The 288358-nt window shown below is 38.2% G+C and overlaps 7 protein-coding genes and 2 long non-coding RNA genes across 17 annotated transcripts; 5 read left to right on the forward strand and 4 right to left on the reverse strand.

Moving 5' to 3' along the window:
* Nucleotides 1–247: 247 nt before the first annotated feature.
* LOC306998944 (uncharacterized protein) lies at nt 248–2323 on the reverse strand. Of its 2 annotated transcripts, none has more exons than XM_079613342.1 (4): nt 2227–2323; nt 1708–1813; nt 1391–1520; nt 248–1072 (listed from the first exon to the last, which is right to left on the reverse strand). In XM_079613342.1, exons 2-4 carry the CDS (start codon nt 1802–1804, stop codon nt 871–873), a joined length of 429 nt encoding a protein of 142 aa, XP_079469468.1. In that variant the 5' UTR covers nt 1805–1813; nt 2227–2323; the 3' UTR covers nt 248–870. The 2 variants fall into 2 exon arrangements, with proteins under 2 accessions (XP_079469468.1, XP_079469469.1); XM_079613343.1 differs by having other exon boundaries at nt 1708–1826; nt 2227–2321.
* A 636-nt stretch (nt 2324–2959) lies between these two features.
* Nucleotides 2960–11426, forward strand: ift70 (intraflagellar transport 70; the record flags this gene model as incomplete). Of its 2 annotated transcripts, none has more annotated exons than XM_079613313.1 (19): nt 2960–3150; nt 3309–3374; nt 3561–3770; nt 4319–4375; nt 4517–4652; nt 4938–5042; nt 5119–5247; nt 5535–5584; nt 7421–7573; nt 7709–7774; nt 8063–8116; nt 8205–8270; nt 8403–8479; nt 8662–8872; nt 9580–9651; nt 9792–9895; nt 10309–10387; nt 10882–11011; nt 11290–11426. In XM_079613313.1, exons 1-19 carry the CDS (start codon nt 3076–3078, stop codon nt 11424–11426), a joined length of 1977 nt encoding a protein of 658 aa, XP_079469439.1. In that variant the 5' UTR covers nt 2960–3075. The 2 variants fall into 2 exon arrangements, with proteins under 2 accessions (XP_079469439.1, XP_079469440.1); XM_079613314.1 differs by having other exon boundaries at nt 8409–8479.
* Nucleotides 11427–11881: 455 nt separating this feature from the next.
* Nucleotides 11882–14733, reverse strand: cUnh16orf89 (chromosome Un C16orf89 homolog). 2 transcript variants are annotated; one of them, XM_079613327.1, is made up of 8 exons: nt 14437–14733; nt 13664–13816; nt 13432–13582; nt 13230–13347; nt 12646–12808; nt 12455–12559; nt 12269–12346; nt 11882–12183 (listed from the first exon to the last, which is right to left on the reverse strand). In XM_079613327.1, exons 1-8 carry the CDS (start codon nt 14603–14605, stop codon nt 12080–12082), a joined length of 1041 nt encoding a protein of 346 aa, XP_079469453.1. In that variant the 5' UTR covers nt 14606–14733; the 3' UTR covers nt 11882–12079. The 2 variants fall into 2 exon arrangements, with proteins under 2 accessions (XP_079469453.1, XP_079469452.1); XM_079613326.1 differs by having other exon boundaries at nt 11936–12183; nt 12269–12559; nt 14437–14708.
* Nucleotides 14734–15373: 640 nt separating this feature from the next.
* alg1 (ALG1 chitobiosyldiphosphodolichol beta-mannosyltransferase) lies at nt 15374–18480 on the forward strand. The gene is made up of 13 exons (XM_079635968.1): nt 15374–15676; nt 15858–15935; nt 16026–16129; nt 16213–16361; nt 16450–16539; nt 16654–16764; nt 16903–17024; nt 17117–17155; nt 17585–17644; nt 17724–17834; nt 17967–18081; nt 18168–18243; nt 18331–18480. Exons 1-13 carry the CDS (start codon nt 15403–15405, stop codon nt 18466–18468), a joined length of 1467 nt encoding a protein of 488 aa, XP_079492094.1. The 5' UTR covers nt 15374–15402; the 3' UTR covers nt 18469–18480.
* Nucleotides 18481–18675: 195 nt separating this feature from the next.
* Nucleotides 18676–23884, reverse strand: eef2kmt (eukaryotic elongation factor 2 lysine methyltransferase). The gene is made up of 8 exons (XM_079635981.1): nt 22655–23884; nt 22516–22569; nt 22361–22441; nt 22161–22262; nt 21950–22083; nt 21031–21278; nt 18910–19059; nt 18676–18801 (listed from the first exon to the last, which is right to left on the reverse strand). The coding sequence occupies exons 1-8, from the start codon at nt 22739–22741 to the stop codon at nt 18701–18703; spliced, it is 957 nt and encodes a 318-aa protein (XP_079492107.1). The 5' UTR covers nt 22742–23884; the 3' UTR covers nt 18676–18700.
* Nucleotides 23885–24359: 475 nt separating this feature from the next.
* Nucleotides 24360–28482, reverse strand: LOC307010905. Of its 2 annotated transcripts, none has more exons than XR_013800307.1 (8): nt 27343–28482; nt 26508–26581; nt 26286–26363; nt 26136–26209; nt 25966–26049; nt 25597–25815; nt 25271–25430; nt 24360–25182 (listed from the first exon to the last, which is right to left on the reverse strand). It is a non-coding gene; the product is annotated as an uncharacterized lncRNA (long non-coding RNA). The 2 variants fall into 2 exon arrangements; XR_013800308.1 differs by having other exon boundaries at nt 26132–26209.
* An 11-nt stretch (nt 28483–28493) lies between these two features.
* On the forward strand, nt 28494–32360 carry lgals2a (lectin, galactoside-binding, soluble, 2a). Of its 2 annotated transcripts, XM_079635995.1 has the most exons (5): nt 28499–28613; nt 30479–30608; nt 30836–30915; nt 30996–31167; nt 31809–32360. In XM_079635995.1, exons 3-5 carry the CDS (start codon nt 30854–30856, stop codon nt 31953–31955), a joined length of 381 nt encoding a protein of 126 aa, XP_079492121.1. In that variant the 5' UTR covers nt 28499–28613; nt 30479–30608; nt 30836–30853; the 3' UTR covers nt 31956–32360. The 2 variants fall into 2 exon arrangements, with proteins under 2 accessions (XP_079492120.1, XP_079492121.1); XM_079635994.1 differs by lacking the exon at nt 30479–30608 and having other exon boundaries at nt 28494–28613.
* A 1799-nt stretch (nt 32361–34159) lies between these two features.
* On the forward strand, nt 34160–114006 carry LOC307007534. The gene is made up of 3 exons (XR_013799635.1): nt 34160–34355; nt 37598–37670; nt 112594–114006. It is a non-coding gene; the product is annotated as an uncharacterized lncRNA (long non-coding RNA).
* Nucleotides 114007–165119: 51113 nt separating this feature from the next.
* On the forward strand, nt 165120–272147 carry cacna1ia (calcium voltage-gated channel subunit alpha1 Ia). 4 transcript variants are annotated; one of them, XM_079629342.1, is made up of 35 exons: nt 165120–165226; nt 177275–177408; nt 187408–187505; nt 190837–190996; nt 197137–197479; nt 198050–198142; nt 204191–204539; nt 205881–206284; nt 210322–210473; nt 211397–211582; nt 214303–214420; nt 214926–215081; nt 215856–215943; nt 219116–219276; nt 222771–223247; nt 225524–225624; nt 229633–229756; nt 229949–230017; nt 232882–233060; nt 233171–233297; nt 235227–235352; nt 235664–235753; nt 238682–238874; nt 239632–239783; nt 240207–240316; nt 241301–241434; nt 243221–243291; nt 246115–246193; nt 246382–246503; nt 249697–250050; nt 262110–262256; nt 264371–264508; nt 268243–268411; nt 269364–269599; nt 270526–272147. In XM_079629342.1, the coding sequence occupies exons 1-35, from the start codon at nt 165137–165139 to the stop codon at nt 271123–271125; spliced, it is 6330 nt and encodes a 2109-aa protein (XP_079485468.1). In that variant the 5' UTR covers nt 165120–165136; the 3' UTR covers nt 271126–272147. The 4 variants fall into 4 exon arrangements, with proteins under 4 accessions (XP_079485468.1, XP_079485470.1, XP_079485469.1 ...); XM_079629344.1 differs by having other exon boundaries at nt 269451–269599; XM_079629343.1 differs by having other exon boundaries at nt 264374–264508.
* Nucleotides 272148–288358: the final 16211 nt, after the last annotated feature.

Raw genomic sequence — 288358 nt, forward strand, 5'->3', positions numbered from 1 at the left:
TTTTCAATTATAGTAATTAAGTCAAAAAGGAAAATTTACCTTTTGTCTAATGCTGCCATGGTCTTCTTAATTCATGCATAGATAGATAGATAGATAGATAGATAGATAGATAGATAGATAGATAGATAGATAGATAGATAGATAGATAGATAGATAGATAGATAGATAGATAGATAGATAGATAGATAGATAGATAGATAGATAGATAGATAATGTCAAAAGTTAGCTAACACACTGAAACTTAGGAGTGAATGCAACTGAATTTATTATAGCTTACATGAGATGGCAAATATGAGCCAAGAGATATTAAGCATCTAATTACCATGCTCATCAGATTATAAGCATAAATACACAATGGGAAAAACACAATTTATTTTGTTCCTGAAATGTTCTTAGCTTGTACATAATCAGTTTATACCTGCATGAGTCATTGATCATTTTGAGAGCTGCAAATGCACATATCACTTCACTGACAGTCATGCATATTTGAATATACTCATAGACTAATTCCAACTACAGATTCAAGTCAGTGAAATTTAATACTCTTGTGCTAAATAACAAATGCATATGTTTGTTTCTTTTTGATTAGGAGTAATAGAAGTATTCTAAAAATAAGTCCCGTGGTAACAGCTATGTCCTTTATTTTTTGCAACCTTAATTATGTGCTGGCTGTCACATTTTAAATTGCTGCTTTCAGATAAACCACATAGAGGGACATTCAGTTCAGCATAGTGTTTATTATCTGTTTCCCAGCAACATACAGCAACAGGACACCAAAAGAGAGAGAAGCTCAAAGAAAGACTGCCAAACGAATCTATGATAGTCGTTTGCTGTTAAGAGAGATCCAACTCTACTCAAGCGCAGAGCTTTCTAGGAGACAACAGGCATCTTCTTAGTGACCCGTCTGCGCACCGGGTTAGCAGGTGCTGCGCTCGCGCTGGCCCTCTCTGTCTTCAGTTCATCGATAAAGGTTTCCAATGGACCAAACTTATCGGTCAGCTCACCAAGATGAGTTTTCAGGGCATTGAACTCCTTGTACAAGTCATCTAGTGCCTCAGAGAGAGGTTGGATCCTGGGTAGAGTTAAAGAGAGAAAGAAATATGAGAATCAATAACACAATAGCACAGTCGCTGGTACTTTGAGGAATATGAAGCTGACTAGTTTCCAAACCATAAGGAGCCAGGAAGTTCCCCATTAAGCACATAAAATATTTTGCTAGTTTTCAGTATAATGAAAAGTTCAGCTCTAAAAAAGAACACAGTCGACATTTTAACATAACTGCAGATACCAAAATAACAATGTTGTGTTCCTGCTGTTTTCTGGCTGTGGAAAGAAAGAATGCCTGAATCTGAGAGTTTGATGTAACACATTGAACCTCATGAAAGTCTACCTGGAGTAGTCAGGCAGCAATGACTGATGGTCGTTCTGCAGGAGTCCTTTAACTTGGTTCAGGATGTCAAACCTCCAGTCATCAAGCACTTGAGTCAGATTTGCTACTCCTCGCATGCTTACTTTCTCAGCTGAGGAACCGCAATATAGTTTACATGTTTATCAGACGAAAAAGCAGTAATATTACCTAGCGGTATTTTTTAGGTTCATATGAATAAAAAAATTGTGAAACCATACTTCATAGCATATAGCAGTAAAACATATAAATGCATAAATGAACCAGTGTGTCTTTTATTAAACAAAAAGAAATCCGCTCACAGCCATCACGGTAGTTCCACTCCTCTTTTGCAATGCGTCTCCTCTGACCACAGACTACGACCACGGTCAGGAACAACAGGCTCACTTTGAAACTCATCCTAGTTTCCTGCACAAGTAGTCGACAACCAAAAAAAGATTATGTGAAAGCAAATTTCTTCCCCAAGAAAATTTTGAAATGACTGCCCAGGTCTTTTCCTCTACTCTAAGCAGATGATGTGTTTACTGAGAGATAAATCAAGCCCTGTGCTAAACTCACTATTGATCACTACTAAACTACTAAAAATAATATTGGTGCATAAACACTGTATTTGGTTTCAGGGCACAATTTGTGCCGACTTGCTTGGTAGCTGTGCATGAAATTTTCTTTGTCTGTAAGAAAGCTACATTTTATAAAACATGTTATATAATATGCATTTAAAAAGTTTTATGAAATTTTAAACTGATACGAAGAGCCAAAACAGTCTAGATTCTTGGAATTATAGAACTGTGCATGTCTATAATATACACATGTTTACTTACCAGTCAGAGAGTTTGGGAAGATGTGCTCTTTTCAAGTGCCCCTGCAGTTCTGTGACTGGGTAGCTGCACCAGTCTGTCCCAAGACTGAAAAACACTCCCTCCTGTTTTAAAACATTCCCTCACCACACACATCTTTTCCAAACACTTGGCTTGTATGAGCAAGCCACTATGGTTTGAATGTCAAAACTCTCCCTTGAGGTTCAAATAGTTCTGTAAGGATTTGATTGCTTATTTGTGACTTCTGTGCTTAACCAATAAAGTTAGCATGCACTTTTAGAGTGTGTTCTGTCATTGCCATATGTCAAATGATACAAAAAGAAAAATTGTATTGCACATTCTTTGCTCTCGTTTTTGTTTGTTTGCTGCTGTTTTGTAGCCTGACTCATTATTATATATATTTTTTAGTAGAGATTTATAAAGAGAGCCTCTCATTTCAAAGGTCTGTATGGAAATATGGTTTGACAGTTTTTAGCAAAAATAAATTGTCAACACCTGATATAGTCTCCATGTAAAATGCCACAGAATCTGGCCATGTCGTTAAAAACAAACACACAAACAACAAATAAAAGTATGTCTGGAATTTGAGTTTTGTTTGTGTATAATTGTTTATAGCCTATATGAAATAAAGACATTTACAGCATATTACAATGCTGTGTCTTATGACAAAAAGATTGAAGCATAAATAAGATGTCTTTCAGCCTCTGCAGAATAATAAATGATGTATATGTCACATCCGGTTTTGAAACGGTTGCTAAGCGACAGGACGGTTGCGTCGTGTCTCTGAAAACACAGAAGGTTGCATCTTTAACTTTATTAATCTTGACGTTTTTGTTTATGGGATAACGCTATATGTATCGATTGTGTTCGATAATGCCGCTAACAACGATTAAAGACGGCGAATACACGGCCACCGTGTACAAAATGGTCAGTGATTAGCTGCACAAGCTAACAGGCTAGCTTAGTTACCACTGTTCTCTTTAGCTGTTTGCTTGCTTATTATCGAATATTATTATGATTATTTGCATGTCGTTTTATCGAAATTATTGGATTTTTTTACTAATCCTTATTTCTTTCTTTATAAGATCAAAGAAGGGCGATATGGAGACGCAATTCATATTCTGAGCAAAGAACATCAGAAACACACTAAAGTAAGTTACAGGAGTCAAACTGGACTCATTCTTTACATTGAATCAAACGTCCTTTGCGCTATATATATATATATATATATATATATATATATATATATATATATATATATATATATATATATATATTCCTTTATCAATATTCCAAATTGATATTTGATTTGACAACCTCTCTCTGTTTATGTCCAGTCCAGGGCTGCTCTGTCTCTCCTAGGCTACTGCTACTATCACATGCAGGACTTTACTAATGCAGCAGAGTGTTATGAACAGCTGACACAGCTTCACCCAGAGGTGGAAGACTACAAACTTTACTACGCCCAGTCTCTATATGGAGCGTGTGCATTCCCAGAGGCTATGAAGGCTACTTTTCTCTTAGACAGCACAGCTAGTCATACTAAGGTAACACAAAGTTTTGTCCCATCTGCAAAGAACCTTAACACTTTTTTGCAGTTTTGCAGCACAGGTTATTGAGATGCTTGTTGCATTCAATTTGTAGATGTGACCATCTATCTCGAAACTGCAGTTGTCACAAAAAGAGGTTTTTGTTAATTTTTTAATTGCATATTTTTGTTTATTTTGAGGAGTATTCCACATGTGTCTCCACAGTTCTGGGATTCCTACAAGGTGTCCTAGATTTTTAAATTTAGCTTTTAATGAAAAATGTTAGAAGATTCATCATGAGTGACTAAAGTCACAAAGAAGCTCAGCATCTGTAAAGATCAGAGGAGAAACCCCACATTTTTTTAAATAAATGCAGCCTTGGTGAGCATAAGGGTCTTATTTTTTAAAAACATTTAAAAAATCTTACCAACCCCACATTTTAAAACAGTAGTGTCAGTTAAAATAACAGTTCTTTTTTTGTTTACTGTGAAGATCATAACATGTCACATTGTATCCCCTTTAAAAAATAATAATATTTAAAAAAATAATGAAACATTTCTAAACAGATGATCAAACTGCAAGCTGCCATTAAATATGGAGAGGAAGATTTTTCGGGAGCAAAGGTAACATCTTTCTTTCTTCCATCATTTTTGAACCCTAATTCCATTCCAAACCCTCTCCTTCTTCCATGTGGAAAATGAATCACCATCTGACCACATGAACGACTGTTTATTTGGTTGGAATATTTGGTGTTGCTTCTCCAGACTCTGGTTGAGCAGTTGCCTCAGGATGATCCAGACTACGATGTGGATCTCGGGTGTTTGCTTTATAAGGAGGGCGAGTATGAAGAGGCTTGCAAAAAGTTTATGTCTTCCATGAACGTACTGGGCTACCAGCCAGGTGAGCATGAGCTTCTTTAGCACTGGTTCCGTTGAATTATAACTGTGTGTGTTTGTGGTGTCTACATGCAGGAGCGTAATAGACAAAACAGACAAACTAGTCTCTCCCAGTCATTTTTTTGCCAAGAGTAACAAAACATAACATTGACTGGTTGACCACACTGCGTAAAGGTAGTAATTTAGATTTTTATGGAAATGAATGCGGTATGGAGAGATTCTGACACACTGTGATGTTTTCTAAAACTAGCTGTCCTGGACTATGTCTGATTGTTTTTTTCTTTTACAGATCTGACATACAATATAGCACTCTGTTACTACAGTTTAAAGCAGTACGCTTCAGCACTCAAATATATTGCGGAAATTATTGAGCGTGGAATCAGAGAGCATCCAGGTATGTGTGACAGAAAATATTTTAAGATGTGCAATGTAATACAGTTAATTTTAGTGAATGATTCTTATGTCTATAGAACTCAGTATTGGAATGACAACAGAAGGCATTGATGTAAGAAGTGTCGGCAACACCCTTGTCCTGCATGAAACCGCTTTGATTGAAGCCTTTAATCTGAAAGCAGCTATTGAATACCAGCTGAAGAACTGTAAGTATAGATAAACCATCCGACATGATGTTTCACTTTGGCGCCTTCCTATCATATACTTTTTGATGTGCACTCTATTTATTCATAGCGTATAATAAACTGCAAATCCATTAGAAGGATCTATGGCCTCCCAGGATGCAGTGTTTTGCCAAGTGCCTTTGTGCAAGATTTTGCATGGGGTGATACAATGCTCTGTTTTGACTGCTTACTCTAGCACTTACTACTATTGAACTTCAGTGAATGTAATTCAGTGATACTGGCCTCTTATCTCTAAATCTGTTTTGCAGATGCTGCAGCACAAGAAGCACTGACTGACATGCCCCCCAGATCAGAAGAGGTACTAAAAATATCACCTCTGTGGTAACACTTTGCCACCTTGACACTTGGCATTCGCATGCATTTCCTATCCGGATAGTTTCTGAATATTGTTTAGCAGAATTGCATTCAAATGTGTCTGTTCGCACGTATCCATTATTTAGGAAAACAGCACTTACATATTGAATCAGAGGTTGCATTTACCATGTGTTTTCTGCCATTTACAGAATTTTTAAAACAGAAATGCATTACAGTAATTTTTTCCATAAAGCATCTGGTCTATTGTGCTGTCCCGCTAAAAAGTAAAGGATGCTTATAGGGATTAGATCAGAAGAAAAAGGTACATTTAAAGTGCTCCTGCAAAAAAAAAAACAGATCATGAGGGAAACATGAGCAAGTATTTGGGGAGAGAAATTAGAGATTTTAAGTGTAGTCCAGTGAAATAATTTATGGGATATTGTTCATTAAATTGGGCGAGCAGATTGCAAGACCTCAGTGTCTGTTGACTTATTCATATTTTGAAAGCAGAATAAAAAGAGAAGACGCTGCAAAAGCTCTTTAAAGACTGATAAAAATAGAGCATGATGAAAAGATTTACAACCTAGTCCATCAAAGTGATGGATCATTATTATTTGTAGCACCACCTCATCATATGTTATTTAATCAACGTGATCATTAGATATTGCTTTAATCAAAATGCATTTGCATTTATACCTTGTGGCATTTATACTTCGTCAATTGAAATCAGAAACCATCTCTCCGAAGGTGGTTTCAGAGATCCACGCACAATCTGATTTACACTTGACTTTAAATGTATTCAAGTGCTGTCCGATTGTAATCTGACCACCAAAAGCACCTGTCAATGTATTCATAGCACATTACTATTTTATTACAGTATATTTCCAGGTGATTTAGTTCTTCTCATTTCTGTAGCAATGCCGAAAACAAAGGCTGCCGGATAAGATGAGATGCCTGTCAAGAGAATATTTTCTTCATTAGTTATGCTGTTTGATCTGAGCGTGCTCACTCTTGCAGGATAGCTTTTTGTGAATCAATGTCATAGGCATGTCAGTTCACATGCACACATGCATAACTTTTATCCTATATTGACAGACCATGTGTCGCCCATTTCAGAAGAAAGAAAACGACCAAGTCAGTTTTACTTGAATAGCACAAATATAAGTTTAGTTTTCCCAAATACTTTGTAGATTGTCTGTAGTTATGCACTGGGAATTTGCTGTTATTGTGATTCCGGTGCAGGTTTAATCCTTTTCTGCAGGGGTTTGTATTGTGAGAGCTGGTAAGCCCACACCTGCTGGCTGGAATGATGGTGGGCTGCAGGGACATGTTTTTGTGCTAGTTTGTGCTGGCACCTAAAAGTTAATGAGTCCAAACAGTGATCCATCTTACATAAGCACTCATTAAATACACTCTTTCTTCCCGCAGGACAGTTATTTTTAAACACTGCATCTGTAGCTAGGACTAGCGCAAGGAATGCACCAGCGCAAATGCTATACAATATTCACATGGTTATGCTATTTCATTCTTATTTAACTGATTTTGGATTGAACTAACTATAATACAGTGCAATTTCACTGTTAGTTTATTGATAAATAACTCTCCATGCATATCTCTTTTGAGAAATGCACAAGCGAACATATACTGCCCTCTAGTGTACCAAAATGTCACTGTGATGGTTTACCATTAGTACATACAGCAGCATGACAATTTAAAGCTAATTTATGTCAATAGCAGTTATCCTTATTTTGCTCTTTTTGTCTCTTTCTATGTGTAAGAAATGCTTTTATTTTTGAAGTCTATCAACCATAGTAATGATGATTATGTTTTTTACATTTAGGAGCTGGATCCAGTCACTCTTCACAACCAGGCCCTAATGAACATTGACGCCAAGCCCACAGAGGGTTTTGAGAAACTTGCTTTTCTCCTTCAGCAAAACCCCTTCCCTCCTATAACTTTTGGCAACTTATTACTGCTTTACTGTAAATATGAGGTGAGCGTACTCCATTGATGAGTGTTTAGGAAACCGATTGGTTAGTGGCATAGAAATTATGCAACTCAGCTTTAAAGAAACTGTATTGTATTTTTCTTTCAAGAAGTGAGATTTATTTGCTTTTTCCGTCTATAGTACTTTGACCTGGCCGCAGATGTCTTGGCTGAAAATGCTCATCTCACTTACACGTTTCTCACACCGGTAAAGCAGAAATGATTTCATAGCAATTCTATTTCCCATCAGCTCTGTTGTATGTGCACAGTTAGCAATTTTAGAATTAGAAAATGCAATCATGTAGAAACAAGTCTCTACTTTCTATTAGCCCAGATAGTCATTCCAGTAATATCTACATTGATTCCTGTGGCCATAAGGCATTTGCAAGTAATAACACACCAGGTCATAATTACAGAGCTTCCTCATTCATATTGACATATCGGTCCGAACTCGCATCAAGACTATTGGGCTCATTTTTTGTATTCTCCTTTATAGTACCTCTATGAGTTCTTGGATGCCATGATCACATGCCAGACAGCACCTGAGGAAGTAAGTGATCTTTTGCAGAGTTTTCTGAGTTGGCAAGTACCTAGTGAGTATTTGTTTTTTAATGAATTTAACTTTGTATGTGATGTAGGCTTTCCGAAAATTTGATGAAATTGCTGGGAAATTGACTGAGCAACTACGCAAGGTTACAAAACAGGTTACAGCTTAGCATTTTCCCTTATAAGAATTCACTGTATTTATGTCTGCTTGTGTCAAATATGACTCCCTGAATACACCATTAAATCAAAGCTAATTAGAATTTAGAAACTAAAATCTCTTTCCTTTTAAGGTGCAGGAAGCAAGGCATAATCGGGATGACGAATCCTTAAAAAAACATGTCCAAGACTATGACGAGGTTCTTGAGAGGTATCATTTACATTATTACATCTATGCGTTTAGCAGAGGCTTTTATCCAAAGCAACTTTCATAAGAAGAGATTACTAAAGCTTCATAGATTTCTGTTCCTTACTTCATTTATGTAAATGAATGTAAAATGGTCACTGTACGTTTTAAATACGTTTCAGTGTTTTTCTTTACTTTTTTTTAAGGTACATACCTGTGCTAATGGCACAGGCCAAAATCTACTGGAACCGTGATAACTACAGCATGGTGGAAAAGATCTTCCACAAGTCACTGGAGTTCTGCAATGAGCATGATACTTGGAAACTTAATGTTGCTCATGTGCTCTTCATGCAAGATAACAAATATAAAGAAGCCATTGGTTTCTATGAGCCCATCGTTAAGAAGCATTATGATAATGTAAGTATGATATTGCTGAATGCGCTTTTCTTTTAGATGAAAATAAGTATGGTAACTTACGAAAATAAAGTCAGTCCTCAGAAAGTCTGCACTCTGTAGTATCATAGTAATTTAGAAAATCAGAAGTATAGTTTAGTAAGAATCTAGTTTGAAAATAGATTTTGTTCCTTTTTTTTATATAAATATTGTTTAAAATTTGTGACATTTCATAATTTCTATGTATATCTGCAGATATTTGTATTTGGATTGGTCATTAAAAAACAACCAGTAGTATTTAGCATAAACAGTAGGATCCAGATGTGTTTTTAAACCAATTAGAATAACACTGATAACACTGAACTCAAGAGGGAATCTGAAGACATGTAGTTCATTCTTTGATGACTCATGGATTTATTGTGTATAAGATTTCCTGTGACGGTGGGTCACATTTCCATGTTGAAGTACTTGGCACAGCAGACAATTATATAACAAATCTTAACATTTCAAATGAAAACATGTTCTTTGCTCCTCTGCTTGCTAGCTGGAACTGTGTAACATTCAAGAGTGTCCCTGCAAAACAAAACCCTCGGTAAAACGATCTGTGACTCTTGGAGTCTTGCTGTGTGACTGCATGGAGTTTGCAGCATGATGCTTCCTCTTCTTTTTCTTTGGAAGAGAGTGTATGTTATTAGAATCCTTGAAATTGATTGTCACATTTTGTCCCGTAGATCCTTAACGTTAGTGCGATTGTTCTTGCTAACCTGTGCGTGTCATACATCATGACCAGCCAAAATGAAGAGGTAAAAATTTCAATCTGATTTCAATATAAATATTGATACTAATTGGAGCAGCCTTGTTTGATCAGATTTTTCTCTTTCTGTGTTTTTTTATTTATTTCATTTTATTTTAACCTTCTGGTCCACCTTCTGTGTGTGTACAGGCAGAGGAACTGATGAGGAAGATCGAGAAAGAAGAGGAGCAGATCTCTTATGAAGAGCCAGACAAAAAAGTCTTTCATCTGTGTATTGTAAACCTTGTAATCGGGTACGTACAATATTTTTACATACTTGTGTTAAATCAACCCATAATAACACAATGTATCTAATCCAGTATGTACAGGTACTATTTTTCACTTTACATTTACTTTCTGAAATTTAAAATCGTTTCCGTTTAAAAGTTTGTGGTCTGTATCTTTTTTTTTTCTACTAAAAATAAATACTTAAGACAGAAAGGTGCATTTAATTGACCAAAGGAGACGGTTTAAAAAGATAGGATTTCTAATTCAAATTGAACTTTTTTTTTTCCTTTTCCTAATCCTGAAAACAAATATCATGGTTTCCACAAAAACATTAAGCAGCTGTTATCAACATTTATAAAAAGAAAAGAAAAGAAATTAGCAGCAAATCAGCATATTAGAATGATTATCTGTAATACTTATAATACCTTATTTCTTACAGGACTTTGTACTGTGCTAAGGGGAACTATGACTTTGGTATTTCTCGTGTCATAAAGAGTCTTGAGCCATACAACAAAAAGGTAATCAATATTGAATTTAATGTTTTTAATAAAAGCCATTTTTAGTGTGTTCAGACAGCACATAAACTTTCATATTCCTTACTTGCTGTATTTCTCTTAGTCTAGCTCAGTTAGCATCCTCAACATGTTATTTTTGTGTATTCACAAATATCTATTGAAGAGGTCTTGACTGTATCCAGCTGCATAAACAGTGTTACTCAAAGACATCAGCATTCTCGCTCTCATGACACTGTAGCAGATGTACAACACTGGAGTGCTACTGCACTTCCTTTTGCACCCTATCACTGCCTTTGGTCTCCTGTCACCCAGGAGTCTGTACTGAATATGTACATTTAAATCCCACCCCAAAAATCATGTTTGGTTAGATGCTTTCTAAACATGTTAAATTTCCTAGGATGGCAAGGTCTTTAGCCTCAAGTTCAACCGATGTTTTCTGGTTTTACTGATGTGATTGCCATGTGATATTATATGACAATGACGTCCTGTGTTTTTAGCTTGGAACAGACACGTGGTTCTATGCTAAGAGATGTTTTCTCTCACTACTGGAAAACATCGCCAAACACATGATCATGCTCAGGGATCCAGTGGTGCAAGAGTGCATTCAGTTCCTTGAGCACTGTGAATGTAAGTATTTCCTCTAAAGAAGTGGTCTGATCCCACAGATAGTCCCTCTAAAACAGGTTCTGTATTCAAATGTAGCAGGACTGTGCCAGTGCAAATCTATAATCCTCCTGTAATACGGAAAGCATCAACATCTAATCCAGTGATTATGAGTTCACTGTTGTTTTGATTGTTTAAATCAGTGGGGATGAAATGCTGTTTTTTGAAAGCTGAGACGCTAATTCATTTTCAATCCTGAGATTCTCCACGGGACTAATTACTTTTTCAACCCTCCCCTCTAGTGTACGGTAAAGATGTGCCTGCCATCATAGAGCAGCCTCTGGAGGAGGACCGCATGCACATTGGCAAAAACACCGTCACATATGAATCTCGCCTGATAAAAGCTCTCTTCTATGAAGTCACAGGATGGAATGAGTAATCCTCACACATCAAATATCTATATTAGAACAAGATATTGGAAAATATTCGTCACAGACCACAGTTTTCTCACTGGCATAGATGGTGGTTTGACTAATAAGACATTTCAACATGGCTACTTTCTAAGCAGCTTTTGAGAGATCATGCTGTGTCTGGACTAAAGTCAAACATGCATTTTTAAGCATGCATTCTCTGTAATAATGAGCCCACAGGGGTTCACTCCCTCCAAACATGAAAGAGAAAATATTAACTAAAGAAAGGCATTTTTGTTTTCATTTAAACTAAGCTATGTTCATGTTAAAATGATGCCTCTTTTTAACCTTTTATGCTCAACGCATTAACATGGGAGGCATTGCAATTGTACAGTTTGGTTATTTTTCCTCAGAATAAATACTGCATCATAGTAGATTTTCTTTATTTATTATAAAGTATACATTTTGTTAATTTGATTTTATTAAAAGGTATTTTCCTGTAAATGTTTTCCTGGCTATTTTGCCCTTCTTTGCAGCATGTTGTTTTCACCTAGACAGCATTAAATCTACCACACATTCACAGAGAAGTGATCATAGAGGGAAGAATAAATACCAAATACATCTAAAGCCTGATAAAGAAGCAAATCGGGTTCTGGGACCATTATCTCGTTAAGCATGGCCCTTAAATTAAGGGTCTCTTCGTTATGTCCTGCTCTGAAAGGTAATAGTTGAGAAAACCTCCTAATGTGCTCACTGCAACTCCTGTCATATGACTTGAGCAGCCATCTATGAAAAGAAACGTATACGAGTTAGTTTCAGACAGTATAACTGTGTCATGTTAACAGTTAACATGTTAAGAGCAAACTAACACCTGTCAGCGTTTTTTCCCTTCTTTTCACCCGTTTGTGGGGTGCATCCAAAAATTCCTCAAAGATCTGGGAGATGTCCTCTGAAGGGAGGGGGAAACAATATCGCAATTGACCGTTTAAAAGGTAATTTAAACCATTCATTAGGATTAGGATATTTTTAAGTGTATATTTAACATGATTTAACTCACCCTCTTTGCCAAAGCAACCCACTTCTTGGTCTTGCCATGTTAAAATAGACTGTAACCAGTCCAGTTTATAGAAGTCTGAAAATCCCACTAAACCACATAAAAGAACTGTAAAAAATAATAATAAAATGCATTAAGTGGATGTTATAAGTATTTTTCTCCATTAATTTATTCACTCTATAGCATATACTAACTGTTTTCTATGAAGATGTCCTGCATTTGGCCAGTAAGACCATTCTTGAAAATGTCCTGGTTGCTTTTTATCATGTTGGTGCAGAAGATTCTCTTATAATGTTCCACAGTTATGTTGACTCGAGACAATCTCAGGTCCCCCTTAAGCATTCTGGAGCACCCTTTCTGAGGACACAAGTGTCAGACTGAAGGTACACAGATTTACTTCAGAGTACACCAGAAATGTGTTATACTTTCTCTGTTATTAAAGGGATCATTCACCCAAAAATGAAAATTTTGTCATCACTTAATCACCCTACACAAAAGAAGATATTTTAAACAATGTTGGTAATCAAACATTTGATGGTCCCTATTGACTTCCATAGCATTTTTTCCCAATATGCAAGTCAATTTGGGACCATCAAATGTTTGCTTACCAACATTCTTCAAAATATCTTCTTTTGTGATCAACAGAAGAAAGAAACTCATACAGGTTTGGAACAACTTGAGGGTGAGAGTAAATATTTATTTTTGGGTGAACTATTCCTTTAACAAAAGGTAAACAATCATTTGCTTATACAATAGTAAAGGTTAATAGAGTGGTTACCATTGTTCCTATCATGAAGTACAGTAGCTGGTGGGACAGGGAATAGTGTGGACATCCAAACTGTGTCATTGTGTCTCTACAGGACTTAGTCACAATACATGGGGTTCCATTGTCTTTCCTTTCAATAAAATAACAGTTACCTTATTGACTGATATTTATACCTTTTTAGTTATAGTTTTATTCTATTCTACAATTGTCTTACCATGTTCCTAGAAGGAGAGTCATGCACTTGTCACTCAGGTGCTCATCATAGCACTCCATAGACCTCACAGAGGTATAAACCAGCGAGGGGTCTGTGGAGCCCCATTCTGCAGGCAGGGACCAAAAGGAGCTGTGCAAAATAGGCTCAAACTCTGCTCAGGAGAAACAGTTCAGGTTTTTTATGTCCTTATTAGACTGGATGTTGAATAGGGTTTATTTTCAAAGAGTATTACCTTTGAAGTAATTGGGGTCTGTCTCCTGAAGAGCGTTGACGGCAGTAGAAAGGCTCTTGTTCAGTCTCTTCAGCATAGAAACGGCAGCTGCGCGCTGAGAGAGACTCAGAAAATCCGAATGCGGCCAAGTTCGTGTTGCCTCCCGCAGCTGCGCTGAATTATATAAGCAGACATACGCCTAATGGTGAACCAACCAATGATGGATTATTTACTTCACGAAACCATCAGATTATGGGGGGTTTTGAGCCCTCTAATAAAGCACCGAACCCTCCAGAAGGAGGTCAACATAAAACGTTGAGGTTCTAAAAATGTGGGATTTTTTATTTACTTTAAATCAACAAATATTCAGACAACGTGTGTCAGTAACCATATCAGAAACCGGAATAGATTTTACATATCACAAATATAATCATACAATTTTTTTAGTGTTCGTTTAAAAAGTAATTCAGATGGTTATAGCTTAAAAGAAGACAATTTTGATTGCGCGAGGAGAACCTCGAATTACTGATAGACATTCTATTAAACATCATCGACAATCCTGAAACGAGCTGGGCTCAGTTAATTTTACAACCGAGTCCAGTGTCAAGTACATCTGTCAATTGAAATAAGACTCTTGAAAAGCTACATGAAAGATAAATGTTTTTGTTCTCCACATTGCAAACTTATAATAGGCTAATCAATAAAAAAGTTGAATTATTATGGCACTCAAACAAACGTGCTTTAAAGCACCTTAGGCTGTTTGAATTGATTCAAACTGTAACATAATGGTTTACCTTGAAGTATTATGTATCCAACAACACCGTCCAGGTTGATGTTTCTGCCCTGCATTTCAAAGTATGTGATTCCCTTGGATAAACTCATAAGTATGTTATCAATCACATCCTGGTTTGATAAATCAATTGTAGACGAGAGAAAGATAAGTACAAGGAAAGGAAACCACATTTTAAGAGCTTTAAGAATGGAAAAAAAACGGGGCAAATCGTTAATGGTCTATCCAGTAGCTTTTCAAAGGCGAAGCTGTTTGACAAAGCAAATACATCACGTGACTCAGTCAGGTCCCCTTAAACCGTGGGGTGCCACAGCTTGAATTATTGCTTTTGCTTAAAAATACCTTTCTTTCTTTCTTTCTTTCTTTCTTTCTTTCTTTCTTTCTTTCTTTCTTTCTTTCTTTCTTTCTTTCTTTCTTTCTTTCTTTCTTTCTTTCTTTCTTTCTTTCTTTCTTTCTTTCTTTCTTTCTTTAAGGTTCTCTGTTTGTACATCCTCTGCGAAAAGCATCTTTCTACATTGACAAAAACATCTGGAATAATAATTGGCTAATAATACTAATTTCAAGCCGCAAATATAATATTTTAGTAGTTTATTATATTTTTGTTTTACCTGTTTTTTATATTATTGGATTATGGAATTTAACAGCCTACTAATTTTTTTGTTTCTAATATTTTTTTTTCACATATGTAAATAATTGTCGAATTAATGCATGTAAAGCACCTAAAGGTTTGCACTAGTTTCGTTATACAATGTGTGCAATGATAATAAAAACATCTATAGAGTGAATTATGACATTCAAAATTATTACAATTAAATGTTTGTTTAATTCACTTGTTGTTAAGAACTGTATACTTTTAGCGATAGACAAATCCCTTCAAAATGTACGAACGATATGACTGTATTCGCTATGGTTCGTGTCTCTTTAAATTTTTATGTCCTACTTTAAGCCACGTCATAATCAGGAAAACACAATGGCGGATGCCAATGCGGCAGTAGCTGTGGTGACAGTTTCATTGGTTATTTTAGGACTTTTATCGGGGCTAAGCTTATCGTGGGCTCTTCTACCGGTCGCTGTAGTGGTGCTTATTTTTGTACTAGCCAGTGGATTAAGGGGACGAGATGAACTTGCACATTTGAACGTTTGCGTGTTGGTGCTGGGAGATATAGGGCGCAGTCCTCGCATGCAGTATCATGCGCTCTCTCTCAGCAGACATGGATACAGTGTCACCTTAATTGGCTTTCTTGGTATATACATTTTAACGCATGCATTGCATCATTTTTTGCTTTTATGCATGATTCCTAATGCCCATAAATTTAGCCCCCATGTCTGTAAGGCATGCTAATAAACGACAAATCACGTAGATGCATTATAAAGGTCACAGTGCTAGTTCTTAGCACCTCTAACACTGACATTTTGCTCACATAGGTACTAAACCTCATCAAGACATTCTTGAGGATGACAGGATAGACATACTTCCTATTTCAGAACTAATGGGGCTTAGAGGTAATACAAACATATAAGAATACTCGCAAGCACAACAGACAATGGACAGTCGTTCTGATATAAAGAATGTAATCTTTCTTTTCTTTTCAGTTGGCCCCAAAATTTTCAGGTATGTTTCAAAGGTGATACTCCAGTCTTTCCAGCTGTTCTATGTGTTGATGAAGATTGAAGACCAAGGCTATATCCTTATGCAGGTGTCTGTCTATTTTATCAAGTAATTTCGATATCTGATGATGTCTTAAAGTACAATTTTAAGTCGCATCTGTGCATTCCATAGAACCCCCCAGGACTGCCAGCTATAGCAGTGGCATGGGTGGCCAGTTGTTTCAGGGGAAACCAGTTCATCATAGACTGGCACAACTATGGATACACCATAATGGCGCTTACTCATGGGGAGAATCATCTAATTGTTAAGGTAGCAAAATGGTAAGTACCACATGAAAAATATCTCTTAAAGACGCTATTTGAAGTGGTATTTGGAAAATGTCTGAACTGTGCTTTGTGTTGTTGGCAGGTATGAGAAACTCTTTGGATGTTTCTCGGATTATAATTTATGCGTCACTAACGCAATGAGGGAAGATCTTCGGAAGAACTGGAATATTGAGTATGTTTAATGTATATTTTTATTCATTATTATATCAAATAATATTAATAGTAATAATAATCAAACTTTCATTTCTTTACAAGACAAGCCAGTTTATTAATCTTGCAATTGTAGGGCAACCACATTATATGACAAGCCACCATCGATATTCAGAGAAACGCCTCTGAAACTTCAACATGAGCTCTTTGTCAGAATGAGCAGTGTTTATCCACCATTTAGGCCTTGGTAAGTATTTTCATGTTGAGCCATTTGCTCTTATTCCATGAAGTCGCACAAATAGTAGTTTATACCAGTCAGCTTGGTTCCCATTTAGGTTTTGTCATTTTATTAGTGCTTTACATGTTCCTCTTTATAACTTCTTAGTTCTGATGTCACTAAGGAGCACATGGAACTGACAGCCTTCACAGAGCGAGAAACTCAAACAGGTGCTGTGACGCGCTCTGCTGGACGACCTGCTCTGCTTATCAGCAGCACCAGCTGGACGGGTCAGTGCCGTCTACACTCAGCTATAGGGATGTTGTCCCTTGTTCGCTTAATTGACATGTCCTAACTCTTCATTATTTATGTTCTCTAACAGAGGATGAAGACTTCTCAATTCTTTTACAAGCCCTTCAAGGTCATTATTATTTTTATCTCTCCATATACACTACTGTTCAAAAGTTTGAAGTTAGTACATTTTTTAAAACAAATAATGTTTATTCAGCAAGGATGCATTGAAATAAAATAAAATCCAGATAAAATGTGTTCTTTTGAACTTTCTATTAATCAAAGAACCTAAAAAAAGTTTATTATAGTTTCCACACACAAAAAGAAGCAGCAGTTTTCAACATTGATAAGAAAAAGCAAATCAGGATCATGTGACACTGAAAGATTCAGCTTTGCCATCACAATTACATGTTAAAAATAGATTAAATGGGAAAACAGCTATTTTAAATTCTAATATAAATAATATTTTACAACATTAATGTCTTTACTATATTTTAATATTTGAAAACCTATTAGACTGTTATCTCAAACATCTGATTTTTTTATCCATCTCCAATAGAGTATGAGAAGTTTGTTGAGGAAGAGGACAAACTTCCATCACTGGTCTGCGTGATTACAGGTACACAACACTGAGTCTAATATGTATAAATGTTCAGCCTGTGTTTGTATGTTTCAAACACTTTGATTTGTCAATACAGGTAAAGGTCCTCAGAAGGAGTATTACAAGAAGCTGATTGACTCTAAAGAATTTCAACATGTCAAGATTTGCACTCCATGGCTGGAAGCGGAGGATTATCCAGTTTTACTTGGTACGAGGAACTCATTAACAACCATTTAAACTTGATAGGGTCAGGTTTTCACATTTTGTTAGTCCTGGTTGTTTTGGCTTAAAATACATGCATTTACATGAGCGTGCTGTTCTCTGATGTTTTTCGGCACAGGCTCTGCTGATCTTGGGGTCTGCTTGCACAAATCCTCCAGTGGCCTTGACCTTCCGATGAAAGTGGTTGACATGTTTGGATGTTGTCTACCAGTCTGTGCTATACACTTTCAGTGGTAAGATTGTGAGATCTGTTATGCTAACAAATGTCAGGTGTCATGCAGGGAACAATTACATCTGCTCATTATCTGTATCTTGTTAGCTTGCATGAGTTGGTGAAACACGAGGAGAATGGGCTCATTTTCAAAGACTCCAATGAGCTGTCTCAACAGTTAAAGGCAAGACATTCGAGATCAAGACTTTTCTCTTCAATATCTTGAATCCCTTGTGATAAATGCTCATGGCTAATTCTGGTATCTATGTAGCTTCTGTTTTCAGACTTCCCTGGTGATCATGGGAAACTGGGCACCTTCAGGAAGAATCTAAGGGAAAGTGGGCAGCAGCGCTGGAATGAGAATTGGGACAAAAACGTCCTTCCGCTTATCAAAGAGCACTGCGACTGACCATCTAGGTGATGGGCTCATGTAGCATCCTCTCAAATCCTTTGACTCCCATTCTATGGAAAGTTACTGTCAGGTATTTGCACAGGGTACATATTTTTAAGATAACTATCCCCACAATGGGACAATCAGGATTGCAGCAATGTTACTGGGAAAGACTTGAATATGAGATTAAAAAGCACACTTTCCTTGTAAATATGTAAATAAACACTTTATTACAAATAGATCGTTTTTGTCATACATGTATTTTGATCATTTCTATAGTGGAGGCTCGGTTGTATGGAAATACTTGAGCAACAGAATCCTTCATGATGACATGCCTCAGTCCAGCCCTTTCTGTAAATAAAATAAATGTTTAATTTATTATGAAGAATCAGGAATAATGAAAATGTTTTAAACCAATAGTGTAATGGAATAGAAACGTATTAATAGTATGAAACCTACCCAATTCTTCCTTGAAACAGTCATACGTCTGTGGGTTACGTACAGTAGATGCAATGTAAACGTCAGGATGGTTTTCTTGAACTTTGCAGTTTAGAAGCCTGCTCAGCAGCTTCACCAAACAAGCAATTATGTCAGGATCGTACACCACATCTGGTTCAAACAAATAGAGCAATGTTACTGAAGACTTCTCAGACATTATATGTTATTCAGAGACCTTCTAATCATTAAATGAGAATAAATCACACTTGAAACTATAAAGCTGCGTTCACACTACAAGCGACACGTTACCATTCATTTCAATGGGGAGCGGGCGTTTTCCGGTGACGTGTCTTGCGACGTGACAAAGTTGAGATCTGTTTAACTTTATGCAAATGAAGAGCGACTTTAGGGAGCGACAACCAATAGGAGTGAAGTCAGTGGAGCGCGCGTGATTATCCGTCACTCTCTGATAAAGTCAAGTTGAACGAGAAGCTAATTTTAGCAGTCATAAACTGTTCTATAAGTTGAACAGTGGTATTCACAGTACTGACTCAGAGCTTGATTAATTTCGTGAACCCATATAGACCGGTATTTGCCCGTTTGTTGCAATTGAATAGCCGCGATGGCAAAAAGCACTCACAGTTTCTCGTTCATCATTAAAGGGCACCTATTATGGAATTTTGAAATTTACCTTTCATGTAGTGTGTAACATAGATCTAAGTGAACAAAAACATCCTGCAAAGTTTGAAATATGAAAGTGCACCGTATATAAAGTTATTGTCTTTCAAAAGTAAGAGTCGACTCTGAGTCATTTTTATGAATCGTTAGAAGACCGAAGCTTTTTCTCTGACTAGATGACGTCAACTTGTCAAGTTATTTGAATACGATACGCCCACTTATTGCGCTCCAAGGCCAGCAGGGAAAATATCATGGCGACGAGACGCTGTGTTCTGAAGTGGGACTCAAAAGCAAAAAATTTTCATCTGCCCAAGGAGGAGCATTTGAAGGCTAAGTGGCTACAATTCATATATACAACTATACCACAGAAGTATAGTCTGAGCCTTGTGCTTTGCTCGCGCCATTTTCAAGACGATTGCTTTACCAACTTAAATGCAATCAAACTTGGATTCGCGAGTCGGCTGATATTGAAGGAAGGTTCAGTTCCAAGTGTATTTGCATCAGCTTCCTCCTCCGTATCACAACCTGTAAGTGTTATTAATAATTGTTGCTTTTATATTTTATGTAGCATGCTTAATAATTATTTTGTTTGTTGTGTAAGCACCGTTTAGCTTCTAGGTCTTCAATGGCAAGTGTATTGAGATATGTGAAGTGTTTGTCGTTGTTTTCGGAGTTGTCTTAAAGAATAGAGTAATACCTCGTAGTAACGTAACTGCATTTTATTTTTTTTATTTTTGTAAAAACGTTATGTTTATGCATCGGGCTAATGCAAACAAAGACTGATTGTGCTTTTACAATATGAACTCTGGGCTATATGCTCGCTAACATAACATTACATTCTTTATCTTATTTTTAGTTTTTTACTACAAACTACAAAGCAGTGGACTATAATAATTATTATAACACAATTTAATTGATACAAGCATCATTGTACTCCGTGTTAAACAATAAGTATTATCTATGTAAACACTGCTGGGTCATCTGACCAATCGCAGATTAGCGTCGCGCAAAGGAGGGGTTTGAAAAACGAGTCGTTGAACGATTCATTTGGGAGTCGGTGAGCAAATCAGGTAAAAATAAATGCATATTATACGACAACAAAAGTGTTTTTTGTCATTGCATGCACGTAAAACTGTTGTTGGGGACTCCCTAAACAACATTAGGAACATTTTAAATGTCATAATAGGTGCCCTTTAATATTATGCATGTTATACTGATTCCATTTATATTTAGAATTTTCCTTCCAAAATGTTTGTTTGTAGTGGCAAGAAAACGGATTTGTTGTCTACAACATGGAGAAACATCCGTGAATGTCACTCACAAACATTACTTGGCAACCAGTAGCGGGAACGCCCACTAGCGACCTAACTGCCAGCCACTGGCGACCTGCAGCGACAAAGTCGCTTGTAGTTTGAACGTAGCTTAATGCGTGTAATCTTGAAAATATCCTCTGGGTTTTGTCACCTGCAGCAATGATGGTGTTGGCCTGTATTCTTTGCAGCTGTTCCTCAGACACATTTTCCCAGTGCAGTTCCTCCACGTTCACTGATGCACTGTTGCTGTCAGAGTTAGTTAAGGAGTTTGTGATATTGTCCTTCAGCCTCTGAAGCACAGTTTGATGGCAGTCGCTGAAGATATATTTGGTTAGGCTGGATGACCGACATACTACAATGCCTGTAAGTCCAATTCCACTGCCCAGCTCTAGCACTGTCCTGCAATACAACCCAAATGTAAATGTATGGCAGCATAAATGTAATAATTTAAACAATTAACTTTATGCAGACCTTCATAAATAGCTTGTCATTGTTCTTGTTTCTCATACGCTACTGTTCAAAAGTTTGGGGTCGGTAATATTTTTTTAAATATGTTTTTGAAAGAAATCTTATGCTCGCCAAGGATGTGCTTTATTGTGAAATCTTATTACAAATTAAAATAGCAGTTTTCTATTTTAAAATAGTTTATTTTATTCCTGTGACGCCAAAGAAAATCATTCTAATATGCTGATTTCAGAAATCATTCTAATATGCTGATTTGATTTCTTACTGTCAATGTTGAACACAGTTGCGCTGAACCCATGATACATTTTTTTTAAGTTTATTTGAATATAATAACTAATTTTATTATCAATTTACGTGACTTAAGATTATTAGTATTTTTGTACTTGATTAATGACAGAGCAATAGTATTTCTAATTCATTTTGACACATTTCTTTTCCCCCCTCAAAACTAAAATATTACACTCACAAACATTAAATGGCGGTAATCCCAGATTTTCAGTGTTGTCTCAGATTTTTGGATATATATTCACGTATAACATAAAATTATATAATATAAAGAAACAACAAATGTAATCAACCAGAGAGTTGTGAAGTGTCAGACTTGCTTGCTTTTGAAGATGTGTGTATTTCCCAGAGCCCATTCAGCCAGGTACAGGGCAGCCTCCCAGGTAACCAGACCTGTGGTGCCCTGAGCGATGAGGGCCACGTTCTCTGCTAGACTAACCGCATCTCCTGTTGGCTTTTGAGATCAAACACTTTCTGATATTGTATTCTTTTATAAGGAATAAGGTCCAGTTCTAATATGATCTAACTTACCAGAAAGTAGGATTTGTAGCATACGTCCTCCTCCTGAGCACACATGAGCTCTCCTAGCGCGTCATACAGTTCATCCAGAGGTTCAGCAGCTATCATCTCATGCTACAAAAATAATTATTCATGAAAACAAGCAGTATCTCAAAATCAGTAGAAAAAGTGTAAAACATGTTTTATAAGTTTTGTAAAGAAACAAAGCCAACCCTTTTTATCAATTCTGTTAGGAAGCGTCTTCTGTATTTTAAAGAGGGGGGATTCTTGAGACAAATGGGATGCAAACATGTCTGTAAAAAAAAGTTACTTTAATTGTATTAATTGACTCATTCGTTCACTTTCACAGTAACGTTAGCTTCTTTACCTTCTGAAGAATGTCCATTATGATGTCTGAAGTTGTAAGTTCTTCGTCTAAAGACTACAAAAACATTTGTGTTATTCATGGAACAAAAAAATACCTAAAAATGATCGTAAGTAATGTTGCAAGTCAATGTGCTACTTACATCCCATGGAAATTTATTTAAAAGACCCATAGCGAAGAAGTTAACTTGAAAGGAATGTATGACGTCCTTTTTAGTTTTGTGGCCCATTCCTTCCTCTTATGTAGCTAATCTCTTTAAAACACCCAAATATGCTTGCTTGCTACTGATATTACTAGAGAATACGGAAGATGTATTTGCGAATTCCATGGTGAATTCCTTCGTGTGTGTCGGTCCAGATATTTAGTGGTTCGAGCGCCACCTGCTGGGTTGGTTGTGCAGCAGAATCATATTACCACAAAGCCTCGCCCACGTGAATCTCAGCAAGTAGAGTTTTCTGTTATTTTCTAAGTGTTTTATAAATGTAAGCCTATTAATTTTGAACCATATATTAGAAAGTGTCCATGGCATGATAATGATTATGACTTTTTTTTTTACCATAGTTAATCGTTTTTTTTCGATTGGAAAAAAGGGCATAAGCCTGTTTAAAACGGCAATATTTTCGGTGTGAGCAGAGTGACATTGTTTCTTTCACTTCTCCAATGCATTTCCTCATTTTGCGGTCAGCCTATCTTGTGACTCTTAAGACACTGGAGCCTTAATCTTTGTTTTTGTTGTTAGACTAATAGGCTTACTTACTTTCGAAACAAACACAAACAAACAAACAAACAGGTCTTGGTTGTAGCCTACAGTTTAGAGCAAACGACACAATCATGTTAAAATGCTTGTCAGTTTCGCAAAGCAGCGCAAATGGTCAGTGCCACACCCTATGTCATCATTAGTTTCAAAATACTGAATATTCTAGCACTCACGCCACAAATACGTCACCTATGATATCTCATAATTACTAATTGTCTTATATGATCGATATATCGTATCGACAACGTGTGACATTTTATCGATAATTACTAATTGTCTTATATGATCGATATATATCGTATGATCGACAACGTGAGACATTTTTCAATCTCTTCATAAGTCTGGCAATTCTAATAGGCTACGTTTTATCATTTTGGAAACTGAAGCCAATTATTTTAATTAAGCTTTAATAAGTAAGGCTAGATATATTATGATCCGCTCGCAACGTACACCAGCATTCATTGTTGTTAAAGTCGCTTGTTTTAATTACTTGTATTTATAGCGTATTACCAGGGTATGCCTACAAATCAGCTAGAAATAGACTCAATACAGTAACTCCACATGCCTCTTTTGCGATTGGTCGAGGTGGAGCAGGCAAAGAAATGCAATTGGGCGGAATAACCCAGATAGCAATGAGTCGGCGGACCACCGGCGGTGCTCCGGAGGCAGTAGAAGCGTCAGAATGGCGTAATCGCAAACACGTTTGCGGGCGCACCGCTGGCGGCAGCCGCTTTTTAAAAGCGGCAGCCGCCTTCCTACCGCCTTCGTTCCGCGGCCGGCCCGCAGGCCAACCGCCGTTCCGCCACCGTTATACCGAAGGCGGCCCTTCCGCGGCCCGTCGGAGGCAAGCGCTGTTTGAGCGATCTGCCGCCGCTTATTGAATATATATTTTTTATATTTATAGCATGCAGTTTTAACAAGGATAATGATTGATCAAACCAGACAAATTTACATTTGACGTTTTATTTCCACATTTCAAAGTACAGTAACTGTCATTGAAACAAAATTTGTAAGATCACTTAAATATAAATAATAAAATTATATATATATATATATATATATATATAGACACGATAAAAAACATGCAGGTTTCCAAATAAATGTTGGTAAAAAAAAAAACAGCCTTGCCAGTAAATTATAGCACTTGCAATAATTGTTAATAATATAAAGAGGTCAGCTCTAAGATGAAAAGAATTACAGTAAACATTACAAGTAATGAGGATATTTGGTACCAAAGAAAGTGCAGGATAGCAAATAAATCAAGATATAACATCACATTTTCAAGCCATTTCTAACAATAGGATAAGTGGTAGCCTAATAATTTAGAGTAAAGCTCTGGACTAGAATATACCATTATAATGGCATTGCTGACCTGGGTCTCTAGTATCTGTGATAAACAAAACTTGACGTGTATATATACATGTATAAAATGTATATATAAAAATACTAAGGTAAAAACAGTAGTAGAAAAGACCATTATAACTACAATGCTGACCTGAGGCACAAGCATTTGCAAGCTATATTTAACAATAGAATAGTTAAGCATGGTAACAAATGAAATAAGCAGCAAATAGTATTTAAAGTAATTGAGATCCTTGGTAATGCAGGGTCAGGGGGAGAATAAAAAAAATAAAAAAATAAAGTTAGTTCCACAGTGAACAGTGTGGATTGGGTGAGTAGTCTGGCGCTTCTTGATGTTACTGACTGCAGGATAACGAAAGAGTTACAGTTGTCAGTGATGCTGGGGTGTCAGTAGTCAGCCTAGGTTTAAGGGGTTGGCTGTGGGTCCCTCTCAGCTGTGCGGCGCCTTTTTCCGCCTTCACGGTCAGATGCTCCTTTCAGGTAACGCGTAACATTAACCTGGACCGCCTCATCAGTGGCATCCTGGGTTGCCGGGTTCTTCCGGATGGCCCCTGTAGAAAATACAGATGTGTCATTCCATTTGAATGGCATAAGGCCATACACATCTACTTAAATATAAAAAAAAAATATTCAACTTACTTTGAACAATGGTCTTCAGGAACAGGTCTCTAAAACATGCTTTATCCCCTACACCAGTCCAGGTTGTATTAATGGAAAGCGGATTAGAGAATATACTCTGAAGCATTCGCCACACTGTTGTCTTTAGGTCCCTCCCACATTAGATAGCCAAAAACCGAAGCTGAAAATCCAAAAAAGTGTTACAAATTACATTTTTCTGAAGCTTCTCATAATTAAATATAAAATGTGACAGGCTGTGGATTCAGACTGTAGAATATGCAGGGTACAATCTTAATTTGAATTTTTAGATTACCCTACGGCGTTATAAACGAAAGCAGCACACTTACAAATCGTTCCTGGAGCTCTTTATCCTGCCTCAAACTATCGTCAAGCAACGCCAAATTTTCCTGGGTGTCTAGGGGGAGTAACAGATCCCCTGGCAGAGATAACTCTCCAACAGACACATTGGCACTGAAATGTTGCAGCATAGTGTCCATTTTGTGGTCCATGTGGCACAACATCGCCAAACTCTCCAAGACGTCGCAGCATTAGGGTCTGATCTGCACCTACAGGGGTTCCCGGAATAATAGAATAAAATAGTTAGTCCTGGTCCCTCAACTACTAAACTATGACATTACTATCTAGGTCTACTACATGTACAGGTGGCCCCAGTGGGAATTAAACCAACAACTACAGGTGTTGTTTGCAAGTTGTACCTGATTGCCCAGTGCGAGCAAACGTCTTCAACATTGTCCCAACTTGCTTCACCTGCTCTTGAAGTGAGCCACTGTCATCCGAAGCTACAAATTTAAAGGCATATGATAGTTTTGAACCTACATCACACACAAAAAAGTAAAATTTAAGAAGAGTGGATGTTCTCACCTACTCGTGCATTGCTTTCCCTTAGAGCTTGGTTCTCCTCCCTCAGGGCTCGGTTTTCATTCCGGAGTCTCTGGAAATCTACATAAAAAAATAAAAGGCACTATTTTCAATACTGTTAAAACACTGGCCATTAAGACATAGGCCTAGAATATACCTTCATAGCTGAAAACTTCATGGTGAACACAAGATGCCAGGGGAGTCCAAGGACCAATAACGGAGTGATTACTTTCCCCTATTGATAATCATTGACGTAAAAATATGTTCGAAGTTATTGCATACATTTAATGAATTGGACTTAAATGTAACACTTAGTTTAGCGCAAAATCCTTCTCCTTTTGGCCCAGTAACTAGACATTGTGACTAACGAAGCATTTACCTTTAAAGCCAAAACGATTGTCCAACAGTAGGTCTCATGGGTGAAGATAACCAGTTATGCTCTGGTCAAGGTATCTGCAAGAAAATGTGAACAAAGCCGCATTGTTAACGTTAGGAATATACAGTAGCTATGCTGTGGGAGACAAAACTGATCAGCCAAACGTGGAACAGTGAAATTGTTAAAAAATAAAATGTATTCATTGAGTGTACGTTAGTGATTAAAGTGAAAACAGAATTGTCCTCAAACATAAAAAGTACAGAATTAGAAATCACAATAGCCTTAAATCCAGTACAGTAACACACAGCACAACACTTGCTAGCCACTGTAGCTACACGGTGAACTGAACTAGCCGCATATTTGTTCGGACAAAAAAATAAATTAAAAACACCTATATACATCATTCTGTTTTGTTAGAAAACACCAGAAGTTAAACTTAGTCTTTCTATATGTAAAATAGTAAAATTTCTACGTGTACTAGGCTAGCAACATTGCTTAACCTCAACAAAAGTTAAAAAACAGCATGTGCTAGCTAACACTTGCTAGCACCTCTAGCTAACGTTACTGGACTAGTAGCATTGTTCAGGCAAACAAAATAATTTAAATTACCTATACATCGTTATTTTTTATAAGAAAACACCAAAAGTTAAACTTAGATGCAACTTTAAAGCTTTGGCCACCTAACGTTACTGTAGCTAGTTATATTTCTACATGTAACGTTACTAGCAACATTGCGTAAACAAGGCTGAACAAAGATGACGTTACAGATTTTAAATATATAAACTAAAAACAATGTAAACATGCTATTGCGTTACACAAAAAGGAAACATGTACTTACTTAAACGATGGTAGTCGATGACTTTGCTAGTTAGCAAACTGCAGGCTGTAACGTAGTAAATACTGACAGTAACTCGCGATTGAGCGGCGACCTTCTTCTTCTTCTTCTTCTTCTTCTTCTTCTTCTTCTTTCCAATTTTACGGCGGTTGGCATCCAGCTTTTTGGTGCGAGCGGCGACCTGCTGCGAATGTGCTCGGGAGGGGCTAGCCTCAGTGGCTCCAGTGCGTCATCGACAGTAGGGGCGGGGCGGGGCCAGGAGCTATTTCACAAAACTATCAGCGCAGCTCTGAAGCCAGAGGAGAATTTAGAGTTTTTCCTTCCTTCAGGTCAAAACAGGGTTTTGATATTACCATGGTTGCACTTGCAAATGAATACAAATATATCAAGTAGGCCATACCTTTGGCCATGTTGCAGATGTATTTCACTGTTCACTGATTAGTCAGGCATTGGTAAAAAGTCTAACTTCATCAATTTATTCTGCTAAATTGTTCATACCATGAATGAAATATCTATTTTAAACCTAATCAGAATCAGAAAGTTATTTATTGCAAGTAAGTAAGTAACTTAAGTTTTACAAAATGAATTATTTTTGGTTTATTGGTGCATGTCTCAATTGTGCATAAATCAAAGAAATGTAAACAATTTTCACCTAAGTGCATAAAATAATTTGATATATTTTACATATAATCACTTCAGAGTTTCAACGTCATTTAAATGTAATTTCCTAAACCTTACCTTATGGAATCAAGAGTCAGGATTTAAACCCTAATGGCTTTGGAGCAAAAAAAAAAAAAAGCTATAATTTAGGCTATTATGATTTTATAATCGCTTCAAATGTGAAAAGTAGTTAAAATGCTGTCAGTTCCACTAACTCCCAACATGCGTTTGCAACATGGCTGGTCGATTTGAGAGTAGAAATCTGTATTTCAAAGCGGCTTGCCGCCAGCTGGCCGCGGTCCATTAGACGGAGGCAACCGCCAGAGAAAATGAAGCAGTCGGCCCGCCGGCTATTCGGCGGCGGCATCTCGCATAAAATGGGAGTGACGTATTCGGCGGCAAACGTTGTATCCCCGCCAGCGGGACGCACCTATAGCCGACAGCTTAGGGCCGGCGGCAAAAAGAAGCCGTGTGGATATTTTTTGCTATCTGGGAAAGATCGGTCATCTGAACACTCCTAGTTCGCGGTGGTCATAAGCCCTCCACACAGCGAAACTTTCTCCCAGACGCTTCATTTCACTTCATTGTGGGTCTCAAAGGAAGTCAAAATGGACGTGAGTAATCTTAGAACGCATCGTCGCTTCATGTCACTATTTATTCATATTGGCCTATATTTTGTCAAATTGTCTGTATTTGTTTAGGCTCTAGAGCATATGTCAGAATGCATTCTCCATATTATAAGTTACATAAAATAATACAGTACGCATGTAAACTACTTGTAGCAGCCGAAGTCAGGTGTTTATGTATTGGTGTTTGTTTTCTGCATGATGCATAGTGTGTGAAGCGCCCTCACGTGCATTGTTAACGGGTGTGAGCTAGCCTACTCACATCTCAAATGCGCATTTATTGTTAGTTCCAACATCAGATCCATTTCCATCATAATGTTGTACTGGTCAGTGATATTAAGTTTTTCTCCCATAAATAATAGGAAATGCAATTCATAAAAGCTGACTTTTCCCTCAGTTAAATGAACAGTTCAAAATTCTGTCATTTTCTCACCACCCTCAAGTTTTTTTCAAACATGAGTTTTTTTCTTCTGCTGAACACAAAGGAAGATATTTTGAAGAATGTCGGTAACCATACAGTAATGTACAACATTGACTTCCATAGTTGGGAAAAAATACTTTGGAAGTTAATGGGGTACATCAACTGTTTGGATGGTAGAAAAAAGAAAGAAATTCATACTGATTTTTTAATTTTATTTAGTCATTGAATTTAGTTTTATATGTGAGCCTTTTCATTGAGCAATGCAGCCATAATCAAATAACAGAAAGAGAATTATGCTAAGTTTAGGACAGAGGTTAGCTTCATAGCCTTATTGGGTTTGCAATGTAGTAACCCTTTGGCATTTTAGGGTAATTCATCATACCTTAACATGTTCAATCCTCTGGCATTTCTACAGATGAAGCAAGACTGGCCAATTCAAGCCCAACTATGGTCTGAAACCATACAGAGCCAAGGATATTAAAAAGGAGACCCTTTAGCTCACTTTCTCTCTTAGCTCAGAGAAAGTAGTGTGACTCAGCCATTCTTTGCAATGCTAAGACTGGCCAGCTTCCCCTTTGCAGTTAAAGTAAGCAGTTTAGAAATTTGAGAAAGAAAGAGTGAGGCATATCACACTGCTCTGAGAGTGTCATTCTGCAGTATAGCTTCTGTCTGAGAGCTGGTTTACAGTTACTCACACCGACTAATGTGGAAAGAATTCACCTCTGTTACACATCTGTCCTTTCACATTCTCAGTCTAAGTGGCTTTTTCCCTTCTTTTCCTCCTCCTATCTCTCTTTTGACCATCTTTCCTCTCCACTATTCAGCCAGCAACAGCTTTAAAAATCTACTTTCCTTGGCAGCTGTTAATCACAATAGAGCCCTTGTATAATTCAGCTTGTGATTTTGCAGCTGCTGACCCAACATGGCTTCTCAACTTACACCAGATCTGCACAGAGATGGCATGACCACTAGTTTTTTTCTTTAGTTTTAAAGATGAAATGATTAAAGTCGTCATGAAATGGAAGGTGCAATAGTCTTTTCTTCCCTATTGTGACATATATCCAAGTGAAACGGCTTCTTGAACAAGAGCAAATGTAGGGACTTGTTTTTGTCCATCGGAAATTGATTGAAAAGTTGGATCATTGTGGTTTGCTATTGCTGTGATGTCATGTGAGTGACAGGTTGATCCCGCCTTCACGGCAGTAAACACGTCTTCAGAAAAGAGATGTCACCGCATGAGGGAGGGGAAGTTATTTTGATTAAAGATTACGAAGGCACATGAATTTTATAGAAATGTTGTGCACAGATAAATCATTCATATTGAATACTGCAATATTAAATTTTCAATACTCAATAAAAGAAAAAACTAGAATTTACCATTTTAATTTCAGGGTGACTTTAAGATATACCTCTTCTTGTATCCATCTTGTAGGACAGAGGGTTTCCAGAGTAACCATGCCACATCTGCAGTTTTTTGAAAGTTCAAGTTTGGCTCTTTGCCTTTTACCATTGGATCAGGATTTTCCTTTCAACGCATTGGAAAATTTGACAGCATTGCTTTTGTGAGGCTGATTCTGTGCACTCCATCATTACAGCTGCAGTCTCTCTTTGGTCTCTAGGGAAAACCAGGCACAGTGCCCAGCTGTACAAGTCAAATTTAAGTGGATACACATGTTCTGCTATTTATACTAATAGTGTATATCCCAAATAAAACAGTCGGTGAGATATACAAAAATCAAATTACTCTTAGAATAAAAGGTAACATGAGCTCTCTCTCTCTGTCTAACAGGGTGTGCTTGTGAAGAATATGTCCTTCAAGGTGGGACAGACTTTGACAATTACAGGAGTCCCCAAGGCCGATTCTACAAAGTAAGCCTCCGCAAAGTAACTTTTCAAATTTAGGATGTTAACAGCAGCAGGAGTTATGTCTCTCATTTGCTCTATTGCAGTTTTGCCATTAACATTGGTCACAGCGCCGAGGACATCGCTTTACACATGAACCCTCGTTTTGATGCCCATGGTGACCAGCGCACTATAGTGTGCAATTCATTCCAGGGCGGCAGCTGGTGCGAGGAGCTAAGAGAGAGCATCTTTCCATTTAATCAGAATGAGGATTTCCAGGCAAGACACAAGACTTTCATATATATCTTAATGAAACTGCTGTTTGAGTATATACAGATAATGATAATACATGAGCTGTGGATGTAATGTAATGGCCCCTTATATTGTTCAATTTTAAAGAGGACCTGTGCTTTGTTATATTTTCAACTTTCTTTAGTAGTGTGTTCCTGTTTGTAGTAGTTTAGTAGTTTCTGTTTGAGCATGGAAAAGGTGTGCAAAGTTGCAAAGCTCAAATTGACTCCCTGAAACGGCTCAATAATGTAGTCTTGAGCTTTCTTCTCATTTAAATAATTCCTGATTGAAGGCTGTCTTGGTTGAATTGCGTTAGTAGTGTGTTCAAATTCGCCATTATGGTAAGGATTGTGACATTTCCATAACACACTTGGAGCGGTTGACCAATCAGAGCACATTGTGCTTTCAGAGAAAGGGCACTTCATAGAGACAGTAACTAAACAGAACATTACTGACAGACTGGGAAGAGAGATGCTGCAACAATGTCAACATGATTTTGTTTTTGGGCTCTACTAGAATAGGTTTTCATGCTTAAATGTTAAAAAAAAAACATGAACAAGGGCATTTGTAAAAGGGCATTATAGGTCCTCTTTAACAATCATACTCTCTTGTTTCTTTTCTTCCTTTAGATAAAAATCACATTCACCAATGAGGATTTCCTGGTGTCTTTTCCTGATGGTTCTCAAATGCACTTCCCTAACCGTCATGGTGCTGAGAAGTACAAGTACATTCACTTTGAAGGCGAGGCCAGGATCCATGGGGTTGAAATTAAGTAATCAAAATAAAAAGAAGGCTCATTTTTGTATCCTGAATGCTTAACGAATCCGATTCTTTGCCTTATTTTGTCACTTATCCAGCTCTGTTATTCCACAGTTTTTACTTACTCAATATGGAGTCTCTAAATCACAATCGTATTATTTCTGACAAATCAGCATTCTAATTTTGCTGTGGCACTGTCTATCTTAACCACTAGAGGTAGCGCAACTACAGTAAATTGCCATGAGCTTTAGAGGAAGGCCTACTTGTAAACCATTATCAGAGATTATCAACTGCTTTTCTATTATACAATATCATGTTCTTAAATCTGGTTTGTAACTAAAACAAATTCACAATCTATAGCTGTTGGGAGATATAAATAAAAATAATATCCTGTTTTCACCAATAAACTACGCCTCTTAGTCTTTTTGTCTGTTTAATGTGTTCAGGCAGAAATGCCTTTTCTTCATGTTGTTGTGTTTAAGTTCAGTTATGCTAAACAAACAGATGGAGAAGATTGAGAATGAATCAAAAGCTTTAATTCCATCAGGTGCTTATCATACAAACGGAAATAGGAAGTCCCACTGCCAGTTTAAAACAGGTCATTCATGACATGAATAAAATATTCAGTGCATGAGAAACTAAACAGCACAATTCAAGTTGGCATTCTTTTTTTTGTGGTTAGAAACAACAGAATCATGTCATACATTATTATCTTAAAAAGTCTTCAGTTGAGTCATACTTTGATACATCAAACCATTTATGGGGAATAGTAAAAAAGACAAACTGTTGCTTATGTGAAGTGTTTATAAATATATATTCAATGGTTGTGATTAAGTATTGGTTGACAATGTACAATTACTTACAGTTAAGTGAGTGCAATATTGTAAATGAGTATCATTATAACTTCCAATATGCTTTTCATAGAAGTTCAAATGTTTTTAGCCATCTGTAAAAAAGAATATCAATGATTTTCATAAGATTCAATAGTTTTTTTAATCATATGCAAAGAAATTAACTTTGGCTTTGTCCTGGCTTGAGAAAGTAAAGAGAACCTAAACTACAGCAAAAGAGAGAACTATCCATCGATCCATTCAATGGCAATGATATTGTACTGTATACCTATCTCTTCAAAAGGAAGAAGCCAATGACCTGCATTTCCTGTACTGCTAAACCAATCTTTTTATAATATACACACTTCAGATCCCAACACCTCTTGGCTTTGGGAGATGAATAGCCTTCACAGAATCTCTTATGTAAATTGGACATATTGTATGCCTCAAATTCAGTCTTGGCCAAGGGTAAACTGTTCAGTACCTTGATTTTAACCTTTGAAGTGTCAACTGGTATTTTTTCCCACTTGCATTTTAGACTGCATGAAACGCACTGTAGGAAAGCTTAAGTATTAGTCACAGTTAAAAGTATATAGTCAATAAAATAAAATAAACAGATGTACCACTATTACAAGAATGTACATTATTTATTCAATACCCAAATTATACAACTTGTGTCCTTTTAATTAATTAAAGAAATGCAGAATTCAGTAAAATCATGAACCCTGAAAGCTATAACAGCAGCAGCAGCAGGAGCCAGTAAATGCAAAGCAATGATTATTTTAAAATAATAGTTACCACATATTTTTTTTTTCAAGCTGCAATGCATGCTGGGCACTGACACAACATTGTTGAATGTTTTGAAAGTTTAGACAAGTTTTGGACAAATATTTGAGAATAAGGTCAACAAAACAACTTTTGTTATGTTAAAGTTTTTAGGCCTATTCTTGTTTAGTTCACTCTCTGATGAACTGACTCGATCATCACTACTGAATGATCTTTGTTCAAGTTTATTTTTTCACATTTGTTAGAAGAACATTTTGCAAGTTGGATTTTTTTTTTTTTTTTACAGTGCAGGAGAACATTAAAGAGCAGCAACAACAACGTTCACATGTAACAAATATGAGGAAAAAAACATACATACACTACTGTAGCTGTAGGCCTTCACACAAGAGGGTAAACATAAGCAAAATAAACAAACGAACGATTAAACAAATTAAAATAAATCATAGATAAGGGCTAATTTAAAAAGCATGATAATAATAAACTAATCTACTTAGGTGGGCAAATGAGAGGCGAAAAACGAGCGGGCGACTGCCAATCGCTGCAGGATAACGACTGTGACGTCATCTTGTAAAAGAAAAAAAGAAGAAGCTGTTTCCCCGCTTGTTCTGGCATTTGTCCCATAATTCTGCGCGCGAACGTGAAACGAATCTTGACCATTTAAATGTAAACAGTAACGGCTCAGAATGGCTAAAGTTATAGGACAGCAATCTTACTAAAGAGGATGTTAATGAAAGGAAATATGAATACGATGGATGTTTATTGGCAGCTAACAAAACAGAGAGAAGCAGAGGTGTTTCAGTGGTAAGAATTGTTCTAACGTTAATTAATATTAGCTTAGTCAAGTTGTTTTCTCATGAAAGCCATTAAACTATTTTGAAACAGGAAAACAGATAACTTATATGTAAGCAATAAGGTACGAGAGGATCGATATAACGTTAACGTGAATAAGTCACGGCTGAAGTGACGGGCCATTGTTCGTCGTGCTGCAACCCTTTAGCCGTGACTTATTCACGATAACTTAACTTAACGTTACAGCACTAAGTTAAGCCTCGAGTACCTAAGTGCTTTTATAAAACGGTTAGCAGCTAACGTTACCACTCAATAAAAAATATTAAAGCCAACAAATATGTATCAATGCTACTTTCATGAAGTAAAAGTCTTCCTTCCGCTGGAAAAAATAGTCCCTGACCCTGAACAGCAACATAAGTTAGGCTACATTATTACGCCATTAGATGGCAGCAAAGACCTTCTTTATGAGCGAGTCAGTCGGTCAGGAGCCAAGACTTTTATATTGAAAAGACTAAAACTTGTTTTGAAGACGGAGAAAGACGCTTTGACTAGCGCAGTGTCAAAAAACAACATCAAACAAACTAGCACTGTCACTGTCACTGTGTCAGGGCACGGGGAAACACCTTAAGTTTAGCACTAACGTTACCTGTTAAAAAGACAAGATATGGCAGTGGACATTCAAACTGATTTTTTTATTATGACCATAGGACTGACCTGAAAGAAAATGCTTTCTATAAATGCAGGTAATACACCCGCTCACTCTTTCACACCATACTCTAGTCTACATAATACAGTAACGTTAAGCCTCAATTAACAATATCAATGAGAACAAAATGTTTACGTTGCTAAGAGTGGTTGCTAAGGTTATTGTGTAGTGATACACGGGTCAATGACGTACATTTTTAAATACATTTCATTTCTCTAATGTCATTCCTGGATAACAGATAATGACCATAATGCATTATGGTATGTCATGATGTGATAATATTGTATAAAAAAGAAGACCCTGAAAGAGCACCAGAACATGTGCAAAGGTCAGGAAGCGTCTCTTAAAATGTTGATATTTTGGTGCACTTTGTAGCAATATCATGTGTCCTTTTGGATAACAATAATAAAACATTCATAATGTTTTTATATTAAAAAACTAAAATATAATCTAAAAAAGATTACCTTAAGTGATGATAGCTAAGTTGTAGTTTTCCATAGGTGGTTGGTGCCTGATTATATATATATATATAAAAAAAAAATGTTTTGTCATTCCTGGATAACATGTCATTCTTGGATAACAAAAAACCTCTGTTAGCCAGGACATGCATGCCATCCGTTATCCAGAATGACATATGCATAACAATCTAGTTTTTAATTAACATTTATAAACTTTTAGGCATAGTTATTATTAGGGCTGCACAATATATCGAATTTATCGAATATCGCAAATGCATATAATCGCAATATGCATATCGCAACAGCATGCAATAAATGGGGTCATGAACAAAAGACAAAGTTTTTTTTTTAGCTTTAATAAGTATCAGGATATATTTAATTCATACAGTGAAAACTAAGCAATGTTTTATTTTTACATTTTATGATTCAGTATCTTTTATTAAATAAACCTAATGTAGCCAGAAACCCTGAAACCCTGAGGTTTACACTGATGTTATAATAACACTTCTTACGCTACAGTAAAACACTGATGTTCACTTTCAGAAGTTATAAGGATGTTTTCTAGTCATAAAAAGAATGTGAAACACATGTAGGTTATATCATTTTAAATATATTTTAAAGATAATTTAAGTTTATTTTACACACTTTAAGCATTATCGTATCGCATATCGAATATCGCATTATTTAAGGAGTTATCGCATATCACATTTTCTTCAATATCGCACAGCCCTAGTTATTATAGTTATATTATTAACATTAACATTATTTACATAATTGTATGTTTTTTGCCATATTTTTGCTGTCATTCATCTTGATTTCATATGATTCAATGAGTCATTGAATACAATTTTGTAATGTTAATGGTCAAATCATGAATAATGTAATTTTATTAAAGCTTTAGTATAGCTTCTGGTGTTTTAAGGTCAATTCTGTCCTTCCAGATGCCTCTGTCTAATAAAGAGAGGCAGAGACGGTTCAGAGCCAGGATAAACGTAGATGCAGAAGCTAGGGCTGAGTATCTTGGAAAAAAGAGAGCAAGGTATTATAGTGATGACTCAGAAACAAGCAAACTTGAAATATTAATCAAAATAGTTTCACACTCCTATAAACACACGTAATACGCATGTGCACGCCATCAGTGTTCTCACAGGTTCGCGTTTTTAAAGTTTGCGCAGAGAGAACTAAAGGGTTTTCTGTTAGAGCGGTGTCGTGTTAGCGGCCCCTAATTTAATAACTAATGATCTTTGCAATGGAAGTGAATCAATCAAAACTAACTTTAGCTGGACAATAACTTTATTCTAGAGCTGCTGTAAAGCCAAAACAATCTCTGTTACTTTAATTTCCTATTATCACTGTAAAGCTGCTTTGAAACAATCTATATTGTTAAAGCGCTGTAAATGAATGAATGAAGGTGACTTGACTAGACTAATTTGCAATAAGCCTAAATGTTTTAGCTGTATAATGTGTTGTATTATACCCTTGGCCATTGCTTATGAAGCATTATAATTTTACAATTTTAATTTACTGTAAATTTCACAGATTTTTAATCATTAAAAACTTGTCAGTGTCTCTTACTTTGTTTAAATTTTGAGTGTTGGAAAGAAAAATTATACTGAGGATGGTTTTTATGGTAATCCTGAAAAATATTGCAGAATGTCCTTCCGTCTAACAATGACAGGGGCAATTAATTTAACCCATATTTGTGTGGTAGATTAATGATAAAACAAGTCTTATTTACTTTATTGGAAAACATAAAAAAACCATTTATTTTGAGTTATATGTCTATATAAAACCCCAAATTGATTATATTAATTGTGATTAAAATTTAGTTTTCCGAGCACTAGCCTAATTGTTTGTTGTGATCCAATAATCGATACCAGTACATTTTGTAAATGCCAAAAATGGTAGAAATGTGATTAATTTACGTTATATTATGTTACCCAGGCCAGGAATGACATTTTCATGGGGGAAAAGATCTGATTCACCCAAAAATGGTTAATTACATTCTTGAAATGTGTACATATCATTGCATTACATACACAACACTAGAAAGTCCTAAAATTAGATTTTTTTTTCTGTCATCCACATAGCTAAGTGCACAGCTTCAGCATCAGCTACCTGACAGGTATTGAGCAACAGGAAGCTACAATATAACCCTGGCTGGTAAGTGATTTTTGTTCTCTCTGGAATAACATGATCATGTTGAATGGAAATGCCAAGATTAACTTGTGCCTGTCACAGTGTCACATATTCATACTCGTACTTTGTCATACTCATCATTTTTCATATTTTCATACTATATTATATACTATACTCATAGTCTCATACTCTATATGCCAGCAGCCATATCACCCTCTAGCCCAAGGCTAGTTGCCAACTGAAGCTAAGCAGGTTTGAGCCTGGTCAGGGAGACCTCCTGGGAAAATTAGGTTGCTACTGGAAGAGGTGTTAGTGAGACAGCAGGGGGCGTTCACCCTGTGGTCCGTGTGGGCCCTAACACCCCAGTATAGTGACAGGGACACTATACTGAATGTCCACTGCAATATCTTGACTTTTTTAAAAGTATATCGAAGTGCCTCCTAATCATCCCCGGATTGTCTCCTCTCTCCGCCTATAAGCTGCGTTCTGGGCGTTCTAGTCATCCAGGTGGATGCTGCACATTGGTGGTGGTTGAGGAGATTCCCCCCTTCTATGTAGAGCGATTTGAGTGCCAAGAAAAGAGCTAGGCTATATACATGTACATGTAACAAATGATTAATTATTATAGTTATATTCGTGATTTCACTCTCCTTCTCTGCCTCTCTGGGGTTTTTTGTACCATAGGAAACTTAGACATTTTTTAATTTGCAAACTGTCCATGTAAATCAGAAGAAAGAGTCATTTTATTTGAATATCTGACCCTATGTTTATAATAATGTCCGACAAAGATTTTTTAATGAATAATTCAGCAATGTGCATTTCTCTCCACAATGAATAGCTTACATTTTAGAAAAGTATTCATTCTGTTACAGTTTCATAATAGCAAATTCACAAATACTGGGACTCCCCTGTCTCTGTTTTTGTATATCATTTGATCACTTTGTTATATTAATAACATTATAATAATATTTATAATAATATTAATATTTAGATGTTAATTCATTGCCATGGAATGTCTTCTGTCATTGACTGGATGCAATTCAGGGGTCTGGTTTCCATGGAGAGCTGACATTCTGAGTGTTGAAAGTGGACATGCATAATCGGGAAGGACGGTCTGTACTGGGCATGTGCGTAGATGTGCAGTGGTTATTAGCATGTTTTAACATTCACTGAGGTCAGGCGGTGACATTTGCCCTAAATCATCGTCTGCAATGCCAACCACAGCAGTACAGGCAAGGGGCAAGACAAGTGATTAGCTGTCTGAATGTGTTATCACATAAATTAAATAATACTCACTCTTGTGAAAGAGATACTGTGATGTGTGACGCTTGAAGAATGTATTATTTAGAAACGAAATCATTTTTGATATAGTTATTTTTTAAGTCTAAGCAATGGAGTGTAGGCTATATCATTCTAAAATGAACTATATCATTTTGACCAGTTGATCAAAGCATATATACTGTAAGATTATACTAATTATTATAATTAAGGAGCAGAAAATCAAGTTAATGGGGCAATCATTGCGATGATTTCTTCATTTTACGCTCTCTTAACTACTATGATGAATCAGATGGCAGCCAGCTTGAGGAATGGGCTGGCCTTAGTACTTAGAATTTATTATTTTAGTTTATTTATTGCTGAAGTGATACAAATTTCTCCCACATCCCTTAAAAAGAAGAATTTTCTATCCTCACCAGTTCCTTTTATTTCCATTGCCTATGCTGTTGATGTTAATTGTGAAAATATAAATGTATAGCCTACCTCTTGACACAAAATACAGTTTCGAAAAACCACTAGATGCCACTAGGAAACCAAGAACAAGTTATATTTTTTTTTTTCATCCCTATTTCTCAGGCTGTAGGCTACCTTTTGTGGCATAGACTTTAGTTAGGGTAGATCATGCCATATTGAATTTTACTCAGCCAGAAATTAGGCTGTGAGGGATGAGGCTTTAAAGCTCCTAGATTTCATGTAATTTTCATAACGGTTTTATGGAATTTTTCTACTGAAAGATTTTAGAAAACTGTTTCATTATTGATATGTTGACAGTACAATCCATTGAGCACACTGTACTTCTATCCCTCCTCACTGCCTCATTTCATTCCTGTAAAAATGTAATATGGCTATACCTAGAGATGCACCGATTACAATTTTCAAGACCGATTTCCGTTTTTTTTTCCTACCGATTTTAGCCGATTCCGATTTAAATTTTTCTAACCACTTTACAGCACACACAAATATTTATTTTCTATATTTTTTAAAATTAAACACCACTTACCCAAACTGAATAATAAAAACAAGTTTAAATGGGTAAATTTTCTATAAATATTTTTGAGTCATCATTTTCTTTTCTGACATAGCTACTCCAGTTCTTGTTAAAACACACTAGACATGCAAATTATGTGCATTTTGGGCAATTTTTGTCTGAAATCATATTTATTTTGTCCATCAAAAGTGTGCTTTCAATTTAATTGAGCGTGCTTGACGCTCACGCGCCGCTCCTGCTCCCGGTGTGAATCAGACCACCTGGCCGCTTCATTTTTCTCAGATTGGATAGCTATCTGATTTATCAAAACTATTCCATTTACACCTGGTCACATAAATGTGTTTTTGCAAAACGGATATAAATCCGATCTTCAATTCCCGCACTATATGCAGATTTAGAGTCCACGTCACCGAAAGCAACAGTTATGAGCTGCATTTTATTGATCGTCAGCTAAAATTTCGAAATCAAAGACCGCAATAAGAGAGAGCGGCAACAGCCCTGGTAAGATCATTTCATTTCTTTACTTTTAATGAAGATGATTGTGTGTTAAGCGTCTGCGACTTGCTTTCACTTTGATTTGCGATAGTTTGCACGTTGGCTTGATGAATCGATGCTCAGCTTCGGTGATGCGTGCTGCAGTAGCGTTGTCATATCTGACTATAACATGACATATTATAGCCTAGAACACGCTCTCACGCATTACATTTGTAGCATTTTAGTTTGGAGTAAAATTTACATGTGGTTTCAACAACCAGATGCACTTGTACAGTTTCGTCTGGAATGCGGACGATTTCCCAGACCTCCAGAAGTGGTTTGAGCGATTGGAATTGAAATATCGAAATTAATATCGATATCGCAATATTCATTATCGATATAGCAATATCACATTTTGTCAATATCGTGCACCCCTACCGGCCGGTCGCCGGTCATGGCCGATCACGTGAAAATCGGCCAATTCCGGTCACTAGCCGATCAATCGGTGAATCTCTAGTTATACCCTTACAAAAGTCTATGATCTGTACAATCACGTTCTCTTTTACCTATCTCGTGTCTCATCATCACTGTGGTCTAAATTATGTCCTCACACAACATAATCCGAACACTGAATCTTATTTGAACAAATATCAAATAATTTGACTCACTCAAAAATCATTTGAGTCTGCCTCTTTCTTTTTCTCTCCAACAGTCACGCAAAAAGACTGCATATGCATTATCCATTTAAACGGATGGAGTGACAGTGTCAGAGTCCTGACAGGAAAAGGAAATGGAATAAGTAACCAGCGCAGAGAAATGTGTTTAGTGGCAGTGAGAGAGTAAGGCGATAATGGGACCCATCCGTTACGTCGGTGCATGGGTGTGCGGCTGAGTAAGTGAGATGGATGACTGTGTGTTCATACCCCACTGAAGCTCGGGAGGTCTAAGTCCTACACAGACCCTCTCAGCCAAGTCTATCGGAGAGGAGTGCGCCTTTATCAAGGCGAGGTGCGTGTTTAAAGGGTTAGTTCACCCCAAACTGAAAATCCTTTCATCAGTTACTGGTGTTACACCAGAGTTAATTACTCAATTACAACCGAAGTCAAACCCATAAGACTTTGTTCATTATTGTTCACCATTTAGATATTTTTAATGAAATGTGATCAATTTCTGTCCTTCCATTTCAAGTCGATTTACTCAAACTCTGATGCTTCAAAACGTTCATAAAGAGATAGCAAAAGAAATCCAGATATGAGTCAAATGGTTCTATCCAAGTCTTCTGAAGAGACACAATCAAATTACTATATGATTTAATTTAAGTTAAGTTAATTTAGGCTTTTAAGGCCCTTTCACACTGGACGCGTAACGAAAAAGCGAAACTTTCCATCCAGTGTGAAAGGGCCTTTACTCTCATAAACATTGATCAGCAAACATACATAGAGCAGTCATATATGTTAAACAGAAGCTCAAGCACGCAGTTTTGTTTTGTAAATCAATGAAAGCCTCATGGCTTTGGAATGACACAAGTGTTATTTTAAGCAGTGGTCAGACTCTGAGGACATCCACATGCCTGTCGTGTTACAGTATATATAGAGCGGGAGTGCCTTGTTGCCCTTGGCTCTGATCAAAAGCCTGTAATTGACTAATTTATTCAGTGCAAAGCTGGAGGGCAGAAAGAAGCTAGTCTATGACCTGACATGGTGGTTGTAGCCGCTGGACTCAGGCTGCAGTGGTGGGATGGAGAGAGGAAGTTTTTCCTGGGTGGTGCTGCCTAAGGCTCCTAGCTTGATGTGCTGCTTCGCTGTCTGATAAGAAGAGCTGCTTGTTTCAGTGATACAGGGTGTTGTGTCCATAGTGATTAAGAGCTGCTGGCCTTTCTGGTTCTCTCCTCTCTCCTCGTGTTATCATCAACCTTTTTGTATGCTCTTAAATCTCTTTACTATTCCACCTTTTCTGGATCAAGCTTTCTTTTTTTTAATGCCTTTTTTTTCCCCCTCGGTTCCATCCTCCTTCCTCTCTGCATCTCCCTATCGCAGTCCGTCTTTCACGTCCCGCTGCACTTGACTCGGCCTCATCAGATCCTCTTACTCTTGTGTCACTAGACCTCGGTGGCTGTAATTTACTGCAGTACCACCAATGTACTGTATGTCTGTGTCTGGCTCGTAATCATGTAATCTGATGTAAGATAATGCAACCTTTACGGCAAACAGGGAGTGGGAAGACAAACAGGACTCATTTGCAACTAAGCAAATATATGGTATTTGCTTAGTTGCAAATGCATTGCATTACGCTTTTTTGTGCTTTATAGGAAATCCTGACCCCTTTGACAATGACGAAGGCTTCCACCAGGTCTTCAGTATGTCTTGTTAAGATCTGAACGGCATTAATAATTTATTCCGGGAGCTGTGGGTCTGCTATTTTGCGCTGCTGAAAGGACCAGATTAAACACAGCCATGTTGTGTTTTAGGTGCTGGTCCACCCCAACATGCAGTAAATGCGATTTTTGTTTCTCCAGCTTGAAATTCTGTCCCAGCAGTCTCTTCTCATAACTTAAGAGAAGCCACACACATACACAGAGAGTCTGCTGTCTGTTACTTTGCGTTGTGTATGATTACTCATGAGAAACAGTGTGATGGAGACAGACATTTGGTGTGTGTGTGTGTGAATGGAGGATATATTCTTGCTCTTAGTCGGAGTGTTTGTTTTTGTGTCTCAGGTGTGTGCATGGTAATCAGCTCACTAAGGTCAGAGGTCATCTCCCTGGGGAAGTGCAGGGTTTGGATGCCATGACGACCCATGTCACTGCTTTCTCGTTCTCCCTCTCTTACTATAAATCCTGTGTTTCTCCCACTCATTGCCTTTTTCCTCCCTGCCGTTTGCTTGTGGAAATGTTGCGTGGCCTAGAAAAACACAATTTAGAAAATTAGTACAACCCTGTGTATCAAAGTCCTTTTGTAGATAGTTTAAGGTGCTGGCAAAAAAAAGGTCAGTTTCTGTTGTCAATGTTGTAGTGATTAGTGTAGCTCACACAGCAGTCACTTTGAAAACAAGCAGCTTTCTTTTGCTCAACGTGACTAATGAACTTCTTGCATTATCTGCATGGGGAAGTCTTTTGGCTTAGGTGAAATTCCTGGTCACATGGTTTCCTATTTAAATGACTGTATTTCACCTGTGAACATTTTTACACTGTGTCTTAACAAGACAGCATGCAACAAAGCAACAAACATGCGTTGGCTCAAAACAAACTAATGTTTTGCAAGGAAACACAAAGTTTCACGGAGGAACGCAAACATTTGCGTGAGAAAGCAAAAGCATTGACTTATTATTTTTCCTCCCATGTCATATTTTTTTTTCATCAATGTCATCAATGTCCCTTCAAGGGGCTTCATAAAAATCACATACAGGTGACCGAAAACAATATGGGCAACATTTCCATAACTAAAGAAAGCTAAAACTAAACTATTGCTGCCTTGCAAAGCTGTTTTTTCTTTCAAGACGTGCATATCTACTTAATTTTTTCTCTTCCATGCTTCACATAACCAAGCAAAATTCCTGTGTTTAGCTCTGTGCAGGTGTATGTACTAGTATAGGGATTGTGTGGGTGTGTGTTGCATCAGTGAGATGAAGATGTTTGTAACTCGCCTTGTTTTATATGTCTTAGACAGAAATTTTCAGAACAGACAACTGTTTTTTTTGGAGGAGGGGAGGGGGGGGGTCTCTCTGTCTGTCTGTGTGTGTGTGAGCTCCATGAAAGCGTGTAAGCATTGAGTTCAGCAACCAGATATTTTTAGTCCTGTCTCAAGACCTCTCTCTTCCTTCGTGTTTCTCCTCTCTTCCTCGGCCCTGTCCTCACCCCCTCCCATTCCCTACTCTGATATGTGTTTATCTACTTATCTGTGTGCATGCCTTGAGTGACAGCAAGAGAGTGACAAGTGAGTGAAGATTGAAGTCATCAGTTGTTTCTAACGTAGCGTTTTGCTCTGATAAGCCCAGCTGCCTAATCACACTCATTAAGACTTGATTAGCGTTATTTAATTCTCATCAGTTCGACCTCTTAAAAGCTGACCACTCAAATGCTTTCATAAGCTACATTTATAATCAGATTGATGGCTCAAGTACACTGGAAATCCTTCTTCTATAGCTACACCTCAGTTGATCTGATTGAACTTGATCCAAATGAAATTTTCGGATTGAAACCTAAAATAATCTTATCAGGGCTACATGATATTAAAGAAAAATTCGATATGCGATAACTTGTTAAATAATCCAATATGCGATGCGGTATTGCTTTAAGTGTAATTATACACTTGTGTAATTTAAATTATATTTATAGGGCCCTATGAAATTGTTTTATTTTTTTCCAAATTCAGTTTTTCCACCTACATTTTTCTAGATTCCGTTTTTTTTTCTTCGTTTAAATTTTTTCTGACTCCATTTTAATGGTTAAATAAAAATGTTGTAATCAAAGCATGTCTAGTTAATTGAAATCATGAAATTTATACAATTTAACAGCAATCTATATATTTTTTTTTACACATTTTTAAGGCCAAATTCAGTGTTTTCTGTTTTAAGTTTTCTGGATTCCATTTTAATGCTTTAATTAAATTGTAATAATCAAAAAGCATGTCTAATTAATTGAATTCATAAAAACAACAATTTATTAATAAAATAAATTCTTTTCTATGAAATGTTTAGTTTTTTCAGAAAATCTGTGTATTGTGTTGTGTATGCAACAGTAATATATGTCTATCACACAATATCTTCAAGTTAAACCAAACTTTTATTTTGATGGGTCGCCATGAAGACCTTTTGAGTTTCTGTGTTTATGATATGACGATAGTTTTTCTAAAATGAAATGGTAAAATGCTGTGGAGATAAAGTTCTGAAATATAGCGAGCGTCAAGCATGCTTCAGTATGTGTGGTAAATGAAACTATTCATTCACACAGAGACACTCAGAACATGCAGCATTCATATTTAATTAGTCTTTTTGCGGTTTAACAGTCACAGACACTAGAACATCAAGAACATCCAGGTAAATAAAAACATATGAAATTATGATACATGAAATATTTGAAAATATAAACACATACAATTTTTGATAAAAAGCTCTTCTGACATATTATGTCAGCTTATGTTTCATGCCACCAAGGCAAACATGTGACAGTAGCTCTGGTGACATCTTGGTGCCTGTGCCAACGTTTTGTTTAGGATACGAGTAATGCACGTATAAACAAATATTTGAAGCGGAGTGCAACATTCAGGGTAAACATAATTTCAGAATCTGAAATCAGGTTGGATTGATTCCGATTGAGGAAAATAATACGCATTTTCACAAAGGAGCAGAGGACACAGAAATGTAATTTAGTTAAACATAAAAGTCTCTGTCATTATCTCACATGAACAGGTATATTTAAGTCTGAATATTTTTTTATATATTTAACTCAAGCAGCACTTCTACTTATCTTGTAGACGCTATGTGTTCCTGCTTTATCATTCAACAGATGGCAAAGATTTTGCCATTCCTGTTTGATGAGGCTAGTGTGAGTGTAATCAGGTTAATATGTTTGACAGCAGTGCTGCCACAGTATGTCATTATATATATTACATCCTATCACCCACCCTTACTAAGAGCAATTCCCCACATGGCTGAATATAGAGGAGATTACACAGCACAGGAGTGAGCATGTCAGTGAATGTTTGTGTGCTATAGCCTAAGAGCTAGAAATGAAGATGTAAAACTTCCTGTTTATTAAAAAAACAAAACATCAAAAACAACGTCAACACTCGTATATTAAGTGCTATTCAGATACGATTGAGATCTACATCGTACTTTCTTTGCAGGGCTGTTTGATTGTATTTTTAACAACCGTAGGTTATTGAGATGTGATTCGAGGTACAGAGTGAAAAAGAGAGGGCGGGTGTGTGAGAAGGAATCTGTGGAAAGGAGTTATTCACTTACATAAACTCTAGCTCTATATTTAGACAGCGTGACTTCAGATTTCTGCACCAGAGTGATCGACCACATTGATATGCGTGTGGGCCTCAGTGTTCCTCATGCACAAACTCCAGTCGGAATGCTTTTGCCTGGCTGTATCAGGCTATATAATATAGCCGCTATATGCGGCTTTGCTTTGTGTTGCTGTTTGAGTCTGTTGAGTATCTATTATACTGTATGTTATTATCAGGCTGGTGAAGCTCAGTGCTTTATTGGTGTTTATCAGATTGTTGCTGCTGTGTATTACTGATTGTGGTGTTTTGATTAGGAGCATATGAGATTGTGTAAGCGTAGATTAGACTGGTGTGTATGAGTTTATATCACACTGGCTTTAAAAACAATAACTGATATTTCAAAATTATTTTTGTCATTTTCACACAGAGGGTAGCATTTATGTTAAATGTAGGCTACTATATGAAAAATGAGGAATTTCCAGAATTTTAAGACAATTCATACTTGTAAAAACATATAGGATAAAAAAATGTAAAATGTAATATAAATGTTCTATATATAGATTAGAATATATATTATATATATGTTATATATACAAAATATAATATATTTGTCATGAACTGCTCCAAGACACGAAGGTGGAGAATCCAAATGCAGGTTTATTAAGGGGTAATCCAAAGAACAGGCAAGGTCAAACACAGGCAGACAGTCCGTACAAACAAACACACAAAACAGGCAGGGGTCAGAGGCAAAAGAGTAATCCAGGGAACAGGGCAAGAAATCAGTAAACCAAAAGACATGAAAACAGGGAAAACGCTCGGAATTGCAGTGTGACAGTAAAACAAGAGTGAATGAATCGGGGAATGAAAGTGAATGAATCAGGGAATGAATGTGAAAACCAGGCCATTATAGGGTGAGTTAAACAAGGTAATGAGAAACAGGTGAATGCAATCAGTGATGATGAGTCCGGGCAGTGAGTTCTGGGAAATGTAGTTTGTGAGAATGACAATAGTCTGGGGTGGAGTGCCCTCTGGTGGCTCTCAAGGGCACTCCAGCTGGTAACCATCACAATATTAGTTATATTTATCCGTTTCAAAAAACATTTATCATTTCTTCCCAGGCAAAATATACGTACAATATTATCTTTAAAGTTTGATTTTTTTTATAATCAAATATCACCAAGGCTGCATATTTTATCAGAAATACACTAAAATAGTAGCCTAATATTATTACAGTAATATTATATTATTACAATTTAAAAAAAAATTTTTTAAATATATTTTAAGATAAATGTAATTTGTTACTTTTCAGACTGGAGTAATGGCTGCTGACAATTAAGATTTCCCAGTGTCATATGATCCTTCAGATATCATTCTAATATGTTCATTTTGCACTCAAAAATATTTGTTGTTATTATTAATGTTGAAAACGAGTGTGCTGCTTAATCATTGTAAACCGTGATCTTTTTTAAGGATTCGTTGAATGGAAAGCTCAAAAGAACGCCATTTATTTGAATAAATAACATTATAAATAACTTTTCAGAAAATTCTCACAAGGAAAATAATAATTATAAAAGACAAAAATCTTACTGACCATACACTTTTGAAAGTAGTGTATGTCATTATCTATCAGTAAGGTGACATACAGGCTACCGATTACCAGGTTTGTGATGTAGCATTTTTTTTTTTCTTTCTGTTCATTAAAAAATGTTTCTCAGTGATAAAACAAATAAGGTACCTTGTCTATTAAAGTTTATGAAACTCACAACACAGCACTGGGTAAGACTAAAAGAGATCTTGTCACAGCAGTTCTTGTGATGATGACCATAGATATTCATAATAAAGTCTAGATGTCTTACGGCGGAGTCTAACGTCATCACCCGGTGGATCTTGTCACAGGCAAGCTTTTTGGTGGGCTCTGTGGTACCTGATGTAAGGTGAGTGATCAGCACGAACACAAATACTCTTATCTCGCTGAAATCTTGACGGATTTTCAAACGGTTTGGTTTCTTACAAACGTTATTAACGTGGCTATAATTCTGGATGCTTGAACATGTTGAACTATATAATATTATAATTATTCATAAGTATGCAGTGTCATAACTACATCTCTGACGTTTATAACAAACCAACCCGTTTGAAAATCGGTAGAAAATTTTGCAAGTTATGGTTATTTAGAAAGTACATGCACCATTAAAACACAATGTAACGAGTGAGCAAGCTGACTGTGACAAGATGGCCTCCAGGTGCGGACGTCGACCTCCATTGGCCAGCAGCGCGGACGAGACATCTAGCCTTTATTATGTATATCTATGATGATGACACTCTAAATAGCAAGCATTACAATGTTGTACTGACAGAAAAAAGTACAGCATGAATGAAAATGTACAACCCACTCCATCAAAATGATGGATCATGATTATTTGCAACCTCTGTTCGTGAGTGCATAAAATGCGAATGTGTTTGAGCTTTGAGCGAGGTGTTTTTTTCTTTTTTCTGAACTTCCACATATTTACCATACTCAAGGGAGAGAGAATAGAGAATCCATACACGTTTCTGACCTGATCAGGAGGATATAGGCTAACTGTGATGTTATATGATTCAGTAAACCAGTTATCTTCTTTTTTTTAATTATCATCATGAGAATAGAAGTTGATGTTCTCATATCAAAGATAATTCATCTCCCTCAGATCGCAAATCTTCTTTGTAGATTTTGGATGTGTTTATCACTGTGTGTGTGTGTGTGTGTGTGTGTGTGTGTGTGTACTGTATGGATGGGCAAGAATGAAGATCTGAGCGTCTTTGAAAAGAGCCAAGTTGTTATGGCAAGGCGACTGCGTCAGAGTATCTTTGAAACGGCAAGGCTTGTTGGTTTCTCCCGGTCAGCAGTGGTAAGGGTGTTGGGCGCCCAAGGCTCATCGATGCACAAGCGCAATGAAGGCTATCCTGTCTGGTCCGAGCCAACCAGATGTCTACTGTGGCACAAGTCAGAAATTGTCATGGGAGGAATCTGTCACAACACACTGCAACACACTCTGCCTTGTATAGGGCTGCACAGCCGCAGACCAATCAAAGTGCATATGATGACCCCTGTCCACTGTTGAAAGAGCTTTAATTTCTACATGTCCACAACTGTTTATTTCACACTGACGAGTTGTTCTGCAGTAAACTGTCCTAACAGTTTCTGCTGGCGGGACCTTGATATCGCGGCTTTACTTCCTGCTCACTACTGCACAGAGCCAGGTCCCAAATGGGATGCAAGTGTCGGGTTTAGGGGCATTGGGGTTGGGGTGTGCCAATAGATTATAGTATCTTGTATCAACGATAGTCGGAGATATCGCCGATGGCTGATGCCTTTGACGATATCAAGATAATAATTGGCTCGTTGTTCGTCCGGATTTTGTTTTGGTTCCATAGCACAATTACACAATATTTTAATGACACTAGTGAATAACCCTAATTACAAATACAAAATTATTATTATTAGTAATAATAATATTATTGCTAAAAAAATGACATAGGCCTAATAACAGTCTAAACACAGCACAACAGTCAGTCATGGATGAAAATTAAGATCAGCTTCAAACAATAAATATTGATTATTCTCTTTTTTTCCACTATCATTAATGTATGGTCCACAAGAGAAATATCAAGACAATTTACAAAGATAGTTGATATACCATTATCAGCATAGAGATAGATTCAACTCTTGTTGTGTCTGAGAGAATTATTGCTCTGTGCAGCATCAGATGTCAAAAGAGAATCCTTCATTGGCATAACTCTTGTGCAACATTTGCTAATTGCCTGTGTGAAATCCAGGGGCTCGCCTTTTGGGTAAAATATTTATATGCGACGTGACATTTCTCTTCATGACCAACTCAATCTTTGCTTGCAAAATAATAGAACAAGATTCTTATTTCCCTCAATAATAAAATTAAGTAAATAAATAAATAAGTGAAAAAGAAAATTTATGAAACAAGTAAACTATTGCACCTATTAACCCCAACACCTTGGAAAGAGATGGCACCAGGATGCAGTGTGGGAAGACGACAAGCCGTGGAGGGAGTGTGATGCTCTTTGCAATGTTCTGCTGGCAAACCATGAGTCCGCCCAATCATGTGGATGTAAATTTGACAGTTGCCTACCTAAACATTATTGCAGACCTGGAACACCCCTTAATGACAATGGTGTTTTCTGGTGGAAGTGGCCTCTTTCAGCAGGATAATGCACCCTGCCATACTGCACACATTGTTCTGGAATGGTTTGAGGAACATAAGAGTTTAAGATGTTGCCCTGGTCTCCAAATACCCCAGATCTCAATCCAATTGTGCATTTATGTGCTGGACCAACAAATTTGATCCACGGCAGCTCCCTTCACCACCTACAGGACTTGAAAGATCTACTGCTAACGTCTTCATGCCAAATATCACAGGACACCTTTCGGGGTCTTGTAGAGTCTGCTGTTTTGGCAGCATGCGGAGAACCAACAGTATATTAGACAGGTGGTCATAATGTCTTGGCAGATATAGTGTCCGTTCTAGGAGTTTATTTGTGTGTCTGTTCCATTTCCATGTGCGTGTTTATGCGTTTTTGACCACACTGACCTTCATCCCTAATGGTGCCATTGAGGTGGCGTTAAATGTGTAAAAACATGCTCCCTGCTGCCACTCTCACTTTCAGTGAGATCACTCCTGCAGCTGTGCACGGAGCTAATGTGACCTTCAGCTCTCTCAAACCAGCCCTTACTATTCCCCTTCTGCTCTCCCTTTCAATGTCACACTCATCTACGCACAGCGTGAGACTGTGTAGAACAGCAGACTGTGATTAAATGATTTCCTCTCTATAGGATGCTTGGCCAAGGATTCCAATAGCCTTTAATATTAATATGCAATGAGATTAGACCTACAACATCTAAAGCTCATTTAATGTCTCCTGTTGGCATTCAAACTAATCCGTTAGAGTCCAAATTTAGTGCTGGTAAGTTTAAATGAGCGTGCAAATGCAACAAAGCTTTATATTGTATAATGGATGTCTTTTTAAAGCTGAATGTCTTTTCATTTTAAAGGTCTTTATGCTTGCACTCAAGTACCTTACATTGTCTGAATAAATGCTTCCTCTGGTAAGGCCATCAGATGCCGGATGCACTACACAAATGCTCTAATTTAGTATTTTAATGCACAGCTCAGTTTGTAAATCGTTTTACAACAGCAATTAAATTCTCTCAATCTGGCATTAAATATTAGTTTTAATTTCTATTTATAGTGGAATCGGTAGTCTACGCAGTATGTAACAAATAACAATATGTCAGCATGAGTCAGTTGGAGGGGTCCTGGTGGTCTCATTCAGTAACAGTTTTTATTGGGAACCAGTGCATCAGACCGCAGCTGCTCATTGATCCTGACATATAATGAAAGGTAATGAAAGTCTGTTTATATAGCTTTGTGCTTTAGAGAGAGAGAGCTGCCTGAAGGCAGAGCAATTCATGATAATACCTCTCCAACTATAGAGTCTGCAACTGCATCCAAACACAATGACTATGTTTACTTGGAACCCAGTGTTGTTATTTACTTATTTATTGGCTTTAAGATAAGACAAAATATTTACACAAGCAGCTTAAACTGTTTCATATTGTTTTCATAAATGTAACATTTCCCTGTTGAGTACTGGAAATACTGAAAGGTAGAATAGGAAGGAATCAATCATGTAGTTTGTTGCAAAATATCCAAAGGCTTTAATAGAGAGTCATATTCTTGTGATTCTGCTTGACTATGGTTATGGATTATTAATCTCATTGTTTAAACTTTATTCCATATATCAGTGGTTCACTTCTCAGCTGGCTTTGCTTCAGGGCATTACTGTGAGTGATGGTCAAATACAGTCGCAAAGTTGTTTGTTGCAAAAAGTAAACAAGATGTCAGTGGTGTGCTGTCAGAGCCAGCAGGGCCTTCTCTGCTGGCCCTGTCAAAATCAAACACTTATATTTTTTCATAATTAAATTAAATGAATGTGTGTGTGTGTGTCTGAACATGTCTAAATTCAAGTCTATCAGTAGCCTACATTATGATTATATTCCCAGAAAGAAAGAATATGGTTATTTTTTGTGAGCTGGATTTTCCATAGTGCAAAGGCTGTGATTATTTGTTATTGTCATTGATGTACGCTTTCATGTTCTGAAAAGCACTGAGTTTGAGTCACTTATAATGTGTATTCAAAAAAGCAACACGTGTCAAACATCTTTCCAAACATGAGAAACATTTATGAACCTCTTGTCCAACAAAAGACAACATTTAATAACATGCTTTTACTGCACTTCATAACGACAGTTGAGCTTCTGTGAGATGATGCCTGATAGGGATTTCTTGGAATGATGTGTGTTATTGTTCTTCTGTGGTGGGGCATATTTGGCGTGTCTGCGTGAGACGCCCTCTGGCGTTCAGATGAAGCAGCATTTACTACCGGTCAGCCGCACTACATGGACAAGCTGCACATAAAAATAATCACAGCCTGTGCCAAATCGCCTGCGAACGGTTTCATTGCGATTAAGTGTGCAGCCCTAGTATATTGCCAGTATTTGCAGTCATTTACCTTCCAGCGTTGTTCACAGTCCACACACACTTTTACTGGACACCTCGGTATCTCTTCATGTTTGAAATCGGCACATTTCAAAACTGTATTTTACACCAAATGTATCTGAAGTTGTCAAATGTTCTCAGTTATCAAGGTTTCATTTTATCAGTTGTGCGCATAAGGGAACTCTCACACTTGAGAGCAGCGGTGGGTAACTCTACTCTCTTTTTTCACACACACCCTTTCTGTCTATCACACAGTCTCTCTCCCTTTCTTTTTTCTCTCATCTTGACGGTTTCTCGCTTTGGTCCCATTTGACTCACTGGGTTCGAGCTGATAAGCACCTTGTCATCTCTGTCAGGCCACCCAGGTGCTGAAAAGTCTCTTTAAAGTGTAAATGTGTGTATGTGCATGTGAAAGACTTTGTATTATCTGTGTGTGCGAGTGTGTTTGTTACAGTACATCTCAAAACTTCTCATGGGGGTCTTTTTTCGTGTTCAGTCCGAGGTAGTGCTGTCTCACAACCTTTCCGTCCTTTCCTGAAGGCGTAATGCAATCTTACCTGCTTTCTCTCCCTACTGCGCTGTACTGCCTAAGGCAGTGGCTCTACAACTGCCACTTTGTGATTATAATTCGGATTGTTTCGGGAACAACCGGGATGAAAACAAAAAAGTTGGCAACCTGCTTTATTTCCCTAACACACTGTGACTACAAGGCAGGTTTGGACAGGAAAGAAGAGTGCTGCTAATTTTGTTGTCGCATCTTCAAAAAGATGAAGTGCTGTGAAAAATCGCATTGCCACCTCACATTCTACCCCTCAGAAGACAGGAGTGACATTTAAATAATTCTAATCAATGCCACATCATCGTTCCCCACTGAGTTTAGAGAATGCTCATGTCACTCAGAGTAATTTGTGTCACTTGGGGTTAGCGACGGCTGACTTTTTATTCCGCCTCTCCTCGGTGGCCCTCCTGTAGCCTGGGTGACTTATTCCTCTCTACTCTACTGGAGAATCAATACTGCAAATAGCCATAATAGAATTACGGAACAACAAACTGCTCTGTTTACTTTTCCTCCAATCCTGATGGGATGTGTGTGGAGAAGGGAGTCGTATGACAGCAGGTGTGAAGATGCAGGGCTGTTTAGAGGAATGAACACCAATCAGAGCTCGCCTCAACATCTCCGCAGGGGGAGAAACGCAAGCTGGGTTAGTCTGACTTGTGTGAGGTAATAAAGTTTACAAAATCTAGTAGTGGTGTTGGTGGCCTGCCAGATTTCACATTACTCCTCTAGGGTTTGCTTGTGTATGTCTGTCAAGAGCTGGAAAAGGTAACTTTCACACCTGAGTGTTTGTTTCGGAACCTGGTGCGTTGTCTTCCTTGGTTCGGTTTGTTTAGGCATATGTGAACACGGCAATCGTACTCAGATCCGCACCAAAACAATCGCTACGAGTCCACCTGAACGAGGTGGTCTCGGGCCAATTGCAATCGAACTATGAGGCGATTCGCTTGAGGTGTGAAAGGAAACCGACCCAACGAACCAATTCATAGCGGGAAATTTACTATATAAATAGCAGTAGTGTCTGATTTGCTGAGTGAGCACATTAGTTATCACAGTTGAAAACCAAAAGAGCACAGCTTCATCTTAGAATCTTGTGCAATTGCGCTTCTTTGTGCGAGAATGCTGTCCTGATGAAGCCTTGATTCCTGCTCTAGCTGCATTATAACATTCGTAGTGTGTGCATGTGTCTTGACACAGTTAACCTCTAGACAGTCCTGGGAGATCCAGAGAGAGAGAGCGTGTTTGAATTTGCTGCAGTATTAATATGAATGTAATGTAGTAGGGTAAACGTACCTATTAAGCTCACCAAAATCTACATTGAGACATTTTTAGTGCACAAGATATTGGTTTTAGTACAAGAAGTTATTTTAAAATAAAATATTAATCTCTCCCACTATAATATTTCATTTTATTTTAAATGACAAAAGTATTTCAATTAAGATGTACATCATTAAATATAAAAAGTCTGGCTGTGCTTAATGGGTACGTTTTGTACCCTTTAAGCACACCCCTGTTCCAAATAAGCTCACAACAAGTTTTATTTAACATTCTTGTTTATTTTAAACAACCTTTTTAAGGAATAATTGAAAAAAGTTATATTTGAAGGTCCAGAGTCAATCACAAAAAAAACAGAACACTAAAATCAAGCGACAAGGCATTACTTTTTATCAGGTAGCCTATCCTATTCATAGTGACGTGTCATTCAATCTCATTGCAACATCTAGACTAGTCCACGTTCAGATAAGTAACACAAATTGAAAAATCAAATAACAAAAACCAATAAAACATTTAATTCATGGCGATGAACACAGAAACTAGCCACATTATGAAGCCTCTCATTAAATGGATGTCAACTTATTTATATTCTCTAGGTTGCTTTTTGTAGAGATCGTCTATCTCTTGGTGGTTCTTCAAGTAGAAGGGTTCTGCACCCTCTACTTGTGCCTCACACAGAATACATTTTTTCTCAACATCTTCAATTTTGTCTAGCACTGGCTTTCAGGAAACAGCACAGAGCTTTCCTGTCTACTCCAAACTTATTGGACAGATACGACAGGTTTCTGATGGCTCCTTCTTTGTATAGATGACATGCCTCTTTCATCTTTGGGCATACACTATAGTTTCGTCTAGCTTTTGTCATCTTAAGACTGTGAAACTAAGTTTATTAATCATTTTTTTGAAGATTAACATAGTGACAACCATCAGTTAATATTTAAAGTCTGATTATGAAGTATTTACATAGACGTTCAATGTGGATGAGCTTAAAGGGAGCACACTGTGCTTAATTGGAGCAAAAACTATTTTTAATTAATAAATATTAAATTAAATTTAAAGGAAAATATTTAGCTAAATTGATAATCTAGGTAATGTATTAAGTTTATACCAATTTTAATATGAACAACTATTATTGACAATATCTATGAAATTATGCTTTTTCTAATTGATGTCACACTGAAGCTGTGTGATTGTCATAGTAGTGCACCCTTTAAGCTCACCTAACAATAATATGAATTCTTTAAAAATTACAGCAGTTTAAAACCACAGACTATCAATAAAATGTAAAATTTGAATATTATGGATTTAAAAGTACAAGCCATTAATCCCTGTGAAGTAGTATATTAGTGTAGCACACAATCTTATACAGCTAGTAAGCTGGCTATGTTCGTAGCATCTGGGCTATGTTGCTAAAACTATCTTTTAGATCTAACTGTAATTATTTCCCACATCCAGGTTCCAGGTTATAATATGCAAAAGTCTAAACTTTAATCTCTTAATTTTGCAATAAGTAGATGTACTTATCCAAAATAAAGGCCTAAACGTATAAAAAATGCACATTTGAGGGGCTCCTCTTCAGGTGAAAGTTTTCAGACAGCTTTCAAAATGACCACCAGACAGTGTGAACACATGGATACACATATCTCAGTGTGCAATGGTCTGATTGGTTTAAAATTACAGGAGGTATTTAGTAACAAACACATCAATTGGTTAATACATCAAATAGGATAATACATTGCTGTTTCTTTTTATAATCTGAGCTCCAAGATGGTAGTGTGCTTAATGGGTACTTGAGCTTAATAGGTGCGTTTACCCTATATAATTTAACAGCGGGAATGACAGCTACATTCGTATAGTTTTTGCGTGTATCTCAACAGTTACAAATAAATCCACAATAAGCTCATGGAGCGAACTTGTCAATCATTTTGATGTATGACGCAGAGGAAACACTGACCAATAAGAGGAAATTACTCGCATGTGCGAATTTGTTTGCGAAAGCAAACAAAACCAAGATAAAAAATGCAACATTGTGACAAATGAAGTCCCTTATTCGGAACAAAACAAAGGATCTATAGGTGTGAAATGCCCTAAGTGGAGTTTTGAGTGACTCTGATTGGACGATTAATATCGTACATTGGTGAGCATGTCAGGAAAATGAATCCCATGTATATCTCATAATTAACAAACTTATTAGTGAATTTGAAAATTAGACAGAATATAGCTGAACCTCACATCATTTTTTAATGTCTTTTTTACAGGCTGCAACAGGCTGTGAGGTCCATTTTATAACGAGGCTGGATTATTGCCAGATTTTAGTATAGCAGACATGTTTCCAGAGCCAGATTCATGAGGACAGAACTTTTATGTAGAATGAAAGGAGAGTGCATTAATTTATTAATTTGCTTAATTCACTTGCAGGAATTAATGAGAATGCCACGAAGTATAAGCATACATTTAGGACCTCAAAGTAGCCTATATTTATTATATGGGTGAATTTTGGATTATCACTACTGTCCCATGAACAGAAATTTTATATATCTAAATATGAATCTGACCTTGATTGCTTTTTCTTAGGCTTTATTTTAGTTTTGTAACACTTTTACAATTTTATTTATTTATTTTGGAAAGAAATTTAGTGGAGACCGGGGAGTGTTGTAACATGGGGTCGGCTGTAACACTGTCAGTTTGACAAGTCAGAAAAGAGTTGTGGTGAGGTCATCAATATCATACACTTCAATCTCCTTTTTGAGCTCATAGGAGAAGTAGGATGTGACTGTGAGCAACAACATTGTAGATTTTATGACCGAAAACAACAACAACAGCAAACAAATAATTTTCAGGAAAGAAAGTAAAAACATGTATCAAGATTTTTTTTTTTGCCTAGCAATCATTGCATTGTAGATACAAGCCACTTTCTCAAGGATATGCTTTGCGTTCATGCTTACTTCAAACCCACATGCTAAAACAGCTAGCTAAGTTATGGCTGTTTAGGGGTGTCGAAATTAATAGTTTCTACGATGCATCGCGATGCAGACGAGGACGATTCGGTACCGTTTCAGTAATAGACCATAACCGATTATAATGTACTGACGCTTTTCTGACGTCATTTGTCACGTACGTGCTTTGTCGTGATAGCATATAATGGCAGAGGGCGAGATGCAAGTGCAAGTACTTAAAGGAGAACTCCGGGCAATTTTTAAGTTAATCTTGATTGTTATACCTTTGTGAGTACTGTCTATAGAAAAAAAAACCGGATTGGTGCTTGCAACACGGAGCTGCTACCGCTAAAAAAAAAAAAAAACAGCAAAAGTGAAACGTGCTCTGTTGGGGTCCCACTGGGCAATACTGGTGTAAGACACCACCCCAGCAGAGGACGTCCATGGATTGTAGGTCCAGTGGCACCGCAAACCTGCTCAATCACTGCCATCTCAGATAGGGTTTTAATTATTCTTATTTCTTTTGATTATTTTAATTTCTTCTATGTAAAACACTTTGAATTACCACTGTTTAGCTTTGCATTTACTGAATGAGCACTGTGCCACTGTTCGTCCGACTGTTTGCACTGTATTTTATTTTCTAAACTGTTTTAATTATTCTTATTTATTTTATTATTTATGTAATTATTTTAATTTCTTCTATGTAAAGCACTTTGAATTACCACTGTGTATGAAATGTGCTATATAAATAAACTTGCCTTGCCTTGCCTTGCTAATGCCCAGAGCTCCACTTAGCTAAAATGGCAGTTATGGGGGCATATTCATAAAGAGTGTTTTTGTGCCTCTTAACGGACACAAAATGCAATTAAAATGTCTGTCCAACATGAACAGGGTCCTTACATGACAACAAAATGCGTTTAGCAGCTTAGCCATTGTTTAAATTCACCTAAATAGTGTTTTAGACGGCTAGCTGTAGTCTCGCGCTGATGTCCAGTGGGAACTAGTTATGAGTGGAGCTCTGGGCATTAGCGATAGCAGCTCCCTGTTGCAAGCACCAATCCGGTTCATTTTTTTTTTCTATAGACCGTACTCACAAAGGTATAACAATCAAGATTAACTTAAAAATTGCCCGGAGTTCTCCTTTAAAAATGCTCCAACTAGACACCTGCGCAGGATTCTGTCCAACATATATATTGGACAAATAAAATATGCAGGGGGTAAAGTGAAATTTAAAATTGATGATGCAGTGCATCGTCAATGCATCGTGATATCGAATTGAACTGAATCGATGACATGATAATCGTAATCGAACCGAACCCCTGAAACCAGTGTAGGTTCACACCCCTAGTGGGTATAATTGTTCAGTTCATTAAAATGTTACAACCAACCAACCCCTTAATGATTCCAAAGAGTCCAGCTAGCAATCACATTCTCTGTTATTAGTAGCACATCAAGGGATTTATGTGGGTAATGTTTATGTGCATGTCTTCTTATCAAATAAAAACATTATCCGCCTAAACTGAGTTTACCTTTTTTTTTTAAGAGCGTTTTTAGAATTTATGCACCCAGCATTTTTTTTTATATTATATTTTTGCAAAATTTAAAGTCCTAAAAGAAATGCAATAACATAGTAATATATTAATATATAATAATAATATAAAGGTATTCAATTTCATAATGTACATTATAATGCATCATATCTTATATCTAAATAATTGTAACCAAAGTTAAAATGCATTATTATATTTGCAGATTCCCTGTTACATCTGAAATTGGTTGTTTGTCATGTGTTTTAATACATTATGCTGGTTACAATGATTTATGAGACCATACAATGCATTATATTGAGCATTAGAAGGCATAAATAGTGCATTTAAAATATTTTTTATAATGCATTTATATAAATGCTTTAAGTAAATTGTTATCTAATGTTTTTTTGTCACTTTAAATTGTCCACTTTATTCAAAACCGATTATTCGTTGTTCTTCAATAAAGTTTTCGCATAAATTAGTGTGTGGATCTTATTTCAGCAAATCACCTGTCATCTATCCCAATGACAGTAAAGTAATTAATAATGTTATAAAAGATTTCTATTTAATGTAAATGCTGTTCTTTTGAACTTTTTACTTTTAAAAGAATCCTGAAGAAAATGTAATGTAATGGCTGCTAAAAATTCAGCTTTGACATCAGGAGTAAATTGCATTTTAAAAGTTATAGGGGAAAAAATTAAATTTTAAAGTTTAATAATATTTCGTAATATTACTTGTACTCCATTTTTGCAGCCTTGGTGAGCAGAAGAGACTTTTTTTCAGGAACTAAAAAATCTTATTGACCCCAAATTTGTAATAGTATTGTTAATCTGATCATAACCATTTAATGTACATTTGTACAACTTTTAAATGTTAAAAATGTGAAGGTAGTGATTAACGTTAACAAATTTTTTATAAATGTTGTAAAAGTATTTTTCATTGTTATTTCATATTAGCTATTGCATAATAATGATGATAATGAATGACAACTTTGTTGTAAAGTGTTAACATTATTTATGACAGTGTATTGGATAACACCTAGCATGCTATGCATGGACTACAGTTGTGTAATGTGATTTACTCCCCATTTTTAGCAGGAAGGATGTAGGAGTTCAGTCTCTTTTTGGCAACAGCATCTGCACTATAGTTACTCTTTTTTTTGCATTAGGGCGATGGGGATCAGCTGACTGTGGCATTTGAACATGTACTTTTGGCAGAGATGCTCAGCACCATTTGATAGTGTTTAGATGTGTGAGCTCTGGTTTACTCTCTCTGATGATGGACGCTTAAAGACAGTACAGAGAGTGGGAATAGAACCCAAAAATAGCTGCATTGTTTGGTTTGTTCTCCCAACAAAAAGAGAACAGCTGTAGACGCCCCTTTGCTGTGAATATTTTATGAAGGCTTATGGCTTGGCTCTAGTGCTGGTACCCTGTTTAGTGGAGGGGGTTGCCTAGCCGACGACAAGAACCCTGCCGAGCCTTTTTACCTATTTTTACCTGTTTTACTATTTTAGGGAATTGCAAGTCTTCTTGAAAGATTGGCTTTTGGAAAGCCACAGAAGGAACTAAAGAAAGTTGTGTTTTTTCTTTTTTGACATAAACCAATAATGATACCAAATTCACAGTCAAAACCAGCTTAATTTAATCTTATTTCTCCCCGAGGGAACGTAATATCCACTTTTCCCCATGATTTAAATCCATCAGAATTATTTAACTGCTCTTAATATTTATACTAGACAGTGGTTCTCAGGGGCCCACTAGGGGGCCTCTGTAAACTTCCAGGGAACCCTTAAGTCTTAAAATTATTTAAATTTAGTTAAGTTACCAGTCTTAATTAAAAGGTTAAAAAACTAAATTTAGCTTAATATTTCTCCTGTCTACCAGCTTGAATAGTAATTTTTTTGCAGTTCTATTTTTATGCTGCTTGTGGCACAGAGGTTAGACGCTCATTTTTATTTTTGTTGATAGAACCTTTGTGACCACCCTACATATAGTTGGGTCAAAATATTCAGGCATTTGTATAAACATTTTTTTTACCTACATATGTCTATTTCTGTTTACATGTGTATAGGTTTTTTTTAATGTACTTTGATGTATTATGAGTTTGCACTGAACAGTGCAGCTGCATTTTCTGAATTCTGGGTGGCAGTTGAGAGAGCAGAGTTACCGTGACGACTGCGGCACATCCTAAGACAACAAAGAGGTTCTTTTAATGAACCACTTGTGGTCTTTCTTTCTCATTTACTGTTGTTAAGGTTAGTTAAATTCATTAAATTTCATATCAAACTGTAGTTTATATGTTTTAATGTTCAAATAATTTGTTTCAATTGATTATTTATTTTTATTAATAATTTTAAGATGCTTATGTCATGGGCAAGTCCATTCGTGTATAAGTTACTTAAGTTGTCATCCAGTTGTGTGGAGGAATTGAGTTAGATCATTTCAGTACACATATGGTTAGGGTTTCTATCTTGATTTATTTATTTACTTATTTATTGTGATTTGATGTAAATACCATGATTAAATACCGGATAATTTAAACAACCACTAAAAATCTCTCTCTCTCTCATTTACTGAAACGGCTTACAGACTGCTCGGGACCTGTAACAATTGCTTGCCCTGCAACGTTACGTGTGGTTTGGTGTCATGTGTAACGTAAGTTACAGCTCTGAATCTACTGAGGCCTGGTCATGCTTTGTCCTCTCTGTAGATCCAGTAAGCACTCTTCGGTGTGTGTGAATCCAAGCGTGCACCTCCAGGTCACGGTTGATTACGTCTTTCAAGATTTAGCAGAAATTTCTTCTAGTGTCCCAAAGGTAAGGTCGTCTAGAGAGATCTTGCCTTGTTGCTTGAATCAATCTGCAGCGCTTGCCACTGGCTTTCCTGTCGATATTCCTTGCTTGTGTGGTAAATCTGAAATGTATTTATAAAGAATAGAAGCTCTCGAATGATCAGCAAACTTAAATCTATTGTGCTGTGACAGTGTGTAACGTAAGAGAATTAGGAGCTGGCCTTCTTTTTAATTTTGCAAACCAATGTATTTTTGTAAAGCATGATTTATTAACTGCAGTGAGGATAGGGATTGTATGCTCAATTAGACATTGCTTTGATGTGAACGCTTAACATGATTTCATAGCAGTTAAGATACAGCCAAGAGCTTCCAAGCACATATCATCAGCTGCTAGCGGTTTATCACGCGTGCTCAGGCGTCAGGATGTGTTGGATGCGTGCAGCACCATGGACAGCATAACATGTTTCTGTCCGTGGTGCTGAAGTAGTAACGCAACAGCTGCAAACGCGGCAAACGTAACTTTCTTTGATTAAACTCATGGGGAGGATTATAAAAAGCAATTTAGTCCGTTATCTAAATACAGCTTAAAAGTTAAATGGGCAGCATCATAGCAGCCTTCAACTTTGTGCACATGATATAGATTTGATATATTTTCAGCCCATTTCATGTATCTTTGCTCATTTCTAAAACATTCATTGTATAACACTTATTTTGCCGTAATTCATAAAGGCTTTTTTTTTAGCATTAAACAGTTTTTTTGTAAGTGTTAATTTTCGTAAGACACTTTAGATGCAGCATTTGCGTGGCCTTGCAGTGTAGATGCCTTCACCAATAAATCCACGTGTTTGTGAACTGCGTAAAATATCAGTCTGTCTTAAACCATAATGGTCAAATTATGTTCCTCAAACGGATATTATATTACTGTTGATCGTTTTATTCCGGTTGATTTCGATTAGCGAGTAACGAACTAAGGCACACCGGTTTCCTCATTCCAAAGACTCATACGCGTTACAAATAACAAGATAACTAGTATTTTATGAGCTAGGCTACATGCTCTCAACACTACATTCGCAGGATAATCTTCTCACACGAAAGTATGCCACAACGAAATGCCACAGCACTTGTGTTGTGTTACACGTGTTTTAAGATTCGTCTAACGCGTATCCCCCGCACGCCGTCACGGTTTTGTGATAATTGTATTTTCTGCTCATTTTTCTCTTACCGTCTCCCGTAGCTTCTTTTACACATGGCAATGTCACTGGAGAATAGGGGAGTTGCCACTACACACAGCTCGAGAATCATTCATGTGTGTGCATCGAACATGCTCCATCTCGTGAGACGCAGGTGAAAGGGACTCTGAACTCGCCAGCGTCAGACGCGTCGGTGCGCGCTCACATCCGCGTCGCTCAGTTGGAGTTCTTCTCCGCAGCTCAGGGAGCGTGAGGCAATGCGAATTCACCTGCTGGAGCTCTGTGATCACGCTGTTGATATTAGAAGAATAAAATATGGTTTTCACCACATACTGTTTGGTATTAAGGACTCTCAGCTTTTTATGTGGATTATTGAGAGTGTAGATAAATTAGGAACATCCAAAAGCAACTGAAGGAAAGCGATGCAACTCGCTCCCTTCCACCAAACCTCGCGACGAAACAGGTTTTTTCTTTTTCTTTGGGAATATATGCGCAGAGTGGAAAAAGGATTTGGGAAGATTTGCGTACCTTTGGGAAACAAATCCAGTTTCGATTAGAAATAGGAAGGACTAGGAAGTTAAAACAGCAGACGGAGGTAGTAGCCTACATACGGTCAGACTACTGAATGCCATTTCCCTTCCAGACAAATCGGTTGCATTCTCGTGACAAACTTAAGGAGTAGACATCCTCGGAAAAAAATGGAAAGAACATCAACGGATAACAGCGATGATTTGGATTTTCTGCATGTGGGAGTACAGATTTAATTTTTTGGTCTAAATGAACAAATCGATTGGCAAAATACGAGAAAGACTCAGAATTATCACTGAGTTTTGGCTCGTAATGTAATTGGCTGCAGACAAGTCATTTTGTGGACGGTTAAGCAGAGGTTATGTAATGCAAGAACTGAGAATGACATTTCCTTGTCACAGAGCTGCAATCTGGAATTTTGCCTCAATTTGATTAGACGCTGGTTTCCTATAGGATCTTTTTTTGAAAATTAACGTCGCTCTTTTTTTAGTGCCCTGCGGCACGCAATTTTGATGTCAGAGGAGGTAAGGCAACTCCTTATTGCAGTTCATGTTTTGTCTTTATCCCTTTATTATATACACTGTTCTTTACTCATATTTATTATTTTTGGCACTGCTCAAAACACACTGACGATAGTTTTTGGGTTTATAGGCTACTGTTCAGTCTTCTGAGTTTTATAAATCCTTGTAGGCTAATACATTTTGTCTCAGTTACGCTGCAGAAGTAACGCTGAGCGCTTTGCTTCCAATTAGAATGATAAAAAAGTCTGTCGCGTTTAAATGAACTAAACGCGCAGAAAACATATATTTGAATAAATTAAAGTCAAGAATACGACGCGAGGACACTTGTATGTTTGTAGACATGTTTTTTATGGCCTAACAGAAACTTAGAAGATAAAGTAGGCTACCTGCTCAAAGCAGCAAACACAAGATACTGACGGTTAATGTTGTGTGGCTGAGGTGCGAAGATGGACAGTCAACATTTTCAGTGCAACAGTTAGAATTGAAAAAATAATCTCACGCTATATGCTAATTTCACAAGTTTTGTGAGGTGACTGCGGAGACTCCGGTTTATATTGTTGACGCAAGTGTAACAGCAGGAGTGTTCTGAATATATATATATTTAAAATGTTATAACATCATTAGTTTTGAAAATTATATTTTTGTCTGCGATCGTGCCCATCACTGACCTATTGGCCACCTGCCATGCTAAAGCTGAATATTATTTGGCTTTATGAATCTGCTTGTTAACAAACGTTCCTGGACCACAACAGCGAATATGCTCTGCTTAGCAACAAAACATTTACCGAGCTACATCATGTCTATGACATTGACATCTCGTCTGTTGTGACGTAAGCTATTTCATTTTCTGCGTTGTCACAAATAATGCTACTGTAAACATTTATAGGTTTTCCCATCTTCCCCTGTAAATAAAGTAATTCATACTTTTTACTTTTTAAATAGTAGAAATATAACAGCAGTTTCCTATTTCTGTCACAATTATGTATGTTTGCATGTTTTATGTTGTAGGCTATATTATTGTTTATAGCATTATTTAAGAATTGTTAAACAGTTGCCGGAGAGGCCAATTTTTATGTTCTTTATGTCATCATGTGGCCCTTCCATTGTACCACAATGTCATGTAACCTACTTGTTACAATTAAAAACAGATTTGAATAGCCCCACATGACATGAACAGTGTTGAATATACAATCATCAAAATGGCTCCTGTAATTCTAGTTGTCACTGTATTTTTTATTGTAAAGCTCAGTCAACAACAAAAGCCATTCAATTGAACAATTTGTTGTTTTATAGTTGCTGTCATATATTGAATTGTCTGTCACCGGGCTGATGGCTCTGAATCAACCACTATTTTAGGGGTGTAACCATTCTTTGTTTCACAATATTGTTAAATGATCATCAGCCCATAAATTAATATTTCAGTAATACAATATCAGTGGACATCAATTAACTTAAAAACAATCTTTTTCACTGATCCTGCTAGACTTGGGGGCTCGTTGCTCTTTAGCATTGATTTATCAGGTCTCAGTAATATTTGGTTAAACAAATACAACCAGATAAGTCATTAAAATGGCAGCACGCCCAATATACAGAGTCCAGGAATAACATTTCCCTTTGTACAATTTACATTTGAGTATTTTAGTGCTGATAATGTAGGCTGTTTAAGTGTAATTTTGCCGATTTTCAACCTCTTTGTATTGTATTGCAATGTTGGTAGTATATGTAAATTAATTACTCATTCTCCGTGTTACCTGGACCGAGAAAATCAGGTTTCTTTGTCAGGAAAAGATTTTTGACAGCTCCAGGGTTTTTGTAAAAACTACAGGTTTTACATCCGCATTTTTTGTATTCCAGCCCACGAACAGTTGGATCGATAGAGGGTTATTAACAGAACAGTTAATGTAAGGGTAGGTTTATCACTGGATTTTTTTATTGTACTTTTTCTACTCTTTAAACAGCATCATGGTAGAAATGGACACTATGGCTACAGCTTTCATAGCTGTATGCAACATCATTTTGCTTTGGGAGGTTGTACTGACAGTACAGCGCCGCAGCGTTTTCTCCATATGTATAATTCTTTACTGCCTTTAGCCACTGCCCACAACGCGCTGGATTTTTCACTGGAAACTGAAAGTAATTCTTAGTCGCTAGATGTTTACTTGCACCCCGGAACAATACGAGTTGACACCATGATAACTAAAAGTTTGCTAAGAAGTATTTCCTATTAAAGAAACTAAGCAAGGCAATATTTGACTCTGGTAAGCGTATACATAGCACACTGGTGTGATGGCCTTGGATGGCAACATGCCCAGTGCATTATAGGTGCTGAAGATTTCCTACTGATTTGGCAAAAGGAAAGACTACAGCCTTTTTTTTGTTTTCTCTAGTCAGGTACTGATTAGTTTTTTTTTTTTTTCAGGTTAGTTTTATTGAAAGCCCATTTTGCCAGTAAAGTACCCCTTTAAATATATACCGTGTGGTATGTTATAGGATTTATGCATGCATGGATCATGAGAGACAGTGAGGAAGATGTGTGAGAAATGGATGGTGAAAAGGGTTGTTGAATATGTAGGGTGGCTCAGAGTTTGCAGAGCAGGCTGCCGATACAATATAAGATGAAACAAAAGAGCGTGTGATAATCTAACAACCAAAAAGGACTGGTAGCAGCAAGGCGAGAGGGAGGGAATGAGGAGGATCTGCTTGAGAGCTCTTCACTTTGTAAAGTCTGCCCTCACTGCACACACATACACACCTGTGCACTCACTGCGGGGTCTTTTAATTTAGTCAGGTGCTCTTCAGCTCTCTCAGAGAAAGTGACTCAAGTCCAGGTTCGCTACTCCAGGTTCCAACCACCCCTGATCTCCTACCCAAACCAAACAACACTTCAGAATTCTCATGATTTGTGTAGTTTTTTTGTACGTTATTATTGCACAAAACACATTCTATTTAGCCTGGAAGAGATGTCTTGATGGATGCAGAGTGCAGCAGACCACAGTATTGATCATGGGCTGCTGTGCCTGGCACATTGGAGTCTGAATTCCCTATTGACCATAAATTCATAAAATAATTGTTTCAGGACTGCTCTTGCTCCACGCTGTGTTGTTGCTGGCATGCTGAGGGTCTTAATAACTGAGTGAGATTCCCAAGGATCTTTAGAACTCATTTTGTGTTCCATGACTTTGAACACATTGAGGTTTAGTCTGGTAAAGCTGGTTGTGCTTGTTGTTGAGTTGTCAGGATGTGTATGTGTCCCCCAGCGTGGCCACACTTTCAGTGCTGCTGTCTGTCTGCACTCACACCTGCTGAAAATTCAGCACTGCCTTTGGCTGAGTGGGCCACATTACGGAAACTGTGACAGTCCATACATATTTATTTTGTTTGTGTGTATTTTTTTGAGGATTATAAAAGCAGTGGAGAACGAGTGTAACTTGCATTACTGTGGCACTATTTATTGTATGTAAAAATATTTCTTATAGTTGGATGGTGTGGTTAGGTTTACATATTATAAAGATCATCTAGGCTAGTTCAACATCAAGATGTTAATACAGTGACAGTAAAGACATTTATAATGTGTTACAGAAGAGTTCCATTTTGTTGTTTTTATTTTCTACTAATAAGAAATGTGCCTTGAGCAGCAAATCAGCATATTAGAATACTTTTTGAAGGATCATGTGACACTGAAGACTTGAGTAATGATGCTGAAAAGCTTTGCCATCACAGGAAGAAATTACATTTTAAAAGTGAATAGAAAATGGTATTTTGAATTGTAATATTTCACAATATTACAGTTTTTACTGTATTTGATTAAATCAGTGTTAATTTTGACAAATTTTGATTTTGTTTTAAATGCAGTGAAAAAGTTTTTCTTTTCAAAAACAAGCTAACCCCAAACTTTGGTAGTCCACATTAACATTAACATTCCACATTAGCAGTAAAAACTATTTTTTTCATGAGTGGAGAACGCATTTTCTTTGTGTGTAATCTATCACTGTAGCAGTATTTATAGTACTTATTAGTATTATAGTATTTATAGTATTATAGTATTTATTAGTAGTAAAAATATTTATTGTAGACAGGGTATCAGACACTTCTTGAAATGACCACCTTTATCATTTTGCATTTGATAACTTGCTCTTTTAAAGTAATGAAATTAAGTTGTTTAGTGTAAAGCTCTAAAGAATGCAGTCTAGAAGGCGATCTGTCTCTCTCTTCCCATCTCTCTGCTGTGATGTAGGGGATTAGTGCTGTGTTTAGCTGCAGAATCCGCGAACCAAATCACACCCTTCTCTTTCTTAACTGCTCCTAATTGATCGAGTTAGGAGATAGAGAATGTGAAATATTCCTCAAGGCCACCAGCTGTTTTCTCTGGAAAGAAGAAAGCACACTCTGCATACAGAGCAGCTGCAGGTGCTGGTAGAGGACTCAATGAGAACACTGACAACATCTGCCTTCATCCAACTGTAGAGGGCAAGATATCTCCAGCTGCCCTTGAACCAATCAAATGTACCAGGCTGCTTTTATTTTTCTTTGCAAATTATTTCGGAAAAACTTAAATTAGATATTACAGCTTCACATAACAGGTGGTTTGAGAGAGAGCTTTGCTTGTTTCAACAGGGCCCAGAATGGTCAGAATGGTTTATAAATGAAAAACACTTACACTGCGACTAAGAGAACAGAAGTAATTTTAGATTAGAGTTGACGGTTTGTGGTGGCATGAGTGAGCGAGTGTGTAGGTGCAGTTTTGCTATGTGACAAAGTTATGCAAATGAGCAGTGATGTGATGACGTGACCAGCAATGTTTTTGAAAAAAGTATTACGTCAAAACTTGCGCAATGATTAATACGTTGATAATCATTCATCTTGTTATATTCACTGTTGTAATTTATATAGAAAATCTTTCCTTTGCTGAATTTTAATTTTTAGCAGCAAGAGAGCCCATTGATTTAAAAAAATAAAATTAGATCTTATTTTTTTACCAGCAATGGCTCATGTTGGTGGTGTCTCGTCATAAGTGTAATTTACCATTTTATTTCTCCACAACTTTTTGCCATGGGTGATTGTGTCCCCACCACTTCGTGAAATACTTTGCAGCGGGAATGCATGTAATAGAGGAAGCATCCCCACTTGTCATACTAGAGCTCATTTTGTTTGTTTAATAATGAGCAGTGATCCAACTAAAATTTTGACATTTTTCAGAATGGTCATTGTGATTGTCCTCAAAATGGGAAAGCAAAAGCACCAGTTTTCTCTCAGAAACACGCTCACTCTTATGCTTTTCTATGGAAACCCTAAATGGTTGGCGGATTTTACAAAAATTCTGTGACCGACAGCGGAATATGTATGAAGTTTTGAAATTTACATATGTCCCAAGCACATCATTTCTCATTTAAAATTCCTGTGCTATAAGTACGCCTTGGGGTGTCATAATATTCAACCCTTCATAAAATGGAAAAATAACAACAAGATAATGCAGTGTGTAGCTACTACTACAGCTGCACAAAATCATGTCTGCGAGATGACAGATGAAAGCAAGACACTCTACTTGCACTGAAGAAAGAAAAAAAGCTTGCCAGTGTGTTCGTTGGATTGTGTAAAAAAGACGGGGTGTTAGACACCCCAGTTTGCCGATCAACTCATATCTGGTCTGGAATTGACCATGATGTTTTTTTTTGTATTTGTACAGTCTTGGTCACAAACTCTGCCTCCTTTTGAGTGTGATACACTAGCCAATAAAAGAAAATGCTTAATAAACAAAGATGAATTTGACTTCATTTACTGTTTGCTTGCTCGCCATATCATTATTGTGAATTATTTTGGCCATATTTTGTGTCGTGAAGACAACCCCAAGTATGCCGCTACGGCTACCATTTCATATCCCGACCACTTTTTTTTTTAAACAATAAAACGTCCCTGGCTGTTGTCAATCTCTCGTCTTTTCTCTTCTCGTCTGGCCCTTAGTGCTATAACCTCTTATTGCTGTCTCTTGCAGAGAAATGCTCAGCTTTATAGGAAGGCAGAGCCGAATACCTAAACACTGACAGGAACAGTACAGAAATGTGAAGTGTCTCCTGAACTTGCTGACCGGCAGCTGTAATCCCTCTTGGATGGGGTTAATTAGATCCCCCCTCTTTAATTTCACCCTGTTAATGGGCCTCTGAGGGGGGAGAAACGCCCAGCCTCCTGCTCACCTGCTTTATGAGCCCAACAGGTCTGCTCATGTTGATTGTGGTCGGCGCAGCGACCTCATTCTATGCATTTCTAATTTAATTGTGGCTTGCGTCTTCATGCTCTGTTTTACAAATCAATCTCAGCTATTGAAATCTAGATTCAATTAGAGACGTGTGGAGACGGTCATGCGTACAGCAGAGGCTCTGAGCGTGTGTGTACATATGTGTATAGGTGGGAGGGATTAGGAAGGCATTTGTTTGTTTTCCATGGCTGTTTGTTTTGGTGGCTTTGGTTTCGCGCAGTATGCAGGAAGGAGTTATGCGTTTTCCCCGAGGCTTCAACGGAGGGTGTGATAAATGTAAATAAATTACGCTTTATTGTCCTCTGTAGGCTCAGACGTTCCCCTAGAGGATTTTTTCTCCTATGTGTCATTACAATGAAGCAAGAGACAGTAGGAAATGTGATCTTTATGAAGAGGATAAAAAAAACTTGTTGCATTCAGTATCTGGTGTTCCTCCCCTGTCTTTAATTCAGTTATGTCACATGTGTGCTGGTCGATAAGGCATAGCCTCAGTCTTAATGCATGCAGGCATTAGTGCAGCCGACTGAGACATGGGGGCATGTTGGATCACTTACAAAATGATCTAAAATCGAAAAGTTTTTGCTGTTTTATTTCTTCTATATCTGAGCAGTTCCAGAGGTCTGGACCTGACATTTGCAGTCAAAACTTGAAATACAAAGTCTCATAGAATGTATTTATTACCAATTAATTTTTCGTTTATATTTTCCGAAACCCCTGAAAATAGAGTCCAGGCGTCAGAAAAATATCAGTCTATAAATGTGTTTTGTATTTTAGATCAGGGAAATACACATGATTTACGGACGTGACAAAAAATACTTTTTTGGGAAACTTTCTGTGAATTGCAATGCACAAACCAGAAGCAACATATTTACCGAATGGAGAAGGGTTGGCTCTTCACAGAACATAAAATATCTATTTTATTTCAATTTTAGTTTTCGCATTTTGGAGGAAAAATCTATGTTACGGATGTGAAATCTCTCCGTTACGGATGTGACAGTTCTTTTACTTTATTTTATTTATAAAGCACTTTACAACTGCACCTGCAGACCAAAGTGCTGTACAATCAGCAGCACAAAAACAAACAACACATAAATACAACATGCAACTTATTACAAGTTAGCCCAAATCTCTCAAAGTCTAAAGACAAGAAATAATTTTTAACACAAGCTTTAAATACATTTAAAGAAGTGATCTCTCTTAGTTCAAGAGGCAGACTATTCCAAAGCCTCGGACCCACAACAGCAAAGGCCTGATTACCTGAGATCGAGGGACAGAAAGCAATGACTTGTCTTAGGGTGTATTCACACCAGGAAAGTCCGATAGTTCACTTGCTTTGGTCCAGACCAAATAAAAAAAAATGTTTTGTTGTTTGGTACGGTTCGCTTTCACACTGCTCTTTTTGCAAGTGAACCAAAATTTGTAAACAAAACCACACGTGTGCTAAGGTCGTCCATTCATTGGACAAGGATTCTCAAGTAGGGAAATTAGGAAGTGCAAAAAAAAAAGCTATTGTATACTGCTAACAAGTGCTGTCAACGTTAACGCTTGCGATTAAGTTAGACCAGTTTAACGTAAATGAACGCAGCAGCACCCCCCCCCCCCCCACACACACACACCCACACACCCACATATTTAGAAATGTGAGACAGACAATATATACAATATATTTACTAATATATCATAATGCATGTCATTTTATATTCAGTAATACACTTCATAATATATACAGGGATTAAAGTTATCCTTCACTACGAGAGAGTCTACGACGTATTTCCGTCAATATCAGGGTTCCTCCCCTGTCCTTATGTCTTAAATTCACTTTTCATAATTTTAAGGCCGTAAATATGCTTACATTTCTCAAATAGTGTAATAAATGTCTTTATTTTAGCTTGAATGGGAAGGACCAAAGACAGTAAATAAAAGGGAAGGACGAGGTGTAGGCTATTCACTCTGCTTAGGGGGATGTGATCAAAGCCTGGAGTGGAGCAAAAGCACGTTCCTCTCTCCACTCTATGCGTTCTGTTATCAGTTCGCTCCTGATTATGCAGTCCCGCTCACGGCAAAACTGCTCCGTGTTCACTCAATTTTAAAAGTTATTCTAATATGTTTATTTTTTTATATCATGAACGTCTGAATTTATAATACAATGTAACGGTTTGGAAAGTGTTCTACACGTTTAATAAATGTTCGAGCTGCCCTTGCTTGCACAAGTAAACAGCAGGCCTGGCAAAAGGGGTTTTAACGTTAACGTTAAAAAGAAAACAGGGAAAGAAAGTTACAGAAAACAACTTCTACAAACAATTTTAATTTGCCAACAGTTAATAATAATAAATAAAAGTGCATGACATGCAAATTAGATAACAATCAAGTGCAATATATGTTTTATCAGGGCATCCCTCCCGAACACCGGCATCAACACTCCGTTTCAATATCTGCTTCCTCCTTCACACCACAGACATGTCTTTTTGCCATCTGTGTCTGTCGTGATTTAACTTCTGCCCAGTTGTTCCATGAAAACCTGCAAAACATGGCCTGCGATGTAAGATATCTACGACTGGACTCTCGTAGACTCGTACACGGACTTCATCCTCTGTGAAGTGCTTAACACGCAAAAAAATGCCCCTCTTCTCTCGGTGTAGCCCAAATCCAACGCTTTTTCAACATTTCAACATTCTTACAATATTACAATAAACCATAATGAGCCTTTAATATTGAAGTGTAATTTATTCTGCGCTCAAGCGCACGCATGCTAAAGCTTGCTGCAAAGCACTGGCAAAAGTAGCCTAATAATTATGAATGTGTCTGGGGAAAAATTGGACATTATGTAAGGGATAATGTAAGTCCAGCCGGTTGTTATCACAGAATAAACCCCGACGGGGTGATCAGGACATCCGACTCGAACCGTTCCTTGCAAGCCTATAACGCTGCGGACTTCAGTAACCTGGATGAGCCTGTTAACTGTTTTTAGGTTGTTATCGAGGAATAACATACTGTATGGCGCCATTGACCAATAAGAATCAGGCATTCCAAAGAGCCGTGTAATAAGTATTAATAACTAGTGTTTTCTTAGTCCGTATCGGCTGCAAAGATGAAGTTGACAATGCTGACTCCGCAGTAGCCTACAGTGGATGTGCTTTTAGAGAGAGAAATGCAACTTTCATATATGTGAACCTGGACCACAAAACCAGTCATATGGGTTAATTTTTTTAAATTTGAGATTTATACATCATCTGAAAGCTGAATAAATAAGCTCCATTGATGTGTGGTTTGTTAGGATATGACAATATTTGGCCGAGATACAACTACTGTATTTGAAAATCTGGAATCTGAGGGTGCAAAAAAATCTAAACATTGAGAAAATCACCTTTTAAAGTTGTCCATATATGTTCACGATTAACATAAATCATAAAAAGCTATATTCACTCACAAAAATAAATGTTTTATATATTTACGGTAGGAAATTTACAAAATATCTTCATGGAACATGATCTTTACTTAATATGTTTAATATCAAAAGTCTCACCTTTCAAATTTGGTATAATAAATAGCCTACCGTTTTGTGGCTCTTTCATGTGTCTGATAGATTACTATCAGTCAGTAAAAGCTGCTAGTGAACCGATCATCTCTTCCTTCTAGTTAATTTATAGCATCAAATAAACATGAATGAACATAAGAAGGAATTGTGTTTTAACCGTGGAAACTAGGCGTCAGTACACTCTCGTTTTTCAAGTTCAAATCCTCCCATGTTAATCTACTCTTCTGACTGCTTTGTCGGACAAAATGGCAGATGGCGAAGTATGATTGGTCAGATCACCCTGTCTATCAAACTTCCTGCGAAGGGTCAATTGCTCATCTTTATAAAGCCGATCTTTTTTATAAAAAATTCTAAATCGAGCAATTGGTGAATCTAAACCACACACCATGTTTAGATCATGTTGAGCCCTTCAATACTTCTTAAGGTTTGAAAGCCCACCAATTTTTTTACATTATGTGAGAAAAAAAGGTTTTTGTTAAACACACTAAATCATTTAAAAGCATATCACTGAGAAGTAGTAGTTTTGACTGAACACACTTCCACTTCCTCTGCCCATTTCCAGAAAAGTTGGGGACATGCAATAAAATAAAATAAAAACAATGCAATAAAATCAAGAACTTGTGATTTGTTAATTGTCTTTAACCTTTATTAAACCTAGATTTCCAATGTTTTCTCTGACCAATTTATTTGTATTTTGTAAATTTTGGGCAGGACAGTCCAGCACATCCATTCTGTCTACAAAACCAGCACATGCAAAATGAGGCCTGGCATTGTCTCCCTTCCCAGGAAAGATCATCTTGATGGCATGATGTCTGTGTTATAATCCCAATATATGCTTCCACATCCATGGTACCATCACACATATGCAAGTCACCCATACCAATTGCGTACCATGACAGATGTTTGCTTTTTGCTTTTGCACCTGTCACTGGTGAAATTCTGAATGGTCGCTTTCATCTTCGGGACTGAGAAATCTGTCTGCTTTTCTAAAAAAAACTATTTGAAATAGGGGCTCTTCTGACCACAGCACACATTTCCACTGTCTTTTAGACAATCTGAGACGAGCTCGGGCCATGAGAACTTTGGCTGTATCTCTGCATAGAATTAATGTTTAGCTTTCTCCTTGCATGATAAAGATTCAAGTTGCTTTTCTTGATGCAGCGGCTGAGTGTGTTAAATGACAATGGTTTTCCAAAGAACTCCTGAGCCCATGTGGCTCTTTTTAACACTGTAGCATTTTGGTTCCACATGCAATGCCATCTGAGAGCTCGAAGGTCACACACATTTAACACAGGTTTCCTGCCTTGCCCTACTACAGGGACTGAGATTTCCCTGGAGTCCCTGAATCTTTTCACAATATTATGTGTGGTAGATGTGAAAGACCCAAATTCTTGCATTGATAAATATGATTTGATTTTCAAATTGTTTGTCAATTCCCTCATAAAATTTGGCACAAAGTGATGAACCATGAGCCTGTGAATATTCTCTTTTGTACCCAATCATGATGCCCTCACCTGTTACCAATTCACCAAAATTATTTTGTCCAAATTTTGTGGACAAAATGTCCCAACTTTTCTGAAAATCGGGTTGTATACAGAAAACATACTTTGTTGCAGATATTTTGATGCATCACTAAAATGTAACTGATTTAAAGTCACCATGAAATCAAAATGGACAATTCTTGTTGTGTTTTTTAATGAAATATTGATATTAATTTATCTATGTACATCATCATTTATTTATTTTTAAACTCATACGTGCCCTCATAATCTTTAAATTGAAATAACTTCCCCTCTGTCTTTCAGTGACACGTGAGGGCGGGACAACCTGTCAATAGCTACATGCAATGTCACATCACAGCAATAGCAAATGCAAACCAATTAATCCCGATGGACAAAATAATGTCACGCCCTAATTTTTTTCTTGTTCAAAAATCTGTTTTACTCAGATATACGTCACATTAGGGAAGAAAAGACTATCGAAACTTCTGTTCATTCCCGTCTTTTATCGAAGTTTCACAACATAATGATGTAGTAAGTTGCAAGCGGTATGAGTTTTAATTTACCAAAAATAAGAGTAACAAAATTAAGAGTAATTTGTTTGAGAATCGGACTACACTGGTAGTGTTGTATTTTTGTGCTGTAGATTCAGTTGTGGTGTTGGTGTATTATTTTTTCCTTTCCTTTCCTTAGTGATTTCAGTTAGATATCCCACTTATGTTTGTCTTCTTTAGTAAAAAACAGATCTTTTCACGTTGTTATTTGAAAACATTGTGACAGCTCTGGAATTATTAGGTCATCTGCTTCTCCCAGGGATCAGAGTATGAAATGTGTGCATGTTGAAGGTTTATTAATGAGGGATACGGTTTACCCATTTCTGCCTCGACTCCTTCAGTTTCTCAGTGTCTAACTCTCCCTGCCAACACTTACCATCTGTCCCCACTCAGCTGGGGAGCATTCAGCTCAGCTGTCCTGAGAGTGAGAGAGAGGGAAAGTGAAACAATGTGTCTGTGTGTGTGGCTTAAAGAAAGAGAGAAATACATTACATTAAAATTTGTTTATAAGAAATACTTACTTATTCTTTTTCACTCATTTTTGTAAGGTCCACCCAGCGTCTTTCAATTGCTGTGAGACTTTGTATCTTATGCAGAGGCCCTTGTGGTCTCTAATGTTCCTAATTTATCGTCTTGAATCTTGATCTTGATGTTGTGCCAGATGCAACTTAGAAAAAACTGTGGCTGTACTGTCTTCCAACTGTGGTAATCTGGATATAAATTCCACTTTTTCATTTTAAGAAGAACATTCAGTCTAAGCGACGATAACTTTATCATAATTCATCCTCCTAAGATTTTACTCTAATGAGATGCCAGTGGCTCTCAGAGTCGACACGAAAGCAGGTTTTTGTCTTGGACTAACGTCAGCATCTAACAGCATCCCCGGCGAGATCCAGAGGGGTCTTGTGAAGAAACAATGCAGAGTAAGAAGAGAGACCCACAGGGTGCAGTTAGTCGTGTGAATCGCTACAAGTGATTAGGGAAACTGTCTAATATGCCTTCATGTCAGGGCATTCATGGTTAAATAGACCATGTTAAGTATTGCTATTTTTACAGTCCCCTTAGGGATGAGGCACCCATGAATACAAGGGAAACATTCACCCCGCCTCTTTCCACCTCATTTCTTTGTCTCGGTTACTCTCTCTCTAGTTCCCTTGGTCCCGCAGTAATAAGGACAGTTTACACAGGACGTGCTTTTGCATCCCTCTGTGCTGCTTCTTGTTTTTTTATGTTAAATGTGCGCTAGGGCTGCATGATTATGACTAACTGTAATGTTCATTTCATTTAATTAAAATATAAATTTCACATAAATATATTTGTATATATTATATAGTAATATTATATTAAATAATATTATATATATATATATATATATATATATATATATATATATATATATATATATATATATAACTTGCATTTAAAATACTCAGTTGTAATTAAAGTGCATGCAATATTATTTGTTATACATCCAGCACAAGACAAGAATGCTTTCTGAATTATACATCAGTGTTATAATGGGAGTGTTCTAGTTTTGTCGGATAGCACATTTGCAGTGTACTGTATATTGGGGCAATACACTGGAATTGACATTCGCCATTGCATTCACAACCTGTACATTTTTGGTTAAAATAAGTTAAACTGGTACAGGTACAACTGTAGCCTAATCATAATCTTGAACTAATTGTGCAGCTGCACTAGACCAGCTTTTAAAATCATGTCTCGTCACCTGTTTTTTATTTTATTGTGGTGTTTAACGCAACACTGTCCTGTGTGAACGCCTCCTTGTGATGTAAGGTAATTTAACACTGTTGTGTTGTGACTTAACAGAACATAACACTGTCGTAACATTTGTGTGTGTAGTCCCCAGTGTTCTCCTCTGTCATTCCCCTCTTTCACACAGCTCTGCTCCCACATCAGGCTTCAGTGTCAATATTTGCCCAGCAGAAGACTATACCCCCATCCCCACCCCCCCGCCCCCCGGCTTCACCCCCCCGCATTGCTCAACAACAGCCCAGTCCCACTGGAGAGCCTCAGTGCTGTGTGGGTGTCTAGACCATACCAAATGCGCTGGGAGAGGGGTGTCCTTAAAACTCAGTGGGATGTTAAAGCATTGGTTCCGGCTGAGAGGCCAGTGTGAAACAATGAGGATCACCTTGAAGAGGTGGATGTACCTCTGCTTTGCTAACGTGCTATGCCCACTTCGTCCTAAAGTTGGTTTTGAGCTGAGATACTGGCACCCACAACTTCTATTCTGTCTCTTTCTCTTTCACATTCTCCTTTTTCCCAAGAGGCCTCTTGGATTTTGTGCTGGCAGATATAACCATGCATTTCTTTAGTGTTTAAGGCTGTTTGTACACAAGAGTCCTGATGCAAGAGATCAGAGGGTTAGATCAATCCATCTTCAAAGCTCAATCTAAATCGATTCATCAGAGACAACACAGCACCTGCTCATCTGAACTGCATCATGAGAGAAATGCTGCATGAAGATGAATGAATCACCTCACTTCAATAAGCATGATGCATTTCAATCTCATTTAAACATTTGATAGCTATAAAACAAGCTGAACTTTCATTTCAGTTGTAAGCTTAATTAACACTATACAACTCTTAGGCTATTAAAGGGATAGTGTGCCCACAGATAAATTGTGTCACCATTTACTCAAATTATACAAAATAATTATACAAAAACCATGCAAAAGTAATTCCCCCTCCTTTCTCTTTTAAAGTGGTAAAAAATAAAATGTACCACTTTAATCAAAATATGTAATTTATGTGAATGGTGTAGAGTAGGGATGTGATGGTGAGGATATTTTCCCACCGGTTAATCGACGTGTAACAACACTGGTAATACTGGCGGGGGCTTTTAAATCACTAGTTTAAAAGCAAAGTAAAATGCACACATCCGCACGCACGTCCGAAAACATCTGTGTTTTCAATGAATTCTTATGGAAGTAGGAATGAACTGAAACCGCTCGCTCTGTTCTGCTCGCCCCGCGGACACGCACCGCTATGAATGCCCGTGCGGCCGAGCGAATTTTAGTTTAGCTTTCGAATCAGCGAAATTGCAAGTACAATAAGCCTCACAAGAATCTGAAATGGGCTAATTTCCCATAAACTGGAGTGAGACCATAGACGTCTCTCAAGCTGTCGTGCTCTTTAATGTGGCATGACAGATCGCTATAGCACCTCAGCTAAAGTAAAGCGGCAGCGCGGAGCGCATGTGAACCGATCATCTCTTCCGCTTTGCTAGTTACAGCACAAAATAAACATGACTGAACATCAGAAGGTATGTTGAAAGATACAGTACAACTTACCACAATCTATATCATGTCACATGTAATTGCTCAGTGTTGCAACCATGGAAAGACGTCAATATAACAGCTTGCAAATGTCACGTAATGTTACATTTACCTCAGAAAAGCCGTTCTAAAGACTTGTTAGTCAGCCAGAACCCGTGACAACAAATCAGTTAATTTTAACCTTTAATATTATAGTAATGTAGAGAGATTTTTTTCTTTGAGGAAATTTGCCATGTACCGTACCTGATAGGCCCCAAAATAATCTATATCTAATCTAATTAAATCGAAACAAAACTTAATCGAATCACAAGCTTGTGAATTGAAATCAAATCGAATTGTGAAATTTGTGTTAATACCCAGCCCTAGATTTTTACTTGAAGGAAATGTTGTCTTTTCCAGTTTATTTTCTTGTCAACATTGCTCATTGTCATGTTTGGACTCTGTTGATCTGGAATTGGTTTGAAAATGAATATGCATAGGAAAAACCTTAAAGACACGGTTCTTATTGAACTTTAAACTATACAAATAACCCCTACACAGCAGAGGGGGAAAAACTGTGGCCAGCCAATCACAACGCTGGATCAGAAAGGTGCCAATTTGCACATCCTTCCTGTTTATTTTATGTGACATGTGACCAGAATTCATAATAGTAATTTGGTAACACCTCACGACCTGTGAGACACACTAAATGCTGGTGCCTGTTGTGAACAACTGCAAAAATAGGGGTGGCCAAGAGACCAAATATTACACTTTCATTTGTATGGACTCATATAAACCTGAAACACATGAGGGTGAGTAAATGATTAACTTCCTATTAATTTGATAAAACAAAATATAATGGCTAACATAAATATGTTAAAGGGACAGAAAATGTAAAATATACATTTGTAAAGATTAATTTTTCAATTGCATCTGTGTCATCGAGCTAATAGACTCCGTTCTACATCTGTTTACCTTTTGAATATTTGAGGTGACATCCTGTTCCTCATTCTCTCAGTGCTGCATGAGAAATGGTTCCCACCGTCACTTATTTTTCCAACATTTCATAGCTTTACTGGCTGATAAACAGACCTTTAGAGAATTTGAGAGTTTGTTTGCTAGTGAAAACACCTTGGACAAATCGCAGACTAATGTTCCCTGAGACTGTACAGGACCAGAGCTACAGCTAATCTGCTTGTGTTGGCTTTGCGCAATGATGGAACCACATTTCTGTAGGGACATGGACATTAAATATTGATTTAAGTTGGAATTATTTTAACATGTGAGAGAAAAGTGCAACGAAGCATAGCTATGTAGGAAATTGGTTGCTAGGAGCAACTGTGAAAAATACAGTGGCAATATACAAAATATTTGACAGGAGAACGCCATGATTGACCAATCCGAATCTAGTTTTGAATGCTTTTAGAATATAATGTTTTTATGAGCTCTGGCTACTTTCTCTTAGCATTCTTCACAATAGGTTGGCAGTATCTCTAAGCCTTTCGATTTGACATTCAGTGACTCGTGCTGCTGATGGTGTCACTTGTCAGCGCTGAATGAGAAAATTAAAGGGTACATGCACTGTAGAATAATGAACGCACTCCAATGAGCAAGTCTATTTTTGCACCAAATCTTATCTGATTGTTGTTTTGTGAGGCTTGCAGTCTTCTGCTTACTAGAAAGGGGAAATCAGAGATGCTCTGGAAAAAGAAAGAAGAGCATGAGTCATGCCATAGTCAGGAGACTGGGAGGTGGTGTTTCAGCTCTGAGTCGCTTGTTCTTGTATGCTCTGCTTCATTGGGAGGCATACACACCCATATTAGTTTTATGCTTTTAGATGGTGATGCACCAATGGTGGATATATGGATATATCATTGGTTAATATATGTAGGCTAATTAATTAAAAAGCTTGAGAATTTATTTAGATTTCATTTTACATTAAAAAATAATTTAATTTAATATTTAATTTAATATTTTCAAATCTTATTTTTTTCTATTTAATTTATTAAAAATTGTTTTATTTACTATTCAGGGCTGCCCCCTATTAGTCGACTAATCATTAGTTGACTAGAAGAGGCTTAGTCAACCAAAAATTGTATAAGGTGGTTAGTCAGAAAAAAAAAACCTTGCGGCGAAGTCACATACTCTGCGAGGGACAGATCGTTAAATGCAGGTCCTTGTGATAACCGTATGTCAGGCAGAAAATCCAAACGTTTGCCTATCATCCATCGACCTCAAATATGGCTTATCGTTTTAAACATGTGAGTAGTAGCAACTTGCTACTTGTCGTTTACCTAGATAAATGTACGCTATTATTCGGTGCAAGTGTTTGTGTGGAGTGTGGAAGCTGAAGTATAGAGCACTTACTGCATGACATGTAGGCGCCGGCGTGACCACTGAGATTTAACTTAAAATACTCCGTCATTTTTGGTCTTACTTCAAGAGTAGCCTAAAACATCATTCGAAACTGACTCATTTTATTTGTGTGCACTCACAAGAACTAAACGTGCTTTTGTAAAATACAAAACAATCAGTATGAGCTTTCTGCCGCTTCGGCCTCTGTGAACTTTGAGTACGTCAAAAAATAAACCGAAACTTAGGGCGTTTTCACACCTGAAAGTCCGCACCAAGGTCCGAACCAAAGTTCATGTTTTGATACATTTTATACATTCAGTAAGTTTTGGTTTGGTTTCACACTGCAATTATGCGAGCGCACTAAAGAACTTCACATGACGTGCTTGCGTCCAGTCGTCATCATCTATGTGGGCTGGATCTTGACATTGATTGGTTTGTAAACGGACGTGTGTCTGACGTCAGCGTGTTGTCAAATCGGCGGGTAACTTTGACAACAATGAATGAACAGACGCATATTGTTGAAACTATATTGTTATTATTATGGAATTACTACCTGCAGCACCAACTATACGCGAGGCTAGTTCAAATTCGCCAAATGAACGTCCTCGCTGTGCGCACATTTGATCGTCGCCGGCAGGAAAGGAGGAGAAGACTGCAAGCGTTTTTACAGTTGACTTCTTATTATGTCGTCAGACCATATTTCAAATAAAAACCTTGTTTCCTCCTCCCCATGTGCTACCACGGCTCATTTTTCCTGCTATCTTTGTCTTCTTCGGCTACGCGGGAACCACCGGAACTTCCTGTAAATGGTCCGAAAGTCCGAACCTTACAGAAAATGCTTTCACACTATAACGAACCAAACCTTTGTTCAGTTTGATCCGGACCGAGACTACCTCTTTTCATCGGACCAAATTTCGTTTGTTTGGTCCGGACCATGGTCCGGGGGAGGTTTCACACCTGCAATTTTGATTCGGACCAAACTGAAAAGTCCGAAAGTCCGGACCAAACAAGGTAGGTGTGAAAGGGCCCTCAGTGTGAACTTTCCTAACAGACATGAGCAATACATATATTGAAAGCTTGAAATTTCTTTTTTTAAATGGACCTATTCAAATGGAAAACAAAATTTCTAAGGTTATGTTATGAAACATGCATATAGGTGCGTGCCCTGTTCTGCGGAGATGACGAGTCATCTTAATCTCTGCAGCCGAAAACACGGAAAACATTATCAGTAAATTATTAAAATGTTCAGGCAGTCTCCTTGCTGTTTTTGCACGACACATTCATAATCATTACTTTTGCCAGCACTGTGGCAAGCTTTATGTGTGCGATAATTAGGCTATGTATAGGCAATTAAAGGCTCATTTATTGCTTATTAATTTACAATAGAACAATGTTTGGTCGAGGGCAGCCCTAATATATAATAGCCTAATTGTATAATATTATGTACAATTATATAATATTTTTGATTTATTTTGATTTAATAATTTTACTATTTTTATTGAATTGGTTTTGATGTAGCATAATATTACTTTTAGCCTATATTTTACATTTTATTTAAAATTTACATATTTAAAAATATATATATTTTAATGACTACTTAACTTTTTAAATGAAGCATATTATTTATTTATTAATCTAATTTATTAGTCCCTGCATATTATTATTATTATTTTAATTTTATTTTTTCATTATATTTATTAAATATCTAAATATCTTTGTAAATATCTTTTTTATTCTATGTTATCGGACATGCTGTTGAGAGTCATGAAAGTTACTGGTATTGGTATATCGACTACTGACGTGATATGATATCGTGGCATCCCTACTTTCAGATGTCACCCAAGCAGAGAGGCAGAAAAACAAAGGAAAAAATAAAACGTTTTAGAGGTTGAGAGAACACAAGAGGGAGACATGATGAGGTTTATTAGGAACAGAGCGAGAAAGGGATGTGGTAAAAGGAGAGAGCCTTTGAAGATGAGCAGGTGGGCTTCTGCCTTTGATACATGTAGCTGCTCCTTTTAATTCATCTCACACCTCTCTTATCTCTCTATCTGCTGACAGAGAGCTGTCTGTGACTCTAGGCTTTAGCTAAAGGCCCTGTAATGGTGATTTATTGCTGGAACCTCAGGTCGTACCCCATGCCCGTGGGTTTGCGGATATGTTCCGGATGCATCTCTCGCGGGTGATGTGCATGAGGTAGGGGAGAGCTTTGTGATATTTCATTGTGCCTGTAAGGAAAAGAGTCTCTTGAGGGAACTGCATGGATGATTCCAGGACAAGAAGGATGGAGAAACAAGGAAAGGAGTAGAGAAGGAAGAAGTATAGTGCAGTGGAATACATATGAGAGGAGAGAAGAATGGAAGTGAGGAGAAGATATGGCAGGGCAAAATCCATTTTGGGTGATGGTGAGGTGATGGTATGGTAGCACACACAAAGCAATGCAAACATTGCAAATAAAATAGTGTCTGTTAATATTCAAGTATTGAAGCCCCCCATCTAATCATAAGGTGGAAAGATTTCATTCATGCACACAAACATGTTCAAAACTGCTGCTAAATTTTAATGATGCCATTTTCCCTGACAGTTTTACAGTTTAATATGCACATTATTGTTTGGCCCGTGATTTATTCCCAGACATGGAGTCATTTGTTTCATGTTAGTCATTACGTGTTGCTATCCCCCCTGGGCTCTGGCATTTCTAATGTACTGTATATGAAAGCCAAAGATGACTTGACTGGCAGTCTATGTCTGTCTGTGTCTCTGTGAATGAGTATAAGTTCATGTTTGTGTTGATGTGCAGATTGTGCACATGTGTATTTGTTTAAGAGTGGTTTAGTTGATCCAATGTCTCGTGTGCTATATTTGTCAAGTCTTGCAAATAAACATAAATCATTAAGTCACTTATTGATCAAAATCTCAATCTCACTTCAAACTTGGCACTGTCCAACATAAGCAATACTTTTGGCATCATCCAACATAACCAATGTTTTTGGCATCATTGACTTAAAATCTAGCACAATGCATCTTGTGCTGTTTTTGAATATACTGTATGTGAATGAGAACCGAGAGCTGTGGTTGTTTGGAAAACTTCTGTCTGTTTCTCAAACAAATCTTTCAAACATATTTAGACAAGACAGTCCTCTCATAGTTCTTTGGAATGGAAAAAATGTAGTTCAATATGGCAGCAATAGTTTTGCTTTATAGTTAAAAGAGCAAATCGGCGTTCTCTTCTGACACTTATTGTGCTTAACTCTTTTTATCAATACTCATTTTAACCCTACTTATCCACTTTCAGTTTCATTATATCGATAAGAGCAATGTTCTACATTTCTTGTTTTAATTTTGGGGTTAACTATTCCTATAACCTAAAATTTGCTTACACTGGGTGTTTTGTGCTATGTAGCGTGGTACTGACAAATTTCAACACATGAATTTAATCCAAGTATAAAACTCACAGATGATGTCCTGTATCCTAGTACTCTTGGTTGACACAAATCAATATCTGAGATTTGCATAGTAGGCAGACGTCCAGTGCACAGTCCTGCCAAAAGCAGTGTGAGATATTGATGTATCACTGAATAAACAGCCACCGTTCACACGCAGACTGCTGAAGTACGGCAACCTCGCAGACTTCATGTGATTTGAGATTAAAACACTTCCTCATTTCCCTGCTGCATCACCTGTTGTGGTGGGAGTGCGCACATTACGATGTCTCAAAGGCAGATACACATGTAAGATAATGCCACTGAGGATCTGAACCAGCACACTTTGCAGAGTCCCAAATAAAGGACTCAGGTTTTACTGCATCGTAAAATACTTAAATGCGAGTCGATGCGTATTTGCCACAAGCTGTTTTTTTGCATCCAGCGTCATCCTCTTACTCTTTCTATTGTGTGGGTGTAGGGTGATTGGATGAATCATTGTGTGTGTGGGCATTTGTCATAGAGCTATCTGAGAAAATTGAAAAAACATTTGTCAGAAACCCCTGCCTTTGGTGACAGAACGTTTCCAGGATCATTGAGAGTGGACTAATGATGGCGTCCCACCTCAGTCTGACCTTCAAATGAGAAGATCCAAACATTTAAACTTCAGAAAGAATTAGAAAAGATACTGTTGAGGAAGAGAAAATAGATGTGAGAGCTAGCGAGGGAGAACATTTAAACAAAAGACTATTTTGGGGTCTATACATCAGTGTGCACTCCTGAATAATGCCCATTTTGGAAACAGTTTAACTGTTGGCTTCTGCAAGACAGAGGAAGTGGCTGGATAGAAGAAAGAGATTAGTCAGATCCTCAGGCAGGGATGTAAATGCTGACAAATACAGCTTTATCCTGTCATCTTTGCTAGCCTCCCTCCCATCTCCAGGATCCTGACTCAGACAAGTTTCAGGGAGAGGCGCCCATCAGCCAAAGCCGTCCTGCAATGTTCCTTCATTTATCTGCTCACTGTTTGTTGGCTAATTGTCTGGGCATGACTCCTTTTCTCATCCTGGGCCTATATATAAGAGGTTCTAGCTCACTGCTGAGACAGAGAGAGACTATTAATTTTATGTGATTTTTATCAGTGTTAAAATACTTTCTCCTTTCTCAGCTTAATCTGCAGATACAGCTGTGAGTAATGGGACATTCACACTGACAGAGATTTGTAGCGCCGAAGCGACCACATATCATTCATTTTCAGTGAGAATCAGCAAGTTGAGCAAAGCTTGGGAAGCACTGATATTTAATTTCACACGATAAGTTGTTAATTATCATGTGGAAATTCTGCATACTGTTTTGTCTAAATAAATGAACACACTAAAAGCTACGTCGTTTTTAATTCTACAAATCAATTCTACACATAATGTACAGTATGAATTTTTTTTTAAACATTTGAGGTGTTAAAGATGACATTCAACAGTGTTGTTATTAGTGCTTTTAAAAGTTAAAGGGGCAGTAAGCAATTTCTGAGAAACACTGTTGATCGTTGATATTTGAAACTCTAACAAACACACCCCTCTCTTAATTTCTCTGCCCCAAAAGTAACCACCAACAGCTGCCACATCAGTATGATCATGCAAATATGGATGAATCAGCTGTGATTCAACAACAGCATATTTTGGTTCTGTGAAACCGCAAAAAACATAAAACAAAAAATGTTACTCAAGTATTGAGCAGAAAATAAAGCAACCTTGGCGTCCATTTTTAGGCCTTCCCGCTCTCTAACATCACTAACTCCACCATCACTCATGTCATTTAGTGCCTCTAATACCTGTTTGGCATCAATAAAGCGACGACTTTTATCCATTGTGATTAAAACTGGTTACCGCTATCACAGTGGGTGAAAGGCGTTGTCTAGTAACATAGAACTTTAAAACGGCGCGAAAATGACAGTGTGAAATGAAAGGCATTATATAGGTACATTTGACCTGCTGGCACTTACAGGTATAAATGCCCCGTTTTTATTCTGGTTTTATTTTATTTTTTTAAATCAAGAACAGGTGACAATTTTAGTAAAAGTCAATGACTGGGAGACGTGGATATTTGTAATTATTTTATTGAAATTAAATTTTACCCCATGGTGGTTCTAGTGTTAGAAGTATTCAGTCTTAATTCAAGCACCACAATATGAAAGTAATGTAATCTGACTACTTTTGCATTCCTTCAAGGTCACATATCTAAATAAAATTGAAGTAAAAAGGAATATTTAGGAGAACACTTTCTCATGAACCAGTAGGTGACACAAGATTCATGACTGGCAACAGAACCAACTGTCAATTAGAGATGCGTCCGTTGATCAGTTCTGACGTCAACCGAATTCGCTGTTAATATAAATCATCATCCACCCACCAACTAGCCTACTACCTATGATTTTCTCTAATTATGATATCCACACCCGATCTTCACATTACAATAAGGGATGCACGATATATATCGCCCACCATATCGTTATCGGCCGATAAATGCAAATTTTTAATGTTATTGTTATCAATCCGATAAGAAAATCTGGCCAATATATTAAAGCCGATGGGTAATGGGTTATTTCCTTTAGCTGAGACACTTCAGATGCGCACTGTTAGTCATGGTGGTTTTGAATTGCTTGGTATGTTTGGAATCACTTCGAAAAGGAAGATAAGTTACGTAAGTGCAACATGTGCAGCACAAATCTGTCATATACATATAATTATAATGAGAACACTACTGTAAAATAATGTTGTGAATTCTTTATGTGCCCGACTGTCCGTGTTTCAGCGTGTTGTTGCGGAAAGAGAGTGGCCACGGAGTTACCCCATGACTAGCACAGTCAAGTTTGCTTGTGCATTAGCAGCCTTTTGTGCCATTGTAAGTAGTAATATTATGTTTATGGTTAATATCAGACAGGATGTGTTTGGTTGAGTTAATTAACAATGCAGTTAGGGCTGTTAGGGCAATATTGTAGTAGGCTACCACGCTGCTGACAATCTAACCGCAGAGGAATGCAAGTAACCACAGCAACCACAATATTCGCGTGTTTACTTTTTTCTTAAGGCTGTACCCTTCTTGTTTTGAACTTTGTGCATACATTGAATGTTAAATAAGTTGATGATAATAATAACAAGATTGTGTTTATCATAGTGATTTGTACAGAGGCTTTGTGGATTTGCACTTAACATGCCTAAACAGACAGTGAATGAGAGACAGCATAAATCCTGCAGAAGTATTGTTCATTCATTGTTGGTTCATGTTAACTAATGCTAACAAAATGAAATCTTATTGTAAAGTGTTATTTTTTTTTTTAAGAAAAGTTGAAGAAAAAAGAAAGTTGACCATACAGTAGGAGTGTAAAATTAATTTTAAAAGTAACTTACACTAGTTCAAACTAGACTACTTTATTGTATGTTTGATTCATGTTGAAGTGTTTGGGACATGTCTTTTAATGGTGTTCCTTTTGTTTTTGTAGTCAGCCTCTCAAAGTATGTCAATTTTTTTTATTTAGATTTACCAGCCAATATATCGCTTATCGGCTTTCAAATATAAAGTATTATCGGTTATCAGTATCGGGCAAAACTTTCAAATTGGTGCATCCCTAATTACAATTATTCTAACTCTCAGTGTTATTAAGCATGATGATATGGTAACATATTGCACTGAAGTAGGCTGCTTTTAAATGAACATTTAGCTATTTAAATTAAAAGTTATTTGGCAAAATTGCATTTCCTTAATAGCCTAAACACAGACTTTACTCCCTTCAAACATAAATTGTCACTGTTTCCATCACTACAACTTCCCAAACACACACAAGAAATTAAATGCGTTCATCCCAAGCAAAGGCTGAATATAGGCATACTGAGTTTATTGTCATATACATACAGTGCTTCACAGCCGTTACATATCAACAGATTCATCCTGGTTAACTATTTCAGCTTCCACACGGTAGGCCTACTTTTCTTTTCTTCCTTTTTTGTTTTTAATTCTCCTTTTTAAAATTTCTCTTAGATCTGTTTTGCCTCCATTGCTGATTAAACAAGCCCCGTAACTGCATAGCTTAATGAGAGTCTGCAAATTTGTACCTAATTAAAAATTAAGCTTTAAACACATTAATATTTCCATCATTATGTTGGAAAATATTCTTATCATACTTAAAAAAATTTTTTAAGTTAAGTTGTTGTTTCCCCTTTGTTTCATATAATGACCAGTAGGAGGGTCTTTGATGTTTTTCCTTGATTGGTTTTCCCTGAAAAGATATAGGCCTAGGCCTATAGCCTGGCTCTGCCCTCCTACATACTTCCGCTCAATTTTCATTTTCCTTCAGTACTACGTCTGGGATTGTGGAATATTCTTGGGTTTTCTCCGGTTAATTTTTTACCGGTCCAATCAGCAAACAGAGGGAGTGGCTGAGAACGATGACGTTGAGGTTGTGCGCTAGTTTGAGTCGTCATACAGTACGTCACGACCAAACGTTAGCGATTGGTTATGGCAGATCCAATAGTTTTAAACTTCAACCGAGTACCCACCTACAAGGAAGTTAACGCTTGTCAATGGAGAGAGGCCAGACTCTCTGTACAAATGAAATGTACGAGAGTCTGGTAGAACCAGGCTTATAGGCCTACGTTGTTGAAAATGAAAGTAAAAGAGTGATGCACATTTGTTGCATTTTACCGTGAATTTAGATTTCTCTTTTTTTAAATCAACACATTAATGATTTATCTCTCATCTACCTGCGACTCACCCACAAATAATTGGAATGTTATTTTTTGTATTACTTGGGCCACCCGTGCTGTTAAATGTATTCCATTACTCCCCAAACCTGAGCGCTGGAATGCTTTTCTAATATTACCATGGGTCCTTGCTCTTGCATCGTAACCCTTGTTCAGAGGAATTATATTATTCTGACTTTTTCCTCTTTGGTAATTCTCAGCCATCTCTCTTTCTACAGTCTTTCTACAAATGTCCTGCTTGCTTACTCTCTCTCCCCCACGTCATGAGTAGACACACGCCCTATTGCTGATTGGCTACAAGAATGTTTTGGTGCTCCGTGAATCGGTCCGATATACTTTGTTTTTCTCCTAGTTACACAGCCAGAAAAAATTCAGCACACACACACAGAACAGACATCTAGAAAATATTTAAAAAAAAAACTGGTGCATTTGCTTTCATCTTACATCACAAATGAAAACAGAAACGCTGTCAATATATTGTTTTTTTTATTCATTTGGTGCTATATTATGTGCAGCTAAGTAAACAAAACAACACTTGGGTTTGCTGTATTTGCTTCACATGAAGGTGGCTTTCTGCTGCTTGCAAATGGAATCTTTAGAGGAGACAGTGGATTGTAGGGGTGTGATGAGATCGTGCGAGGCTAAAATGTGACGAGATTTCTCGTTGAGTGAAAAGCTGTCTCGCGATATCGCCATGACGGAGCCTGAGGGTGAAATGAACAGAACTAGTGCAGTGCCCTTACAAAATCAGTTTTTGTGTGTGTTTTTAGTAATTGTTGGTTTGATGTGTTTGAGTGCTCATTGTTGCAATTAGGCTACACAGCAAAAGTTTAGTGATATTTGTATGTGTGCATGGTAGAAAGCAAATACTGATACTGACATAATGACATACTATAAATATGGAAAATTGAACTACATGGTTGCATATCAATTTATAATGATGATATTAGGTGTGTATTTGGGTTTCTGTGTACAGGTTAGCCTAGTTCCTGTTTTCGGTCAAAGTCCACAGTAGTCGACTGTCGAGTTCACACGCGTGATCATAGCTAACTAAGATTTTTTTTTTTTTTTTACAAATATCCATCAGAACTGATATTCTCAACTCCACACCACACAGCACCGTCTTCGGCTGACAGCTGACAGTCTGAGTCTCCACTGTTGCTTAGTTACCTATGATCACGCGCGTGAACTCGACAATCGACTACTGTGGACTTCGACCGAAAACAGGAAGTAAATACAGGTATGTGCGCTTGTTGAATTAACATCATTTTTATTAATGTCTTTCACATCTAATGCAGTCAGATTCACCGTGTTCACTCTGAAGGAATCACTCAACATGGCTGGGCACTTGTAATGACACATCAAGGATGTTAAGAGGATAAAAGCAGGTTTAAAACTTGCCCCATTCAAGTCAATAGGGTGCAAATTTTAAAAAGAGGATAACACGGTGTAGGCAACACCGATTTTTGTCGTTGTTCTCTGTATTGACAGCACACCAAATTTACAAAAAATTTAGCTCAATGTTAAAATTGACCGGAGTTCTCCTTTTAAGAGGTTCACAGCCTCAATCAGAAGTTCTGCAAGCTCACAAATGTACAGTAAGGTATGAAGTGACTCATGTGAAATACTACAGGAGAAAAGCCAGTCAGTTGAGTTTGTAGCAAAACCTTTACAGTGCTTGTATATTGTTGTCTTTCAATGCATTTGATAATTCATACTCTTAAAGTAGAACTGAAATTATATTCATTAGAAGATTATTAGTTAAAACATTTGAAAATGCACCTGCAGACTATTTTTCCAGTCATGAACTGTCACCCAATCTCGTGTCTTGTCTCGTCTTGTGAGATAAGTGTCTAGTCACAACCCTAGTGGATTCATATACCGCCTTGATTGCAATCACTATGCGCTATTACACTGCAGGCTCACTCTCGCTCGTATCCAAAGTAAAGCATCCCTTACATATTTTATTGAACTAAATAAATCGTCATTGGCTAAAATACACACGCAGGTTACTTTTCTTCCTTAACAAGTGTGCACCCGAGTCCGTGTTGCTTTTACATTCGCGTGAATCGCGCCACAGTTCGAGTGCAACCGAACTCGGATAACCTTTTTCAGGTAGTCTTGGGTTCGGTGCCCGTTTCAAACTAAACTACCAGTGTGAGAGCGCTCTAAAATGTAAAAATTGTGAAAAGATAATCACAGTTAAATATCCAATATCAGTTAATAGCCAAATGGGTTCCGATGTATAATGTGCATCCCTACCAACAGTACAGCGCCTCAGCAACCTCTGACAAGTTAATCACTTTCATTGTGAACGGGGTTTAGTTCATTTGTAGACAGACTTTGCTTGTGTTTCCAAACATTGCTTGTCATAACACTACTTTGTCAAAAGTACCAATGTCTGATTGAATCAATAGCCTAGTGTAAGCAGAGCCCAAAAATAACACTCTCCAAACACCAGCTACAAGTAATAAGTGTAAATGGCTGATATGAAATATTTATTGTCAGTTAAAAGTGTGGCTCAAAGTTAATATTGAACACTGAGCATAAGTTTGGAGCTTTTGACTGAATGATGGCAGATGGGAAAAATGTTTGGAAAAAGCAGTTTGAAAACCGTTATTATTTTTGCAATTTCATTCGTTGCTGCTAATGGTGCAGAAATTACATGCTTCACCTTTAAGGAATGAGGAAGGCGTATGAATATGTAGCGCTGTCATATTAATTCAATGGTAATTAATATGAAGTGGTTTCAGGATGACTTTGTAATAAAATGAGCTTATAAATTTGATCTGTCTGACCTACTGAAATCAGTCATTCGTAGAAGAACAAAAATCAAGGTTATAGGAAACTGGGGTCCTGAACACCTGTTTTTGCTGTAGAGCTCTTTGCTTTCAGTATTATAGAATGTGGATAGAATGAGATGTGTAAGAAAGTCTGATTTATTCACGTGCAAGGCAGGAAACATTCACATTATGAATGATTTTGTTATACAATTGCATGACTTGAAAATGCTGCCTGTGGTCTTTTCACTCACCGCTGCATCCAGGAATGAACCTGTCAGCGGATCTGTTTATTGTCCTTTTTCCATCATCCCTACATCTGAGCTACTTAGAGCTACAGCATACCACTATGGTTTTTTCTTCCCCTGCAAACTGATGCAATTAATTTTCTTGGCTGCACAAAAACCATTTCAGTACATTCATCAAAACAAAATGCAATTCTTTCTCCTTTACTCATCAGATGATTCCCTGCAAGATCTTCTTAACCAAACCTTGCACTTTCCTCCTTACATAGCTACCCGTTCTGAATAGATCTACTGCACAGATATACCCAGTGGGCTACAGAACCAAAATAAATCCAAGTAAAATTTCAGACCACATAAACAGTGTCACTATTTTCACAATGAGCTGTTTCATTAAATCATGTCCTACTGATATTGACCATCCCCTAAATAGTCCCAGTCCCAGTACGCCGTGACCGTAAACCTAACAATACATAACTGTGCTATTTCCTGCTGTGAGTTTGCTGGGCTTGCGGTCTTGTCCTGCAGTCCACTCCAATCATCTGGAGCTGTCTTCACACGGGCAGCACCAACACCTGGTTGCCATGGCAACACCCTCCTAATTGGCTGACCTGGCTGGACACTATGTGATTGTTGTTGCGATACTTTTTATTACCTCTGAGGAACCAGCTGTCTTGCCAGGAAAGTCAGGAATGATCTACCAAATCTACCAAAGATCTGTAGTCAATATTGTGTGTGTAAAAAATTAAGCATCATTGAATATGTGTTTATTGGGTGATGTGTCCAGGAATGGCTTTCTTGTCATCTCTCTCTCTCTCTTTATCCGGAGAGCTTAAGGGACTGACAGCACCCAGTGGAATGCAGCCATTCTTTTCCTCCACAAAAGAGAGCATGAGAAGGGAACAAAGAAGGTCTTTGTGTCCCCTTTCCACCCTCTTGCTTTCTCCCCCTCCTTATTTCCCTTTCTGTCTTTAGCTCCCTCTCTCTTCCTCTGCAGAGGCCATTGTGCTCTCAAGCAGCGGTGTCAGGAGTCACGAGCGCTGAGCTTGTTCGCTTTTATTATTTAATTCAGCTTTTCACCTGAGAGTCTACCAGCACATGTGCATGTTTTAGCAGAACTTAGTATGCAGTGCATATGCACTTTGGAATAACCAAATATTATTATTTTTTATTGTATTTTTAATTGTGTAAGTGTTTTATTTTATTTAGTCTTATTTCAGATCATTTTCACCATAGTTAATGTTGAAATGATTTGGTAATTTCAGTCGTAGATTTATTTTTATTTTTTTCAGGATGATTTTTTTTTTTAAGTTGTATTTATTTATTTCAGATCATTTTAACACAATATATGTTGTGAATGGTTAATTTCAGTCTTAGATTTATTTAATTTTATTTGTAATGATATAGCCTAATTACAAGATAAACGTGGTGATAAACATTTAAATCTGTTAGTTTTTATTGAATCCCCCTGGGACATAAAAGTTCCAATAGTCAACAGCGTTGCGTTTATAGAATAGAGAGGGATGAGTGCAAATCTCGTTTTATTCTCTAGACCTTCCTTTCATCTCCTCCTCTGCATGTGTGCTTGTCTTTTCTGCATGGCACCATCCTTCATCTTTCCGTCCTGTCCTTTTCATGAGAGAATGCTTCGTTCCCAAATCCTTATTCAAAGACAATTTCACAGCACTGGAGGAAAGGAGCAAACCGCTGACACAGCACAGCGATAGAGGGATGACAGGAAGTAAAGAAGGAAGGCAAGGAAAATATGGGAATGGAGAATGTGTAGAGTCAGGTCGAGGAGAAGAAGATAATGATGTGGATGTAAATATTAATATAAGAGATTAGAGGTGGGAAGCAGAATATGTGAGTAGAGCGACAGCAATTTCCCCTCCTTGCACAAAGAAGTCAGTAATCACTCCGCTCCAGATTTCATCCGGGTTTTCCATTTCCTACTGCTCGCTTGCTCCACACTCGCAGGAGAAAGAAACCCAACTCATCTGCTTAAGACCAAATTTGCATAGTTTTTTTTATGATGAAGATCTGAGCACAGTATGTTGTTTAACCAAACATGGAAATTCTGTCACCATTTTCCCATCTTCATGTTACTTGTTTTCTGTGGAACACATAAGTGAAATTATGTTTAGCATGTTTTTCTCCACATCATTTTAAAATTCCACACTGACAATGATGATCACATTTAATTTTCATAAAACTTTTGGTAACACCTTACAATAAGGTCCCATTAGTTAACATTAGTAAATTAACAATGAACAATGCATTTGTTACAGTATTTATTCATTTTTCATTGCCTTTAGTTTAGTTAATTAAAATACAACTGTTTATTTTTAGTTCAGATTAGCTCAGGTAATTTAAACAATCTTAACAGATACATATTTAGATTTTTAATAACATATTAGTAAATGTATTGAACATAAACTAAGATAAAAAAATAGTGCTGCCACTAACTACTAATTTTCTAACGACTAATCTTTCAACAAAATTTTCGATAATACGACTAATCTATACGACAATTTTTTTTTTTTAAATCAAGTGTTTGTTATTTCATTGTGTCCATTTTATTTTGAACTCAACTGAAGGGCCAAAACATAAAATGTCATCTGTTCAAAAACATTATGTATGAACAATCTAAGCATGAGTATCTGCATTTACATTAGGCTATACCATATTAGTCAGAGTCCTAATCTAATTCTCTATTAACAAACATGTATGTATTAATGACTTAAATTCATGTACATTTCTGAAATGCATAACTGATAACATCACTCTGAATTGTAAAGTAGATGCAATGCATGCATTTTCTGTAAAGCTGCTTTGAAACTATTGAGAAAAGTGCTATACAATTTAAATTGGAATTGAAAGAGTCTGGACTAGCCTACTAGTTTGCTTTGCTCTGCCCTAATAATGAATCACGCTGAAAGCAGGCAGGCACGCAGCTATGCAGCTCGCGTTGCTTGCATGGCGGGCCCGTGCCGCGGTTCGCGTGAATGTGAAAGCACGGACTCGGGTGCGCACTTGTTCAGGAAGTAAAGTGACATGAGCATGCATTTTAGCTGATTATGTATTTAGTTAAATAAAACACATGTAAGGGATGATAGTATTGATGATTTACCTTGGATAAGATGAGCGAGAATGAGTCTGCAGTGTATTATTCGCACATAGCGCGTGTAATTTGGAAATCCAACTCAAAAGAGTCCGTTTGCAAGCAGCAGAAGGCCACCTTATGCGACATTTGCACAGTAAACCTGTGTTGTTCACTCAGCTGCAAAAAAATAGAATAAAAAAAAAAAATATATATATATATATATATATATATATATATATATATATATATATATATTGACCCGCGTTCTGTTTTCTATCATGGGCCGTGCATGATTTTTCACTGTTAGTTCATGTTCATTTGTGTGGTCAACATATGCTAATAAATGGAACCTTACTTTAAAGTGTTACCAAACTTTTAGTATTTTTTGATTGTTGCCTTTCTGGTTGTTTAAAAAATTTTTTTTTGTATATACTGACTTGCTAATCTTCTGTTAACAATGTGCAACAATTGTTAACAATTGCATTATGGCCCTATAACAGGTGTTATGCGTGTGATGGAGCATATTGGAGAGATTGAAATGAGAGTAAACACAGACTTTAAAAAAAATACTCCTTGCTCCAGGCAAAATAATGCAGCTCTGCTCCCCTCTCCACACCGTTCACATTGTGGGGTAGCAAGATGCTGGGCAGGTTGGAGGAGAACAGACAGTGAAACAAGAATGGATTGATTTTGCTCTAAATGTGGCAGAATGGTTAATTGACAATGAGAGGAAAGGGAATGAGAAAGGAAAAGAGCAGTTAGAGGTGGGAAGGAGGGAGGGAAAATGTAAAGTGCCACAACTGAATCACACAAGCAGACAGAAGCTTCTCTCCGGCATCCAAATGGCACGTGCGAGCGTATCTGCCGCAGTCACCTCCGTTTCCGTTAAATACACACACATCCTCTTCTCTCGCTGCCCGATTATATGCATGTTTATGTAAATCAGGTCATTAGAAAGATGCAGTGTGTTCTTCTGGGGTAGGGGCAGAAATAATTTTCTCATTTCCAGTGTTGTGGGAAGTTTGAACTTTGCTGAACTAACCTGCTGCATCACACTCTACATCTGATTCAGTGTGGTGAAGGTTTTGATTCCAGTGACCCGAATCTTTGGAGTCTATTCACTTAAGAAAAGTGAAGAAAAGATCACTTCAGATTCAAACATTGATTTGTTCAGTAGGTTACATTTTTAAGCCAGGAGTTGGACACCAGGGGTTCATTTTCAATTCAATCATTCACTGAGGCTGATTTCAGAATATTACGTTAGTATAGGCTACTAGCACACTACTACCCTCCCTATTTCTGCCATAAAGATGTAGCAGAAAGTAAGAGTTGCATGGTATTCCAAATCAAAAAAGGTGAAGCTTAAATGTGCCAAAGAGTCAGATATACTGTTGTTGAATGGAAGTCAAAGAAAATGTTTGTTCAAAAACACACACTTGTTCGCAAACTAACTCTATCTACACACTTCATTCCAGTCTATTTTAGTGTCTGTGGGTTTGTCACTCAGTTATTCTGGCAGTTCCTGGCTCTGACATTAAGCTGCTTTGTGATCTGGACTGTTTGGGATTTTGCACTAAGAGAGAACTCTAAAACATTGTTCGCCGTAGCTAAAAGAGATTTGCAACTCCTTTATACCATCTTTCACTATGTTCTTTGTTTTTTCTCCCTCTCTCTCAAAAGGCTAGACAGTCTATTGAAATGAGTAAATTTTTAAGCTCACTTTCCATCCTCTGATTATTTTCTCTCTCATTTGCAGTGTTGTTTTCTCTTGGCTTCTTTTTTCACACATAAGAACTGATGCACACATGGTAGCGCGGAGGATAAAAGCATACGCTCTGGCTGACTGGACATATAACACGCTAAGCCCAATAGAAGTATACGATTATTCACATATTGCATTGTCTATGTATTTTGCATAAGGATTTCTTCATAGCAGATTGATGACATGAATGCAGTCTTTGTTGAATATGAGCCTAGCATCTGTCATGACACTCTCACCATTATCTTTCATTTCGCATTGTACTTTGAGAAGATGGCATGAGTTTTGGGTAATAGCTGCTGACAGTTTCTTTGTTAAATTCATTTGTATACCTGCTTTCTATTTTAAATCAAATAGCCATGTTTTTAGTTTTTTTCCTATGGATGTGTAGCTCTTTGTATTATGTTTGTATATAGTTTCCCCCTTGTACAGTTCAAGCTTCTCTTTAAGCGTTGAGTCAGTGTAATCTGTTGCTTACTCTCAGCTGATTAACAGCATTGGATTTAAAAAAAAAATACAATTTTAAATGCATCTTATTGTGAAAAAACGTCTCAGATATTTATCAAAATGTTAAAAACATTTCCGGTGAAATGACAGACCTTTCCCTGGTGATGCATACTGAACTTCTCCAATCAGTTTTCCGCTTAAACTTTCTTACGCCCCTTTCTTACAGTCGACTGCAAATTTGCATTCAGATCTTACTCCTTTCAATCATCAACCAATTAGATAGAACCAAATCCCACCCTACTTTTTTTCTTTTCAATAATCCATTCACTCGGATGCATATCACAATATGGATGGAAGAAAACATATGTCGCTACTTTCGTTACATCACAACTTTTAAAGGTGATGTGTGTAAGTTAAAATACTTTCTCTTATAATCTACTAGTTGCAGAAACAAATATTAAAGGGGTCATATGATGTGATTTCTTGTTTTCCTTTTTCTTTAGTGTGTTATGTAGCTGTTAGTGCAAGTATAAGATCTGCAGAGTTACAAAGCTCAGATTGTCAAACCTAAAGAGATATTCTTTGTAAAAGTTGAGGCTCAGCCACGCCTTCCTAAAACGCACCGTTCAAACACGTCCCCACAAATCTACGTCAGTATGTGTGGGCAGAGTTTCATAACACCGGCCAAATGTATACCCAAAGAAAGAGGCATAACATTATTCTCGCAGTATTATTGTTGCCGCCATGTCGTGGAGACACTGTATTTTTTTGTTGCTAAAGCCAAACTACTTTGTTTGGCCTTCCAAAAGAGGACACTATTAGAACAGTGCTTTAGCTTTATTTACAACACTGTTCCAGAACAGTACAACTAAAATGTTCGACTGTGTGCTGCGTAATATTCATTATAATCAGTAAGTAGGCTATGTCCCCAATGAAATAAAACCTTACCAATCTGGTCCGGTCGCGCTGGCAAAGTTGATCGATTAGCTTGGTCATCTGCATTTTCCGGATCAGATTCGGGCTTGAATTGAAAAGGTAGTATGACATTATCACCTGTCATTAATGCTTTAGGAGCTGATGTTCCAAATATGGTAAGGGGCGTGACATTTCCGTCACACGCTTAAGGTTTTCGGGCCAATCACAATGCAATGGATCGCAGGCCAATCAGAGCACACATCGCTTTTCAGAATGATGAGCTTTGTAAAAATGTACGCGTTTCAGAAAGGCGGGGCTTAGAGGAGCAATGTTCAGTATGTGTAAAATAATAACTTTTTTTTAACCTAAAACCACCTAAACACATGTCCCCTTTAAGCTATGCATGCTGATTCCTTTGAAGTCTGTAAGCTCTTTTACGCTGTCAAAATATTGCTCTGTTTGTCAGCGCATCATGACCAACTCAACCAATGGTTCAAGTTTTGTCTAACCAATGATAGATGTGGGATGTTTGGGAGGAAAAACTGCTTTGAAAACAATCATTATTTTAGCAGTTCTGTTTTTGGAGATTGGAGCGTTTCATTTTAATCTGCAAACAAAAACGATTGCCATTTTGTCAAATCTTTTCTGTACTATCTGCTATACATTACGGAGGCGGATATATTCTTTATCTGAAAAAGCACTGCTGGCTAATACTGCCTGAGCCAAGCTCAGTGCCAGCCACTTGTCAATCACACCAAGAGCCATGCCGACAGGCCTCTTGGGGGCAGGATTAGTGTACATATACTGACAGGTAAAAAAATGCTGTTATCCTGACAGCCAGGTGTGTCAATGTAAGCATCATAGTACCAGAATCAGCATTAGATATTTGAATACACTTGTGCATACCACTCTCTTTTACATCACTGCAGGGCCTGTAAGATACAAACCAGGGTGGAAATTTAAAATAGCTCCTATTGAATAAATCAATGAATGAGTCAATGAATGAGTCATAAAAGTACATTTAAAGAGGATTCCTATCGGTACTCTGGAGGCATAATATCTTCATTACTCACATACTGAAATAGTATGAAGTATATTTGGCTTTTGAGTTAAAGTGAGATATTAAAAATCTACTGTAAGATCACTTAAAATGAAAAACATCATAGTGTGGATTAAACAACATCTAAATGAATATAATTGGACAAAAAAAAGGACAAACTATTCTTCCGTTTTTGTCAACATTAAGCCTCTCACCATTACACGTGGAGATAATTATGGATGGAGAGAAACATATAATCTGCAGTGCTCAAAATAAACCTGACAGGGTGATCAGGACCCCAACTCGTAGAAGAGAGACTTGTATCATTCTAAAAGAGCTTTATTTTGCAACAATGTCCAGATAATTTAGGCTTGCTTAAAGACCCCCTGTGGTGATAATCAAGTTTTTAATGTTGTTTATATGTCTATCTGGTGTTTTTAAAATATGCTTTAAGACCAAACATGTGCAAAGTAAGTCAACACCATTGCTGAGTATTTTCTCCTTACAACTGCAGTGAAAAAAAGAAGATAGACTGAGATGGCGAACGGGAACATGGTTTGTGTAACACTAGCAACACACTATCTGTTTGATAACGTAGTCAAGCAAAAGACTAATCATATTAATTACCGTTATGTATCCGACGTTGTAGCGAGCGATACATAAAATGCAGTACATTGACTTGTAGGCTATACGAGTTGACAGAGTGGGTCTCTGAGTTCGTGTGAGTGGAGGCTGGGCTAGTACATTTTCTTGGGTCCGTGTATACTCAATGAAGCAAGGGTGTAGTAGAGTTACATTCAAGTTATTGAATAAACATTTTCACAGGAAAATTGTTTAAATATGTAATTTTGGTGATCAAATATGAGTTTTAAGGGATACAATTATTGACTGCATGAGATCTAGACAGAAGAACAGTATTGTTAACTACGTTGTCATGGTAATTCCGTGGCTACCTATCTACTAATAGAATAAACTACATTAAAATGTTTATCAAGTAGTTTAAATAGCTTGAAGTTGGAAGGATTTAAGGACATGCAGTTTATCAGAAGGTTGCTAACTTGCCAGGTTGTTCTGGGTGGTTTCATTTATTTGAATTTAAACCTTTTTTTTAATGTCAAAAGTGACAGTAGAATGTTATGAAAACTAAAACACGGTAGGAATTAGCTGCGACAGTCAAATATACTGCCTAAATGCCATTTTACAAATATCAATCTATTATATCACAATACAGTTCATCATATCAGATCATATACGTAGCCATAGGTGCCAATATAGCCTATTTATTTTCTATTATACTTCTGCCGGTGGGTGCCCACACTCAATAATACACAAAAAAATTAGCTTAAAGGGTTAGTTCACCCAAAAATGAAAATAATGTCATTAATGACTCACCCTCATGTCGTTCTAAGCCCGTAAGACCTCCGTTCATCTTCGGAACACAGTTTAAGATATTTTAGATTTAGTCCGAGAGCATTCTGTCCCTCCATTGAAACTGTATACAGTATACTGGCCATGTCCATAAAGGTAATAAAAAGATCATCAAAGTAGTCCATGTGACATCAGTGGGTTAGTTAGAAGTTTTTGAAGCATCGAAAATACTTTTTGGTCCAAAAATAACACAAAATAAGACTTTATTCAGCATTATATTCTCTCCCGGGTCTGTTGTCAATCCTTCACAGTTACGCTGATGGCGTAAGACGCTGATGACGTGTATTTCTGGTGCGCCCGAGCTTCGTTTACAGTCTGAGGGAAACGCACGCTGTAAAAGTGTCTCATCCGTGACATGCACATTTACGCACCATTAAAAAAATGATATCCACGCAAACAATGTAGAATAGCTTGAATATAGCGTGCGTCTCCCTCAGACTGTAAACGAAGCTCGGGCGCACCAGATAACACGTCATCAGCGTCTTCCGTCAGCAGCGTCACTGCGGAGTCGTGAACGCAGATTCACAACAGACCCGGGAGAGAATACAATGCTAAATAAAGTCTTATTTTGTGCTATTTTTGGACCAAAAAGTATTTTCGATGCTTCAAAAACTTCTAACTTAACCCACTGATGTCACATGGACTACTTTGATGATCTTTTTATTACCTTTATGGACATGGACAGTATACTGTATATACAGTTTCAATGGAGGGACAGAATGCTCTCGGACTAAATCTAAAATATCTTAAACTGTGTTCCGAAGATGAACGGAGGTCTTACGGGCTTAGAACGACATGAGGGTGAGTCATTAATGACATTATTTTCATTTTTGGGTGAACTAACCCTTTAAAAATGCTATCTCATGAAACTAAGGTGAATCCATTATTTCTTTACAAGATGTACACTGTGTCATTTCATCAGTCAATCGAGAAAGTCAGTTTGTTGATGGCTTCTGGCAACGTAAAATCACGGATAGAAGAAAATTCTAGAGAAATCTTAGAGAATCGCGAGTGCATAGGACAAAGTTTGAGGGCGCGCACGTAATATCTGAGCCAGAGCAGAGCCATAAGACCACTGTATATTTGACGACGTGTGTCCAGTTTTGTACGAGAGTGAAGGAAATCCGACCTTTGAATGGAGAGATTCGTGCTCACGCATGGATGGATGTGCTTTTGACATTTATCATTAAAAATTCATCTTTGAATCAATTTTCATTTCAAATTAACTATAAAAACGAGAAGAAAGTAGTGTCTGAAGGCTGATTTTTAAATTATTATTATTAGTTCAAATGAATCATAAAATTATAAGAATATCTTGTGTTTTTCCGTTGGTGCTCGACCATTTCCAGGGGTGCTCGATTTGTTCGTTATTTTTTGCTGTAATTATTTATTCATGCGTTTTAGAATTTAAAATTATTTTTTGTATTAGTGAATGTCTTGAAGCTTGTGAACTGGCTGCCAGCAGAGCTGCTTTGAGCAAAGGTTTAGCCTAAATCAGGCTGAAAACATTGCTGAGATGTTTTGTTTAAATGAGGTCTGTTATTTAAGCTGCAGTCATTTCATGGCAGCCCACTGAATTGAATGAGCCGTGCCTCCACTGGGTCCCATTTAAATTAGCCTGTCTCTTTCGGTATTATCTAATAAATTCACATTAACACTCCTGGACTTAGTTTCAACTCGAAATACTCTGATGCTAATGCCCCTAAACAACGTTGTACAAGCCTGGCACAGCAATGCAACTGATATGGCTAATGCTGCGAAACAGATTGCAGTAACAAATCGCTAATCCACTGGCATCCACTCTCCGGAGTCCAGACGTGACTTAGCTCATTACAGGGGCCATCTCTTAGGAAATGGGGAGGTGGAGGACAGGAATGGTAAGAGACCGCTTGAGAGGGGTCTAGTGTGATCCGGGCACGCTCTGAGAAAAGACAGGTTTAAAGGTGTAGAACAGTCAGATGCATGATGAGGTGCTTGAGAGATGCTTGAGAACCCTTATGCATCTTTTGATGTTCGTAAAGATGCTTTAAGCTTGTTCTGCAAAATATTGGAAAAAACTGACACTGCGATATTTTGTTTTTCTGCAATATCTATGAATACAGAAGTTTTTACCAAATTTGGAAAGAATAAATAAGTCTAGAATGAGTGGGCAGATGTTTTTAGGGAGTGCATCTGCATTTTGACTTTTTTGAGTGTAAAATCCTTGTAGGGCTGAACGATTTGGGAACATTTGACAAACATTTGGGTGTTTATACTTGGGTTTACTTTTTACAAGAACCAAATCAAACCTCTTTCAATAACCATAAAAATACTATTGTACTATAAAATTCAAAAATAGATTTAGTTTTTTACTGTACAATTACAATCCTACTATTTCATTTTCAAACAACAAACCATCAAGCTTGCATCAAGCATCAAGTTCCTGGCAAATAAAACTAAAAGTATTGCAGAAGGTATATCGATATATAAGATATCAAGATTTTTGATTGTGGACGATACAAATGTCTCTTCGATCTACTTTTGAAGAAATATCGTAGTATAGTTCTACAGTGCATTCAATCATTTAACAGTTCTGGCGCCTCTATACAGTAGGCCCTACTCTACAATACGACGTACATTCACATCACATGTTAATGCACACAATAATTATTTGCATATGCTTGAAGCCTTGTCAATTAAACATTTCATTCGCTTGCTGATGCGCTGTTCTAAAATGCTGTTTTCTGAGCGCATAAACCAAGCGCAGAGAAAAGCCAGTCAAACAGCGCCTGGTCACTGGTCACCTAACTTATCTGGTCACTTATCTTTCGAGTCTTATTGAGCTTATACTGTCAAATACACAGTTGTTTATGTGCAAACATTTGAGAGAAAATCAGGTGCCTGTCATGCGTGTTTATTAGATGCGTGCTGGTCTTAAAGTGACAGCATAGCCTAATAGTAAACATGCTGTCGCTTGTCCTTAAAGGGATAGTTCACACAAAAATGAAAATTCTGTCATTATTTACTCACCTTTTTGTTGTTCCAAACCTGTATTAATTTCTTTCTTGTGCTGAACACAAAAGAAGATATTTTGAAGAATGTGGCTAACCATTAACAAACAGTTGCTGGTCCCCATTGACTTCCATAGTAGGACAAAATATACTATGGAAGTCACTGGGGACCAGCAACTGTTTACCGACATTCTTCAAAATAACTTTTATTTTCAACAGAAGAAATAAACTTATTTGTTTAAACCGTAAATAATGACAATTTTAATTTTGGGGGAACTATCCCTTTAATGTTAATAAAACACCAAAACACAAAGAGAAAATTACTCACTGCTCATGACTGAGAACTTTAATAATAGCATTAATAAGAATCAATGTATAATTTATACAGTGAAGTCTATTTAGTATTTTATTTTAATATTTGTTCATTTAATTTCTTTCTTGAATGCTACTGTTAAATACACCTGTTGTAGCTGAACAAAATAAAGCACTGTTTATTTCATTTGTATGTTGTGTATATGTAATGTGTATCTTTGTTCTTATTTTCCTTGTGTTTTTAAAAAATAAGAAGAAATACTTTTATGTCCACCATTTTGGCCTAAATGTCTGCCATTCTTTTTCATTTAATATTTTGTTACCTTGTTAGGCTTTGGTTTTTAAATAGGTATTGATATTGATTTTGATATTGATTTTATTTTGATATATTGATTTTATTTCGATATTTTTATATTGATTTTATTTCGATATATCGCGGAGCCCTACTCTAGGCATATTTGTTTAATGTAATATGGCCTAATAAGCCAACATTTGCTGATGGTGGACTGTGACTACTGCCATTGTATTGTGTTGAAAAATGCCTGATGTTGTAATTTGAAGAAAGCTTCTGTGTTTACAAACACGTAAACTCCTGGTTTGTGCTTAGGGCTCGGCTTCCTACTGGGCCCTAACTGCAGACGGAGAATATAAACATAAATTGATGTCACACTGTAGTTCTACCAAGAATTTCTGACATACTTTTCTGGCACCCTGTATAGACACTAGCATCTCTGCTGCATTCATGCATTGATAATCAAGAGCACACAAAGTTTAGTGCTCAATTATAGAGGTTGCTGGTTACTTCTCCAAGCACACTAAGCAGAGGGTGTGATGGTAGTCTAAGGGCGTTTTCACACCTGAAAGTCCGCACCAAGGTCCGAACCAAAGTTCATGTTTTGATACATTTTATACATTCGGTAAGGTTTGGTTTCAGACTGTAATTATGAGAGCGCACTAAAGAACTTTACATCACGTCCTGTCCTCATCATCTATGTGGGCTGCATCTTGACATTGATTGGTTTGTGAACGTACTTGTGTCTGACGTCAGCGTGTTGTCAAATCGGTGGGTAACTTTGACAACAATGAATGAACAGACGCATATCGTTGAAACTATATTGTTATTATTATGGAATTACTACCTGCAGCACCAACTATACGCGAGGCTAGTTCAAATTTGCCAAATGAACGCCCTCGTTGTGCGAACATTTGATCGTCGCCGGCAGGAAAGCGTTTTTACAGTTGACTTCTTATGTCGTCAGAACATATTTCAAATAAAAAACGTGTCTCCTCCTCTCCCCATGTGCTAACACGGCTAATTTTTCCTGCAATCTTTGTCTTCATCGGCTTTTGCGGGAACCACCGGAACTTCCTGTAAATGGTATGAAAGTCCGAACCTTACAGAAAATGCTTTCACACTATAACGAACCAAACCTTTGTTCAGTTTGATCCGGACCGAGACTACCTCTTTTCATCGGACCAAATTTCGTCTGGTCCGGACCATGGTCCAGGGGAGGTTTCACACCTGTAATTTTGGTTCGGATCTAACTGAAAGTCCGAAAATCTGGACCAAACACTGTAGGTGTGGAAAGGGCCCTAAAGCACAATGACAGAATGACCGGAACCAAAACTTGCTCACGCTCCAGCAGTTAGCTCTGCATTTCCATTTCACTTATTATTTATTCATCATTTTGAGTTACTCTGGTCTATAAACTAACATGACATTAACTATCGAAGTAAATTATTAGATATGTTCCTATTTCTTTCTTTTTCAGTCTCTCAGTGGCATCAAGTGTTTCGGTAAAACGTGTAATGCTTTGCAGAGTAGCGGTTAACCTTACAAAAATGCTGAAAATGACAGTTAACATATGATGCCGGCCAATTTAATCTGCTTAGCACACGGCCAGAGACAAAATGACAGAGCAAGTCTTACTGTAATGAAAGTTTTGAAGCTCTAAATTGAATTGTAAGGCAGCCAACAACCTCACAATGGCAGTTTCGAGCATGTGAAAGCCCAAGACTGGCCAAATGTAGCTGTCAACACAGTCAGGTACTGACTGACGTCTTAATCATAATAAAGCAGCAATTACATTTCAGAGAGTACATTATTTTACCATTTTACGCACCTTGCTATTGTCAGAGGAGATGAGTGTTTATGGGTCTGGCAAACTGCTTGAATTTTTTCATAATACGTTAAGGATCATAGGATGACCAGGGATGCAAAGCAGCCATGTGATATCCATGTAATTATAATGCTTTCTGGGTCTCATTACTATTCAAACGCCCATACCTGTACATGTATGTGCGGAAACCATTTGAATGCAGAATGTTTTATGTAATAATACATTTTTGCATGTCTGAATGCATATATTGTTAGTCTTTGTGACCTTTTATCGTACACTTTTAACCCTTATTTATTATGCAGGTCGGGTAAGGATAGTTAAATCTAGCCTAATTCCGCCAACAGGTTGAAGTCCTTCTGGAATGACGTAGAAGACTCCCTTGTGGTTGATCTTTTTTGAGGCTTAGTTAGTAGTGAGTAAAGTCTCACAGGAGGCAATCGTAACAAGAAAAGTAAACTCTTATTTGACTGGTTACAACAATGCCAAGCAGTTAATGCAAAATAAAATAAAACTTAAAATCAGCTTAAGCTAAAATGCTCTATAATTATTAAAATCGATTAAACGATTATATTTGTTAAAATCGTTTTAATCCGCAAAAAAGAACTCCATTTGGTTACTCGCTAGCTGTCTGTTTGTATGCGCATAGAGGAAACCATCTCTCGGAGAGCGTGCGAGTACTGAATAGTTTAAATCGCTGGAATGTTGGTAAGACTTAAGCCAGGGACACACTTAATGACTGAAAAGCCGATTATGAATATCATTTGATACTTATGACTGATCATGACCAAGCACGCCGAGTCTCGTTCAGTCGGTGTTCACAGTCGGTGTTTAAAATCTTTTGCAGTCGTTGGAAACAGTCTGTAAGTGTGTTCAGTTCAGTCTTAGAATGTTTCAGCTAGTCGATAACTGTGTTCCCGGCATTAAAAAGACATGCAAATGATAGACTTAAGTGATGATTGTGCAAGTGACAATTCCGTCAACTGTCCCGACTCCCAAAACGAAAGAGTCTAGTATCGCCGCTTGGCGCTTGCCTTGTGCAGATGTTATGTGGTGATGTTTAGTGCATTTCGAGAGAGAAAGGACACTGCACTGCTGAATCACTCACGCTGTTTGTGAAATTGCGTCCTGGTAAAAAAAGTTCTAAAATGACTGATTTGATCTATGTGGATTCATTTACTTATTCAACCTACATGCTAAAGAAAATGAATGTTTATACAATGCAATACCTGTGTGTGAAATAATAATAATAATTAACATTAATAATTTGATTACTCTATTTTTCCTCGTCTTCTTTTTTTTAAATGTATTTATTTATAACACTATTGTTAGTGTTAATTATTATTATTAATAATAACCTGATACTTGATCTGCAGCATGTGCATGTGGTCTGACAAGATGTTTTTAGAAAGTACCAAATGACTGTACAGCAGAGGTGTGTGGAGGCCTTATATAAAGATGGTTTAGGCTTGTATTATGTTAATGATTAACTTTAGTCTTTATCAACACTAGAAAAAGGGTGAGAACAAAATTAGTTTTTACAAACCTGTTGTGAATCCATACGTTATTCATATCTGATCTCAGCTGTGTTTTAGACCTCTTACTCTTTCACTCCTGTGCATAATGTTTAATGTCTGAAAGAACAAAACACCGGTACAAATTCAGTACTCGGAACTCACGGACAGTTAATATGTTGGTAGAATGAGTTGCTGTTAAAGAGGAGAGAAATAAAGAGATGGAGAAAGCCAGTCAGATGCAGCCTTGTTTTACTGTAAGTGCTGTCCTGGGAGAACAGTGCAAAAAGGCACATGCATCCATTCCTGGTCTAAAGAGCTTTTAGTATGTGTGAGTTTGTCTGGTGAAGATATCAAGAGGCTTAATGTGTTTGGCAATTACGCTCGAGCTACAGCTTTTTATTTTCTCCCTCATTTCAATTTAATTCATATTGCTTTATTGGCATGACATACTTACATATTGCACAAAGCAAAACAAACAGAAACGACATCCATATGCATGTTTATACGCATATTTACAGTACTACTAATGCGATGTTCACTCAGTACCTCTTAGTTTGTGGCGTTCATAAATATGATATGCTACTAAAGAGGAAGTACTGTAGATCCTTCAAGTAAGATTTTAAATGTGTGGCCTTCACATGAAAATATTTATTGCAATTAGTAATTAGAATCAGCCAGAATGTCTATATTTGTGTATCTGTACTCTTCATTTTTTTAAATAATATTTTATTCCCACTACAGTATTTGTAAATATGTAACTGTAAGGTAAATGTGTGCTTGAGCTAAAGGTGTTTTAGTGTGCATCTGATTTAAACAGAAGCGTCAGCACGAGCTCTCAGGGGCTTCCTGCAGCTTTTAGCGTTAAATGTGAGAGTGTGTCTATTCTCCCATTAGGAGTGCTAATGTGTTTTAGCGTTAACACACAAGAGAGAGACTTACCACAGCGCTCTCCCTGCAAGAGTGAGACGAGAGGGAGGCAAGAGCAGGAGAGGAAAGAGATTAAGACACTGTGAAACTTTTGAGGAGATGATGAGAAACTCAAAATGAAGCTAATTAGCAGAGTGCGAGATGACAGGAAGAATTAATGCGAGATAAACCGTTTTGAAACCGTAAAAATAGTACACTGTAGTCCCGTTGTTATCGGCTCATATCCTTTCTCCTTTCTGTCATTTGCTGCAGTTGAACGTCTATTTAGCTGCATTTGCAGTCATAATGGCTGCAAATAGAGGCTTTTTAGATGTTGGCACCTCAGCATCTACTCATGGAGAGGGGAAAAAGGGAGAAGCTGCTAATTAGATTCTGCTCATCACCACAGCAACACCGACAGTAGGTAGATTTTGTGTTCCAGGACAAAAGAAAAGTGGCATGTTAGATTTAATTGAAGTGAGCAGGGCTAATGGAAACTTATGGAGTACTGGACTGGAATCGCAGTCAGGTGAGGCATGCGTCTGATGCTGCAGAAACTCATCCACGCTTACATCTCCTGCTTTATGAGTCACTGTGTGCAGTGAGTGAATGAACGGGGATGTAGCGCAATATGCTGCTGCATTCATTACGGATTTGGAGTTGTTTTTATTCCAGTCCTCATGAAAGCAGAGCAGATGACAGAGCGGCTCAGCGCTGGCACAGGAACATGGCACCAGCACAATATGAGCAAATCGAAAGTTATCTGTTTCCATGTAGCTTGTATTTCAGTCTATCTAGGCTTATAGAGCACATCAGTGGGGTTTTAGAATTTAAAAAAAAATATCCATAGAGAAACTGGTTTTTAGCAATAATGTATGAACCTTTCAAGAGAGACGCTTAGAGATTGCTTCTGTAGATGTCACAAGCCAAGTACAATTTCACCATCATTTAGCATAAAATGGCTTTTCCCTCAGACATCCAAGCAGACAATGGTGTTAGGATTTCAGTTTTTTTATTTTTTTATTCTTGAAAGGTGTTTTCAGAAATAATTATTTTTGTTTTGGGGTGAATTTTGGAACTTCATTTTAATGTCTTACAATATATATATATATATATATTAGGGGTGCACCGAAATTTCGGTCGCCGAAAATTTCGGCCGAAAATGGCATTATCGGTTTCGGGCCGAAATAAAAAAGCCAGCCGAAAATGTCAACCGAAAATGAATGTCAACCGCGCCCCTACCATTCGCGCGCCAGCGCTTGGGTTTCACTCACGGTCGAGCTGTCACTCGTCAACCACCCCACCCCTCCCCTCCCCTCCGTGCTCAAGCAGGTTTCACTCACGGTCGAGCTGTTTGCACGCGTCTGCAAAGATTAAGCATGTCAGCGGTATGGAAGTATTTTAAAGTTTCAGATGAGGACAACCAGCGCCGCCGCTCCCACCACGCGCATGAGCTGAGAGGGCACCAAAAAATACTAGCGTAATGAAAAATCAATAATTATAATGCCGATATTATTTCAGTATAGAAATACAGACATCCCAAGTCCGGGAGTCTCCCGCATATTGATAGCGGCTCACTGATGCCCGCGAATTAGTTAAAATCTCCGGAATCTAGAGCGAGCGCGCCCGCGAGACAGAGACTGTGCTACAAACCGTGTAGCGGGGAGAGGGAGAGAGAGCAAGAGACCGCGCGCGTGTGCCTCATGAAGCACATGCAATATAAAATATATATAATATATAAAATATTTTAGGTTTTGTTATGTAACTGTTAGTGGTAATAAAAGTTTGATTATTCTATTGGTTTGTGATTTTTCATTTCAGATCCATTAAAAAATTAAGCAATATAAATAAATATATATTAAAGTTTTTAAAAGAAGCCATTTTCGGTATCGGTTTCGGTTTTCGGCCAAGTGCATCCTAAATTTTCGGTATCGGTTTCGGCCCAGAATTTTCATTTCGGTGCATCACTAATATATATATAAATACGGTATATAATAATATACAATATATATATTTGTATATTTCATATAATTTACTTTAAGTATGCTCAATAATACACAATACAATATTGAATACTGCATAAATCATAATATTTTTACCTGATTCTGAACGCATCTAATTTTTAATCAAGTTGATCCTGGCCCCAACATTTACGCCTTAGCACAGAAGACCAACATACACATTTATGGCTATTGTACACTGATATTGCCATATACTGTTGTTTTTATTTTTATGTGCTACATAAAATATAAAAAAAATATTACCTTAAAAGATAACTTCAGCATCTGTCGAACACTAGTAGAGGTTGAAGAAGACCAATATATATATATATATATATATATATATATATATATATATATATATATATATATATATATATATATATATATAAAAAAAATAATTTGCTTATCTTTCAATATAAATTATGAATTTTCTAGTGTTACATTCATGCTTCTTTTTGAGGCATTGAAAAGGCAGGTATAAACGATTGCTGAATGGAATTCACCCATTCAATGATTTCTAAACCCATTCATTGAATGGGTTTAGATGCTACTTCTAGCAGTCTTGGACTACAGACTTTGACTCTGTATAATACAGCTTTTGAAAGCCAAGACATTTCCATATCACAGAATTTGTGTGACCCCTGCGGATGCAACAGCACTGTGGATAATGGAAGATGTGTGTGCAAGTGAACATATTACTGTGAACATAGGCTAAATATCACAAATTGCACAAAAGTGTTGTTGTTAATATTGTAGTGTTATTATTTTGATAAACATTGATATATTGCCTAGCCCTAACCACACATAAATAAGCTGAAAATTAAGAATAAAGAAAAAAAAGTAGTTAAATACTTGGTTTGAAATTGTCTAATCTTGTTCCAGAAGTATTAGCAATGGTAGCAGTAAGCAAGCAGTGACCTTGTTGTGTGACTTTAGAAAGCAGTGACATTCAATGTTTCTCCTCTACAACCATCGCTGTGATACATTTCAGAGTATCAGCTTCTGCTATTAGTATTTTTAACCCATGTTTAGTGATCATAGGTATTATTTATAAGTGTTACGAATTTGCTATAGTGGGTTACTTGGAGGATTTTTATTTTTTTATTTTCAATTTCTGGATATTGATGTATCTTTTTCTTATCCTTCCACAGGCTGCCGCTCCGTCACCATGACGACTGAGGAGTGTCCCGTGCCGCTTGGCGTGAGCCAGGTGGGGGCGGGGCTGTGCGAGGACTTCGGCCCCTCTCAGGTAGATGACATCATCGAGGAGGTGGGACCATGCGATGATGCGGGCAGTGACCTCAGCACTTTGGTCGTGCCATTTCCAGAGTTGGCGCCAGTGGTTTTCTTCTGCCTCAAGCAGACCACTTGCCCACGCAGTTGGTGCATTCGCATGGTGTCGAACCCATATCCTTTATTAGCTGGAGCTTACAGGTCGTGAGTACAGTGTGATTTCTAACAATGGCTTTCACACATGGGTTGACTTGGAAGAAAGGTATTGACACAATAGCCAGTCAACTTAAACCAGCTTGCTACTGCTAAGTCAGCAAGGCAGTGATTAAGTGCTATGAGATCGCAGCGACAAGCTGATCTATACAATGTGAGCGACAGCTTGACGCAAGTGGCTTGGCGTCGGGCATGTCGTTGTCAACGACGAGAATTTCAGAGTTGTCGCCAGTGACATTGACATTGAGTTACAGTGTCAACATGTGAAAATGCAACTGGAAAGTCAAGGAACATACAGTCTGAATTGTGCAGTTAAATAATGAATTATCAAGTTGAAATATTAATGAATAACTTGAATTACATAGGTAAGGGTTTAAAGTGCATCGATAATGTATTCTTGGCGCAGTTCGCAAAGCAGAACTGAGTTTTCTGTCGTTTGAAGTTCGAAAGTAGATTTTTCTTCCCTTTTTATGTATTTCTGCCAGTTATCCGTGGCCCGCCTTGGGGATTCAGGCTCCTTTGGAAAGTGTCTTAAATTGAATTTCACGTCTCTGCATTGGTTTGGCTGACACTCTCATTTGGCTGGGCTCAGTGAAAACCTTTTATGCACGATGGGCACAGGTCTTTTCCCCACAGAGGCCCAAATCTCCCAATGCTTGAACAGCCACAGGGCGCTAATCAGCAGCACTCGCTGTTACCACAAAGACAAGCACACTCAAACACCGTTGTCTCCAGCTGCTTGCCGGCTAGTGAGCGGTAGCAGGAAATCTGCAAACGGAGGCACTTTCTGAGAAGACATTAGCACTCACACACGTCTACACAGCATGGCAAATTTATTCCAATGCCTTAATGGGATGTCTCAGTAAGTTGTTATGATTTTATTACATGTAGGTAGCAAGGGAGAGAGCGAATGATGAAAATATACTTTGATGACTTTATTTATGGTCAAAAGTGTGCTGAAATGAATTTTACATGCTTTAAATACCCGGACATTCGAGCTGTGAATTTGCGATGATGTAGATGCAGAAACGCATTTCACACTTCTTGGGAACTAGGGGCTTATTGATGTCGTATGGTTTACATTTCAGAAATATTGAAATTAAAGTGGAGTACTCTTTATCAAGCCCAAGGGGCAATTTGCTAATTATTTAGTAATAAGAGAGATTAGATAAGGGAGGAAAGAGAGGAAATTATCTCCCTCCTCCTTTCCCTGCAAATTTAATATGTTGGCAAAATGAATCATTATCTCTTTAATAGTTTGTGCACATTGTTGCCCTTGTCAAAACACTTTAATTGGTGATTTAGTGTTTTAGATATGAGGACCCAGATTGTTTGCTGTCACTTTGCATTTTGTGGTACAGTGTAACCGTGGGGCTTCTTACAGTCAGTTACTTTCTGATTTACATTCAGTGTGCCTACAGTAAAATCTATAGAAAAACTGAACCCTTTTACATCAGAACATTTGATCCATTTTAATTCAGATTTTAACTGCTTACATTTCAACTATGAACTAGAAATATGAAAGTTTAGATGTAAAAGACAGTTCACCCTAAACATTTATCTGTGGAACTCAAAAGGAACTTATTCTGCATTTATTTGTTCAAAAATACAGTATAACAGTAATACTGTGAAATATTACAGTATTTTAAAATTACTGTTTCTATTTTCATTTATTTTAAAATGAAATTTATTCCTGTGATCCTTCAGAAATCATTCTAATATGATGATTTGCTGCTCAAGAAACATATATTTTTTGTTGAAACGGTAAAAAAAATTCAGACTTGTAATTTATATAAAGTTAAAAAGAACAGCGTTTATTTAAAAAAAAAAATATATATATATATATTTTGTAACATTATACATGTCTGTACTGCCACTTTGGGTCAGTTTAATACATCCTTGTTGAATAATAGTATTAATTTAAGGAAAATCTTACTGACCACAAACTTTTGAATTCTATTGTATTTTTGTATACATGCGAATCAGGTTACATTTGCAAGAAAAGAAAAAAATCCCTTGCATAATGCCTTATTCTGCATGACCTTATTCATACATCCCTTAATCCTACCGAATACCTAAACTTAACAACTACCTTACTAACTATTAATAAGCAGTAATCAGGAGTTTGAGGCAAATGTTGTAGTTAATAGTTAGTTAATAGTGAGAATTGGACCCTAACCTAAAGTGTGACTAAAATTATTATCAGCTTAATTATTTTAATTAAATTTCAGTCTGCTCTTCACACAAAGGAATCGTATGACTTGTATACTAATAAATATAGCACATGAGTAATATGATCTGGTTTTACAAAGCTTGTATGGTTTTTGCAGCTTGAAAGCTGTTGTCTCTGAATTATACTTGCATGGAAAATATCTCCATTTGTGTTTCACAGGACATGAAATAATGCCATGAAAGTAGTAAATATTTACATTTTCGTAATTGAAAAATTACATTTAGTTTTAGGGTTAACAATTTGGGTGAACTATTTTTAAATTGTCAGTAGAATTTCAGTAGAAAAGCTAAAAAAAAAAGATTGAAGATTGATCATCCCTAATGTTCAAAACTACCCTTTCATTTCGCAAATGGATACTAGTGTGTGTCTGTCAGAGGTGTCAAAAGTATTCACATTCATTACTCAAGTAGAAGTACAGATAGTAGGGTTTAAAATGACTTCTGTAGAAGTTGAAGTATCAACTCAAGCTTTTTACTCAAGTAAAAGTGTAAAAGTACTGGATTTTAAAACTACTTAAAGTATAAAAGTAAAAGTAATGCAAGGCAAAAAATGCCATTAAGGACAAAAACTTAGACCGCGCCAAAGGGGTCTATAGTGCATCCCAAAAAAAAAATATTCTAAGGCCATAATGACTATAATGTTATATATATTAAAATGTAAATGTTGAAAAACTTGTGAGGCACTAGGCCACCTGTTTCAGCCGCATATAAGGATTTCGGATATTGCCATCTTTGTGGGGATATTTTGACACTATAATGGTTGCGCGCGCACACACACACGCACTCTCTCACACACACACACACACACACACACACACACACACACACACACACACACACACACACACACACACACACACACAGACACACTCTCTCTTCTCTCTCTCCACACTCTCTCTCTTCTCTCTCTCACACACACACTCTCTCTCCTCTCTCTCTCTCTCTCTCTCTCTCTCTCTCTCTCTCTCTCTCTCTCTCTCTCTCTCTCTCTCTCTCACACACACACACACACACACACACACACACACACACACACACTCTCTCTCTCTCTCCTCTCTCTCACACACACACGCGCGCACGCACACACACACTAACGATTATGTTTGCCACTTATCCCGCGATTGTCATACAGTAGGCAATATTGTAAAAACGGCTGTCACCAAAGCAATATTTGACGCGATTTGCCCCGTATTCTTGAGCACAAAACTGTTGATTAATTTCTCCCTCGGCTTACCGCATCTACAGTAGGTTTCCTTCGGAGGAGTTTTGCCGCTTTGCACAACCAAATGTAACTACAGCGCGCCGGGCGGACAGCCTCTCACAAGTTAGAAAGAAAACACAAAGCCAATCAGTCTAGCGATGTGTGTTCAGGAGGCGGGACTCAGATCTAAAACAAGCAGAAATGAAATAGGAGTAACGAGGCTATTTTTAAAATGTAAGGAGTAGAAAGTACAGATAATTGCGTGAAAATGTAAGGAGTAGAAGTAAAAAGTCGGCTGAAAAAGAATTACTCCAGTAAAGTATAGATACCCAAATTTTCTACTTAAGTAATGTAACGAAGTATTTGTACTTCGTTACTTGACACCTCTGGTGTCTGTGTATGCATTTACAAAATAATATTTGTCAATATTAGACCACACATTCTGTCGAAATCCTGGAGAGACCCACAAATCTAGAGCAAAACATTCAGCCACCTTCAATTGGCTCATTGCAATGCTCCCTAGACATCAATTCCATTCGCAGCACACAAAGAATGACAACGCCCGTCATCACAGTGCTCTAATGGAATAATGATATTCCAAACCTTTGACTCCCAATACCAGAGGGAAAATTAGATTCTGTCAACACTTCTGAAACCATTTATTATCGGTTTTCAATCCATACCATATCCTTGTTCTTTCAGTAGAATCTATGTACTCAATTGCCTGTATTTGTTATCTTTGTTCTTTATATAAAAGGGCTTGCCTCTTGATCGTATGATAGGATGATGAAATAATTGTCATTCTTAGTTTAATATGTAGAATTTGAACAGTGGCTTGATTGCTTTAGGATGTCACTCTGTGGATTGCCAAGAGCCTTGATTTCTATAATAATTAATCATTTGTTACATTTATATATTTATATAGGGACCTCAAAGCGCTTTACATAAAAGGGGGAATCTCCTCAACCAATGTGCAGCATCCAGCTGGATGATGCGACGGCAGCCATATTGCGCCAGAATGCCCACCACACACCAGCTTACTGGTGGAGAGGAGACAGTGATGAAGCCAATCAGTATGGGGATGATTAGGAGGCCATGATGGACAGAGGCCAAGGGGCAAATTTGAGATTTTTAATGACCACAGAGAGTCAGGACCTCGGTTTAACGTCTCATCCGAAGGACGGTGCTCTTTGATAGTATAGTGTCCCCGTCACTACACTAGGGCGTTAGGACCCACACAGACCACAGGGTGAGCACCCCCTGCTGGCCTTACTAACACCTCTTCTAACAGCAACCTGGTTTTCTCAGGAGGTCTCTCATCCAGGTACTAACCATGCTCAGCCCTTCTTAGCTTCAGTGGGTGACCAGTCTTTTGGCTACAGGGTGATATGGCTGCTGGCAATAATGTTCCATTTCTCTCTCTCTCTCAGTAATAAATGTGTAGCTAATAGACCTCGATGCATCCTCACGCATCACTTTGTCTGTGCCAGACTGTCTAATTCAGCCCCCGTGTGTCCTGAAGAGATCTTGGGGACACGAGGTTAATACTAATCTCCAGTCCTGACTGATCTATGTTGCTATGACAGCTCATCACACAGACAAGACTGATGCTCGCTCACCTTCTCAACCTGCTTTTGCCTGCGTCTCTCGTGTTTCTGTATCCTCCTATAACCCTTCTCTCTCCCCATAGGCCTTTCAGAGGCTGAAGGATCTTAAAGGGATAATACATGCCAGTAATGACAATTCTGTCTTTGTTCTTTATTCAACCTTTTGATGTTCCAAACCTGTTTACCCCCCCTGGTCAGTTTTTTTTGTGTGTGTTTTTACCTACCAGGTGTAAATACCCTCAGAAACACTTTCAAGATCACTCAAATCACTTGAGGACGCGGTTTGAGATGCATTTCAGATGAAACTGGACAACCCCTTTTCTTTTCTTTTACCAGAGATCAAAAATCTGGATAAATTCCAATCTGGATTTAGAGCTGGTCACAGTACAGAGACCGTGAACGATTTACTGATAGTGGTTAATCATTCTATTCTCTTAGAACGTTAGGTAGGTAGGCATTTAGGTAGACATAGACATTTGTGGGACAGCTCTAAAATGGATAGAACATTCTACAGGATAGAACATTCTCTGTTCATTTTTGCAAACACTTTATCCTCTGTTGAAATATGGGTTTCATCAAGGATCTATTCTGGGTCATATCATACGTTGTATTTATTGTATATGTGCCCGCTGGGATCCATCTGTTGACACTATGACATGCCCTAGGCCGTGTGTCCACCAAAGCGTTTTTAGCCAGCTAAAAATGCTATGCCCTCTGCTGAAAACGCCTAGCTGTGGGCGCTTGAGAGCGTTTTGGCAGCGCAGTGTTTTTTCAGTTGAGACGCTTCGTTGCTATGATACAGAATATCCGCAGCACAGTTTTTGTTCGGTTAGCTCTGCTGGTTGATGTCGTAGTACAGAAAGTATGTTGTGACAGTTGGTCGGTGTGGGATTTGTCCCGCCCCTCCTCCACTGTGATTGGTCGTTTGGGTAAAAAGTGACCGCGATGAGTGCTGCGTTTTACCCAAAGTTGAACATTCTTCAACTCTCTGCGTCTTGTAAAAAAAACGCTGAGCGCTCAGAGCTTCAGCGTGAAAAAAAATGCTCAGCGCCTCGTTACGCTCATGGCGTTTTAAAAACGTGGCGCTCCCATTGAAACCAATTGACACGCAAAACACACGCCAGCCGCGTGAAAAAAAAACGCTTTGGTGGACACACGGCCTTATATGTATGCAGACGATACAGTTATATTGACCACTGGACATTTAAAGCTGGAAGGAGCCTGTCTTTGAAGTCCCTGTTGGTCTGTCTGAATGAGGTTAAAGTCTGGCTGTCTAATCAATTTCTTCAGCTTAATGAAAGAAAATCTGAGATAATAATATTTGGTCCACCAACAGTTAGAGAGAAGATAGCCAGTTCTATTGCTCCCCTAGGAATAACTGTGAAAGACAGCTTGAAGAATATGGGTGTTATAATCGACTGAAATAATTGAAAAATAGATCAAATCTGTTGTAAAAAGTAGTTTTTATCAACTTTGAATGATTTCAAGGTTAAAACCCTTTCTTACTTTTAAAGATTTAGAGATCGCTGTTCATTATTTTATTACCTCAAAACTGGATTACTGCAACTCCCTCTTTGCAAAGATCAGTCAGCTACAACTATCTCATTTGCAGCTAGTACAATGTTTCATGCTGCTTCCGCAGCAAGGTTTATGGCCGGCACAGAAAAGGGACCAAATTACTCCAGTGTTATCCTCTATCCATTGGCTGCCGGTTCAGTATGATCGATGTTAAGATTTTTTAAATAATTTTTTACATCTCTCCACAACATGTCTCCAATTTATATCACTAACCTATTACAATTTTACACATCGGCTAGGACGCTGAGATCGGCGGATTAAATGTTGGCAGTCCCTCGTTCTAAGAAGTCCAAGGGGTGACTGAGCTTTCACAGTAGTTTCTCCTAAATTGTGGAACAGTCTTCCACCCTATATTCGGCAGGCTCCATCTATAGAGGTTTTTTAGGTCTCAGTTGAAAACGTAGCCTATGTCTTTTTAACTTGGCTTTTGTAGGAAGGGGATTCTGAGTAATTGTCACTGTGTGTGCTGTAGACATGATACATGTTATTGGCTATTTGTGTGTAGGCATGTTAATTGTTATTTGGTATTTATTTTATTATATGCTTTTTTATATTTTTATTATTTACTCTTAATATACACTTCTTCTAAAACAATTGTGAAGCACTTTGGGCAACAAAGTTGTTTTTAAATATAAATAAATCAAATATCAAGTTGGAAGTAAATGCATCTGGTTGTTGAAGCTACATATATGTACATTTTACTATTCCCAAAATGGTAAAAAAAATTAAATTAACGCGTGGGAGTGTGTTATAGGCTACCGGTAGCCAGATATGACAGCACTACACTAACACTCATCACATATGGCCGCCACAAACGAGTAGCTAATTATCTCTTCAGAAAGCTGATGTGGAAACTGCCGCAAATGAAACTGAAAGTTCGGCGTCGCATCCTGAAGCTTAAAATAATCGTATAAAAATAGTGAGACTAAATTATCTTACCAGTGTTGATGCCACTTTCTTTCCTATTGCAGCCGGTGATCTTGAAATTGGCTGATGATAAATAATTAGCAATGCCGCTAATATCTATTGCTCTCGTTGACGTGAACACCGTTACGGTTTCATATAGCATGGGAATTGAAGATAGTATTTAATACATTGAATAATGACTATATTTTAAAAGGTAATTTATTCCTGTGATGGGAAAGCTGAATTTTCAGCATCATTACTCCAGTCTTCAGTGTCACATTATCCTATTCTATCTTATTCTAATATGATGATTTTCTGCTCAAGAAACATTATTATCCTTGTGTAAAACAGTTGTATGGCTCAATATTTTTGTGGAAACCGTGATAAATTCTTTTCAGGATTATTTAATGAATGGAAAGTTAATAAGAACAGCATTTTTAACGGTAGTGTAATCATCAAAGAAAAAAAAAGTGTTTTTCATAAGAAAGTTCTACTGATTTGGAATGACATAGGCCTAAAGGTTAATGAATCAATTTCTGATTTGAGTTTTTTTTGGCAAACTGTCCCTTTAAAGGTACACTGTGTAGTAATTTCTCCCATCTAGCGGTGAAATTGTATTTTGCATTCAAACGAATAGTGCTCTCTAGCACCTCACTTTTTCAAATGCGTGTTGCATGAGGGTAGCCGTTATGTACCAAGAAGCTATGACAACATGTCTTCCAATAGCACTTCATCGAGTTTTCTTTCGGTTGATGAGGTTCGTTATTTCAAACAAACTGCAACTTGACAGACAACGAACAAACAAATGTTACAGTATGAATCACAGACTGTAAAAATCATCTCCTGTGGCTCTGCATACAGTAAGTATGATCCTGCATTATAAAGTACCATGCAGTGCAGACTTTCAAATTTGTCGGGACAGTGACAAGCGCCTCTCACTGATCTCCTTGTCCATCTCAGCTGGTTTCAGTCACGTGAGGCTGGCTCTGAACGAAAACACGTTGTGGAAACGCGTTGAGGTAGCTAGTGCTTTTTGTCTCTCTCTGCTATTATAGTTTTTCAAAATGGCGGAACGACATGGAAGCCTCCTTGGACTTACCCATCCAATGTAAATAAAGATAAGAAATGATTCGCTTACGAGGACAAGTCAGATCATTGGCAGAGGTAATTTTACACCAATGAGGACATATTTATGAATAAAGACATTGATTTTAGCGAATAAAATACTTAAAAAAACTACACAGTGTACCTTTAAGATCAGTCAGCCTCTTGTCTGTCTCTTTCTTTCTCTCTTTCTCCCTCCCTCCATCACCTCTGTCTCTTTCCTCACCAGGCACTCAATAAGAACTCTCTGGTGTGTGATTTATGTCACAGCATGTTAAAGTAATTACTGAGGACTACCATCTCTTGCTGTCTATCGCCCTCCATTTGCATGTGTTAGTCTGACACTGTGTAGTAAATTCAGGCCGACCGCAGATCAGTCCAGAGTGCTGTTGTAATGGAACGATATTGTCAGTATATGCTGAGTGATGGTACTGCACTCTAATTTCAGATCAGATGGACTTTGGGCGGTAAAGTTGAGTTCGTAAATCTGACCTGAGCACACTTTTAGAAATTCAACAGAACAGTGAACCTTGAAAATGTCTCCATTTGTGTTCTCCAGAAGAAAGTAAGTAGAGCTGCATGATTCTGGATAAACAGACAAGTCACAATTATTATTATAATTTTTTTCAAATAGAGATCACGATTCTCCCACAATTCTGCCTAAATGACAATTAATCGTGCAGCTCTAAAAGTAAGTAATTCATGTTTGGAACGACACGAGGGTGAGTACCGGTAAATGGAAAATCTTATTTTTTGTGTGAAATATCCATTTAACATAGAGGAGCTTTAAAAGTCAGCTTTTTATATTTATAAATGACGCTGCTTTCGGGCAAATATGCCTCCTTCAGTTTTGGATTAGAGTAAAACAAAAAAGAATGCTTTACATTCATTGATGTCACTAAAAATCTGTTGCTCATATTCGTCTCCTGTCTGAGAAACAGATGGTGTTTTAAAGTTTTATTTGATACAGTAAAGGTGTCAGACAACTGAGATATGTTGGAGTAACATCCGTGTGGGTGATGTACGTGAAACATGGCAACAGATGCTTGACATTTAGGTGTATGTTTTTAATTTGACAGACATTTCTCGCACTGCTTGAAGTAAAATTTTGTTTTTCAGGTGTTCGTTTTTGCCGTTGAAGCTAGAAAACACTTTCTGCGCTTGTGATGGGCTGGTGATGGGAAGTGCCCTGAGCGCAAATTGAGGTTTCTAAATGGTGTTCTATTCTAACAGATGTTTTTTGTGCTGTTGACATTGATCCACAGATCACGCTTTCTCAAACACACACAATAGTTGTAGTAGACTAGTCTCCTGGTCCATCTGTGACGGCTTTAAAATCTTTTAAGACTGTGGTCTCAGGGCTCTGTGTTGAACAGCCGTTTGAACAGATTGTTTTGCTCTCAAACAGCACCTCTATATGCCTGGACACACTTCCTTTCTCTTTCTCGGACACACTCACACTTGCCTTATGTAGGTATAGCTTCATAGTCCTTGTGGATTATTGGCATCAGATGTTTCACGGTGCTTCTCTCTCCTGACCGTATCGCCACAATACGGCTCTGTGTCATTGTCTCGGGTCATAGCAAAACTGATGTTCTTGAATTCCCAGCCTGAGATGCGTTTATTTGTCATGCTGGGTGGGTATCAGCGATTCCATCAGGCTTAAATGGTTCTCTCTCCATCAGCGTTCAGATGTGGGTATTTCCACACCCTGCCTTAGAGTGTGAAAGGCATAAATGGATATCTAGCGTTTAGTAGGCATGTCTTGTCATATCTTGTGTGTTCCTGTTGGGCTGCATAATAATTTATATAAAAATTCTGGTTGATAACGATAATCTGATAATTATTTTAATGCATAAACAATAACTGATGAAAAATTCGGACCATTTTGTCTAAAAAAAAAAAAAACTAAAGAAAGGAGGAAATGAGCATGCACAATTAATTATCTTTTTTGTCAGGACGTCGTCATCTCAGTTCTCGCGCATGCGTTGTGGTGCTCTCGTAAACTCACCCACATGGAAGAAAATGAATAGTGAACAAAAAGTATTCTCGTCGCTTGATAAATGTAAGATTGAGCCACTGTAGTCACTTGGGCTATTTTAACATTGTCTTACTAACTGTCTGGGCTGGCAGATGCAATAGAAGCCTATGGAGGAGTGAGACAGCTCTCAGATTTAATAAAAAATACCTTAATTTGTGTTTCGAAGATGAACGAAAGTCTTACGGGGTTGGAACAATGCGAGGGTGTGTAATTACTGAAAATAATTAAAATTTGTGGGTGAACTAACCCTTTAAAAGTTATGTGTCAGCAGATATATATTGTTTGACAAAATATAAGGTTGCTTAAAAGGTCGCTTAAAAATAAGTCGCTCCGTAGTATAAGTCGCATCAGTCAATAAATGTGTCATGAAGAGGAAAAAAACATAAGTCGCACTTATTTAGAAATTTATTTCACAAAATCCAAAACCAAGAACAGACATTTAATCTGGAAAAGCAAGTTATACAACTACACAATAGCACACAGAACAACAGGCTGAATAGGTGTCCGGCATGTTAACGTAACACAGGTTTTTTTTTTTTTTCTTGGTTTGTGAATGTTAATGCTTTAATAACAAATAATTTATCAGGAGCATTTATGCTGATGTGAATGGTGGGGACACGTAGGCTAACACAAAGTTAAGTGAAGTTACACAAAGTTAAGATAAGTTACACAAGTTAAGTTACACCTTACCTAACACATTTTCTGCGGGAAACCCTACACAATAGCATAAAGAACATATACCTGGGAGGCTGAATAGGCTAAATTAACATAAGCCAGCGAGTCCAACAAGTTACCGGTAAGCAAGTTCACCAAGCTCCCGTGATCTCATCAAGGGGGTAATCCATCCGCCGGAAACTGAAGCCTCCCCGGGCGCCGCCATTGTAGCAGAACTTCACCTGCTGTTAGCATTCCATTGACTCCCCATTCATTTTGGCGTCACTTTGACAGCGAATAACTTTACATCTGAGGCGTCCAAAGACTCCGTTTGTCCATTAGTTATGTCTAAAGAAACTCGACAATGTATAAAAGGCTCCATTACCTTGTACCTTACGTTATGGCCCCGTAGAAGCCGTTTTTGTAAAAAATAGGTTAAAAAAACGATTGCGTCATAATCACGCGACTCTCTGTCGCACTGTAGAGAAATTACCGAACAGACAGGCGGAGAAGCTCGCAGGCAATCGGGGGGACGTGGAGGCATAAAGTCAAGGCAGAAGCCCATAGAAAGTGATAAAGTTGCTGCTAGCTCATGGACAGCTAATGCTCACGCTCTCCGGCTCTGCGAGATTCAGAAGGGAATGATTCAGATTTCTCACGGCACAGCTACTAGAAGACTGAAAACTGTCAGACACGTTGCTCACGTCACCAAGCTCAGTTTGAGCCTGCGCAGTTCGCCTGGCGATCAGGAAGTGAGTGCTTCAAATGGGCTTCACTTTTCTCCTTTGTAATCTATGGGGTCGCTGTGTCCATCTTATATACTGTCTATGGATCTCATTCCACAACACTGAATCCATTGAATTTTTTCTCGGTGTCGCTTCTGAACAACTCCGCCAACTAGAGCGCCCTCTCGCGGCTGTAGACGGTAATGTTTTCTCTTGGTTCATCTCAGTCAGTATGAATTAATTTTGATATATTAGTCGCACCTGACTATAAGTCGCAGGACCCGCAAAACTATGACTTATAGAAAAGTGTGACTTATAGTCCGGAAAATACGGTACACCTTTTTTTCCTTGTTTCACGGAAATTTATTTTACATAAATCACAGCAACCCCATGCTATGGGCACAGCTATTGATACAGGCTGCAGAAGAAGTTTATTTACGCTGCTATTTGAAGCTTCCGCTTTTCAAATGCGGAAGTGTCATATAGGGCTATAGCGAGCTAGCTTTGAAACCTCTCTTCAGTGCATCTCCAAAGCCATACCTCCTTCAAAACAAATAAACACATACAGCAAAAGCGTCACGAGAGATAGCGTTAACTACCTCATGTCTCAAAGCACATAGTATTACAATAATAATGAACAAAAAACAACTTAAAGAGAACTGACCTGTACCACCTGACTACTGCAGATTAATTCCGGCATTGATAGTGTTGCCATTGAAATGCATAAATTCGAGTCATAAACCGTTCAAAGTATAACGTCACGGGTTTCCATCTCTTCCAAATTACAGTAGCTATGGCATGAACGCAGCATTAGCTCTTCGTTTTGGTTCAGGAGGAACTGTAAAAGGTGGCAGCTGTTTGTTTGTGGTGCTCGGTGACTGACGTCTGTCTAACTTTGCATAGCATGAAATGCACTAATGACGTGTGATGTCTGCGTGAGCAGGGTGCGCGGAGGTATGGAAATACATGCGTTGACAGGCAGGAAGGACATTGTATCATTACATTCAGACTGAATTTAATGATTGGACAAACATTTTATGGTCCTACGCCTTCCACAGACGATACATATAAATTCAAATAAATGTAGACCACTTAACTTAGTGATTGCTATCTGGATGTGAAGAAACTTTCAACCAGCATAACAAAAAAGTTTCTGTTTAAAAAAGTTACCTTTAAGTGGTGCCACCCAACTCTATTTAAATTAAAACCCTGATCAACAAATCCTTGATTACCTCTAAACTCTGCTTAATTTAATCCTTATTCGTGCAACTCACCCAATAGTTAGCCTAATACATATTAAACAATTTTAACATTATTAAAATACATTTAAAATGCTTACTGAGTGACTGATCCAATCTTTGACATGAACTACACTTGTTTGTTTAGAGTTCACAGTTTGAGTGCTCTTGTTTCCTTTAATTTATTTTTAAGATCTGAGGTAAAATATATGCTTTCAGTATGGCTATCGAGATTACTCAAAATTATATTTGAACTCACATTAAACCTTTTTAATGTTTGCTAAAACACATAATCAGTACCTTAGAATATAATTGTCATAGTTGTATGTTCTTGTTCCATCTGCGACATGGCAGAAAATGGAAATGTTTAAAAAAAATAGTGACGTTTCTAAAATAGAGTTCCCTGATGCTCTTAGTGTATAATCGACCCATTGCCATTGGTTAGGACAAAAACTCGAATTAACATGGAAAAGATACATTGTAGCGCATGTCAGGGCATTGCATCGCATCTGGTTAGGAAGCTGAATGAGGAATTATGCTGCTGTTCTCTGAAAAGATTGAAAGAACAAAAAGGTTTCTTGCGGTTAATGTTATTTTCTAGTTTCAGATTAGAGTGTATCAGTTCAGCTTCCATTTACCTTGTCCTCATTCGCTTTTTCTCTCAAAAACAAATAACATTTCCATTAAACTCACCGTGGCCTGCCTTGGAACCAGATATGTGTGTGCAGTCTGCTTTGCTCTGTGTGTCTGTCTAAAGGAGGTCATGACTGCTGTCTGTTAAGACTCTGTCAATAAACAGGTAGGAGGACCACTGAGTCTCTAACTGTGCTGTTGGCAGGGGCTGTTATAGGCTGTACCCAGAACAGCATGAAGCAGTGACAAATAGAGGAAGCAGGAGAATGAACAACAGACAAAGGCAAATGGAAGGGAAGAGAAGGGGTTATAGAAGACCATATTTACTCCCAAAGGAATAGCATGAAGAGAGATGAACAATGTCTGTGTGTTTGCCCTACTCTGTGACCTTTCACCTCTAGTGGAGCCAAGCCACCGATATGCTCATCGCGCACAGATAGAGGGACATAGGAGTAAGAGAATACTCAGTGAACCATGGAGTTAGCTTAAATGGCAGTGCTTTGTCACTGTCAAAGTGACTGGACCAGACCTCCTCCTGTTACAGTAATGGTGCTGACGGCACACAGGGCACATGTACAGTACAGCTACACATGCAGCTATGTATTTATTCAAGTATATAGCAGACATAAATAACTGCATGTAGTCACTCTCATTGTCACAAACAATTTTGACAAACAGACAAAACATTTTTTGACCATTTAAGATTTTTTCTAGCATTGTTATTTTTTTTACTTTACTTTTTAACTTTAATTCATCCAGATTTTTGTATTACAATGCATTTTACTGCATTTTATTACAGTAATGAAAATCTAGTGTCAATCACAGTAGATTGTTATTACTGTAATAAAATGCAGTATAATGTATGTAATAAAAATGTATTTGTAATGGTTATTTGCCTCCATGTTGTGCATTAAAATCATTTAATACACAGCTATCTGTGGATTATCCTGTTTATACATATGCCAGCAAGTTAAGGCTTATTATTGTTGTTGATGTTTGCATTGATAAACTTGATGGTAAGTGTTAAAATGTTTTCAGAAATCATTCTAATATGATTTGCTGCTCAAGAAACATTTATTATTATTACTTTTGAAAACAGTTGTGCTGCTTAATATCAAATCAGATGGACCACAAACTGTCCTTAAATCCTAAAATCCTGAAAAAAAAAACTTTTCTTTTGATTTGGTGGTACTGTAAAAATCTTGTTTTTGACAGGTTTCATGAGATTCACATATCTGTAGTGTGGCATATACAGTAATTTGTGTAACAGTGTTTTTTCTGTTTTTTTCTTTTCTTGAAAAGCAGGAAGCAGAAAAAAATGTTATGGTCTCCTAATCCACAGCTTTTCATACTCGTTTCTGTCGTCTCAGGCCTGTAGAGAACAGTATAGTCATGATATTCTTTCCCACAGTGGAACTACTGTTACCATTGACATCCAGTTCTCTTGTTGTCAGAGTTAATCAGAGGGAGAAAATCCTCAGACATTTATACAGTATCCAGATTAATGTCAGAGAGCTGTCAGCATGGAGTGAAGAGAGAGAAATGTAAAGGAGGAGAAGATTTATTTGATGTTCTGCTCACCACCACATAAAGATGATAATCCAGGCCATGACCTTTGTCTTGTTTCAATGTAATCTCATTTGTTTCTACTTGGATTGCTGTTGGATGACGTTGTCGTTGCCGTTCTTTGACTTCTGCTCTCTCTCCCCACAAACTGTAACTCTTGAGCAAGGCATTTAACCCCAGGTTGCACCGAAGGGACTGTACCTGCAATCGATGTCCTGCAGTGTGCTTTAAATAACAAGCTACTGTTGAATGACAATGAAGATTTGTAATTACAAATTTCCTCTATCAATTATGCTGCCTTGTCCAAACACTTCAAAAGGGTTCATTCAAGCTGTCAGTTCATTACAATATAATCGTATTCATTATAATGTTGTAAATTACAGTGGTCAGACGTTTTGCTTAGGCGAGGTGATTTATAGTTGATCTTTGGATTCTGTTTTTTGGATACCCGTGCAGCTGAAATGTAAAGGGATAGTTCTCTGTCATAATTTACTCAACCTTTATGATTTTCTTTCTTCGGTCCATCTCAAGAACTTTCCAAGAATAAAGTGCACAAGTTGTACCTTTGTGATACTATTATGATGCTTTTGGAACCTTTTTGTAGCTTTGAAGCTAGTAACTGCATGGAAACAGAACATGGAAAAATCTTCATAATTTCTCATTCTTAATCCTACAGAATAAAGAACATTTATACTTCTTGTTTGAAATGGTATGAGGGGGAGAAAAAATTATGACGCAGTTTTCATATCTGGGTGACCTATTCCTTTAAGATGCTCTGGAATTAGGGATGCACTGAAATTTCGGCCACCGAAGATTATTGGCCGAAGATTGCATTTTCAGTTTTTGGCCGAAAATATGTTTACACTACAAAAATACTCACACTCGTACAGCATGTTTTGTAACTTTACGAGTGGCTCCGCTTCCGAACATACACAACTCTGTGTTCTGCAGTGTTCCGCTCTGTGTTTGCAAGAGGGAATAGTAAAGTCCACTCAAATAACATGCTGACATGACATTTCTCTGTAGTAGACTTGTTTCTGTTTGCAACAGCCCTACTGTGCTGTAACATGGTGTGGTATAGCCGTGTTGGGCAATGCTGGTAAAATGGGTCAAAAAAGAGTCTGTTGCATAGAACTAAATGAAGAATAATATATTGATAATAATATATTGATAATTAACAATATTTTAATATACTGTAGGCCTATTTTCTGTTCAAACTGTGTGTTACTTTAAATAAAAGTATGGTTATTTTATTTTATTGGCTTGTACTTTTAAATTAAATATTATAATTTTTTTAAAGTCATTTTCTATTTAGTTTTTCGGCCGAAGGTGATAGAAGGTGATCAGTTAATGCAAGTTGAATCTGAACAGATCATGCTTCAGTGGTTACATGCTATCCAGTCACTTTCCCACTTAAACGCTCAAACACATGGCTGAGAAGTCATAAAAATATGCTTGTGCATCTGTTGTTATTCCCTTGCCATTACTTTGACCAAAGGAAAAAAACATACTGTAGTTGCGTGATTTATACAATTATAAAAGTTACTCAAAGCATTGAATGTATTCACATTTAAAGCTGTTTTTGACTAGATACTGTTCTTGCTTTTTCTCCAAATGTGTATTGACGGCGCAATTCGCTTCAATTTACTTTTAAAGCATGATGTGCCGCAGAGCTCCAGTTCATCAGGATGATTTCTTTTGGCCAATTTCCCAGACAAATTAAGGAAGCAGACAGAAGTCCACAGAGATCCGAGCACAGTTTAGACGGTGTTATCACAACCCACAACAACAGCTTCGCTCAGACCTCAATCCGTTTCACCTTTTTTAAACAAAAACCAGACTTTCATTCGATTTACTTTGGTACATAGATCACTGGCGTATGGTGGACTTGTTAAATGAGGAGTCAAAGTCCCCTCTTTACTAATTCATGTTTACATGATCTTAATTAGATATGAATCATTCATAACCTATCAACCTATCACCCTTTTATCATAACCTATCAATACACTTTATTTATTTAAAGGGGTCATGACATTTTTTTTTATTTATTATTATTATGTTCCCTTAGGTGCAATTATAGTATTACTATAGATTTTTTTATAAAAAACTTTTAAAATGTAGTGATTTATGACCTTTTCCCACCCTGTGTCTCATCCTCTGATTCAAACAGTCTGTTTTGGGGGTGTTTCCCCTTTAAGAGTTCAGTGTTAACGCCCACTGTTATGATTGGCTAACGTCAGTGCCTATGCTTCAATTATTAACGCCCCCAGCCAGAACCTGTGCGGATTCAGCGTATTTAAAAAGTATTTCAAAGTTTTAAATACATTACTTACAGTTTGCGTCGTCGTTGTTGAGCCCAGAATAGTCGGCACGGACTTATCTTTGAGCAACAGTTTTCTGGCAAAGCCAGCATCATTTTGGGATTTGTTCTCAAAACAGTTATCCTTAAAATGTATAGAACAAACGCTTAAACTAACACTGCCGTGACTGGGACATCCGCAAAAAATAAAGTGCATCCATTTTTCCCTGACGTCTGGATCTTTTGCAGCGTATTCAAAGATGTTGTTTGTCCCCAGCCAGGAACAGCACATCTGCGTGGCATCGTAATTTCCCTGTACACAGACCCACTCACTGCCGTCGACTGAACACTTGTGAGGCGTGGGCGCGACAATGATACGAAATGAGCGTAGTTGCCTTGCGCTTAAAGCGTAGTTGTCTTGCGCTGGAGGCGGTCATATGCAAACGCTGGTACGTCACTTCGTACCGTGACGTCACTTCTTACCATGGATCCAGAACGAGCTGTATTTAGAGCTTGATTAAATAAATGATTTGTTTATAATGGGGAGGACGTCTTAAGCTATGAAACTTGCAGGACGTTTTAATGGTACAAAGACCTCTTATATACCAAAAGATCAAGGCAAATTTGGTTTCTCATGTCATGACCCCTTTAAATTTGTACATGTCAAATTTTAAGCTTTTAAGCTCTTAGTATGAATATGTTAGCCTTAAGGTTATGAATAAGCTGGTGTGTTCCAAATACAAAATTTGCATTTAGGAGAAATAAGCATTCAAAACTTAGTCTTTCGCTTCTGCTAAAATGGATTACGGATTTTTATGACATCACCTTCAGCATCTCCTCACATCGTCTGTCCAATCAAATGCTCTCTAGATTCTAAAATGCCTCGCCCCCTATGCTATAAATACCACCTTGCCAAAGCGGCCGTGGCTGTACCTGTACGTTCGGTAATACGCACATGCTCAGTATCAGCTGCTCGTGCTCATCAGTTCTCTCAGCTCAGTGAACTGTTGGAGTTACTGGAGTAACATATATACTCCGGGATAGTTTATTTTGAGTCGAAGGGACTGTCGCTGACTCAAGACACAAACTGTTTTGAACGAATCCGTTCGATTTGGTGAACTGGTTCGACCGGCTCACTAAAAAGAACCGGTTCAAAAGAACGTTTTGTTTACGAACCGGACATCACTACTGGTGACACGTCACAGAGCAATATGGGTTGACGCTCTAGTTGTATTCTGTTTTCCAACTGTACTGTACGCTGGTTAAGAATGAAATGGCTAGAATGTATTCACACCTCTACTATTGATTTGTGACGCTCGGTGACTGATGTCTGTCTAATGAATGTCTAAATCCACTAATGACGTGTGATGTCTGCGTAAGCAGGGTGCGCAGAGGTATGGAAATGCATGCGTTGACAGGCAGGAAGGACACCGTATCATTGCATTCATACCGAATTACGCCTTCCACAGATGAAATATAGACATATACATTTAAACCACGTGATTGTGATATGAAGAGACTTTCATTAAGCATAACAAAACATTTCTGGAAGAAATCGTCTACCATGCCTTTAATGCATTTTAAAAAAATGTAACATTTACAACCGTGGCCGTTTACTGACAAGCCTTAAAAACAGATCATTCCAGACAAAATAAAGGTCCAAGACAGAATAAAGGTCGTAAAATAATCATTTTATAATTCTATATATATTATTTATTTATTTTTGTTAAAAACGTTATAAGTGAACATCAAGGAACAAATTGAAAGAATAAAAAATAATCCATGTCCTGAACCCTTGTTACAAAATATTTAAGAACATATTTTTACAAATAATAGTAATTGCTAATTTGATTTTATTTGACTCCATTCAACACAATCTACTATGCACATTCCACAAAATTCTGCAGAATTTTCTCTCCAGATGGCACTAATCTCTGAAATGCTGTTTATGTTTGTTTCCTGACTTTTTATTGAATTATAATTCTCAGTGTTCAGAGTCAAGTCCATTAAAAACTTTCTCTATCTCTCTCACACACATTCACACATACTTTTCTTTTTTTGACCCTGCTGTGAGTGTGACTCATTGCTGGCTGTCCTCATGCTCAGCTCACCTGACATCAGAGTCAGAACCCCCTGCCCCTGCCCGTAAATACACACACACATGCACCTGCTGTCCTGTCACTGAAATCACTCTCAGCCACCAGTGCAAACACTTCAAGCGTAATACACATTATTGGTTGTGTGTGTGTGTAGTACCCATTTACCTTAGCTGTCTAAAACAGAATGCATTAAGAATGTACAATACAGTTCAATATATGAGAAAGGAGAGAAAGAAACTGAACACTGCCTGATTCATTACTGAATTTGTATTACATTTTGTATTATTATAGAGCTTTTTCAAACGGGGACATACTGCATTCCAGGTGTGTACTACAGCTGCCTGTATGTATGCTCTAACAGGCAAACTGTATTATTTTTTTCTATTATACTTCTACCTGTATTTCAGTATTTTCTACGGTGATGAAAAATGTTCTTAATTTAAATCGTTTTTTTATTTATTTTTATTTTATTGGTTGCAGTAGATCTGTTTTGGTGTGCATTTGACTTATTAACTCATACGTCATTTGGTGAGTGTACTGTATGTAGTATCAGTTTCTTTCTGGAGTATCTGCTCTTGTGCTGGCTGCAGTATTGAGGTTTGGCAGAAGAGTCCTCTGGGCAATATTAGAAGTGAGGAAGCAGCAGGATTGGGCTAATTTAACATCGTATTGGCTTATTGTACAAAACATGTATCAGTGGCCTCCGAGAACTGACCCTCCCGGACCTCTCTTTCACAGTGTACAATTATCTCGTGCTGGGTTAGCCATCAGACTAAATTATGTCCTTTTGTTCCGTTAATGTGTCTAAGTCTGTCTAACTCTCGGCAGGGCTGCTGTGGGCTACGTCTGTCTCTGCTAATGGTGTGTGTGAAACTGATCTATTTTAGCCCATTTAAATAAGGCACTCTTAAAGATATTACCTTAACGGCCGTTAGCCATAAGCACTGAGGAAAATTGTTAACACCCATCTGATTATTAGGTAAGTAACATAATGGAGAAAATTGAATACGAATTACTCAGAAGTCATCCAATAACTCTTATAGTCTCACAAATAGATGGGCCCTCATGGGTTTCGTATTTCCTAAAAGCCTGTATACCTCGATATAATTGATTTTTCAAATTTTTGGGCCACGCTTATTTTGTAGGCTGTAATTTAGCCATCTGTGGGGCTGTGGAGGACAGATGTGGGGGTGGTGCGCTCATGACTGGCTTATTTGAGTCTGTCATGTCTAAGTGATAGACTGCAGATGTGCAGCTCCAGCGGCTCAGTGGCAGATCTACTCTTGTTCTTGGTTGTGGATGGATTTTAGTGTTACAACCAACACCATTAGCAGAATGTTAAGATGTATGTACTTTATTTACTAAATTTATTATTACATAACTTTTAAGTTTATGTATTCATAAAAAACTGCTGTACCACTCAATTTTGGTGTTATATGTTAGAAGTAAAGTGTGTAATATAATCAGGAATAGCTCTTGTTTGTCCAACCATTGTCCATTTGTCTGTTGGACATTGTCGTTACAATCAAATCTTGTTTTCTGTTGGTTGGACATTTTAGCAGTTTATAACAGGATTTTAAGGCATCATCAGCGAGCTACTGATGTGAAGGCAGTTCCAAAAAAAGTAGGTAAATTAATTTTGCTGCCTTATAAAGCAGAATCCGAGATGGCGGATGAAGTGTGAGAATTGTCCATTATAATTCATTCAATGCCACAAACTAGAAATAGAAAATAATTGTGTCTAGTTCAGTCTAATTAAAAATATGCCAGTCTACCCAGGGAACTACACTAACCTTTTCCACTGGTGGCACTTGCGCTACTAACTTTTTCAGTTACTGGCGCAAAACATGATTTGGTCGCACAAATTATTTATAGTAAGCCGCTCTGGATAATAATGAACAATAATGAAACTGTATTGAATACAGATGTGCTTTTTATTTTACTTTCCATCTTTTAAACCACATGCCGCCTTGTTTTCTTTAACATTGGTTGGGATAGATTTACTGCAATAGAAAATACAGTACACAATAATGTGCTAAATTAATTTCTTTTGGATTTCAACATGCTATGGTTGGCACAGATGGGCAGACTCCTGAACTCTTAAAATAAATATAATCAATAAAATAATATAATAGATTTTCAGCAGCTATTGACTATTCGGTATTAAAGATACAAAAAAAAAAACAATGCATGTCCACTTCACAATTAAGTGAAATATAATAAGCCACAAATAAGGCTATATTATAAGCTACATTGAACTTAATTATCAATTCAGATTCCTCATTTGCTCGGTTTGCTTGACGCCGTAATGCAGTGGGGAGTGCTGCTGCGTCACGGGATATGTACATGTCTACATTTCGCGTGCTTCATACTGTCATTGTGAAGCTTCAATTGACATGAAGCTGCGTTTACGTGGACACTTATAATCGGATTGACGGCTCAATCGGACTAAAAGAATCTTCATGTAAACGCCTTAATCGATTGGATTGAGCTCGATCCGAATGCAATTTCGATCGGATTGAAAGGGGTGGTTTATTCCTTTTGTAATGCGATCGAGAGAACACGTCAACACTTGATCGGATTGAAAACCGAAACTGAAAGGACTGCGCATGTACAATGACGTATGACGCGCGGAACGAGCTGTTCTTCCTGTTGAACAAAGTGTCATATAAATGAGTGTCCCGTCATTCTAAAATTCTCATTTCACTCAGCGCCTGTGAAGTGAAGCAGGACAACGTCCCACTAATTGTTTTGGATTCTCATCCACAGACGACTGGTTTTTGGCCGCGGGGAGGGGCATTTTTACTGCGTGATAAATATAAGCAGCACGGCAAAGCGGTTCAATGCTCATTGTCTCCAAATCATGACCAGAGACGGATTAATATTACGTCTGCTGTTTAAAACAAATAAAGAACCAATAGAGGAGAATAGTTATGCGCGAACAGCGGGAAACGTGTGACATAATCGCGCACATCAACCCGATTAAGTCGCGGGGCTGAAGCCAACTTTGTGTTGAATGCTCAGAGCACGTTATAAAACGTATTCTTAAAATCCAAATTTCTGTTTTAATAAATGCTCATAGTAAATCATAGCATATTGCCTAAAACATAAGGTAGGTACAAAAATAATCAGTGATACATTTGCGACCCATTAAAAATTAGGGTCGCAATGGCATTTCAAAAGGTCGCAGTGTAGTTCCCTGCTACCCATTTTTTTTTATACTTCTAGGGAATCCCTTATTCCAGACAAGATTCCCTGTGCTTGACCGATTAGAAACATCGCTAACATCAAAAGTGCAACAGTGCCCACAAACTTTTTTTAGTGGCCTTCATTCCGGAGGCATTTATTCCATAGGCATTTTTAAAACGTTTCCGTTAAAGAGTTATAATCCATGAACCAAATCAGCCAGCTATGAGGTTACACGTAAGTCACAACATTACAGACTTTGATCTAAAGCAAAAAAAAAGAAATCTTACAAAAAGACAAAGGTACAAGACTGTGTACTTTACACATTTAATGAGGCGAAAAAAAACATTCACATTGAGAATGAATGACATAAGCGAAATAATAACAATGGATGAATGTAAAACTGCTGATTATGAATATCGACACAATATATTTAAAGGCGCATTATGTAATATTTAGGAGGATCTGTTGACAGAAATATCATATAGTTAATAAATTATAGCTGTTAAATATATTTCCATGCGTCACTCTTTACAGTTCCTGGTAGTTTATGCAGTAAATGGATGATTCAGGTTTTTAAAAAGCAAAAAGTGCTTCACGCTGGGCCTTTAAAAAATGTCCTGCTTTTTTTCACTCGCACAATCACATCCCTGAATACTGTTTTCAGTGGTGTATAAAGACCTTACATAATGAACCGTTATGTTTTTATTACCTTAGATTGAGACATTTCTATCTACATACACCGCGGGTCCCCTACATTGAAATAGCCATTTTGCGCCGACATGTTTCTAAAGTAGCCCTAAACAGTCAAACTTGCTTCGTCACTATGTTGTTCTTCGTGCAAAGAAGCTAGCCAACGTCATCAAATATGATGAACAAGTAACAATAATATAGTTTTTCTGAAAAATTAAGTAAACCTAATTGCTTAATTTATCTTTGTAAAGAAACCTCATTGCTTAACTGGCAACTCTCTGCTGCTTCAGACGATGACATCTTTTCCCGTCGGCCACCGTAACTTCTATTGGTAGTAATTCAAAACCTCACCACTAGATGCTACTAAAAATTACACAGTGCACTTTCATTTATTTCAAAATAAATAAGTAGCTTGAGAGTGTTGGGAGATTGACTCGATAACATACTTCTCAGTGCGTTATTGTAGTGGGTGGGTGCTTTAGAGTTTGTTTGTTTTTTTGCATGATTTGCTTGTTTTTGTTCTTTGATTGGTTGAGATTTTTATAGATCAATGGGTAAGTCAACTGTTAAACACAATTATTTAAATAAGCTGAAATAGTGCAGGCTAATGGTTTCAAACAACCTCATAACTCGCAGTAGGTATGTCTTCAAAGGTTTATAAGTTATCGTTAAAAACTATTTATCTATGGAGAAAATTAATGGGATTACTACATCCGGAACACGACTGTAGCATTCTATTGGAATCAATTGATTGAGGTCTTACTACGAGTCTGCACTTTCGTGACATAACGCTGCTTTGATGGCCGGTAAGAAGTCTGCTGCGGAGTTCGTTTCAGTGCAGGCTCGGCAAAAGTGTGCATCGAGGGCACATATCTGCTGCAAAGGGGGCGCTCGCGAGTATCCTTCTGAAACCTAAAATGACAGATGGGACACCCTACAGTCTCATGAACTTTAGGGATGTGTGTACGCGGCAGCCATTGTAAATCCACAAGACCGAAAGTGCATGTAAAGTTTGCCATTCTGGACAGGGCCTTGGAATGCTACCTCAGATGACAACTGTTGATGTAGGCAGCGCACTAGTTTTTGGAACAGACCTGTTGTTTCCTTCTTATAGAATTCATATACAGTACTGTATGTCTATGTATGGAAGTCCTATTTTAAGCTGTAAAAATGTAAAAAATGGCTGCAAGCCTAGCAAAGAGCTTCTACTCTGGAGGAGTTAGCTGACAGTGAGAAAAAATAAACTAATGTATTTCCCAATACTGGTGACAGCTTAAGCCTTGCATTCCACAACTCAAATAGCCAAGAGAACCATCCCAATACCCTTCCTTTTTCATTGTGGAAGTGGTTATGAGCAATATTAGCCATGGCTGGATTAGTATGGATGCACGCTTTGAAAATGGTATGCCCAGGGCTCCCTAATAATACCCTTTTTCTGGTGGATTTTCGGTGTACTGTGATTTGGGACACACTAATTCTAATCTGGCATACAGTACTATTTAGTATGGATAGCATGTGAATTGGGATGTAGAAATTGTTCTAAATGTCTTAAAAGCATTCGAGACTCGTCACAATCAGGAGAGGAGGAGGGCCAACCGAACGCTAGCTGCTATAGACTGTTTTGTTGTTTATTACACATTTTGTTATAGCATGACCCAAGTGTTACTTTTTTTCAGTGAGAATGGATTATATGTTTTCAGAGAGGCTAATTTCAGCATGTCTCTCTCCCCTCTGGCATTACGGCCCTCAGAGCTCAGCCAATAGAGGTCTGTAGCAAATTGAATAATGGCAGAGGGTTAAGCTGAGCATCTGGCAGACCCAGGTGTGTTTGTACATCTGCTTGTGTGTGTCTTTCTGTGTAAGTGTGATTGCATGCTCTACACACCACCCCCTGCTGGCGGTTGGACTGCAGCACCTCTCTCAGTGGCCAGGGGCTGCCAATACCCATCAGTGTCAGTGTGGGCAGCCCACTGGGTGCCTAGAGCTGAAGTAATGCGCCGCCAGCGAGCTTCAACAGCGCCATGCTAATGTGTGCAAACCAGGATGAAGGGGAAACATAGGTGAGCACCTGAGAGGGAGGCTTAGAATGGCCAGTCACACGCAGGCCTAGCCAACTTCATGCATAAATATTTTTTAAAGTAATTATGTGTACACTGACGAGCCAAAACATAATGACCACTCATAGGTGAAGCAAATTTTGTTGATAAGGCAACATGTCTGGGTAGATTAGATAATTTCTTGTAGATAGAAAACATGTTGGATGCATGAGAAATTGGCAGGAGTAAAGACCAGAGCAACTTTAACAAGGGTCAAATTGTTATGGTCAGACAACGGGGTCATAGCATTTCTGAACCTGCAAGCCTTGTAGGTTTCTCCTGTCAGCAGTGGGGACAAACCAGTGACAGGGTGTTGGGCTCCCAATGCTTCTTGATGTGCAAGGGCAACAAAGGCTATCCTGTCTGGACTAAATTGAGAGAAGGCCTTCTGTAACACAAGTCAAACAAAATTGTAATGATGGTTATGGGAGGAATGTGTCACAGTTCACAGCGCATTGCATATTGGGCAGTGTAGCCACAGACCGGTCAGAGTCATTGTTCCCTTTAATCTGCACGCGAGGCTGGCTGCGCACATCTGATGTCTCAACAGCGCAGAAAGAATAAAATGCAGCGTAGAGGACACAAGCGAAATGTTAGGAGAAATCCATTTGATTGTAATCTAAAGGAGATATATTTCCAATGCTCTGGTCAACAGCCACAGAGTTAAGGTCGCTATATAGTTGGATATATTATATTATATTATATTATATTATATTATATTATATTATATTATATTATATTATATTATATTATATTATATTATATTATATTATATTATATTATATTCTCATAGGGCGAACACACAAGTCACTATCAGAGGTGACTGTCTAGTCCCACAAATCTTAGTAGGTTATTCATGTGAGCATTGTTGTTTAGGTTTTAGCCATTGTTTAAGTCCTCTGTTAAAAGCACTGCCATCGGTCTCTAGTTTTAAATTAGTAGGTAAAGCATTCCAGAGTTTTGGCCCTTTTGCAGAGAAAGCAGACTGACCAAAAGAGGTCTTGTACTTTAGGACTAGACAGTCACCTCTGATAGTGGCTTGTGTGTTCGCCCTATGAGAGCTTTGACGCCTACTGACTAATTGAGAAAACAGTGGTGAAACATGATTATTTAGACATTTATAAACCAATTTGAGATAATTAAAATCAATAAAACTGTCAAAGCCACGAAGCTAATGCTTTCTTAAAACATCACAATGATGCCATCTCATAGGTTTCCGGTCCATAATTTGTATTGCCTGTTTGTAAATTGAGAAAATAGGTTTTAATTTTATTAAGAATTAAGAATTGAGCGGCTCTGTGCGAGATGTTTTTAAATGTTTTTTTTAATTGAATTTCTTGGTAAATGTGTTTTCATTTAGTGACTTCTGAATAGCTGCTTGTTTTACAAAATATTATTTAATATCAGTAAGTTACATCAGGGGTCAAATCAAATAGAACACCTAAAAGTGTTACAACTTCATGATGTAACCACTTTTTGTGTGAACGTGCGCTGTACAGGTCTGGTATAAAAAAAAAATATTTGTTCAGGTGGCTAAAATGTGTTCCCAAGCTCAGCAAGAAAAACATTTTTTGAGGGAACATTGGTCAGTGTGTCAATGATGACACCTGTCCATAGACGAAAGCCCCTGGAATAAGGTCACCTGGTTCAGTTATTTGCATTTTCTTATCATGTGGATGGCCATGTACATGTTGTGCGTTGTTTATTTGGAGATAACACTAGGATGCACTGTGGGAAGACGATGGAGCCGATGGAGGGAGTGCGATGCTGCGGACAATGTTCTGCTGTATGTTCATATGACCATCAATTTGACACATGGTACCTACCTAAACATCAGTGCAGACCAAGTGAAACCCCTTCATGGCAATGAAATTGCCTGATGGCAGTGGCCTCTTTCAGCAGAATATTGCACTCTGCCACACTACACACATAGTTCAGGAATAATTTGAGGAACATTAGGAAGAGTTCAAGGTGTTGCCGTGCCCTCCAAATTCATCAGATGTGGGATGTACTGGAAGAACAAGTCTATTCTATTGCGGCTCCACCTTGAACATGAAGGATCTGCTGATAATGTCTTGGTGCCAGATACCACAGGACACCTTCAGGGGTCTTGTAGAGTTCATTCCTCGGTGGGTCGGCACTGTTTGGCAGGATATGGAGGACCAACAGCATACAGTATATGGCAGGTGGTCGTTCTTGTTTAGGCTCATTGGTGTATTAGTGGTCATATCTCTGATAGGTTTGTGCATTCCCTCTTTTGTGGCTCTTTGTTTTAATTGTTGTAGATGTGGTTCGCTTGAGCGATGTGTCTGTTTTCTTGGTTAGGATATGGCTGTAGTGGTGCTTTAAAGACCCCCAAATCATTATATTATTAAATATATTATTATTATTTGCTATATCAGATTTTTGATATAGCAAATATATTTAATATAATAATATATACATGTATGCAACAGTTTGTTGGCAGTAAGATTTTCTCCTTTTTTTAAAACAAAGTAATGCTTTCATTCAGCAAGGATACATTAACTGTGTGTGTGTATATATATATATATATATATATATATATATATATATATATATACTGTATGTGTGTGTGTGTGTGTATATATATATATATATATATATATGGTTATGGGATAGAAGATATAATTAGTATTAAAATAAAATAAAAACAATAGAAGGCAACTGAAAGTCTCTACCATGGGGGGTTGTGTAGGGGGGAATGAACGTGTTTGTTCACTCGCAAAGGATTTCTTGTTTCAGATGATGAGCTGTCAGATTGTGTAACCACATGTGACAGTGATGTTTTAAACTGCTACAAAAAAAAGCCCAGAAAGAAAAACAGGGTATCTAGTGATCCTGGGAAATTGAAAGCAAAAACACATGCTTCTAGATAGATCAAACCTCTGGGGAATCAAACAGCAGGTGCTCTAATGGGACGATGGGGCCGAAGACTATTTGGACAGCGTTGTTGTGAAAAGATGGTTCCGTGTGGAGATGGCCTTGGCCCTGAGTCACAGAATAACTTAGTGTGACAAAAGTGTCTTGTCAAAATGTCACACCTTGGCCTCCAGACGGCTGCTGTCCCCTAGGCTCAGACTTCAGCTTGTCCGCTGTCATCCATTCTGACACAGGACCTGGATTTGCTCTCAACATTGCGGCCTTGCAAACAAGTTCAACCAATAGAGATGCGAGGCTGGAACAGCGGGAAGTGGAGAGCGACTCGTGTTTGAGATTTCAGATTGCACACAGTAACCGATGGAGGGAGGGGAGAGAGTAAAGAAGTTGTTATTGTCAAGCGTTTGGTGGCTTCATTGTAATGAAGTCAACATTTACGCAAAGCTATTGTTTAGATGAGCATGTAGTCTAAGCAACAATTAGTGATTAGCGATAATGACAGACCTGTTCCAACATCATACAGTAGCTCTGATCCAAGACCTACATAGACAACAACTTCACCATCTTAGATTCTCATAATTGACTGATTTGGAAAGTTCTAAACTGGTAGCATCTCCCCACAACTCACAATTGGCAATTGATTTTAAAGTCGGCATGAAATGGAAATTCATACTGTCTAGTTTCAAAATACATATTATTTGATCTTATTTGTGAACTCATTTCATCCATGTATGTTTTATTTATTTATTTTTTACACAATATTTATATTATTGCCTAATTAACCCAGAGGGTTAATCCAAATATCTGATCCTCTGGTAAAATGACAAATGGAATCTCTAGTGACGTATGCCGGACTTCTCCACTTAGTTCGCTTAAACCCTGTGTCTTTCTTACATTTGACGTCAAGCTTGCATTCAGGTCATCCTCCATCCAATCAACAACCAGCCGTGTTTGTGTTGTCACCCGATTTGCATAGTTGCTTTAAATAACTAATAGATAAGACAAACAAATGTGAAAAACAAAAAAATTCAATTAAACTGAAATTACAAAGTTATTACAATTCTTATAAAAATGTGCACAAAAAAAAAAAACTTTCACAAATTCAAGAAGAGAATTTCGTCTAAAAGAACACTTATTATTTTCTTTTTTCTGACTGCGCAACTAGGTTATTGCTGAGAGCTGAATGGGCATGTAATGTAATAAGGAGTGACACCAACATTCTGAGAATACAAATCCGGTTAAGAGTCAGAGTTCTCCATCACCACTCATCTGTGTTTTACTGTTTATTGTTATTTACTTCTTTAACATTATTTTATGCTCTTATGACATAATTTTAGATCTCCTACCATATCCTTCTGTAATACCAAAGAATGGAACTTTTCATCACATTTCATCACTCCGCTTCGTGTCATGCCTAAGAATCCCCCTTAAGCATGGTAAATCACTGTAATGCCTGCCGGCCTCTCTACACTTATTTCTGTAAGCACTTACACTTACAGTAGCAAATCAGGTATGACTGCAGGGCTATAGAATATTAATAAAATAGAACAATTAATATTCGTGAGCAAGCTAGTAAGTTGTATAATTGTGTACTTTCCCATTTTTTAGACCCTGTTGACAATGTATATTTAGATTATCTTCAACAAAGTTCACAGGAAGTTGGATGCATAGTGGAGGAATAGAGTTCCTAGAATAGAGAGAGAGAGAGAGAGAGAGAGAGAGAGAGAGAGAGAGAGAGAGAGAGAGAGAGAGAGAGAGAGAGAGAGAGAGAGAGAGAGAGAGAGAGAGAGAGAGAGAGAGAGAGAGAGAGAGAGAGAGAGAGAGAGAGAGAGAGAGAGAGAGTGTGTGAAGAAAGAGAAGCACTGAGGGATCACACTGTTGAAAGTCAGTTAGATGGTAATTAAAAAAGACAGGAACATTGGATCTCCAGCTGGGCTTGACGTGACTGGTAGAATGCTGCCATTAGTGAAGCAAGCTCTCTGCCTCCCTGCTCTCCTTACAGCCACTAAATAAGCTATAGAGATGGAGACAAAATAAGAGACAGGGGATTAAAGCAACACATTCCAGGAGGAACGTGACCGTGACAAATATTTTTCGTAAGGAGGGTAATGCGGTGGATATGTGAGATGATGGTGGGTAGAAGGGATGGATTACTTAGAGAGGAAAACAATGGTTCGGTAAATGTAAGATGAGAAAGGTCAAGGGAAAGATAGATGTAGGTTTATGGATTGACTTTGAGTGTGTGTTGAGCCAGCAAAGCAGAACCCTAAAATAGACTGAATATGATACAGATTAAACCAGTGGTTCATTGAGGCTTCATTCATATTTTTGTAAAGTAACTGCTGTAACCTTAAATGGTTGTCATAAAATGCTACACGTAAAGTAATATGCATATAAAGTCTGGAAAGCTTGGAAAATTAAGTACTCTAAAGCATTAAATATTCACTTTTAAAAAGTTGCCTATACTTTAGGTGACTCAGGTTTTCACACCATATCTGAATTTATAAGGGAAATACATCTTTACTAGGCCTACTAATCATTAAGAATTGAGTTTTTTGTCTTGCCTATTAGTCTTTTTTTAATTTATTTTTTTAGAGAAATAATATTCCAAAACCAGCAAGTTGTATCTCTCTGAATAAGTTAAGTTAAAGAGTACAGCATGTCTTGTGATTTCCTGATGTCGACTTCAGATAATACCTGAGAAACAACGGTAGTTAAAGGGCCATGAAGCTGGACGTGGGACACTGAGAGCAGATTTTTACCAGCGTGTAATTTTGCAAGAGACTACTATTACCTGTGCAGATTTGGACAGGATTAGGAGAAACCCTAGTAATGATTACTTAACTTATTAAACTAATCCCATTCGAAATAAGGCATACTCCCTCCCTCCATGTTTTTTGAAGTTGACATTAATATTTAAGTATGTGGTCACCAGTGGCTTTTGTTCTCGTACAGGTGAGTTGACAGATGCAGCAAAACTGTAGCATTAGAAAGTAGAATTATCTCAGCTGTGGCACAGTAATATTTACATACTTTCCTGAAGTTTGATGTTTTGACATCTCTTTCTGTATAAAACTGGAATAATTCTGCTGCCTTGTTGTTGAGTCAAATGTTACATCTCAACAAGCAATCCTTTAATCTTATTTTATTGAGGCCGCTCTCAAATGAGCCGTGCTCACATCAATCTCATGGAGAACAGCGTACAATATTGTTGTCTCTCATGGGTATGAAATCCTTAGTAGAACATGTCAAATGAGAATCTAATTAATCTCAAGGGAAATGTAGAGGTAAAGTGTATTTTTTATGTTAAAACACTTCCACTTTAATGTGCAGAGAAAACTGATCTTTAGCACATGATCTGCCTAGCACCACAGTTCGACACGGACATCAACTAATGTCTCAAATGTGTCTTGTTGAGGAGAGGTGTTGTATTACTTTTCTGAGCTGCATGGATTGAACTCACGATTTCCACCTGGTAGGCCATAAAAGAGGCGAAATCCCATAGACTTACATTCAAAGGAAGAACCTGTGTTTTATCTAGAGACCAGAATATCACAGAAACTTTGGTGGTTTCTTATTGGTTCAAGTCAAAAGTGCTCAACCATAATCAACCATGCAGAATACTGTAGTAATGCACAGCAGCATACAAAAAAAATCACCCAGAATACCTTAGCTAACACCTACAAATCCTTAGCATTGTGTCTTGGCAGTTTTGCAGTTGAGTTTTGTGCAGCCAGTGTTATTGAAATTACACGTTTAATCTTCTCTGTAGAATAATTTAAATAATTTTTAGCACTTTTTTGATTTGTTTGCGCTGTCGTCCCCTTATCACACTTTCACATACACTAGCGGCTAAATATTTTTAACACATAACACATGATTGTTCTGGCAGCTTTGGTAAGTTTCACTGTTCTATAGCAAAAGCTAGATGCAGACAAAGTTCGTTACCTATTGAATAGCGCTTAAATTGCCGTTATGACTGAACTCTCATTATAGTATCATTGAGACGATAGCCTGTTAATCAGGCATATGAAATATAGACCAACAGATCACGGAGCCGCTGATGGGCCGTCACGCCAGAGCTGCATCTTCCGCATGGCCAGCTCATTAGCGGCAGCTATTCAGCTCTTCACATCCACCGCCGGTATTCACCCAAAGAGTGACAGACCCCCACCTTCCGCTCTGCAAATTACCATCACAAAATGCCCCGAACTCTACCTATTAATAATGCAATTAGCTCCCTTTCTCCTGCCCGCCAGCTACTATTGTGTGGCCTTTGTTTCTTCTCCAATGACACCTGCACTAGTCGCTCGCACTTCGTCATGACTGACTCGCAATGCTCTGAACATACCAGCGTTAATGTTGAATTAGCTTGTATTTTTGGTGATGCTCAAAATCAGACGAATAATCAATAAATTTAGAGCCTGAATTGAGTTTTGATTGAGTTTCATCTCATGAATGCAGTGGTGCAGGGTCTAATTTTCAGTGATGAAGAGGCATGTTAGAGGTGTTATTTATACCCCACTTGTAGTGGCATTCATTAAACATAATGATAAGCAAATGAGCCAAGCCACGTCAAGATGAGAACCGTTTTCCTCAAGTCTTGCCTTTTCCTTACATTGTTCTTTCTCGTGTGCTAAAATTAATTATCTCTGTTGTCCAGTCTTCCACCACTTTTCCATCTTTTGTCTTCTTTATCTAATTATTCAACACTTCTTTATCATATCCTGAAAAAGGCAGAGGTTGTGTTAACTGAAAATTTACTGAATTTATATACTTTTTTATTAGTATATTTAAAAAAAATGCATATTTAGTTTTTTTTCTATAAATATAGAACAATTCATGCTAATTTCCCCTATTTTTACAGTTTGATTACCTTTGATAACCAGGTTATTGACATTGACCAGAATTTTAACATCAGTGCATTATTAGTATGAATTGTTAATTTAAATTATTGAATATATTACCACTGGGTACATCAAGACTAAGGCCGTGTGTCCAGCAAAGCGTTTTTTCACGCGGCTGGCGTGTTTTTTCAATTGTTTTCAATGGGAGCGCCGCGTATTTAGAACGCCAGGAGCATAACGAGGCGCTGAGCGAGTATTTAACGCTCAAGTGCTGAGCGCTCGGCGTTTTTTACAGGTCACCGAGAGTTGAAGAATGTTCAACTTTGGGTAAAACGCAGTGCTCATCACTGTCACTTTTTAGCCAACCGTCCAATCACAGTGGAGGAGAGGCGGGACTAATACCACACGGACTAACGGATATTCTGTATCATAGCAACGATGCGTCTCAACTGAAAAAAAAACTGCGCTTCCAAAACGCTCTCAAGCGCCCGCAGCTCGCCGTTTTCAGCAGAGCACCTAGCGTTTTCAGCTGGCTAAAAACGCTTTGGTGGACACACTACATATGGAAATGTAATGATGTATGCATCTATAAAATATTTTGGAAAATGAAAACGATGGATAAAAATAGAACATGATGGAAAACTTTCTCAGCCCGTCAAAGGGGCAGATAATGATCTGACACTCCGAGTGACAGCAGGAGAAAGCGAGAGACAGTCTTCAGTCCCAGGCTTGTTATGCTTTGCTGCCCTCAGGTCATCTGATCTGGCTTTGGACACTATGTAAAATGGATCATGTCTCTGCATTAGATCCGTGTGAAATATGAATGAAGGTTTTGAGCTCCAGGGCTCTCAGAATCACTTAACTGCCATGTACTTCACCAACTCACATAAAAACTATCCACACTGTTTCCTCTCGCTTTTACATAATTTTTTCCCCCACTCTAAGTTCAGGCTTTGCTGTTGTCCAGCTCTGTTATTTCATTACACTAAGCAGCGTGAGAAAGAAAAGTGAGATATACAGTAATTACCACGTCACATTCTTTATGCAGTTTTGAAAAATAAATTGTGTACAGTGTGTTTGCTTTAATTCTAAAACTGCTAAAAAGTTTTCTGTGTTGGATAAGGTTAGTCTATATACTTATTAACTTTTGTGAGTGTATTAGCCATACGCAAGCTTGCTGATTAGCTGTTGTTCTATTGCTGTGCTCAACCTGTGATGTGAGTAAAGCCGGGATCACAGTTCACGCTGTGCGATTTTGGCCGCGATTTGACCGTCTGAAACAATTTTTGCAAATCCTAAAAAACATCCCCTGATACTAGGCTAAAATCGAAAGTCTTTGATCGTTAGTTTGACATGTTCACCGACAGCCGATTAATGACTGTTGTGATCAAAAAATTCTGTCCGTGTCAAAAGATTTGACTCAGTCCTGCAGTGTGACTTCTACGACGACCGTCAAATTGTCTTTGTTTTTCAAGACAATATATGACCAAAATTTTATTTCTTTGTAGCCACCATTTCAATCCCGCGCATAATGCATCTCACTGTCACTGATGAATGCTGTCAAGTTTGGACAAGTTTTCTTACGTGCATCCGTTTTTATGACTGTCGTACAGTCTGACATTAAAGGGATAATTCACCGCTGGAAAGATGAATTTGTATTTTAATTGGGTCATGTATGTAGTAGAAGTTGGTGCCTTCAAGACTGAAAAAAGCCAGAAAATGTATTTATGGCTCATGTGGATGAAAGACAACAACTCCCAGAATGCACTTGCTTCGCTGCCCTACGAGGCCACGCCTACTGGTTACAGAGGCCAGTATCGGAAGAATTGACACAAATAGGCTACTAGTGGACTCAACTGAAAAGATACCGTTTTATTGTAAATCTCCGTGACGAGTTAGTCCGCCCCAGCGTCTCAGGAGGACTATTTTATTTTTTTGCCTGTACTTTTGTCTCTGTCCAGCGCTTTGATCAACTTTGGTTGTTGTAAAGCGCTTTATAAATAAAAATGTATTGATTGATTGATTGACATGAGGGAGGGAAGCACGGTCATTCGAAAATACTACCGGGTTTCTACTGATACAAAGCTTAATGCTAATCGGTGAAATATCCCTTTAGTGACAACTGAGATCTTACAGTGTGACATGGCTTTACAGCGATGATCATGTTCGTACAGTCTGATAAGCAACAATCGTAAAGGACTATTATAAATGGCACAGTGTGCACCCGGCTTTAGACTAGTGCTATAACATTTTTGAAAGAAAAGTCTTGTTTGAAAACTGTAATTTCCACAATTCTATTTGGTGCCATACTTCACCTCAAAAGTGTTAAGGACTTGCTGAAAAATATTATATTTTTCCTCTCATATTTCCAGTAAAGAGTGAGCAGGAAACTTGCTGAGGGAAATTCTTTTCCATTCGCATTGGTTCCCTTTATCGCTGTTTTCTCTTCTGCTATCAGTGCCAGGAGCAAACATTGTGAAAGGATAGGTCAAAAGTGATGCGATGAGGGAAACATAGGGAAATATTTGAAGACAGGGAGAAACGAAGAAGGAGGGAACGAGTGACAGATGGCCGGAGGGAGGCTGGTGTCGTTGTGGAGTCCTGCGTGTCGTCATACAGAAGTCCGTTTCCTTTGTCACTTTTACTCTCTCTCTGGTTGTTTCTACTCTCTATACACCTGTCACTTGCGTTCAATCACTTTTCTGTCCTCATCTGTCACTCTCATATACTCATATACATTATCTCGGACACTTTTTGACTATCCCCTGCCAAACAGGCAGTGTTAGGTTGAAACAAATTATAGATGTCCAATAAACAGTATAGTCAGTTGTTTTGTATATGAATGAGAGCGATCAAAACACATGGTGCTTGTAGGAAGGAAAGGCTCAGCTTATAGTTTGAAGACCCTTCTCAATGGAGACATTTCATAGATGTAGACTGCATAAATTGTATGCCTGTTTCCTATATAGCTTCCTGGAGTATTAAGTGAACTCACTTGGTAATAGGATTTGGTATAACTCAAGGGGTCAAAATTTGACTAGTTAGCACTGAAACATCTTGCAGTAAGAAGCATCTTTCTCTCTTGACAAGTTCCAAATTGTTGTGTATTCTGAAAAAAAAATATTGTTTGCAAGCAACATTTTATATATCAAAATAGATGTTTTAAAGTTGTAGAACTATGCACACATGAGCAAAGATGACAGATTTGTAATCACAACTGGCTTTAAGATGAATGGGAATGCAAGCAAATAGATTTTTCTAGATATTGTAGAGCTAATGTAGCCTGGCTAACGCCAGACCCAATTCTCGTTGAGACTTGGGTCTGGGAACCACATGCGCATTTTCTCGTATTTGAGGCGTGGTTTACGAATGCCCGGCGCCGTTTATTGGGTGCTAATAATGTCTATCAAATGCGCCTGTATGTAGCTCATAACCAATCGTTTCCATTATACCAGATGACGTATGTATAGACGCCAAAAGCTGCTCTTTTTTCAAAATAAACTTGCGTTCTAAACTACTTAGAACAATATCTAAGGCTGCATCAAAAGGTAGCTTCGCGTCTGCTGCCATGTTGAATCCATAAACAAACTGCTTAGTTGTGTCGCATAGATGTCGTCATCGTCTTGCTGCTCCCTCCCCGTTCTGTGATTGGTTCCCTAAACGAGGCGAAAATCAGGTCCATGGTTTCCAGACTGCCTTTTAGCGAGAATAAAATCGCGCTGCGCAAAGGCAGTATGGGGAAACCCAGGCTAGAGCTAATGCTATATCTATAAAAATGTTGGAAAATAATACTGTTAAATTCGTCTTTAACTTTATTTATGTTGGGGTTTTTTTCTTTCTTTTTTGGCCAATGAATCACTCAAAATATGAGGCGGATAGAGAGTTTGTAGCGATAACTGTACAAAAGAGAACAAAAAAGAACTTACTGTTGATCGGCACAGTAAGAAGAATGAAGTGTCTAACACCTCATAATTTTTTTACGGCTAGTGTGTCTTACTTTTGCCCGTCATCTCCTCTGATATGAGTTTGAGCGGCTGAAGTAGATAGGCTACACACTGTGTCATCTTATATTTTAGTTTTAGTTTTTAATGATGGGTGGCAACATTAGTTAAGGTGCAATATCGCCACCTACCATGTTAGATTGTCAAACAAATAGTTATAGGTAAGGCTGCTCTTTTATGGAAAAAAATCATAATCACGATTATTTTGGTCAATATTGAAATCATGATTTTTTTTTTTTAACATGATTGTTGGTGGGTCTTATTTCATGATATGAGTAATCTTAAATATCATTGAAATGTCACAATTATCGATTCAGCGACTTAAGCAAAAACTAATACTAGGTTAATTAATGTAAGTAAGTCCTCAACAGAAGACAAGTTAACAGTCAGCAATACAGTAAGAACAAAGAAACTAATTACAAACAACAAATGACAAAAAATACAAATGAAATAAACAGTGTTTTAGGTTTTACAGGAAGGTGTACTAACAGTGGTATTCAGCTAAATAATAGCATTCACTTAAGACATAACTGACTGTGTTTCCGAGGATACTAAACAAAACGGCATGTCAACATATTTGTGTAGGCTACTAGACTGTTTGGGCTCGAATCCGAAGCCCACAGTATACTTTGCTTGTGCAGTTCTCTTTCACAGCTTATTACGCTTTTAATAACACTGTTTAATATCAAGCACGTCCTGCAGTTTAGCAACAGTAGACTGCATTTTACAACACTCACTTATTTGAATGTTACGTTTGGCTTAGGGAGGAACGAAAGCGCGCTAATATGAAGGAAAGTAAGGTGCGCTGGACCAAATGCGGCAGCTGCAAAATAATCGTTTTATCTCGATTATCTTCTTTTCATAATTGTTGGAAGCCAAAAAAATCTACTCCGATTAATCGCAAATACCTAGTTAGGGGCCACGATATTGTCATATGTGTAGTATTAATATTATAGCAATGTTTAATTTTCAAAATATGATGGTTACCATCATATTTCACATATACCGATATATTGCGACACCCCTAACATAAATCATGTCTTTTAAAGTTCTAGAAAACTTTTGTTGGCCTGTACAAGCCACTTAAGTACTGCATTTAAAGTTCTTAAGTAAAGCAGCAGTTTGAGGTCACAGGAGAGCTTAAGCATAGAGGCCGCACACGTAAAAGCACACTCTCCCAACATGAAACGGGCCAAGATCAAACCTTGCTAAGCGTTCTGATACACACAGATAAAACACCGCTATGATCAATAGATCAAAGCCTTCTGGGACACTGAAGGATCAATTAGCACCCAGCTGGTGAGAGTGTGTGTGTTTGTGTGTGTGGGTGTGTGTGTGTGTTAACATCTGATGAAAGCTGAAAGAAAGCATCCCAAATGCCTCTTTTTCTAGAATGCATCACATCCTGATATTTATGACATCATAACTTCATTATCATCCTCATTGTCATGTTATTGCTATGGAAATGGGGTTCATGAGCTCAGTCTGTCTCTCCATCAATCCGCGGCGTGATCTTCAGTTCTTCTGACACATGAGCGGCATGCACGTATAATCAAAGCACTCATGCACTCTTTGCATCTCCCATTTTGGTTCCCCTCGCAGGAGAGACACTCTGTTTAGCTCAGTATCTAAGGAGGCACCTCATCTGATCCTGTTGCTGTGGCAACAGGGCCCGGCTTGTCTCGGGCTACTGTCAGGGTCCAGTGCAGCTTAACATCTGGGAGACAGACAACTCCCTTTCTCTCCTTCACTCTATTCTCGCCCACTCTTACACCCTTAAGACTTGTGTATGAGTGTGCAGATGTGTGCAGATGTGTAATTACGTTACTACTGTGACATTCATGATTGTTGTGCTCCGTATAGATGATTTTGAACGCAAGAATGCATCTTGCGTGTCTCCTATGCTGCTTTATTCCTCTTCAAATGGTGTTGAAGGCATTTGTAATTTTCCACTAAAAGTATGCCTATTTAAAACAAGGTAAATTAGCTTAAAGCAAAATTGTGTATTAAGATTTGTTGTCAGAAAACTTATCTTGAACTAAACATTTATCTTCCCCCATTTGGATGAGGTTTTTGTTGATTTAAATTGAATACTGTAAAAAAAAAAAAAGCAATGTGTCAGTGGCCAACTCATGCCCACCTCTAATTTAAAACGGCCTTTGAGACCAAACATGCTGGGAAGCTAACCAGGTTTTTAGATGTAGTGTGTTTTTACATGCCCTGTCCCATCTGTATTTTTAAAGATTTTTTTTTTTTTGTGGATGGATCATGCAGGAAGCATCACATTCAGTATTCACATCTCAGTGTGACACTGGATACAAGGTGTTCATTTCCACTGCAGTCAGTTCTTTTTGCAAGAATCGCTGCACAATGTCCTCTCTTCGCATCTATAAAACTGCATGGATTTTAAAGCATTAAATGAAAAGAACTTAAACATACTTTGCTCTTTGTTTGCCTGTGAAGAAGCTGTTTATTATTGCTCTAGGCTTCTCATAAAATTACAATGAAATTTCTATTACGGTATTAAAAATGTAGATGGAAGAAAACAATTGCTGCAGAACGTGTGTGTGTGTGTGTGTGTGTGTGTGTGTGTGTGTGTGTGTGTGTGTGTGTGTGTGTGTGTGTGTGTGTGTGTGTGTGTGTGTGTGTGTGTGTGTGTGTGTGTGTGTGTGTGTGTGTGTGTGTGTGTGTGTGTGTGTGTGTGTGTGTGTGTGTGTGTCTGTGGCAAGATGAAGGAAAGTCTCACTCAACATTAATGCTAATGTTGATCATTTTTAGAATATTTTGCAAATGCATGTTGCATTTAGTTGCATTATTATTTTTTTAGTCATCATCTGATTAAGGTGACCAGAAGACCATAATGAAATATGGGGACACATTGTAGGTGTGGCTGAGTGCCTGGTATGCATGTTTCAACTAATTGGCCAGTAGTGCAGACAACCCATATTCAAAAACACTTTTTTTTGTGATTTACGGTAACATTTTTTTATTGTTTGAAATGTGTATGTGTGGTAAAATCTGTAGGGGTGCCCAAACCTGTTCCTGGAGATCTACCTTCCTGCAAAGTTCAGCTCCATCCCTGATCAAACACAACTGAATAAGCTAAGGCTATGCTCATTCATCTTCATTAGATTATACTTCATTAATCTGGATACATTTCAAAATGGCATTTTCTTTTCTAAACGCTCTCTGTCCACAGTAGAGTTTTCAAGCATTTTCCAAAAGTTTCTCATCCACACTGAAACAATGGAAACCTCTGAATTCACCTTACTGCAAATGCGTAAAACCTCATAAAAGCTCACTGAGATGATACAGATGGAACAGACATAAGTTATCTTGCGATTCTTCTGGCAAGGATTATTTTATTTAACAAAATAACTCACCATTCACTAATTTGTCCAGGTCGGACTCAGTCACCATTATATGTTTAGTATAAAATGCAACTACCCTCATGTTTTGCCGCAGGACAAATGAATTGCAGGACTGTGATAATGAAGAGTGTACAAAGTAACATATTTTTAGCAGCAGCGTGACAGTGATTACCACAGATATATGTCAGTACAATATGCTTTACATGACTAAACATGCGTCATCGTTTTCGAAAGCCTCCGGTTTCTGTATCCACTTGGTAGAGCATTTTCAAAAAAAGCCATCTCAGTGTGGACAGAAGGCAAAACAAAGAACAAGATGCATTTTTACACGAAAACATTAGTGGACAAGGCCTAAATAAGATCTTGGATCAGGGTTGGAGCTGAACTCTGCAGGTAGGTAGATCTTCAGGAGCAGGATTGGACACCCCTGCTGTAGAAGAATAATTAGCTTTTGGTTGTTGAATTATTGAAAATTAATTTACGACCCAAATGTAATAGCTACAATACCATTTTGGAATGTGCATTCATTTTCAGTAGTAATTGAACAGTCAGTTGTGATATACAAGTATAGGATATATACAAATATGACATTTTAATAGTACCTAATAGGGCTGCACGATTAACCTTTATCGCATCAATATTGAGGTTTTAACTCCCGCGATAACCTAACCTCAGGAGTCTGAGGTTTTTTCCCCCGCCTCTGACATTTGAGTGACAAACCTATTAGCCAATCAAAATGGTCGAATCTCGCGTTCCTGGCTTGCTGGCCAATTAGAAATGGCAATGGAAACAAGGTTGTATGCAGTGCTCCGGCTTTCTGTCAGCAGCAAAGCAGCTAACACTAGTGTTGTCAAAAATACTGAAATATCTGAACGGTACCAATACTAATTTCCCGAAGTATCGATACCAGCCGAGCGGTCACTTTCACTTCTCTCTAAAGGCGCGTTGACAAACACCACACGTGACGCACTCGTCTCATTCGCTCTGGTTAAATAGCAAAAGTGAAGTGAATGGAAAGATGGCGTGGGCGGCGCCCCCGCGACCGGCTTTGGTTGATTGATAAAGAACACCGCGAGCGGGCATGTCGGAGAATAGCGCGGACAAGCGTAAAAACACACCGTGAGCGGGCATGTCGGAGTCGGAGAATAGCGTGGACACGCGCTACACACCGCGTGCCGGAGAATAGTGCGGACACGCGCTTCACACTGCGAGCGGGTATAAATATCGCAGACACGCGCTTCACACTGCGAGCGGGCTGCGGGCACCCAAAAGATTGTTTGACAATCAATAATCCCTCACATCACTCATTTTTTAAAATTATTTTATAGGTGTAAAAAGACTTAAGGAACAGGCTCCAGCCAGGGGTACCATTTAGCAAGCATAGGCTACGCTCAGCATCAGGGGTGTTTGTTGTTTGGACAGACCTTTCCCCACTGCTAAAAAAATCCTAAAGGAAACACTGTAACTCTTCTCGTTTTAACTTTTCTGAAACATTAACCAAGATGGCCTAGTATTTTTGTTGATATGAGTCTGTGTTGTCTCGTTTTTTCACCGTAATTCTATTATTTTATTACTTATTTTATTATTTTATTATATTATTACTCTTATTTTAAAATGTGTGCAATATAACAGTTTCATGTTCAGTAAATGGCAGTGGACTACATAATTATTTTGTTTTTCTAATTGTAAATCTAAATCTAATAAGAATTCATTTTCTATTTTTCAGTGTTAAAGAATTTAAAAACAAATGACCAAGTGTTTAAGTTAATTTCCATTATGTCTTCTTATTCTTTGGTATTTAGGCGTATTTAATAATCATGAAGCATCAAACAATCTCATTACCTCAATCACTATGTATGTAGTTTATTTAACCCTCTGTGTCGAAGTAACAACACATTTTATTCATAATTTTAGGTTTTATGCACTTAAAAGTATCGAACGCAAAAATCGAAAATCGCACCGCAATCGCAATATTTGTCAGAAAAACCGCAATTAGGTTTTTTCTCAAAATCGTGCAGCCCTAGTACCTAACAATTGTGCTTCCCTAAAATCAGCTGGGAGAGAATTCAGAGGCAATTAATATGAGCTTTGTTATGATTAATGAGGGCTAACCTGCTGTTTCTTATCATTGTACTCATATTTGCATGATTCAGTAGTTTCGAGGTATGTGAGAGTTTCTGTCTTAACATGATGGGGCTGTTGAGGAGGTCAATGGTTTTAGTGAAGTGTGTACTCTATGTGTGCATGTCTCACTTTGAGTAGTGACACCCAGCCAGTGTCTGCCTACTTTATCTGGAGGCTCAACACACTGTGCTCTTTTGACCAGTATGTGCGCAGCAATTAGCAGATAAAAATATGAGAAAATGTACGAAGAGAGAAATTATGGAAAGACCTGAAGTGATTTAGCAGAATGTGATAATACAGACTGGATTGGACTGAATGGATTTGGAGACTTCAGTACCCATGATACAGTAGGGGTGGGCGATATGAGCAAAAATACATATCACAATATTTTTCGATGTCCGGACGATATTGATATTATATGGCGATTTGAGAAAAAAAAAATTGGAATCACATTTCCACCTTAGTTAAATGATAGGCAAAATATGCATTTAAACCCTATATAACTAGAAAAAGGTGAGGGATTACATTAGACATAAAAAATGAAAAATCTTTTACAATTTAATGGGGTACAATGTTTGCATGGTTTTGTATTATTGCTTGACACAAATTTCACGATTTCAATTCAATTCTTGTTATTTGATAATATTGACTCATTTGGATAAATATTAGGTACACAAGATGGGTGTTCATTTTCTCAAGAAAAAAAAAACCCTCACCTAATGCTGTAAACACGGAGAGCCCTATATCAGCTGGTAGTAGCCTATAATTTAAGGTTAAAAATATAAATATAATGCGTTTATTATAACAACTTTATTTAATGACGTAATTTTTTTTTATAATAAATATGTAATATAGTGCACATATTTAGCAAAATACTCTATATATAGCTCTTTTTTCTAGCCAACTAACGTTCTATATATGGTCATTAAATGGCTTTCCTGAGGTAAATGTTATGACATAATTGTTCTCCAGCAGTTATTGACCTCTTTTCGCAGTTGAAAAACACTGATTGATCGATATTATGTATGAGTATGAGGAATATACATTTCGGTAAGTTGTATGTATCTCTCAACATTGTTCATTCGTGTTTATTTACTAGTAGCCTAGAGATGACCGGTTCACGTGCCGCTTGAACTAATGCGCTATATAGGATATGTCACCTCACATTTACAAGCGGGAAAAAATATTGTTTGAATTTCGTAATAAAATTGACAGAATCTGAGAGCTGAGACTTTTTATATCATAAGTAACATGCTCGGTCTTGTCTGTCGGTCTCCGTGTCCTCTTTGCTTCGCGATTTTTCTGTGCGTGAGGAAATGGATGTGTGGCGTGTGAAAGTGTAATGGTGCGTTCACACCGGACGCGAATAGCGCGTCAGGCGCGAGTGATTTCAATGTTAAGTCAATGCAAAGACGCGTTACGCGCGTAAAAAATTCCTGCGGCGCGAGGAATGCGTTGGTAGCTCTGTTAAATCTCACGCGTTTGCAAATATGCGCGCTTTCTTGCTGTTGTGTTTAAGGAGGCGGGTTTGTGCTCTATTAACTTGGACTGTTACCATGCTCTCGGTGTTTGATTATTAAAGCCTGTGTGCATCCCGCGAGTTGGACACAGTAGAGAGAAGGTTAAACGTTCAGTACAGCCTCGATTCTGTGTCGTCATTAGTAGTGTTAAAAGTTGTAAAAGAGCACCAAATTGAACAAAACAATATAACTAAAAAATTTTAATTTATGAATATCAACCGGTATTCTCGGTATCGCAAAATCCATATCATGGCACAACATAATACCGGTTGTCACGTTCATACCGGTATAGCGCCCACCCCTATGATACAGTGCTGCTCAAGTACAACTCGAGTGAATGTATATCGGTTTACCCTCAATAGAAGGCATTCACACAGGACATGTTCTTGTATGTAAAAACAAAACCTTGTCTTAGCACAACATAATGTAACAAATGTATCAAAACAGGTCATCAGGTTTGCTTGACGTGTGAGAACCACTGAATATATTCTTGCGTATCAAGCAAGTATGGTTGAGCTTCCATTTACCATATGCATTTAGCACTCTATGTATGTTTGCTGTTCCATGTTTTTCGGAGAAGAGCGAAAAGTCTTAAGAGTTTGGAACAACATGAGAGTGATTCATTTATGGCAGACTTTTCATTTTCGGGTGAACTATCCCAGTTTAAACGTACCTCTCAGTACCTTTCAGAAACCTTGAATCAGTAGGTGTAGTCATGTGACCTGCTCTTCTCATTCCCATGTATCTTCAGTCAATAAAGAGGCTACTGCTTGGATGTCAGTTTCTACTGTTCTGCTGATCATGGTTAATATTAGTTAGATAGGTTTGTAGAGATAATCTTGGGTTAGAGGACTGGAGTGAGTTTTTAATTTTACTGGAAGATGAGTCTGCTCCCACAGACAGCTATGAGTCACCACGGCCTTCATCAACAGAGTTTCACACGGACACTCACACTTCACACCACACGATCCTCTAACGAGAGTGCAGCACGCAATCACTCGCACACACATCCAGTGTACCAGAAGAGCAGGCACAGTTCAAACTGCATGTACAAACCCACACAATTAAGGACAATGATGCAGGCAGAGTTCAGAGGTGCTCTGTGGATTGTACACAAGGGAGAACCACACTGTTTCACTTTACAGAGCTGTAGAGTACTCCAGGGACACGCATACTCGCTTTTGTGGTGAGATAGCGGTGAAAGGTTTTAGTTAACTGCTGTTATTAATCCTCCTCTTAACATCTCTTAACACCAATAACCAGAGCAAGTGTCGCACACTCTCGCTTCAAAGCACACACTGCCCGCGAGCTCTTTACATACGCTCACTTAATGCTAATGTGTGGAGGGTGGTGGGAGTGCTTCTGGAATTTGTTCCCTTTTCCACTGAGAGTTGCGTGGTTAAAGCGGAACGGCAAAACGAACGCAGAGGCAGTCAGCTGAGCAATGGCTGCGGTTGTTTGCACAGCTCCGCGTGGCTGTAGGTCGTCCGAGGCGAAAGAGGTTCTGCATAGCTTGAGCGTTCATTGGATAATGTCCAATCCCGCCTCAGAAGTCTCTATCAGAGATCGAAAGACTGAATGATAATGAGGACAGTTTGTGGGAGAATCTGTAAACCCTGTCCTTCATTTTTTATTTTTTTCAAGCACATTTGATTTGCTGATTCAAAGTGATTAAATGACTCATGTCATTCAAATATATCAAATATTCGTATAAAGCTCTGTGAGCTGCCCTGCTGGAAATAAAGAGACTTAATCCAGCCTAGAAAAACTTGCTGGTTTTAGAGAGGTTTTGGACCCTTTAAAGGAGAACTCCGGTCAATTTTAACATTGAGCTAATTTTTTTGTAAATTTGGAGTGCTGTCAATACAGAGAACAACGACAAAAATCGGTGTTGCCTACACCGTGTTATCCTCTTTTTAAAATTTGCACCCTATTGACTTGAATGGGGCAAGTTTTAAACCTGCTTTTAGCCTCTTAACATCCTTGATGTGTCATTACAAGTGCCCAGCCATGTTGAGTGATTCCTTCAGAGTGAACACGGTGAATCTGACTGCATTAGATGTGGAAGATATTAATAAAAATGATGTTATTTCAGCCAGCGCAAATTACATCCTGTTTTCGGTTGAAGTCCAAAGTAGTCGATTGTCGAGTTCACGCGCATAGGTTTAGTTACCTATGATCACGTGCGTGAACTCGGCAATCGACTACTTTGGACTTCTCGTTGGGTCGTCTCTTCACAGGCGTCGAGTTGCCATATAAGCAAGTATCCTTGTGAAACATAGTCAGTTATGTCTTAAGTGAACATAAACAGTTGAAAAGAAAATGTGTATGTAACAGTATGTGACAGCAGCCAAAAAAAAACTACAGCTGTCTTTGTCCTCAATGTTAATCAAACAATAAAAGACAGAGAATATCACTCACTGCTCTTGACTGGTTGAGCCTTGCTCGAGCAGCTCTAAATATTCACTGTGCTATTAAAGTAAATATTAAATATGATAATAATAGCAATAATTATTTTCGATTTTCTGCCCAATATATATATATATTTTTTAAATGCATTGAAAATACAGTTATAAGTACTTTGTATCGACAAGTACTAAAAATAAATAAAAATAAGTATCGTATCGGACTCGTTCTGGAAAAAGTGGTATTGGTACACACTTGTAGCCTTTGAGTACAAAAGTTCACTTCCACGATGAACACAAAGTGATATGTCTACACCTTTTCCTACCTCTAATTCTGTTTCACTGTGTCTCGCCCTCTATCTACCAGTGTCTTGTCCATCTTAATGGCAAATCCAACAATGTTACAATGCCTTTGGATTCTTTCACTTCAGGGTGCCAATTACAGCAAGCCTTATCTTCATCCTCCTCCTCCTCCTCTGTCGTCTCTGTATTATGTTGACTCAAACATAAGCTGTGTCTGTCTTAATCAGCTTGCACTTGTAACTGATGGAGCTGCTCTCAAAATGAACTTGTTTCATCACTAATCACACTTATCATAACCCCCCTCTCTCTCTCTCTCTGGCTCTGATGACATGTGCATTGGCATAGATGCTGTGCTGTTTTCCTGGGTCTCAGTAGGCCTGATTGTAAGTGTCTGTGATTGGCTGTTGATACTCTGACCCTCCCCTTTTTCTGATAGGAGCTTTCTCATACATCATGCATGATCTTATCATTGAGCCATTTTGCATATCTGTCAAAGGTGCAAGTTTTCTGAATTGAGAATATATACTGGCCTTGAACATTGCATGATCATATTATGGTATTTTAAAGGTTCCTAATTTTGTTTTGGAGGTCTCCTGCAATACCTATACATGCATCAAAGGTATAAATGCAAATACTTATAATACCTTTAAATGGCAAATTAGACCAGTAACATGAAGTTTTACACTTGCCAAAAAGTGATTTAAAGCCTGCACTTATTGAGTGAACTGTTCTTTCTGCCTAAATATTACTTGATTTCATTCATGATGGTTATATTTGACAGCTCATTCAGTCCTTTTTACCTGTTGAAATACCTTTCAAAGGGTCAATACACTTTTTGGCAAGTGTAAAACTATGTTACTGGTCTAATTTGCCATTTAAAGACATTTAAAAGAGGTAAAATGACTGGATAAGATATAAGAATGAGCTTCAGTGTCTTTCACTTATTAACGTACCCATCTCTTAATGCCAGAGACCGCACTATATCTTTATATGACATTCCTAATTCAAAGTAAAATGTTGTTTCATCCCTTAACAACATAATTTTGTTCATTCCCTTTAACATAACTCGTGGCCACGAGAAATAGATGTTGTTTTCTCAAAATATGAAGTCGTGGCCATGACTGTTACATCGCGCGGCCACAATATAATGATGTCGTCACCTCAACAAAATTATCTCGTGGCCACGATTTATTATCACGTTCCCACGAATTAATATCTCGTGGCAACAACATATTATCACGTTCACACGAGTTGATATGTTGTGGCCACGACAAAACTAAGTGAGCCGAACATGTCCCCTCCCGTCACCGTTATTCGCTATCCATTTGAAATAGACTATTTAATCTATAAACAGTCAAATCCCATACTGAATGTCGCTAAGAAATAGGTCAGATACATACAATGTCCTTGTCTTGCATTATGATAATAAAACTCGCGCATTCACTTAAGCAATGTTAGCCATTATATACATATTTATTCAAATTAGCTGAATCTATTGGCAGGGCAGGACCAATAAGCTCAAACCCAACAGCCTATTAAAGGTGGGGTATGTGATTTGCAAAACGGCTGGCAGATTTTGAAAATACACAACTCAAATGGTCCTACCTTCTTTCACTTGACTCCACCCATTCAAAGAACATGGACATGGATGGGGGGGATGGTACGACCGATTGATTGACGCACTTACTGTCAAATGATTCTAGGTGGTCTTGGAAATGATTGGCTGGAGTTTTTCGAGTCCTGCCCGTTCCACAGATGATTAAATTGCTTAATTTTTATTTCAGTGCTTCTAACTCAGTGGCTGTAAGTGGGTTAGAAATAGGATTTTAAGTGATTTTGAAAAAAATGGCCAAAAAAGAGAATTACATACCCCACCTTTAAACAGATTACCTCAAATAAAAGTATTGTTGTTTGTTACCACGGCAACCACTTGTGTTTCTGGGTTCTAATCATAGGGTTCTAATGTGCTTCTCGTCTATGAGAAGTATTTGTGCATGGTGGGTGGCAAAATCGCAAGAAAAGCTTGACGTGTGCAGCACAATTATACATTTAAGCGGATTCTCTTCGTTATCAACTGTCGATATAGCAACTGTTCAATTGTCAAGTAAGTTTCATTCATAATGTTTCTCGTTTCTCGTTAAAATGTCATACCATATTGTCCCTCATAACCGGTAATATAACAGTAAGCTTAATTTTTATACTAGTTTCACATGACATCGAAAAAAAATTGAAAAGTTTTGTGTAGGCTTTTAAAATACTCATTCACCTTGCTCATTTTCCGAGTAGGCAATCATTTCTCTCAAACGCCGAGAGTGAAAACCAACGCATGCAAAATATGAGGTAACTTTATTAAAATAAAACAGTTTTAATACTTTTCCCACTGCATATGTACACTAAATATATAGCCTTTACATTAAAACAATATATTCATTTTAAGATTTAACATGACAGTAATTTAAACATAGCCGTTGCAAAAAATAATAATAAAAAATAATATATATATATATATATATATAAAGCAAAACATTAAATGTACAAAAAAAGTAAACGACTAACGTTAGTATTTCCAAGTTGACTAGCAGAAGCATTATCATTTAGTTGACTAGTCTCGCACATCCCTAGTATTTTCAAGATGATCTCTCCTTTGTATCTTTGAAACTATACCTTTTTGCACTATCTTGCCTATTAAATTGGATTTATAGGGAGCGCAAATTTTGTATAATTTTTTTTGCATTTATTTGGGCCTATGCAATTCATGGTAATATTAACAAATGCCAATATTTGATTTTTAAGATCCTTTTCCCCCCTTAAATATTAAACAGAGTTGGAACTGTGTTTGTTTGCCACTAGATATCAGTCCCGGAAGCAAAATCAAGTGCAATTCCTCATCCTCACTGATCCCACTGTGTCTATCTACGGTACCTTTTTTCCCAATAACATTTTTGAGTGAAATGTTTTCCCTGTGTGCATGTGATTGTCTCATTTCACACTCCTTCAGCCTTCCTTCCATCTTTCCTTAAATAAACAGGCCATGTTTCTGTCAACATATCGTCTTTGGCTCGCTCTCTCTTTCTCTCTCTCTCTCCCTCTCTCTCTGTGATGTGTTCTGAGAGATTGATTCTGTGCTCCTGTCCCTTTAATGTCATTTAAGTGTTTCTGTGGGCGCTTTTTCCCTCTGCCAAAAGCCCGCCTCAGAACCTGATGAGGTATCAACAATAATATAAAAAAGAAAGGAGCAATTTCCTGTAGTAACCATAGCGAACGCTTTGCTGCATGATGCTGATGCTTGCTTTACCCCTATGGGGGTTGCGGTCTCCATTCTAATGATTAAAGCAGGAACACAAGCCTGCAAGGCTTTTTACAATATTACACATGCAAGTTCAAAGTGTGGCCAACACTGTGGCAAATCCCTTAGTCTAATAGCACATGCATATTAAAATGTACTTTTTTTCTCATTCAAAGTTTGGGTATGGTTGAAGAGCAAAAAAAAAAATTTGCTTAAAAATCACATTTTACTGAGTGCCAGAAGCCTGTTTCCGGTGCAGTGCGTTTTTGGTACTGTAGGTCCTAATTAATTGAGGAATGTATAGCGCTGTTAGATCCAGCACAAAGTGAAATCAGCAGCCATTTTGCCCTGTGGCTAACAGTTCAAACACTAGAAAATGTTTCATGAAAACAGGAAATAAAAGGCAAGGGTTGGAGATTAGAGGCAAGATGGAGGGAGAAGGAGAGAAACATGATGGAGTGAACGAGGAAGTTAAACGAGGAGGGGCAGACGGTATGTGCAAACAGAAAAAAATTGCTCGCTAAAAGGTTGACCAAGCCGGAGGAAAAGAGGGAGTAGAGTAAATTGAAAAAGAAATGGTCCATAAAGGTGAAGAGATGAGGCTTGTAGAGATTTAGTGGAGAGGCCTGAAGATTTCAGTCCAGCTAACAGGCCTGAGGGAGAAGGGGGTTTCAATTTGTTTTGTGTTTCTTTGTGCTGTGCTTTCACTGTGAAGGTTGTATTAATTGAGTGGCCCAATTCATACATTATAATGTTTATTAATTTGTTGATGTTACATTGGCACGAATAAACTGCACCTGTCATGTAAGCTAATATACATCTAAAATCCACATGATGTTATGTTTCATGATGATTGGTGAATATTTACAACACGATTTGCCTTTCAGATTTATCATTATTAGTGGTGTCTGCTAAGCCATCAACCCCAAACACCGCTAATGATGGAACATAAATCTGTAAAACTAATCTTGTTCCTGAATTTGAATAGGAAACATTAAATACTCCCATAAATAAATCAGAAACCTAAACATTAAGCTTCAGCATGGAACACATTCTGCTAGCAATCACCAAACTGCATTGCTACACTATCATTCAAAAGTTTGGGATTTTATATATAAATAAACAGTAATATTGTAACATTGTAATAACTTTTCTATTTTAATATATTTCTATTTATTTTTTTCTGTTGATGGTCAAGCTGAATTTTCAGCATCATTACTTTAGTCTTCAGTGTCACATGATTCTACAGAAATCATTGTAATATGATTTGCTGCTCAAAAACATTTGTGAAAACAGTTGTGCTGCTTAATACTTTTATTAAAAATTTTATTTAATGAATAGACATTTCAAAATAACAGCATTTATTTGAAAACAAAATAATCGCTAAAAATGTATTTTATTTTTCACTTTTGATCAATTTAAAGTGTTTTTGTTGAGTAAACATTTAAAAAATATATATATTACTGACTCCACACGTTTTAACAATATGTACGCATCTTGGTAGCAATTTTCCCAAAGGTAAGCACCTTCAGAAAATGAAAAAGTCTATTTTTGTGTTTTATTGCATTTATGTGTCTGCTGAAAAACATTAGCCTTAACATATGCTTCCTCACATGGTTCGAGCGCATCAGTATCATGGTGATCCTGCTGAACTGCGTCACTCTGGGAATGTACCAGCCCTGCGAGAACATCGACTGCACCTCAGAGCGCTGCCAGGTTCTACAGGTCAGTATGAACGCACATAGTCCTGCACACAAACTAGCTCTTTTTCAAAACCTTGTGGGCAAGGCAGTATTGTAAATGCCATGGAACAATCGCACATGATCATTTCATTGCACAGCATAAACATGTACACACTCTATTAAATGATTAGCTCACCTAAAAACTGTCATTGTTTACTCACTCTCATATCGTTCCACCTGTATAATTTACTTTCTTTCATGGAGCACAAAAATAATATATTCTGAATAATGCAATTTGGTCGCTATTTTCAATTTAGGTACAGTACAATAAATGAAGACTGGGGCTTTCAAGCATTACATAAAAGTATTATAAAAGGGGGTTAATAGGATGGTTCACTGAATTTATAATCTTCTGAAGGCATTTATGAGAGAAGTAACATCAGATTCATGAACTAATTAGGGCTGCAGGATTCTTTCTAAAATGTGAATCAAGGTGGAATGGGAGTTCACGATTCTCACACACTATTCTCATTTTTTTCAACCAAAACATTTATTTTATATAAAAATATAAAAAAGTGCTGTCTACACAGGTTATAATAAAGTGCTGGACTTAAAAGTAATAAAAACAGTCTCTTGTCCTAACTCGTACTGTATTTTGTGGTGATGTATGAGGTGGTTGTAGAGATTGGTGGTGTTACCTTGTGGTAAAGCACTGCTTACAGATTATGAGTCCTTGTGCAATGCGTCAGGTTTAACCCAAAAAAGTTCCACCCGGTGCAATGTGCTCCTTTTTTCTGTACTAATATTGTTTCGTCGTCAGAAAATGAGTATATTTTGTCTGATACAGGTGAAACTCGACAAAATAAGAATATCGTGCAAAAGTTCATTTATTTCAGTAATTCAACTTAAAAGGTGAAATATATTATATATTATATAGACTCATTACATGCAAAGCGAGATATTTCAAGCCATAATCATCAAAATTATAACAAATAAAGGCTTGAACTATCTCACTTTGCATGTAATGAGTCTATATAATATATAATATATTTCACCTTTTAAGTTGAATTACTGAAATAAATGAACTTTTGCACGATATTCTTATTTTGTCGAGTTTCACCTGTATCAGACAAAATATACTCATATTTTCTTACCAATGTAGCCTATGCAATAAACACTCCCTTTATCTTATAAATAAAACAGTGATTTTGACTTTTGTCTACACTACAGCCTCTGTATGTGCAACACCCTCAGACATTCATTATGCACATTCATGTCATTCCAAACCTTTCTTTCTTCTGTAAAATATATTTTAATGTTTTGGCCATACAATGAAAGTCATTGGGGTCCAAACAGAAACACTGAGACTTTTTTTTTTTTAAATATGGTCATCCTTTCTGCTGAAAAACATGAGGGTGAGTAATTTTCTTTTTTTGGGTGAACTATCCCCTATAAGTTATACAAGGATGAAACAATATAGGAAAAGCACTGTGCAGTAAGTCATCTTATAGGCCTTTAGTCTGAAAGAAGAAAAGTTATGGAGATATTCTCCTAATTGCTAGGCTTTCGACCAATTCAAATGAGTTGTATTGCAATTCTCAATAACTTCCTACAGTGCATTGCCCAATTAAGAGATAATGCTGACAGTGCTGATGCCTTACCTTACATCTCTGGCTTACCTGTGAAAGTTGCATACGTTAAGGCAGGCCATAGGCATCAGACAGCAGCTTTACCTTCTCATAGGTGCAGCTGAAATGGAGCGAGAGCCATGACTCAATGTTTTATAAGCCAAGATGGCTGACAGTACTCCCTCAGTGAGCTCTCGCTGTTTAAAGCTACACTTTCATTGTGTAAAAAGAGTTTTGAAAAGAAGAAATGCAAATGAAGGTCTGCAATGCGATATTTCTCACATTAGCTTTTTGGATTGACTGCAAAACAAAAAGACGGGGTTGAAATTAAAACTGTGTGGGCAGGAACGAGAGTCTGTCTCTCTCCTGCTTGCTGTGTGTGTACGGACTCGTATAGAGAGCCATATGTCATGTATGGCGTGTGGAAGAAGGTAGCTTTAGAGGAAGCATCCTCTTGGCGCCAGGATGTTTGCGTCCTCTGGTCCCACAGGGGATCTTAAACCAGTGCTGTTTTGCTCGCATGCACCGGCCGGTTTCAAACTCTCCGTTTCTCGCGCGGGCTGCCATCCAAATTGGCATCGCCTCTTATAGCCTCTTCCCTGTATCACACATACACACACTGTAGTGTGAAACAAAACCTGTATCAGCTCTACTTGGCAACTGGACATGCAAAGTGACTAAGAGCACAACGTAACAGACGTTCTTTTTTCTGCACACGTGTGCAAGAAAATTACACTTCTCACATCTTTATAATTGTCCCCGCAAAGTCGAACTTAAAAACTAAATGAGTGACCGACGTAAGAAGAAAAAAAAGCCATTGATGAGGGTGATTACGGCCTGAGTGGTCTGTGTAATCAGTCGTTAAAATCCCAGCTATCTGTGGTGTCGTAATGAGAAAGCAGCGGGGCTTTGACGGCGACAATCACACGTCGGAGTGTTTGTAAGGAGCTAATGAACTGCCCTCTTAAAGTATGTGTACTCGCTCTCAATTGTTTATGAAAGACACGCTTTATGTCAAGCCGATCATCTGCTCTGATCAGTCATCTCAGTGTCGGTTGGGAAATGAGATCTGGGGTGGGTCATCCAGGGTCAGGTGAAGTGAGGCTGAACAAGCTGGGTGTTGACTGGACTTCATAATCAATTGTTCATTTACACAAGGGTTTTTGAGGGACCTTTCCTTTCAGGCTCATTCAGCTTTTGACTCTCTCAGGATCTCATTAGCTCTCATTGGCAGTCAGACATTGTTTTAGAAAATTTTTGCTGTGCAACACATAGCTAAGTATTTCGGTCACTATGTCCTTCCTAGAGCAAAATTAGCATTTTCATTCAGTCTGTCTGTTTTAGTTTTGTCCAGCTGTGTCTTATGTAACATAATTTCACACAGCTAAAGTCATACCATTCTGTATTTGTCTTGAAATTATGCAATCTAATTTAAATATAAAACTTCTCATCTCACTCGTGGTTGTCGACTAATCGCACGTGTTTATTAATAAGCCAAATCATAATAATGAGCCTTTAATTGCCTATACATAGCCTAATTAGCGCTCAAGCGCACGCAAAAAGCTTGCCTCAGTCCACCGGCAAAAGTAATGATTATCAATGTGTCATGAAAAAACAGCAAGGAGACTGTCTGAACATTTTTATAATTTATGGATAAACTAGTGTTTTCTGTTTTTTTTCTAGTGATGAAGTTTACGATGCTGACTCGTCATCTCCGCAATATTGCATGCACCTATTTGCACGTTTCATAACATAATCTGAGAATATTTGTATTCCATTTGAATCGGTTAATTTAAAAATAGAAATTTCAAGACGGAGGCGACAGAAAGCTCATACTGATTGTTTTGTTTATTTTACAAAAGCACAACGTTTAGTTATTGTGAGTGCACACAAATAAAATGAGTCAGTTTCGAATGATGTTTTAGGCTATTATTGATGTAAGACCAAAAATGACTGAGTATTTTAAGTTAAATCTCAGTGATCACGCCGGCGCCTACATGTCATGCAGTAAGTGCTCTATACTTCAGCTTCCACACTCCACACAAACACTTGCACCTAATAATAGCGTACATTTATCTAGGTAAACGACAAGTAGCCATGTAAAGTTGCTACTACTTACATGTTTAAAACGATAAGCCATATTTGAGGTAAATGTTTTCCTGCACATACTGTAATTACTGTTAATTGATCTGTCTCTAACGGCCACAAGGTGTTTGTTTTTTTCTTTGACTAATTTTTGTTCAACTAATGCCGGGTGCACACTGATTTATAATAGTCCTTTATGATTGTTGCTTGTCAGACTGTACAAACATGATCATTGCTGTAAAGCCATGTCACACTGTAAGATCTTGTCATTAATGTCAGACTGTACGACAGTCAAGGCACGTTAAAAACGGATGCACGTAAGAAAACTTTTACAGCATCAATCAGTGACGGTAAGATGCATTTCACGCGGGACTGAAATGGTGGCTACAAATAAATCTCTAACGTTAATTTTGGTCATGGCTTGTCTTGAAAAACAAAGACAATTTAACGGTCGTCGTGGGAGAAGTCACACTGCAGGACTTGAGAGTCAAATCTTCTGACAAATCTTCAAAAATGTTATCGCAACGGTCATTAATCGGCTGTCGGTGAACATGTCAAACTAACAATCGAATACTTCAGATTTTAGCCTAGGATCAGAGGATTCTTTTAAGATTAGCTAAATTGTAGCCTGGGAAAACCCAGACCACTTCCGGCAAATTTAGATTTGCTCTGCAAGTGGGTCTGGCAAAGAGCCCATTGAAACCCATTTCCAATCCGTCGAAATCGCGGCACCAATCAGAAACGTTAGGGCGGGCTTTACACAATGACGACAGAGCAGAAACGGTGACACAGATTTTGTACATTACAAAGATGGATGCCGCCGTGGAACATCACAACATCACTCGTTCGAATCAGCTATCGCGTCTGTTTCAAGCTATTTAAAATTGTCATTTTCGTTAACACAAACAGAGAATTGCTGAGAGTCTCGAGATGTTTCTCCGTCGCTCTGCATACGTCATGACATTCATCGCTCTGATTGGTTTTAGATCTATCCGACGTCCGTTGGTGACGCCCCTGTGGAAATGAATTGTCTGTGGAGCTTTGCCAGACCCTAACTCAGTTACAACTGAGAGTGGTCTGGGTTTTCCCAGGCTAGCTAAATTGGTCTCAGACGGCCAACATCGCACAGTTTGCACCCGGCTTCAGCCTCTTCTTCATTAAGGGCCAGCCCTAGTTGTCTCTAATTTCAAAAGACTACAGATGTCTTTATTTATTTATTTTAAGACAAGTTTGGCCTGTTATAGAGCAAATAAACAAAAAATTAATTTGCTTAAAAAAATCGGCAGCCGGTATCGGAATTGGCCAATTTGCTTTAAAAACGGAATTGGAAAATCATGATTGATGCATCACTACCATTTTCATTTATCTACAACACGCGGTGTTATTTTTAAATAGATAAAAATAGTTTAATTTGTACAAATTATAGTTTTGGTGCTCCTAATTTTTTGCTGGTGCTCCTAACTTTTAAAGGCTAACACCAAAAAAAGTTAATTTCGAGCCTATCTATCTATCTATCTATCTATCTATCTATCTATCTATCTATCTATCTATCTATCTATCTATCTATCTATCTATCTATCTACCTATCTATCTATCTATCTATCTATCTATCTATCTATCTATCTATCTATCTATCTATCTATCTATCTATCTATCTATCTATCTATCTATCTATCTATCTATCTATCTATCTATCTATCTATCTATCTATCGTTGCATAAATTAATATAATCTGTTCTCCTGTCTAGCCGTCACTCATATACAATAGGAATCACAATCGATGGAAATAATATATCCTCACATTGTTGCTTGTTGATTCTGATGCACAGCTGATGGAAATGTAAAGCTACACGTTTCCAGTTGCCAAGGTTGACTTTGTAATTCTAATAACTAACGTACTCGGTTACTAACGTAACCTCGGTTCTCTCTAGAAGAGGGAACGAGTACTGCGTCGAAGAACGCTACGGGAAAGATATTTCTTTGTCGAGATTGAAGCCTAAAATTAATCCTTAATTTTGTAATAATGTAAAACGCTTTTCTGAAGCATACAACCTAGGCGGAGCAATACAGCTCACCCATTGGCTGCTCTGCCAGAAAAGCACAGCCTATGCGAGGCCAGGACGCTGACCAATGAGGGCGCTTCGCGCCCTTCTGCGTCACCTCCCGCCCAAACAGGCGTGGCCTAGGCCTATAAATACGAGCATAGCTGTCTAACACGCCGATTTTCGTCAATGAAGCGACGCAGCGCGGACACGCACGGCCATGAGACGCAGTACTCGTTCCCTCTTCTAGAGAGAACCGAGGTTACGTTAGTAACCGAGTACGTTCTCTTACGTAGAGTTCTCTCGTACTGCGTCGAAGAACGCTACGGGAACCCCATGTAAAACGCCGTGCGTGCTCTTGGACCGACACAGACACCTAAGGGCGCGCGCGCCCTGGTATACAAGTGCCTACCCCAAGAAGTATAGGGAGAGCGGCTAAATTAGCATCATCCCTTTATAGTAGTGCCTCTTAAGGCATAACAGCATATATATGTAAATATAGATATATATGAGGGGTAATAGCATGCTCATGGGACACATTGTCAGTGAGTGATGCTTAAACATTGAAGTGACCTGGGCCGCAGCGCGGGGCAGGAACACTTATACATATTAACATTGAAGTGACCTGGGCCGCAGCGCGGGGCAGGAACACTTATACATTTTAAACATTGAAGTGACCTGGGCCGCAGCGCGGGGCAGGAACACTTACACATAGTCTTCTAGACCGAGAGCAGTTTAGCCTGCAACGCAGGAACCTCTAGGTTATAGAACCTAATAAATGTAGACGGGGAGGCCCAGCCTGCCGCCATACAGATATCTTGTAACGAGATTCCGCTATACCAAGCCCATGAAGAGGCCATGCCTCTCGTGGAATGTGCTCTGACGCCCAAAGGGCATTCCAAACCTCTAGATGCGTAGGCTAGCGCAATGGCGTCCACTACCCATCGAGACAGACTCTGTTTCGTCGCGGCTCGCCCCTTGGAGCGTCCGCTGAACGAAACAAAGAGCTGCTCCGTCTGTCGAAAAACAGCGGAGCGGGACACGTAAGCTCTTAATGCCCTGACCGGGCAAAGGGAGCTATTTCCGTCCTCTGAGGCCGGCAGGGCCGACAGGGAGATGACCTGAGCCCTGAACGGTGTGTTGAGGGACTTAGGCACGTACCCATGCTTCGGTTTCAATACGACTACAGAGTCGTTTGGCCCGAACTCCATACAAGAAGCTCTCACTGAGAGCGCTTGCAAGTCTCCCACACGCTTCAGTGAAGCGAGAGCCAAAAGAAACACGGTCTTGAAAGATAGGTGTTTCATGTCAACTGAGTGAATAGGCTCGAAAGGGGCCCCTTTCATAGCGTTCAACACTGTAGAAAGGTCCCAAACGGGGACTGAGGGGGGGCCTTGGAGGGTTTAACCTCCTGGCGCCTCTAAGGAAGCGGACCACCAGGTCGTTCCTGCCTAGTGAACGGCCAAGCGTTGGATTAACGAACGCTGATATGGCAGCCACATAGACTTTGAGCGTGGATGGGGTTCTTCCCTTATCCAATAGCTCTTGCAAGAAGGAGAGAATCTCCGGTTCTCCACACTGAAGTGGTGACAGACCTTGATCTGAACACCATCCAGAGAACACCGACCATTTGGAAGCGTAGAGCCGTCTAGTAGACGGAGCCCTAGCTTGCTCGATCGTGTCTAACACTCCTCTTGGGAGGTTAGCGGGTACCCGTTTATGGCCCATACGTGTAGGGACCAAAGCTCGGGGTGAGGATGCAGAATCGCGCCCTTGGCCTGTGAGAGGAGGTCTCTCCTCACTGGAATCGGCCACGGGGCAGTACTTTTCAGTCGCATCAAAGCTGGGAACCAGGTCTGATTCGTCCAGTATGGAGCAACCAGTAGTACTGAGCATCCGCTCTCCTTGATACGCTCCAGCACTTGAGGCAGGAGTGAGACAGGAGGAAAAGCATAGAGCGGACGGCGGGGCCAGACTCTGGCCAGCGCGTTCGTGCTCTTCGAAAAGAATTCTGGGCAGTGAGCGTTTTCCTGGTTTGCAAACAGGTCTATTTCCGCTCTGCCGAACCTTTTCCACAGCAGACGCACTGTCTGTGTGTGTAGGGACCACTCTCCCGTAGGAACATTGTTCCGTGAGAGTCTGTCCGGGCCTACGTTCAAGTGGCCTGGCACGTGTATTGCTCTTAACGAGCGCAGGTTGTGCTGGGCCCACACCAGTATGCGTTCCGCTAACCTGAATAGGTTTCGGGACCTCAGGCCACCCTGGTGGTTTATGTAGGCTACTACCGACACGTTGTCCGAGCGGACCAGGACGTGGTGTCCTTTTATCCGGGGACAGAAGCGCCTCAGCGCAAAGTCCACCGCCATCATTTCCAGGCAGTTTATGTGCGGTAGTTTGGCTCGCTCTGCCCATTGGCCAAAGAGCGGTCTGCCGTCGAGCAGTGCTCCCCAGCCTGAGGTGGACGCGTCCGTGGACACCACCTTCAGGCTCGAGGAAGTCCCCAGGCTTACACCTGACCGGTACCAGTCTGACGCTCTCCATGGTGTCAGGGCTGAAATGCATTCCTGAGTGACCTTGAGGCGATAACGACCGTGTAACCATGCTCGGCGCGGTACGCGCGTTCTCAACCAGAACTGTAGTGGGCGCATGCGCAGCAGGCCCAACTGCAGCACTGTAGAGGCTGAGGCCATGAGGCCCAGCATTTTCTGAAATCTCCTGAGCGGCACTATGTGGCCGCTGCGGAAGGATTTCGCCATTTGCAGGGTATTTCGCCTGCGCTGTGATGACAGGCGTGCTGTCATAGACAGTGAGTTCAGATCCAGTCCTAAAAAGGAGATCCTTTGACTGGGAAACAGTGAACTTTTCTCCCAATTGACTCTCAGACCTAAGCACTCGAGGTGATCGAGTATTAGTGTCTTGTGGTGAGCGAGTTCTGACGGCGATTGAGCTAGAATCAGCCAATCGTCCAAATAGTTCAGAATTCGAACGCCTCGGAGTCTCAGGGGTGCCAGCGCCGCGTCCATGCACACTGTAAATGTACGAGGTGCTAGAGACAGGCCGAATGGCAGGACTGTGTACTGATATGCCCGGCCCTCGAAGGCGAATCTCAAAAATCGCCTGTGACGTGACGCAATTTGTACGTGAAAATACGCGTCTTTCAGATCTATCGCCATAAACCAGTCTCCTCTGCGAATTTGCGCGAGGATTTTTCTGGTCGTGAGCATTCTGAACTTCCGCTTTGTTAGCGTTTTGTTCAGACGCCTTAGATCTAAAATGGGTCTGAGACCCCCGTCTTTCTTCGGTACCAGGAAATATCTGCTGTACAGACCCCCTTCGCTCTGAGCTTGAGATAAAGGCTCTATGGCCCCTTTGCTCAATAGCTTCGCTATTTCGGCTCGAAGTAGATGTGCTACTTCTGTTTTTACCGTGGTTTCGACTTTTCCCGTGAAACGGGGAGGGCGTCGATGAAACTGTAGCGAATAGCCTCTTTTTATAGTCTCTAGCACCCATTCTGAGACCCCGGGAAGTCTTTCCCATGCATGTGCACGTGTGACTAGGGGTTGAATGTAATCTGGGCCCTGGTCGCGAAATGGCGGCGACACGAGAGCAACCGTGTGCTGTAACATGGACGCCGTGGCGTCTGAGGCGGGGGACATGTTTAACACAGTATGCGTCCCGCGCGCGCTCGACTCTCTGTGTCGAGAGAGAGCGCGCGGGACGAGTCCCGTAGGGCTCGTTATGCTTGTGAATAAACGTGGGCGCTTGGTGGCGGGCACATTTATAACACCGGGGACACTGTGTTTGTGTACTGACTGACCGTTCGTTAGTTTCGTTTATACAGAAACCGCGGAACGTGCAGTGTGTAGTGGTTGTGGGCACTTGGCAGTGGACACGCTACTACATGTAAAGCACAATCGATCTGATTCGATTTTAAGTGTGCAAACCCTGTGTTGAACGGGGCTGCCCGTAGGGCTCGTATATTTGTGAATAAATGTGGGCGCGTGGTAGCGGGCACATTTATAACACCGGGAATACTGTGTTTGTGAACTGACTGATCGTCCGTTGGTTTCGTTTTTACAGAAAACCGCGGAACGTGCAGTGTGTAGTGGTTGTGGGCACTTGACAGTGGGCACGCTCACTACATGTAAAGTACAAACGACCTGAGTCGTTTTTATGTGTGCAGACCCTGTGTTGTACGGGGCTGTGCTTGCACGGGTTGAAAAACCGGGCTCTGGTCGCGAAATGGCGTGCCACGAGTCGATTTTATGTGTGCAAGCCCTGTATTGTGCAGGGCTGTGCTTGTGTGTATGAATGGGCACTGAGTCGTGGGCATTACGGATACACACATTACACCATCGGCCGTGGCCGGGACACCAGAAAATACATTTTCAGATTTACCTGGGGCGTCGTGAAAACGGCGTTTGTGTGCAGGCAAACGAGCATTGATGCTGATTTGGTGACTGCAAAATACACTGGCACGGTCGCGTATGTTGGGACTGTGCGAGCGAGACATTTTAGTGAAATCCGGCCGCGGCGGGATTTTAACACTGTAGCTTCCCTCGAAGCAGAAGTGCGCATCCTGGCTAAAGACGGGGCTTTCCGGGACTCCGCGCTTTCTTCGTGAATTCAGGAAGAAAGGGCGCGGGTCGTGAGGACGGTAACGTACGTTCCTCTGCAGAAAAACAGCCATCCAGCCGGTAAGCGCATCGATGCTGGTCTTTCTCCGTCGACGCTCACGAGCGGCGGGGGAGGGGAGATCCTCGGAGCTCGCCCATCCGAAGCGGGAGAGAAAAGCAGTCTTCCTCCACAGACGCGGCTTCACCTTCCTCGTTCATGACGGACGCGGCGGCACACAGCGGCCCTTGTCCGTCGATCATAGAGTCCAGCGGAGCGGGCGGAGAAGCTGGCGGCAGCAGCGGCGAGCACCTCGTGGTGAAGGGAGGTTCCGGGCTCTGCTAAGCACGGCGCTTTCACGGCGCGGCACTACAGCAGGCGGAAAAGATGCAGCTTCAGTAAATGAACGCCAGGCGAGTCCGCAGAGTCACCGTAGGCATCAAATTACAGCGATGGCAGCGCCATCGACGAGAGCTGAAGCTGCGTGATACTCACAGGCAGGAAACACAGCACGTGGTCCCTGTCGCTGAGCGGGGCTCTACACGAGCCACAGGAGGTGCGAGGCATCTTGAAAAAGACGCTCGGCTCTTTTAGTGGTGGAAAAACTGTGTGTCGCGACGGCGAACACACACACAAAACACACACACATAATGTAAAGGATATTCCACGCCGGAGAAGCGCAGCAGGGAACGGCGGCTGAAGGCGGCGAAGACCAGCGGCTTCAGGTAAGAGGCGCGTCCTGCTGAGGTGCTTGTTCCAAACGGCTGTGGCGGCTCGAATCCAATCCAGCGATGCGTGCAGCTTCGTTGAATTTTAGAAAATCGGCGTGTTAGACAGCTATGCTCGTATTTATAGGCCTAGGCCACGCCTGTTTGGGCGGGAGGTGACGCAGAAGGGCGCGAAGCGCCCTCATTGGTCAGCGTCCTGGCCTCGCATAGGCTGTGCTTTTCTGGCAGAGCAGCCAATGGGTGAGCTGTATTGCTCCGCCTAGGTTGTATGCTTCAGAAAAGCGTTTTACATTATTACAAAATTAAGGATTAATTTTAGGCTTCAATCTCGACAAAGAAATATCTTTCCCGTAGCGTTCTTCGACGCAGTACGAGAGAACTCTACGTAAGAGAACTAATCTAATGCTGGATCTGTTTTACACACACACAAAAAGTTTTTTTTTGTTTTTTTTCATCTTTGCTGGACAAAGCAAATTTATTTTCTTAGTTATTTTTTTATTTAAATATAGTGGCAGTGGCTCAGTGGACCATGTAGTTTATTTACAAACCGGAAGGTTGGTGGTTCTATCCCCGGTTCCACCTGACAAAGTGTCGAGTTGTCCATGAGCAAGACACCTAACCCCAGCTGCTCCCGACGAGCTGGATGGCGCCTTGCATGGCTGACACCGCCGTTGGTGTATGAATGGGTGAATGAATGGGTAAATGTGAGGCAATATGTAAAGCGCTTTGGTGGCCATTGGTCTGTTAAAGCGCTATATAAATGCAGTCCATTTACTATTTAAAAATGTTAATTGAAAATTGTTGGTATTGGGGAGGCACATTCTAGAGAGCATCTAATTGGATAAATCTATGCAGTGATTGTCAACTCTTGTGACTACACTATATAATGATAGCTAAATAAGGACTCAATACTCTAGATTTAGATTTCACTGGGTCTGTCAAAACATACACTGTGTTATGCAAGTGTATTTATTGATCTCTCTCTGTCTTTTAGGCATTCGATGTATTTATCTACGCTTTCTTTGCACTGGAGATGGTGGTGAAGATGGTGGCTCTAGGGATCTTTGGCCATCGCTGTTATCTTGGCGATACTTGGAACAGACTGGACTTTTTCATCGTCATGGCAGGGTAAGGGCACTTGTTTTCTTTCAACCTTCCCTGACATAACATTCATTGTAGCTGCAGGTGTATCAGGGGCTATAGTGACCCTATATATAGTGGGTTTATTTTTTCTAAGTAGAGACGTCTGCATTCTGTGAACTGTATTAATGAACATTTCAATTCAGTTGTTATGAGAAAATGACTCATGTGGAATATGACTAAATGTTTATATTGTTAAGTTCATCTCTAAGAGACTTGTACTTCATGTTTACCTCCAGAATGCCCTTGATGGGCTTTTCATTTGATCTGTTGTACGTATGTCCAGGCCAAACCCTTCAGCTACAGTCCTTCAGATCTCACTTATGTTGTGTACAAGCAGCCTATGTGTTGTTTTGATGCTGTTTTCAAAATCTCCCAGTTTTCAGTGCCAAAAAGAGAAGTGAAAACTGCTTTGGGAGTATTAATTTACCAAACTTTTCTGGATATTTTTCTGAGGAGGACATCATAACAGAAAGGAGAAGCATTGGATCAACAGAACAGACCTGCTAGCTAGATAAACTTGTTGTAATTTGTTATACACACATAGTCTCTCTCTCTCTGGCAGACTATCCACACTAACTCACGGGAAACAAACACTCTTAGGTTAAGAAGCTGAACAAATTGGAACACAGCCATAATGTTTTACAAGTTTTTATTATAATATACTACCTTAATTGGCCATGAGCAATGCGCCCTATAACAATATTTATTTCTCTTCTTAGAGCACATTAAAGGATTAGTTCACTTTTAAAATGAAAATTCTGTCATATACAGTACTCACCCTTAAGTTGTTTCAAACCTGTATGAATTTCTTTCCTCTGCTGAACACAAAGGAAGATATTTAGAAGAATGTCAGTAACCAGACAGTTTTTGGTTCCCATTGACTTCCATAGTATATTTTTTTCCTACTATGGAAGTCAATGGAAACCAAAAACTGTCTGGTTACTGACATTCTTCTAAATATCTTCCTTTGTGCTCAGCAGAGGAAAGAAATGCATACAGGTTTGAAACAACTTAAGGGTGAGTATATGATGACATAATTTTCACTTTAAAAGTGAACTAATCCTTTAAGCTTTTCTTCTCTACTTTTGCATGTTAATTTGGTTGCACATTAAGTGTTTTTAAGTACAATAGGTTAGTACAGGGTTTGTATCAGTGAGCAGCCCTACCCTAGGCTGCTCTCAGGTTTGGCAGGATTCGCTGATTGAAAGATTAGACTCATTAGAACATGATGAGCATTAATGTGGCCTTGCCTAATGACAGACATTAGGGGCCGTTCACAGTCACACAGTACCGGTATGCGTTTTTTCCATTTCAATGCGCTACTTTTCTATGTAAACGTGCTAGAGGGATGTGTATTTAAAAATGAAATCCTGATGGGACATTTAACTAACGTAAAATAATTTGTACTTTTTTAAATGGTGGAATTTTAAAAAGGGCCAGAGCTCAACAAGTATGAAATATCACCCACGAGCAAATACAGCACCATTAGTGCACATTTTAATGAGAACCTGCGACTTCCAGGCGACGAAGATTAACCTATTAAGTATAAAAAAATATCTATTAAGTAAAATCTAAATGTTTCCAAGTACCCCCTGAGGTACTTGCACACCTGGTTGGTAAACACTGGATTAGAAGCCCTGCTACGTCATGTCGTTTTCTGTGTGGTGGGATGACTGTGTTTGTGTGATATTTCCTAGCCGACTCTTGGCTAATCCTTCTGTTGTGTTGTGGGTGAAGTCAGTGAGGCTATCTCTAACTACACACCCAGATTACATGCCTCTTTCTCCCCATTTTCCCCTCCGTCTCTTTCTCTCTCACACACAGCCTTGACTCAGATTGCCTTACTGCCTTTTTTTAGACACTCACTCACTCTCTCTCTCTCTCTCTCTCTCTCTCTCTCTCTCTCTCTCTCTCTCTCTCTCTCTCTCTCTCTCTCTCTCTCTCTCTTCCATCCCCACACCCACAGAAGAATCATCATTTTTGCAGTCTCTTTTCACAAGATGCACACAAAATACACACACACATATATACACCCCACACATTAACACTAGAAGACTGACGGTACATGAAAGTAAGGGAGATGAAGGGAGGACAGGAAAAAGAGGCTGCAGCAAAGTAGTGAACAATTAGAGAGAGGCTGCCCGTCGGCAGGTAGCTAATTACTCTCACAGACACACACTCTGATGTGCACTGAAACAGCCAAGATCTCTCTCTCTCTCTCTCTCTCTCTCTCTCTCTCTCTCTCTCTCTCTCTCTCTCTCTCTCTCTCTCTCTCTCTCTCTCTCTCTCTCTCTCTCTCTCTCTCTCTCTCTCTCACTTCCTTCTAAACCTCTGTTCAGGATTTGCCTCTGTTTATTTATGTCTCTCCCCACAATACCTCACGTGTGCTGTGACTTTTTTTCTTTCTTTACTTTGTCCCTCCCTCCATTGCTTTGGCACATTCCCTTACTGTTTGACACAGCTTGGTTGCTTTGTTCAGCACTATTCCGGTATGTACAAAGGCACAGGGAAGAGACAGCTAAATCATTAAACCAAATAAATACACGATTTTAAGCATATATGATTTTCCATAAACATATGTGTATTTATTATCGCAATGGTTAGAAGTAGCCTTTAGCATTGTATATGTAAGGAATAATTGACTCCAGGCCGTTGAATCCGCTTCGCGTCGTGACCGCATTACCACCTCGGGTGTGCATTATTTTTATAATAATTCAACGGCCTGGAGTCAATTATTCCGCTTATACTACAGTTACCACACCTCGAAATATTGTTCAGATGATGTATTTCAAGACGTTTGTAAAGTTTTTGTCATTAAAACGCTCTTGTATGTAGGACTAATTCCTTGCGCATCTAAACCCATGCTCCGTTGCTAATTCCAAAACGTCATTTTAGAGTTAGTAACGGAGGTTTGAGCCACTGATAGCAGACTAATGCTGGGGACACACTTAACGACTAGAAACATTCTCTGACTGTGAATGCAGCAGATTTTAAACACCGCTGTGAACACAGACTGAACGCGCTGAAAACGTGTGCATGATCAGTCATAAGTATCAAATTACATTCATAACCGGCCTTAGAGAGAAGCATGTGCGTCAATATTATTATTTATTTATTTATTCAATTCGTTTTAATTAATTCGTTCATTCTTTTTTTCTATTAGTGACAGTAGACTAGACTAATAAATGAAACACAAAGCCCTTTTAACAAGTATAGGCCTATCAATTTTATTTATTTGTTATATTATCTTCAATAATTACGAAAACCCGTGCAACAGGACTATCAATTTATTTTTCAATTTATTAATCAGTTTAATTTTCTATTGATTATGTATAGGACTGTATACTTTATTTATTCAAATTAAACTGCATGTTTCCATTGATTTTGAAGTTAGACTTTGAAAATGGCAGATCAAGCGCATGGGGCTGCATGGTTTTTCTTGTTATGAATTGTATCTTATTGTCCGTTATTACAGTTGACGACGCAAAGTGATATGGAACTGTAATGAGGTCAAGACCTTCCTGGAACTACTTTAGCCGTGCGGTTCCCTGAAAATAATTGCACACCTCAGAACGTTCGTCAACCAATCAGATTCAAGCATTCAACGGCCCTGTAGTATAAAAATATTTAATTCTGCCTCATATGGTAATCAGAATCCCCATTGGATCGCAAGGAAGTTATATCAAACACTCGCTGATGTCTGGTATGTTGACTGGTAGCATTATATAATAACATGGGAAATAAGCAGCTATGTTGACCGTCTCCTGACTCAGGTAAACTCCACCTTTGTTCATGACTAGCCTACTCCTCAAGTCCCGGAAGTGTCAATGGAAGCGCAACTGGCCCTGACACGCACTAGCACGCTCTCTGTCCCGACAGTGGAAAAACGGCTATTGGTCCTGCTTCCGCAGTGTTGAGAGAGCACGTATATATGGTTGCCAGATTGTAAAGACTATCTAGGCTAAAACACCGGGAGAAAATGTATTATTTTAACAGAAAAGCTCTGATTGGGGATTTAAACTCTTGACATCTGGCAACCGCAAACATGAAAGCCCATAGTAGAGGCTTGTACGGTGGTCTGTAATATTTTGTCTCCCTTTTTTCAACAAAAATAAGAGATTTTGGTAAAGTTTTTTTTACTACATTTTCATCAACGATATTGCATGTTGATATAGTCACAGTTACCGTTTAATGACCTTATTGTCGTGGAACTTTTTTTTTTGTTCGATTTTGTCCACGAAATTAAAACAAGTCAGGATGTATTGGTCTTATACCCTGCTATGGGTTTCCTTTAATGCAAACTATACAAAATATTAGCAAATTTGCCTTTGGGTGCGTGTCTGTCTGTATAGGAGGGACTGCTTCTATAAGAATGTTTGATGCAGAAAGGCCTCCTACAGGTTTAATCCCCCCAGGTGGAAAGGATATTGATAAGCTCATATCTTTCTGTGTGTGTGTGTGTGTGTGTGTGTGTGTGTGTGTGTGTGTGTGTGTGTGTGTGTGTGTGTGTGTGTGTGTGTGTGTGTGTGTGTGTGTGTGTGTGTGTGTGTGTGTGTGTGTGTGTGTGTGTGTGTGTGTGTGTGTGTGTGTGTGTGTGTGAATTTGCATGTGTCTGTGGTGGTTCATTTGTCCAAATGTAGCTTGTTCAGTTCTCTCATGTCCCTCTGTTGAAGACGTCCTGCAGGCATCATGATGCCTTTGAGGGTCGGACCCTTTTGCCATTAAAGCGTGTTTGTGTAAATGGTGTTAATGTCAGTGTGTTTGTAGAGGGGAGAGATCCTGCTCTCTCAGGTATTCTCACTCTATATGACATTTCAATCGCCAGTCTGACATTTCAACTGATTCTACACTGCAAGAAAAAAAAGGGGGAAAAAAACCTCTGCTGATATTTTTGGATCATTCAGCCTGGTCAGTCTGACTTCTGCCAGAATATTTGCTTTGAGTGCAAGTGTGTACTTGTGCCTCTGAGCGGGTGTGTGTGTGTGTATTCACCCAAAGCCTGCATTTATGCATATAAATGGAGCCGTTTATTTCATTCGTAATCAGGAACACTGCAAAGAACTCTACTTAAAGTGCTACAATGTTGTCCGATTATACACCGTAACACTCTACAACAAAATAACTCGTCATTTAGTGTTCTTCACTTACCTGTCCAATCCCCTCTTTGATCCTCTATTCTAATCAACTTTCTTTGCATGAATGAATAATGTATGTATGCTAATGAGAGGGCCAGCTGCTGTATGTGATTAGCAGGTGTTTATTGAGTGATGGACGGAGCACCTAAGGCTCTGCTTTCCTCAGCAGGCCCGGGCGTGAATAAGTAAAGATGTTATGAAAATTCAAAACAAAAGAGATTGAAATTGAATGAGATGTTCAGAATCAGTGGGTACCGTCATGGATACCACTGTTACGGCAGTATTGCTCCAAATAATGCCAGTGGAAAAAAATGTATGGGGGTACTGTATTTAGCATAGTATGTATGATAGTAGATATTTTCAAATAGCTGACCTGAACTTGTTTGTGTAGATGCGCTTGCAGTGCAAGAGGCCGCTCAGGAAAGGACGGAGTGCAATGGAGTGAAACAGAACACAGGGATCTCGGGACTCGTTTTTCAAAGAACTGCTTATATACTGTATTTAGATTTATGCATTTGGCAGATGCTTTTTAATCCAGAGCAATTTACAGTGCATTCAACAAAGTATCAATTATCTTCTCTGGGAAGCAAACCTTGGTTGCTAGCACCGTTCCAGTTGAGCACCCAAAACTACACAAATATTCAGTTTAATGTCATTCCTGGTAACACGTTCTCACATAATGAAAGTCAGAGTATTACTACTAAATGGTGTAAAAGCATCATAAAAGTTGTCCATACCCGATAAATCTTTAATAGCTTTGAAAAACAGACCAAAAATGGTAGAATCTTGCCTAATTTGAGTAGTTTTTACCAAGCGCCAGAGTCATTTGCAAAAAAATGTTGTAGTTTAGGCCAAATTAAAATATTAATGAATACTATAATCATATATAAATAATACTACTGCTCTTGACCCACCAGTTGAGAAGCACTGATTTAGCTGCTATAATGCTGTAAGATGTGAAGATATCCTGAGAACTTTGGATAGTGATGTAGAGAGAATATGTGTGTTCAGAGAGAAAGAGATATACTAGAGGGGAAAAGAGAATGAAGGAGGCTGAGTAAAAGGAAAGAGGGAGAGGGAGAAACGAGTTAGTGACGAGTACTCGTCAAACTTGGGAGTTTTCCTGAAGCCATGCTGGTCTCAAGCTTTTCAATAATTCATGATAGACATGCAAGAAAGCAGAGAAATCTATTGAGAGAGAGAGAGAGAGAGAGAGAGAGAGAGAGAGAGAGAGAGAGAGAGAGAGAGAGAGAGAGAGAGAGAGAGAGAGAGAGAGAGAGAGAAACAAGTTTTTACATCAGTGTGAGCTGTATCTTAACATAGGCTCGGCTCTGGCTGAAAACACATTTCAGACGGTACATGGAGGCAGGAAGGCATCAATGCCTCTCTGAATCCAATGTTTGCATAACATCCACTTCTACTGAGATAAAGGCAGAATAGAGCTATTCTTTGCTGCCTGTGATATCCCACAATCCTGTGTGTGTTGTCCAGTGCTTTATAGAAAGAATAAAACAGCAGCTGACAGAGTGGTTAAAAGCAGTTTATAAATGTGTTCATTTCAAATTAAGATTAGTTTTTATGGCGAAATAATCTTTAAATATTTACTTGGTTATCTCTAAAGCTCACTCAGATTTCTTTTTCAAGATGTCATTAGATGTGACATAATAGTGTCTTAGCAGTGTCTGGGCAGTAAAGCAGCTGCCTTCAGTACTTGAGTTTCTGGGCATTGACCACAAATGTTAAGTTCATGGGCCGATCTGCAGGGTAGCCAGGAGCCAGGCACTTTAACTCAGGTTTCTTTAGGCTCGTTGTCCCTACACTAGCTGTACAAGACCACTTCATAAAAAAATGTATGAGCTAATAATGACTGAAGTTTAGTCCACTTTTTGTGCATGCAGTGAATACAAACCGGTCAAGGATATTTGTGTCACACAACATTACCACATCACTGAACCTGAAACTGCAAAGCGTCAGTACAGAATTCACACACCATTCATTCATAAACTTTCTTAGCATCCCCCTTTACATGCATGTTCGTTTATTAAATATTTTGTTGTGATGCAATCAGTTACCAATCAGGTTTTCAGAAAGGGGCTTTTTAATATTTTGATTTTGAAGTGTGACTTGGATTATCATTGTTTTGATTAACTGTGGAAGTTTTGAAACATTATGATAAATTCCTCAAGTTCCACAAGAAGATCCATACAAATCTCATCTGGCTAGGCATCATAGAAATCATGGAAAATACAAGTTATCTCAGAATTATAGTCCAGCTGCATTATATTCGGAGAGCGCATAATAAGTGATGCTGATTTACTTTGATTTTCTTGCATCACACATCATGTTTTACTTTTTGGACTAAAGAAAATGGCTTGTGACTGGAATCTTGTCTGGTCATGCATGCTTATGACATGTTGGATATGTTATATTTGTAATGAGAAAACTTTGGCCTATTTTTTATAAGGATTTGCATGAGTATTTTGTAACATTATGCCCTGGATTTTATTATTGTTAAGGGATATGTCTGTCACTGCCTGAGCCACACACATGCGTGAGCCACACAGGCAGCCGCAGTTGTGCCCCACTACTTTTCGAGTGCTGACACTGCTGTCAGTCAGACAGTAATTGACATAATGGGATTGTCAAGCTCTACAACAGCAATCCAGTCGATCTTTTTTCTGTGGTAGTACTACGAAGGAACACAGTCCATGTCCTTGTTCTCTCTCTCGCTTTCTGGCCTGTTTCCAACTCAGAATTACTAACTCTTTTCCCTTAAGCCAAGTCTTTTGGAGAAATCCATGCCACTGGGGTGATGAATATCCCATAAGCCCTTTGAACAACTTTTATTAACATCTAGTCTCATTGGTACATTCATAATGATTGGTTACTTTTCTAATCAAGGCACAGCATGTCTGCACCTGCCTGTCGAAATGCAGCGCTTGCAACCAGATGTTTACTCTCCACTGAATATTTTAATTAGCTCTTTGTTTCTACTGGCCGGTGGGTTCTAAACTGCATTTCACTTTAGTGTTCATTTTTGCAGTTAGTTTGTTTGCTTTTAATGTCATATTCATTACGTTTTACTCTTGACTAAAACACATCTTATTTTATTTGACAAAAGTAAAATGTTAATAAAGTGAAAAATGTAACCAAATATTCAGTCTTTTTTATATATTAAAATAAATATGTATTAAAAAAATAAAATAAAATAAAAATTAAAAACTTTTGTTGTGTAAACCTGAGGTCCAAAAATAATGATACTGAATACACTAATGTAATTCTTTATGCTTCAGTTAATAATTGTCAGTGTATTAAAGCATTACGGAAAGAGCACATTCACAACGTGTGACGTATGCATTCTGACTAGCACAGACCTTCGTTTGAGTTAACTTGTGCTTTCATGTCATTGCAAATTGTAAACTTATATTTATGTTGTGTAAATATCGGATTTGTCCTGTGGATATGATTTGGACGAGTTAATTAAATCAGTGTGGAAACAGCATTTGCAGATTCCATATGGGCCCGCAGATCATTCCCGTTAAAGTAAACGCTACTAAATGGTTTAATTGCGTGTATGTGAGAAGGGTTTTGGCAGCGGAGCGGCTCTGGAGAGCTGTGGAGTATTTCTCGCTGTGTGGTTATGTAGACATGTTGAATGTGTGACTCCCTGTGCTGCTGCCATGAGATGCTGTCATTATATTCTCGGTGGCCGGTGTGACTCATTCGTCCCGTTCTGTGACTCAGCTCTCACCGCAGATGCCTCCCATTGAAACACATCTCATGGAGATGGAGGTCAAAGAGAGGCTGACGAGATTGGTGACATCACGGGAGGTGTGTCTGCTTTAAGATGGTCCTCACTCGGGTGGAAATAAAGTGTGTGTGTGTGTGTGTGTGCTGTTGGTAACACAACAGCATCTAGATTTGCTCTCTGTGATGAACCATACAGATTAAATGGGATATCAACAGCAGATAATGTCTGGTTCTGTCTGGGAAAAGAAACCCTCTGGCCTCTATTTTCAAACACACAGTCCCACAAGACCGTTTAATGCAGAGAGCAGTGAGTAACTATTTCAAACAGAGCTGCTCTCACAGAGACGAGAGAGATGAACCCCCACCACTTCAGTACCTGACATAGTACACATGGTCAGGTCAAGATGAACGTTGTTGTGCTTTGGGTTGGGTTGCATTAGAATGGCCTGTTGTGTGTGTGCGTGCGTGCGTGCGTGTGTGCTAGCGAAAAAGAGAGAGTCAGGGTGATGAATGGAGGTGTCTGTTTGTAGTGTGTTGTGTGAATGTGAACTCCTCTGTACAGACCTTCAGATTCTCTTTGCATCATTCTCAAATCATGAAGATTGTTCCACTGTAAGTTTTAAGGGACAAGTGAAAACTCACTTGTTCAGGTTAGCTTTTGGGTAATCTCTGTCTTTGGTCTATTGATAATTGTATCTGTTTTTTTTATACTGTTTTATTTATTATGTTTTATAGTCTATGCACATTGTAAAGCGCTTTGTGACCCTGTTTGTGAAAAGCGCTGTATAGATAAATGTTACTTACTTACTCAAATTGTTATGCGGATGACAAACAAATTATTCCTTAAAAAATAAGATGGTTATCAAAATAGATGGTTCAAAACCCCTCTAAAACCATTATGCTAGACCAGTCTGACCAGCTTGATGCTCTGCTAAAACAAAAAAAACACTTTAGGCTAGTTTAATTTTAAAACTAGCCAAAACTGCTAGAGTTAGAGAGAGGTTAGAAATGGACAAGGAAAAATATTTATAGTGTTTTTGGTATAATAATAAATGACTAACACTAAAATAAAATGTGTATTTGTATTTGTATTTCTCAGGATGGTGGAATACTCCCTTGATCTCCAGAACATCAACTTCTCCGCCATCAGAACAGTGCGTGTCCTCAGACCTCTCAAAGCCATCAACAGAGTACCCAGTGAGTAAACAAGACATACACTTTCCCCCAAAAATCTGTGATCTGCAAACCTCAGGTGTTACACATGCCCCGATTCATTGTGTCATTTTTTCTTGTGTTAATGCCAAGCCTCAAAATCACCCTCATGTGTCAGCTTCAAACCCTGTCCTATCAAAGCCACGGTAGCGTGCATTGTGTTTGGCGTGCAGGTCTTCCAGAGCAGCAAAGCTGGAATTGATAAAACAGGATTTCAGAGCTATTGCTTTCCTGCCACCACCATTAGCAGAGCCAGATTAATCCCTCCTGTAATTGGGTAGAAAAACAGTTGTCCTTGAACAAACGCCATAATTCATATTCCTCTGCTTCCCATTCACACCCATCCACAACTTGTGGCCTTTCTTTGAGCTTCCATAAGAAGCCCATGATTCATCAATAGTTCGGTGCCCATGGCCATGGTGTAGCACATGCAATATAATAATAACTAAATTGGCTCGCATTTGATTTTGCTGCTCGAAATATTGATAGCGAGTGTTCAAGGGAGGGTTTCAGGAAATGTTTGTAGAATGTAGGTCTTTGTGTGGCTGTAAATAAAAACAGATTTCAAAGACAAACACAAGCACAGTGCATAAACAACGTTACACACTCTCCCTCATGCATGTAGGCATGCAGAATTGAATTAACATCCAAACATCCACTTATCTGTTCTTGTAGCATGTCAAATTGTAGCAAAGTTTTATGCAAGGCTGTGTAAAGGGATAGTTCATTAAAAATGTACATTCAGTTATCATTTACTCAAATCCTTGTGTCGTTCCAAACCTGTACCCATCCCCCCACCCCTTTTTGTTTTTCTGGAAATATGCATATGGATATTTAGCCAAATGTTTGCAAGATGGTTCCCGTAGATACCAAGAACCTGGAAATTTCAGGGAATTCTAAAAATCCAATGCTAAGAAAAGTCATGGAAATTTCTAAAATGATTATACTACCGTTCAAGAGTCTGAGGTCAGTAAGATTTTGTAACACCTTTATTCAGCATGGATGCATTGTAATTGACCGTTCGCAAAAGCCACGCCCCTTAGTTATTGTTACTACGCCTGTCAAACAATTGAGAACCATTATAGCCATGGCTGGGTTGAGATCCATACATTAAGTGATTGGTTTTGGAGTAATGCAGCAGACATGTCCTCCAGGGCACGACAGAAAGTATAGACAGAATAGCGCACGGGAGCACATGGACAAAACAGTTTTGTAAAATTATATATCAATCATTTTTATTTGATCATATATCATTTTACAAAACTGATTTGCGCATGTGCTCCCGCGCGCGCTATTTCAGTCACAACACTGCAATCAGAGGACGCGCTGAAACATCAACTCTCGATGCTGTTCTCTTCATTCATAACTCGTAGCCTACTGAGAAGGATATATTTGTGTAAATAGTTGTGCAACTGCGCAAACTTTGTTTTGAAGTTTAATGTTTGAGTTCCAGAGGAGTTTGACTGTGTTCCTGTTCAACCACATCAAAGTAAGTCCGTGCTTTTTCTCTTTTTTTTTTCTCTTGTTTGCTGACTGATGAGGGGCCGCAGTGCCGCAGTGAAACCGTGTTTGTACATGAGCCTATTTTTTAATAATAGTTGCAAGCAATCATAAAATACAGCAAGTTTTAAGCCCGTGCAGACCTCACTGCCATAGGCGCATCATTGCACTATCTTGCTGAAATCGGAATGTTTGACGGAGGTCCTTCTCCTTAGTTACAGTTGCTGAGCTAGGATTGGACGAGAACCGTTAGAGCGCGGGTTTTGCGAACGGTCAATTGATCAATAAAGACAGTATTTTAACGTTAAAGATTCCTATTTCAAATAAATGCTATTCTTTTGAACTTTCTATTCATCAAAGGATCCTGAATTAAAAAGTGTCACAGTTTACACACAAATATTAAGCAGTACAACCAATTTCAACATTGATAATAAGAAATGAAAAAGTTATTCTAAATTATATTTATTTTTCACAATATGACTATTTTTTCTGTATTTTTTATCAAATAAAAGCTACCTTGATGAGCAAAAGCGAGCTAAAAATTTATTACCGACCCCAAACTTTTGAACATTAGTGTAAAATTACATATTTGAATTATATGAAAATATTGTACAAAATATTATGAAAATATTTCATTGCCCAAAAATGGCTCTTTGTGAGTTAATACAAATCATTATCAGGTAAACAGAAATGACCAGAAAAGTCTTTGAAATTCATTGGTCTAAAGTTTTTCCCAGCTGCTCCCGATGAGCTGGATAGCGCCTTGCATGGCTGACACCGCCGTCGGTGTATGAATGGGTAATTGTGAGGCAACATGTAAAGCGCTTTGGTGGCCATTGGGTCTGTGAAAGCGCTATATAAATGCAGTCCATTTACCATTTTGGGAATCCTGATAAATGATAAAAAATGTATAAAACTGTCACATTTTGAATACATTATGTAAATGATGGCATAATTTTGATGTTTGGGGAACTTTCTCTTTAACATTGATGAGAGAGAACGACACAGAAAGAGAGGTTGACTATTTCTTCATTGATAAAGGCAATATCTGTTGTGATATTTGAAAAAAAGAACATCCCACTTGGAAACTAAGCTCGCATTTGATTGACGTTTGCGCCACAAGTTTTAATTCATCCTCTTCTCTCCTGTTTTTTAACTGATTGCCTTTTCTGTGAGCAGCCAAAGACACAATTCTGCTTTCATTCCAGAGGTCCAGATATTTACTGCACTACTCGCTTCACCTGTCCACGTTGACGTGTATAACATGTTTGTGCTTCTACACACAACACAGTGTGTTAATGTGTTCCATCAGTGTTGTTAGTCCCCTGTTGTGTTTTCCCCAACCCCACACACTGTGGTAATCACATGCTGCTGTTCTCCAATCAGAGCGGACACACACCCTTCATTCAATCCCAGCAGTGCTTCACTAACACACATGAACACACCCTCACTCACATAAACAATCCCACTGTTGCAGAAGCAAAGACACAATTTTGTATGATGATAAACTCTTAAGAGTCACAACTGGGTGGACGGTCATAGTAACACAAATTGTTATATGCAAATAAAATTAAGCACAAATGACTGGATGACGTAAAAATAACCTAAGAATAGCAATGGCATTAACTTCCGCAATGTGACAAATGAATGCGTAATCAGTGAAAATACTTTGATTTTCTAGTAATATTATAAGGTTGTGTGTCAGAGGCAGGAAATGTTATTACATTTTATGAAAGGATACGAAAATAAACTTTTTCTAGAATAATGAATATCTTAGAGTTATTCTTTCTTATCATAATTTTCTGTGTTTGTGTAGGTATGCGTATCCTGGTGAACCTGCTGCTGGACACTCTACCCATGCTGGGAAATGTGCTTCTGCTCTGTTTCTTTGTCTTCTTCATTTTTGGCATCATTGGTGTGCAGCTGTGGGCTGGACTATTAAGAAATCGCTGTTACCCAGAGGAGAACTTCACCCTGTGAGTACCAAAAGAGAGAGAGAGAGAGAGGACTGAATGTACGGTTTCAATGGTGATTTAATTGCAAATAGGCATATAATCCAAACTGTGGGTTTATTTGAATGACAGTTTAGTTTTACAAGGATAAAGAGATTGAATTTAGGAGGCCGGATCTTCTAGAAGATGCATTTCAGAGTGCCTGATCACGCCATCATTGGATTGGACTTGTATTTCAAATGTCCTTTCTCTCTAAGAAGGGATACTTGATGTGATCAAAAGATAGTTTTAGACATTGGCGGCCAATACAAAATGATTAATTCAATTCCATATAGGCCTAGCCTATACGTTTTTAAGATGTAAACTAGTCTTTCTCACTTGTATCCTTGTTTTTAATCTTTCCTCTCATCTTTTTGTTTTTACTGTCTACCTGCCACTAAAAATGCAAATGTGGTTCCACCCAGTCGATGGCTCCAGTTGATTAAAACTCGGATTGGCGTCCATATTCATGAGTGGGTGTCTGCCTGAGGTTACCGTGCCAACCGTGGTCTGCCTGCCTCTCGCTGCTGTGTGATTGGATTTGAAAGGACTCGCAGTGCATGGCAGCGTGCGAGACACCCTGTGCGTTTGTTTGTACGCGTGTGTGTGGGATAAAGAAGCGCATGTCTGAGTTTAAACGTCAGCTGAGGTCTGATTGTCGTTTATTGTCTTGCAGCGAGTATATTTACGGGCTGGCACTACACTCAGAGGATGATGAAGTGTTTTGAAAGGAGAGTCTATCATAGTCTCTTGAGGGAACGCCTGATTTTCTTCTGCTTTGTAAAGTCTTTTACAGTTTTTTAAAGTTTTTTCCTTTTGATGGGGGAAGAAAGGAAAATGTTTTTATGGGGTTTTAAAAGAACATATACTACACTGTTTTAGTTTAACGTATTATTCAATTCAATTCAAGTTTATTTGTATAGCGCTTTTCACAATACATATTGTTTCAAAGCAGCTTTACAGAAAATGCATTTCAAAAATATACATACAAAAATACAGTTAGTTAATCATAAAATTTAGGGCATAACATATCGCCGGCGTTGGGTCGTCTCTTCACAGGCGTCGAGTCGTCTCATCACAGGCGTTGGGGCATCTGAAGTCTCCATGAGAGGCTGGATACATAACTGGAGCTGACGAACTCTATTTGAGATAACAACAAAAAAGGCAGATGGGAAATAATTAGCGTAGCTACTGTTCATAATATGAATGCATTTGATCTGATTTAACTGTAGTATAAAAGGTATGAGATGCATCATGTGAATGCTTGGCTAAAGAGATGCGTCTTTAATCTAGTTTTAAACTGGGAGAGCGAGTCTGAGCCTCGGACAATATCAGGAAGGCTATTCCAGAGTTTAGGAGCTAGATGTGAAAACGCCCTCCCTCCTTTAGTGGACTTAGTTATCCTAGGTACGACCAGAAGCCTCGAATTTAGCGATCTTGAAGAGCGCGATGGATTATATGGCGATAGAAGATCTCTTAAATACACAGGAGCTAAACCATTTAGGGCTTTATAGGTCAGTAGCAATACTTTGTAATTGATACGGAACTTAATAGGTAACTAGTGTAGAGATGATAAAATTGGTGTTATATGATCATATTTTCTTGACCTAGTAAGAACTCTAGCAGCTGCATTTTGGACTAACTGTAGCTTGTTTACGGAGGATGCAGGACAACCAGCTAATAAAGCATTACAGTAATCTAGTCTCGAGGTCATGAATGCATGAACTAACTTTTCTGCATCAGAAACTGATAGCATATTAAGTAGCTTAGCAATGTTTCTAAGGTGGAAAAAGGCTGTTCTTGTGACATTTGAAATATGATTTTCAAAAGACGAGTTGCGGTCTAGTATGACACCCAGGTCTTTTACTGTAGAGGATAAAGTAACTGGATGTCCATCTAGATTAAGGTTGTATTGTAAGAGGTTTTGTGGGCAGTTTTTTGGACCAATCAGTAATACCTCCGTTTTATCTGAATTTAATAGAAGAAAATTACACGTCATCCAATATTTTATATCTTTAACACACTCTGTCATTTTAGATAATTTAGTGTTATCATCTGGTCTTGATGAAATATATAATTGAGTGTCATCAGCATAACAGTGGAAACTTATTCCATGTTTTCTTATAATATTACCAAGTGGCAGCATATAAATTGAGAATAGCAGGGGGCCTAATACAGATCCCTGCAGCACTCCATAATTTACTGACGTTATCTTTGATTTTTCCCCATTTAAATGGACAAAATGGTAACGGTCTGATAGGTAAGACCACTGTGTATTATATAAGGAATGTCTTTAGCTTTTGCAGACGTTTACTGCATATGTTAGATAACAAGAACAAGGACTTTTTTATTTGGCTTCAAACATTACGTAACCATAGCAATGTAACTTTACCAACAGTTAGCTGCAGGAGCGATTTCCGATTATCTGAATATAATCAATTTCAGCCATTTAGCCAACTTTAGACATTTTGTTCAATATATTGCCATTCAGCCATTTTTAACCACATTCCTTCTCAGCAAACCTGAAGAGATGGCAGTTGCCAGCATTTGCTAGCAAACTAGTTTGTAAGAATACTTTGTCAGCTTGCTTTACACCATAATTGATTACATTTTATCGCATTTCAATTACTAGGTTGTGCTAATTTACCTTCAGAAGTGACACTTTTGTTCTCTTGAAGACATAAACTGTTTATCATGATATTCGCGAGTCTTAATCTAAATCTACACATTTAATTTGCTTTGATAGAAATTAAATGTGTGATTCCTCATGGCACCTATTTCAGTGATATCTGTCATTTAGTTGCTGACAGCACCTTTAAAGTCTCAAAGAAACAGAAGTAGGGATAGATCTGCCATATTGAAGTGCATCCGAGTATAACATTTAATTGAAAAAAAACCACTGTAAGACGGGAACTTGGTTCTATTATTAATGGATTTTGACATGTGGGCATTGCACTCAAAAATAAATGCAAGCTTGCATTTGTTTTGTGATGTAGTGAGGTATAAGCGTATGGATAATTCTGACATTCGTCACCAAAAGGAAGGGTCATTTGCATCAAGAAGATCTGAGTTATAATATTTGGATTAAAAATGAATAGCCAAAAAAATAAAACATGCATGGATGAATCGTTTGCTCACAATACGATACTATTATTAGTATTATAATAATAATAACTATTATTATTGTATTATTATCAGGACCCACAAAAAATCCCACATTGCATTACAAATATATTATACATTTTGTCATTTAATGTAGTAATATCACTGAAACTCACGCAGTCCGCGCGTTTTCAATGCAGTCGTTTGTTGGAATTAGACAAGCCGCATACGCACAGACTCTCCCGGTGCTCACTATGTCCCGCCTCTCCCGCTATTAAAGCACTATACAAATAAGAATAAAGCATCTAAAACGCTCTGAATAACCATACTATTAAAGCTGAATGTGATATGGTGATTTACATTTTAAATGATCTTACACTTTGAGGAGTGCCGTTCCAGCGCGTGCACTTCAGATGATCAATGCAATCAATCACAGTTCTAATTGCTTGAAAGCATGTCCAAATGACTACTCCCAAACTGTAAATTGTTAGTTAATACAAAAATTGTATTCACTGTTATGTTGTTTTTACACGTCACGCAAGCATTTGAATGTCCGTGTTTACTACAGTATGCACGTTGTAAATCTGTTCATCATATAAACCCATCATGTCTGTTCAGAAGACTTGGATTTGGATTAGAACACTTGATTGGTTATTGCTACGATGCCTTTGACATTTTTGGGATCTTTTAAGTTTTAGAGGAATGCAATATCATTGCATTTTTATATCGCGATATCTCGATATAACAGTGTATCGTTCGTTACACCCCTAGAAAATAGAGTTTTCATATCAACGTTAACTGAGCTAGAGGCACCAAACATACAGTTTAGATTGCTCAAGTCGAACCTGACTCAAATGAAAGACATTCCTTTAAAAAGTCAACCCTCAAAGTCACACTGATCTCCAGGGCTCGATTTATACTGCATTCCTTAACACCCACCCACCTGCGACGACCCACAAACAGTTTGTCAATCATTGGTCAATTATCTCCATGTGTGAGAGCAGTCTCATTGGCAGTGGAATGGCATTTTGTGTCACAGTGGGGAGTTAGCGGTGTGCCACGCTGGGCTGTGCCTTAGTGTGCTGCCATGCTGTGCCCGAGCACTGGCACTGGCACAAACATCATTCACACTCCAGCACTCCTTGCAGAGCCCTGACAGACCTACCGATTCTCTGTCTCTGTCTTTCTCTCCCAACCCCTCCAGTTGTCGCCACACCACTGAGCTCTTTAAGTAAAGCAGTTCCATGCAGTCCGGCTTGACTGTCCTCCTGAAAATGGAGACTGACGTTTATAGGAGAGATCTCAGCGTATGCCGCACAAAGCCCACGGGGGAATTCATACGCCTGTATGATGTTTGATTCATTGGCTCAATTTGCCACATCACAGGCATTGATTAGTTTTGTGCGTTGTGCACACGCATATCCTCGCACAAGTGTCACCACGGTGGTCTACCTAGACAAATTGCTTTTTCTGGTCTAGCCTGATATACCATTGCTCATTACTGGTATCGAATGGTTGCGATCTTTTGGCTGCCGTGTTGTTGAAGGGCAAAGGAAAAATGTCCTCCATGACAGCAGAAACATTCTTGGTTTTATCGAGCTGCGAGTCGGCGGAGGAGTCCTCCGTCCAAATGGGGAGAATTACACCCTGGGGATGATGAACCAATCCTTTCTTGGCATCCAATACCTCCAACATGGCTGTGTGTGTGTGTGTGTGTGTGTGTGTGTGTGTGTGTGTGTGTGTGTGTGTGTGTGTGTGTGTGTGTGTGTGTGTGTGTGTTCTAGACCGCAAAGCAATAGAGGCATTGATTGGTCAGTGTGAATGTGGCTTGCATGTGCTATGCTTATTTGTACTGTGCCGAAAATGGCATTGCATGTTGCTGCAAATTCATGGATATGTGTGAGAGAAACAGAGAAAGAGGATACAAACAAGCGAGCGGGAGAGGAGGAAATGGAGGGTAAATAGTCATTGTGACCCTGTTATATGAATGAGAGGGTGAGTGGCTGATGGAAACAGCTATTTCTGGGCAGTAAAACACTGTGATTAAAGGGCAGGCTGCCCTCAATGGGTCACTCCCAGAGAAATGGGCTTCATACACATGTGCACTACACAAGCTCAGTTGCTCTGTTATAGAGTGAGTCCATACTGGATACTGCTCAGATCTCTTCGCCTCTACCTAGAGAGCTGTCAGCTATCAAAAGACACTTTAATTTTTCTTAGGCCAACAGATGGCAACTCACCAGATGAGATCTATAGATGCACAATGATTCTAGTTCTACCACTGAAAAAAAAAAAAATACTGTATATAGAAATTAGTTTTCTTATTGTTTTTTCTCCCCCTTGTTTTAAGCATTAACACAATTTAATCTATGAACAGTCAAGTCCCATACTTGCAATGTTGAAATAGCAACTATTCAAGTGTCAAGTAAGTTTCATTCATGATGCTTCTCTTTTAATCCGATGATATAAAATTTCATACCGTATTGTCCCTCATATGCAGTAGTATAACAAGCCTATAAGTAAGCTTTATACTAGTTTGACATGACATAGAAAAAAAAACACAGAAAAGTTTTGTGTATGCTTTTAAAATACTCCTTCACCTTGCTCTCATCTTACAAGTGGCCATTTTTCTAAACCGCCGCGAGTGAAAACCAACACATGCAAAATCTGAGATAAAATTAAATGATTTTGTTTTCCGCTGCAGATATACTTATTTCAAAATAATATATTAATTTTAAAATTAAATTTTTACATGATGGTAATTTAAACGTAGCCTTTGTAAAAATATAAAGCAAAACATTAAATGTGCAAAAAAAAAGTAAATGACTAGTATTACCAAGTCAACTAGCAGCAGCGGTATTGTTTAATCGACTAGTCGGCTAGTCTCTTACATGCCTAGTTTGCATATGTATATGTATGTTTATATTAATTATTTATATACATATTTCATGCATTTTCATTTTGTGCAGTTTTTAACACTGTATTTCCAAAAACCTTGACTTCTCCTTTCGTCTTGTTCTCAGCACATCTGGCATCACCCTCCCCGCCCCATATTATCGGCCTGAGGAGGATGACGAGCGGCCCTTCATCTGCTCTCTTGCTCAGGATAATGGCATCATGTCCTGCAACGATGTGCCCGCTCGAAGAGAGGGCGGACGGGAGTGCTGTCTAGATAAAGAGGACGCGCTGCACCGTCAGGCCCTGGGTCTGAGTGCGGAGCCGCTGGTCAATGGCAGTGCCTCTGCAGTGGGACTCTGTGTGAACTGGAACCAGTACTACACCCGCTGTCATACAGGATACACCAACCCACATAAAGGAGCGATTAGTTTTGACAACATAGGTTACGCATGGATTGTCATATTTCAGGTATGAGATAGATGTATCATTTAAACAAATGGCATCTGGCTCTGATTCAATCTGTTTTGGGTGATCCTATCATAAATCAGCAGCACTAAATATAAGTGTAAATGCGATCCAATGCATGTTCAGATGAAGTCAGAACAGCATGTGACCACATGGCATGTGTAGTGTGTTTCAAATGCTAATCGATCCTGATGCGTTTTGGACAAAAGAGAAAGGCCGCCTTCACACTTGTCAATCATCCACTGTTCTAAAACAAAGGTTTAGGAAAATAACTTATATTCTCTTATATCCTTCTTTTTTACATTTCATGAGAATTGAACAAAATGGCATAAGATATTAAGTGTGATTAAGACTAATCTAACAAATGATTACACTCTTAACACTTCTAACTCTTATATGCATATACATTTTATACATAGATTCTTCCCTCGAAATCCGATCACAAATAGTAGACGCATCTTACTTCATCGTGAACAGCAGTTTGTCTCCGCCAACGACTTGTGATGGATCATCCGAGACTAATCTTACCAGGTGTATAAAGAGTCTGAATGTGGTCTGATCTGGTGTGTGCAGGTGATCACGCTAGAGGGTTGGGTGGAGATCATGTACTACGTCATGGACGCTCATTCCTTCTACAACTTTATCTACTTCATATTCCTCATCATCGTAAGTTTTTATACGTTGGCATGCATGTGTTCAGAAATTAAGCATGTGACCTAATTATTGAGAACTTGTAGTCTGTGGTTTTATATGGCATATGTAGTCTGGCAGGACCTGAAGTTTAGTGACCTTTAACAGGGCCAGAGGGTAAACTGGATGTTTGGTCTCACTGGTAAGAACAAAAAGGTCATGTCTCTCCCCTGGACACAAAAATACAGCTTAACACATTACAACACTGAAACTTTCAGCACAAAGCCTACTAATTAGGGATGCACAGATATTAATATATACAGATAAGTGATTTAGTGATTATTTTTATGTTAACCGATTAATGGCTGATATTAAAATTCTATACTATTTTGTCTAAATAAATAAAAATAAAACATTATAATATTGCAAGCAACCATTTTAAATGTCAATTTAGAGTAAAATTAGGCATCACAACATTAATGTAAAAAATGGATATTCAGTTGTATATTCTAAAGAAAAAAATCTCTAATATCACCGATAACTACTATGGCACCAATATATTGTGCATTCCTAGTACTAATTATTTACTCTTTCTTCCAAAACAATCATCTTTTGAGACTCGTATTTAGTGTTTAGAGTGCCTTCTGTAAGCTCAAACTTAATACAGTAGTTTTAATGCAAGGCTACGTAACGGGTAATAGATGTTTATGGACAATATCCATTTGATTAGTCTTACCATATGGTGTGTTGCAGCTGAAGTTTAAAATCTTTAAAAATACCACTACCGTCATTCCTCAGAGATTCATCTGCAAACAGCTTTTATTGACAGACTGAGCTTAACTGAATCTGCATGACTCCCATTGATGGCCTGAAGGTTTCAAAGATGCAGATATTAGCTAAACAGCAGATTTAGGAGTTGACGGAGCCGCAGAGATCAATTAGTCAATGAACAACATAGTGAAGAATCAATAGCTGGACACAATAAAATGAATGTATCTTTGCTTCAGCTGTATGTTTAACGATGCTGTGTTGAAACCAGCTCTTGTACCGTGGCAGCCCTTCTTTGTTGAATGGGAGGAACAGCAGTGTACGAGACAGCCCTGCAGTGAGATGTGCTTCGGATAATGTCTTCTCCTAAGATTAAAGAAGAGAGCAAGCAGAAAGAAATGCCCTGAGGATAAGAAGGAAAAGGATCTGAGGCTGAAAGACAGCAGGAGTCTAAAGGAATAAAAGAGGAAGGGAATGGATTTAGGAATGAGATGTGCAGGTCAGATAGTGGAGAGGCCTGCTGATATTTGTTGTAGCTATTTGTGCTTTTCTTACCTTTCCCATTTCCTGCGTTCAAACGCATGTTAGACAACTGATAGCACTGCTGGAGATGCCGAAATCCATTTTAGCCCAACAAATGGCAAGTAAAAGGAAGTGTGTGTGTGTGTGTGTGTGTGTGTGTGTGTGTGTGTGTGTGTGTGTGTGTGTGTGTGTGTGTGTGTGTGTGTGTGTGTGTGTGTGTGTGTGTGTGTGTGTGTGTGTGTGTGTGTGTGTGTGTGTGTGTGTGTGTGTGTGTGTGTGTGTGTGTGTGTGTGTGTGTGTGTGTGTGTGTGTGTGTGTGTGTGTGTGTGTGTGTGTGTGTGTGTGTGTGTGTGTGTGTGTGTGTGTGTGTGTGTGTGTGTGTGTGTGTGTGTGTGTGTGGCTAATGACAGGCCCTAATCCTGTGTAGGTCAGCAGAGTGAAAGCATTAGCAGTTAATTAGAGCTCATCAGACTAGCGGACCCCTGCTGCCATCACGGCAGTCTCTCACACTTCCTGACAGACCCTGCCACCCCAGCACATGCACCCTGCGAAGCTGTCATGTGATCTTTCCCAGCATGCACCAGCAGTACCTTGACTGGTGGAATGTGACACTGAGTGAAGTATAAAGAGACTGAGCAGGCATCATTTAGACTAGTCATTATTAGTCTTGTGCTGCCTAAAAAACAGGAAGTGACGAAAGGTCCATAGGTGCAGCCCAGTTGACTCGAAATCGTGCACTGTCAGAGTAGGTAGCCTACTTCATTTGAATTTGAATTTACTTTGCGACCGTTAAAAAGTGTGCTCTATATTGAATGAATATGGGTTGAATGAATGAAATTTGGACATACTATATCCGCCATGTTGTTACTGTCACATCACACGTGACCTACCAGCATCAGTTACTTTGCTTCACTTCCATTCATAAATCCCCTCTCATGGCCTCACGGGATAGTCCATCGAATGCTCACTTCAGAATCTTGGCGGAAGTATGACTTTTTGCCTAATGTTTTTCGAATTCTATGCATTCGGATGCAGCGTGTGCTTTATACTCGCCCTTATGATACTTTATCATAGTTATCAACTTTGCTAAAACCATGGATACTGTTGTAAAGGCATACATGTTGTAAAAATCTTTAAGTACTGAAACTACACAAAGCATATATAAACATAAAAATAGTCTGTATGCTTATATATACACATACAAATACCATTCAAGCCCACTAAGGTTAATTTTATCATATTTTTATTTACAGAGTTCTGCAGGAATGAGTCCTAAAACTCAGATTCAGTTTTCACGAAGTCTTTGTTTTTTTTTTTATTGGTTTTGGGGTTAAAAGAGTTTTTGGTTAAATGCTTAAAATAAGGTATGTGGTTAACGCAAGCTCAATGTATTTCCATGTTTTATTCTGTTCTATTTTATTCCCTATCATGATTTTTTTTAAAGCTTTTACATGTCTTAAAAAAAGGCAGTTACTAACAAGTGTGGGTACATTAAACATCACACTGAACAGGAAAACTCATATACATATTTTTTTTTAAATCATAAACTATGTAGCTGTTAGTTTGTGATGCTTTATGCTCTCTGGCGCCCCCCTTCACAGCTTGAAACAACAACCAAATCCCTATGTGATCTGCACTGTTTTGAGGGAGTAAGATGTGTCTTTTCACTGCGTGTGTGTGCAGGCTGTCCCTCAGCACTTTTATTTACTTATTTGACGCCCTGCTCTGTCTGTAACCTGGCAACCACGCAGCCAGCAGTCGCTACCTGTAGAGAGAGGGCCATAGTGTGCCGACACAGCCCGCACCCCGCCGATGCACCTCTATTCACTTCCTTTCACTTCTATTGAACATCGGAGAAATTAATTCAGGCTCGGCATCTCTGTGCCAAGTTTTTCCTCTTCAGCTGAACGAATGGTCACATATAATTAGAGTAAATGCATTTTCTCTGATTAGAGGCAACAAAATATTATGTATAATGTAAAATATAATGTTTTTGGCTTGCTGCTTGTGGGTTTCAGTAATGAATATGATTCATAAATATTATTTTCTTTTTTGCCTAATCTATATTATATAAATCTATTGGCTAAGTTCCCCTCACATTTTCTAATTAATAGCAAAATAATGAAATTGCCGGCTTTGCTTACTGTTCTTTTTTTGGACAGGAAGTCTTAAGGTCACCCTGCCTGCAGCCAGACCCTTACATTGTAAGAACAATATTAAATGAGAGTATAAATCATCACCTCTCATCTTTCATCCAACTGTAACAGAACTGAAGTATACTCACTAACCAGCACCCCTTTGACCCCTTTTCTACTTCTGCCTTGTTCCTTCTGTATGTCTGACCCTTTCTTTTCCCTTTCTTGCTTTCTGTCTATATTTCTAAGCAATGTCAGATGATTTTTTTTACTTTGGTTTTAAAATATTGTATAAGTAACTGCACTGATTTGTCTTCAATGTTGTAAAGGCACCATTTGGGACTTAAAGGTGTAAACAAACTCAAATAAGTTAAGTTGTTCATGACTAATCTTCTCTTATTGTGGGCTGTTAATTAAGCATTAGTCATATTTTATTTTGTTTTATTATTATATAGGAGAGCTAGAGCCAATGTCCAAATTTTTAGTAAATAATTACTTAAATTCCTAACTATTCTTCAGACAAAGCTATCACTACCACTTTTATAGTACGGTACTTATTTTGTCCCCCAGTCCTCATTCTCTTTCATAATATTAAAGACTGGCCTGGGATGCATTTCCCAAAAGCATTGTGAGCTAAGTTGATCGTAGAGAAAATTGTCCATGATCAACTTGGGCTCATGATGCTTTTGGGAAACACAGCTGTGGATATTCCTCAAAAATTCACATAAAGACAGAATTCCACTGAAGAAAAAAGTCATACTGTACAGGTTTGGAACGACATTATGCTGAGTAAATGATGACAGAATTTTCATTTTTGGTGAAACTATCCCTTTAAAGGAACAAATATGTTCATAGCATATCAGCAGAAGACACATTTTAATTGTGTGTGTGTGTGGGCATTAAACAGTACCGTGGAATCAATGATAGGAAAGGTGACTGCAAGGAAAGAAGGTGTCTATCTGCATAAAACAGAAGTCTGGCTGTTGATTAGGAGCAGTCCAGTCACACATCAGAATCCCAAATCAGGACAGCAGATGAGAAGGCAGGATGCATCTGCACAGCTGCCCTACACACACATATGCCCAACTCCTCATTTCTCCACCTTCTCTGTCCTCCTCACAACTCATCCGTCCTCTCTGATCCCTACTTCACATAAGCTGCAACCAGGCTGTACTTTCATTAAGGCGAGCAAGATCTGTGTGCATTTGCGTGTTGACAAATGCCAGTGATATGAATGGTGAATGAAAAAAGAGCAGGCTCTCTCTTCTGATAAGTCTGGAACTGGTTCGCCCTCAGTCTTTAAAATGATTGGCTCCCGATTCTAATCCGTTTCACGTTGGCAGAGGGATCTAGCCCTTCTCTGCGAGGACTAGGAGATATTTGGAGGTTTTGCTGCTATGAAAGTGCCTGGTAATTATAGCATATCAAAGCCAGAGTGGTACAGGCGCACACACAACAAAACAGTCTCTTGTTTGGGCGTCTGCTGACTTTTTCAAACATAGGGTCCGTTTATAGCAGCTCATCTTGACACACAGCTATGGCCACTGCTAATGATAAACACTGCAGCACAGGCTGTGTTAGAGAGCTTCCAAGGAGTGTTGGTGTCATGTAGATCTGGATATTTAAAGCAGCTAAGACTTGAAGCGCCTTATCTTTCTTATAGTGCCTCACTGTATTCTCGAAACCAAGTTGGACCACAGCTCACAAACTCTAGAGAATGCCTTCTCCCTCTTAAAGTAGCTGAGACTTCACATGACGTGTGAGAGTTATGGTTACAGAATGAAGCTTAAGAATGATCTTTAAGTATTGTAATGACAGCAAAATGCATGTAAACTCAAATAAATATATTTAAAGGTTTAGTTCACCCAAAAATGGATATGAACATTGTCGTTTCAAACCCATTTTCATAGAACATAAAAGGAGAAATTTTAAAAGCATATCCTGAAGTTTTTCAAGAAATTACACTGAATGTGGCCTGGAGCCTTCAAGCTTCTAAAGGGTTGCAAAAGCACCATAAAAGTATCGTAAAAGTGGTCTATAGGACTTGTGCTCTTTATTCCAAGAGTTCTGAAGTCATACAATAGTTTTTTGCGACAAAGAGACCAAAAAGTTATTCAGTAAAAATCTGCATTAGCAATCCTTGAGAGGAGTCTATGAATGAATTTGGTTCTTCTGTAAGTCAAATTTGTTGAATCGATTGATCTGGTTTGCACAATTAGTTTAAATGATTTGTTAAAAAATCAGACTCTGATTAAGTTCTCAGGTTGTCAACTCACTTGTTGTAACTGCTGCGATCATTGAATCAGCGAATTGAATGCAAGATCCAAAAACATTTTTGATTTAAAGTGTAGAGTTGTCAATGAACAACAACAGCAAGCTCTTATATGACCTTCAGAAAAGATTGACCAGTACCAGAAAGTTCTTCAACCTTTTTTCTTTTTTTTTATTCACGAAAGAAAAATCTAATCAAGCAGCTTTCTTTTTGTTCAACACAACAAAATTGCATGACCAACTTGAACTCATTGTGGCTGGATTTTGGCTGTGAATTTTTTTCTGGACAATGGTAAATGTGACTGCACCTTTAAGGGTTTTTAGAACAATGTAAGTGTGTCTGATCATTTTCATCATATTCAAGATCTCTCTCTTCTTCCTGTTCCAGATTGGATCTTTCTTCATGATTAATCTGTGCCTGGTTGTCATTGCCACTCAGTTTTCGGAGACCAAACAGCGAGAGCACCAGCTGATGCAAGAGCAACGTGCTCGCTACCTGTCCTCCAGCACGCTGGCTTCGCTAGTTGAGCCCGGAGACTGTTACGAGGAACTCTTCCAGCTGGTCTGCCACATCCTACGCAAGGCCCGCCGTCGCTCAGCCGCCCTTTACTACATGCTCCGTGGCAAAGCCCCTCCTCCTGGGGGAGGGAAGGGGCGTGGCAAAGGAGGTGCAGGATCGACAGGGGGAGGAGCTAATGTGAATGGTGGAGAAAGACGTCACTGCCGTTCAGCTCAGAGTGAGTAAGGAGAGAGTTGGAGGCAGAGAAATGACTAACAGTGTTGGGGAGTAAATAACTAAAATGAATAACTAAAAATAAGTAGCCTGACATTAGGTCAACGGTTTTCAAAATAGTAGCAAGCTTTCATACATACTGCCCTCTCTCGTTCATTTGTAATGTTAAAAAATGTGATTCATTCTATCGAAATCAGTCATCATAAACTTTTTCCTTTTTCGCTCATATGAAGTTTTAAGAAGTTTGATTCAATTTATTTACTCATATATAATGTTAGAAAATCTGCTTTATTTTAGTTAGTCTGTTCATCCTAAACTGTTTTGTTTAACATGTTGTGCTGAAAAGTCTGCTTTTATCAAATGAATCAGACTTTCCAACACACATCATTCAATCCTTCTAGTAAACTGGTTTTAAACTTAGAGGATAGAACTAGGATGAATCAGAATTTCCAATGCTACATATGAATGAGAGATTACTTTTTGAAGCCAAATACAAGTGATAGAGGATAGAACTAGGATGAATCCGATTTTCTAATGCTATCACTTGTATTTGGCTTCAAAAAGTAATCTCTCATTCATATGTAGCATTGGAAATTCTGATTCATTCTAGTGAACTGGTTCATTTGGACAGTTCAAAAAAAGAAATCACTGTATAGCAATTTATATCAAATAATAATTTTATTTTTAAATTTATTGTTTTTGTATTTAGTTATATACAGTAAATTATGATGTATTCCAGTTTTTTTCACTAATTTTGGTGCTATTATTAGCATTAATTCATTCGAAACCCCAATAATTATCTGAAATAATAAATTATATCATCAGAGAGATATTTGTCATTTGGTTCAGTCAGGGTATTTAGCCACTTGCACGAGCTTGAAGCCTGGCCAAGTTTCAAATTAGCTTCCTTGATACTCCAAACTTAATAGCAAGTTATTTACATACATTTCTGCATTTAGCAGACGCTTTTTATACAAAGCGACTTACAGAGAAGAACAAAGCATTCATCAAAGAGCCAACAATTGTTGTAGTACACAATGCCAGGTTTATTAGACAACTAAAGTGTGTGTGTGTGTGTGTGTGTGTGTGTGTGTGTGTGTGTGTGTGTGTGTGTGTGTGTGTGTGTGTGTGTGTGTGTGTGTGTGTGTGTGTGTGTGTGGCAAAGAGCAAGTTGCAATAAAAACAAGAACAAATCCATGCACGTCTTTGCTTTAATATCCCAATGATATTTCAATCCAAAGCAGTATCATGGCAGTTATCCAAGAAACTGACGGGCAAAAATTTGATTGTGTTATATGCAAATGTCAAACCATTTTTTTTCTTTCTTTTTTTTTCTGTCTTATAGCGCCTCACTGTATTCACGAAACTAAGTTGGACCACAGCTCCCAAACTCTAGAGAACGCCATCTCCCTCTCCATCACCCCAAACCCACAGGAGTGTCAACAGTGTGCTGCAGCCCTGTCACTCAAGGAGGGGGAGGGGTCGACGGGGCATTCGGCCAATGGGGAGGAAAAGGAGAGTGTGCTGGAGGAGACCGACAGGGATGACAACCACTTGGATGAGACGGGGGACGAGGACTCTGAGGACTCGCTGAACAATGAACGCACCTGTTTCGGGAAATGTAAAGATATCTGGGATGAAATAAGTGTGAAGCTTTGGGGTATCGTTGAAAGCAAGTACTTCAACAGAGGGATTATGATCGCCATCCTCATCAATACAATCAGCATGGGCATCGAGCACCATAACCAGGTAATTTCACCCGCAGTGCAGTCAGTTCACATAATGAACCCAGTCTAAAGAAGTGTTCAACCTCATCATGTCACACATTACTGTAATAGCCGGCTCTTTCTGCGGTGCTGATAGAGTCTTCACAGGGCCTGCCATTCAAAGTAATGAGAGCGTGTGGAACGGCCTTTGGAGTCTTGTTGGATTTTTTTCTTGCCTTGAAAGTGCAGTTAATTATCTTTGGAAGACGTAGAAAGCTACTACTACTCATGCACACTCACTTGCTCTCTCTCTATCTCTCTCCTCCACCCCCTCATGTCTTTGCTGCCTTGCCTGCAGTGGGGCCTTTTTTCTCATCTCTGTGGGCTCTAAAAATATCAACAAGCGGGGAAAGACGGATATATAGAGAGAGAAAATGAGATCACCATTGGCTTCTATTACGCAGCATTTTTAACACGTGAAGCATCATGTTAATGCAGCCCACGCAGGCAAGACTGAGAAGCCCCTGTGTGCACATTTGCATAGAAACACAGCATCTGTTCAACAGGTCTTTCCTCATGAGTTTGTGTTCCAATCGACCTGATATGGTTAAACAGATCACGTGTGGTGACATCATGTGCTGTGACTCATTATGTTTTAACCTGGCTCTCAAAAAGGATGGTTAAGCTGAGCTCACAATATTTACATGTGTGTGGGCAGCATGTGTGTGTTTGTGCTCACACACACTATTTGATTGAATGACTGTAAATGCGCTTGGTCTGCATAATCAAATGCATTCAAAGATTCCTGAGCATGGCAACACCGAGGTTCGATTCCCAGTGAATGCATCGACTGAAAAGATGTATAGCTTGAATGCAGTGGAAATTGCTTGGGATATGTGTGCTAAATGAGTAAATGTGAATATAAAGGTGCTATAAGCAATGCTATCAGATTAGTCTGCTGCAACGGTGTATGATTATCTGCTGTTTCAATCCATTCTGTATGGGAGCTGAGTGCCAGGATTGAACAAGGATTGTGGGATCGTCTGAGCAACCAGTGAGAGCATGATTAAAACTGCAAAATACTCAAACTTATGCAATTTCAAAGCTGAAAATGTTGATGTATTGTATTTAACTAACATTTAAAATGCAGTTTGCATGCTTGAATTGTGGATCAATTTAGGATTAAATGGATTAAATAGTTCTCCCAAAAATTTAAATGATTACATCATTTACTCGCCCTCATGATTTTATAAACCTGTATGATTTACTTTCTTCTGTGGAACACAAAAGAAAATATTTTAAACAATGTTGATAACCAAACAATTTGGGTTACTATTGTCATGGACAAACAAAAAAAGAGAGACCTTTCTCAAAATATCTGCTTTTTATGTTCTGCAGAAGAAAGAAACTTAGTTTAGAACAACAACGGTGAGTAAATGATGACAGTTTTTTTTTTTTCAACAAACATTTTTTTGAGTTGATTTTATTTATTTTTAAAATATAATCAATACTTCAGCTTAACCTCAAGGAGTGGAATTTTGGAGTGATGAGATTTTGTAGTGGGAAGGTTTTAGCAACACTTTTGTTGCCTCTTCCTGAAATTGAGGATGCATTTAATATTTTAAGTATCTTAGCTTTTGCCTACTGTTTAATGAATACTGCTTATTCAGATATAACGCTCAACTGAAATAATGTCTTTCACATGCTATATAGCAGTGAAGTCCCCAAATTTGGATATAGAGATTAGTCATTAACCAACCCCTCCCTTATTTATTTTTAAGAGTGTAGGTATGATTTCTCAAGATATATTTCAGTGATCTTTCCATTTATGGTGAAAATTTTACAAAATAATCGCTTAACTGCTCTTTTAAGTAGTGTACTATACTATCTAAATAGCTTAGATAATGAGACAATCTGCCAATGGATTGATTAGAGAAGTTTACCGTACAGCTTGAGGAAGGGGAGAGGGGAGAAGCTATGGGTGTATTTTACCGTATTGTTTTGCCGTTATTACTCCTAGTTGCTGTGTCAATATTCAATTTCTCTAAATGGCATCTCCCTGGAGCTGCCTGTGGTTTGGATTTCATTCGTCCTTCAGTTGTGTTTTCTCTGGCTTAACTCGTCAATGGAAAGATATTGATCAATAAAAGAATGGAGGAAAAAGGAACAAAAGGGACATTGAAGGAAGTGTTTTCGAATCAGAATTTGCTCTCGCTCCCCTGGAATTCGGTCGCCCTCTCGCTCGTGCACATGAACATACACTGAGATAAGGTGTAATGGATTTATGTGATGTCAGATTAAACAGCGTGGATTGAAGCAGATCGGGGTGGTCTGTTGATCCCTTTCTAAGCGCAGTAGATTTTACACTAGTCTCAGCATTCGACAGACCACCCACAATCTGTTCACTGGCTGTCTGATACTTGGAGCTCTGGCTTAACTTACCAGCTACAAACTGAATGGCTGGCTTTACACAATGTACATGAGCACACAGTCTGTCTGGAAACAAAGCTTAGGTTTAGGTTTGGTTAAGAGGATATGATGCTAGGTTAGTGTGTATATTACTGTAGTAGTAAAAACAAATTTAGCATTTATAATGTTACCAAATATTTATATTTCAAATAAATGCTGAAATGGTATGCATCAAAGTATCATGAATTTCACACATATATTAAGCAGCACTGTATTAAAGCGCACCAGACCAGACCTCGAGATCGCCCAAAATGTCCGGGACTCGACTCCTACTTTCCACACTCGCCATTCACTACGCCTACATTATTATATTATTTGACACTGACATGTACGTGCCAGCTTTGCAGGTCATGCATTCTGCTTCACAATGCTAAAACGCACATCAACTGATCACTTGTTTAGCGATCATGTAAACACTACATTCAGATTCACCAATCGAAATTAATTCAGTCCGATTGAAACAAAAGGCGTGCATGTAAACAGAATGCATGCCGACCACAGAAACCAAAAGCCGAAATCCGGCGCATGAATCCGACGCTTGTGGCCACCCGCACGAGCCGCAACACAGCGAGGAACAGCTGTGGCCGGAGCAGCCGCTGCAGCAAAGAAGCGAGACCCGCCCGGCGGTCAGGAGGAAGAGCCCGGGCAGACTTGAGCTGGGACGGTCTAACTCGTCAAGGAGATTTACGATAAAACGGTGACTTTTCAGTTTCAAGTCAACTGTAACCAGTAGGCGTGGCCTCGTAGGAAAGTGAAAGTACATTCTGGGAGTTCTTGTCTTTCATCCACATGAGCCAAAAATAAATTTTCTGGCTTTTCTCAGTCTAGAAGGCACCAACTTCTAAAATAATTTCAAATTTCTACTACATAAATGACCCAATTTAAATACACATTCATCTTTCCAGCGGTGAAGTGTCCCTTTAAGGATCTGTTAATAATAATAATTGTTTCTTGAGCAGAAAATCGGCATAGAATGATTTCAGAAGGATCATTTGACACTGAAAATAGAAAATGCTTATTTTAAATTGTAATATTTACTGTTTTACTGTATTTTTGTTCAAATACATTCAGCCTTGGTGTGGAAAAGAGACTTTTTCAAAAACATAATCAATTCATGTCAATAAGTTTCCTCCTGTATAAGTTGGTGGATCTTGGCTAGAATAAGCCGCAGACATGCAGTACTTATGGTGCATACAGTCTCAGTGTACTCTCATCACCCCTGATCTTTTCCTAACTGACGTTCCGCAAGGAATTGTTCAGGTTTAAACTCTCTTTTCTCTGACCTTTGTATCATACGAGAGGTCACAGACTCACTGAGGAACTTATGCCTGCTGTCATGAGCTGATCTTGTCCATGCAACAATGCACACCCTCCTGAACAGCAATGCAGTGATCTGAAATGACCTCTCCACATTTACCTCTCCTTTTATCCATCCCAACCTCTCTCTCTCTCTCTCTCTCTCTCTCTCTCTCTCTCTCTCTCTCTCTCTCTCTCTCTCTCTCTCTCTCTCTCTCTCTCTCTCTCTCTCTCTCTCTCTCTCTCTCTCTCTCTGTCTCTGTCTCTGTCTCTGTCTCTCTCTGTCTCTCTGTCTCTCTGTCTCTCTGTCTACAGCCTGAGGAACTGACTGATGTCCTGGAGATTTGTAACATAGTGTTTACCAGTATGTTCACCCTGGAGATGATTCTCAAGCTCACTGCATTTGGCTTCTTTTCATATCTGAGAAATCCCTATAACATCTTTGATGGCATTATTGTGATCATCAGGTAAATGTATTTACTTTTATAGTTTGTCAATAAAATCACATTGTGGTTGCTATGCATTTTTTAAATTGTAATGATTATATTTGAAATTATAATTTTTTTATCAAAATAATGATACTGTTATATGGGTGTTTCTTCAAATGTGGTAATTTTTTTTGGTCCTGTGGACACATTTTTCACGCACTCACTAGACTATTTAATTTGTGAACTATCAATGTCTAACAAGAGATTTTCTCTCCCTCAAAGTAATTAAATACTTTGCAAAATGATGTAGCATTCAATGGTGGAAATTATTTTGATTAAATTACAGATTCTTTTGTTTTGTTAAGGCTTATTTCAAAGCTAGCATTTTATGTATCATAAATGCACACTTTTTGCATATTATTTTGACAAAAAAAAGAGTTTGGCTGACAATAACTCAAAAATAAAATTGTGATATTAACCTAGTTTTTTTCTTTTTCTTTGCACGTTTCATCTCAAACATAATTACTGACACTATTGTCTTCTTGGTAACCATGTAGACTTTAGCAAAAACTTTTTTCAGAGCAAAACATTTTGGTATAGTTAAAATGAAACTACAATAGAAAGTCAGAAAAAAAATTCAGCATATTTTTAAACTTAACATACGTAAATCCATCATAAACTATTATTACAATATTATATTATTAAGATTGAAAGTATATGATGATGACTAATGATCACAAATCATGAAGACAAAAGATTTCCCCATGCAGATTTCTCAACGAATTCACTGCGTTGACCAACAGAAAGCTGCTTGGTTTGAAAGTAACTAAAGTGTGAGCTGTGCTTCATATCACTACAATACTAACAATAGACAATTGACAAAATTTCACAAAAGTGCCTGCAGTTAAAGAAACACCCTTTTATACAATTGAATCAATGCTTTTTTGTGTATGTGTGTATAGTGTATGCGAGATCGTTGGGCAGTCTGACGGGGGTCTGTCCGTCCTGAGGACGTTCAGGCTGTTGAGGGTCATAAAGCTGGTGCGGTTCATGCCAGCTCTGCGCAGACAGCTGGTGGTCCTGATGAAGACCATGGACAATGTGGCCACCTTCTGCATGTTACTAATGCTCTTTATCTTCATATTCAGGTGGGTTGGGCTTTGTTATTGCATTCCAGTGGGTCTCGTATGCAATTATTAGTGAATGAAACCCAATGTGTTTCATATCTGTGTGCTTACTCATAGTCTATGTCCATATCCGAGCTCACGCTTGTTTGTATTAAACGCAACACACTTTATCACACAAAGCAGCCTGGGTTTATAAAATCCCACACCTGACAGCAGCCCCCTCCTCGCAGCTGGATCACGCCGGGCTCTGCATGGCTGAGCGTCTCAGCTGCACAGGCTGCTCAGAGCACACCTTAGCTTCAGTTGCGAGTGACAGGCCCATAAGGATCAGAGTGAGATTGATGGAGAGCAGAACAATAACACTCAGGCCCCTGGTGCCCACTGACTCACCCGCCTCTCCCCTGCAGCGCTGCAATTCCAGCAGAGTGCACCGAGACAGATGGAGGCTACTGCAGGATTGAGTGCATAAACCAATCCTGCCGATCCGTCTTTCCCACTCACGTTTAGCTTTCAGCACCCCCAACCCCCTCCCCCCACCAAGCATCTCAATTTATAACCCCTCATCTGAAAACGATGCCCTGATTTATGTCTCTTAAATGGATAGTTGTCCCCAGCCTGTGGGTACAGTCAACAGGCTTTAGTAACTGTTAGCAGATGTCTCGGATGACGTGTCTTTGGAGGAAATGGAGAGAATGAATCAGCATTACAGACTGGAAGCTATAGTTGTGCCAATTATTAATCCGCTTCACCATTGCTCTGCCGCATAGAGAACTGTTTTACACAAATTAAGTTTGTCTTTCACTAGGTGTTTTGAATGGAGTTTTGTGGGATGTTGTGGTGAAAGTAATGCATTATAAAAAAAAAATTACTTTTTAGGAAAAGGCACATTAAGTTTCTATTTTGTCTTATTTTTTCTTTCTTCAAAAGTGAGATTCGTTCACTTTCACTCATTCATTCACTCACTCACTGATTCACTCATTCATTCACTCGCTCATTCATTCTCTCTCTCTCTCTCACTCACTCGCTCATGGATTCACTCACTCATTCATTCATTCACTTACTCACTTTCAGAAACATATAATACTAAAACAAAATTCAGCTAAACACCATGTTTTTTTCAGCCTGTTTAAAATCTGATTTAAACATCTTATAGATTTTATATAGGCGTATTTCATACAAGCACTTTATATTTCATATATAGACATTCTGTAATACTTTATTTTACAGTGTCTCTGTTACACATCTTACATGTACTTACTATAAAAATAACAGTAAATAATGCATAATTACAAGCAGCTAACTCTAAACCAAACCCTAACCATAACCCTAGTTATGTAGTGAGTACATGTCGTTAATTAACATGGCAGAGTACTTAAATGTTTAATTACACTGTAACAAGGACACCTTAAAATAAAGTGTAACCAGACATTCGTAATGTCTTAAGTTGTGCGCAACCATTAACAACCAGGCTGGAGCCAGTTGTCAAGACAACAGCAAAGTTTATTTCGACCATACCTGCGAGTACCATGGTAGAGCAACTCTAAGGCAGCACCGGTGTTATTATAATTTACTAAAACTACAAATATAATACAAATAAAAAAAATGTCAAAAATGTAAAAAACTTTAACTTTTATTTCAGCTTGTTGATAAGGAAACATTTAGTTTAACTTCGTGTACTAATATAACTCAAACTTAAACTGAAATAAAAATGTATAAGCTATATCGACATATAAACAAATGAATAAAATCCCCCCAAAACAGCAAAACTTTTACTAAGATTAAAAGGAAAATGAAAAAATGAAAACATTCAAAATATTACTAAAATCTATAATAGCATGCGATACCAAAATAACACTGGGTAGCACCAGATTTTGTTATTTTGTCCACTATTCTGATTTATTTTTGCTTAGCATTATTTTTAAATTTAAAAGCACTTTTTTTAATTGAAAAGAAATCGTTGCTGTGCGTCAAAAGCATGACACGTATTCTCTAGAACAACGGTCGGCAACCTATGGCATGCGTAGGGATAATTCCAGATGCAAATGGATTGTCGAATTTGCACGCTTGCGCAGGTTAAAATCTCAAACTTTAATAGTATTTATTGCGCCTAACTTAACTAAGCAGACTGTGTGAATATGAGGAATAATAATTACCTTAAAATGCATGTCCTTATGCAAGTCCAAAGGACTTTATTTAAATTAAATACATGCACTTCTTTAGCTATTGGCACATGACAGTGATTATCCCTCCTTGTGCCAATGCTGGCACGCATGCATGTATGCCATAGGTTGCCGACCCCCTCTCTAGATCTACACAACTCACACATATAGTACTACAATACTTATACGCCTTACATGAATGAGAGTTGTTCAGTTATAACTCAGATATTATGGTTTAACTAACACATTATTTTACTTATTCCTTTAAAAATAAAATGTGAAGTGGTCTGTCACTTGTAACACATTACCACCAACACTGCATGCATATGTTTTTAGTATCACCTCTGTCTCATTTATCTCGTGTTGCATTCTGAATTCTGTGTTCGTCTCTCCAACGTGACTGATCTCATCTTTGGCTGCTGTCCAACCAGGACATATGTCTCCTCACATAGCACTGATATCATTTTTATAGGCCCCTCACCTCTGACAGACTCATTCATCTCACATCCTGTTGATCGGAAACATACGGTATCAGAATATCTAAACGTGAGATTAACATTCAAAGCTTGTTTGTTTTTGCAGTATTCTGGGAATGCACATATTCGGCTGTAAGTTCAGCCTGAAGACAGAGGCTGGGGACACGGTTCCTGACAGAAAAAACTTCGACTCCCTGCTTTGGGCTATTGTCACGGTGTTTCAGGTGCGTAGCGCTCTCAAAACTCATCTTACTTATGAAAGCACTGCTGCAGGTGATGGGGAACACAGGGCAACTGGGAGCTGGGTGAAAACACAATTTAATCACACACACCTGGGTATTCTCTGCAGAGTTGAAATATTTTTAGACTAGTACATGCTATAAAAAAAATAATAATAATATATATATATATATATATATATGCCTGTTTTATTATATAAAATAAAAAGATAGGAAAAAGTAATTATACATAATATATCTAATTATTTATTTATTTAATACATTTTCTCCCTAGTTTAATCTAAAGTTAAACAGTATTTGATAACATTTGTCATTTGTGTGTGTGTGTGTGTGTGTGTGTGTGTGTGTGTGTGTGTGTGTGTGTGTGTGTGTGTGTGTGTGTGTGTGTGTGTGTGTGTGTGTGTGTGTGTGTGTGTGTGTGTGTGTGTGTGTGTGTGTGTGTGTGTGTGTGTGTGTGTGTGTGTGTGTGTGTGTGTGTGTGTGTCTGCAGATCCTAACTCAAGAGGACTGGAACATGGTTTTGTATAATGGCATGGCCTCTACCTCCCCCCTGGCAGCCCTGTATTTTGTCGCGCTCATGACTTTTGGGAACTACGTTTTGTTCAATCTGCTTGTGGCCATCTTAGTTGAAGGATTTCAGGCTGAGGTAAGGTACTCACCTTAGGGCATCTGGGTAATTGAGTGTTTTGGTTGATGCACAAAGCAATCCTAGACGTAACAGGTCCAATACCTTTAAGGTTTAGTTTCTGAATTTGAAAATTTCATGCCCAATGAGGTTATTTGAATACATTCTCCTGAAAGCATCTGGTGGCTGTGATGCTTTCCTTAACAAGGTCAAATTTGTGCAGGTGTTTAGCAACAAAATGACAGCAAGAACATGCCGTGGCTCTAATATCTTACCGCTGTCCTAGGGCATTTTTCCAAAGGCTTTTGTTGCCGGTGAATATATTTTCAGTGTGCATGCTTGTATAAATAGGGTTTCACGGGCAAGTATCCAGTCTGCAGGAGTAGGTTATCTCTCCAGGGAGCTTGTAGAATTGCGCCTCCAGGTTATGGTCTAGATCTGAGGCACTATGTGAGGGTGAATGGGGAACTAGAGCAAATGCGACTGACTTTCAGAGGGAGGGCAACTAGATGACATGTCTATTATAAAATGCTCATGGCTGTTTAGTTATTTTACAAGAGAAATTATGTCTCTCACACTCGTTTTTTATTTGTCTATGGTTCACACAGCACTAGAATACCATTGTTAACCCTATTTTGCAGTGGAAAGTATGGTTATGTGAAAATGATGTTTTATAATCAACCTCACTTTAAAAGTGAAATCTGTGCTGTATGAATGGACTTGATCAGTATTTGCTTCATAACTCAACCTTACTTTTTTTCTTGTGTCGTTTTGACCTTTTTCTGTCTGAAACAGGGCGATGCTAACCGTTCATACTCGGATGATGACAGATCCTCTTGTAACTTAGATGAAACAGAGAAAAAGGACTCGCTCCAGCTGTCAGGTACTGAGCTGTGGAATAATTGAAGAAGTGTTATAAAAGCACAGCTGTGTTTTCCTGTGTTTCTGAACCTTCTGGGAAATACTGTGGTTTTTCATTTTGGTTCATTCTGAGCAGAAACAGTATTTTGAGGTTCAGAACTCCTTTACAAATTAACTAAATGATAGGTTAATAACAGTCTTTAAAATTTCTGGTACACTGCGTGCGCTATGGTCAGTTACAGTACATGTTATTAAAGTAATATTCATACAGTAAGCCTCCAGTTTTTTGAATTCCAGTGTTTGGAATTAGTCAGACCAAGTCATTTAGTCCTGTACTGTTCAAAGGTTTGGGGACAGTAAGATTTTTATATATATATATAAATATATAGAAATTAATTAAAGCTGCAGTCCAAAACTTTTGGCGCTCTAGTGGTTAATAAACAGAACTGCATGCGTGTTGCGGAAGAACATTGTAGCTGGAACTACCTCTCTCTGTTAATGTCTGGGCTACTCCGCAGTGGTACGACCCATACCAGCCTAAACTAGTCCAAATATAAACTCTTATTATAGGTGTACCGTGGTGATTCAGGATAATACAAAAACACGGTTAGGAAAATGGATTCATGATGTATTCTCTTATTATATCAATTTTGTACACAAAAAAGTTACAGACCGCAGCTTTTATTAATGAATTACTTCAGCAAGGATTCATTAAATTGATCAAAAGTGACCGTAAAGACATTTATAATATTACAAAAGTTTTCTATTCCAATTAAATGTTAATACATAAATATTAAGCAGCACATCTGTTTTCAACATTGATAATAATTGACCATCAAATCATCATAAAAAGATTTCTGAAGGATCATGTGACACTGAATACTGGAGTAATGATGCTGAAAGTTTTTCATCACAGAAATAAACTACATTTCTAAATATACTAAAATAGAAAAGAGTTATTTTATTTTTGTGCTAATATTTTTTACAATATTACTGGTTTACAGTATTTTTGATCAAATAAATGCAGCCTTGGTGATCAGAATGTGAGAGAATTTTTACCGACTCCAAACTTTTGAGTATTTGTAAGTATTTTTTTGAGCATATGTGACCCACATGAATATGCTGTAGCCGTACTAACACAATACACAATGAAATATCCGAGTCTCTACATTTTAGTTGCTTAAAACTTCAGAAAATTGAACCAGGCCCAGACTAGGGACACAATTTCAGGCCTGGAAATCTCACTCTCCTCCAGGCCATCCCATACACCCACAACAAATTTTGAAACCACAGACAACCCTATTTTTTTGTATGGCTATCTCATAAAAAAGGTCTAAATCAGGGGTCGGCACCCTTTTTGAGTTAATCACTGTGCCACAACCCCATGTAAAAATACACATACAAATATTTTAAATATTTATAATAGCTAACATAGGAAAAAGTGCAAAACCTGAAATATTTCTGAAGCAATCCCCTCTCTTTCTGACTTTTCACGATTGGATAGCTATCCGATCAGAGAAAACACATGAAGTGACTAGCTACGCATGAACAGAGTTTCCACATGCATCACAGTCATTTTGATGTGTGTGGAATGTTTAATAGGACTCAATATACTTGGTTGAATATCTCCAAAATGTATAGCATTGACTATGTACAGCGGAACAAGCTGCAAGCTGTCAATCAGTAACTTGTGTGTGCGTGATGCCCAGTGGACGCACTAATGGTTTATCAAGAGGTTCATCAGAGCTGCGTGCTTTCATTGACTTGCGCAGTTTAATTCTCACACTTTAATAGTAGGCTATTAATAACTCGTACCTTAATAAAACAAGCTGTTTACTATGAGAAATAATAACCTCAAAATGTAGATCTGTATAAATGATGAGGTACTTTATCTGAATGAAACACATAGGCTACACCTCTCTCTCTCTCACACACATGCCATAGGTTGCTGACCCCTGGTCTAAATCCTTAGGCTGGGGCTGTGCAAAATCATTATATATTCTTTGAACTGCACATTCCATATCCTCTCCCTTGTGTGTGTGCTTTTTTGCGATTTCTTATATGCTATGCTTATATTGATATGCTATTCTTGTATCTGTCACTTCTTCTCTAGCAAATCTACTGAACAGAACAGAACCTTGTTGCAAAACAAGCATCTCATAATTTGTTTGCACAAATCTAAACTCATCAAAGTATTACTCTAGGACAATGTGTTGATGCTGTTTTTTTTCATCTAAGAATAATTTAAATACCCAAGATTTAACAAAACTATATTTTATACAAATATAGTTAAACAAATTTTCATAATTTCCTAAATCATTATTCATTAATATGACGACTCATATTTTTGTGCTGTTTTCTGCCCTAGCTCCCTCTTTTCCTATACTATACCATGTCTGCTAAATTACTAATGTAACTTTACAATAGATAATAGTGATGTCCTTTAACATACAGTATTTTGACTGACGGTAGTACTGTAATAGGTTGCTGCCCAATTGCTAGCTTCCTATAGCTTTGGCCACATTTCCTCTTCATCCTCAACTCCCTCGCATTGTTTACTCTATTGGAAACTGTTTGGCAGAGGCGCTGAGCGGACGTGAACCGAATCGTACCGTTGCCAGTCAAGATTAACCGATTTATTATTCATTTATGATTGAATGCTGAATTCGGAAATTATCACTGAGGTACATTGGGAAGGCAATACATTGGGAGGGCAATGATATAAAATAGTAATAATTAAATACAAACAAAAAAATACAAAAAAGGGCAGCGGGCCAAATCAGTTGCCAGTTCACAGGGAATTCTCTTGGTGCTCTCGATGGTCGATGGTCCGGGATTACTGTGAATGATGCATTGAAATGTCTCATTAATATCTGGTGAAGAAAATCATGGTGCTGTGAGATCTGAGGACATGACATTATGAATAATGCATGTACACACTGAAGCTCTCCACAGACAGGAGACAAACCTACATGCTCCCACCAGTGTCGCCTGGCATGAGAGGAGGGTTTAGAGATACCAGAAATCACAGAAGCTTGAAACTTTAATAGGCTTGGTAGAATATACTTCTTAATTTCGCACCACAAACACAAAACAAATTGTTTTTAAACTTACTGTGCCTTGCAATAAGTTAGCTAGTGTTTCCTTCTGATGTTTTTGTGATCTAATCAGTCTTGGCATGTTTGTTTGTGCAGATCCCAAGATTTCCACTTTGACCCCTAATGGGCATCTGGATTTGGCACCTACACCCAACGCCAGAGGCTTGTACCCATCGGAAAGGCTGAGCTTTTCCTTGAGTTCCCGCAAGAGCAGCGTGAGCTCTCTGGGCAGGGCTAGCCTGGAGCAGACGACGCTGGTAAGCCATTGTGCATGCTGCAGTCAACCTGCCATTCATTACAGGGTCTAACTCACAGGGAGGGCACAAAAGCTATATCATACCATTCCAGCAATCCAAAACCCCTTTAAAAAGCACAAAGAACACAATAATTATCCATCGGCTCTGCATGTATTAGCATTTAGCAAACCATTAATAAGACACTTACTCAGCACTTAGAGAGCCGTCTCTACTTGTCTAGCTTGCATTATATTAGCATACACACAGAGGGTCGTTGAACGGGCACTCGAAGAGCTGAGAGCAACTTGTAAACTACATAATTATTTTTACAATGGCTTAAATAATAACAGCCCTTGTGAGAAGGTTGGCTTTTTATAAGGGCTCTAGATGGTGGGGAATTAGCTAAGAATGAGTTGAAAGCATGGTTTGTTTGCATGCGCTGTCTGCTGTTTAAGCCAGATTCCCCAGGAATTATGTGCCAGGTTACACCCAAAACTTTAGTGCATCACATGAGACTATTTTGGTGCTAGGTTGTGGAGAATGCAGTAGACTACCATGATACACTTAAATGTACTATACAGTACATATACTATACATGTAGATCCAGTCAGAGCTGATGTCCTGCGTGGTAGATGCTCACGTTTGAATTGTAACATGCTGATCTACCCGACCGGACATAAGTTGGCACACACTTGCTGCATGTCTCATAAAACAGTAAACGTGTGGAACAGTGGGAGAAAGTGAAGAGCAGACATATGGTTAAGTCTGAAAAAGCTTGACAATGCGAAAGAGAGCTCAATTCAGTCTGGATTTCTGTGCGCACACAGAGAGTCGTCTCTCAGATGTCAGCTCATGTGTCCGTTATTGAGCTCTTTCGCCTCTTTTCACACTTGAAAGGACAAATACACTAAATTACATCAAAATATCAGCTTTGGGGAATATTCACGTATATACAATCAGTTATGTCTTAATATCGGGTGTGTATTAGTGTATTGGATCCCTGCGTTCAACCTTAAAGGGATACTCCTGTTATTCCCTTAACTAAGACGAGTTGATACATACCTCTCTCGTCTCAGTGCGTGCACTTAATTGCTCTGGTGCGCGGTACACTTTGATAGCACTTAGCTACTTCGACTCGGCGCAGTAATATCATCACTCCTGATGATGTTACTGTGATGATATTATTGCGCCGAGTCGAAGTGCTTCCAAGTGCTATTCCGCCATACATTATAGTTATCCATTTTTCCCGCTTAGAAAAGCGCCACGTTTTATTTTGTGTCACCATACTTGGTTGTGTAACTACTCGTGTAACTGTATTTAATAGGGAAAACGTGGAGGTATTTGGTCGCTTCTAACTAACTTCATCTCTGTTTGGTCCCTAATGAATGAACTGGGCTAAGCTAAGTGCTATCAAAGTGTACAAAGTATCGCCAGAGCGATGAAGTGCACGCACTGAGACAAGAGAGGTATGTATCAACTCGTCTTAGTTAAGGGAATAACATAGTTTAATATGAAAAAAACGGTGGCGTATCCCTTTAAAGTGACAGCAGTCTAATTAACATGCTGTTGTCCATCATTTATACAATCAAACAACAAAAGAAAAAGGGAAAAATCACTCAATATTCTTGACTGAATAACTTCAATAGCTTTAGTAATGATTCATCTATATATAATTTATACAAATAAATATGTCTGCTTGAAAGAATGAAGAATGTTGTATGCAAGTTATTATAAAGAATGCATATATCATTCATTAAAAAGACGTGGCTTTATTTAATTTTAAGATAAATAAATTGTATATGTCACAGCAGTTAAATCTGTCTAAATTGCATGTTTAAACCTTAATATCGTTCATATTAACAGTTTAATAGAGTTTTCTCCAGGAGTATATCATAAGTTTGGGAACTTTAGAGAAATGCTTAATTCATGCATTACAATTTAATGACAATTTAACGGCCAATGGACCATTAGATCACCAAGCGAGTCCTTCGGTGTCTGTCATTATACCATCTGTGTTGCTAAGCCATCTGCTTAGACAGTCAAGTGTGCATCATTGATCATTATTTGCGCAAAAATATTTTCTCAGATTATGATTTCTGCTATTTAGAACACAATTTAAAGCAGAATTATCATGCGCCAAGTAATCCTTGCTGTAGTTTAACCATTAAAACACAGCATGCCACAGGAAAAGTGTTCATATTTGCTGCTTTAGCACATCCACTACAAATATTTCCATTCAAATTAATATAAAAAATGTTGTAACCTCTGGATAATGATTTCATGAAATTTCAGTGCTAAACTCCATTAATGAGAGTGGTTTAATCAAAATGTGTATATCAAATGTAAAACAGAATTTAAATTGTGTTTACGTCATAACTTCGCTCACTCCAGTAAAAGAGTTTGTACGCATGGTCTAGTGTCCGTACGGTGAGCATATATTGTTTTTTATAAATCTCAATATGTGTGTGGAAAATTGTGTACTCACATTTCTAAGCGTATATTGCGCATACACAACATTTATACATCAGGCCCCTGGACCTGAACCCGTCTCTTTAAAACAGTGCACTTAATTTAATGGCATGTTTACCATTTTCTTCCTGTGGGTAGTAATAGCACAACATTAATTATGCCAGACAAATAACACTGAGTTTTGTGATTAATACTCAAAGCTATAACAATGTTAATATAATTTAGAATATTTTCTTTCGGGACAGTCTACACACCTAAGGACAAGTCAGTCGGATTTCAAAATGGTTTGATAACTGTTGCAGCATCCACAGCTAGTTCCAGCTTGTCTTGTCTCACCACCATTCACACTAGAAGAGCGTCTGTGATGAGTAGCCTATATTCTCTGAATTGTCTATGACCTGGGTTTTTCTAAAGCAAAGTAGTTTGAAAAAAAAAACAGAAAAAAAACAGGGATGTGTTTAAATGTTTTAAAGTTTTCTATTTCAAATAAATGCTGTTCTTTTAAACATTCTATTCATCAAAGGATCATGAAAAAAAGTTTTGCAGTTTCCATTGATAATAATAATAAATGTTTATTGAGCAGCACATTAGCATGTTAGAATGATTTCTGAAGGATCATCTGACACTGAAGACTTGTGTAAGGGTGCTGAAAATTCTAATTTGCCATCACATGATTAAGTTAAATTAAAAAATATAAATTTTTACAATTGCAATATATCGGTCACCATTATTTTAGGTGTGTTTAGTTTTAATGGACTTTTAGTTGTATCCTCATTTATCTCATGTGTTCCCTTGTTCAGTTCCCGCCTCTCCTTGGTCGTCATGGTTTCTGTCATTATGAGTTCATGTGTTATTAGCTCAGCTGTGTATCGTTTATTACCTCTTTTGGATTCACTACTTAAGTTTCCCCTTTACCGTCATTCAGTGTCCAGTCACGTCTTTGTTAAGTGTGTGTTGCTTCCTGCTCGCCTGTCAGTTGGATTATTGTTATTAAAATGTGGGGGGGTTCATGTATTGACTATGAACTTGTGTTCTATGTGTCTTAGTGTCCGGGGCGAGGCTCTCTGTACCACAATTGGGGACGGCCTGCACGAGCCGGTATATGGAGTCGCAGGTCGAGTTGGAACAGCTTGGGTCGGTCTTCTAGATGCCTGGGGATGGGGGGTGGAGGTAGTTTACGGGTTCGTAGCCCTCACTCTCGTCCCGCTGAGCAGGAGTCCCTGCTGTCTCCTCCGCCCCCTCCTCTGCATCCGCCTCTACTGTCTAGACACTTCGTCCCGCGCAGAGAACGACGGGCTCTCTCTTTGGAGCTTCCGGAGCTGCTGCAGGTACCCGGACCAGCCCTGCCTCCTTTGCACCCCCGGCAACGCAAAAAGAGTTTCTCTGGGGGTCTGGGAAGCGTTGGAGAGCACCAGGACTGTAATGGAAAGACACCATCAGTCCAACCACAAATCATCAATGAAGTCTACCCTCAGGTCAATACACGCAAGGATAGGGAGGATCTGGATGATGAGCTGGATTATGTAAGTGCCCAATAAACCTAGTAATGGTTTTAAGGGATAATTCATCTATAAATAAAAAGTGTCATTATGTTCCAAACCCATTTGAATTTGGTGGACCACAAAAGGAGAAATTAAGTTGAATTTCCTGGGTGCTCTTATCCTTACAGTGAATGGGGGGACGAATGCTGCCAATGAATACATGTCATATTCCAAGTCTTCTGAATCCATATGAGTTTTTGGGTGAGAATAGCAACTTAAATGTTGATCTGAGCAAAGCTAATTTATACTACTGTTCGTATAGTAATTTATAGTTTTATTCATTTGATCAAACGATTTCTATTTCAATGTTCTTTTCAAAAGACATGTTCTTTTCAAACTTTCTATTTATCAAAGAGTCCTGAAAAAAAATGCATCACGGTTTTCACAAAAATAGTAAGCTACACAACTTTTTTCAACATTGATAATAATAATAAGTTTTATTTATAAAGTGCCTTTCCCAAGCTCAAGGTCACTTTACAAGAAGATAACAAAATCACAGCATCAAGCATTAGTATGCATCACATAGTACATATACATATACAAATTACTGAAACAAAACAGCAGAACACTAAACAGGGGAGGGTTGGAAATGCTCTCGTGTCGCAAAAAGTCAGAGGAAGAGAATAACAGAGTTTCAGAGCCACAGCACTGAATGATTTACCACCCATCGCTGAAACATGAAAACAAGGTACAGTAAGCAGTTTTAAGTCAGATGACTGGAGAGAGGAGGTGAAAAATAGTGCAGAAGTTTAGATAAATAAAAGACATTGAAAAGTTAACAAGAGAATTTTCTACTAAATGCGAACAGGAACAGCCTGATAAAAAATGTAGATAATAGAGCAAAGGGGTAATGTGATCAGATTTCTTGACGTGATTGATGACTCTGGCAGCAGAATTCTGAACATATTGCAGTCTAGTGATTGTTTTAGCAGGCAGCCCAATAAGAAGCAAGTTACAGTAGTCTAGACGAGAGGTTATCAAAGCACGAATTAGAGTTCCAGTATCTTTAGTGCTGAGAGCAGCCAACAGTCCGGTAATATTGCGAAGGTGGTAGAATGCAGTCTTGGTAATAGAACTTGAGAATATAAGATTAAAATGTAAGCGATGAATCAAATGTTACACCCAGATTTTTAACAGTATGAGACAGTAATAAAGAAATGTTTCTTGATCAACTAGATCAGCATATTAGGCCCCGTTTACACCTGGTATTAAGATGTGTTTTGCCTGATCGGATCACAAGTAGACGAGGGAGATGCATTCTCGTTCACACCTGGTGTTTTAATCTGTCTCTTTTGTCTTTTAACCCCATTTTGTTTGGATTTATTTAAGAGGAGAGTCTAAATGTATGGGCTTTTTCAGATATGTCGATCTAATGTATGGATCGCTTCCGATAATGAAACTTGCTTCCCATAATGTTTATGCATATAGGCACAGACTAGGCTTTCTTTTGTGGCTGTTTGAATGCATTCGACCACATGAACGTTTACACTACGAAAGAAATCTGGTCGAATGCGTTTTCTACTACCTCTGGAAGTGGTCGAAAATGGACAAGCTCAATACATTTTAGACCCGTTTAATGCCGTCCACTTGTAATCTGATCAACCAAAACGCAACTTAATACCAGGTGTAAACAGGACCTTAGAATGATTTCTGAAGAGTCATGTGACACTAAAGACTGAAGTAATTTCTGCTAAAAATGCAGCTTTGCCATCACAGAAATAAACTTTTGAACTGTAGTGTATTGTTTCAGAAGACTGGAATTATGCTACTTTTATTGTTTTGCCATTTATGGAGCTCAAGAAGTTGGTGTTTCATGGAACAAAGAGATTTGATGAAAATGAGAGTCGTCTTTTAAACTGTAATTTTGGATTATCTGAGAATTCTGGAGAGGAGTTGGTATTGTCCCTGTAAAAAAAAAAAAAAGAAGCTTCTGCACACATACATAAGAAGAGCCAATTGTCCATACAATCAACTACACAATGAAAATCACCCAATTATTATCTGTTGAGGAGGAACGCTAACAGATGGCTGTAGAATTTTAGATTTTAATTTACAGCCAGACTCTCGTGTTTTGTAAGCAATTAAGAGTAACATGGCAGCTCCAAGGGGACATGAAACATTGGAAAGCTCCGTTTCATAACTGCTTCAACTAACTAATGCGTTTCCAAGAAAGTTCTCCCACCCTGGTTCCTGCAGAATTAATCTCAGTCCTCATCTTTGCCAACAAATTTTCAACTAAATGCTTTTTCTGTCGGCAGAGTTTATGTTTCCGGATCCAGAAGATGATGGAGGTGTACAGACCAGACTGGTGTGAGACTAGAGATGACTGGTCCGTCTTCCTCTTCTCTCCTCAAAACAAGTCAGTCCTTTCACCGTCTACTCTCTTTCAATGCCTAATAACCATTAACACTCTTCTTTTAGTAGCTGTTTCACCTACTGACCTTATTCACAAACAATTTATGTAGGTAGTTTTACATGTTATGTGGTAATCATGACATGCAAAGAGTTTTCAGTTAATTTTCAATGAAAAAGAAACCGATAAACGGACACATAATTTAGCTTTTTTAGCTGCCATGTAATTGACCCATCAGGTGATTGTGGTGTTGTTTTTATTATATTTGGCATTTAACTTTTATGTGGTCAAAAAGACTGCAGCGATACTTGTCACTAATAATAGATAAATGCCATTGTATAAATGTGAAGGAACTGTTTGTGTGTTGATGAAAAGATTATAAATAATGAAATGATAAAAATGAAAAACAATCATATAAAACACTTACTATAAAAAAAATATTATTGGCTTACATTATTTACCAGCATATGTTGTATGCCATTAACATCAAAGCAAATTTGTTTTTAAATTATTGAAAAGATAGCAAAATCTCAAATAAATCAAATCGGTCAAATAAATACATATTCTAGGTCAAAAGGGTTTGGCTGACAAAAAAAAAAGTTATAAGGATACTTGGCTTACAGTAATGTTGTTGCACTTGTGCTAGCCTCATCATAAGAAAAATCACGTACAATCGCGTACCTTCATGCCCTCTTACTAGGGCTGTTTTCGACTAAGGATTTTCATAGTCGAATCTGATTCGTTAGATTTTGCCGTAGTCGACTGATAGTCAAACTTTTTTTTTTTTTTTTTTTTTTTAGATAGCAGCTAGATTTTTTCCATTTCAAACAAAAGAGCTAAAAAAAACTAACAGAAAAACATGGTGTGTAACAAATACATTTTATTCATTTAAAGCCAGATGAACAAAACATATCACACATATATCAAACATCAGAAAAGTTCACCTAAAATAGGAACAAATTGGCTTCAAAAACAACAACGTGCCAAAACATGCCTTTATCTCTCACTTAGGAACCTATTTCTTGGCTTTTAATTCACACTCGGGAATCGGGATAAAATAAATAAATAAAATTAAACTTAGCGCAGTCCAAAATGTCATAAACATTTTTCAAAATACAATAAGCCTGCCTGAATAAATAAAAACAATTACACAACAACGAAAATAAGCATAGGCCTAGGCCTAATAAAAGTTATAATCGAATGGGCTTCAGAAAGTGCAAATGCAGCAAAAAAAAAAAAAAAAAGGAAAGGATGTCTTCGTTGCTGAGACGCTTCGCGCGCAGCCTTCAGCTTGCACTTAACTTTCTTTGGGTCATCTTTAACCTTCTCAAAATACTCCAACACTTTTGATGATTTTTTAGAAGCCATTGTGTGCCAATAAATCCGTAAATGCTAACAAATGCATTTTTTGCACGTTAGGCATGTATGTGCTGCTGCTCATTGGTTAGGCTACATACAGTAATGTACTCAGCGCCACCACTCCCACCACGCGCATCACGCGCTGTGCCCAAGAGCTGAGGGGGCACCAAAAAAATAGCCTAATGAAAAATCAATAATTATAATGCCGATATTATTTCAGTATAGAAATACAGACATCCCAAAGGAAGTTCTGGGAGTCTCCCGCATATTGATAGTGGCTCACTGATGCCCGCGAATTAGTTAAAATCTCCGGAATCTAGAGCGAGCGTGCCCGCGAGACAGAGACTGTGCTCCAAACCGCGTAGCGCGTGCACGGCAGAGAGGGAGAGAAAGCAAGTCCGCGCGCTTGTTCCTCATGAAGACGAAGTTTCTCGGGGTAGGGGCCATCATAAATAACTTATGCAATTATGCTTAGGGCACCAAAATGGCTAGCAGCGGCTCTGATAACACTTCCCTACTATTCGACCATGAGGTTCATAGTCGAATCAGACCTCTCCGAATCGAATCGTCGAATCCTCGACTATTAGAAGTCAGCCCTACCTCTTACACTTTAAAAATGACTCATGGGTTGTGTCAGGTAAGAGTCAAATGTTGTCAGTCTAAGCAAAATTTGAGAATGCAGCTGGATGTTGTGTTTCACGGAGCCTGACCTCATTATAACACAAAACAGATTAGAAGTTGCTCCACGCCCAAGAACAGGTTGAAATTAAGCAGATAAAAGGAAGCTTGTGTCACAGGTTGTTTCCTATAGAGCCACTGATTTGATCTCTTTAAGTAATACAGAGGGAAAGATGCCTGCACACCTCTTCTTCTCTCCTGGCGGTAACTCGGCCAGCAGTTATTCTGCAATTCTTGCCTGATCAATAGCACTGATGGGCTGCCAGCTCTTTAGAGGGTGGCTTGATTAGGATATTGATCGGTGTCAGAGAGATAGGAGCCGATTATTCCCACCCTCTGCCTGTCAGTCTGTTTTCTCCAAACCGTCTTTGAATGTCCATCTAAAGTTTGTTCTGCAATGGAAAAATTTAGATATTTGACTGTTCCAACACCTAGTGAGCTACAATGAGTACATTTTGACGAGCTCCATGAAAAAAATAAACCCAAGATGGCAGATGAAGTGAGAATCATATTACACTACTGTGCCATTCAAAAGTTTCGGGTCAGTAAGATTTTATTTTATTATTATCACTATATTATTTTTGTAGTTTTTGTTGTTTTTTTAAGAAATTTATACTTTTATTCAGCAAGAATGCATTAGATTGATTAAAAATATATATTTATAAGTTACTATTAACTTTCTACGTCATTGACAGAATTGTATGGCAAACCAATGTTTTCTATGTTATACGTTAGGGGGTGCGCAATTGTGCATAATATGAAAGAGTACAGAATCTCCCGATCAAAACACAGCCGAAGACAAGCAATAGAAGCATTGCTCATGCACATGTAAAATAAAGCGATTATCAAAAGATCATATAAAACTGAATAACGTTACCAAATGAAATGTCGACCTAGGATGATGTGTAGGACTGTGAAGCTTTGGGGGTTTTGATGCACTCAATCTAGTCCATCTATGCTTTGATCATCGCTCTCAATCCAATCCAGACATAGTCTTTGACAAAAACCTGATTTTCTCAGGTTTTTTTGTTCAAAATGTTTTTTTTTCTTTTGGAACTTGCATACATTCAAGTGTTGATGTAAAAAAAAAAAAGAATACATGAAACTAGAATAAAATGTTTGTTTTTGGGGGGGGGGGGGGTGTTCTAAGCAGAGGCTCTGTTCTTTATTTTGATATATTGCATGTTCAGATATTGATACAACAAAATATACTATTTGAAAATGATTTTTTTTTTTTTATGCTGGCAGTGGCTGGTAACTTTTTTTTTTACAAAAATGCAAGTCATTCATATTGTTACAAAATATTTCAATTTCAAAGCCTGTTCTTCAAAATTTATGTCCCTCAAATAATCTAGAAACTATCACAGATTCCACAATTTATACAATTTAGCTTTTTTTTTCTGTGATAATACATTTCTTGAGCAGCACATCAACATCATAGAATAATGAGACACTGGAGAGACACTCTCTCTTCAGACTTTACTGTACATTAATTATGAGCATCCAGAACTTCTGACTGAGGCTGTGTGTGACCTCCCAATTTAACTCCTAAATTAACTCCGGCAAAACGACAGTGGAGGCGGGACCGCGTTGGGCATTTTAGTGTAAATGTAGCAGTGGCATATTCTATGCTGATTTCACCCTCTCGCTCCGTCATGGCGATATCGCGAGACAGCTTTTCACTCAAAGAGAAATCTCGTCACATTTTAGTCTCGCGAGATCTCGTCACACCCATACTGTCAATATTTGTGCTTATTAGAGTATTGTGCTGTTAGCTTAGCAACACGTAGTCATCAAACTTTATTGAAATCAATTGCAAGTCTATTCACGCTGGCAGATTCTAAACAGCTTGCTTGTGATGTTCCGTTATTGTTTGGCTGGCTGCAGTCTGTAGGTAGTAGACAGCTCACTAGGTTATTGAACAAAGTTGGTTTGACTCTGTATATCTCTTTTCCTTACTTCTCACTTACTCTTCAGGTTCAGGTTGTTGTGCCAGTCCATAATAGCCCATAAGCTGTTTGACTATGTGGTGCTGGCCTTCATCTTCTCAAACTGCATCACTGTGGCTCTAGAGAGACCCAAGATTCTTCAGGGTAGCCTGGTAAGACTGAGGCCATAGACCTTTGATTCAGTTGTTTAACCTATTGTTTTAGTTATTGATGATTTCCGTTTGTCCACAAGCAGTTATTCTCACAGCATTGACAACATTCCAGTTTTTCTCTCTTCTCTTTCCTTTAAAATTCTATTTTTTTCTCTTTCTCTTTCTCTCTCCCTTCTCCTCCTCTTTCTGCAGGAGAGGCTTTTCCTTACCGTGTCCAATTACATTTTCACAGCCATATTTGTTGGGGAGATGACTCTCAAGGTAAATATTTACATTCACTGCATGATATGTTGTGTTGATATTTTGATTTTTTTTTTCACCATGTATGGATCTATGGTGACAAATATAGTGATCAATAATTTCAGAACAGTTGCAGATACTGTGACTATATCTACTACTATTTCTGTCTGCTAATAATTTTAATTAATATTTTTTACTTTTTTCATGTGTGTTTTAAAGGTTTGAATTCTGCTGGAGTACAATTAGTTTTCATTTAGTTATGCATATAACATTCAGTGAGGTCCAAAAAAACACCAGTTTTTTGGAAACTGGTGTTTTGGAATATTTTGGAAAGATATTCAAATTTGCTTATTTGAATATCTTTCAAATTTTCCATTACAAATTATATTATCAGAATTAAAAATTGAGTGAATAGTTTAATTGAAAGGGTGAATTAACATGTTATCTTATTACTTTTACTTTAATGACAGCTGCACAAACAAGTTTTTGATTGAAACCTGATGATCATATTCTCCAGCAACATCCAAAGAGCATCTTGTGCTGACCGTCTGTACAAAGACTCGCATGATCAATTTGACAAATTTGCTTATTTGTTCTGTGACTTAGAAATTGTGCTGAATATTTCTGTTATTTTTTTTAAATCCCAAAACGTTTTGTTTTTGTTTTGAGATTTAAATCAAATTAAAAAAACATCCCTTTTAGACCACACTGTATATATATAGGAATATTTACATAATGTATCATTATATTAAACTTTGATAGATATTAAACAAAATTACACAAAAAAAAACACAAATTTGTTGGAGACATTGCTAAGAACTGTCATTTGAATAATTAGCCAAATATCTTCCAGAAGATGAAACTGTGTGTGTGTGTGTGTGTGTGTGTGTGTGTGTGTGTGTGTGTGTGTGTGTGTGTGTGTGTGTGTGTGTGTGTGTGTGTGTGTGTGTGTGTGTGTGTGTGTGTGTGTGTGTGTGTGTGTGTGTGTGTGTGTGTGTGTGTGTGTGTGTGTGTGTGTGTGTCTCTCATCCATCTCTCATTTCATAATTTTGCTTTCGCTCTATCTCTCTTTCTCACTAGTTTTCACTCATACTTTCTCCTCTGGACCTCTTGAGAGTGGGGTATTACGTTTGCTAGCCCTCTCATGACAAGCAATTAAGCAATGATATTAATTAGATCCAGTCTCCTCTTTCAGATGCAGTCAATCCCACAGCCTGACCCATCTATTCAGCTGCAAGCACTTGGCACTTATAGGTCATCAATTATGTAACTTAATCAATTATTAAGAAATGGAACAAACAAGAGATAGACCTGTCAAAAGTGACACTACATTTTCTTAGTCCCAGACCGTTGTGCGTAAGTGATTCTGTATGAATATTTTATTTTATCCAAACTGCTTGTCCCATGTTGGGTTGTGAGTGTGTGTATGTATATATATATATATATATATATATATATATATATATATATATATATATATATATATATATATATATATATATATCCCTGAAAACATCAATTTATATATATATATATATATATATATTTGTGGGGGGAAACTCAAAAACTAACATAGGACAAGCAGTTTGGATAAATTCTATAGAATAATTATATCAAGAATGACATTTCTTTAGATGTTTTAGCATTTCATACTGTTGTCAACGTTTGAAATGTCACGTCAACTAACCATACGCAGTCAATATTTAAGATGATGCAGCGAATATCCTTTACTGTGGACATTTTTAAAAGCGTTGGTGCAGTGGGAGACACAAGTCAAACAATGATTCCACCTTTCTCTCGGGGACCAGAAAGTCAACTATTACAGTTCATCCTTGGGGAGGCAGATTCTGCAAGCTACTGCAAAAATATACCTACCGGTATAACAGCCTGAGGGGCAACGGCTGATTTTACTCTCCCCAACCCACCTACACCCGACTAATAGGAGTTCTGCAAGCAGATCTGCTCTCACTTAAATTGCTAGCTTGAGTGTCACATTACTGTACTAGCCTGGTATACATCACTGATTTATTATTGGCTTCTTTTGGCAGTATTGTAAAGAAACTGTCAGACTAATACAGCCCAAATTGATCCCAAGAAAGAGCAGATATGTGTAGCAGTATGGCAGCTCATTTCTTAAAAGTGCATAATTCTCTGTGTCTATCTCTGTTTTCTTGCTCTCTTTGCTCTTCTCACTTTTAGACCTCAGCCAATTCTGACGTCAGGCTGTGTGTGCAGTCCACGTGTATTTCTTTCCTGTCACTCGTCTTGTTAGTGTCACAAGAATCTGCCTGGGAGGCCTAAGGCTCGGGTCACCTTGGAGCTTCAATGGATTTTGTATTTTCATTACTTTTTCAGTGTTTAGATAAATAGTTTTCACTGTTTTTCTGCTGTTTTTTTTTTTCTCACAAATTCAATTGTTTGTTTTTTTCTCTCTAAGTCATATTTCACTGCCATCAGCAGTTCCCTTAAGTACTTCATCTCACCACTGACATAATGGTGGATTTTAGATGTACTTGTGCAGAGCTCAGTTAAGTTGCAAAATCAGCTCTACAGGAAACACTATTTTAGGGCTCCAGTTAGAACAGTTGGTTTTGCTTGACTGGAGATCACTAACTTGAACTTTGCTGTCTGTTAGGGTCTCTGTTTCCCCACTTTAATAAATGTTTCAGTCAATTCCAGCAAAGACACACTAGTAAGGATCAAAAACACATTCAGAATCAGATTAGAGGATCAAAACTGGCCATTACTTTACACAGAGAATTCAGTGTCACACCAGAACACCAATGATGTACAATGAAAACAAAAATCAACTGTACGCGTCGCGACTACCGGTACTTCATCTTTTATGCTGACCATTTCAAACATTGTGTCTTTGTTTATTGTAGGTGGTGTCTATGGGTTTGTATATTGGAGAGCAGGCATACTTGCGCAGCAGCTGGAACGTTTTGGATGGGTTCCTGGTGTTCGTATCTTTGATTGACATTGTTGTATCAATGGCGGGTGGAGCTAAGATCCTGGGAGTGCTCAGGGTTCTCAGGCTTTTGCGCACACTGCGTCCGCTCAGGTACAGCAAGCAATTGCAAGCATTTTTGTGGTGTTGTCCAATATATGCTTAGTTTATAACTCTGCAGATTCTCAATGGTTTTCTTTTGTTGTTGTTTTCCCTTGTGACAGGGTTATCAGCCGAGCTCCTGGCCTCAAACTGGTTGTGGAGACTTTGATCACCTCTCTGAAACCTATAGGAAACATAGTTCTCATCTGCTGTGCCTTTTTCATCATCTTTGGCATCCTGGGAGTCCAGGTAAAGAATAAAGTGCTTTCAACAGAACAACTGTTTTCAACATTGGTAATAAAAAATGTTTCTGCAAAAATGTTTGAGCAGCAAATCAGCTTATTAGAATGATTTCTGAAGGATCATGTCACACTGAAGACTGGAGGAATGGAAATGGCTGTTTTTTTTTACTAAATGCTAATGTTTAAATAAATGCAGCCCTGTTGAACAAAAGAGCCTTCTTCCTAAAACATAAAAAAAAAAGTAAATCTTTGAATGGAAGTGTTTATGGTATATATTTTAAGGTAAACCATATATAATTCAGATAATCCAGGCTTTGAACTGGGGGTCCTTTGCATGTGGAACAAAAAACTTTACCAGTGCAATAGAGAAGGACCAGGCTGAAGCCTGCAGAACAAGGCGGGGCTAAATGTGTCACTCCGCCCCATACTTGCAGTACTCTGATTGGCTCGTTCATCTTTCATAGGCATACATGATAGGAAATGTGTTCAGAGTTGTCTTCTCTGTAATGCACATACAATACAGCAATGTATTGTATCTTCAGAGAAATAAATGATCAAATGTTTATTTTTGGTGGACATAAACCCTGTACTTAAGTTGAAGTAGAGAAACACTAATACAATATTACTCCAGTAAAAGTGAGGTTTCTAATGTGCCAAGTAAGATAGACCTAAAATAGTTTAGAGCTCAGTCTGAAATTATTATGAATTATTAGGAGCACACTTGATATGAGAATATCATATTATTCCCGGATCTTGGCTCATTTGAGCGGGACAAGTCCAAAGCAAGTGTTTATTGTTCACTGACTCGCTTGTTAACTGCTAGTTTAATCTTCTGGATCAGTCGAAATCACAAATGAACCATTTGATGTTATTTGTGAACCAGTTGATTGAAAAGAATCGGCTCAAGATATCTTGATTTCTTTACTTTAAAATAACGAGGAACAGCATGTTTTGCTAAAATGAAAGACAGGACAAAAGTCTGATATTATGCTTTGCATTTTAGTGAAGAAAAGGAACGTTTCATTAGCCGATTGCAGTGTCATTTATCATACAACTACACCCGACATGGCTTATAAAAACCAATACCACCTTCTGTAAAAAAAGAAAAAGTGTCTTGCCATGTTATTTAAATTAAAATTATACTGATACATTTTTTTTTAATTTTCTTCATACTATAGTAATATGAAGTAAGCACATTTTGTGAATTATTTCAATCATAATTAATTGCTATACTTGACCCTGCTGTGGATAATCAACCAATACATGTTTGTGCATTAGCCTAAAGACCAGCTTATTTTAGCAAAACAATATGTTTAGGGACATTGCGAGATACAGGGTAATGTTTTTTTTCTTCTTCTGTGCATTATAATGAAGGCTTTGTGAAACTGCACTGCTTTTCGAGTTCATATAGATTTGAACAATATATAATCCGCCCTACACCGACTACAAAGACATTTCCTATTATGTATCCCTTTGAAAGACAATCAAGCCAATCAGAGTAGGTATAGGGAGGGGTGACGCGTGCAGCCCCGCCCCATTCTGCAGGCTGCAGCCTGGTGTACTCGGTGCAATAACAATACTTAAGCCTGCCACTGGTGCGATCTAAAAAAAAAAATAGATAAATGATACCCCTGGGTTTCCCAATGCCTTTTGTCTTTTTTCTGCTTAATCTCACTATCACACCCTTTCTGTCTTTACACCATTGCTTTCTGTTTCTTTAAAAAAAAATTGTTGATTATTTGTTCACATTTCTTTTTAGTGCTATATCTTGTTCTTTTTTCATAGAGAATGTTTTCCTGTTTCCTGCTGGTCTTCTTTCATAACACACTTTTTCTTTTAAATATCCAACAGTGCTCTGACAGTTTTATTAAAAAGATGCTTGAGATGTGTGGCGTTGAGTGCCATGAAGTGTGTGCCATTTCTTTTGCCTCAATAGCTTTTCAAAGGCAAGTTCTACTACTGCTTGGGCCTGGATGTCAAGAACATCACCAACAGGTCTGACTGCATCTCGGCCAATTACAAGTGGGTCCATCACAAGTACAACTTTGACAACTTGGGGCAGGTTAGTTTGTTCTCTGACTGGGCCTATCAAATTACACACCGATTCTGAACAACTCAATGTGTTGCTTTGTTTGATATAACTTTATTGATGTATTTACATAGTGTGTTTATTTGTGTGTGCATCTTTATCAGAATGACCTGTCATTGTTTTTGTTTTTTTGCATCACATGTGGTTACCTATCTGTCCTTGCACCTTATTTGTCTGTTCAACCTCCATCTATCTTTGCTTGTCCGGCTTGTCTTTCCATCCATCTCTATACTTCTGTTTGTCCTTGTATGTGCTCATATGAATGTGTGTTTATGTTTTTACAGGCTCTGATGTCCCTGTTTGTGCTGGCATCGAAGGACGGCTGGGTCAATATCATGTATCATGGTCTGGATGCAGTGGCAGTGGACCAGCAGGTAATGTTCCCATGTAACATGTTCGCTGATGTTCCCATTCTGCCATCCTGATAATTCTGACAGGGCGAATGCAAATGGTTGTCTTTCAATGTCGGATGGACTTTGTCATAAATTTGCATATTGATATCACAGTGATCCTTCACAGCCAGCCCTCTCGTATAAGGTTTGTGGGCAATACATACTTTTTAAAAGTACAGTAAAGTGGCAATACAAATTGAATCACTTATAAAATATACAACTCAATGGTTTTAAAAGAGTCATTGGATTTTACTTGAGCAGAAACAAATATATTATAAATATACACTATTCTACCTACAATGATGATAATAATAGTTAATAATAAAATAATTGTAGAGAATTGATAAATTGTATTTATTGTTCTAAAATAAAATAAATAAATTAATTATATTAAAGCTAAATATATATGCAAATTACCAAACTAGCTTGGTTAGCTAAAAAAAACTATATTCTATAGCCAAGATGCTACAAGTAAGCTTTAACAAGTTATAAAATGCAATTTGTTTTCAGAATTAGGTACTTATTAAGTGTTAAAAGATCTCAAACAAAAGTCACTTTCTTTCAACTAAAATAAAGAGCTTTAAGGAATAAGCACTCAACAGTGAATATTTAATCCTGAATACACACAATCAGCTTCATGAATACTAACAGGCTTTTGGCTCTGAAGCTGAAAAGCAATGATTTTCAAGAGTCCTCAATTCAAAAAGCAGTGAGCTTGCATCAGTTAGGGACCAGCACATAATGATTACGTGTAGGCCTGCAGCCAGACTCTCTCCCACTAGAAGAGCGCAACATCTCTAGGTAGTCAAACACGGGGCAGATAAAAAAAACTCATGGATTAAATGGCATGTGTAATTTCCCCACTGCATCATCTCTGTCACACCAGAGTCCACTGCAGGATGTAATCTATGTGTGGAAGCAGATGGAAATGTGCAGAGTACTGTGTGCTTTCTCATCCCATGTTTTAGAATGAGCCAATTTAGACTTTGGCTTCTTTGTTTCGCTCTACGCTGCTGCTAAGCAACCAAGTAAAAACTGCACCTAAATTCACTTTACCATAATTTGACCAATTTCCCTCAAGCTTATGAGTGTCTGCATGTTGATTTTTACTCACGGCTGTGTTGATTATCTTGTTGAATTATTTTAGGCAGCTCTGTGTTCTAGCCAGTTTCTTGTGTTGTTTTTGTGGTAATTGTGAAGAAAAGCATTGAGTCTCATTCACTAATAATTTCGTGGATTCTTCGTAATTCACAACACGTTCGTACGCACATACATTTTTTTCTTAACATCGTTCTGATCTCAGTGAATTTGGAGTATTCTAAATGAATACCATCTCCATATAAGGGCTTTCCGAACACGCTTCCTTTACAACCTTTTTGTCACTCTCATCAAACTTGCCGTTGTTTGCGCTATGCCAGAAACTAGCAAGTGTGTTTTGCTAGTTTCAGCCCAACACAGTTACATTTTCACGACCTGCGCCATGTTGTTTAAATAGCAAATGCATTTGCGCACATTTGTGGGTCCATGGGCATGCTAGTTTGAAAACTAGGTGTGTTCAGGTGCATTGTTGGCACTTTGCTATTTTTGAGGCAACTGAAATAGACTGCGCCATTGACCAACTGAAACTTGGTCTTAATATTTTTTTAGTTATTTAAAGAACGTGTTAGTAATGTGCGCCTATAGGCGGGTCCACAACGCGCGTACACTTTGTCCCGTAGATGGTCTGCTTGCGCGCTTTAATCTCGCACACAAACAGATCCCTTTCCTCACTAAAGAAGCCTTCAGTTTTTCCACTTTCAAATTCTGCCATGTCAATAGCGAATCTTCCATGGCGCTAGCGCAACTGGGAATGGGAGATGAGACAATGGCTGCATCCCAATTCGCCTACTTATAGAGACAGAGCGTATTTAGGCCACGCCCACACAGGGGGGGGGGAACAATCCAACCGTCTCCATTGACTTTGCATTGCGAGAGGCTGCCTCCTTGTCATTTCTTGCTTTTAAAAAGCTGCCTAAAAGCTGCTGTGTGACAAGGTGTACAGCAAACAATCTAAAAAAAAACAGAAATACGTTTTTATTAGCTGTCGACCCCAAAAAACTAGTGTTTAAGGATATAAAAGTGGATGTACTTGTCTGTAGTTTTTTTTTAAACACTTTTCACTCGTGTTTGTAGTTCTAACCGAATTCTCGTCCAACGCACGATGGGTTGTGGGCAATATTAGCCGTTAGAATGTGCATCGATCTGCACTTCGGATTCTGACCTGAAATAGTAGACCATCCTAGTATCTTTGGAACACTCATTTCAGCATACTACGATTTGGAACATACTAATTCTACTTTCGAATACTATTTAGGACGGATAGTATGCGAATTGGGACGCAGTGTCTGACTGGTTTATTGCATATTACGGCCCAAAACACACCCATTACTCACTTTTAGACCATGCGCCGGGAGTACCTTATTATTTTTCCCATCGTTAAACTAGCAAAAGTGGATTCGGACACACACTGAGTGCACTAGCGCTGTGCAAAAGCATCATAGCAAAAGCATAACACTCTAGTTAGATGCAACCACCCTGAACACCATAGCAAATGCCTAGAAACACCCTAGTGACCACCTTGAACACCATAGCAATGGCTTTACCCTTTTAACCTGTCAGATGACAGGTGAACATCCTTAGCAGCACCCACAACACCTTGGTAACCACAAAGAAAGCTTTAGCAAATGCCTAGATCCTTTAACACCATAGCAAAAGCATAATACTCTAGTGACCACCCTTAACACCACCTCAAATCCCTAGCAACTTCCTAGCAACCACCTTGAAGGCAAGCGGCATTCACATTTCCTTCAAAACAATCCAGTTTATTTCTGATTTTCCTAACTCTTTCATCCACCGTTCTTTCTGTCTCAGCCCATAACCAATAACAACCCCTGGATGCTGCTGTACTTCATCTCCTTCCTCCTGATTGTCAGTTTCTTCGTGCTGAACATGTTTGTTGGAGTAGTGGTGGAGAACTTCCACAAGTGCCGACAGAACCAGGAGAAGCAAGAGGCCGAGAGGAGAGAGGAGAAGAGACTGAGACGCATGGAGAAAAAGAGACGGAGTAAGGAGAAGAAAAATAGATGTTTTGAATGGGTCAATAATGGAACAATAATAACCTCCTGTTCAGTTTAATATTGTCTTCAGTTTAGGAAAAAACATATATTTTATTTATATTTTATTTTGTTTTAAAAAAAATACAATTACTGATATTAGACATGCTGAGGAATGTTGGGCAATAGCCCTACTGGCCTTACGGGTTCCAACAGACAGGTGGATGAAGAAATATAGTGACTGTAAATGAAAAGAGATGATTTGATTTGCACACTAATGCTGAATAACTAGTTTAATTCTCCAGACATGTCATAATAGCATTAGCCAGATGGAGAGACCGCACAGGTTTGTTCTGTGATGCATCTTTCCTCAGCAGGAAAAAAATCTAGTTAGCCTTTTCATTACACATACAGATTTTTTTGGTATAATAAAAAATTTTTTTATGGTAAAATATTCTCCTGTGCCAATTAATGTGCAGAGATAACTAAAATTAATAATTTTTTTCTCGATTGATTTTCAGAAAAGTTTAAGCACTGTGGCTCTGTAGCGCTATCAAAAAATGTCTCTTTGTTTGAGTGTCACAACAACATTCAGCTTAACTAATGGCAGAGGTTTGGGGGCGGGACTATATGTTTGACCGGCCAGTGGCAGGCGAAGGGGTAGTAATGAAACTTGTTTGAATTTCATTTGTTGAAAATACACACTTTAAATATTTGTTGTCAAAAAATGTGCTTACTCAATTTAAACTAATCTACTCATTCTCTCAGAGGCCCAGAAGTTGCCCTATTATGCCAGTTACAGTCATGTGCGACTGATGATCCACACGCTGTGCACCAGTCACTACCTGGACATCTTCATCACCTTCATCATCTGTGTGAATGTTGTGACTATGTCACTGGAGCACTACAGCCAGCCTCATGTAAGATAAAATGCAGGCCTCATCCTCTAAATAATCTTTATTTCTTTGAATTTCTTTCTAATATATTGTGTAGTTATCATTAAAGCCATCGTTGATTTGGCTCTACAGTATATTGCTTGCCTTGTTATTGCTATTTTTTTTAGTGAGACATTTTTGTTCACAATTCAGAAATTTCCCTGTCACCCTGGGAGTCCATTAATTTGAGAAAAACACTTACAGTACCATTGCATAAACGCATGTGACTTGTCTCAATTTGTGGGGCTTTACACAAACATTCATAGAATACATGATATTGTTTTATAGCTAATGTAAAAATGACTTTATGAACCTGAGGCGAAAGTCTTTTAATCATTCACACCTCTCTTTTTCTCTTCCTCTGTCTCTCTGGCTTCCTCTCCGTCTGTATGTTTCCTTCCCCCCCAGTCTCTGGAGATCACTCTCAAGTACTGTAATTATTTCTTCACTAGCACCTTTGTGCTGGAGGCTGTCCTGAAACTCATCGCGTTTGGCATCCGGCGTTTCTTCAAAGACAGGTATTCAGTTCATTCCCCTCCTCACCTTTCATCTCCTCACGTTTTCTCTCCTACGATCGCTAATTGATTTAATGAATTCATCAGATGTTGATTCCACCTGACCGAATCCTCTTATTTTGTTTTCTGGAGTCACTGGAGGGTGTGCTATTGGCAAAATGTTGCTTCTGCTGTTGCATTTATGACACAGGTAGAAATTAGATTAGCCCTGCATGGTGTTAATAGGACAAAACGCACCTGACTACAGAGAGTGAACATGGTTCATTTGTCTCGTGGGTTTAATGAAATCTCTCTCCTGTGTTTGTTTACATAATAAAACGTCTATTTATCATTAGGCGGTCTACAAGAGCGGTTCCTCTGGCTTGTCATAAACTAATACTGGCATGTATCAAGGTGCATTGAGAAAGCACAGGGTCTAAACATCCTGGCATTTTGTAGCTTTATTAGAATATATGGTATTGACCCATTTAAAAGAGTAAAAAAAAACAGACTCAACACACTTTGTCTTTTTTATTCATGCATATTTGGGTCTGACACTAGAAAGCTTTCAACAAGCCATTATTTATTGTCATAGCTCTCCATGCATCTTAACTAGGTCACAATTATGAGCTGGGTGGCAGAGGTGTGTGCGCAGACAGGTGTGCCACGGCTGGTTCCAGCACCGCAGATGTGGGCAACTGTGATTTGTGCTGTAGTGTAAAAACGAGCCGTCCCTCGTCCTGCATTAGTGAATGAGGTCACCTATGCTGGAGTGGGGCCTTAATTCTCCCTAATTGGGTGTTATTAAGTGGTCCCCAGCAACAATTCAGGTCCCAAGCCAACTGTTTGACCAGACCGATCTTCAAATGTTAATTTCTTTTAGGCCAACTCTCTGGAGGAATAAATGACCAGAGTGAAATGAAACTAGACAGAAAGGTTGGATTCAGAGTGCATGAAAGTTTAAATTTTGCATAACTAAGCAAATCTGTCCCCTGTGTATGTGTGCAGGTGGAACCAGCTGGATTTAGCTATAGTTCTGCTGTCAATCATGGGCATCATACTGGAGGAGATTGAGATCAGTGCAGCTCTGCCCATCAACCCCACCATCATACGCATTATGAGGGTCCTACGCATCGCACGTGGTTAGTCGCGCAAACACAAGACGCTGATCACTCGGTAACACCACTCATCATAGCTGCTAATAGACATTTCAGCCCCCTTAAAAATGTCATTAAACTCTTAGAGCCCTTAAAATATGTGATTTATTGGATGATCTTTCCTCGTGCTTGCTGAATACAGAAGCTTTTTCTTCCACTCTAAATTCCCTTACCAGCAACTATAAGATCAGAAACTGTACAAGACAATAAAATAAACTTAAGTAGATATAAAATAAGTAGATATATATTATATATACTGTGTGTGTGTATATATACTGTATATACTGTATATATGATTTTGTTTAAATATCAAGCAAGTATAAACTGAGATCCTCTTGCTCTTAAAGCAAGAAATATTCCTCTAGCCTACATCAGCTTGTGTTCAGATAAGACTGAAATCCTGAAATCGCCCTGTCACACATCCATTCCAGTGTAATCTCCACAAGTGCTTATTGTCACACACCACAGACCTTTTATCTGACTTTTATCTGTATTCATTTATTTTTAGCCCTTTATCACTTTTATTGATTGGCAAGTAGCAATGGAACAGGAAATGATGGGGAGTGAAAGTAGTAATGAGACTATGTTGCAAGCTGGATTTGAACTTGATCCCCTATATGAGAACCACAGCCCAATGTGTTTTATTGTGTCCCTTAATATTTTACCTTAAAGGTGGGGTATGTGATTTGCAAAACGGCCGGTAGATTTTGAAAATACACAACTCAAATGGTCCTACCTTCTTTCCTTTGACTCCACCCATTCAAAGAACATGGACCAATCAATGGTACGACCGATTGATTGACACACTTACTGTCCAATGATTCTAGGTGGTCTTGGAAATGATTGGCTGGTGTTTTTTGAGTCCTGCCTGCTCCACAGAAGATTAAATTGCTTAATTTATATTTCAGTGCTTCTAACTCAGTGGCTGTAAGTGGGTTAGGAAAAGGATTTTAAGTGATTTTGAAAAAATGGCCAAAAAAGAGAATTACATACCCCACCTTTAATAAATGGCAAATACATATTTATTTTGTTTACATTTTTCTCCAGATCAGATCAAATTGCCTTATTTCCTTTCTCAGAGCGTGAAAACGCATGAAACACAACACCAGTCTGAAACACAAGCTCACTTCATGTACAGAATATTGTTACAAAATACGGTTTAATTGCTTATCTCCAGTGCCAGTCTGTCTCCTCAAATCAGTCGTTTTCTCCCCCCATTTCCCTCTAATACCTGATCAGTGGCCCATGTGTTGTCCGTAATAGCCGGTGAGTCTTACGTTTGCCTCGTTACCCAATACGAGCCTTAAAAATATCAACTCCATCATACCAAAATGGAATTTTGCACAGGTCAGTGATGCTGTATTGAGGATTGATCTGTTTGTCTAGAGTTTAATCTGGTATTTAATTCTGCTGTTGTCCACAGCCATCACTGAGCCAGTGTGCCATCACTCTACATTTGTACAGGGAGAGGGCGGCAGGGTGAGGGTTTAATTTTAGCCCTGACCTTTTCCTTCTCTCCTCATTAGCCGTTTAGGCTAGAATTAAACCAAGGTGGTGGTGGGTGGGTGTGGATCCTTGTCTGTTATCGGCCTTTTTGTTTTTCTTCTTCTGAAATGATCAACGCATTGTAGACATGCACACACTCACTGAGCTGCCTTGTTGAACTCTCTGTAACTTTCTCTCTCTCTCTCTCTCTCTCTCTCTCTCTCTCTCTCTCTCTCTCTCTCTCTCTCTCTCTCTCTCTCTCTCTCTCTCTCTTTCTCTCTGACAGTGTTAAAGCTGTTAAAGATGGCCACGGGAATGAGAGCGCTGCTGGATACGGTAGTCCAAGCCCTGCCACAGGTGATGATACCACTGCAAACCCCTAGATGAAGCATTGCATTGTTACCCCACCCCCTGTTAGTCACATTTTGTCTTGAGAAGAGGAAGTTATCCAAGCTGTGTTGACAACAAGAACAGGCTGTGCATTGGCCCATGAAAATTGGTGACTCATATGAACCACAAACTTGCTCAGGGCGGATAATAACCCAAAAGCAAGAATAAAGTACCTGCTTTTGCTCATACACACACACACACACACACACACACACACACACACACACACACACACACACACACACACACACACACACACAAAAGCTATGAATTCTTATTCATAGCTTTTTCAATTAGGATACATTAATAACAAACTTAAATTTTATGTCACAGCTTTAAAGCACAACATAAATCGCATTTAAAAAAACAAAAGATAAAAAAAGGAATTAATCAAATAAAAGTTTAGACTCTGGATAGAAAAGATTATTCTCCCATTACATAGAGCATATCAATGAGTTTGAGGAATATAAAAAAAAATGTAATACAAAGTTTGAAGAAAGAAATAATATGAAAGGAAAGCAGTTCACACAGACTCCATAACGCAATCAGAACTCTTCCATAATCAAACACACAGAGTGTTGTTGTCGTCTAAGTGGTCACAGAGTGGTAACTGCTTCAGTGGAGAACTGCTGGCTAGACATCGCCAGGGTGGAGTAAAGCGTCTCTCCTCTGTGGATATCGATCCCTTGTTCATTACTGCTGGGCCCAATGTCTTATCCCCATGGCATCTGTGAGGTAATTAACGCTGAAGCTGATTAAAGAGCTACTCAGGCACACATTCCTACCACACAGTTCTTATTTAGTACATCTTTCCAGAAACTCCTGTGCCTTTACTTTACAACTCTCTTAGAGATACTGCTCATTCCGCATAAGCTTCAAATTGACTTTGATTTATCCTTTATCATAGCCTTATTATAGTCTTATTGATTTAGTTTTGCAGTAGACATAGTAAGATTTTTTTAATGTTTTTTGTATTTTTATGAAGTTTCTTTTGCTCACCAAGGCTGCATTTATTTGATAAAAAAATACAGTAAAGCAATACAACTATGAAATATGATTATAATTTAAAAGTCGTGTCATTTAAAAACTGTTTTCTATTTGAATATATTTTAAAATGTAATTTATTCCTGTGATGGTAAAGCTGAATTTTCACATATCACATGATCCTTTAGAAATCATTCTAATATGATGATTTGGGGCTCAAGAAACGTGTATTATTATCAATATTGAAAACAGTTGTGCTGCTTAATATTTTTGTGGAAACTGATCCTTTTTTTTCAGGATTCTTTGATTAATAGAAAGTTCAAACCAACAGCATTTATTTGAAATAGCAATTCTTTGTGAAATTATTAATATATTTATTGTTACTTTTGATCAATTGAATGATTCCTTGCTGAATAAAAGTCTTATGGACATAGTACCATGTATTCTTTGAAGAACCTTGGATTACCTATGGTGCATGAATATAGTAATCATTTAGTACCACAATATATATCAAATGGTGTGGATTTACCCTCTCTGTGAAACCAGTGCTTGTTTCTAAGCTACCTAACCAATATTTTGTGCTTTATAGTGTAAAGTAAGATGCCTAATGTACCTAGACTACATGTTTGCTAATCATAGGCTCATTCTAGATTGAAACACAGCCAAAGATGCTCACTTTAGGAACAAACAGAAGAATGAAGCAGTTTTGCCGCTATTGCGCACACATCCTGATTCTGTCATGATGTTTCCCTTTGCCATTTTGTAGCATTGGTTTGTAGGTTTGATAGTCCATTACTTAGCATTAAATGGTAATAAAGCTCAGCTGTTGTTTCATCATACCCGCTGGCATGCCACATAAAACGGCACGGCCAACCACATCGTGTAACTATACAATTTACAATAATGTGATGTAAGCTGATTGTTTCATTCACCATTTTACATGTTTATAGCTCTGTCACATGGTTTTCATAATTACCAGCTGTTTAGGCTAGCTGTTTAGGCGAACTGTTTAGGCTAGCTGTTTAGGCTAGCTGTTTAGGCTAGCTGTTTAGGCGAACTTGTGCCGTATTCTTTATCACCTTTGGTGTTGGCTCATCTCTTAGTTTTTGTTTTGAGCTGCCTGTGCAGCAGTGGACACACCCTGAACTCCAATGCTAATATTGTTGACAGGCCTGTGTGTTAGCATTAGCATAGCTAACATGATGCTTCATGTGCTTTGGTCGCATTAGGACACAGGTCATTTCCTCCATTAAGAAGGTAATTCTGTTCCCATAGCTGTACCCCTGACATGACTACTGGTACCATCCATCATTTATGAGCTTTTTGTTAAAGCACAAATTTGTTCTGCTTAATTTTGCTGCAGGGAAACAGCTACAGCAGTCCGCTTAGACTATGACTACAGAGAGACTCAGATATATTAAAATGTACATTACATAACTTTAATATTGTTATGCCTGTTCCAGACACTTCTTCCATCTGTACTAAACCTCAGGGTAATTTTTTTGTCTTAGAAACATTGCAAAAATCATTTTCTTAATATTTTTTTCCAAGCCGAAATGTATGGACATTCTTATATCATATATTTACTTACAAAGCAACATTGTATTTATTTATATATTTGTGTATATAAATATTAATTTTTCTTACCCCATTGGTAAATATTTAGTTTTAGCTTTAAGCATAAGTATAGCTAAGTTTAGTAAGGTTTAAACATAAAACATGGGGAAAATGCCCTTTTTGCATTGTGGGATTACTGTGGTTTTGAGTGCATGTGTGCTGGTTTCAGTCTTGATTGGTGTGTTTCAGGTGGGGAACCTTGGCCTCCTCTTCATGCTGCTGTTCTTCATTTATGCTGCACTGGGGGTGGAATTGTTTGGAGAGCTGGGTAAACACATACTATTCCTCTTTAACTCCCATCCTCACTGACTCTTTCTTGTGGTTCTTCTGAGTTCAAAGCTGAATTTGGCAGGACTGCATAGGTTACATTGAGACAAAGCTTTTAGGTGAAAAGAAACATTCACAATAGTATGCAACAATACAAACTCTCTCTACGCCTCTATCTGTTCCCCTCAGTGTGCAACCAGGACTACCCATGTGAGGGTATGAGTCGTCACGCCACCTTTGAGAACTTCGGCATGGCGTTCCTCACCCTCTTTCAGGTCTCCACTGGCGATAACTGGAACGGCATAATGAAGGTACAGCAGAACAAAGAACCATAGTACCATGAGCATCCCTTTGTTAAAAAGAGAGGTGGGGACAAGTTAGTAAAAAACCTTTTAAACTTTGAAGTTGTCAGATTTTTTAAAGAAGAAATTTTAAAAGAAGTCTTATGCTCACCAAGACTGCATGTATGTGATCAAAAATAGTGAAATATTATTACCATTTAAAATAGCTGTGTTTTTTTTTTCAATATACATTTTTTTATTCCTGTGATGGTAAATTACTCCATTACTCCAGTCTTGCTGATACGTTTCTTTTTATTATCAGTGGTGCTTAATATTATTGTGTAAACCATAATACAAATTTTTTTTCAGGATTCTTTGATGAATGGAAAGTTCAAAAGAACAGTATGATATAGAAATATTTTGTAACATTATAAATGTTAACTGTCACCTTTGATCAGTTTAATGTGTCATTGCCTTAAAGTATTAATTTCTAAAAAAAAAAAAAAAATATCTTACAGACCCCAAACTTTTGAACAGAAATGTAGGTTCAACCAGAAATTGCTAATACGTAGCTCATTAATATTGATTAATGCATAAATCATTTTAAATTATGAATAAACAGTCTGTGATGAATGTATTTTTCCCCCAAAAAAATATCTTCAATATCAAGCTAAATTCCGTGGCTAGGGAATTTTATTTAATACGAGAATTTATTTTATTTATTCCTATTAATTTGATAATGTTTTTAGAATAAAATTTGTTGTTTTTAACTAATTAAACAGTGATGTGTGTGAACAGTCATTCTTGCAAGCTGATTCAAGTATTAAAATGAGCTGACATATTTAATTTGATATCTTCATCCATCTGCCACTGTTGTCCCTGAGATTTTGTAGATTAGTGGATAAATGCAGGGATCAGCAGTTCCAAACCAAATATGATTTAGATTTGAATATAAGATGTTCAAGACCATAATAAAAAGACCCTAATTGCATTAGGCTTATACTGTACCAGCAACAGGAATACATTTCTTTTGTATTTTGTTTTATGATTGCATCCTGGAAAAAACAACTTGCAAGTAGAATCGACAAGAGAACATTGCTGTTATCACTTTGTGTGACTGAAGAGAATGAGCACTGAGCAAAATATAAAAAAATAACAAACTCCAACGCTGGATCTGAATTCATTATAACACGCAAAACAAAACTGAATCAAATGAGAACTTGCTTCTTCTGTGTTAGGTTCACTGTCATTTCATTAAATGTTGGGAACTACAGTAAATAAGCTCTTGCAAAGTGCCCTTAAAAGTGTGCTTAAAAGTACCCATTTAAGTGCAGAGTACTCGACAGAAGAAGCTGACAGATTGCTTGTGGGTGATATGACCAGCACTTCAGAGACACATTCACAAGCAAGACGCTTATGGTTTCTATCCATAAGTTGATCAACTTTGTATTTAAATTTATATAAAATGGGTAAAAGCAGTATATATATATATTTATATTTATATATATATATATATATATATATATATATATATATATATATATATATATAAAACAACATTTATATTGTTATTGCGTAAGAAATACCTATTAGGTTAAATGGCCCCAGATGTCTTATACCGTATATGATATGAGTGGCAGGCAGTGGGGGCCCAGAATGAACTAGCTACAGCCCTGGTTTCTAACGCATTTCCGCAGTGAAGAGTCCAGCATAGATTGTTATGAAAAGTCTTTTGAGCTAGTGGCTTATACATCTTCAGCGTCACAATCTGTTCTCACCACTTTTCCCGCACATTTCTTGATCTCCTTTTGGTTTGTACATCATTTAATTATAACCTGCCGCCTTTCATCTGCTCTCCCTCTAACCTGCCGTTTATATGGTAGGTATATATGATGGAGGAACTACCAGCTCAGCATATTCAGTGCAGTAGTAAAGCACACCTGAATAAATGAGAACACATTGGCACGATATCGATGCATAGCACCCCACACACACCAGAGTGTGTTTTTGATGGAGGGTGACAGTTCCCCCCATTAAGGCACACACACAATCAGTTTTACGGTTGATGGAGGCTTGCAGTGGTTTCCTGGCAGCTAGAGCACATCAGAGCTTTAAATTACAACCTGAGTTCCTACATACCTGCTGAGAAGCCATCGCCTCCCCAAACCCAAACCGCATGCATGAGTGGCCAAGCACAATTACTGCGAGCGACTCGGTTACTGCAGCTTTGAAGGAAAGAAGTAGAGAGTGTTTATTACATCAGAATAAATAAAAAAGAAACTGTCAGTCTGGGATTTGTTCCTGTAGCTCATGGTTACCAGAAATCTGTAGGAGATCGAAGCCATGATCAATTTAAATTAAATAAAAGCAAATATTTATTTTAATTTGTCATGTGTTCAGTGCACTACCCTATTTAAACAGTTATTGACATTTCAGATAGAAAATAAAAATTAACTTAAGGGGCCGTTCACATATCACATCTAAAACGCGTGGAAGGCAGGGCTTCGCCGCTGTCTACTTTCCAACGCGCTTGTGCTCCCGTGGCGTCTGTTGTTGCTATGCAACCATGAACTGCGCTTTCCACAACGACGAGGACGTTTCAGTAATAGATTTCCACTACTGAAAAACGCTTGCTGTAGCTCTGCTACAAGATTTATTTAAGGAGAAGATAATAAATGCCCGAGGCATTCTGAAAAGAATGCGCCTAAAAAAATCACAAGTGTGATTAGGAGTGTGCATTAACATTTGAAATAACAAACTTGAGCGAGCAGAATATAAAAATGGCCCCAGCGTTTTTGTCTTGTTTTCAAGTGCAAATATCTAAACATCCTTAAAAAATATGTATTGTTCAAAAATTTTAAAAAATAATAATAACAATATATAAGATAATTATTTAATGTTTTGTATTTTATTTTATGTTTGAATTGCTTTCAGACATTGTCTTGAATGAAGTTTGTTTTTCTCATCCAGAGAGAGAGAGAGAGAGAAGATACAATGCCAAATTCATTTAATCCGGGGTGGTGTTTGTCTTGTTTTCCTGCCTAAAATAAAATAACCTGTAGTAAAAAAAATGTATTGTATTTTAAGGATGTTCATATATTTTTATGAACATTTTTATGAAGACAAAATTGCAGATGAACTATTTTATGTATGTAGTGAACCTGATTTGTCTAGTCAAATGAACATAACTAACATAATGGTAACTCTCTCTTCACTCCTGTAGGACACTCTTCGAGAATGCCCGCAGGGTGAATACGCCTGTAATCCCAGCCTGCAGTTCATCTCTCCTATGTACTTTGTGAGCTTTGTGCTCACGGCCCAGTTTGTGCTCATCAACGTGGTTGTGGCGGTACTGATGAAACACCTGGATGACTCTAATAAAGAAGCCCAGGAGGAGGCAGAGATGGATGCAGAGATAGAGATGGAGCTGGCCCAGGGAGCGCTCTGCTGCATCTTAGGAGGGGTGGCTGGAGACGACAAGAGCGGTGGGGGGCATCTGGGGTCTGGTCCCAGCTCTACTGCTCTACCTCACTCCCACGAGCCCAACACCAGCAGGACACGCCACTCACCGGCCCAGGTAGGACACATCACTGGCAGGGAATGATAAACAGATTATTGATGGAGGAATGCATTCATGAATATTATGATTCAGTTTGATGGATGGATGAATAAATAAATAGATTTGTCATGGATTGATGAATTAATGATTTGGGTGAAAGGAAGAACAGATAGATTGTCACTGTGATAATAAATGGATGAATAATTAAATGATGGATGCATAAACGGATAGATTGTAGATGAAGGAATGTATTGATTAAGAAAAGGTTTGACTGAATGGATGGTCACAATGATGGATATTGGAGGTGTGATTGATAAAGAGATAAATTAACTGATTGTTATTGGAAGAATGAATTGGTGAATATTTGGATTGGTTGGATGAATTCTTGCATGAATGTATGTATTTGCTTGTTTGTTTTTATTCAGCAGGGACTATTAAATTGATCATAAGGTGACAGAAAAGGCAATTATATTGTCACAAAATGTTTCCATTTCAACTAAATGCTGTCATTTTGAACTTTCTATTCATCAAAGAATCCTAAAAATAACGTATCAAAAATATTAAGCAGTACAACTGTTTTCAACATTAATAATAATAAGAATAAGGGTTTCTGCGAGTCTTAAAAGTCTTAATTCACCGGTCATAAATCAGAGCAAAGTCTTAAATTCATGAAGTCATAGCATTAAATGTCATAGCATGCATTGCAAAAAAAAAAAATAGATACCTTCCTTAGTATTTTTGTCCTGTTTTTCACAAATACAAATATTGAGATGCAAATGTAAAATAAAGTCTTGAAAAAATTAAGTGAGTTTATGCTTAAAACAAGAACAAATATCATCAATTAGCCTAGTCGTTAAAACTTCCATTTGAATTAAGTTTCTTAGTCCATTGGCACAGGCTTCAGAATTTCATAGAAAACAAGACTTCATATTTGGTCATTTCTCCAGTAAATGCATCTTGATTTAGGAATCTTTAAAAATTTGCACTGGAAAACAAGACAAAAAATACTGAGGAAGAACATCACGTTTTTTGCAGTGTGATCAGAACGTACAGTAAAAGTTATTTCCATAATCTAGTGGTTGGAAGCAGAGCGAATCAAGCTTTTTTGTTTTTGTAGAATGACTTAAAGAGTAACGGATATCTGTTTAATGTTATATTTTCAAACTCTGAAGTGCTGCTAATAGAACTCATTGTTTTCTCGCTAGACTTTACATTTAGAGAACATATGGATAATACTACAGTACATACACGTACTTGCTCTTAAAAAAAGTCTTAAAGTCTTAAATTTACCTTCATAAAACCTGCAGAAACCCAGCTTGAACATCAAATCAGCATATAATAATGATTTCTGAAGGAAGATGTGACACTGAAGACTGGAGTAATGATGCTATAAATTCAGCTGTACCATCACAGACAGGAATAAATTATGTATTAAAATAGAAAACGGTTCATTTAAATTGTAATAATATTTCACAATATTAATGATTTACTTTTTTTTATCAAATAAATGCAGCCTTGGTGAGCAAAAGAGACCTTTCAAAAACAAACGTTGAAATGGTAGTGTATGCTTAAAATTTGCATTGACAAAATGTCACTTGCTATGTAGAAAATCTTCTGACATGCAAAAATGCATTTTTTTCCCACTTCTTTTCCATTTTCATATCTCAAGCATAGTCTGATGTACTGTATGTGATGGTATATATGCTCAAGTGACCAAAATGATACTTTTTAAATTGAACGGGTGACATAGCTTACCCACTCATCTCCCCAGTAGCAGGATCTCTAGTGATTGACACATTTCTACTATCATGTGATATCATATCATGTGTCTTATATACAGTATCATAATAAGTAGCCATGAATAGATTAATAGATGGATGGATGGATGGATGGATGGATGGATGGATGGATGGATGGATGGATGGATGGCTGGATGGATGGATAGATGGATGGATGGATGGATGATTTCTGGATGTTCTGTACAAGTTTCTGTACAAGTCTGTAGTGTTTTGTAACAATCATTTGCCTTAATGCATGGAAAAATGTTAGCGCCCTTTGCTTATGAAGTATGATTTGGGTCTGCTAAAAAGGGCAAAAGAGGCATAATGAGGGGGAAGGAGAAGCCACAGAATGAGATGTTTTCATTATAGATCCTCAGGACTCGCCCTAGCTTGGGCCCTGTCACCATGGCAACACGTTGTGTCAGTCTGCATATGTCTCTTAGATATGTAAACTACAATTACTCACCTTTTGTAGTTAAGTTAAGGATCAAATGATTAACTGCTAAATCAAATCCATCAGTCCCAACCAAGTTCCTCCCATGTGCATGCATGACTGGACTGCTAAAAACAGAATTCTGACAAATGTTGTGATGCGCTCGCACAGACACACACACACGCTATGATGACTCACTGTCAGGCAGCTATTGTGGAGCTATAATTGTCTTTACCTGTCCATTTTTAGCTTCTGCAGCAGATTATGTAACTGCCGAGAGAAGAGGAAAAGAGAGGAGGAGGACAGAGAGAGAATGGAATGGAATGCTAATTGAAGGGTAGAATTCATTGCAATGTTAAGCACATGGATTCAATGGTGATGCTGGGCTTGTTTATGCACCTAAATTGTAAGCGTTTTTACATGCTCATGCATTCAGGTGTATGGCAATATAGATTGGAACATTTGAACTTTACACTCAGAAGAAAAAAACACTAGTTTCTACAAATAGGGTATGCAATAGGGCCTCAAATACTTACAATTTAAGAAATGGTCAAATAACCAGATTTAAACATTAACGTAAACAACGGAGAACACTAAACTGTAAACAAAACAAAACAAGGGCTTATAAACACAGGGAGTAATCAAGGGGAAAACAGAACAGGTGTGGAACTAATTACAAACCATAACAACAGGTGAACGAACTGGAACTAAGGCAAAATGGAGACAATGAAAATCAGACTAAACAAGGCATGCACAAAACAATATCATGCATGTATATCATGCACATTTATTTTTCTATAGCATCTAGCTAGTAAAGAGTTAAGCAAAATGTTTGTTTAATAGTACTGATAAATTTATTTTTGATTAATTAAAATTGAATTGATAATTATTTACTCATTTTCAACTTTGATTATCACTGATCAACTTTGGTTACAGGTTTGAAGGTTAAAGGATAATTCCGGTATTTAACACCTTGAGTCTATATTGTAGTTTGTTTTGGATGAACAAGAGTGGTGGACGACATTTTTTTGACAATGGTTCCTCTCTCGAGTTTTTGACTATAAAAGAATTGGCCATGGACCCATTTAACATTGGAGTCAATGGGCATGTCCGAAAATGTCATTAAAACAGCCAATAATGTTCGTTTACAAAATTGTTAAACTCACCGAGTGGTTAGTGGTGTTCGTTGATGATTATAAACAATATATCGTCGCAATATATGATTCCAATCCGTTTATTTTGCTATAGTGGAACTATTTTTTCAGACACTTCACAACCGTGTAACTTCCGCTCAATATTTGAATCTGAAGCGTTAGCACCATAGATATTATATATGATGTCTATGGTTAGCACACTCCCGACCACTTGATGGCGATAACCAATGTTTATGTCTCGCGGGACACTCACGGTCACAGTCGAGTTCAACTTCATATTGCACTGTTCAGTGGTCACGTCTTTCAATATGGTTAGAATTTGTGCGGTCAAAAACTGCGGTAAAGAGCTCTGCTCGCTAGCCTTATGAGAAACGGAAGCGAGCAAAAAGACTACATCGACCAAATGTAAACAGCCCCCTTTCCGTTTCCGGTAGCGCATTTATATTAACGAGCACTCAGTCCTTCAACAGAATTCAATGGGATTTTACAAAATGACGAATAAAACACGACAGAAACTGTATTTCGCAACACTTTTTGTTTCTGGAACATCAACTAACATCACTAATCACTCGGTGAGTTGCACAGTTTTGAAAACTAATGTTAAAGGTTGTTTTAATGACATTTTCGGACATGCCCATTGACTCCAATGTTAAATGGGTCCATGGCCAATTATTTTATAGTCAAAAACTCGAGAGAGGAACCATTGTCAAAAAAATGTTGTCCACCACTCTTGTTCATCCAAAACAAACTACAATATAGACTCAAGGTGTTAAATACCGGAATTATCCTTTAAGCTTAATGATTGCAGTCAACATAATTGAGCAAATTAAATGAAATTATTTACTACCACTATTTTACGCATTTCTTCTGAGAATTGAATTCTTACAGAAGACCTGAAAAAATCCGTAAAAAAATTACAATTCTAGCATTTCGAGAATAAAGTCGAAATATTTCCGAGAAATATTTTAAATGTTGGTAGATTAGCACCTATAGAATTTCCTTTTGTTGAAAGCCCAGATAAAACTAAAAAGCTACTATTATGTTTAGATCCATGTCCGAGGCAGTTCGACTTCACGAGCGCATTTCTTTACAAAAAAAAAGCGAAGACTGTATTATTGTAATTTTCACTTTATTCCCCACATATTACGACTTTATTCTTAAAGCATGTCTCTATATATTCATAACGGGCATGTCTCAAGTCTTCAGCTGTCGTAGTGTGGGCACATGCGCTGAAAATATAGCTCCAGTGCTGGTTCCAAGATCCAAAGAGACAGATCACTGCCTGAAGGAAGTGATGTCACATACCTGTACAGGGTCTCGGGTAGATAGTGGCAAACACAAAGGCACATAATACAACACAGACTACACAGCAGCAGCTTTCCATGCAGTGAGTTCAGTCCTTATCACTACCTGCAGGCTCAGGGCTGAGCGATGGAGAGGGAGAGACAAAGAGAGACACCGAGACAGCAAAGAGGTATGCATGACAGTCAGCAAAACAGGAATTGGAAAAGCTAGTTTGATTTTAAGCAGAAGCCATGTCAGCAGACTCAAAGCATTTCATCTCCTCAGAGAGAAAGAGAGCAGAACGGAAGAAGGTTAGAAACACAAAGAATGCAAATGTGGCATTAATGAGCTTCATTTTTGTTTAAGTTTGTTTGACAGCAGGAGTTTTCACGAAATTGATGTTTTCTGTTTATAGTAGATAGTACTGCCCACCTACTTAGACTAAAACCATAAATATTTTACTGTACTTGTTTCTGTCCTGGTATGTGGCAGATATGAAGCTAGTGATGGGACGGTTGATACCGGGGCTCCGATGCTCTGACGCAGTTTTCAAAGCACTATTGTATCACACACTGTACCGATGCTTGTATCGAAATGACAATACCACGTGATTGATTGACGTTTGAAGCTTCGAACGTCATGCAGTATCGGAAGGTAACACTACACTTCCATATAACATCATTTATATTTTTTAAAAACAGCATACCCAAAACATTTTTTTAATTACAATTACCGGTACTATAATTATTGATCAATATGTGAATCCGTTGACCAGGCTACACATGACACGAGTTGTGGTCTCATTGGCACAAATTAATTTAGATGAGATTAGATAGAACTGTATCGATCCCACACTTGTCTGTCACAGACTTCCGAAGCATTGTTTGGTCACGTGATTTTTCTGCTCTGCGGTGATTTGTTAGATATGGTGGAGAAAACAAGTGTGACACCAGATGTCACTAATGCGCATTATGTTAAAAGCTTTGAGTAATTAACCTTTTTTCAACACAATTTGATCATCACTATAAATGACGAAGGAATAAATGAAATAGTCTTTAATTATATCTTCCAACACAAGAAACAGGAAAATAACAGCAACCTCGTAACATTAACAATACAGGACAAGGGGCCGACTGACACTGAGCGCCAGATGTACTAATGCTTTTGCACCCACTTCAGGAATATTTTTTTCGTAAAGTGTGCATAAAATCATGGCGAGGTATGTACGAATGGGATGCACCGAGATGAAAGCGCAGACTACCTGTCGCGGGAACTGAATATGCATCGTGTCATGCATATGCATTCACGGGATGGTCAAGGGTAAAGTGTTAATGTAAGGTAAGTGTCACATAAAGAGATGGGAGGGGAAGTATAATTTACGCACAATTTACGGTATAGTGGGGGGGACAGGCGCTGATTACCTGATGAACTGCAGGTTTGGTACATAACGGAAAATTGGGTCAAATGAAAATGGCAAATGAACACAATAAAAATCTAAGACAAAACTAAACATAACCCTGACAATTGTACTTTATTTTATATTTACTTTGTTTTCATTCTAATGCTAATAAAAATGATCATATATATATATATATATAGATATATATATAGATATATGTAGACAGTGGGCAGAACAAGTATTTGAAACACTGCCAATTTTGCAGGTTTTCCTACTCACAAAGCATGCATGTGTTTTATCATAGGTACACTTCAACTGTGAGAGACGGAATCTAAAAAAATCTAAAATCCAGAAAATCACATTGTATGATTTTTAAATAATGAATTTGCATTGTATTGCATGACATAAGTATTTGATCACCTACCAACCAGTACGAATTCCGGCTCTCACAGACCTGTTCTTCTTTAAGAAGCCATCCTGTTCTCCACTTATTACCTGTATTAACTGCACCTGTTTGAATTAGTTACCTGTATAAAAGACACCTGTCCACACACTCAATCAAACAGACTCCAACCTCTCCACAATGGCCAAGACCAGAGACATAAGGACATCAGGGATAAAATTGTAGACCTGCACAAGGCTGAAATGGGCTACAGGACAATAGGCAAGCAGCTTGGTGAGAAGGCAACAACTGTTGGCGCAATTATTAGAAAATGGAAGAAGTTCAAGATGACGGTCAATCTCCCTCGGTCTGGGGCACCATGCAAGATCTCACCTCGTGGGGCATCAATGATCATGAGGAAGGTGAGGGATCAGCCCAGAACTACACGGCAGGATCTGGTCAATGACCTGAAGAGAGCTGGGACCACAGTCTCAAAGATAACCATTAGTAACACACTACGCTGTCATGGATTAAAATCCTGCAGCGCAAGGTCCCCCTGCTCAAGCCAGCGCATGTCCAGGCCCGTCTAAAGTTTGCCAATGACCATCTGGATGATCCAGAGGAGGAATGGGAGAAGGTCATGTGGTCTGATGAGACAAAAATAGAGCTTTTTAGTCTAAACTCCACTCGCCGTGTTTGGAGAAAGAAGGATGAGTACAACCCCAAGAACACCATCCCAACCGTGAAGCACGGAGGTGGAATCATCATTCTTTGGGGATGCTTTTCTGCAAAGGGGACAGGACGACTGCACCGTATTGAGGGGAGGATGGATGGGGCCATGTATTGCGAGATCTTGGCCAACAACCTTAGTAAGAGCATTGAAGATGTGTCGTGGCTGGGTCTTCCAGCATGACAACGACCCGAAACACACAGCCAGGGCAACTAAGGAGTGGCTCCGTAAGAAGCATCTCAAGGTCCTGGAGTGGCCTAGCCAGTCTCCAGTCCTGAACCCAATAGAAACTCTTTGGAGGGAGCTGAGAGTCCGTATTGCCCAGCAACAGCCCCGAAACCTGAAGAATCTGGAGAAGGTCTTTATGGAGGAGTGGGCCAAAATCCCTGCTGCAGTGTCTGCAAACCTGATCAAGAACTGCAGGAAACGTATGATCTCTGTAATTGCAAACAAAGGTTTCTGTTCCAAATATTAAGTTCTGCTTTTCTGATGTATCAAATACTTATGTCATGCAATAAAATGCTAATTATTTACTTAAAATCATACAATGTGGTTTTCTGGATTTTTGTATTCCGTCACTCACAGTTGAAGTGTACCTATGATAAAAATTACAGACTTCAACATGCTCTGTAAGTGGGAAAACCTACAAAATCGGCAGTGTATCGAATACTTGTTCTCCCCACTGTCTATATATATATATATATATATATAGTATGTGCTTCTTTTTTTGTATTATCTGTAGATTTTATCTCTTTATTATTTTGCATTGCTGTAATTTATTTCACACTGTTCCTCATTTTTCACTGTTCTTACAGTATTTATCTGAAGATAAGCTGCTTCCAAATGGTTTGTCATTTCAGACATACTGTTATTTGTTACACTGTTAAAACTTGTGAAAACTGAGCAGCAGATTGTGAAATAGAGGTTTACATCCTCTATAGTTCAAGCTCAGTTCAGTGTGTATTTATAACAGAACATATTTTAAATGCAGTGGGAAGTCACCTCCCACTCTAGACACCTCTTCTGAATTGTGCCTTGCGCACTGACACACTGACTGCAGCATTTTTGCTGAACAACTCTTCTTATCCTCAAAGCACTTGAACTTTTCTGGTCACACTGTATAGTTCAGTTTAGTTTAGTTTCTTATAAAGCACATTTCTACTGCCAAAAAGTGCTGTACAAAAACAAACAAAGAATACAAACACAACAACTTAAAACATTAATATTGACCAAGAAAAGAAGAGTCGCATGGTGCTGTCAAGTATGTGTATTTGATAGGGGTGTAATGATACATTGTTATATAAAGATATCGCAATATAAAAATGTGACGATATGTCTCGTTGATGTAAACAATATGATTTGCAGTATAGGATTAGTTTTGTCCAAGGCTTACTGTATTTATTAGGTAGAATTCACCCAAAAATGTAAATTCTGCAAGCTGTCTGTGTAAAAGATTCAACAAATACCTGCATTGAAAGCGAGAGTATACTGTGTGAGGAAAAAATGAAAGTTTATGGAGATTTCAGTGACATTGCTACATTAAACTACTATATATAATGTTGAATATAATGTAATAATATTTTTTTAGTAATAATAATACAAAACTCTTTATTTTGGCTTAAAATATCGCAATAGTATCATATTGTGATTTGTGACATGAGTGTATCGTTACACCCCTATTTAATTTTGACAGTATCCATGAAAGATGGGTAACAGAGCTTGTCCAGAGCTTTTTGCCATTACACCTTGTTATTTTTGTGTATGTGTGGTCTGAGTTGCTTTATCCCTGATGGATGGATGGATGGATGCTGAAAATTGAGCTTTAGTAAGGTATGATCTAGAGTGACTTTACCAGCTCAAAAGGTGCGTGGATGCAGACAATATAAAAAGTGCAAAAAAGCAAACCCGTCAATTTAAGAAAATACTGAGTTACTCATACAAAGAAAATTAACAACAGCTGACAAGCCCACTCAAGACATCACACTAATTGGTTAAAAGGTTAATGATCAAGATAAAACAATCACCCAATCAAAAAACATCCTCATCAAATTGGCATGTTTTACCTATTTCTACATCATAAAGAATTAAGTCATCAAACAACAAGGCCAAATCGCACAAAAAACCAACAACAGTCAAACAATAAACAATATCACAGAAACTCTTTTTTGCACTTTGAAAATTGAGCTTTCCATCACAAGAATAAATTCCATTTTAAAATATAAAACAGCTATTTTAATGTCTAATAAGATTTCACAATATTGCTGTTTTTACTGTATTTTTACACAGTTAACATTTAAATACTACTTAAAAAAAAAAAAAAAATGATGATGGATCCCAAACTTTAGTATAGGCAAATACGAAATATCTGGTATATCTGATGGTACTCAGTGTGCGTTAATGTGTCAGTCTGGGAGGAAGCATCGTGTGCTGATTAGGTCCCCGGCAACACATCATTTCCCTCATGCTCAGCATTGTGCAAAACCGCTGCTAAAGTCAGCAGAGGAGGATAAATCGAAATTTAAAAAAAAAAAATTGAACATTGAACAGACAGTGAGACAGACTTTGCCTTGTATCGGTATCAAGTTCACAACCATCTCTGGTTGAGTCACCTACCTGTAAAAAAGCCTGTAGATGCTGCTTTTCATTGAATTCACACCTGTTTGTGCCATGTGTTAAATGATTTGTCACCGGGAAGCTGCCAGAATGCTCATTAAAAGATGGTTTAGAGGTGTACAATCTCTTATGCTCAGATTTATGGAGACAGGTGATTTGATGAGCTCTGAGCCATATTCCGAGACACCCATATGCTGAAATAACATTAAAACTACATCCTTGACAATTATACATTTCCCCGTTCCATCCGGCTGATACGAATTATGACCCTCGTCTGCTGCACAGGTGAGACTGTAACACCCATAAATGTGGCGCTTGTGCTCAGAACCATATTGAAAAAGATTGTTCTCACACTACAGGCCGTGACCGTGTCGACCTGTGCATTGGCGCAAACAAACCCGAGCTGCATGGCCATTATCTTTGTGGGTCATGGCTAGAACCATAAATTGGTTAAACCTCTGGACTACAGAGGTGTATGTGATCCTCTAACACAATGCACTGCTAGGTGCTAATCTTCAGGGGATAATAACAGCCTGTGAGTTGGTGTCAGGCCAGGTGTGAAGTCTTGCAGTCTAACTCTCATTAGAGCTGCTGAGGTGAACGTTACGGCTTTACTGTTTGTTGGTGTTTGTAACAGCTCTTATTGTACTGTTAGGGCTTTTGTTAGACCGTTTGTTGTGCATAAGAGGTTGCCTGTTGCTTATAAGCAAGAGCTCTCAGAATTAGCAGGCAGGCCGGCCTAATCAATTTTCATTCAGTCATTTTAACTTAATTGTTTATTTGCGTAGGAAATCAAAAGCATTTGGCTCCAACTAGCTGGCAGTGACGCAAAGAGTGCAATTACCTGGGGAAATAAATGATTGTCATTAGGTAACGCCACATTATGATTGTGTTAGATTGATCCTTTAGTTGACTGCTTTCTAAATTGCTCTGTTGGGTGGATTAAATGTAGAATTGTCAGATCTCTATTCTTTCTCCCCAAAACGTATTTTGTTGTGGAATCGTACTTGCACAAAATTTTCTTTATCTTGATATTATAATTGAGTGATGTGGCTTTTATGAAGGAAGCTAAAGCAGACGTTGATTGATGCAGGTGAAATGTTTTTGTTTGTTTACAGCCCTCAAGTTTAGCCAAATTTCAAAAACTTTTGAGGTGCCCCAGACGTGTTTTCAAACTTTTATCGCTTTGAATTAACTTTTTTTCCCCACAAAGGTTTTTTGCTTAGCGGCTACAAGTGTGAGTGTGTGTGTTTGTGTGTATGTGTGCAGGTTTAGCCCTCTGCACAGCTGCTCTTTGAAGCTCTGCAGCTGTAAGGCTCCTATCAAACGCCATCATTAAGACCATCCCTGTGACAGTGAAGGAGACCCTTTCTCTGACCCTACCCTCTCATTAGTGTGTGTGTGTGTGTGTGTGTGTGTGTGCATGTGTGCGTGTGTGTGTGTGTGTGTGTGTGTGTGTGTGTGTGTGTGTGTGTGTGTGTGTGTGTGTGTGTGTGTGTGTGTGTGTGTGTGTGTGTGTGTGTGTGTGTGTGTGTGTGTGTGTGTGTGTGTGTGTGTGTGTGTGTGTGTGTGTGTGTGTGTGTGTGTGTGCAGGTGGGTTTTATGTTCTACTTCATAGTACAAGGACCATCTCAATGTGTGCTATTATGGATGCACGGCACCGTGATGGCTATCGACCGATATTAGAGTATTTATTTGTTTATTATTATTTAGTACTTAATTTTTTTTATTGATATTGGATTTAATTGTGCATGCTTATTTCCCCTATATGTACATTTCGATTAATTTTTCCTTAATTTAATACTCATATAAAATGAAAACCTTAAAACCTAAATTAAAATTAAAACCTAAATTATTAGCATTAAAAATGCTAATAATTTAGTCACTATTAAATGTTATATATAGCAAATCTTAAATTTTGATATCCACTTTTTATTCTGTACATTATAATGTTGTGATGTCATGTATTTCAAATTATTGATTCTTCTTTTTAGTGTTTTATTTTAAAAATGATTTAGGTAAAGTTTGAAAGAATTTTACTATAGCCATTTATCAGCCATAACATTATCAGGTTATTGTATCCAGAATTGTATTATTGTGCATCCCTATTTGATATATTTTAAGTCATCCAAATGTTATAGAATTACAGTTGTTATTCATACTGAGTCGTGCACTGTACCCCCCTCATCATAGATTTTGGGAAAGCGTTCCCAGATCTTCAAACCCCCAGTCTATGGCCCTACATTTTCTCAGTGTGTGAGTAATTGTTAATAACTCTGGTGATGTGTGTTTGTATCGCAGGAGAACTTGTGGCTGGACAGTGTGTCTTTGCTTATCAAAGATTCATTTGAAGGAGAGATGCTGATGATTGACAACCTCTCTGGCTCTGTCTTCCATCATTACTCCTCTCCACCCGTCTGCAAAGATTGCAGGACTCATCCGCAAGAGGTACGGCTTCACACTAGAGATTTGTCAGTGTTGCAAATGCACATGCCAGTATTTTTGATCATTTTCACAGAATTGCATGGCCCCCAGAATATTTTGTTGTATAAATATCTGAACATGCAGTATATCAAAAGAGAGAACAGAGCCTCTGCTTTTAAACACACGAACAAACAAAAAATCCAGCTTCATGCACTTTTTTTTTTTTTTTTATCAACACTTGAATATGGGTAAGTTTCATTTAGAAAAGCAACATTTTAAACAAAAACCTGAGAAAATCACGTTGTTGTCAAAGACCACGCTCTGGGCGGATTCAGAACGGTGATCAATATATATATATATAGAGAGAGTAGATTGAGTCCATCAACACCCCCAAAGCTTCACAGTTAACCCTTCCTGGGTCGACATTTCATTCAGCAACGGTTGGCAGTTTTGATTTATATGCTGTTTGAGGATCGTGTTATTTTACATTTGCTTAAGCAATGCTTCTGTCACTTGTTTCTGCTTCTTCTTCGGCTGTGTTTTGATCTGGAGATTCTGTACTTTTTCAGAAGATGCACAATTGAGCCCCCCTACCATATAACATTGAAAACATGAGCCGTGTTTCCAATGCAGGAACTTTCCCTAGGGACTTTGGGGTGGTACTCGGTGTGTTTCAACTGCACGGACCAGGGTCTAAATGAAGTTCTGGGTAAAAATGTCCTCCTCAGAAAGTCACACCTGCGATGTAAATTATCCAGATAGAAATTTGTTGCCCATTCTCAGTGGGAAAGTGCCCAAGCAACAATCGCTTAGCAACATTGCCCTGAAAGTTGACCTGTGTATCATCACCTTTAAGAGTTGTTTACTATTCGAATCAACAATGGGGTTTAAAAAAATACAGCCGATGGACTGACGACAAGGTTCAGGCTTTATTAAGGTGAAACACGAAAAATTTGAATATCGTGCAAAAGTTCATTTATTTCAGTAATTCAACTTAAAAGGTGAAACTAATATATTATATTTACTCATAACATGCAAAGTGAGATATTTCAAGCCTTTATTTATTATAATTTTGATGATTATGGCTTACATAAAATATATGTCATGAAATATCTCACTTTGCATGTAATGAGTCTATATAATATATTAGTTTCACCTTTTAAGTTGAATTACTGAAATAAATTAACTTTTGCATGATATTAAACATTTTCGAGTTTCACCTGTATATGCGGAGGACCAAATCCAGCGGGAACTGGAAAGTCGTGCGCAGTCCTACGTCACTGGACTAATTTGCCTAATTTTGCCTAATTGGAAACACGGCTATGGATTGCCAGAAATTTCTGTCAATGGTGGGGAAGCGTTGTGTTCGAAATTATGGAAAAGTCTGTCAATGGCAGGAAAAAAAAGTTAGACCAACCTACATCGAAACCCTTCCGTATTTATTTCAAAATTTAAATGACATTTTCTGAATTTGAATTGTCTTAGCAAACACGATGCAATGTTAATTTAAAGAAGTATAATTCAAATAAATTGAAATTCAAATGACTGTAATTTTTTTTTTGAAAGTAAAGTTTGAATGTTTGGCCTCACCAAATGTTTGAAATTAGTCTTTAAGGTTTGCACATTGGATGTGGATGGATGGATGGATGGTTTTACGTGTACTACAGTACATCATTTGATGTACACACACAAAGTATCCCAATGCTTGTGTCCCATCACAGTGACAGACAGGATAGGGTTAGTTCAGGAAAGAAGTAATTCAATGGGTAACCTCCACACCTGTCATTCTGCCAGGCTGCCAACAATGTCAGTCCATCAGTCTGTTTCCATCGCCTTTTATCTGCTCTCCATACATCTCTGATTTGCAAGCTCTTCTCTCTCACTCACTCTGTTTTGACTCTAAACATCTCTCTTCTTGAATTACCCAAATTTCTTCTTTGAAAAGTCATCACGATTTCAGACCATGAACCATGCTCTCCATATCAATTCAAAGTCTCTTTTGGCAGTTTTATTACTCAAAAATCACCACAATCTGCAAACTCTATTCATTGGTCTGACACAGAAATTCAAATACTATGAAAGGATTTTAATGATTAAATCCCCTCTCAATTCTCATTGCTATAAATTCTGGTCCACAGCAGATCCACATGGCTGAACTGGAGCAGGCGTCTCTGAGGTCGGAGCAGCTTTCAGATAAGTCATCCTCACCAGCACTGCCTGATGACCTCAGCCTGGATGAGCAGAGCGTGTACCAGATGGCTGCCAAGGAGGGCAAGGTGAACTTTTCTCTCAGAAAGATGATTGTGTCACAATGCTTCGCCCCCTTAATTATCTCAGTATCCACACTTACAATTTAAAATATTCAAATCTTTTTAAAAAGGGATGCACTATTATTAGGATTCTTGCTAATATCCTAAAGCCACTAATTATGTTCATGTTATGGCCAATAACTGATAATGGTTCATATTAAACTGTTGCACTATTTTGTCTAAATAAAAAATAATCATTAAAACATGCATTTTAAGATATATACACCACCAGTCAAAAGTTCTGAATCAGAAAGATTATTTAATGCTTTTAAAGGAAGTATCTTCTGCTCACCAAGGCTGTATTTATCAAAAATACAGTAAAACAGTAATATTGTAAAATAGTATTACAATTTATAATAAGAGTTTGCTATTTTAATCTATTTTAAAATATAATTTATTTCTGTGATGGCAAAGCTGAATTATTAGCATCATTACTCCAGTCTTCAGTGTCACATGATCCTTCAGAAATCGTTATAATATGATGATTTACTTAATATTATAATTGTTGAAAACAGTTGTCGGCTTAATATTTATGTGATTTTTTCATTCAAGATTCTTTTATAAGAATTTTATTTGAAATAGAAATAATAAATGTCTTTGATGGCAATTTTGATCAGTGTAATGCGTCCTTGCTAATTAAAACTAAAGTATGAATTTCTTGAAAAAAAACTTTTAAATGGTAGTGTAGATTTACAATGTTATTAAATTATTTGTGGTTTATATATATATAAACATGTGATACTGGAGTAATGATGTTGAAAATGCAGCTTTGCATCACTGGAATAAATTACATTTTAAAATATATTCAAATAGAAAACTGTTATTTTAAACTTGTAATATTTACCAAATATTACTGGGTTTTTGTTGTTGTTATTTTTTGTATTTTTAATCAAATAAATGCAGCCCTGGTGAGCATAAGAGACATCTTTTAAAACCTTAAAAAATCGTACAGATCCCAAACTTTTGAATGGCAGTGTATATATACTGTAACGGTATATATATTGTATCATAGCTCATATTCCCCAGAGCATCAATCATATATTAGATCTGGTCCAAGCTGGTTGTTGAAGAAAAAGGTTTTATTTTAATGCCCCTTGGAAATGAACTACCTCTATCTGACAGATATAAAACTGCTGTAATCCATTACATCCCAAACTATGATCCTTTAATTGAATATAATCAGTTACAATGACCAGACTTGCACTAATTGGATTGAAGTAATCAAATAACTATAAGCTGTTAGTCCAAATCCTGCAGTCTCATGGGGCATGTAGCTCTGCTGCTCAACCAGCGTAGTTCTTCTGCAGACTTTAAACATCTCTATCTATTTGTTAGAGAAACACTGTACAGGACAATATGTGGGGCAGATGGCTCAGGTGATCCAGCAGAGCCTAATCGCTCCTTAAAGGAGTAGTTCACTTTCAAATGAAAATTAGCCCATCCTAGGTGTGTATGACATTCTTCTTTCAGACGAATACAATCGAAGTTATAATTAAAAAATATCCTGGCTCCAAGTTTTATAATGGCAGTGGATGGCAACCAACAGATTGAAGTTCAAAAATGTGCATCCATCCATCATAAACAAACTCCCAACGGCTCTAGGGGTTTAATTAAGGCCTTCTGAAGCAAAACGAGTTTGTTTTAAAAAATATATTAATTTTCAAAACTTTATCAAGTAAAATAAGTAGCTTCCGGGCCAAACGAACATACGGATTCCACTTAAGTCTAAAGCGCAACTTATGTGAGTAATTAGATTAGATTGTTTATTTAGCCACACGACAATGCCGGTGGAATTTGTTTTCGGTACAGTATGTTAAAGCTCTACATCATCATACATTACAAACAACAAATAGACAATACATTTCACAACATGTAACAATACAAGATACAGTGGAGTGGGTAAATAACCATGCGTAGTGTATGAGTGGACAAACTAAACTAAAGAGAGGAGTTCAGAGTCCTGATGGCTATGGGGAAAAAGCTATTTGTGAAGCGTTTGGTCTTGGTAGAGAGTGACCTGTAGCGCCTGCCTGAGGGAAGGAGCTGAACGAGGTGGTTCGCTGGATGTGTGGGGTCGGAGATTATTTTCTTTGCCCGCTTTACAGTCCGATGTGTATAGAGGGAATCAACTGAAGGCAGTGGTTTCCCTATGGTCTTGGATGCTTTATTGACAATCTGCTGTAGTTTTTTCTTTGTTTGGCTATCTGTGCTACCATACCATACTGTTATTGAAGATGTAATGATGGACTCGGTGATAGCGTAATAGAACAGAACAAGGAACTGATGTTTGATCCGGTGTTTTTTAAGCTGCCTGAGGAAATAAAGTCTTTGTTGAGCTTTTGCAATTATTTGATTAGTGTTAGTCGTCCACTTCAGGTTATTACTAATGTGTGTTCCTAGGAACTTAAAGGAGTCAGTGATGGTGATTGAATTGCCATTTATTTGTATGGGTGTTTTGGGAAATGGCCTACGTCTAAAGTCAACAATGAGTTCCTGGGTTTTGGCTGTGTTGAGCTGAAGGTCATTGTTCGAACATCAATTTACAGCTTGGTCCACCACCATGCGATACTGTGTTTCATCATTGTCTGAGATGAGACCTACAATGGTTGTGTCGTCCGCATTCTTTATTGTTTTCACTGAAGTGTCCGTAGATGTAAAGTATGCTGTATAAAGGGAAACGAGCCAAGGGGAAAGAACACAGCCCTGAGGAGCTTCTGTATTGAGGATGAGAGGGTGTGAGGTTATGTTATTAACCCTCACCCTCTGTGATCTATTCCACAGGAAGTTCCTTATCCAGTGGCATAGGGCTGGGTCAATGTTCATGTCCAAGAGTGTGGTAAAGAGTTTAAATGGGTTAATAGTGTTAAAAGCGGAACTAAAGTCTATGAACAGGATGCGTGTATAGGTGTTTGGTGATTCAAGATGTTGCCAGGTATGGTGGAGTGCTATGCTGATTGCATCCTCAACGGACCGGTTGGCTTGGTAGGCGAATTGATATGAGTCCATCAGCAAGGAAGTGCAGGATTTCAGGTATGCCAGAATAATCCGTTCAAATGCTTTCATTACCACAGATGTTAGGGCAACTGGTCTGAAGTCATTGAGGCAGGTGATCTTTGAGGACTTTGGCACAGGAATAATGATGGAGCATTTAAAGCATTGTGGGACTGTACAATGCGACGTACTGCTGATATTTACGCCACGTCATGACGCACTACGCTACTTCTGACGTCATGAGTTGCGCAAGTTGACTGCATATGGTCGTTTGGCCGGAAGCTCGAATTTTACTTTGTAACATGTTAAATATGAATATTTTTCTTCAGAAGGCCTTTATTAACCCACAGGAGCCCTTTGGAGTTCGTTTATGATGGATGGATGCACAATCTAATCCGTTGGTTGCCATCCACTGCCATTATAAAACTTGGAAGAGCCAGGATATTTTTTTATATAACTCTGATTGTATTCATCTGAAAGAAGAAAGTCATATACAACTAGAATGGGTTGAGGGTGGGTAAATCATGGGCTAATTTTCATTTTAAAGTGAACTATCCCTTAATCTCGTTTACTGTTATAGAAAGAAGCCCTGGATACAGAGAAACTGAAAGAGTAAAAGACTTGCTTCCATCATGAAAGCAAGATGTTAGCATATTAGAGTCCTAAAGCCTCCCAGGATACTGAAAGCTCATGCTAATGTTTTTGCTCAGGAAAGGGGCTGTGATGAGTGTCTAACCTCAGAAGAACCAGGGGGGAGAGGTCACAGCAGGTTACGGCGACCCTCTCAGGTTCACAGCTCCGGGGCAGAGGATGGGGCAGAAACGCATGGAGGCGGTTCTCAAAGTCCACATCACAACACACCTGCTCGTCACAGCATAGGTAATGCGGCACCTTCACAGTACTGCATGCTTTCCTGTAGCTCAGCACAGCGTTGGCGCTTGCAACGCCAAGGTCATGGGTTCGATTCCCAGGGAAAGCAAGAACTGATAAGAATGTAAATGTGTACCTTGAAATGCAATGTAAGTCGCTTTGGATAAAAGTGTCTGCCAAATGCGTAAATGTAAACTGCAGGAGTAATACTGGAGAACAAAGCAAGAAAACTGTTGTGCTGTTTGCTTCCTTCCTGCTATGCTAAGAGTTTGAATTTTAATTGAACACCTAAACAAGTTGACCTAACTTAAAAGAATTACAGTAAATTTGTCAGTCAAAAACTCAGATAGCAGCTAAAAACTTTTGTTCATCTAATGAACTTAAAAATTATTGTCAATGCAACTAAAGATTGTTTAGCATTTTAGCAATGCAAGGAGCTACAAACCTCATTCTTTCATCATTGTGTATGATTTTCAAAGCCCACTACATAATATTGATGTCTGGTTCGCGAACAAATTGTTCTTTTGAACCGGTTCTTTTTAGTCAACTTTTTTAGAGTATATGATCCTAGGATGACGTTTTTTGCCAACTCATTCAGCGTTTCAGTTAGTTCAACAGTACACTGAACTGAGAACAGTTTTTCGGGCATGTCCGACATGCTAAGAACTGTCTGCCGAGGGTTTCATAAAGGGGCAAAATGTATGTTTTATGGTTTTTCATGGTTTATGTAAAAAGGTGAGTTGATTAAGTTTATTTATTATTTTATGCTTTAGACATGTAAAACGTGTTTCACATCACTATTGGGTGCTTGAATAATAGAACTGAGTATTTGTGACATCATTGTGTGATTTATTCATTTTAATTCTACATCTGTAAATTCAAACTCAAATTGCCCTTCTGCATCCTATTTGCTACCTCAATTTAATTTCAATTAAAATTCAGTAACTGAATTTGTGTGCAGGTGGAGTTCCATGTAGCAGCAGTAATCAAGAGTACCCAGAGGTTTCCGAAGGTTCAAGCCACTCTAACACTCTTATTCGTCTCCCAGCTGAATTCTTCCACCCAGCTGCCGCGGTCCTCCCTGCACCCTCAAGAGGCCGACCGGGACACAAACCAAGAGGGCTCCGTCTAACTTCCCCAGCCTCATGGGCATCTCTACGCTCTCCTGGAGCAAACACCAGGCTGCTCACCACACAGGTATGTACTCAGTGTTTAAATGGGGCGAGGCTGGGGGGCTCCAGGACCTCCTATAACTCCCCAAAAAATATTCTGGGGGGGCCCCTGGTGTTTCATTGAAACTAGAAAACTAGAAACATAAAAACACGACAATACATTTGACATTGTTAGTTATTTGTCTTGGGTGTTTGCCCATTAACTTGAGCCCAAAATTCAAGATATGGTATAGTTAAAGCTGCCGTCGGCAAGTCTGGCAGATTGAGTGGACTTAGACAAAATTTTGAATGTTTACAACTCTCATGCCCCTCCCCCACTACGAACGAGCACCCGCCCATCGTCAGTGTGTGTGTACCTGATTTTCTGTGAACGCGTCCGTCTCTTCAGCATCGATCAACACCATAGACTCGGAGGTAGGCTGCCCTGGCTAATCTATCCATAGATAGCAATAACCGAGGAATTGGAAGCTTGTTATTAGATTTTCTCTCTGCCATCATGCTTCGCACAATCTTCAGGCGATCTTCAGGCGTGTCGTGTGCATGTGATGCTGTGATTTGTGCACGACCTGTGATTGACAGTCAGATCTCACACCCCCCTGCGCTGATTAGACCCGATGATCCGGGAGCGGTGGATTTTTGCAAAACAAAATAACACGCTCCAAGTGAAGTTAGAAGCTCTTTTTTTTCTAAAACCACCTTATTTATGTTGTTCTGTCGGATTATAGTGTCAATTTCACTGAATTTGATCAAAAAAATGTTGCCGACGGCAGCTTTAAGACAAGCAAAAGTGCTGGTTTCCCCTATTTTTATATAGTTAGGTCACTTTTCTTATGAGGGCAACCCAACAAGAGCTTTGACAGAATTTGAACACTGTATGGGCTTATGCATATCTACATCTTATACATCTTGTTATCAATTCGTTGCTAAAATATTTGGCCCTTCTGTCCTCAGTATCCATCTCACAGTGATTCCTCCCTGGCTACGGGCAGCTCAGAGGGTAGTCTACCGACCACCATGGAAGAAGGGCTCAGTTTCATCTTATCCACCCCCCAGCCCCTGCTGGACACCCTCCTCAACGAGCGCGCCAGTTTCTCGACAGAGACCCTGAGACCCAGTCCTCCAGCCCCCCAGAACCTCCAAACAACGAGGGGTCACCAGCGCAGCAGGAGCAACTGTGAAAAGAACATCCGTGCTGGAAGCACTCAGCAAGGCTCTGATGAGGATGTGGGGATGGTACGGTGCGGCTCTAACCAGACTTGTGACAGCCAGCAGCTCTCGGAGTCGCCGAGCAGCCTCTCGCTCACGTCACTGCTTCTGCCGAGCTCTCTAGCGTCCCCATCTGTGAAAAAGTGCAGCAGCACGGGCAGCTTAGACCAGGGAACTCTCACAACCCAAGAAAAGGTGTTTTCAAAAGAGCCACTGGATAATATCACAAGCCCCTGGAAAGAAAGGAAGGAAGGAGGAAGAGAGAGGCAGTTGGAGCCAGCACATGGAAAAGACGCGGAAAGTACAAGCCAAATAACAATCCTGGGCTCTAGAAAAAATAGATGAAACTCTACCTAGAGTTAGTTATTTCTAAAGCCCAGTACTCGATCTCTGTTTTTTTTTCAGGGAGCAGTTTGACGTGGCATTCCATCTCAAAGTCTTTTTCTCTCTAACTCCCTGTTTTCATTTGTGACCTGTTACCATTTTGTATTTGCTCGTGGTAAACGTCCGACAGGACTGTAGAGAAACTGGATGGAGAGAGAAGCAGTTTGGCCCCTCCGTGCATGACTACAGAGAAAGTTCTATCAGCTGCCTGAAGGATCAGGTCAGGAAACAACGTACTGTACACGTAGAGCTTTCCAAATGCTGGAATGCTATGAGTTTTCTTGAAATACATAAGTATATATAGAGAAACCGAAAAGATACAGTAAAGGAGATTTCTTCTCTATAAGAGGGTATGCTGTGTTTAAAGATTTAATGCAGTTAAGTATACACTTTCAGTATACTTTTTACAGGTTATCTGTTCATTTGTCATTCTGTTTGTTTCTGTCTGTCTGTATTCTATATATTTAAGGATATAAAAAAAAAATCCACCGTCAGCCTGAAGCAAAGCTTTCGTTTTAGAGAGGGACCAAACTAAATGAAAGGAAGTCAGACTGTCTGTCAATCTGTCTGTCATTTGATTGATTTATTTATTAAAATTTGTTTAAATTATTGTCTGTATATTTATTTAAAGGGCAAATGTAGAAATATGTAATCTCCTACCTTTTGCATTAGGAGATGAAGAAAATATGGACATAAGGACAAAGAACAGCCCTCTGCATGACGGAGTCTCTTTACAAAGAAGTTCAATGTAACTATTACTGAAGATGTCAATGCTGGATGAAAGGAGTGAGGTTTTTACTCAGATATTTTTTTATTGATATGCTCTGGATCAAGGAATGGGTGACTCGCATCGTTGTGGTCACTTTTGTCCTCCCCACAACCCAAAAACATTTCTCTATGTGACTTTATTCTCTGCAAGTGGCTTCCATTTTTATAATTTTGGTTGGGTGGAGGGGACTCTTTGTATGCCGGGGTGAAAAGATCCAAACAAAAAAAGGGGTGGGGGGGGGGGGGGGGGATTTTAGACTGTGGATTACCTGAACTCTTGGATGTTTTGGAGGTTGAATACAGCCAGACGCAAAGGATGATGAATAGACCATGGGATTTAAATGCTTCTTCAAGAGCCTTTGCTTTATTTTGGTCCTTGGATGGCATGTCTTCATGGCAGATGAAGAAAACACAATACGGTGATTTTTAGCTTTCATTTTGACAAAACTAGGTTGATTGGATTTGCAACTGAATCAATTATTTACACATGAATTTTCTTTAGCATGCTTACTGGACTGCAGTAGGGCACCTCTTATTTATTATTCCTCCTCTTTAAAAAAAAATTGCACTTGTTTGCTCTTTATTTCATCTAGCTTATAGACTTGTCACTGTATTCATGTACAAATGGAGCAACTGTAGGTATGACGCTTCAAATATCTTAGTTTAGTCTGCCGTAGTGTTTTGCTCCCCTGGTGAGTTTTCTTTTATAATATTCGGTGAATATCACTATTAGACTTGACCTGTTGATGAACTTCATTGACACTTGATTCATAGTGACTGTCCATCCATGATGTCGGGGTCTCTGTACATTACATCAGTTGTGTTGTGGTTTAGTCAGGACCCAAGCGTGGGATTGTCATTTTAATCTTGCCAATTCCATTCATGAAGCCACCCTTTTGAAATAAGAAACACTTAAGCATTAAAGTTTAATCCACAATAACAAAGGGCTTACTTGGTTTCCAAGGTGTTCTTGGATCTCACAAGACAATTTTTGCTAATAGTGTGCAAGACTTCAAAGGTTAGTCTGACACTACAGCAATAAACAGTAGCTTTGTGTGCCCCAAGTAAACAAAATGATGTCAATGTCTTTTTTTTCTTCTTCAAGTATAGTATTTACCCTAGTTTACTAGCCTAAGTAACAATACCTGCACGTCGTGAGGGCTGATCACATACATAACCATTCGATCGTTGAGAATAGATGGATTGCCAATGGTTCAGATGAACATATGAAGTCATTTCGAACTCAGGACCTTGGAAAATACCACTACTGAACGCTCTGTTTCCTCAGGCAGACAGATAGCTGAAAAAAAAAGAGGGCTGTATGTTAAATGTTAATGTTCATTTGATTTGACTTTGCATTTAATGCTCTAATAAGCTTGCGTCAGTGCATCACCATTATAGCAGAACACGAGCGGTGGCAAGTGTTGTAAGAGTAACAGGTAGACCAAGAGTTAATGTATTACCATCGTTGTATAGTTTAAAAGTGTATGTAGCTTAAAGAAAAATCTGACAATGCATTGAAGGACAAATGCATATATAAGGTTTTGGAAAAGTGTATGTATGTGTGATGTTAAATGGTCTCGAGTGATGGGTGAGATTTTGTACAAAACTCAATGTGTCTTGTCACTGGGTTGAACATATGTACATATCCTTTTATATATCGAATTGCATGTGTGCTATGACCAATGACAATGATACATGCATTTTAGAATGGTTGAGGCTTGTAAGTTTTATCATTTTTTTTCGCCCATCCTGAGGTCTTCCTGAATCTGTATTAATGTAAAACATAATTTCCCTGTTTTATTAATGAGATTATTAACAATTTCTCATTAGACTTCTGTGGTCATATGTAGTTTGGCCTCAAACTGTCTTCTGTGCTACTGTAGCTTAGATCCCTTATTGAACAGTTAGTTCTTGAACCTGATTGGCTGTGCAGAGTGCTGATATTTCAGTGTTTGTATGAATTCGCTTGTCTGTGTTTGCGGCATTCCAGACCAGAGTATGTGAGCAGTGTAGACTGAAAGTGGTCTGAGACCAAAATTGAGTTGCAGAAGCTGGATTTCTCTCCAGGAGAAATGCAAAAAACCCGGAGTGGAGCTAGAAAACCATGCGTATGTGATTATGAAGCGTTTTGATGAGGGAAATTCGATGTCACTTTATTCTACTCGCAACCTCTCTTCTGGTCTGTACAGTATGTTGGTTGGTGACACAGCTTTTTTTGGGAAGTATTTTATAAAAAAATATTATTCAAACCTGAAATTACTTGATTTTAAAGGGATAGTTCACACACACAAAATCTGTCTTTTTTTTTTCTTCTTTTTTGGTCAAGTATGCCTTTAACAACTTGTGCTGATATTCAGTGCTGCTCTTGTGGTGTTGCTTAAGTGGATATTCATTGATTTGCCCCTCTAAAAGAAGCAATAAACTCCATGTAGCATGGGCCTTGAGAAAAGAAAGTGTGTGGAAATAGACAGTCGAGGTTCTGGTAGTAGACATGCTGCTTGTGGTTTGGCATGCTTGTGTGGTCGGTCAGAAAGCTCTGAAGCGGAAATGCATGGGAGAAGTGTTGTTTTCCCCACCTAAACCATCTCTTCCCTCCAGCTATCTGTCCTTTAAATGTCAGCTTCTCCAAGTCCTGACCGCACGTTCGTAAGGCCGTGGTGTCGCCAGCCTCGGGAATCTTGGGATGCGGGCTGTCACACCACTGTACAAATCAAGAACCCTCTGAAGGGGTAGTGTTTCTGCAGTTTGTGTTCTTTACACTGGTGCCTGGGAAGTTCTGGAGGTCATATGCTTTATATTTGACTCATAAATGTGCTCTTATCTTATCATTACAGCTTCGGAGAGTGTCGGTTAGATGTATGGAGAACCTCTGTCATCGTGGCTGCATCAGTGTTTTATCTAGAGGTTGAGTAATTACTCTCCCCGTCTGACTGGAATAAAGCAAGCGTTAATCGCTACAAAAGTCATACGGGTGAAATAAAGGTGATCCTCCTACTTAATGACAAAAAATGATCTTCAGTAATGACCTGGGCATCTCTGAGAGGACAGTGTGATGAATACCCTTGTGGCATACTGTTTGGCTTTGAATGTGTCATTATCTGTACCTTTCTGTTTTTGAAATTAAAAGATAGATGAAAGATATGGTTAAAATGACTTCTATGTGTTGTATTTTTGGACTGAATTGCAAGTGTAGCCCTGAGTAGGTTTTTTTGAGTCATTCTCGCTCTCTCTTCTCCAGTATACCTCTCTCATTTGGTGTGTTTGGCAATCACTAAATCAAGGCACCAGCTCTATCATCACAGAGCACAACACTTAACTCCTGAAATATGGTAGCCCACTCAAACACACACACACACAAACAACAGTTTCATCAAGGTGACAAAAAGCAAATCGCTCCTGACATTCCGCTTGGATCCGGTTACTCTACCACATTTAGTGGCGATAAGAAGCAAAAAAAAAGGAGCAAAAGAGATAAATGACACAAAACCAAAACACTATAAACATCCTGTGACAAGAGGAACAAAGGCTGAGCGTTATCTGATGTGCCTGTCAATCTGCAATAGAAGCGATGCTGATACCTGCACTCTACAGGGTGGCTGCAGTCATCACCATTTATGCTAACTGCAAATCATAAAATGCTAAATTCAATGTTTAGCTTTTTTTTATTATTATTTCCATCAGGCACAGAAAGTGATCAAACTAGTGAAACTACAAACAGGTTATGTTTCTATGCAGGTTTTTGCATATAACATGATTTTGCTTGCTTTTGCATATAACATGAATATGCTATGTCCTTTTCTAGTCTTGAATCATACATTTATGTTAAAAAAAAATAGCCGTGATGTCCATTAATATTCATGGTTCTGAGTGCTTTGCTAATTTGAGTTCAGCTTCAGTTCATTGAATTCACTGTTTGGCTTTATATGTACGTTTATGTAGACAGCTGATGGCAATGATAATTCATTTGTTGTCTCAGCGATTATGAATCCCTTTTTGATCCTTATTTAAAAATAATAACTTTAAAAAAATAAAAATAAAAGTATAGTAGGACTTTAGGAATTTACTCCTTTACTGTGTCCTCAGTCGAGACAGCAGCTGTTTGGGTTGAAATGCCTGCATGCCCCAGAACCCTACTTAGAAACAAGAGAGAGATTATTTTGGGTCTGAGACTGATGATGATTCTTATTTGCAATGACGGCATCATAATTTCTTGTTTCGGTGAGGTAGGCCTGCTATTATCTGGGCCTGCGATCACTACGACAGGCTTATGAAGTGTAAAATCTTTATTATTAAGTTTGCCCAGCCCCACCTTGCCTGTGATTGAATTATGGCTCAATAGTTGGCATCTAAATTAAGGGACCACTAAAAAATGTTTCAACAATTGAAATGAAAAATCTTTCAAATGCCCAGTGTGCACTGAAGATTTCACTAGACTTTAGTTGCTGCTTAGCGCAAGTAGTATAAATAATAATAATAATAAAACGCTGACCACATTAAAAGTTTGTTTTTATTTTTCTTATGGTTGCCATCTGTGACTCAAACCCTTTCTTTACATACAATTATATTGCAAAATTATAAAAAAGATTTTAAAGAAACAGATTAGCTTGATGCTACAGTTTATGTAAACATACCGAGCAATGTAAACAATATATTTCAGAGCATGAGTATTTATTTATAAGCTATAAGGATTTAATTTGTTCACAGATTTTTTTTTGAGTGTTTTGAAAAAAAGCTTGGTGAGAGACATAACAATGTTTATTTCTAGCATGTTACATCTGTTTATTTATGTATGCTATATTGACATTAAAGGGATAGTTAACCCAAAAATGAAAATTAGCCCATCATTTACTCACCCTCAAGTCATCCTAGGTGTATATGACATTCTTCTTTCAGACGAATACAATCGGAGTTATATTACAAAATGTCCTGGCTCTTAAAATAACTATCTTCCGGCAGATGGCCTTACTACGCAAGTCGACTTATGCAAAAGAGTAACACTTGACGATGTAGGAGTCGCGTAAGCTTTGACACCTCTCGCGGTTCAAACTAACAGGGCTGGGCCACAAACTCAAGCTCCTCCCACATTTCTATTTTTATTTTTTATCGTTTTAGACTTCTAATTCGTGACTGGTGTTTTGTTTTGTTCTATGCTTGTTCGTCAATGCGTAATGTGTCATGTCAAATGTTACTCTTTCGTCGTAAATCGATGCGTACGGTAGGTTATTTTGGTTTATAAAGTTTTAATTATGGATATACTTCTAAACTCTGTGACACGTGGAGCACTTTTATCATGGATAATGCACTTTGATAAACGGCCATTTGCTGCCATTATCAAGCTTGGAAGAGCCAGGACATTTTGTAATATAACTCAGGTTGTATTCGTCTGAAAGAAGAATGTCACATACACCTAGGATGACTTGAGGGTGAATAAATCATGGGCTAATTTTCATTTTTGGGAGAACTATCCCTTTAAGCAAGTAGTGTCTGTATCCAGGCACATTTGCCTTGTTTTGTTTTTTTTATGCACTTGATTATTTACAGGTATACAGTTGTAATTCATGCATATCAAAGACATAATTCTTGTTTTTAATCAAGCAAAACATGTTGAATTCAACTTTAGTTAGGTCAAGGCTCCATTTACAGAACCTCATTTCACTTTGCAGGAACGGATTGATTATGTTGCTCTGATTAAGAAAAACTGCCGTACAAATCATTCTTGCTAAATGACTGCACCAAGTGCTCTTGGAAATCCAAATATGCTTTAGCATTATACAGGACTATACATTATATATACTGGGCTCTCAGTGAATTTACTGAGGCATGAATTCTTAACTTCTGCCTTCTGCTAGGAACAAGGGTAAACCTTTCCGCTTCAATATTTTACAAGATTTACATTATTAGTTATTAGAGTGACATTATTTTCATGCCAAGGTCTTACACAGCAAAGACTTGGCCTGGCCAGTTGTTATCTGTGTTTGGAAAGCTACCTTGAAATTGTAGCTTGAAAAGCTGCAAGCTATTCATAATTTGAAGAATAGGGTACAACGGGCTAAGTGCACACCTTAAGAAAATGTGCTTTTCACTACTCCCATAGTGAATGATTGTGGAGGGAAATACATATGTTTGTATTGAGCATTGATGGAGCAACAGATTTTGTCAGAAAATAACTCATAAAAGTTTCTTTAAAAGTCTTATAAATGTATGAGGTGGAAAGGTGGGCTTTTTAACCCGCACACAGTATTGATATAAATACTTTAGCTAAAATAATATGTTTTTAATAATGTTTGTTAATACTTGATCAAAACAATAATTTTAGCAAAGTTTGTACTATTTTCAATTTATTTTGATAAATAAAAGACTTACCGGTATATGTCTTTTTATGTCGATATGATGAATTCTTTACACATACGGTGATTATCCAGCTATTTATTATCATGTTAATTATTTTGATATTAAAAATTAACAGCAGGGACGCCTTTTACCCCAAATACTATACTTTTACATATTCTTCCGTTATTAAAAAAAAGTTGCTTTAATTACCTTGAACAAAACTGAAAATCATTAAGAATATCTTTGTCTCAAAATATAGTCAATTTTAACTATTTCCCTTTGCTACAGAAATCGACAACACTTTAAAAAATATTAGATCAAATCAGCGCAGTCAACTTTGCGTTGCTGCCCGCGATCGTGTCAAGGATCAGCCGAATTTCCAAAAAGTGTTTAAGAAAGGTGCTGGGCTGAATTGCCATCTAGTTTCAAAATGTGCCTTTTACCCCAATGCGCATTTAGCTCTATTGTACCCTAGTTAAACTATTTAAAGTAGTCAAGCTACTGTTTTGAAAAAGTATTTGACTATATCAGCTACAAATAAAAGTAGCTAACTACTTTTTTGCTTTATAAATCAGCTAATCAGTGAATTGTTTGTTTTATTTGTTTATTTACATGAACCGTCTGAACAAATTGGTTCATTAGAATTACTCAGACTCTCCAATGCTACTGAGTGAGAAAGAGTACAGTTTAGGATGAACCGATTAATTACAACGAATCAGACATCCAGTGCTAGAAGAGAGAGGATTCGGTTAGTGCATCTGTTCATTCCCCATCTTAAACATTGATGTTACCATGGAATCCTAATTCTTCTTTTTTTATGGTATATTGCAGTATTTATAAATGATGTATCTGTGCTACAGGTTCGAGATTGTTACTGGAAACCGAGCTCATTGGAAACAGCTGTTGTGACGCTACAGAAGTTAGGCTAGTTGTTAGCTGTTAGGTTTAGTGTTGCTTCTCCCCATCACTGGTGGTTATATATAGTCACAAAGAGATGTGCTCTCTGCTAATTGCGTTCTAATGTCATGACACATACACCTCAATGTGGTTACGTGCGGCTGCATTCGATTATTAATATTTCAGCTCAGCGCGACGGACTAAAAGGCCATTCATTTGTCTAGTTGAATGTTATTTCACGGTTTAACATGAAGCGGTCCGTGTTCAGCAGGTAAAGCCTCTACTGTACCTCTTCATCTTTGTTCCGCTTTATTTAAGTGGCCGTTTGTTTGCGTTCACGTGGTGTATTAACTCAACAAAAACCTCATCTGTTTTTCCATTAATGTGAAGTGCTAATATTGGAAAATGATTACTCATAAAGACTGCTTTGCACGGGTTGACATTAATACACCGCCAGCAGCGTTGCAGATAGGCGCGCTGAGAGACAAAAAATCACTAGCAATTTATTCCTGATTTGCCATGTTCTCTATAGCAATTATGATGCTGGCCTATTGTGAGAAGAATAAAGGAGATGCAAAGATAGCATTTGCCGTTTTTCATGATCCCCGTGCATAGCTACTGATCTGTCACAACAAAATGCTCTCTCACCCTTTGCACTCCTCATCTTTCTCTTGTTCTCTTGTAAACGTTGAGCTACACTTACGGCATGCCTCTAGAAGATTCGGCGTGCGACTGCGAGTTCACCCTGGGCAACGGCCCTTGGGACTGCATTACATATTTATCATGGCAATTAGGAGACGTGTGCACTAAGGGCCATTAAAACGAAAGTGCCCCTGTACGTAGTGCATTGATGCAGTCTGTGCTTCGGCACTCGTTCTCTGAGCCGATTATCAATGGCCGTGGCTTTTGTGCATACACAAGAGATGCTCAAAATCTCCATTACAGCCACCGTCACGGCACTATACGGCCCCAACAAGGGCTCTGCCACTCCCTTTCACTGTACCACTCTGCTTTCAGAGGAAATAGCTGCTCGTTGAGAGAGAAATAAGAAGGATGTGGTCTGAAAAGCTGTGATAAGAGTTCAGCAGGCACATACACACAGACATCTACAAACCAAGGCTGAAAATAGCCCTTGTTTGTCTGGGTGACATGTTGTATAGCCCCGGGCTCCAGGAAATCAGTCCAAAGCCAGCACCTCCAGCACAGGATGCCCCCATAGTGCACATACTATATAATTCATTCATGTAGAGTAATGAAAATGTCTGGCTGTGAAATCTACTACAAATCAGCTACAGTTTGCTAGGAAGATGAGCTGAATGTTATATACAGTATGTGGGACTTGCTTAGTGGCCCAAAAAGGATGGGTAGACCCTGGTCCCCTGCTCTGCATTCATGGAAGAATGGTCCCAGCCGTGCATGAATGAATGGATATCTGCATTAGCATCTTCTCACATCAGTCCTCTGATGTCTCCCACACTTTGATGTTTAGGAAGATGGACAGAAAGAAGAGAGGTAATGGGGAAGGAGAAAGAGATGGCAGAAGATGAGAGAGCGGGATGAAAGCCAATACTGAGGGAAGAGAGAGGAAGATGGATCATTTGGGATTTTCACATTTGTCTTTGCATGGGTTTTATGTAGCATCGTCTATCAAATGAATCATGGTATATAGGAAGTGGGACACTGCTCTTTTTTTGTCGTGTCTGTTGCATCCGTGTTGTTTCTATAACCATCCAGCAAGATGCTCCTGAAAAATCTAAGTATTACTAAATGTCTGGGTGGAATGGACAAATGCCAAAAGTATGTAAACACTACAATTTTACGATTGAATCTTTTAATCTGATGTTTTCTTTACCGTTTTTATCTGGTCCACAAAACTAGTTTGAATGATTTGTTCACTCAGTGATGAGATGATTTTACTTCTTGAATTTCTAGATTTCGACAACCTAGATTTCAGTCTGTTTCTCACCCAAATCCGTCGTAATGCTTGGTACATGAGTCAAATTTTTTATGGTACATTTTTTTTTTTTTTCTCCATGCCTTTTATGTAGCTGCATGGAAACAAGTGACCAGTACATTAAAAAAAATCCCTATTGTGTTCACAGAAGAAAGTAAGACATACAGATTTGGAACAATGTGAATGTGAGTAAGTGATTTTTCATTTTGGCGTGAATTATTCCATGGTGTTGAAATTACAAGTACATATGGGTGTTGTGTTTTTGTGTTTAGATATTTTTGGCCGTTTCGTTTATTTGAACAGCAGCAGAGTGATGATGAATGGTCTCATTATCAGAAGCACAGCTTTGTTTGTTATCTCATTTGTTAATGTACAAAGCCCTTTATCCCAGCAGTCCAATGCATCGCTTGAGTCATTAGTGATTCATTGGGTGAAATGAAAAACAGGCCATTCGTACTCTATCTGGACTTGGTAGCACATAGACCACTGGCTTCTTCACAGATAGTTTACACAGCAGCTGATGGAGTGACAGATCGAATGGATTTTAGATGGTGTGAGCTGGATGAGAGTGGAGGAACAGGATTACGGTGGATGGATTTGAGCATCACCGAAAACAGATACCTCAGATGATGAGAGCTCTTCAGTGGAAAGGACGGAGAGGTGGAAAGAGGGAAATGAAATCTTTTGAGCTTGTTGTGTGATGTGTCCCATATCTTATGGGTCTCTGGAATAGAAAATCTAGAAGGTGTCTTGTATTTGTCAAGGGTCTTAGCATAGTGTTTATAGAGCACAGAATCTATCTGAAGACATACATTTGTGCATGATCATTTAAGGACAAGGGTGTTACGGTATTTAAGGGTGCTTAAACTACACGACTGATTTAGCTTTCACCAGTGGGAGGTACTTCCTATGAGCAAGCCCAATCAGCAGAGCTGTCACTCAAAATCACTGGGGGCGTGGCATTACTCACCACTACTTCTCTGGCTTTCTGCTGCAGTTTGACTGATTTTTATCATGTTGAGAGGCTGTTTATATGAAAGACTTATATATAAATATATATATATATATTAATATATGTATACATAACACTTTATTTTTGCTTTCTTTGTACTATATTGTCAAAATGGATTGATTGCTTTATTTTGTTGATTCTGTTCATATAAAAACCAAACAAAAAGTTGTGCAATAATGAACAATGAAGAAAAAATATACCTTGTAATTTAGTGTATATAAGTAGCCTGGTGGCAATAAAGAGCTGTGACTTTCAAAAAGACCATTTTGCCCTGAACTGAGACTGAGGTGTTCTCTCTCACGTTTGTACATTCACCACCACCGGTCCTGCTTAAGATTTCATTGTAAAATGTATTGTATGAAATAAAATTGAAGATATTGAGACTTTATGAAACACATTGTGCCATGCATTGTTTTCTATTTAAATTCCTTTTATTTGTATGAATTTGATGTTGCCCATTTTTAGGCGGCCAAATTTAGGTTGATGCAATAGTTAATTTCCTCCTTCTAATAGAATCTGATGGCCTCATTAATGCACAATGACCCTGTTTTGTGTTTGTAGGGGAAATGGCTGCAGCAGTTTGTGTTTGGTGATTTCTTCTTCCTTTTTTATGGTGTGTAGGGGGTGTTTAGGAGACGGCTTTGTTTTGAATCCATTTTCTGTCATAGATGTTCGTTTGTGTGCATGCCAGATCTACTCTTACAATATATGCCCAAAGTAAAATTGGTCAAAAACCCCATTTACCCATCACACTATTGAGTCAGTCTCAGGAGTGAAATAACATCTCAGACACACTCGACTTCCCACTGTCTTTCAATAACACAGATTAAAGGAGTGTTATTGACAGTCTGATGTCAAGTTTCAAGGGTCAAAGCAACAAAGAGTCTTCTACATGTACTTTCTAAATACGACTGCATTGTCTTTATGATTAAATGTTTTCAGGGATGAAATTGCTTATGCTTGAAGCCTGGCGTTTACTTTGATTAGATATTTTGTAAGGGATCAATATGCTGGTTTTTGTTGAATATAACTGAATCAACCAACAAAAGTATTTTTTTTACATTCTGTAGGGTAACTGATTCACTGTTTATATGCATATAGTAGGCTATGTACAGTATGTAGTTTTGTACAAAAACGCATGTGTATATGCATATGACCTCGTGGATTTCACACAGATGTAAAGAGGCAGAAACACGTGCGCCACAGGACTTTCCCAAGCAAATAGTAAATGTAAGTAAATTGCTTTGCACCTTTAGATCAGTCGGCATCAGTACACAATGAAATGTCAAAGCAATGACTAGTGGCGCTAGCAACACCAGAGTCAGAGGTCGATTCCCAGGGGACACAAATACCGCTAAAGTTTATACCTCGAATGCAATTCAAGTCACTTTTGATAAAAGCATCTGCTAAATGAAAAAATTCACAGAAGTTGAAATTATGTAAAAAAAAAAAAAAAGAAGTCTTCATCTCTATCATGTAATCATGTATTATACACATTTTAGCATCCAGAATGAAGCTGAGGAGCAAATAGCCAAACAGTAACTTGCATACTCTATCCACGTCATGTTTCGTATCTCTGCCTCGTTTTCACAGATAATGATTGTTCCCGGAGGGCAAATGCTTCAAAGATTTCATGGAGCTTTTTGTACACCTTACAACCACACAGATGAGGAACGTCGGGATGACAACAATGTTATTTTACATGCCATTTGAGATTTCATAACTACATGTCTCTACATTTTCCAGAGTATGTGTGGTGATGGACAACATGCCAAGGTTATACAAGAGAGATTGTCAATAAACAATGGATGGAAGTTTTGTGCATACAAGAAGAACAATCTTTTTGCTGAGGTAATTAATGACCTGATAACAGTATAGTTTCCCGAAGCACTCCATGCCTGAATACCAGTGTGAACGCCTTTGTAATTGATACTGCCAGCTGCATTGGTGTGAAACAAGACTTTAAAAAGACATTTCGTTTGGGGAGAGAGACTGCAGGGTTGTATAACCATTTTCCTGGTCCTTTCTTACCGTTATAGTTGTTTTCCATTTTATTTGTTCCCTGGCACACATCTTACATGTAATATGTTTGTCTGAGCTGCAGCTCTGTTGGGGGTCTCTCACCAGGAAGAAATAAGTCATTAGGGGCCAAGCACTGAAAGTGCGGAGGCACCTATTGTTTTCGTTCCGGTTCTTATTATTATTATTATTATTATTATTCTGCTTCTTCCGACTGGGCGTCTATGGCAGCCCATAGAAGCGTATGCGGGAAAGTTGTTCCGGTTTGACATTCTGATAGAGGACATTCCCAACAGTAATTGCACCAATTTTGGTGTCTCTAACTCATTCCCTCTAGCGCCACCACCTGTCCAAAGTTTCACTTATATTATGCTAATAACTTTTAAACCGTAAGGCCTATCAACAAAATTCTTTTTTCCTCTGATTCCTGAGCTCACGACGATTCGACTGGACCCTATGACGTCATTTTCCGTCATAAAAATATGGCCGCCATTTTGAATTGTCCAAAAAACCTTCTTTTGCGAACTCGTCCTAGACGGTTTGTCCGATTTGCACCAAAATTGCACCAGATCATCTTCAGGCTGTGGGGACAAAAAGTTATGGAATTCAAGTTGATTCGTCAAACCGTTTTCGATAAACGCGCAAACAAATTTTACGTAGCGCTTGCGAAAACAGACATAAGGCTGTATCTCCGCATCGCTTAATCGTATTCAAACCAAACTTCCTACATGTCATCACAAGCATGACCTGAGGCTACATGCTGCGTTTCGGCGCAGCGCCACCTACTGGTCTGGAGATATGAAAAAAGGCTATTTTTGCTTATAACTTCTGAACGGTTTGTCCAAAAATCACAAAAGTGGTCTCGATAGATTCAGGGCGTCATGTTGAGTTGACTGATATCCAATTTTTCCATATCGGCCATTTTGGCTGTCGGCCATTTTGAATTATGTGCTAAAATGCTGTATTTTATGAACGCATGAACGTATCGTTACGAAACTCAGTATGGGTCATCAGTACAAAGCCCTAAAGGTACTCAAAAGATTATGAGACAGCGCCACCTTTTGGTCAAAAGTTATAATGAAATTTCCAAAAATGCTAATAACTTTTGAATAAATTTGCCTATAGTAATGACACTGATCTCAATAGATTCCTTGGGTCATGCTGAAAACATAGATACCAATTTTGCCATAGTCAGCCAAACTTCCTGTCCGCCATCTTTATTTTCTTTTAAAACCTACTTTTTCGAACTCCTCCTAGACCGAACGTCCGATTTTCACCAAAATCGGATCGTGTCATCTCCAGACTGTGCCGAGTAAAAGTTATGGATTTCGTGTCGATAGACACAACCGTTTTCGTATACCGCAGTGGCAAAGTTGAGGCATGATGCCAAAATGACTATTCAGGCTTTATATCTGCAATGCCTTGACATATTGACACCAAACTTTGTATGTGTCATTGTCACTTCACTCTGACCACATCACATCAGTTTCGTAACTGCGCCACCTATTGGTCGAAAGTGATAATCATATTTTTAGTTATTGTATGTGATTTTTCAACCATTTTGCCAAAATTCATCTTCAAATGTCTTTAATTGCTCCTTGCTGCAGTGGGTCTCACACTCCCAGCCACTTTGGCATGTCTTGTCGTCTTGCTTGCGCTTGGCCCCGGTGATTGCTGCTTGCAGCTATATTTATTATTATTATTATTATTCTGCTTCTTCCGACTGGGCGTCTATGGCAGCCCATAGAAGCGTATGCGGGAAAGTTGTTCCGGTTTGACATTCTGATAGAGGACATTCCCAACAGTAATTGCACCAATTTTGGTGTCTCTAACTCATTCCCTCTAGCGCCACCACCTGTCCAAAGTTTCACTTATATTATGCTAATAACTTTTAAACCGTAAGGCCTATCAACAAAATTCTTTTTTCCTCTGATTCCTGAGCTCACGACGATTCGACTGGACCCTATGACGTCATTTTCCGTCATAAAAATATGGCCGCCATTTTGAATTGTCCAAAAAACCTTCTTTTGCGAACTCGTCCTAGACGGTTTGTCCGATTTGCACCAAAATTGCACCAGATCATCTTCAGGCTGTGGGGACAAAAAGTTATGGAATTCAAGTTGATTCGTCAAACCGTTTTCGATAAACGCGCAAACAAATTTTACGTAGCGCTTGCGAAAACAGACATAAGGCTGTATCTCCGCATCGCTTAATCGTATTCAAACCAAACTTCCTACATGTCATCACAAGCATGACCTGAGGCTACATGCTGCGTTTCGGCGCAGCGCCACCTACTGGTCTGGAGATATGAAAAAAGGCTATTTTTGCTTATAACTTCTGAACGGTTTGTCCAAAAATCACAAAAGTGGTCTCGATAGATTCAGGGCGTCATGTTGAGTTGACTGATATCCAATTTTTCCATATCGGCCATTTTGGCTGTCGGCCATTTTGAATTATGTGCTAAAATGCTGTATTTTATGAACGCATGAACGTATCGTTACGAAACTCAGTATGGGTCATCAGTACAAAGCCCTAAAGGTACTCAAAAGATTATGAGACAGCGCCACCTTTTGGTCAAAAGTTATAATGAAATTTCCAAAAATGCTAATAACTTTTGAATAAATTTGCCTATAGTAATGACACTGATCTCAATAGATTCCTTGGGTTATGCTGAAAACATAGATACCAATTTTGCCATAGTCAGCCAAACTTCCTGTCCGCCATCTTTATTTTCTTTTAAAACCTACTTTTTCGAACTCCTCCTAGACCGAACGTCCGATTTTCACCAAAATCGGATCGTGTCATCTCCAGACCGTGCCGAGTAAAAGTTATGGATTTCGTGTCGATAGACGAAACCGTTTTCGTATACCGCAGTGGCAAAGTTGAGGCATGATGCCAAAATGACTATTCAGGCTTTATATCTGCAATGCCTTGACATATTGACACCAAACTTTGTATGTGTCATTGTCACTTCACTCTGACCACATCACATCAGTTTCGTAACTGCGCCACCTATTGGTCGAAAGTGATAATCATATTTTTAGTTATTGTATGTGATTTTTCAACCATTTTGCCCAAATTCATCTTCAAATGTCTTTAATTGCTCCTTGCTGCAGTGGGTCTCACACTCCCAGCCACTTTGGCATGTCTTGTCGTCTTGCTTGCGCTTGGCCCCGGTGATTGCTGCTTGCAGCTATATTTAGGGGCCAAGCACTGAAGGTGCGGGCACCTATTGTATCTGTTCCCGTTCTTATTAGGGGCCAAGCACTGAAGGTGCGGGCACCTATTGTATCTGTTCCCGTACCAAAAATAATTCTTCTTCTTCTTCCGCTCTGGGAGTCTATGGCAGCCCATAGAACCGATCGCGGGAAAGTTGTAATGGTTTGACATTCGGATAGAGGACAGTCCCAACATTAAATACACCAATTTTGGTGTGTCTAAGTCATTCCCTCTAGCGCCACCAACTGTCCAAAGTTTCACTCATGTTTATTCTAATAACTTTTGAACCACAAGGGCTAGAAACAAAATTCTTTTTTCCTCTGATTCCTGACCTCGTGACGATTCGATTGCACCCAATGACGTCATTTTGCGCCATGAAAAGTTTTCCGCCATTTTGAATTTTCCGAAAAAGCTACTTTTTCGAACTCCTCCTAGGCCGTTGCTCCAATTTCCATGAAAATTGAATCAGATCATCTACAGACCATGCCGACAAAAAGTTATGGAATTCAAGTTGATTCGCTTAGCAATTTTCGAAAAAACCCACAAACAAATTTTACGTAGCGCTTGCGAAAACAGACGTAAGGCTGTATCTCCGCAACGCTTTGTTGGATTCAGACCAAATTTGCCACATGTCATCACAAGCATGACTTGAGGCTACATGCTGCGTTTCGGCGCAGCGCCACCTACTGGTCCGGAGATATGAAAAATGGCTATTTTTGCTTATAACTTCTGAACAGTTTGCCCAAAAATCATCAAATTGGTCTCGTTAGATTCAGGCCAACATGCTGAGTCGACTGATATCCAATTTTACCATGTCGGCCATTTTGGCTGTCGGCCATTTTGAATTTTGTGCTAAAATGCTGTATTTTAAGAACGCATGAATGGATTGTTACGAAACATGGTATGGGTCATCAGCACGATGCCCTGAAGGAGCGTGAGAAGTTTCGAAACAGCGCCACCTTGTGGTCAAAAGTTATAACAACATTTCCAAA

The sequence above is a fragment of the Phoxinus phoxinus genome (genome assembly GCF_949152265.1).
Source record: "Phoxinus phoxinus genome assembly, chromosome: 1".
Classification (NCBI taxonomy): Eukaryota; Metazoa; Chordata; class Actinopteri; order Cypriniformes; family Leuciscidae; genus Phoxinus; species Phoxinus phoxinus.

Excerpts from the sequence above, each read along its gene's own strand:
- LOC306998944 (XM_079613342.1), bottom strand. The coding sequence starts at position 1,804 with ATGAGTTTCAAAGTGAGCCTGTTGTTCCTGACCGTGGTCGTAGTCTGT. Across the intron at positions 1,521-1,707 it reads GTGGAACTACCGTGATGGCT|CTGAGAAAGTAAGCATGCGA; the intron begins GTGAGCGGATTT and ends GCGGTTCCTCAG. Across the intron at positions 1,073-1,390 it reads TTGCTGCCTGACTACTCCAG|GATCCAACCTCTCTCTGAGG; the intron begins GTAGACTTTCAT and ends AACTCTACCCAG.
- cUnh16orf89 (XM_079613326.1), bottom strand. The coding sequence starts at position 14,605 with ATGTGGTTTCCTTTCCTTGTACTTATCTTTCTCTCGTCTACAATTGAT. Across the intron at positions 13,583-13,663 it reads AGACCCCAATTACTTCAAAG|AGTTTGAGCCTATTTTGCAC; the intron begins GTAATACTCTTT and ends TCTCCTGAGCAG. Across the intron at positions 12,184-12,268 it reads AAGGGAAAAAACGCTGACAG|ATGGCTGCTCAAGTCATATG; the intron begins GTGTTAGTTTGC and ends TTCTTTTCATAG.
- alg1 (XM_079635968.1), top strand. The coding sequence starts at position 15,403 with ATGGCGGATGCCAATGCGGCAGTAGCTGTGGTGACAGTTTCATTGGTT. Across the intron at positions 16,130-16,212 it reads AAGGCTATATCCTTATGCAG|AACCCCCCAGGACTGCCAGC; the intron begins GTGTCTGTCTAT and ends TGCATTCCATAG. Across the intron at positions 18,082-18,167 it reads TGTGCTATACACTTTCAGTG|CTTGCATGAGTTGGTGAAAC; the intron begins GTAAGATTGTGA and ends GTATCTTGTTAG.
- eef2kmt (XM_079635981.1), bottom strand. The coding sequence starts at position 22,741 with ATGGGCCACAAAACTAAAAAGGACGTCATACATTCCTTTCAAGTTAAC. Across the intron at positions 21,279-21,949 it reads ACACACATCTTCAAAAGCAA|GACAGTGCTAGAGCTGGGCA; the intron begins GCAAGTCTGACA and ends GTTGTATTGCAG. Across the intron at positions 18,802-18,909 it reads CTGTTTCAAGGAAGAATTGG|AAAGGGCTGGACTGAGGCAT; the intron begins GTAGGTTTCATA and ends TTTTATTTACAG.
- lgals2a (XM_079635994.1), top strand. Across the intron at positions 30,916-30,995 it reads CCCAAGGCCGATTCTACAAA|TTTTGCCATTAACATTGGTC; the intron begins GTAAGCCTCCGC and ends GCTCTATTGCAG. Across the intron at positions 31,168-31,808 it reads ATCAGAATGAGGATTTCCAG|ATAAAAATCACATTCACCAA; the intron begins GCAAGACACAAG and ends TTCTTCCTTTAG.
- cacna1ia (XM_079629342.1), top strand. The coding sequence starts at position 165,137 with ATGGTGATCCTGCTGAACTGCGTCACTCTGGGAATGTACCAGCCCTGC. Across the intron at positions 204,540-205,880 it reads TCACTGCCGTTCAGCTCAGA|CGCCTCACTGTATTCACGAA; the intron begins GTGAGTAAGGAG and ends TCTGTCTTATAG. Across the intron at positions 233,298-235,226 it reads TTGGCATCCTGGGAGTCCAG|CTTTTCAAAGGCAAGTTCTA; the intron begins GTAAAGAATAAA and ends TTGCCTCAATAG.